This window comes from Abramis brama, assembly GCF_963993115.1.
Source record: "Abramis brama genome assembly, chromosome: 9".
In the NCBI taxonomy this organism is placed as follows: domain Eukaryota; kingdom Metazoa; phylum Chordata; class Actinopteri; order Cypriniformes; family Leuciscidae; genus Abramis; species Abramis brama.
The window spans coordinates 39,831,542-40,072,382 of NC_139971.1; the positions used below are offsets into that span (position 1 = coordinate 39,831,542).

At 37.6% G+C, this 240,841-nt stretch overlaps 8 protein-coding genes across 24 annotated transcripts; 5 read left to right on the forward strand and 3 right to left on the reverse strand.

The window, feature by feature from the left end:
• Positions 1 to 15,402: 15,402 nt before the first annotated feature.
• Positions 15,403 to 40,626, reverse strand: ppp1r13l (protein phosphatase 1, regulatory subunit 13 like). Of its 3 annotated transcripts, none has more exons than XM_084123973.1 (14): positions 40,490 to 40,619; positions 38,620 to 38,656; positions 28,228 to 28,319; positions 27,846 to 27,961; positions 25,738 to 26,296; positions 24,714 to 24,797; positions 23,799 to 23,878; positions 22,956 to 23,289; positions 21,082 to 21,533; positions 20,855 to 20,992; positions 19,142 to 19,275; positions 18,895 to 19,061; positions 18,349 to 18,542; positions 15,403 to 16,366 (listed from the first exon to the last, which is right to left on the reverse strand). In XM_084123973.1, exons 3-14 carry the CDS (start codon positions 28,262 to 28,264, stop codon positions 16,331 to 16,333), a joined length of 2,331 nt encoding a protein of 776 aa, XP_083980099.1. In that variant the 5' UTR covers positions 28,265 to 28,319; positions 38,620 to 38,656; positions 40,490 to 40,619; the 3' UTR covers positions 15,403 to 16,330. The 3 variants fall into 3 exon arrangements, with proteins under 3 accessions (XP_083980099.1, XP_083980100.1, XP_083980098.1); XM_084123974.1 differs by lacking the exon at positions 38,620 to 38,656 and adding an exon at positions 30,155 to 30,240 and having other exon boundaries at positions 40,490 to 40,597; XM_084123972.1 differs by lacking the exon at positions 38,620 to 38,656 and having other exon boundaries at positions 40,490 to 40,626.
• An 860-nt stretch (positions 40,627 to 41,486) lies between these two features.
• Positions 41,487 to 43,949, forward strand: opa3 (outer mitochondrial membrane lipid metabolism regulator OPA3). Its single transcript, XM_084123975.1, has 2 exons — positions 41,487 to 41,640; positions 43,041 to 43,949. Exons 1-2 carry the CDS (start codon positions 41,499 to 41,501, stop codon positions 43,370 to 43,372), a joined length of 474 nt encoding a protein of 157 aa, XP_083980101.1. The 5' UTR covers positions 41,487 to 41,498; the 3' UTR covers positions 43,373 to 43,949.
• A 3,517-nt stretch (positions 43,950 to 47,466) lies between these two features.
• hnrnpul1 (heterogeneous nuclear ribonucleoprotein U-like 1) lies at positions 47,467 to 62,240 on the forward strand. 3 transcript variants are annotated; one of them, XM_084124661.1, is made up of 16 exons: positions 47,467 to 47,603; positions 48,100 to 48,352; positions 48,437 to 48,589; positions 50,295 to 50,505; positions 50,603 to 50,676; positions 50,763 to 50,902; positions 51,666 to 51,765; positions 51,854 to 51,966; positions 52,944 to 53,210; positions 54,541 to 54,663; positions 54,925 to 55,053; positions 56,193 to 56,358; positions 58,138 to 58,389; positions 58,477 to 58,619; positions 60,102 to 60,281; positions 61,452 to 62,240. In XM_084124661.1, the coding sequence occupies exons 2-16, from the start codon at positions 48,127 to 48,129 to the stop codon at positions 61,548 to 61,550; spliced, it is 2,376 nt and encodes a 791-aa protein (XP_083980787.1). In that variant the 5' UTR covers positions 47,467 to 47,603; positions 48,100 to 48,126; the 3' UTR covers positions 61,551 to 62,240. The 3 variants fall into 3 exon arrangements, with proteins under 3 accessions (XP_083980787.1, XP_083980786.1, XP_083980785.1); XM_084124660.1 differs by having other exon boundaries at positions 47,468 to 47,603; positions 48,103 to 48,352; XM_084124659.1 differs by having other exon boundaries at positions 47,480 to 47,603; positions 48,103 to 48,352; positions 50,298 to 50,505.
• A 92-nt stretch (positions 62,241 to 62,332) lies between these two features.
• rasgrp4 (RAS guanyl releasing protein 4) lies at positions 62,333 to 90,052 on the reverse strand. Of its 4 annotated transcripts, none has more exons than XM_084124663.1 (17): positions 89,487 to 90,052; positions 81,398 to 81,564; positions 79,198 to 79,303; positions 78,924 to 78,986; positions 78,690 to 78,821; positions 78,205 to 78,346; positions 77,751 to 77,924; positions 74,390 to 74,506; positions 71,748 to 72,023; positions 71,300 to 71,380; positions 69,899 to 70,003; positions 69,608 to 69,717; positions 68,304 to 68,445; positions 68,171 to 68,207; positions 67,958 to 68,095; positions 63,503 to 63,699; positions 62,333 to 63,359 (listed from the first exon to the last, which is right to left on the reverse strand). In XM_084124663.1, exons 1-17 carry the CDS (start codon positions 89,507 to 89,509, stop codon positions 63,249 to 63,251), a joined length of 2,121 nt encoding a protein of 706 aa, XP_083980789.1. In that variant the 5' UTR covers positions 89,510 to 90,052; the 3' UTR covers positions 62,333 to 63,248. The 4 variants fall into 4 exon arrangements, with proteins under 4 accessions (XP_083980789.1, XP_083980791.1, XP_083980790.1 ...); XM_084124665.1 differs by having other exon boundaries at positions 62,333 to 63,134; positions 89,487 to 89,736; XM_084124664.1 differs by having other exon boundaries at positions 62,333 to 63,134; positions 78,924 to 78,982; positions 79,194 to 79,303; positions 89,487 to 89,736.
• A 4,315-nt stretch (positions 90,053 to 94,367) lies between these two features.
• Positions 94,368 to 202,473, forward strand: ryr1b (ryanodine receptor 1b (skeletal)). 10 transcript variants are annotated; one of them, XM_084123769.1, is made up of 109 exons: positions 94,368 to 94,685; positions 116,402 to 116,521; positions 117,924 to 118,025; positions 121,444 to 121,518; positions 121,599 to 121,677; positions 122,676 to 122,788; positions 122,870 to 122,969; positions 123,076 to 123,172; positions 123,757 to 123,831; positions 123,917 to 124,073; positions 124,402 to 124,569; positions 124,671 to 124,792; positions 126,369 to 126,555; positions 126,639 to 126,774; positions 127,440 to 127,535; positions 127,636 to 127,754; positions 127,844 to 127,977; positions 128,945 to 129,186; positions 129,269 to 129,461; positions 129,794 to 130,010; positions 130,112 to 130,216; positions 131,066 to 131,169; positions 131,274 to 131,357; positions 131,436 to 131,595; positions 132,690 to 132,837; positions 134,783 to 134,985; positions 135,138 to 135,312; positions 136,811 to 137,019; positions 137,106 to 137,458; positions 138,602 to 138,731; positions 138,822 to 138,982; positions 139,993 to 140,155; positions 140,281 to 140,367; positions 140,476 to 140,702; positions 142,186 to 142,630; positions 143,549 to 144,106; positions 144,302 to 144,502; positions 144,590 to 144,701; positions 145,595 to 145,738; positions 145,893 to 146,166; positions 146,770 to 146,887; positions 146,991 to 147,123; positions 149,038 to 149,132; positions 149,239 to 149,374; positions 149,468 to 149,651; positions 149,760 to 149,871; positions 150,499 to 150,619; positions 150,760 to 150,929; positions 151,850 to 152,070; positions 152,158 to 152,248; positions 152,358 to 152,498; positions 152,583 to 152,746; positions 153,881 to 153,959; positions 154,049 to 154,138; positions 154,253 to 154,393; positions 154,477 to 154,554; positions 154,636 to 154,711; positions 154,808 to 154,931; positions 155,547 to 155,662; positions 155,767 to 155,834; positions 155,957 to 156,078; positions 156,758 to 156,807; positions 157,246 to 157,306; positions 158,590 to 158,716; positions 158,822 to 158,930; positions 160,201 to 160,282; positions 160,379 to 160,509; positions 160,593 to 160,913; positions 162,235 to 162,475; positions 162,586 to 162,673; positions 163,818 to 163,910; positions 164,213 to 164,227; positions 166,374 to 166,544; positions 167,598 to 167,657; positions 168,133 to 168,267; positions 168,356 to 168,468; positions 168,555 to 168,651; positions 168,723 to 168,829; positions 170,316 to 170,367; positions 170,450 to 170,512; positions 174,117 to 174,216; positions 175,154 to 175,233; positions 175,386 to 175,462; positions 176,170 to 176,243; positions 176,926 to 176,943; positions 183,963 to 184,043; positions 184,800 to 184,888; positions 185,975 to 186,103; positions 186,191 to 186,295; positions 186,379 to 186,429; positions 187,654 to 187,683; positions 188,708 to 188,737; positions 189,025 to 189,106; positions 189,208 to 190,517; positions 192,172 to 192,254; positions 192,389 to 192,557; positions 192,676 to 192,762; positions 194,533 to 194,844; positions 195,224 to 195,354; positions 195,459 to 195,501; positions 195,598 to 195,731; positions 196,931 to 196,991; positions 197,520 to 197,666; positions 197,753 to 197,887; positions 197,962 to 198,118; positions 198,221 to 198,285; positions 199,853 to 199,953; positions 200,049 to 200,100; positions 200,835 to 202,473. In XM_084123769.1, the coding sequence occupies exons 1-109, from the start codon at positions 94,638 to 94,640 to the stop codon at positions 200,928 to 200,930; spliced, it is 15,348 nt and encodes a 5,115-aa protein (XP_083979895.1). In that variant the 5' UTR covers positions 94,368 to 94,637; the 3' UTR covers positions 200,931 to 202,473. The 10 variants fall into 10 exon arrangements, with proteins under 10 accessions (XP_083979895.1, XP_083979898.1, XP_083979897.1 ...); XM_084123772.1 differs by lacking the exon at positions 186,379 to 186,429; XM_084123771.1 differs by lacking the exon at positions 164,213 to 164,227.
• A 7,132-nt stretch (positions 202,474 to 209,605) lies between these two features.
• On the forward strand, positions 209,606 to 226,457 carry itpkcb (inositol-trisphosphate 3-kinase Cb). The gene is made up of 7 exons (XM_084123976.1): positions 209,606 to 210,554; positions 221,199 to 221,298; positions 221,408 to 221,621; positions 221,792 to 221,996; positions 222,261 to 222,362; positions 224,135 to 224,206; positions 224,329 to 226,457. The coding sequence occupies exons 1-7, from the start codon at positions 209,640 to 209,642 to the stop codon at positions 224,548 to 224,550; spliced, it is 1,830 nt and encodes a 609-aa protein (XP_083980102.1). The 5' UTR covers positions 209,606 to 209,639; the 3' UTR covers positions 224,551 to 226,457.
• A 1,292-nt stretch (positions 226,458 to 227,749) lies between these two features.
• On the reverse strand, positions 227,750 to 230,950 carry actmap (actin maturation protease). Its single transcript, XM_084124155.1, has 7 exons — positions 230,565 to 230,950; positions 230,312 to 230,482; positions 230,163 to 230,231; positions 229,414 to 229,538; positions 229,153 to 229,282; positions 228,489 to 228,559; positions 227,750 to 228,402 (listed from the first exon to the last, which is right to left on the reverse strand). Exons 2-7 carry the CDS (start codon positions 230,479 to 230,481, stop codon positions 228,071 to 228,073), a joined length of 897 nt encoding a protein of 298 aa, XP_083980281.1. The 5' UTR covers position 230,482; positions 230,565 to 230,950; the 3' UTR covers positions 227,750 to 228,070.
• A 141-nt stretch (positions 230,951 to 231,091) lies between these two features.
• On the forward strand, positions 231,092 to 234,378 carry snrpa (small nuclear ribonucleoprotein polypeptide A). The gene is made up of 7 exons (XM_084124156.1): positions 231,092 to 231,168; positions 231,530 to 231,606; positions 231,721 to 231,893; positions 232,536 to 232,709; positions 232,806 to 232,982; positions 233,600 to 233,688; positions 233,780 to 234,378. The coding sequence occupies exons 2-7, from the start codon at positions 231,534 to 231,536 to the stop codon at positions 233,937 to 233,939; spliced, it is 846 nt and encodes a 281-aa protein (XP_083980282.1). The 5' UTR covers positions 231,092 to 231,168; positions 231,530 to 231,533; the 3' UTR covers positions 233,940 to 234,378.
• The last annotated feature ends 6,463 nt before the right edge of the window (positions 234,379 to 240,841 follow it).

Consider the following 240,841-nt stretch of genomic DNA (forward strand, 5'->3'; position numbering starts at 1 on the left):
TCTTATTTATTGCTGTTTTCTGCTATTTAGAATCATAGTAAAGAATGAGAAGCATGGGAATTTTGTAATATGCAAACATGTTAGATCAAAATGATTTATGTGAGTGTTTATAGACATTCTCGGATGTCCAATAACTTCATTTTGTTCTGAGAATTCTCTTGCACAAACACATTTGGCCATGAGTCAGACACACAGCGAGTTTCTCACGCTGACATAATGGCATTACAACAGATGAGAGCGAATGAAACATCGCTGAGAAATGCTGGCGAGGTAACATGCTTTAGGAGACAATACTGCTATTAGTGTGGGTCGGCACTGCCAATGATCATCCGACTCTCGAAGATTGACGAGTTTTACTTAGCACAGCAGTTTTTCCTCTTTACATTTTTTGATTAGCCTCGGTGAGCCACCTCATTAAGAACCAGGAGAGAACGACAGCTTAATGGATTCATTCAGCTAATAATATAATAATAATAACAATAATGTCATCATTTATTCACCCACATGTTGTTCCAAACCCGAATTACGACTTTCCTTCTTCAGTGGAACACAAAAGAACACATTTCGAAAATGAGACGTGTGTAATCTTTTGTGTGCAATAACAATAAATAAGGAGGGACAAAGTCAGTGACTTTGAGAAGCACATTAGTGAATCACTCATTTAGACTAATTTTGTGAACTACTGTGGATCAACTGACTCATTGAAAGGTCTGAATCAAACATATTATTTATTAATCAATCTTGCTAAAATACTGTCAAAACAATTCTCCTTTTGTGTCCATCAGAAGAAAGCATGTCATACAAATTTGAAACAACATAAAAGGTGCTCTTGTGAAAAAGTACACTTTAGCATACATAAAATTACATACACACTTAAGTGCAAACTGAATGTTAATTGCAATTACATGAAAATATATTAGTTATAGTTTAAATGCAATTAGCCTAACTTTAGAGTTGAAGTGTGACTTAAGTGCATCTTTATATGAGATTGTATAATATACATTATATATGTCCTGTCAAATGCATTTATGATAAAATATATTTTAATGTCATTTCTATTGAACCTTGTATGTCATGCATTTAAATATATTTGAAATTAGTTACACACGTGTAATGATGAAGATGCAATTTAGTACATTTCAAATATTAACCTTAATGTAATATTGAATAACACACACTATAGTCAAAGATACACAATGTAACTTTTGGCCCTCTAGCAGTTAAAAACGAAACTGCATGCATTTTGCAGAAGAACATTGTTTTGGTTGTGCTTTGACTCTGTGCGACTGTGGATAAATATGTTTTTTTTTTCTCTTTACTAAAAAATAGAGAGATTATACTACTGCTCATAAAATACTGTATTCACTCAATATTCAAATATTTATTAAAGCATCATGGTTTAATGTACTTCAAAATAAAAAGTTGACATTAAATGTGTAAAGTAACTTTCATGAAAGTATACTCTCATTAAGTATACTTAAGTTGCTTTTTGTTTCATTAATATTATCTGCAAGTACAGTATTTTTAAATATACCTTTAAGATTTGAAGCCCACATTAACTACAATTCACTAGGGCGAGTAAAAGAATTTTTATTTTCTGGGTCAGCTTGCCTTTTAACAATCATTAACAACATCAGACCAGAACATAATGGCACAAGGTGAGACTGTAGCTCACTTTAAACCTGCTCTATCACACACAATATGCATTTGAGACTCACTCATGAGGCTTTCTTATCCTCGCCTCCCAAACACACACCCACACAGAGTACAGTGTGTGTCTTTATTACCGTCTACCTCACAAACACACGCAAACAGAGTTCTCGGTATGTGCTATTATCCTTCCCTTCCAAATTCACACATTCAAAGGGTTTTGTGAGGTTTAGTGGGATTCTGATGACTGTGAATTAGGTGATAAATAATGAAATAAATGCAGAAGTGGCCATTTAAGGGGATTAGACTCACAATGGGAACACCTTTCAGAAGAGGGTGAAAGCGGTGTGTGTCTCAGACTCTGTGGAAATTAAAGTGATTAATACTGTGAACCAAGGAATGGAAGGGAGATTTGGTAATGGAGGCAGATTAAAAGTAATTGTCACAGAACCTGACCCTGGAGAGGAGAAGAGAGACAGGCAGACAGAGCGAGATAATCAAGAAAAAGAGACATACAGAAAGACAGAATGGTGGCATAAATCAAGGCACTATATAGATAGAGGGAATCAGAGAGACAGAGTAGGACTTAATGACCAGAAGAGTGATTAAAGAGTGAGTGAGAGCAGAATGATGTCTCTCCCTGAGGTGGAGTCTGATTTTTGCCCTTCATGTTGGATCAGAGAGAATAAGTCTGTTTTCTTACCACTACATCTAGTCTCCTAAGGTCTCTTCACAAAGATGAGGCTATCTGAGGTGGCTCTGTGTGTGCTCCAAAATCTGTGGAAGAATGCAATGACACTTAAAAGCAGAACTATGGCAGCTATTAAAGTCCCCCTGTGGTCAATCATTTTATCCCTTAAAACTCATCTTTGATCACCAAAATTACATATTTAAGCTTTTTTTCCTTGAAAAAATATCTTCATGCCTTACAATAGCTATACAGAGAGCCTAAGTCCCTCCCCTTCCGGTTGACCACCATGGGACCTTACTTCGGAAAATTTTGTATGGTAGTCAATGGCGAGACAACAAATATTTTGATCTCGTTTGAATTGTGCCCTGAATTACACATATGATGTTTGTCAATTTAAAATATACATTTTAAAGTCAGGCCATCCTTAAAAATATTTTGGTTTGCAGTAACAGCAAAAAAAAAGAAAAAAAAGGTCGGTAGGTAGGTCTATATTTTTATATATATAAAAAAATATATATATATAAAAAAGTATATTTTTTATATAAAAAAAAAAAATCGGGGGTGGGGGGAGAACATTTTTCACCGATGTCTAGGGGCTGTTCACACCAGGCCACTTCATGCGTTTTCTCAGATCGGATTGCAATCTGATTTATCAAAACGATTCCATTTACACCTGGTTACATATACAAATGTGGTTTTTTTTTTTTTTTTGCGAATATAAATCCGATCTTCAATTCCCGCTATATGCAGATTTAATGGAGTGCACGTCACCGAAAGCAACAGTTATAAAATACATTATTTTATTGATCATCAGCTAAAATTTCTGAATCAAAGCCCGCAATAAGAGAAAGCGGAAACAGCCCTGGTAAGATCATTTCGTTTCTTTACATTTAATGAAGATGATTGTGTGTTAAGCGTCTGCGACTTACTTTCACTTTGATTTGCGATAGCACGTTGATGTTCAGCTTCTCATCTGCGGCGATGCGTGTTGCAGTAGCGTCGTCATATCTGACTAAAACATGACATATAGCCTATAACACGCTCTCATATGTTTATTTTTTAATAAACCATATTCAACAACATATAAAAATGAAATAATCTTTAGAGTAAAGCCGCAGCCATCATTACCAAGCGCGAACCATTGACAGTGAATGAAACGAAGCGAACTTAGCCTACAGGCCGTAGTGTGACATGCGTTAACCAATGGTGTAAACATAATCATTGATGACGCGCCACAGGTTTTTATTTAAAAGAAAGAACGTAGCTTATGTTTGTATGTAGGTCTAGGCAATTTATATTCACAATACTTAATAACTAATATTATTTTATTGCATTTGTATTAGTTGTTTGAAGAGTTAAAAAAAAAAAATCGGTCGGTCTTAACGCATTTTACAACCGGCAAGTCGGTCGGACCAAAAGGGGAAAAAAATAAATAATTGGGTCGGTACTAAATTGACAGGGTCGGTCGGGTTACGGCAAACAAGAATATTTTTAAGGATGGCCTCAAGAAAGTCGCAGTTTGATGTAAAACTGTTGAGGTATAAGACTGTGAAAATACGTAATTACAGAGACTACAAACCCAAAAGGCGCACGTGTGACGTCATACCTTTTCTCTCAATGAATGAAGCTAACTTTACTGAAGCTAACTTCTGTCTGTTTCTATAGTCTTACGTTATAATCGTAACGTAACGCCGTCATGCCTGAGTGTTTTGTACCAGACTGCACACATACGAGCAACGGATCTTATGACGTACATAGTGCGAGACGAGAGATGTAGTTCATTGAGCGATTTTCACATAAAACTAAATGTTACTCTTCTGTTTTATGACAAACTGCGACTTTCTTGACTTTCATAATTATCTTTTAAATTGACAAACATCATATGTGTAATTCAGGGCACAGTTCAGACGGAATAAAAAGATAAGTTGTCTCTCGCCATTGACTACCATACATATTTTTTCCGAAGTAAGGTCCCATGAGCCGGAAGCGGAGGGGAGGGACTTAGGCTCTCTATTGTAACTCGACACCCTTGCCTCATTTAGTATGCGCACTTCTATGAATATGCAAATGAGCCCCGCCTCCACTCACTCACTCAGCTCAGAGATCCACTGGTTGACGATCACACGTTGATCTGATTGGTTACAAGGTAGTTTGTGACGTCAGAAACACCAGCGATTTCAAACCGTGTTTTTGAGACAGTCTTTGGTTCACTGCAGTTTTAAGGAGGAAATACTCAGCAATGGTGTCGACTTATGAATTTGCACATGGTTTGTCTTAAAGCATATTAAAAACACCACATAGGCATATGAACAACATTAAAAGCTGGATTTTCAGAACAGGGGGACTTTAATATGATAAATAATATTTATATTATTATTATTTATATTAATGTATACAATACTTACAAATAAAAATACAAAATATTAATAAAAAATACAATACTTATACATTAATTTTCAATTCCTTTACCAATTATATTTTCATATTTTTATTTCTATAGTCTAGTTTCAGCATTTAACTTACATTTTAGACACAATATTGCCAGTTACTTGGTCTATTTCAGTCTTAGTTTGTAATTTTTATATTGCAGAAACAGTACGAGTAGTGTGCTATTTTTAATTCAGCCAGTCGCATGAATGAATCAGACGAATCAGTTGTCTGAATGATTCAACTACTCAATAGCCCAAAGTATACTTTGATTTTTACATGTAGGCTAGGTTATTCATACAATGCCCATAACATAAATTTCATCATCAGCATAATACATGCATTCTGTACTCGCACAGCAAGATTTTTTTTCGCTCAGTTTACTTTTTTTTGTCCACAAAGTGGCAACACTTCCCCAACCCGATGTTTTAGTTAAAAAAAGAAATGGATGAGACAGAACGACAACAAACTACTTGAGCAACAGCTATATTTGTCCAAATTGTGCGAGGGGATTCACACAACTCGTTACATTTATATAGCGCTTTTCTGGGTCCTCAAAGTACTTCACATACGGAAGGGGGGAATCTCCTCAACCACCACCATTGTGCAGCTCCACCTGTATGATGATGCGACGGCAGCCATATTGCGCCAGAACGTCCACCACACACCAGCTTATTGGTGGAGAAAAGACAGTGATGAAGCCAATCAGTATATGGGGATGATTAGGAGGCCATGATGGACAGAGACCAAAGGGCAAATTTGGCCAGGATGCCGGGGTTACACCCCTACTCTTTTTCCGAAGGACATCCTGGGATTTTTAATGACCACAGAGAGTCAGAACCTCGGTAGGACGGTGATCTTTTGACAGTATAGTGTCCCGATCACTACACTGGGGCGTTAGGACCCACACAGACCACAGGTGAGCGCCCCCTACTGGCCTCACTAACACCTCTTCCAGCAGCAACCTGGTTTTCTCAGGAGGTCTCCCATCCAACTACTAACTAGGCTCAGCCCTGCTTAGCTTTAATGGGCAACCAGTCTTGGGCTACAGGGTGATATGGCTGCTGGCCATATCTATGACACAAAGAACTACATTTACACTGCCAGTTTTTGGGATTGACAACCACATTTACTTACAGGTGTCAGTCTCGAAATGTCCCGTTCACACTGCAACTTACAGTAGCGTCTCGAATGCTGTCTGTGTGAACGTGCAACGGGAGTCAAGTTCATATTCTCTAACCAGTAACCACCGAGACAGTGAACAAAAGTAATATCAAAGATGGTGACGTTCATTAAACTGAAAAGTCTTATCACTTTTGATACGGCAAGAGTCCAAGACTCGAGCCACGAGTTCATCCGTCAAATCATCATTAATTGACAACAGCTTTTCTAGGTGGAGAGCGGAGCATTTGAGTCACACATAACACAAAACTGATGGGTATAAAACCTTCAGATGACACACTGAATATCTCCATCGCTGTAAGTTACTGAAACCACACGTGAAAACCTGCAACACTCGTTAGATACGTGTTTGTGCAGAGCGGCTCTCTCAGATCGCATAACGTGACAGAAACTAGTTGTCCAGTCCGGTTCTGTTTACACAGCGCAAGTTTTCTAAGAATGTGGTTGTGATTCCTGAAATTATACAGGTGTGTGAGTTCAGTTATAGAATTAGGTTGTCACTCCCATAACTGAACTGTGCGTGAATGTAACCATATTAGGGACCTTTTTAAGTGTATTTTATCTATTGGGTCACCAAAATCTATTTTTAAAAGCTTTTTGTATTAATTGAAATGTCTCCTTTAATAAAGTTTAAAAATAATGACATACATTTTATCTTTATATTAGAAATGATCTTGTTTTTTCAGTTGACACAATCTACTTTGTCATGTCCCTCATGGCCTTCTATGAAAGTGTACTTGGGATATGAATAATAAAATTAGAAAAAAGTCCACACATTTTGCCATTCCCATGAATATCTATCTGTGCTTTTTTTGCTGGTAATGTTTTTTTTCTTTCTAATTAAATTCATGATTATTAATTAAAAATCACATTATTTAGCTCCGTACCTCAGTAACCCCTAAACCGCGTTACATAAATCATTCTCCCCCATAAAAATAATGAACGAACCTTATGTGACATCAATAACAGGAATTAACATCATAGAAGAACTTAAGTTATATTTTATTTATATAAATATGGGATATTTATATATAACTTATATATATAAAATATAACTTATATTTGATGGGAGTTGTCACTCCCGTAAATGACTGAACTGAGTGTGAATGTAACCATATTAGGGACTCAAATACACCTGACAACTGTATTCTGCTGCTGTGTGAACGTGGCCATAGATTTTTCGTTGTCGTGTCAAATGTAGACAGCCTCAAATACTGTTGGACTGTATATCAGTGCTCCTGGAATCAACCAGTTTCTGTGTGAATGCGTATCATCGCTGTGCAATCTCATTTCCTACATAAATACACCTGGGAATGTGTGTTCGGCTGACGCTAATCACTGAAATGCTACATGTGAGAACAACAGGATGGACTATAAAGAGAGAGAACGAGAGAGACTGATCTAAAAAGGGAAGCGTGGATGGCGTAGGAGCAGGTGAGTGAGAGTAATAGATGGAAATGTGTCTCATGAGAAACATCGAAGAAAATGAAGACACGGGAAGAGGATATTTGCGGATGTGGAGGTCTTTAGTGGTGTTCTCCTCCACTTGCGGCTGCTGTCGTCCTGAAACTCTGAATGATTTATTAAAGAACGGTTGCGAGAGAGGAAAGGAGGGGACAGAGAGGGCAGCCAGGCGAGGCCTGATTAACCGGAGGAGGGAGAGAAGACAAGCATCCCTCTATTATTCATTACTCCAGAGGAACCGAGAGAGGGACAGGAGGGTATGAAGAGCGGAGCTGGAGATAAAGAGAAAAACAGGGAGAGTGATGGAGAGAAGAAGAAGAGGGGAAATGATGAGAAGATATTTTTATGTGGCACTCGCTGTCTCTTTTGCCCTATTTTGTGAGCCTCACGGACTCATGCATGCTGAGAGTGTGTGTGTGTGTCATTCCGATGAGATGTTTAATATCTATACATACAGTACAAATTATAGGGCGTTATTTTGGGAAGGTGTCTGAACCCATAATTAAGGCTTGAACCAATACCGTAAACACATATTAAGTCAACAGTCATTAAAAAACAAACAAACATGTGGCAGGGTTCATTTGTCTACACTACAGTGACGTGTTTATAGTTATTTACTAAATAATATATTATTTAATATATGCCTTGAAATGAGAAACGCTACAGTACACGCATGAAGTAAAAATAATTGTGTATTCTTAATTTATAGGGTGCACTGCGAGAACACAGTAAATACAGAGAGGCTATTTGTTGAAATTTGAATCTCATAATCTAAATGCAATTTCATCCTGCCAAACAACAGAATAATGAAGTGTTGAATTGAAGATGTGAAAATATCTGTTAAAAAATGACAGATATATTTTTTCTTGATATTAATAACACAGAAAATACATAATGCTACAGTTAGTAAGTATCTAACCATTAGACTACAAGTCAGTCGAATAGAATATATACATGCTTTCCAAAAAGTCATTATCGAATGGGATTTAGCCTAAATAAAAATACTGTCCTTATTTATCTTTTTTTTTAAATTACAAGTAAAAAAGTTTTGTTTCAAAATATTCTATTGTAAATTTGAGACATTTAGCTAACTGGTTAAAAGACAAATGGCAGCAAAATTCGATAATTACATTAAAAACATTCCTTCTAATACAAATTTAGACTCATGTAATATATATATATATATATTCTTCGCAACATAGCAGTCTCCTTACTGTGCTGTATATATTTGTTTTATGTTTTATGTTGTATATGTTTTATCATAGGGTTTGTGTTGCCACAATTACTGACTGCAATCATTTCATGTTCATCATGTTAAACAAACAAGATGATTTAATCTTTTAATTAGGTTCACTGAATTTGTTCACTGAGGCACAAGCACTGATTAAACGCTCCTAAGGAAAATGAAAAGCGTTATAAAATGTAGTAATGGCATCATTTGCAGTCAGTCAGTGTGTTTTTGTTACTCGCACCAGCCACAGTATGAAACGTGCTTGTTTACAGAAAGATCTCCCAAGTGTCCATCTTATAAAGCCAATATCTTGTGTGGTAATTACTCAGCACATGGCCTTTAATACTTTAAAGATGAACATTCAACATTTATGACTTCAGGGACAGGGATCTGGTGCGGTGATGTGTGTGTGATAGCTTGTGTGAGGGCCAGTGTTGTTTTAGTTAGCTAAAACTATTAAAAATCATTAGGTTATTGAAATAAAATATAAATATTAGATGTAAAACATAAGCTGGCGACTAACAGAAATAAGTTGAAGTACTAAAATTACTTAAAATGGAAATAAATTCAAAATACACTACCTGTATATGTGACCAGTCACATGGGTCACAATTTCGAAACTGAGATATATGCATCATATGAAAGCTGAATAAATAAGCTTTCCATTGATGTATGGTTTCTTATGATAGGACAATATTTGGTTGAGATACAATTATTGAAAATCTGGAATCTGAGGGTGCAAAAAAATCGAAACATTGAGAAAATCTCCTTTAAAGTTGTCCATTTATGTTCGCGATTGTGCTGCATTCACTCACAAAAATAAATGTTTTATATATTTACGGTAGGAAATTTACAAAATATCTTCATGGAACATGATCTGTACTTAATATCCTAATGATTTTTGGCATAAAAGAAAAATCGATAATTTTGACCCATACAATGTATTGTTGGCTATTGCCACAAATATACCCGTGCCCGTGCGACTTGTGAATGGTTTTATGATCCAGGGTCACATATGGAGAAAAGTATTGGCACACCTGACCTTTGCACCAACAGGAACTGTAATGACATTGTATAATAAATAATAGACATTAAAATGGAGTTAATCCCCACTTTGCAGCTTCCACTCTTCTGGGAAGACTTTCTACAAGATTTTGGAGTGTTTCTGTGGGAACTATATAAATAATTCTGAAATAACACTGCTCATATGAGGGCTTGATGATGTGATTGTGCAATGTTAAATGGCTTTAATGTGCCTAATTTTAGTGCCACATCAGATTTGTTTTTTGTTTTCAGTTTGAATGGACAGGCCTCTGAAATCAGTCATCAGTACGCTGTCTGTATAGTTTTATCTGTAATAATTTATCCTTCCGCTATTAATTTTATGGATTACCTTCATATTCAGCTGACAGGTTTACACATGAAGAGGGAGGATAAAGAAACAGAACAGTCTTTCATTTCTACCATACCATTTTTCCACTCCAGTTATTTTTTTCTCTCTATTTTTTCCTTTAGAGACATCGGAAAAGCCCATCTGTTGGAGGCTGATTACACATTTATTTGTTTTGAGGTGCACGTACACCGTCTTGTCACGTCATGCGGGGCTGTCAGGAGCTGATGGGCCAAAATGCCATCTCTAATAATGGCCAACTCATCTCTAGACTAACAGTGTGTGTCTGAGAAAGGGGAAGGGAAAAACAGGGGGAGAGAGACAGAGAAGAAAAAACACAGAGGGAAAAAGACAGCGCGAGAGAATCAAGCTGGCAGTGGAGTGGAACTCAACAAGGCAAAAAAACGAGGTATGGGAAATAAAGGGATGAGGTCAGGAAAGTGGGAGAGAGAGACTAAAAAAAAAGCTGAAAAGCATTCAGGTGTGCCTGTGGATATGAGGTTTGGTTTGTTTCTGAAGGGGACACGCTCTCTCTGTTCGAGTTTTCCAAAGTACTCTATTCTCTCTTCCCTCCATCATAATGGCGTTCCAATGAGGCATCAAATGAGTTCTCCCTTCACACAATCACCATTCAATACAAAGCCCCATCACAACAGCACCAGTATACATCAAACACACCTCTCACAGGGAGGGATGAACATTGGTTTGTTCTATATGCATGTATATGAATCAGTCCCGGCGCCAGGACACACTTTTATCATTCTCAGGGGGGATTGAGGGTTGAAATTGTATTCGTGGGGTGGGGGTGGGGGTGTGTCTTGAAATCATCATAGCCCCCCTTGACGGCAGGCCTGATATGAAGATCTATATTTTTCACGGGCGTCTGGAAATTTTCTTTGGGGAAATGCAATGCTTTTGCGAGAGAAATATAATTTTTTCTTTTTGCTCCTCACTTTTGTTAGCCTGACGTCGTCATACTCAGATTCTAGTCAGAATATGAGTCTGATACTGCTCCATTGGGCTGCGATTATGGGGTGTGTTTCAACCGAACCAGGAAAGAAAATGCCTCTGCACTCAATTGGATAGACCTACAACCAATCGGAGCAACGGAGTAAGCGACATATGTTCTTCATTCAACTTTTCGATCGACAAATGCCTTGATCGCAGTTCTCTGTTCCTCTTTTAAAATGAATGCGCTGTCGATACCTTCTATAACAGACGCAATGGCGGAATCTACACATCTCAATGCTCCAGCGGCAGCCATCTTTGTTGTAAACTAATTCAACCCAAGCTCTTTGGTGACGTGGATGATTACGTTACTATTTGATTGACAATTTGATTGGTCCGAAAAGCTCTGGTTCGAGCATAGTTGCTCCACAACGGATCAAGTCCAGACCGAACTTTCCGACCTCAAATGTTGTGGGCGGGGCTAAATTCGGCTAGCATCCAAGATACACTTTTGTATGAAACAAGATAATCTAATCCAGTAAGGAAATCCACATGATGCCTTTGACCAATCAGAATCAAGTATTCCAAAGAGTGGCATAATACATTTGTCACCATGAAACAAAATTGACAATATGGCACTACTGTATTTATTATGAATGATTTACCTTTATTATTATTTTATTATATTTATTTTTATCATACATTCCTTGTAATCTTTAATCAAAATAACTTACCCTCCCACTTGCAGTAACATGTCCTTTTCTCTGATTAATTGTTTAATGATATCTCAGGCGAAACAACCTGTCACTCACATGAGATCATGGCAATAGCAAACCACAATGATCCAATCAATTCCCGATTTCTAAAATCAAGTCCCGCCCTACAGCAGTTTCAATTCATCGGATAGCCTACGTTACAACAGTGAAGAAAAGACAATCGCATTCACAAATTCCGTTTCATTTTGACTTTAAGAAACAAAACACTTGTTTAGGCCTATATGTTAACCTGCATTTCAGCTGTGTTCTCTTTCTCTAAAGTTTCTCTCACACAGCATTTTGTAGTGTCTCTTACCGGTTTGTGTTCTTCTTAGCAGTGTTTAATAGTTTGCTTCTCTAAACGGTGAAATAAAGAAATAATACTGTCTAAAATAAATAATACTAAAGACCCCCGAGTCCATTTTTAACAGCAGGGTTTTTTTGTTGCCTAATTTCACTTCATTTATTACTTCCCTCGTTGAAGCCGCATCGTTTCAAACGCAAAAAGGCGAAATCGCGGAGTGATACGAGAAACATGAAAGTAGTACCGGTGATTTGTTTATTATAAAAATATTTAAACAATTATAATCGATATTTATTACACACTTGATAAAAAATAGCGCATAACAATCGCAGCATGCCCATCTGCCTTTGTTATAAAAGTACAGATACTTTCACTCCATAAACAAGTACCCAGCTGTGACTATAATAGTGCACAGTGATGTTTACTTAGTCCATGGTTCTCCGAACACTGTATTCAGGAGAATAAAGCCCCTCGAGGCTTATGTAATCTTACCACACAAGCATAAAGATATTACAAGCAAATAGATAATAAAAGCTCTGGATGACACTCCAGTTATTCCAGTGTAGGTGGTGGCTTTGTGTTATTAACAGGCTATGCCCAGAATTATATTTGCATATATGAAATTCTTTCATCACATAATGTTAGCATGCATCCTTTGAGTGAGGTGAAATGAACGAGTCTATCTGATAGCAGACTGATCAAAAGAATTCTATGGAACTTAATTAACAAGATTAATTACTAGCTGGTTTTGCCTTAATTAAACCAGAGTAAACATAATAATGCTAAATTGATTGATCAAATATGCTTCACATTATATATTAGCCATCTCTATAGAATCTTTAAAACCCATTAATCAAAATACATTCAATTTATACCTGAAGAGTTTGAAGAAAATTAAGCTCATATATCATTTGCAGACTTCTCCCCCCATCAGGGCCGGCTTTGCCGCCTGGGGCGCCATCTGCTGGACGGGGCGCAAAATTGCAGAATTAAAAAAAAAAAAAAGTCAATTAAATGTATGTATCGTATTATGAAAGCTGCGCACACGCTGTACACTTTTACTGTGCACTGTCCACACACTGCTTGTATTTGTCCATTTCTTTTACTAGATTATACAATCCTAAAAAACGACTGAGTCACTCTGACAGCTGTCAAACTCACGCGCGTTGCTCAGCAACCGGGAGTGGCGCGAAAACATCTGACAGCTGGTTTTAGCGCTTTAAATGATGGGGTAAAAGTGAGTGGCCGACAGCAAGTAGAATGTGTGGCCGACTAAAAAAATTATTTTAACTATAAGCAACCCAATTTGTCTAGATCTGTATTATTTCCTTTGTATAATGAGCTTAAATATTGCTGCGCAGTCGTGTGATTTAGTCTGCTTGATTAACATTATTACAATGTATTCCTATTTAACTCTGATATGTAGCCGAGTCGAGTCGAATGTGTTCGAATATTTCACCAGCATCAGCCTTTTCACAGTTTGTATCACTCCGCTTGTCTGTGTTTGCGCAACTTGCATCATTAAGCCAGTAGGTGGTGACAAGTGACTGTCTTTATGAGTGAACAATTGAAATTTAATTGAACTGATTTAATAGTGCCAAAAACATTGATTAACTCAAGAAAGAAACAAGTTGCTGAAACCAATCTTTAATGCTAAAAAGTTTACATCTATGCAAAATAATCCTTGAAAGATTTCTCATTTAAAGGGATACTCCACCGTATTTTCATATTAAACTATGTTATTCCCTTAACTAAGACGAGTTGATACACACCTCTCTCGTCTCAGTGCGTGCACTAAATCGCTCTGTCTTGCGCGAAACTTTGTTAGCACTTAGCTTAGCCCAGTTCATTCAATATGGGCCAAGCAGAGAAGCAACCAGACACCTTGACGTTTTCCCTATTTAAATACAGTTAATTTAGGCGCAGTAATATCTTCACTAGAGGGAGCGGGGGCCGGTGAGAGGATTTTTCACGAGTGAAGATATTACTGCGCCCAAGTCGAAGTGCTCACAAGCACTTGCTATGGTATTCCGCCATACAATATAGTTATCCATTTTACACGCTTAGAAAAGCGCAACGTTTTGTTTTGTGTCACCGTCCTAGGTCGAGTTACACTACTCGAGTAACTGTATTTAAATAGGGAAAACGTCAAGGTGTCTGGTTGCTTCTCTGCTTGGCCCATATTGAATGAACTGGGCTAAGCTAAGTGCTAACAAAGTTTCGCGCAAGACAGAGCGATTTAGTGCACGCACTGAGACGAGAGAGGTATGTATCAACTCGTCTTAGTTAAGGGAATAACATAGTTTAATATGAAAATACGGTGGAGTATCCCTTTAAGACCATTCCTGTTTGGAATATGTGATTGTGTATTGTCAACAATAAGCAGAAACATTTTGCATTTCCATTTTGTAGTGTGGATCATTCATTTCAACATTTATCCTCATTCTCATGTTTAAGAATCTGTTATCTTGACAAATAATTTATGCTACTGCCCACTGACATGCTTTTAAAACTATTGTTATCAAAAAATGTTGGCCTTCAAACACCTTAAAATGCACATATGTAGGTCCGAGAAATCAAAATTTTCTCAGGGGAGCATGCCCCCGAACCCCCTTAGCTACCTCACATTTGAATGTGTGTGTCTGTGTGGTAATATGGCCTGGTGTGGCTACAGTGCCAGGACTGAATTTTTTAACCAGTCTGCCCCCTGCATATAGGCCTAAAATATACATTATTCTCTGTATCGAATCATGTTACCTTGTTACCCAGCCCCTGATGTGTCGGGCTCAGCCCCTGATGTTCTTAAAACCTAGAAACGCCCCTGCTCATTACAATGGCCCTTAAAGAATGTTAAAAAATTGTAAATGGCCCTTGATAGGAAAAAGGTTCCCCACCCCTGCTATAAATGATCATATATATAATCTTTTATGATGAAAAGAACACCCAAGACGAGTTAAGTTTTGAATGACATTGGAAAGTGTAGATCTTAATGCTTCTCTATTGTTTTCTACTGTATCCTTCAGGTTGTTGCTTTTAAAGAGTTGTTGTGTGAACATTTAAAATAAAAAATGAATAACTATGGAATAACTGTGGAGTTGCTTTTTCCGGGGGGGGGGGGCACTCTCGCCTTGGGCACCAAATAACCTAGAGCCGGCCCTGCCCCCCATTCACACACGAGTAAATGAGAATGCTGCTTGGGTGACCTCTAGGGGTGATTGGTGCAAGTGTGATTTGTGTGATATCAAAAATGACTGGGCTTTGCCCTCTGCTTGTGGCTTGCATGCACTGTGTGATCCTGTGTGCAAAGAGCTTTATTAGCAATTATGTATGTCAAGGAAAGATTCAAACAAACCACAAATGTACAATTAGTATTTATTTATGTTTCTTTTGTGCAAGAGTATTACAGAGAGTAACAATTTGTCATTGTCTTTTTAACAGTCACAGTCAGTGGATTCAACAAGGCTAATCAAACAAACACTCGTGCACAGTCGCACACACACCTCTAAAGCAAACTTCCCTAACATCAAAGGCAAATATTTCATATACAACCCACATGGAGAACATATTGTTATGAGAGGAAAACTTTCACTCATATTTCATACTACATAAAGGTCACTATGAAAACAGATAGAACTGCAAGTTAAAAGTTACATAAAAAATTAAAAGCTAACATTTTGGTGTGGAATACTGTAAAAAAAACAATTAAAGCTGAGTTAGGACACTAGTTATTCAAATGCATCTCTAATAAACCCTTTTTGCATTTATGCAACATTACTGATTAACAACTGATGAAACAAATGAGACAAATATGCATAAAAAAAGCAATACTGACAGACTGATGAATTCCTTTCTGCTCAGTGCTGAAAAACATTAGCCAGGACAGAGAACGAGCCTTTCCAAACAAACTGATCATGAGACTTTTATACATTTATTATCTAATCCAGTCTGCTTATACAATGAAACCAAGTCCCCATTCTCAAATGACATATGCAGCATGCTCTGATTTACAATATAAATTGTTATTAATGACAGTTTTACCATTGGTAAGGTCTATATAAACTTATATATCCACTATTCCCAGTGAAGTGACTTTGTCATGGTGTTCTTATAGTGAAAACCGAACTGAAACTTTATGGGATTGAACTACAATCCCATCATAGCTGTCCATTATACAAGACAGAAGAGAAAAAATCGTACACATATTCAAACACACTTGTGAAACCTGTGTTTACTTGGTTGGCATGATTCAGATGCACTGATCACTTTTGTCTTATGTTAGAGGATGGGTTCAGCAGAGTGACTTAGGCCGCACTTTTGGAAAAAGCTGCATGTGAGAGAACAAGAAAGGACAAAATTACATTTAAAGAGTGAGTAAAAATGATTGGAATGTATGAAAGACAAAAAAAGTTGCTACACTTGACCAGACAAACAGCATTTTAAACATTGCAGTGGAAGACACCAGCACATATTTTGTGTTTTAATTTCTTCTATAAACATTGTAGAAAGAATTTTTTTTAGAAAAATGTCATACTGTACTAGTTTAAACTGGCTTTTGGAACATGGTATCTGGTTTGTTACTAGTCCAACGTGGTCTTTAAGGTGCAGTAAGTGATTTCTGAGAAACACTGTTGATATCTGAAATCAACCCAAACAATCACCCTTCATTGCTCCGCCCCCAAAATGCACGAACACACAATGCAAGAGTGGATGACTCTTTTTCATAGCTGAAGCCAAGCAAAATAATGCTTTGTGAAAAATAATGCGAAGATAACAAACGACAAGGAAGAACAAAAAATGAACAGAATACACAAGAGTATATACAATAAGAGTTGTTGGTTAGTCTCAAGCAGCACCAGACAAATAATGATACTCAAAACTGTCCTGTTACTATAGATAACATTACAAAAACAGCATCGGTTCTGTAAAAAATAGCAAAACCAACGTTACTTATGTTTGGAACAGAAACAAAAAAACGTTTCTAATATTAAAGCGGGTCCTAAAGCTCTAGCCTGATCATAACCCTTCTTTTTCTAGTGATATTCCTCTGACCTTTTCTCTTTTGTAATGTCACTCAGCCATCTCTCTTTCTACAGTCTTTCTTCAAATCTCCCTATTTCTCACTCACTCTCTCCTCCCCTATGAGTGGACACGCCCCCTACTACTGATTGGCTCACTCTCTCCCCTCCGCCATCATGAGTGGACACGCCCCCTACTACTGATTGGCTCACTCTCTTCCCTCCGCCATCATGAGTGGACAAGCCCCCTTCTGGTGATTGGCTCACTCTCCTCCCCCATCATAAGTGGACATGCCCCCTACTGCTGATTGGCTCACTCTCCTCCCCCATCATCAGTGGACACGCCCCCTACTGCTGATTGGCTCACTCTCTCCCCTCCGCCATCATGAGTGGACACGCCCCCTACTACTGATTGGCTCACTCTCTCCCCTCCGCCATCATGAGTGGACACGCCCCCTACTACTGATTGGCTCACTCTCTTCCCTCCGCCATCATGAGTGGACAAGCCCCCTTCTGGTGATTGGCTCACTCTCCTCCCCCATCATAAGTGGACATGCCCCCTACTGCTGATTGGCTCACTCTCCTCCCCCATCATCAGTGGACACGCCCCCTACTGCTGATTGGCTACAAGTGTGTTGTGCTGCTCAGTCCGATCCACTTTCAACAGCGTTTCTCGGAAATCGTTTACTGCACCTTTAAACGGCTAATTTTTTTACTTTTTGACACAAGGTACAGGTACTTACTATAGTAATAACAGTAAATTATGCAACTAAACCAAACATAGCAAACCCTAAATCAAACCTTAAACATAACCCTACAGTAAGTACATGTAGTAAATTAATAATACTCAGTAACTGCAAAGTAATTACACTGTAACAACATCACCTTGAAAATAAAGTGTAAACAAAATGATTCAAAGCCCCCTCCCCCGTATTCTTATTGTCTAAAATATGTCAATATTTTTTATTACCAGAAACTGGGAAATATTACATTAAATTAATTAACCACATTTTAATTTTGTGATTCCAGAAGATAAAGGTTTCTGATTCACTGTTCTTTAAAAAAAAAAAAAAAAATAATAATAATAATAATAATAATACACATCATGATTGTTTCAGCATTTTAATTAAGTTAAATTTCAATTAAGTTATACTTTATATATATATATACATATATATATACATACATACATATATATATTTAAATATTTGAAGTCATCAAGTGTCTCCCTTTGCCTAGTTGAGAACTGTGTATTAGACCATTATTTTTCGTGTGAATGAGCTCTTCTTACCCCAAAGTAGTTGTTTGGTACGAAGCCCTCTCTGCCACACAGTGAAGCCCACCACCAGTCCACGCCCTCAGGCTTCTGCAGGATGGTCACCATGTCTCCCTCTCTGAAGCTCAGTTCATCAGGAGCCTGCCCAGGATATCCCCATAGAGCGTACACCACCCCACTGTTCTCTACGCCCATCGCTTCCTCCACACCTAAACAAACACACACACACACACGTGAAACTGCACGTAATGGTGACTGCAGCAAATTAAACTGTTGCATGCATGACTGTGCTCAAACTAGTGTTGGTGAGTTAAAAAGGGTGTATTGCATGTCATCTGCTATGAATTGCCTGACTTGTTCTGACCGTTGTTTCCAACCCATATGAGAGGATGACATTATTAACTCAGGAATGCACAGCTTATTGTGACATGCTAAATTTAATGCTGGGAGTTAACACACAAGTAGGCGTTACGCCTGTAAAAACTTGTGTTACGCCATTTAGTTTACCTCTGTATACAAGTAATGTCTGTTAAGGTTTTTTTCGCATGACACCATCCTCACCTCTCAGGAAGCCCTCACATTCCTCGAAGCCCGGGGCGTACGGGTCACACTTCTGTGACGCTGTGGCCCCATCGCTGTCTGTTACGGCCATCACTGCCGCTCCGTTACGAACCAGAAACTCGCACATTTTACGCTCATTACAGGATGCAGCACAGTGCAAAGGCGTCCTGCCAATGAGATGAGAGTGAATATATAGTGTAGATGCATATGCAAACACATATATACACTTGTTAAACTGATCACTCACCATCCGTGACTGTCCGGAGCGCTAACGTTCGCCCCTATCCGCACCAGGAACTCCACCACTTGTGAGTGTCCACCGCAGATGGCATTGTGAAGGGCTGTGATGCCTTCATCATTCGACTGGCTTGGGTCACTCATCTATACAGGGACACACAAGTGCACTCGTTATTTACAAGCAAGACACTTGAATACTTGAACATTTTATTCGCTTTTATTTAGATTTTATTTTGTATTTTGATTTTGAGTATTATTTTGAAGCATTTTTATTTATGCAAAATCGTTACATATATTTATAACATGTTTAATATAATTTGTATCTTTGAAAAGTAAAGTCACTGTAATTTTATTGAGTTTTTGGTCAGATTTTAGTGCACATTTATAGTAATTCCTTTACATTTATTTTTTCACTTCCAGTTTTAATTTTTAATTTGTGCAAATAATTACAAATATTTACATTCAAACTTAAATACATTAACTCTTTCCCGCTGACGAAAAAAAAAAGAAAAAAAAAAGTTGCCAGCCACGCCAGCATTTTTAATAAATTTTCACAATTTCATGGCCCCCAGAATATTTTGTTGTATGAATATCTGAACAAGCAATATATCAAAAGAAAGAACAGAGCGTTTTATAAAAAACAAAAAGCTGAAAAAAATCATGTTTTTTTTCAAAGACCACAACATGCATAAGCAATGCTTTTATCGCTTGTTTCTGCTCCTTTCTTGCCTGTGTTTTGATCTGATTCTCTCTACTCTTTCAGAATTTGAGTAATAGCGCCACCTACCATATAACAGTGAAAACATGGAAAGCCAATGGCGTCAATGGTGGGGAAAGATTAAATACAATCCATCTCAAGACTAGGGCTGTCACAATACCAGACTTTCACTACATGATTATCAAAGTCAATATTCTTTTGTGTCTGTTTTATGACGAGTGGAAACCAGAGTTAAGGTGCAATATGTGACCCTGGATCACAAAACCAGTCATAAGTCGCACGGGTATATTTGTGGCAATAGCCAACAATACAACAATGTAAGGGTCAAAATTATCGATTTTTCTTTTATGCCAAAAATCATTAGGATATTAAGTACAGATCATGTTCCATGAAGATATTTTGTAAATTTCCTACCGTAAATATATAAAACATTTCTTTTTGTGAGTGAATGCAGCACAATTGCGAACATAAATGAACAACTTTAAAGGCGATTTTCTCAATGTTTCGATGTTTTTGCACCCTTAGTCTCCAGATTTTCAAATAATTGTATCTCGGCCAAATATTGTCCTATTCTAACAAACCATACATCAATGGAAAGCCTATTTATTCATGTATAAATCTCAATTTCAAAATTGTGACCCATGTGACTGGTTTAGTGGTCCAGGGTCACACATATTGTCACCTACCATGTTGGAGTGTCAACCATTTACTGCTGCTTATTTACGATATTATCACGTGTAATATTATCACAATATCAATATTTCATTTTTTAAATAATACCGTTAATCGTCAATAACGGTATATTACGACACCCATACTCAATACCCTGTGTTCTGATCTATTCAGTTGTGCGCTGTCTGTTTTTTGCCATTTATTGTTTATATATATATATATATATATATATATATATATATATATATATATATATATATATATATAGTTGCCAGCACCTGTAAGCAACCATACTGCAAGGTACCAGCCGAACCCCAAAGCAGTGACACGTACCTCCTGTGCAGCCCTCTGTACAGTTTCCAACTCTCCTACTAAGGACCCATCCAACATCAGAACCAGTGGGCTCAAGTGAGCTCTACGGATGGAGGATTTATTGGCTTTGCTGGCCTTCCGTAAGATAGAGTGAATACCCTGTAAGAGCAGATTAAAATCAAATATCCTCTTAACTGTCATTGGTTGTCCACTGTTACTGAGCAATATGTAATCTGTCTGCCTCTCACCTTCTGTTCAGGAGAAACCTGTATCTCTGTGATTGGCATTGGATTTATTGTCACAGCAGATTTGGGGCTCTCTTCTCCATCTGAGGAGCTGGCGCTTTCAGCAATTGGCTCTTCCTTGATGCGGATGGTCTTCCTGCGAAACAGTTTATTCATCATCATCTTGTAAGCGTTGGGCTGGGAAATGGGCAGGTTATACTGGGGCTGAGGAATTTCGACTGAGCCGCGTCTCTTCAGGGCCCTGGGGAACTCGGCCCGAATGCGCAACACTTCGTCTAGGTCCGTGCCCAGCTCTGACTGAAGAGCCACGACGGGCTGAAGACGTGTGGGACTGAGAGGACGAGGGGGCATCTCTACATCCTCCACTTTAGGCTCTCCGTCTGGTTTCATGAACACTTCTGTTTTACTTGTGTCTTGTTTCTCAAGCTCAGCATCAACATCTCCAGGGTGAAGTACTGTTTATAAGAAACCAAAAAAAAAAAAAGCATTTAAAATTGAAAATAAACGTGTCCATAATAAATTTCAAATCCATTTCAAAATTCCATACTTTTCCGTATTCCAGACCATATTTAACATAAATAGTTCATACAGCATTATTTACACCATTATATTTGGTATATAGTACATGCATCTGTAAATATTCTTATTTTCTCTGGGTTTTTTCATAGATCACCAAACAATTGCCATGAAAACACCCTGCTTGTATGATACATTCTTTTAAGTCTTAATTTTATATTTTAGAAAACTGAATAGGGACAATAGTCTGGAAACACAAATATTTTTCCATACTCTGAGTAGTTTCCAGGTCTGGATCATGGTCTAGATAAGAATGGAAAAAGAAAACAAATAAAATTCTATAATTTATTAAAGGAACACTCCACCGTTTTTTGAAATAGGGCTTATTCATCTTCTTTCCTACATTTAGATAGGTGGGCAAATGCATTTTTGTCTCAGTGCATGCATTGTTTTAGTTTGACAGGGTCGGCGCTAGCTTAGCTTAGCATAATGAATGGAATCCTTTGTTGCCAGCTAGCATGTCCTGAGTAAAAGTAATAAAAAAAATAAAAAACCCCACCTAATTACTTCTTGTGGCCTGCGTATTCACAATGAGTACAAATAGCGATGCAGATTAACACTAGGCGATTTCCTAGGCAGATATTGACTTATATATTAAGGACTATATTAGGGGGAAGCACAGGTGAAGCACTGCTACTTGGGCGTGATATCTCTGCGCCCAAGTAGCAGTGCTTCGTCTGTGCTTCCCCCTAATATAGTCCCAAGTCAATATCTGCATAGGAAATCGTCAAATCATCTGCTATTGTAATAGACTGCAGGGGGTCTACTTTATGATATCACTTCCTGTTTTATGTTTATTTTTTCTATGATGGTTGAACCATAAGATTTTGATTTAGCAGACAGTTTTTGTCATAATACATATTAAAATATATACTGTTTATACTGTATGTTTATATATATATATATATATATATATATATATATATATATATATATATATATATATATACACACATCTACAGTACACACATATATATACACATCTACAGTATATATATGTATAAACATTAATATTACAATATTAATAATCAGTTTTAAGATAAATAATAATAAAAGACTCTGCTAAACTACATATGAGATTTTTTTTCAAGAATTAATTTTAAACATTGTTTTAATTTTGAATTGACTTCATGCCTTCAAAAACAAAAATCAATCAAAATCAAAAATTAATTTTTTTTTTATTCAGAAATGAAAAACATGCTCATAAAAGGTTTATTCAAGTCACTGTATGCATGAACTGTGTTTCTGAATAAGTGAATAGTGTGTGTCACGTCATTGAGTGCTCGCTGGCCCACTGGTACCTTCTCTATAGTAGAGAGCCTGTCTTTGAGCTTGCTGAGGTTGAGGCGTCTGGATTTGCCGCTGGTATTCCCGGGGAAGGTGTTGCTGGGGCTCTCCCATTGGGCCAAATGTGTATCTGTTGGAGCCAGGGTTTTGGATCCTCATGATGAAGGAAAGCGGGATGGGCCTGTGCTGACGGACTTCAGAGTTTGGAGGGGGAACGGGGATCCGGGAAATGATTTGCTGAGAGCTGTAAGCTGAGCTGGGTTTTGAGGTGAGGTCAGGCGGCACTGAGATCCGAGTGTTTCTCGGGAGCGAGCTGTGAAATGATGGGAGAGAAAGGGGAGCGGTATCCTGAAGACAGAGAAGAAAATGTAAATAAGAGAACATATAACGCATCGTTTTTTTCTTCACATTCATAATTATTATTATTATTATTATTATGTTGTTGTTGTTTTACACTATTTTATTTGTATATTTGTATCTGTAGGCAAATGCTTTGGCAGTACAAATTGTTTTAATTCACAGCACAAAAGACAGTAAGGACAGGAGCTTGTATGAAAATGAGATGACAGTGGTTGCCTGTTTCATGGGAATTGTCTAAGCTTGTTTCTTACACCTGGATATCCTAAGGCATAATCACATATAAACTTTTTTTTTAATTGGTTGTTATAATATTAAGTTACAGTTTGGTTGTTAACCTATTGCCAACCATATAAAAGGATTATGTGGGAAAGAAAAAGAGAAAAAGTCAACGGGTTTCAGTTGATCCAGATAATCCAGATTATTTGACAATGATATTTACACTGTAATAATAACTGGCACCAACAACCACTTTCACACACACGCCAAAGTTTGCACACCTTCTTTGTGGAAGAAGGTGCATCCAGGTTCGATTCTTTCCAGTTGCTGTTGGGTACAGCTGGTCTGATCCACTCATTCTCTACAACATAGAGGAAAACACATAATTAATGAAGAATTAAAGGAACACACTGACTTTTTGGGACTTTAGCTTATTCACCGTATCCCCCAGAGTTAGATAAGTAAGATGTTCCTTTAACATTGAGAGAGCAACTTGACTACAGATGATGATAAGTGCTTCCCTCTGCATGATGTTGCCTCTTGGTAACAAACCCTTTTTTATCACTTTGCAAGCACGTGATATCGCGATAAAATGCTTAATAATGAAGGTATGACTTTGAATAAACCAATAAAAAGGCTTTTCTTAATCATAAAATATCTTGGATTTTAAAACTTTAAAGATTGTGTAGAGGACTATATTTATTGTATAATATTATTCATTTTTAGAGCACTTAAAGTCATAAATTATTTGTATATCATGAATGGTCAAATGTGTTTATTAAACAGAAGCAATATTATGCGACTGTGGAATTGATATAGATTAAGTTATATTTATTTAGATTTTCTTCACATTTTAAATTATTTTCTTTTTCAGTCGTCACTTAACATTTATGTAAACCTAATTTAAAAAAAATCCGAATTTTCTCATGTAGCAGTCAATGTAATGTCTGATATAGTTTAATAAAATTGTTTAATATAATTTTTTATATTCTGAAATAAGTACAAAACAGGCACTCAATTTCAATGAAAATATCTGAATGAACAAAAACAGGTCTTTGATTATTAATTTCTGTTAATTGTTGCACAATGTTGCCCCTTGGTTTACAACTGAGCGATGCAATTTTATGAAAGAAAAGTGAGTCATTGTGCGTTTACATTACTTTTATATTCTGTGTAAACTGTGCAACAGAACTTACTATCATAGGTGTGGTGAGGCTTTCTCTCGTATGCATCCAGGTCTGTCTCGTTCCAGGGGTTCTTCTGCCTCTGCATTCCCTCTTCTGAAAGGAGATGGAAGAAAGAACCGATGAGGAAACAAACGATAAACCAAACAGACAACTTTACCACCAACCAAAGACCTTTGGTGCCCACTTTATGTGCAATTGAAAGGTTCTATAGATGTTAAAGATTCTTCATGGCAATAAAGAACCTTTATTTTTAACCCTTTGATGCACAAGCAATACAAACCTCTTCTAATGCACAAAATGGGTCTAAAATGACCTGTATTCATTTCCTGTTATTTAATGCATGGTTGGGTGTTTTTCTCCCCAAGATGATTCATCTTTTGAAAATAATTTATTTTTTAATGTAAATTTAAAAAAAAACTTGCCTATTTTGTTTATGTAGAGAAATTCAAAATAAAGTGAGAAAAAAAAAATTAAGTAGCACAACTGTTTTCAACAGTGATTATGATAAGAAATGTTTCTTGAGCAGCAAATCAGCATATCAGAATGATTTCTGAAGGATCATGTGACACTGAAGACTGCAGTAATGATGCTGAAAATTTTTTTGATGCTGAATTTTAATGTATATGAAAACAGAAAACAATTACTTTAAATTTGAATGATATTGAAACATTGAAATGTGAACAATATTGCTGTTTTAACTGTAGTTTTGATCAAATAAATGCAGCCTTTGAGAGCAAAAAATCTTACCGACTCAAACTTTTAAATAGTAGTGTGTATGTGTGTCTATAAAGCATATACAGCATATATATATTGAGTCATGATTATTCTGCAATAGTGAAGATTGCCCAACCTACTAAAACACTGGCATAGATCAGGACTTGCGAGGACTTGTTAAAATGACCTGTATTCATTTCCTGTTATTTAATGCATGGTTGGGTGTTTTTTCCCCCGCATTTTCTTCATCTTTTGAAAATAATTTATTTTTTAAGAGTGTTTATTTACATGCATTTGATACACTCAAAATCCCAAATACCTGGTCTGAATGACTGGAAGTTGCGTGGTAGCGTACTGGCTGACGGTTGACTAAAAGGCTGAGGGGAAGGAGCTCGATCCAGCCTGGGTGACCTGTTCATCGAAGGCGATGAGGGCTGAACCAAGCCGCGAGATGTTCTACTGTCGTATGTGGGGCTGGATAAGGGCGACAGTTCCACATAGCTCAGCGATCCTCTCATGCTTTGTTCTTGAGACCTCTGCGGCATTCGTCTCAGTGTATTTGGAGACATATTAGGGGGCATCTTTTGGTCGACGGGATATCGTGAATCTGAAATGTCTTTACGTGTCATGAAAGGGGAGCGTTGCTGGGTTAAAGGACTGGGAGATGAAGGCCTGAACTTCATGTTGTCTAGGCCAGGTGATGGAGATCGAATTGTGAGGGCAGGAGGAAGGTCCAGGTTGGATTCGTTCCTGTTGATGGTGGAGTCTGAGCTCTGGGAAACGGGGATGCTTGTCTTGATGTTCTCAGATCCATTCTTGTTTGCGCTGTGCAAACCGCTTTTGCCATTGCTGCTGCCCTGGGGTTTGGGGCTGGAACTCTGCAATAAAAACATCAAGGAAAACAAAACATCATTCTGATGGATTCAAATACACTAGAACAATAATTAGCCACATATGCATCATCTCAAACTGAGGAATGTAGAAGATAGTAACTCAATAAAGCTCTGGGATGACCATGGGAGTCTTTTTTTTTTCAAATAAAAAGCCTTTATTATTTCATGGCTACACACAATACTGGATATTATGTTTATAAATCCAAAAAATCTCTTTGTTTGTATAGAGAAACTATTGACATTTCTTTCAGCTAGGATGGATTGAATTATCAGTGTGTCTACAGATATAAACAAGTTAAATTTAAGACTTTTTAAGACCTTTTTAATGCCACTTTGAATGAAATTTAAGACCAAACCTGTGATGGAAATACACATTATATGACATGCGTATATGTAATATTTAACCTAAGTAATTGAAATAATTTAATATTCACTACTTGTTTACTGAACTAAAATCAATGTAACATTTGCAATCGTGAGAATATTCAGCAAAATAGCTCCTGTCATGTTATGTTACTACTTAACTATATCACGTTATAAATAAAAAAACTCAACATTTTGAATTTTTACCTCAGTATGTTTCTTTATGTTTGCCGTTATGCTCATTTGTTTTGATTTCTTCCTATAAAATCTATCACAGACACAGAGACAAGCAGCGCGAGCCTCAACAGCGTTACCAGAAAAAGCCTACATTATCATTATCAATAGCTGTTTATGTAATAAAATCTGAATCATTCTGGCGATTCGATGCTTCACTGGTTATTTGACGGACATTAGGTCCGTCAGACTGGAGAAATTTTTGCGGTAACGTGACCAGAAATATTTAAGACCTATCGAATCTGAATTTAAGACATTTTAATACTTTTTAAGGCCTTTTATTAGGAAAACTTTATTTAAGACATTTTAAGACTTTTTAAGGACCCCGGCCACCCTGATTATATTATATAAAGATAATAATGATAATTATGATTAGGTTGCTGTTTAAAAAAACACACAAGAAATTAATTCAACATTAATAATAATGAGACATTTTCTTGAGCATCAAATCATCATATTAGAATGATTTCTGAAGAATCACATGAAACTGAAGACTGGAGTAATGATGCTGAAAATTCAAAATTTAAAATAGAAAACAACTTTAAGTTGTAATAATATCACAATATTGCTGTTTTTATTGTATTTTTAGCAAATAAATGCAGTCTTGGAGAGCATAAGATATATAAATATAAGTATGTTACTTTTCCCAACCATAAATGTAACTGGTTGCTATTGTTTGTATTATATTTTGTAGTTGTTTTGCAGGTCATTTAAATAGTTATGCAGTGTGAAATAAAATATATCTTTCTACAAGTAAAAAGATGTAGTCCATATTGTCAACTGATTAAAATGAAGCTATAAACTGCATGCATCATGATTATATTATGTGTATCACTGCAGGACATTGTTGACACTGCTTGAAATGTCAACTACCAAAATAAGATAGAAAGCCGGCTTGACAATAGTAAAGCAGCTCAGCCTTGAGTCAGTTCTGTACCCGTGCAGTCGTGGGTTGTGCAACAGGAGTGGCTTCAGACAAGAGAGAGCTGAACTCCCGTGACAGCTCGTCCGCTGTGGCCAAAGATGCGTTCAGTTCATCGTTGATGGACTGAACTGCAACATACACACACAAACATTGAGTAAATATACAATAATGATTATAAGTAGTCAGACAAAGGACAGGAAACATGATGTAACAAGCCACTCCAGAACTATATACAGCGACTTATTTGCCATTTTGTAGGCGCTCACAAAGGACTGAAAAATGTTAGCAGGCTTAGACATGCAACCATTTTATTATAACTGCTGCATCGTAACCTGTCCCACACTGCCTATTACATAGGAATGAAGCGTAACTGCTGGTGTACTGCAATACTCACACATAAAGCTGCTGCCATAGCTGCTCTGGGAGTTCATGGTGTTTGTGTTTGTGTTTCTGTAGACGTGACCTCCAATTCATTCAACACACCGCCTGAGTGCAGAAAAAGAAGATCAGATTAATCTTTCATTGACCATCATAATCTATCTATCTAACATCCAATCTTTAGGAGGAGCATGCTTTCTGACTCAAAACAGAAATATTCTAAATCAGTTGTTCGTTCTATTATCTATTTATTTGATGCAAAAGCACTTTTTATTTTATGTTGTTCTGACAGTAAACACTTCTTTGCCTTTACATTTACCAGATGCGCACTGTTTTCGCCTGTGATGGTTTTAAATTGCTTGACATATGATTGGAATCACTTCAAAACAGGAAAAAAGTGCAACGCAAGTATGCCATATATAGACTACATTTAATTATAATGAGAACATTTGCTTTTAATGGTGAGGCTTTTGTTTTTGTAATCAGGCTCTCAAAAATAATATAAAAATTCGGATTTAGATTTATCGGCCAAAATATCGGTTATCGGCTTTCAAATAAATATTCAAATTTGGCATAAATTTGGCTTTTCAAATAAAGAATTATCAGTTATCGGTATCGGCCAAAATCGGTGCATGCCGACTTTTAAAGTCCTTCCTACTACGTTTAACCACATAAACAGCTTGAACTACCAGTCCGTAACTACAAGCTATCTTTTCAACGTAACATCTTTTAAGCAGTCCTACAGTGTTACAAATTAATTTTTTAATAGTTAAAATATAGTCCTCCAAATAATATCGTCAAAAAAAAGGGTGCAATAATTAGAATTAGAAAAGATACTTCAAAAGCGTGGGGTCAGTACGATGTTTTTCAGCAAGTCTGCATTAAATTGATCAAAAGTGACAAATTACTTTTACATTGTAACAAGAGATTTATATTTCAAATAAATCCTGTTGTTTTGAACTTTCTATCAAATCAAAAATGTAGGCCTGTATCACATTTTCACAAAAATATTAAGCAGCACTGGTGCTTTACTGATTTATTTTACAATCATTAATGGGTTTTGAATACGTTTTTCTTTTTTGCTGTTCTTGTGTATATTGTATGTAATTCTGCAATTATTTTATTTTCTCCTTTCCTGAGTTTGCTGAGAATGCTGTTTGAACATAATTTGCATCATATGATAGATACATAATTGTATATCTCGTTTTTATTATTTCTTAACTTTAACCTTGTTCTGTCTCTGTCCTGAGATGGAATTCTCATACTTACTAAGGACTATAAATACATAAATGTGATATTTCAATGGTATCTGTAATTGTGTGATGTATTTTGTTTATGTAGAGAAAATCAAAAATAAAGTGAGAAAAAAAAATTAAGCAGCACAACTGTTTTCAACACTGATTATGATAAGAAATGTTTCTTGAGCAGCAAATCAGCATATTAGAATGATTTCTGAAGGATCATGTGACACTGAAGACTGGAGTAATGATGCTGAAAATAGTAAATTACATTTTATATGAAAACAGAAAACAATTACTTTATATTTGAATGATATTAAAACATTGAAATGTGAACAATATTGCTGTTTTAAATGTAGTTTTGATCAAATAAATGCAGCCTTTGTGAGCAAAAAATCTTACCGACTCAAACTTTTAAACAGTAGTGTGTATGTGTGTCTATAAAGCATATACAGTGTATATATAAATTACTGAGTCATGATTATTCTGCAATAGTGAAGACTGCCCAACCTACTAAAGCATTGGCATAGATCAGGACTTGCAAGACTTTCTAACTTATTCCAACAGTCAAACTATGCCTTCAGAGAAACGCCCTGTCCCAACATCTGTTCCTGCAACCCCTTCTTTTACACTATAATTAACTGTTACTGAATCAAGAGCAAGTGACACTATGACTTTCACATGCCGATGTGTCTAAATACTTACCCAACATGTGTCAGAACATATAGACGTGGGCTGTGCATAGAGACAGATTTTATGCATATCTGAAAATGTTGTTAGACTTTCACCCTCTGTAAGTAAAAAATAAATAAATAATAATAATAATACAAAAAACTTTATTAGTAATTTGCCTGTTCTTTGTGCAGTTTTCAATATCGGAAGAAGTTTGTGGACATCGCTCATTATACAAAGTTAAAACATACAGCATGCAAATATTGTCCTTTGTGAAACAAAGACTTATTATGAATAACATTAAGCTGATATTTGGTGAACTTTTAGTGGGGTTGCATTAGTTACACACAGTCACTTCCATGAGCTTCTTTGATCTGACACATTCACTCTTCACGGTGTAATAACCTGTGTGTACATGTGCTTTTCATGCTCTCTTGCCAAACAGCAGCGTGACTGATCCAGAGAGCATTGCCCGGGTCACCTAAACAAATGCACTTCCTAAAATAAAGTGACAAGATTTCTGAAATTTTTCTTGAGCGGTCAATATACCATTACAATTTTCAATCTAAATTATTTATAAGTTACAAAACATGGTTTTATTTTGACCATGGGAAATGTAATAGTGTCATAGAAATGTTTTTTTTTTTTTTCATTCAGAATTTCAGATCTATACCTTTATTCAAAAATACATTAAAAATGCAATTTAGACATACAATAACTTGAATACACTTCTAATATGATGATATTGTAAAGTATATTTTTATTAGACATTTAAGATGTTTGTAGAATAGCTTGCACAATTATATAAATGAAAACATCTGTTTACTATTTTAGTATATTATTATTTTATTTATCTATTATTTTAAAATGTAATTTATTCCTGTGATCAAAGCTGAATGTTCAGCATCATAACTCCAGTCTTCAGTGTCACATGATCCTCCAGAAATCATTCTAATGTGATGATTTGCTGCTTAAGAAACATGTGAAAGCAGTTATTATTCTTAATATTTTTATTATTTGACATAGAAATCTTTCGTAAGAGTCATGTAAACGTTTTTACTGTAACTTCTGATCAATTTAATGCATCCTGACTGAATAAAAGTAAAAAAAAAGGATAAATAATAATAATAATATCTTGCTGACCCCAAATTTTGAATGGCAGTTTCTCATCCTTTTAAAAAACTGTGCAATAAGTGATTTTTTTTTAACATGCATGTGCATGTCTAACACATTAGGTGTTTCTTCACTTTGCACGTTTGTTCTGAATGCACGACAAAAAAAAAAACAGGAAAAACAAACAAACAATAGTTTTCACCCTCTCTATCTGTATTCTCACACACTCCTTTTTCTTCCTCATCTGATCTTAATCCCTGATCTCCACCTCTCATTTCACTGAGCCTGGAATGTGGAGTTGAGAGTGACACAGGTTAATAATAACTCTCGTCTTGCGCTGATAAGGCGACCTAGCCTATTATCTAAGCCTGGGGCGGAAACCATGATTAAAAGTTTAAAACAGCAGTGCTTTTCACTGATGAATCAGGGTGTGGCGACAGAAACCACCAGCTCACGCTTTCTCAACACTGATATGAATTTTAAACTAATCATTTATTTGCATCTTTTATCTCAGCCTCTGTCTTATAATATAAACATAGGCTTTAATTTATTATTCATTTAGCGCTGCAAAAACTGATCAATAATAATCGATAATGAAAATTATTGACAGATTAGTGAAGATAATATTATAATATTGAATATAATTTGATTATCGGTTAATTGCTGTGCACTGTGCATGGAAAACATCCACCAGATTAGTGAATGTGTGCTCCCTCTATCAGTTAACATGTTGTTAGTGCTTGTTTTTGTTAATTATTCTTTTTTTAATTTTTAAAGCTGTAATTCATGTTAAAATAGAGACAATGCCTTTAAAATCCTATTTTTGAAGGCAGATTACTGTCATACGGTGGGAGTAAAAAAAACAAAAAAAAAAACATCTGTAATGCCATGGTGTAACCACTAGGTTTCTTATTTACTTTTATTAGGTTGTGGATTTGTATATATATTTAGACATTCTCAAAATACTCATTTTTTGTCAAGGTTTAGATATTTTCTGTTTGAAATGTTGATTTGAAGTGTCAGGTTTTCCATAAGTTTTACTACAGTCAAAACTGAACACAGAGAAAGACATTTTGTTACATATATTATCAAAATTCAATAAAAATATAACAAATTGAAAAGGAAATCTTTATCAGAGCTTAGTCAACCTCATTACAAACTCTTATTTGAGTTGTCTGGCTCAATTTTGCCATATTGTTACAGCCACACCATTTCATTTGTGTGTGTATAATAGTGTGTGAATGTGTCTGTTTTGTACTCTCAATGTTTTAGAGTGTAAACCCTTCCTTGTTGTCGGTTTTTTACTGCATTGTTGCTGAATTATTTATTTTATTTCACGCATTTGCAATGCAGTGTTACAGTCAAACCAGTGTTTTGTGTTACAGTCAAACCAGTTCATATTTGGGAGTGTGTGTGTGTGTGTGGGGGGGGGGGGGGGGGGGGGGGGGCTATTTTGCACTCTTGATATTTTAGAGTGTAACCCCTTTACTGTTATGAGCTTTTTTCTGTATCGTTACTGATTTGTAGATTTTACCCCCCAAAAATTCCTCTTTGTTCATATTTTTTGTATTTCGCATTAATTTCCTATGTTGGTAATTTCTGACCGTGAACAACACAAGTGTTTTTTTTTTTTAAGCGACCATTTTTAGAATTTTTAGAATCAAGTCCACGATTTTTTTTTGTGGTCACATAGCGACAGCCACAAAAATCACAGAGTGTCATACAATTCTAATGAAGTAGCAATTTTAAAAAAATGCCCAAACAACCCCAGAGGGTTAAAATGGTAAGCAATAGGTGTGTCGCGAGATCTCGCGATATTAAAATGTGACGAGATTTCTTATAGAGGTAAAAAGCTGTCTCGCGATATCGCCATGACAGAGCGTGAGGGTGAGATTAGCACAGAATATGCCACCGCTACGTCGCCTCCACTATCGTTTTGCTTTTTTATAGAAATAAACAAGTAATAAAAACTCTGAGTGTTTTAGCGCAATTTTCTGACGTCATGGGATCACAACACTAAGAGATAGTAAATCTTTTTATGTTTTTTTTTTTTTTTTTTTTTTTTTTTTTGTGCGTTCCCGAGATTAGACCTTCCTTAACATAATGCCGAAAACCCGAAGTCTCTAGGTGGTCTGGTTGAGGAGGAGATAGAAGTGCAAGATTGGTGCGCACAGACAGAACAGAAATCATGAGTTAACAATCGCAATTTTGTCCGTTGGAAAATTGCGCTAAAAACATTCAAGTCAGTTGGATAACGATCACAACGAACGTCTGCTCTGCTCATCCAGCACGAGCTGCAGAGTCACACACAGCGCAGGAATCACAGTTCACTGATCATGTGACGAGATAAGGCGAGACCTGATGTGACTGACAAGACGATGGCGGGGGATTCAAACCTTTGTTAGGCTGGGCTGTTGTAACGACCTCTTAACTCTGGTCTCTGTTTGCACTTTGAATATGGTTGCACTTAAAAAAACTGTTTTTTATTTTGGTTATTTATACTGTTTTTATTTCTATGTTCAATTTGTGGAAAGGAGTTTAAACAGGAGGTTATACAGCCTCAATCGGAAGCTCATAATTCATGTACAGTAAGGTAAGGTGTATATTGTTGTCTTTCAATGCATATGATAATTCATACTCAGAAAGAACAACTGAATGACATTCATTACAAGATGATTAGTTAAAACATTTCAAAATGCACCTGCAGATTATTTTTTTCAGTCATGATTTCTTAAAAATACTGTGCAAAAATCTCATCTCGGTCTCATGAACCCAATCTCGTGTCTCGTCTCGTGAGCAAAGTGTCTTGTAAGAGCCTACATCAATACATTCACATTTGTTTTTATAGCCTTCAAATTGCACATTGTTTGGAGGACACCATTGGGCAGGGTGTGGAATAACATTTTTGTAAATGATTCAAATTAATTCCTTTTATTTTACTATAACTTTAATAGCAAAAAAAAAATTGTCATCCATTTATTCAACAAAATAACCAACAGATTAATTGATTATCAAAATGATCTTTCGTTGCAGATTTATTTTAGGCAGGGTTCATTTGAAAAATGTTTATATGTAAAGTTTCATCTTGTAGGTGAATCATTACAAAAACCAATGAATAATAAATAAAGGTCAATCACTATATACAGACAAGACAACAAATAGTACATTTTGTACCAGCCTAAGCAGCATTTAGATCCCCACAGTTCTCCAGATGGTTAATTAAAGGCATAGTTCACCCAGCAATGACGATTTGGTCATCATTTACTCACCCTCGTGTCATTCCAAACCTGACTCACTTCTGTAGAAAACAAAATATACTTTGAAAGATTTGTTTTGTCATGGTCAATGAAGTTCAATTATTTTAAACCCAATTGACTTCTTTTGTCTCAGACAGAAAAAGTCATACCGATTTTGAGTAACATCCTAAACTATCCCTATAAGTCACTAATAATTATAAGTGAACATTCATGACAGGTCTCAGACATGACGCTACCTCATGGCACTGAAACAACCAGTTTCAAGATTGTTTCATTGTCTAACTGATAAGAACAAACAAAGCCATGCATTCAAACAGCATCTAACAGGTTTGGAATTCATGAAGGACCTCGCCAAAAAGGTGTAATGATTTATAACCAGCTAAGACAGCGGATACACTCTCAGAAAAAGGTTAAAAAAAGGAAAACACACTTTTGTTCCTTTTAGGTACACTTTAGGTTTTAATATAAGATACCAATATATGCACCCTTTAGGTATAGTCCAGACATTTTCCGAAAAAGGTTGAACAAATTGCAACAGAAGCGGAAGAACTTCCTACGCTCTCAGAAAAAAAAGGTACAAAAGCTGTCACTGAGGTGGTACCTTTTCAAAAGCTACACTTGTACTAGTCCAGTCATTTTAAGCCAAAATGGGGGTCAACCTTAAACAAATTGCAACAGAAGCAAACTCAACTGATTTTGTATCCTCAATATGTCCTGAGTAAGGGGGAAAAAAAGTCCCGAAGAATCCCATTAGGGGAAAGTTTCGAAAAAGACCCAAATATAGCCTATTCATACTTTTTCTCACGTGAATAGGGTAAAATTTTTAACCTTTAGATATCACCATGAAAATTACTGTGTTGATTACTTACATCAAGACAAACAAAAAATGTAATTTTTTGAAATTGTTTGTTAACATGGACAAACGGTGCATAATCTAATTACGTTGGTGCTAATTTGCATAAATACAACAACAGATCTAAACATTGTGTATAGCCAGGTGAAAATGTCTTGTTGAATCTTGTTGACACATAACAGAAAAATACTTAATGTTAAGGTCTGAATGGAACCCATTTAGGCTACCCATGAGCATTAATGCAGGAAGAAGTACTTTAGAAACCAGCCTTTATTAATTTTTAAGAGATGGGGTTTGGGGCTGGGTCTGTGGGACTGTTTCTGGGGATTCACTTTTTATTTTGCCTACATTTTGTCTTCTGCATTCTCCTTACCATTGTCTCGTGTTCTTCCCTCAGACTCGTCCCCCAGAAACAGTCCCACATTAAGTCTTTTACTGTTATATGTCAACAAGATTCAACAAGACATTTTCACCTGGCTAGACCCAATGTTTAGATCTGTTGTGGTATTTATGCAAATTAGCACATACGTAATTAGATTATGCACCGTTTGTCCATGTTAACAAACAATTTCAAAAAACTTGTAATACATTTTTTGTTTGTCTTGAAGTAATCAGCACAGTAATTTTCATGGTGTTATCTAAAGGTTAAAAATTTTACCCTATTCACGTGAGAAAAAGTATGAATAGGCTATATTTGTTTTTTTTTCGAAACTTTCCCCTAATGGGATTCTTCAGGACTTTTTTCCCCTTACTCAGGACATATTGAGGATACAAAATCAGTTGAGTTTGCTTCTGTTGCAATTTGTTCAAGGTTGACCCCCATTTTGGCTTAAAATGACTGGACTAGTACAAGTGTAGCTTTTGAAAAGGTACCACCTCAGTGACAGCTTTTATACCTTTTTTTTCTGAGAATGTAGGAGGTTCATTAGATAAAGAATAAAAGTCAATTACACAAATATGCAATGACTGCAAAAGTCAATTACACAAATATGCAATGACTGCAATGGCCATGTACAAAAGCTCAGAACTCTGCTCTTACAATGAAAGGATTGAATCTTGAGGCTTAGGATTTTATTTCACAACCTTGAAAAGGCTTCTTCTGAAGGGGAGTGGAGCAACCTTTACCATGACATGGACCATTGACTGGATACAAAAGGTCAAAATCTTATAAACCCCACCCCATTGTCACATTATGGGCTTTCACACCAGGTAGTGTTAGGAACTCAGTTATATGAACTAGCCACCAGAGAGGTCCCCCGAGAACTAAATGTCCCCCTAGAGCCATTTTCCTTTGCATTTGCACCGCCAGCAACTCTTAAGTGACGTAATCCGGGTGACAGTGACCGCATTAAACACCTGGAGGATGCTGTGATCGGAGCTGCGTTTTTGTTGTGTGTTTGGCCATTCAACGTACATTTGCGTCACTGGTAGTTCCTTTTGTGCTGGGTTAGACCTAACTCTGAAGTAGGAGCAAATATAGTCCCCTAAAAGGCGTCCCCTAGTTGATCCGTGACGCATGTGATTCGCAGGTTAATTGCTAAGTTTAACCATCATAGAGTGAAAGTTTAGCATTTGAACATGTTTTCTCTTGATAATTTACACAATCAATCGATTTTAAAACATTCAAGCGCAAGAAGAGGCGAAAGAGAACTCGATCACATGTGTTTCAGATAGCATGCAAATTACGAATTGATTCCTCTTTCGTGTCTCTTTGCACTTGAACAGACACATACACACAAAATTAGGTAGGTCTTAAAGTGACAGCAGCCTATTAATAGCATTGTCATTAATGTTAATCAAACAACAAAACACATCTTTAACAACGATTAATCTACATCTAATGTATACAGTGGACACTATAGTGTTATTTTACATTTAATGATTACATTTCTGTACCTGAATACTGTTAGATCATATTTTATTTGTAACTTTGTTATATTGTATTTATCATCTACGCTGGTAATTTGTGTATTTATTAGTGACTGTTCACTTGTCTATAATAATAATGTTTAATTATTAAAAGCTAGATTTTTGATGTGGTTTTGAAGTGGGCTTTAAATTGTTAAATGAAAAGCAAAGTTACCCCCCCCCCCCTTTTTTTTTTTTTTTTTTTTTTTTTTTTGCTGATCCGAAAAATTAACCCACAAGAAAATATTTTCAAAATGTCTCAGTGTTTTGTTCATAAAATGATCGCTGACTGCTCTTCAAAATGTTCGACAGAAGAACGCAAGTCACACAGATTTGGAATAGCATGAGGGTGAGTAAATTATACAAATTTAGTTTTGGGTGTGAAATAAAACTGTAATACTGAAATAGAAATTGTATCATATTTGGCTTACATGTTTTGGGCTGACACACAAGACTGGGGAGTGTCAGGTTAAATTTCAGACAATGCTGGCCACTGGAGAACATTCTGACTAAACCCTGTTAGTCATGCTGATCTCATGGGGTGCGTTTAATACAGCTCACACTCTTTCTGACCAACGATGCTAGACACTACTGCTTTTCTAAGGGATGTTTGTTTATGTGCAGCCTGTGTAGAGAGGAATCTGAAGAGTCTCAAATAACATTTGCCTCTGGAATCTCTCAAGTCTTCAGAATTACAAGCTTAACATTCCTCGTGAATCACACAAGATAAACCCAACATCCTCCCCGACTGCATCCGACCTTTACAACATTAACCACAGTGCCCACAAGGACAGGCTGGCATGTGACTGAACAAACATGCAAATTTCGCAGATAATAAAGTACAACCACAAAAAACTCCAAACAAGTTGTAGCAGGACAGGATCGGAGAGATATGCAGTTCAGCTGGTTCCGACATCTTTTAGTCTGATGGTAAATCAGGCCTGAATGCTGAAATTAAACTTAATCCCAACACTTTACAAAAATAACATGAGGGTTAAAGGTTAAAAAACACACACTGTTGATCAAAAGATGTGCCAGGCTGTAAAGCCTGACATATGAAATAATAGACAGAAACATCTCTGAAATTGAAGATTGTTGAACCTATTAAGGAATATCTTTTTTTAAACGTTTGCATGTATGTTTTAGGTTTTGCACCATATCAGGCTTTTATAGCCCATATAGTAAGAATATGCATGGAGGAGGAAATCATAAAACACCAAAATTTAAGAATTAATCTTTATAACATTATAGCAGACAACTTGCATAAAATGCATACTGTAAATATCAGTTGTCACTCTATATCTCCCAATAATGAGTTAAATGGATAGTTCAGACATTTTTTTTTTCTTCTGTAATCATTTACTCACCCTCATGTTGTTCCAAACCTGCATGAGTTTCTTTCTTCTGTCGAACACAAAAGAAGATATTTTAAAGAATGGCTACCATTTACCAACATCTTTAAAATATCGTCTTTTGTGTTCAACATAAGAAATAAACTCATACAAGTTTGGAACAGCTTGAGGGTGAGAAAGTGATGACAAAATGTTTATTTTAAGAAAAAAGAAAAAAATCTCTTTTAAGACAATATTTAAATTCTTATTTTTATAATCATATTTTATATAATGCAATGCAATACAATACAATTCTGCTTGAGAGATGAACAAATAAAGATGTTCCTCAAAAGCCTGTTGCATCATATTTGACACATATGTTTGAACATGTGTCTAAAAAAATAATGTATGGATTATAAAATGTTCATCTTGAAATATTACTGACAATATAAATTTAATCTTAAAACATGGTTGATTTTTTTTTTAAAATAATTCTAAAAGCCTTTTACTTGCTACAGGGCTGCCAACTCTCACGCATTGAGCGTGAGACTCACGCAATTGACACTTTTCACACGCTCTCACGCCACACATCCATTTCCTCACGCACAGAAAAATTTCGGAGCAAAGAGGTACTTGTAAATGTGACGTGACAGATCGCTGAGCGCCTCAGTTCAAGTGCACGTGAACCGATCATCTGTTACTTTTTTATTTAAAGATGCAGTACAACTTACCGAAAGTATACATAATATCGACCAATTAGTGTTTTTCAACCACGGAAAGAGGTCAATATAACAGCAGGAGAACAATTATGTCACATAACGTTACATTTACCTCAGGAAAGCCATTTAACGACCATATCATGTTAATTGAAAAGAAAAAATAGCTAGAGAGGAGATTTTGCTAAGCACTATATTACATATTTATTATATTTTTACTTATGTCATTAAATAATTGTTATTATAACAAAAACTGCATTATAGTTATTTTTAACCTTTAATAATACCAGCAGATTGGGCCCTCTATTTTTACAGCATTAGTGAGATTTTTTTTTTAAATAAAATTTTAAATAAACATGTATCCAAATGAGTCAATATTGAATCAAAATCGGAATCAAATTACAAGAATGGAATTGAAATCTTGACATTTTTGTCAAGCAATAATACAATTTTTATCCTACCAGTCATTGTACAATGTAAACATTTTTACATGTTGTCACTAAACTTCATAAAATTCTATTTAGTTACCAAATGTTTTGACAATCACAATTACACTTATTGTGATGCAATATTTGTTTTTACATCTCACCCCCCCCCCCCTCCCCCTCACTCACTCCAAGCTAAACTCAAAAGTTGGCAGCCCTGTTGCTAGAAGATTGTGTACAGGTTTTTTAGGGTTAACATTAACAGGTTTAGTCCTCATGTGTCCCGACAAGAAATGCTAACGAACATCTGTAACACGAAGCAACTCTCATGTTGACAGGCCTCTTGAAGTATTCATTTTCTGAATCTGAACAACACAAAGTAGCCTACTACAAAACTACATTGTTACTTAATAAATAAGAGCTCTAGTAACCTTTTGGCGAATTCAAAGGCTAAATAATGAATAAGATATTGTTGAGTGAGTGCACAGCTCAATGAGAACAGACTTCAAAAGATTTTTCCAAGACATCTGATTCCCATTAAAGCTTCTCTGACTCCTCCTTCTACATTCTCTAACACAAAGACGCCTTAAAAAAACTTTCGAAACAGTACATATTTTACAATATATAATACGTAAAAAGGTTCATAAAAAGGCCTGGCATAACGGACACGACCGAGTCCACTGTATAATCCACATCGCCTTCTCAAAGACAAGTAAAAGTACTGAACTCTCAGTCAAAAGCACAATAACATAAATAGTCCTTTACCTTGAATAGTTGTAACAGTTGTGAGGTTGTCGTGCTGTGTAAACTCCTAGAACTTAGTCCCGCTGAGCATGGATGTGTTACATGACTAGCTGGAAAACATTTCAATGGTGTTTGTTTAACTCTTGCCTGTGAAGTTCAGAGATATTCAGTCCAGCCCACTTTGCTTCTGAAACCCGACCCAGGTGTTTCACAGCTGGCGCAGGTAAACAATGCGACCTAATCCGCGCAGACATGTTATTATATTTGTTTCTTATTTGTATCGTGATTGTTTTTATGTATTTATTTAAGAGCTATTTAGAATGCATTGTAAGAGTTATAGTGTAAAAAAAAGTCAGTATTGTATAAATATAGGCTAGTAAACAAATAGGGGCAACCCTTAAAAAAACTAAAATACGATAAGGGTTATAAATATTTTTCTCTTAAACTAATATATATATATATATTTATAAATCTCATGAATATTAAACCAACGTCATTAATATTACACAAGAGCATTGTCCACATCATAGTTATATATACGTAGAATCCACACTCGACCGCTCTAGACACGTCGGAGCGTCCGCCATCTTGGAACGGTCACCCATTGTAAAAATCCTCAGCTTCTCGTTGTGAACCCGCCAAGATTTAAAAATTCCTGTTGAAATAGGATAACCTTTCACGGGTGGGAATGTGTTTGTAACTTGATTTGTGTTTTTTATGTATTAACTCAAAATGATATGTTTTTACTATGGTACTTTTGAAAGTTTATATTTTTACTATGATCATTTTTTTAATGTCGTGTTAGCTGACGCATTCGTCTTGTATTGAGTTTAGCAAAATACTCTGCTGAAGTCTATTGCAGAAATAGATAATCATGCATGCTTCTAACTACGGTAGCAGATGCTCAGGCAACTTGCTCTTGAATGTTCACGGACCGGCTTTGACCGTTCCAATATGGCGGACGGCGGCCGCTTATGAGGCATAACCCACGTGACATCCCGCCTTCTCAGATGACGCATTTTCCGCCAAGATGGTTGTCGGTGCCTTTCCAATTGCGAAGCTGCTCTATCTAGGCGTACGACAATTGGGCAAACCAGTGGCTAACAGGATAAAAGCAGGCGCGCGGAGAAGTGAATTCTTTAAGACTTATATTTGCCTTCCTCCGGCCCAAGGTAAGCTGACATTTGTCTGTTCGTGTTTAACGATATGTCAGTCCATGCTTACGGTGTCTGAAGGCGTAAACGTCGAAGTAATCGCACGCCAATGACGTTAGTCTGCATTTGCTGTTTAGCCAATCGCAGAGCCGTTGAGAGATGACTCTGGCCAATCGCGACTGCTGCGATGTTCTTATTGGGTGTTTACAACAACTGATTTACCAAGCGACCAATAAGATACTAGAAAGAAGTTCCCTTTCGACAAATGAGGTTCGAGTTTGTTTAACGGGGGCGGGACTCAACTGTCATTGAGGGTACATCGAAAGTGCCTTTTGCTACTTCTTGATTTTAAAATCCTTGACATAGTGACAACTGATCATCTTTTCTTTTGTGTGCACTCAAATCATTTCTTGGTTGAAGACAACGATCCAGTCACTGCCCACTTTTGCTAGAAAACATATTTAAAATGCTGTTGGATGCATGTTTCATTTATGCAATGTTGATTCTGAGCAAATTCTTTATTCATAAATGCAAATGTATGAAGATGAAACTTTTTTTCAGTATTTAAAAGAGGCTTTATTTGTATCTACTTTCCATCGTTGCAATGTTTGAAAGCTAAAAAGGCCCAGAATTTATTCTTATTTACTATTATTCTTATTTATTTATTAAAGCTGATGCTTGCCTTAATAAATGTCTGTTCTGTTCATTGTTCAATAAAAAAAAACTTCTTGATTTGTTTCATATAATATAAGATTATATTAATATACAATACAAATATATTTTCCTGATTATCATTTAATTTATACATAAAGTAATTAAATATAATTTATTTATACAATTTCAGTCAGGAGTAGTTAATGTAGTAGTAATAGTTGAATTGATTATTGTTTTTTTGTTGAAAAAAACATTTTTTAATATTAAAGTTTTATAGTTGGATTAGATAGAGATAGATTTCTTTTTTTATACATTATAATTTTAATGAATATTACTTTTATATTATAGCTTTTATACAATAGTCTCTCTTTAAATATATTTTTTAAATATTCTAGTTTTTAAATGCTAATCTTTTAAAAAATATTCAAGTATTTATATTCAAGTTAATGTTTCAATATAATTTGTATACACAATGACGTCACTGTTTTCTGCAGAACTGCTTTGTAGATGAAATAAACAAATGTAATAATTTATTATCTTTACAACATGACTGAATCCACACTGAACAATGACACTATTTTCTTTTACAGCCGAAATGAACTCATCATGAAATAATTTTCAAACTGCTTTTGTTTTTTGTTTTAAACAATCTGTATTGTATGAAGCGCTATATTAATAAAGGTGACATGGCTTGACTAGTCTGTTACAGTGAAGGTAAAACCAAAGTGCATCTTTCCATGAATTGTCTCATGTTTTCTCTGTAGCGTATCACTGGATCGAGATGAGAACGAAGATGAGGATTATGGGTTTCCGTGGCTCTACCATCAAACCGTTGAATGAAGAGGCAGCAGCAGAGCTGGGAGCGGAGCTGCTCGGAGAAGCCATCATTTTCCTCATCGGCGGAGGCTGTATGGTGCTCGAGTACAGCCGGCAGGCCACCAACTCCAGGCGCAAGGAAGAGGAGCTCGCACACACCATTACCAGTCTGCAGACACAACTAGGAGAGCTTGCACTCGCCACAGAGACACTGGATGCCCAAATCAGAGAGGTTAATAGACTTCTGCTGTCCCTCCCAGCAGCCCCAAGCACCAAGTAACAACTTTCATCACTAAAACCTGCCCTTGCTAAGGAGGGTAAAGAGACCGGTTCATGGGGACGTTTCAGTTGTGGTGCAGCACTGCCGTATTAACACATGGTTAAACCCTCCCATACACACAAGGCTCTACAAATGAGGAAGGAAAAGAGAGTGTTTGTGTATGATAAGTGACTGACCGCCAGCATTACATAATAAAAGCTTCTTGTTCAATATCTGTGTGGTTGAATGATGCTGTTTTCAAATGAAAGTTGTTAGCTGTTAAACTTTTGGCCACTTATTATTTCATAACATTTCAGTGTTTTTTTTTTTTTTCATTTTCTGATTTAATGTAATATGCTGTCGGAGTTGGGCATTCATCATTCATTAATGATCTGAAAATGCACTTGAATTGTGAATACTTGAATGACAAATTCTATATAGTAAATATGGATGAGCCCCTCGATATGGAAAGCAGAGAGTCCTTCTCTGTGTGCTGCGAGAATATACTCATTACATCAAAAGACTGCTGTGTTTAATATGGCTTGTGTATATGGATGTATATTTATCATTGTAAAATAAAGTTAAATATTCTATGATGGTTGGGGTTTTTTTTTTGTATCTTGATTATATTACAATTGTAAAAACATTTTGTGGTTATCAAATGCCATTTTTTTCAAGTATCGCATAAGAACATTTTAGCACCATTTTCACTATATTAAAGGCACAAAATGTTGTGTTTACTTAAAGAAGTGCATACATTTAAAAAGTTTTAGCACTTTCAGTTGTTAAAATGTAAGTTCCCATATACAATGGCTTTAGACTAGAAAATATTAATTTTATTGTCACTACACAACTAAAGTATGTGCTTATATATATATATATATACAGTGAGGAAAATAAGTATTTGAACACCCTGCTATTTTGCAAGTTCTCCCACTTAGAAATCATGGAGGGGTCTGAAATTGTCATCGTAGGTGCATGTCCACTGTGAGAGACATAATCTAAAAAAAAAGTATTGAACACCTGTCTATCAGCTAGAATTCTGACCCTCAAAGACCTGTTAGTCTGCCTTTAAAATGTCCACCTCCACTCCATTTATTATCCTAAATTAGATGCACCTGTTTGAGGTCGTTAGCTGCATAAAGACACCTGTCCACCCCATACAATCAGTAAGAATCCAACTACTAACATGGCCAAGACCAAAGAGCTGTCCAAAGACACTAGAGACAAAATTGTACACCTCCACAAGGCTGGAAAGGGCTACGGGGAAATTGCCAAGCAGCTTGGTGAAAAAAGGTCCACTGTTGGAGCAATCATTAGAAAATGGAAGAAGCTAAACATGACTGTCAATCTCCCTCGGACTGGGGCTCCATGCAAGATCTCACCTCGTGGGGTCTCAATGATCCTAAGAAAGGTGAGAAATCAGCCCAGAACTACACGGGAGGAGCTGGTCAATGACCTGAAAAGAGCTGGGACCACCGTTTCCAAGGTTACTGTTGGTAATACACTAAGACGTCATGGTTTGAAATCATGCATGGCACGGAAGGTTCCCCTGCTTAAACCAGCACATGTCAAGGCCCGTCTTAAGTTTGCCAATGACCATTTGGATGATCCAGAGGAGTCATGGGAGAAAGTCATGTGGTCAGATGAGACCAAAATAGAACTTTTTGGTCATAATTCCACTAAACGTGTTTGGAGGAAGAAGAATGATGAGTACCATCCCAAGAACACCATCCCTACTGTGAAGCATGGGGGTGGTAGCATCATGCTTTGGGGGTGTTTTTCTGCACATGGGACAGGGCGACTGCACTGTATTAAGGAGAGGATGACCGGGGCCATGTATTGCGAGATTTTGGGGAACAACCTCCTTCCCTCAGTTAGAGCATTGAAGATGGGTCGAGGCTGGGTCTTCCAACATGACAATGACCCGAAGCACACAGCCAGGATAACCAAGGAGTGGCTCTGTAAGAAGCATATCAAGGTTCTGGCGTGGCCTAGCCAGTCTCCAGACCTAAACCCAATAGAGAATCTTTGGAGGGAGCTCAAACTCCGTGTTTCTCAGCGACAGCCCAGAAACCTGACTGATCTAGAGAAGATCTGTGTGGAGGAGTGGGCCAAAATCCCTCCTGCAGTGTGTGCAAACCTGGTGAAAAACTACAGGAAACGTTTGACCTCTGTAATTGCAAACAAAGGCTACTGTACCAAATATTAACATTGATTTTCTCAGGTGTTCAAATACTTATTTGCAGCTGTATCATAAATAGTTAAAAAATCATACATTGTGATTTCTGGATTTTTTTTTTTAGATTATGTCTCTCACAGTGGACATGCACCTACGATGACAATTTCAGACCCCTCCATGATTTCTAAGTGGGAGAACTTGCAAAATAGCAGGGTGTTCAAATACTTATTTTCCTCACTGTATATATACACTACCATTCAAAAGTTTGGGTTCAGTAAGATTTTTAATGTTTTTAAAAGTAGAAGTATCTTCTGCTCACCAAGGCTGCATTTATTTGATAAAAAACAATTAAAAAAAACAGTAATATTGTGAAATATTATGACAATTTAAAATGACTGTTTTCTATGTGAATATACAGTAAAGTGTAATTTATTCCTGTGATCAAAGCTGAATTTTCAGCATCATTACTCCAGTCTTCAGTGTCACATGATCCTTCAGAAATCATTATAATATGATGATTTGATGCTCAAGAAACATTCATTATTATTATCAATGTTGAAAACAGTTGTGTACAATTTTTTTTTTCAAAATTCTTTGATGAATAGAAAGTTCAAAAGAACAGCATTTATTTAAAATAGAATATTTACTAACATTATAAATGTCTTTACTGTAACTTTTGATCAGTTTAACTCATCCTTGATGAATAAAAGTATTGATTTATTTTATTTCTTTCCCCAAAAATAAAATTAAAATTCTTACTGACCCCAAACTTTTGAACGGTAGTGTTTAATGTTACAAAGGCTTTCCATTTCAGATAAATGCTGTTTATGCTAAATGCTAAATGCTTACTGACCCCAAACTTTTGAACGGTAGTGTAACGTTATATGTGTGTGTGTGTGTGTGTGTGTGTGTGTGTGTGTGTGTGAGTGACCACCCTTAATTTAGTTGGGTCACAGGGATATTGTACGGTGTCTATTTTGTTTTCTGAATTGTTATTTTGTTTTTGTAATTGTGATTTGTTTTGCACCTCTCGGCCACCGTAATATTGGATTGTTTGTATTTCTTTTTCTTTCTTTCTTTCTTTCTTTCTTTCTTTCTTTCTTTCTTTCTTTCTTTCTTTCTTTCTTTCTTTCTTTCTTTCTTTCTTTCTTTCTTTCTTTCTTTCTTTCTTTCTTTCTTTCTTTTATTACCTACACATGTCTATTTCAGTTTACTTGTATATATAAGTTTTATTATTGTAGTGAGTTTACATTGGGCAGTTCAGCTGCATTTTCCGAATTCTGGCTGGCAGTTGCGAGTGGAGTTGCCGTGACAATTGCGGTGCATCCTTAGACAAGCAACCACTAACTACTGTCTCTCTCTCATTTACTGTTAAGGTTAGTTATTAAATTCATTAATTTTCATATCAAATGTTAATTTACAATGTTTTAATGTCATATATATATATATATATATATATATATATATATATATATATATATATATATATATATATATATATATATATATATCACATGCTTTTGTCATAAAGAAGTCTTTTCGTGTAGCAGCTATACTTACGAGTTCAGCCAGTTGTGTGAATTAACGTTAGGCTAGAGCATGTCTGTACATATGGTTAAGGTTCCTATCTTGATTTATTTATTTGTGCAACTTATTTGAAGAAGAAAAAAACTGATGTTTTGCTGTAAATGTAAAAGTAATGCATTACTTTAGTTACTTGAAAAGTAATCTCTAGTCTTACGTAACTCGTGTTACTTGTAATGCCTTTACTAAGTTAGTAAATGCAGTTTAATTTTGCCTACAACAATAACTGTATTACTTATATATACTGTATTTAAATTAATATATAACTGTATATTTTATTGGTCTGTCCGTCCATTAAAATTCAATCTCATGACTACACACACAGCCTTGGAAGTGTCCAGTAGGAGGCAGCACTCAAACACTGGACATCATTCAGCCTCAGTCACTCTTCTCTTCTGCTGACCTGTGCTGAAGCACGCGCTGTTCCAGTCCTGTGTGTTTACACCACTCACACACTCCTTCAACTCAACAACAGCTTTTCCTCTGGTGAGTCCATCTATACTGGTTTTACTGACATTTTAGAGTTTGCATTAGTGAAATCAATGTCTATTTACATGAGCACAGTTAGCTAGAATCCGCAGTTTGACAAATCAGACGAATGCATGTGTCATTTCTCTTAATAACGCATCATAGATGTGAAAGCATTTGCTGGATTACAGTAGATTTGCGTGTTTACACATGCATTTATTGCACAACTTAAGTGTGCACGTGATTTAGCCAGTTAGCTGTGCGAATGACCCACCCTGCTTGAAAAAATCATAGCTGGTTTCTCCATGGACCAGCAAAATGCACATCATCCTAAAGTCGTGTAGTTGCTGGTGTCTTGCTAGTCTTAGCTTGTCATTAGGTGTTTTCATGAGCTTGTTTTTTAGTGACCAGTAGCACTAAAAACTAGCTAACATATTCCATATCACAGTGGGATATGCAATGCATAAGCTGCATTATTGATATTCTGGAGATAATCATAGTTGTCTTCCATCAGCAGGATTGGGAGCGAGGGCTCCACGTTATGTCATGCACGATGAGTGTGGATGTGAAGAAACTGAAGGTGAACGAGCTGAAAGAGGAGCTGCAGAAGCGTGGGATGGACACCCGAGGCCTTAAAGCGGATCTGGTGGAGCGTCTGCAGGAGGCTCTGGAGGACGAGAAGAAACACACCTGTGATGAGGATGAGAAGAAACACACCTGTGATGAGGATGAGAAGAAACACACCTGTGATGACGAGACAGAAGCAGGTACTAGAGTTTGAGTGCATGAAGATGCATGCTTTTGATGAAATGATGATGATGATAATGCATTTGTGCTCTCATGTGTGACAGGTGTTGAGGCTGGGAGTGATGAGCGGTCTGATCCGGGGCAGATGGACGGTGAGAAACAGGGCTCTGATAGTGATCCTAAAGGCCCTGAAGATGAAACTAAATCTGAGACTGTGGAGGGACAACATGCGACCGTTGAGACGATCTGCAAGGAAGGTAAGACTGCGACTGGGAGTTTTAATGCATTTCATCCTCAATTTTGAATTATGTGTCCCACTGGTATGTGACTTGGTTTGCTTGTTCATATATATGCAAGTAAAACTTATTTTCTACCTCTTGACCAACATAGATTTTTTTTATTGATAGCCGGTGCCGATATCTTCGAGAGCAGTGTGGCTGAAATATTCGTCACACATGTCAAGTCAAGTCACCTTCATTTATATAGCACTTTTAACAATATTAATTGTTTCAAAGCAGCTTTACAGTGATAATAGGAAATTACAGTAACAGAGTAATGCTAGTGTTACTTATGTGTGTTAATTACAGTAACACACATAAGTAACACTACTTAAGATAGCAAATAACTCATGCTGCAATGACATGAATATTAATTTTACGTAATATTTACTAAATTAGAAATAACTTGAAAATGAATCGATATGAAAAATATAATTTGAGCTTATTGGTTTCACATAGTATTTTCACAAATTGTTTTAAACATGAATAAAAAGGAAGTAAACACAGTAACAACAATGCACTCAGGAATATGTGTAAGTCTTATTAATCTGTTTCCAGCCACTTCCATATGTGCTAAATCAGATACAGGTTAGGGGTCTGTACCATGAAGCCGGTTTAGGTGGCTAGCCTGATATGTTTCAGTTTAGTTTGTGCCAACCCTGGGTTTTAGACACCATGAAAGTGGTTTGGCTTTTAGCAGTGTTCATCGCCATAGTAACTTGCGCTCCACGGCTTACCTGGTCCAGGTCAGGTGATGTTCCAGGTAAGAGGTTGCAAACCGAACTTTGACCAATCAGCTGTGAGCAAAGTGACACGTCTGATGCGATAAAGTCACTCCACCTGTTTCTACTCCAAATTAAAGGTCACATAGCAAATGATTTTTAAAGACAAAAACGTCTGGCTTTTATCAATGCTTATTTAGAATAATAATTTTGTACAATTTTAGTTTATCAATTATTATTACGCACAGTTTAATTGAATAAATATGTAAAGGTAATATAAATATGCTTTAGAATCAATAGATGAAGCTATAAAATGAGCTTAAATGTTACATTTTCTCTACCTTTATCAAATGTATAAACTAACTTCACAACTTTTACTTGCACTGATATAGCAAGACTTTTTATTTTAGTTGTCCTCTTTCATAGACAGCTATTTTCTTCTTGCTGTTTAAATTCTTTATATTTTTCAATCTCGTAATATTCTGTAGTGAATCGCGCTGCTTCTCTCGTGAGAAATGAATCTCAGTTTCACTCTTTCTCAGCACGTGATTGGCTGTTCGCTACTGATGTCACACCTAAACTCCGGATCAAAGCCTGAGTTGATAGAGAAAGTTGATGATCAGCATCATGGTACCAACAAAGCCTGGTTAGATTGGTTTGGTCAGCTCAAAACTAATCCTGTAACCCTGAGTTTGTTCAACTACCATCATGGTACAGGCCGCTGATGTTTTGCAATGCGACCTCAGTCTAAACAGTCATATCAGATTTCAAGTGACTTACGGTACTCTAGATCAACATTCATCACTTATGTTTATCTAGCTGGTGATACTTTTGATACATCATTGCCCCCTTCATTACTTCAGATGCCCCGTCTTCAGTGCCTCAGGCTTCCTTTGGAAGTTTCCTGAGGCCCTCAAGTGTTGACACCCAGTGCTTTATATTGAATATTGATTGTTTCACAGCAGAAGAAGTGGCACCAGTGAAGGTGAAAAATGAAGATGAGATAAAGCCGGAGCAGCAGCGATCTGACCCTGACGGTGAAAGGGAAGATCTGGAGAGACGGCAGACTGTTAAATCCAAGTCTGAACAGGACGGACATGCACATCATGGCCACAAGAGGCGCTATGATGAGAGCCACGGTTACAGCTATTATGAACACCGTGAAGACAGGAGGTGAACTTACTGTACCACAGAGCTTCTGTTATCATCCTATCAGCATTAGGATTTTGACTTGATGCGGATTGACATTGTGATTTTTGTTTGATCACAGGTCCCGTTCTCCTCTGCCTCCCGCTGAAGAGGACGAGGAAGACTTTGATGGCACACTAGTGGCCATTGACACTTGTACGGAAGGGCTTGTTTTATTCAATCATGATTTATTATCTCTAAAATAGTCATGATAATGTAATTCTCTCTGCTAACTTCAACAGATAACTGTGACTTGCACTTCAAAGTCTCTCGGGATCGCTGCAGTGGATATCCGTTGACCATCGAGGGGTTTGCTTACCTGTGGTCTGGAGCACGGGCCACGTATGGCGTAAGCAAGGGGCGCGTGTGCTATGAGATGAAGGTAATGTATTCCGCTCAAAAGTTTGGGGTCAGTCAAACCGAATGTTAATGAAAGTCATCTCTAATGCTCACCTAGGCTGCATTTATTTGATCAAAATAAAGTAAAACAGTAATATTGTGAAATATTATAACTCTTTAAAATAACAGTTTTCTATAGATATAAAAAAATGACATTTATTTTTTCCTGTATTCATTTATTCCAGTCACACAGTCCTTCAGAAATTATTCTAATATGCAGATTTGCTGCTCAAGAATTTTTTTTATTTATTGCTCAATACATTTTGTTGCTCAATATTTTTGTGGAAACTGATAAAACATTTTCAGAATTATTTGATGAATAGAAAGTTCAGAAGAACAGCATTTATTTGAAGTATTTTGTAACATTATACATGTCTTTACTGTCCTTTTAATCTGTTCATATTAATTTCTTTCAAATCATACTGACCACAAACTTTTAAGGGTAGTGTAGTTTTGTTGTTTCTCTATGGTTAACTTTTAAATCAACTTAAATGGGTAATTCACCTCTGGCAAAATGTGCTTTCAATTAAACTTGGCTGCCTATACAGTAGTAAGGCTAAAAAAGGCTGTTGTCATCCTTTTCCCAAATAGGTTGGAAAACTTCAACACCCATAATGCACTGGGCATGTTGTCGTCAAAGGCCACTCACAGGCTGCTATGGATGCCCCCCAAAATGACTATTATTTAATAAATGTATTATCTTTAGTTGTCATTCAGAATAAGGTGTTTTTTTATTTTATTTTCAGATCCTAGAGAATGTATCAGTAAAGCATCTTCCCAGCAGCGAGCCTGACCCGCACGTCGTGAGAGTCGGCTGGTCTCTGGATTCCTGCAGCACACAGCTTGGTGAGGAAGCACACGTTCACTCGGACACTGGGTTTGTTGTAGAAATGATCTTTATTGATACTTATGTTAGGATATGACTATGTTTCAGGGGAGGAGCCGTTCTCGTATGGGTATGGAGGAACAGGGAAAAAGTCTTCCAGTTGCAAATTTGAAGATTACGGAGAGAAGTTTGGTGAAAGCGATGTCATTGGATGTTATATTGTGAGTGCTTCTTGACTTCTTGCTGTATACTGCTAATCAGGCAGCTGACTTCTAAAGGTGCCGTCACGTTTACCATTGCTCTGCATAATTTAGAGCAAAATCTAGTCTCTTAAATGTGAATTGGTCCAATGAAGAATTATGCACAGAAAACTTGAATCGGAATTGAGTCCGAATCGGAATCGGCATGTTGCTAAGCTAATGACATGATACTGTAAAACTCTATTCTGAGCATATAAACACATCAATATTGGGTAAATCGCTCTCATTTTAATTAGTTTGAACAGTATTTGGATGGGACTCTATGATGCCTTAAAGCAGGGGTGCCCAATCCTGCTCCTGCCGATCAACTGTCCTACACAGTTCATCTCCAACCCTAATCAAACACACCTGAAGCAACCAATTAAGGTCTTCAGGATCACTTGAAAATTAAAGGCAGGTGTGTTTGATTAGGGTTGGAGATGAACTGTGCAGGACAGTCGATCGGCAGGAGCAGGATTGGTCACCCCTGCCTTAAAGGAATAGTTCACTTAAAAATGAATATTCTGTCATCATTTACTCACCCTCTATTGTTTCAAACCTGTATGAGTTTCTTTCTTCTGCCGAACACAAAAGTAAGATATTTTGAAGAATGTTGGTAATCAAACAATTGATGGACCCCATTGACTTCCATTGTATTTTTTTTTTCTTACTATGGAAGTCAATGGGGTCCATCAACTATATGATTACCAACATTCTTCAAAATATCTTCTTTTGTGTTCAGCAGAAGAAAGAAGAAGTCATACAGGTTTGAAACAACTTGAGAGTGAGTAAAAAAAAAAGATTTTTCATTTTTAAGTGAACTATTCCTTTAAAATGCTGTTTAGGTTGGCAGCTCACTAGGTTGTGGAACGGAGGGAATAATGAAAGAAAAGCAAAATGAATGAAGTAGTTGACTTGATGAATAAACTTGTAGTCTCTTATATGTTTGTCTTTTGCAGGACTTTGATGGCCATGAGCAGGTTAAAATGGCTTTCTCAAAGAACGGGAAGTGGCTTGATGTGGCATTTGACATATCTAAAGAAGAGCTGGCTGGTCGTGCGCTGTATCCTCATGTCCTGGTGAAGAACTGCGCTGTCCAGTTTAACTTTGGCCAACAGGAGGAACCTTTCTTTCCTTTGCCAGATGGGTACACATTCATCGGGACCGTCGACATGGAGAACAGGGTCAGAGGCACTGTTGGTCCTACCAACAAATCTGATTGTGAGGTAATATCTCCTAATTCACTCCATACAGTGTTGAGGAACACAGTTTGACCCATGAAGAGAAACCAATATGTTTGACGGAGAGTTCACTGAACTCCACACTTCCTAAGGCTGTAGAAAATAAGAGTATCCAGCCTCAAACTAATTTTGGATACAGAAACACCAGAACTTATAGGACGATCAGTTGGCGTCATTTATACAGGTTCACAAAGAATAGTAACGTCCAAACATGGTGTTCTGTTCTTGACACAAATGTGCTTATTTAAAGGTGCAGTAATTGATTTCTGAGAATCAACCCAAGCAAACACAGCCCTCCCTTCATTGCTCTGCCTACAAAATGCACAAACACAATGCAAGAGTGGATGACTCTTTATCATAGCTGAAGCCAAGCAAAATAATTCTTTGTGAAAAATAAAGCAAAGATAACAAAGGAAAAAAAAAGAACATGCTGTACAGTCCACAGAAGAGTACATGCAAGCAAGAGTTTGTTGTTTGTAGCTCCAGGCAAACAATGACACTCAAAACTGGTGACCTTCATGACCCCTAGGCACAGTTGTTTGTACACATTAGCCAGGCTAAATAAATAAACACTGTTACTGTATTCCAGACATGGGTCAGACACATTGGACATGATGGTAATAACCTGAATAAGTGCAATAGATTAATATAAGAGGGGATTGTAAATCCGACCCTTCAACGGGTCATGTGACCATTAGATTTTGTTTATCTTTATCGTTGCAGGGAAGCTTTTGTATCATTGTATAAACAGTGTCTGATTTGACATTTTTGACAATGAAGTCTTACAGTACATGGATACGCTACTGTTCGATTTTTTTTATTTTTAAAGAAATTAATGCTTTTCAATTCAGCAAAGGTGCATTAAATTGATCAAAAAAGACAGTAAAGACATTTAGTGTTACACAAGATCTTAAATTAATGCTGCTCTTTTGAACTCTATTCATCAAAGAATCCTGAAAACCTGTTTTCAGCATTGATAATCAGAAATGTTTTTTGAGCAGCAAATCATCATATTAGAATGATTTCTGAAGGAAACCAAATCATGTGACACTGAAGACTGGAGTAATAATGCTGAAAATTCAGCATTGATCACAGGAATAAATTACATTTTACAATATATTCAAATAGAAAATGTTATTTTTTCCCCACAATTTTGTGGATTTTACTGTATTTTTGATCAAATAAATTCAGTCTCTGTGAGTATAAGAGACTAATTTCCAAAACTAAAATATCGTAATGACCCTAAACTTGAATATTAGTGACTATGGTCTCGAAAAAAGATGTCTAATCAAGAGAATATGGCTGTTGTCTGTAGGTCCTGATGATGGTCGGTCTTCCTGCTTGTGGTAAAACCACATGGGCCTCTAAGCATGCAGAAATGAACCCAGAGAAGAAGTTTAACATCCTGGGCACAAATGCCATCATGGAGAAAATGAAGGTAGGATCAGCAGCTTTAAATGTGTTTTGTGGTTCACATTTGAGAAAATATGTCATATGTCACTTTTTTTTAACTTTATGTGCATATATATATATATATATATATATATATATATATATATATATATATATATATATATATATATATATATATATATATATATATTATAATTATTTTTTATTATTTTTTTATTTATTTATTTTTCATACTTTTGAACGGTAGTGTATATTGCTTAAAAAAGGTTTTCTTTTATGGTCTTAGGTGATGGGATTGCGTCGCCAGCGGAACTATGCCGGACGCTGGGATATCCTGATTCAACAGGCCACTCAGTGTCTGAACCGACTGATCCAGATCGCCGCACGCAAAAAACGAAACTACATCCTGGATCAGGTACAGCAAACACCTTCCCATGATTCCCAGTGAAAGCATAACTGTGAATGAGCTCTCGTGTTCTTCTTCTAATTTATTAATGTATCTTTCTGGATAAATATCTTTCATCTTTTATCTTATCCTTCATATGATAGAGTAGAAGCAGAAGCCTTTGATTGAATGTTGAATTGAAAGGAGAAACTGAAGTGTCAGAAAAACATCATGAACATCAAACATGTTCTTTTTAGCATTTTAATTATCTTGCCTTTCCAATTATGTTGAATTGTTCTGTGAGCCTCTGATAATGATTAGTAGCCCATGACTATGTTTAGACAAGTATTCTCCGCCTGGTGAGAGAAACACATTTTGTTGCAACGGCAATTCTAAAAGAAATATCCTTGGTTATAAAGAGACGTCTGTTATCTTGTGGGTTGCTTTTGTTGTTGTAGTGTTTATTTTAGGGCTGTGAAATGATTAATCACGATTAATCGCATCCAAAATAATCCATTTGTGTTTTTATAATATATGTCTGTGTACTGTGCATAATTATTTTGTATATTAAATATACACACATGCATATATTTAAGAAATAGTTCCTTATACTGTGTGTATATATATATATATATATATAGATATAGATATAGATATATAGATAGATATATGGATAGATAGACAGACAGACAGACAGACAGAAAGAAATATTTTATATATAAATAACACAATTTTCTTAAATATATACATGCATGTGTGTGTATTTATATATACAAAATAATAATGCACAGTACACACAAACTTTTATTTTGGATGCGATTAATCGCGACTAATCGTTTCACAGCCCTAGTTTGTTTCTGTAAAAAGGTAAGTGGTAAATCTAATTTCTTGGCTTTTCAGGACAGTTCTAGTATGTCAGAGCGGCTCTCTCACACTGTAATAACTGAATGTAACCGTATTAAGGACTCAAATACAGGACTGACAACCGTATTCTGCTGCTGTGTGAACGTGGCCTAACGATCCCTAAAAAAAAGTGAAGGTGTTGTAAGTCCATCAGGGAAAGAAAGAAAAACTACTCTTACTTCATTGCAGGGTTCCAGATATTGTTCCTGGAAAACATATTTTTACAGAACGCAAAAGAAAAAAAACTTTCTTGTCCCTATTTCTAGACAAATGTATATGGATCAGCCCAGAGACGAAAAATGCGTCCTTTTGAAGGCTTTCAACGCAAGGCTGTTGTAATTTGTCCCTCGGACGAAGATTTAAAAGAGCGATCGTTAAAGCAAACCGAGGAAGGGAAGGATGTGCCCGATCATGCTGTTTTAGAAATGAAAGGTAAGAACGCTGCTATGGAAAACAGCAACATCAGAAATGATAAAAGATTAAACTTCAGCCTTTTGTAATTAAACTTTAATGATCATAGAAAACAGCTTTATCTCTCGGACCCCTGTTCTCAGGCCCTGTTTACACCTGGTATTAAGATGCATTTTGGTTGATCGGATCACAAGTGGACGACGCTAAATACAGGAGTAAACGGGGTCTAAAACTTGTCCACTATTGACCACTTCCAGAGGTAGTCAAAAACACATTTGATTGGATTGCTTTCATAGTGTAAACACTCATGTGGTCGAATGTGTTCGAATAGTCACAAAAGACGCCTACTCTCCGTCTACTGACCTAATGCGTGAACATTACGGGAAGCGCTCTAGCCAGACGGGATTTAAACTTTGTCGGCTGGAGACTCAAGTTTGTTTTAAAGACAAAAAATGTCCCCAGCACAATGTTCTCTCACCATTCCTGATATCTAACACACACTCACAGCGTTCGGCTGGTCTTGAGGCCGTCAGAGCAGAAACTAAATCTGCTGCTCTCTGTGTGTTTCTGTCGTCTCCGTGCGCATTCATATGTAAATTGCGTGAGCTTATTTCGTCCATTAGATCGAAAGATCTGAAAAAGCCCAAACATTTACACACCCATAGACCCTCCATTCAATGAAATCAGGTCAGAAGTGATTGAAAGTGGACAAAAGAGACAGATTAAAACATCAGGTCTAAACGGGTTTGTGTCTCCCTCGTCTACTTGTGATCCCATCAACCAAACCGCATCTCAACACCAGCTGTAAGAAGGGCCTCGGTTTGATTGGGTCCTTTTGATCGTCCAACTCTCACCTGCGTGTCTTAAAGGGATAGTTCACTTTGAAATTAAATTTTGGTATGTTTTAGCTTACCTCAAGGGCATCCAAGATGTAGGTGTCTTTGTTTCCGCAGTAGTTTCAGTTTTGATATTTTTAGGTCAAACCGTTCTTGTCTGTCAGTCATATAATGCAGGTCTATGGTCACTATCTCAAAGAGCATGCACAGAGAAGTCCAAGTGTCCCGTTTTTACCTCTTGTACACAACCACGTCAAAGTAATTGAGGCCGCGGGCGCTTCCTGGTGTGTGACGTGTGCGGGCGTTCTGGCTTAGTCTGCGCAAGCGCCGGAAATGATCTCTCGTGCGTGTACGTCGTTATAAAACGATATAAATACTGTTCATTTTCTCACACAAACTGCTCGTTTCGTGTCTTAGGCCATCAATGTGTACTTACGATGGGGAATTGTTTCATTTGGACTTCACTGTGCATGCTCTTTGAGATAGTGACCATAGACCTGCATTATATGACTGACAGACAAGAACAGTTTGACCTAAAAATATCAAAACTGAAACTACTGCGGAAACAAAGACACCTACATCTTGGATGCCCTTGAGGTAAGCTAAAACATACCAAAATTTAATTTCAAAGTGAACTATCCCTTTAAGACACTCAGGTGAGAGTTGGACGATCAAAAGGACCCAATCAAACCGAGGCCCTTCTTACAGCTGGTGTTAAAACTTGCAAACCAAGCATTGTGTATTACATTGCAATAACATTTAAAAATGCCAATAAAATAATAATTCACACTAATCTACCAGTCCAAATAAACACATTTTGGTTTAGTTCCAGGAGTGTTTTTGATGCTGCAGTGGTATTCAATATTAAGAGCAATGTTCTCTGTGAGTTCAGAATTTAATAAAGATTTTGTTTTCCGGTGGTTTGATCCGTCCCACCTTCTTTCCTCTTTCCATGGCTTTAAAGCTAACTTTGCGCTACCAGAGGTTGGAGACTTCCTGGATGAAGTGACCTTTGTTGAGCTTCAGAAAGTCGAGGCAGAGGAGCTGGTGAAACGGTACAATGAGGAGGGGCGTAAGGCCGGGCCTCCTCCCGAGAAACGCATGGACAGCTGGGGAACCCGGAGACGTGAAAGCAGCCACCAGCAGTACGAGAACCACGGAGGATCGAGAGGAGACCACCGGAGCAGAGGAGCGCCTGCGGGAGGCTATAGGGGAGGTGGAGTGGCCTTATGGGTGTCATGATCACTTACTCAAAAATCCTGTCATTTGTCTGTTTTTGTCATCTTGCTCTGTGCTTTGTCAGGTTATAACCGTGATGGTTACAGTCAGAACCGCTGGGGAGGAAATTACAGAGACGGGCGAGATGGATACGGCAGCAGACATCAGTCTGAAGGAACCTACAGTAATAACCGCTATGGCTCCTATAGCAAAGAGGGGAATAGCCAAGTGAGTGATGTTCACAGCCATGTCCAGGTGAAATCTACGCTTGCAAACTCTGTGCATGAAATCCGTTCTGGACGATCATCTTGTTTGGTAACATTCTTAAGGGGAGACACGGCAGGCAAAAACATCGTTTTTTTTTTTTTCACTGGTCAGTTTTGAGATTTTGGACTATTTGTCTTCAATAACATGTCTTCTTTCAGACTTGTGGTGAAAAAAAGTCTGAAATACACATTTAGGTCTTTATTTAAAAAAAAGAAAGAAAGCGAAATCTCATTGGCTGATGTCAATTTCTGACAACGTGATTCGTTCAGATGCATCACGTGACGTGCTCTGACATTTCCAGAGTGTGTTTTTCACTGGGGTTCTGTTCAGTTGAAGGCCATAAATGCTATGTTATATAAGTTTTGGTGTGTTTTAGGTGGTTTGTATTGTTGATTGCTAATGATTAATGATGTAAATAGTTGTTTCCACTAAAAAAGTATGAATTTTTACAATACAAATCTTTAAAGGCCGTTTTCTCAAAATGGGTTTTTCCTCATACTCTGAGCCAGAAATCTCCACTTCAGCTGCACTTACATAAACCAAACTTTCCATTTGTATTCCTGTCTATATTCTTAAGGTTTTTACAGAGGGGTTTGTTCATATATCGTTCAGATTCTGATTTATACAACATTTTATACCTAAAAACAGGGCGAAACTGGATTTTTTTGGCTGTTAACAGTCTTTTCTGATTCTGATTTGACTCTAATATGTCAACAAAATGAAACATTTTGAATCTGGCTTTATCCAATGTTCAGATTTCTCTTCTGGAAATATATGTAAATTAGCGCATTTTTAATTAGATAATACCTAATTTGCATATTTAAACATAAATATTCTAAAAACTTGTAATACAAAAGATATTTGTCTTAATGTCAGTAATCAACTGGGGAAGTTTCATGCTGATATCTATTAGTTTTTTTTTTTCCTATTTACCTGGGGTGTTTCCCCTTAAGTCTGAATCAGGCTTGAATTGGTTTGAAATTTACGCCATCCTTAATATTTACATCTGAGGTGAGCTTGTGGTTATGGTAAGGGGTGTGACATTTCCCGAACACTCGATACACACTGCTAACCACGACACACTGGGCCGGCTAACCAATCACAGCACATTTCGTATTTTGAAAGGAGGGGCTTCATCGAAACAATGCGTTTGGGCCAGACTGGGGAGAGAGGGTGCTTTAATAATGTAAAATATGGGGAAAATAATGTGTTTTTTGAACAATCAAGCATGAAAGCATATTCTACTACACCCCAAAAACAAAATCAAGACTTCGTAAAAGGGCATAATAGGACCCCTTTAACTGCTGTTTTTTTGTGGGTGGCGTCAGGATGTTTGCTAAAGGACAAAAATGAACTTTACTGGGAGTATATTGGGGCCTTATGAGATGTTTGTGTGCATTTATCTATTTATTGTTTTTGTTTTATTTTGCTTTCTATTTTTAGAGTTATCATCAGGGTTATAATCAAGGCTACAACCAGGGCAACTATAGCCATGGAAACTACAACCAAGGCTACAACTATGGCAACTACAGCCAATATCCAGGTTATGGACAAGGTTACCATGACAGTCAAGGATCTGGACAATCATATAACCAGCAAAACTACAATCAACAGTATCAACAGGTGAGTTACAAGGAATGTTCTGTGATTTAAAAACAACTTTAGCTACAGTATGTGAAAGCATTTGTGGCGGCTGAAAATCATTTTGACTTGTCCCTCAAATAACAGTTTTAAAAGCTTCTAATCTGCTACTCTTGGTAAAATCGTACAAAATAGGAATATCTCAACTATCATACAAAGGGGTTCATATTTTGGAAATGAAATGTACAAATCAATTTCTGAAAAATGTGATTACTGCTAATAATAATTAAGCATATGACAGCTTGTTAGCACTCCACCCGAATGTTAATTTTATAATAAACTCAAACTATTCATGCACTAAAATGGAAAATTTTTCCTTGGCGTTTCTCAAGTACAGATAACAATGTTGTCAAAACGATTGACAACGTTCACACAGATCTGCAAAAACGATTAAAACGCTGTATTCTGCTGCCAGGCCAGTAGTTGTCGATGTCGTAGGGTTAGTAAAGAAGCACTGAACACCTAATACACATGCGCATGATGTCTCCGTTCTCACAAATTCATGTTTTTGTAGTTTACAGAGACAATAACGCTATCATTTTCAAAAACATGCACTTTAAAACCCTTGCACTTTGCATTTTCAGGCCCCCAAACACTGTTGTCATGTAAATGAACGGCCAAAACGCATAAAAAGTTTGCCTTTTTTAGTTAAAAATGGTGTGTAAACAACCCCTTAGATTGAAAGTGCATTACTGTAAATGCATTTTCTATTCTTTATTATAATAAAGTGATTGAGTGTTTCAACTTATTGTCTGCATGCCACATATGCTGTTAATAGAGTTGTTTTTTTAACATTCCTTGAATATTTTATAATCATTTTAGGTCCTTTTATTACATTTAAACACTTTTGTCATTATTAGATCAGATGATTGAAATGTAAAACCATAGGTGCGTTCACTCCATGTCATAATTACGAGATTTCAGCTAAGTGTTCACGTCCTCGTAGAGCTCGTAATTACAACTTGTAAACTTGGAATTTTCTCAAAGCTCCTACTTGTACCACCTGACCGCTGCAGATTCATTTAAGTGTTAGCATAATTCCCAGTCCGAGGACGTGAAAGGCTTTGACGTCACATGTTGTCATCTGGAAAATAAGTTCCTAAAGCTTGTTGTAAAGTTGTCGTTTTATTGAAGCGTGATGTTTTTCTCCAGTATGCGCAGCAGTGGCAGCAGTATTACCAGAATCAGAGCCAGTGGAACCAGTACTACAGTCAATATGGGAACCACTCTGGACAGCAGGGCTCACAGTGAACAGGAACAACGCTCTGACATCGTCACACACGTATACACACCATGCCACGCTTCTCTTATTAAAACACGTCCGTCCACATCATTTAATTTTCTCTTTCACACCATTTACACATTCATTTCCAAGACTGTTATAAGTCAACGATTGTTTGGAACTTAATGACTCCGTATAAAATTGACTGATATGATCAAACCCCTGAGGTTGAAATAAAGGACTATAATATGACTGATTTCTCGTAAATTTGAAAGATATTATTATTATTATTGGAAGGTGCTTCATGTTGTAGTACCACATCCAGCCTGCAGGTGTAGAAACTGTGAAATGATTCTTCAACACTGAACAAAGTTTTGATTTGCATAAATTCCATTTAATTTGGAATGTAGCTGCTTTTCATATAACTATTATAAGTCTTAATTTAACACGAGACATGAGTGTAAAAAACTTTTGTTTAAATTGTAGTTGTTCAATGTTTTAGATACTCATTGGCATCGCAGATGGGAAGATGAAGAGTTTTGTGTTGATAACTTCTCTTCTTTATAATAGAAAACGCAAGCCAATTTTAAGTGTTCATAACTATCCTGGCTGAGAAACTAGCGCATTTATTTCTGAACTGTTTGGTGTTCTTCGTGGACGTTATTTGTTCTGTCCTGTCCAATTCATTTTTGCTTTGAGAATTAAATTGTAAAACACTACCGTGGCTCTGCTGATGGTTTAAAACACTCACAACATGTCGAATTTAATTAAATCAATCAGCGTTCATTTGTATGGGACAAAAAAAAACCCATTTCGGTCATTTTGTCATTTTTATTTAAATCACATCAGGCAGTGCTTTATTATGGAAAATACTTAAGATTTATCATTCCTCAATAAATAAAAATCTATAGCCTAAATTCAAGATTTAGTAAAACAGACATTCAAGTTGGAGATGGTCTAACAGAAAACATGTTAGAAAAACAATCAAAATTGGTCCACAGTGTTCGTTTTAATTGACCCTTAATGTCACTCTCCCGCTCTTTTTCCATACGCCAGATGGACACGATCACTAATGAAGTAGATTGTGATCATTTTGAATTGAGACAGGACTCTATTGTCTGATATAAACAGTGATATAATACCCTTTGTCTCCTTCTCAATGAAATTGTTCATTACATAAGGCACAGTGATGCATTCTGGGTGTTATATCAGCACCGAAATCACGTCCCTTAACAGAGGAGGTACATTCTTCCTGTTCAAGTCCAATACAGTCGGCCATTTCCCATCAGTGTGAATATAAGGCAGTAGATGTTTGTACTCAATCGAACGATTCTTGCAGAAAGCACCTCGCACTTCGTGTCGAAAGGCAAGAAAGTCCGTCGGTCTCGTGCAAAGACGAGTGGTAGTGAGGTTGATGATGTCGCAGTCCACTTTTGAGTACTTGTGGAGATGCGAGGTCCATTTAACCGGTCCTCGCTGGCAGTTGACGCTGGTGCATAGAGAGTTCTTACTGTACGGATCCACCGGCAGGGTTTCAAAGAGCCCTGAGGAAGCGGACCATCTGTAATTCCTTAAATAAAATCCCTTCACATTTAATGAACGTCATGAACAATCTGTTGAAGACAATAGAACAAGACGGTTGGCGAGAAAGATGAGGACATGTTCTTCAGTCTGTGTATTTAACAGTTCCACCACACACAAACAAACGGCCATTTGCACAGACTACTTCAGTCTGGTTCCTTTCGTTTATCTTTGTTCAGCTTCAGTTCATCCATTTTCTCCTGTAGGAGAGAACTAGGGGCAGATGAACCTCGCACCCTTGCTGGTAGAGTGGCACTCTGGGACGATAAGGCAGGTAACGTTAGTCTCAAGATGTGTCTCACTCACCAACTTAACTTTTTGAATCTATTTTGAAAACATCCACTTATGTTTGCTGTGAGGAATGCAAGAAAATAAGACATTGTGTGCTTCACGGCAATACCTTTTCAAGGGGGGGGTGTTGTTTCTGGGAATGAAGACGATCTTTCCGTTTGGCCACCGGCGTCCAAACTCCTGGGTCTGTCTGAGTGGACCTGTCGGATAGTGTGCCCGCCTCGGCGTCGCTGTCTGATGAAGTTTGGCCCTTGGAGCTTTCAGATCGGTTTCCATTAGGAAAGACAAATGCTTCCTCTTCAGAACCTGATTTGAAAGGCCGGAAAACAGAGCCAATAAATCATCTGGCAACTTAAGTCGCCACCATGAAATCAAAATTGACCATTTTTTGTTCATTCTAAATTATTTATCCATGCAAAATGGCTAACTTCCCCTCACTCTTGTAACATCTCTTCTCTGATGACGTGTTTAGTGACGCAAGGACGGGACAACCTGTCTCTCACATGCAACAGCAAACCACAACCTAGCCTCAACCTCAGACGTCACGGACCACTGGCTGAACGTCTGATGCATATGGCACACTTAAAGGAACACTCCACCGTTTTTACATATTAAACTATGTTATTCCGTTGTTACATACCTCTCTCGTCTCAGTGCGTGCACTCAATCGCTCTGGCGCGCGGCGACACTTTGATAGCACTTAGCTTAGCCCAGTTCGTTCATTAGGATCCAAACAGAGATGAAGCTAGAAGCGACCAAACACCTCCACGTTTTCCCTATTTAAATACAGTTATACGAGTAGTTACACGACCAAGTATGGTGACACAAAATAAAACGTGGCGCTTTTCTAAGCGGGTAAAAAGGATAACTATAATGTATGGCGGAATAACACTTGGGAGCACTTCGACTTGGCCGAGTCGAAGTGGAGACGAGAGAGGTATGTATCAACTCGTCTTAGTTAAGGGAATAACATAGTTTAATATGAAAAAATGGTGGAGTGTTCCTTTAACTGGAAACAATTCAGCATTTTTGAAGTCTTCATCTGATTGGTTGAATTCTAGAGGATTAGCAGGAGACGTGTGTGTCGCGTTCTTTAACGGTCCGCCTGGAAACAAAGCCGTCGTGATGCCAAACCCCCTCATGGAAAAAAAACGCTGTTGTGTTTACAACTATGAAAAAGAGTCATACTAAACGCTGGATTTTGTATGTAAAGTTCATGGCAAAGACTTTTAAAATACGTCCAAGAGTTTTACACACCGGTCTGTTATTGTAGGGACATTGACATTACATTTTCAAGCCCCTAAACATGACGCGGAACAGAACGAACTGATTTGATTGGTTGCTTTACATGTCGCTCAGACGGCCTCTGGACGGTCCTTGGCCAATAAAAGCTGCTATGAAGTCCAGACCTTCTGCCGTCAGTCTAAAGATCTGGCTACACACGACTAACAACCATCCAGTCAGTCCCGCTGTACTTTATTTTATTTTTTTATTGTTCGAGAAGACGTTTTACATCACAATAGGGAAGACAGTACTGTCACAGCTTCCGTTTTATGAAGACTTAAAGGATTTCTGTGGCTCTTAATCCATGTGTATTAGCTTTGTAGCTATCTGTATGCTAGTGTACTCATAGACATTGACATAAATTCACTTTTTAGCAGATATACACATTTCAATTTCAGTCTTGCTCTTGCAGGAAAACAGATCAAAAATATACTGATGATGACTCATCCTGCACTACACAAATGTCTTAAACAGTTTCTAGAATTATATCACCCAAATACTATTTACAACTGACAGCAAGCAGTAAATGTCTATGCCATTAGTTGTTTTTTTACAGTCACTAGGACACATTTCTCGATACTTAGGTCACTTGTTCAAAACAGCACAACAGTAGTTGCTTTGATGCATGTGCCAATCTTTGCTAGTGTTATGGAAGAATGATAGCTTTAGCGCATTTTGAATGTGAAATTAACACCTAACTAAAAGTTGGTTAGGAGAACTGTGATGACTCTTGAAAAAGTGACAAGTATTGACGTACAAGTAAGTGTAACGGTGCATCGGTTGTTTATTGGATGGAGGCAGATCTGAATGTTAGCTTGAGGTCGAATTTAAGAAAGAGGCGGGGTTTAAGTGGACTAAATGATGTTTGACGTCACCAGAGAGAAGTCTGTCATTTCACCAAAATATTAAAGACATCTAAAAATAAAACATACACATGGATGAATCACTCACAATAAGATTAATACGATGCATTCAGAAAACATCGAATTTATATTTCATGCTGACTTTAAAAATAAAAGGGACAGGCTCTTCGATATATATGTCCCGACCAAACTTAATGTTTAAATTGGAAATGCATCACTTTGGGGAGAATACCTGGTTAATTTTTAAATAGCATACCGCTGTTACTATTTTTGCCGCATCTTTATATGCTTAAAATACCCATTAAATAGTTTCATGAATGGTAGCATACTATTGTACTTATTATTAATAGTAAGGGAATTATGCTATTTCACATTCAGCCTGGGTTCATCAAGCTAATTCATAGGGGTTTTAAAGGTGCAGTGTGTGATTTTTTTGGTGCGAATTGTTAAGTTAAGCAGTGAGGTTTCTTTACAAAGATTACGTAAGAAATTGTTTACTTAATTATTCAGTAAAACGAAATGTTATTGCGAATATTATTGTTACATGTTGATCATTGTGTCAGTGTTTTATTCGCTGACTTTAGCTAGTTTCTTTGCATGAAGAACGTCATAGTGACGAAACACATTTGTCCGTTAAGGGCCACTGTAGAAACATGACAGCGCAAAATGGCGACTTGACATGTAAGGAGACCCGCGGTGTATGTAGATAGAAACTGCTCATTCTAAGGTAATAAAAACGTAACGGTTCATTAACTAATGTCTTTATACACCACTGAAAACATAGTTATGTATATGACATTGCATTTCTGTCAACAGATCCTCCTAAATATTACACGGTGCACCTTTAATACAAGGTGTTCTGGAATACTTTAAATTCTGATAGGTCAACTGTGTTAACATGCAGTCAAACATCTTTTTTTTAAAATGACTGCTAAAATATATTAACAAACAATAAAATTAACACACAAATATTCCTGGCAACCGATTTCCCAGCTCGATCTAATGAGAAAACCTTTATATTTCACAAGGTTGCGATTTCGGATGATGGGATTTGTATGAATATGTAAAATATTTTATAATAAAGAAAGCATGTAGGTCTACCCATAAACCTATCTGAGTGCAGCGTAAACAGATTATACAAATAAAATAATAATAAAAATGTATTATTTTATAAATACATAAAATACACAAAAATAGTTCTGTTAAAAATAGTTATAAACAAATAAAATAGTTACGAACTGCATTGAGAGTGTTGGTTTTACTTCCTCTTAGCTATGCTAGTTTCATGATCACACCATGGTCTCTTTCTTCTTGCATAATTATATAATTCTCAAATCAATATTTCATATCCATTTAGCTGATTTATGTGATAATCATTCAAAAATGGCATAGTGGACAATCAAAAGGTCAATATTGCAAAAATAAACCTCTTCAGGGTAGGGTTGCACCAGCCGTTCGTAAGTTCTTTCTTAAATTGGAACATAAAGTCCACACTAGAGGCTTAGTAACTACTAGCTAGTTTGTAACTAACTCTGTACTTTATTCCGTTGCACCATTTGTTCGTAAGGCAGAACGTTGCTAGTAGGTCGTAAGCTCTCCGTAAAGTAATGCGTAGTCACATAATATGACGTTTAGCCTCGATGATCCAATAGCAGCCTTCAAATACGTGAGCAGAAGTTGTTGAAATGCCAGTTTATCCTTCATTCCAACTTATTTTGCCTCACGTTAACGGTAAAAATAAGTTTACATTAAATACGATAGCCTACTTGATCATTAATAACATAAGTGTTTTTATATGTAAATAACATTCAGAAACTGTATTTGAAATTAATAAGGCTCAATAAATAAATATTGATACAAAAAACATAAGAAATTACGTTTATTGATTATGACTGATATTTGACATGCACAACATGGACCGATGCACACAGCGGCGGGCTGTTAAGGACGGGTTCGTGTTAAACAAGCCGCTAATAAAGTAATCTTTTCACATAATGTTCTCTCTCTTAAAATGTAAGCGAGTGTAAATGTCATCATTATCATATATGTCTAAAGAACTGAAGTCTGTCAGGTAAAAGAAGAGTTTATTGATGCAGTTCAGTCTGTCTGATATTTTATTCCAGCCGTTACTCCTGATTGGAGGCTGCCGTAAATATTTAGTTTATACGTAGAAATACGCTTCAACTAAGTTTAATGGTGCAACGCAAAAATATTTAGAAGTGCGTAAGTCGTGCGTAACTTAGTGTCCATTTATGTCAAAACTAGGCTAAGTTGTAACTTACGCACTTACTGGTGCAACCGGCCCCAGGATAGTACAATGTCCCTCTATGCCGTGATCACCCTGTTGGGGGTTATTTTGCGATATTGACCGGCTGACTTACTGTATACAGTATCATGATTGGCATAAGAAAACTCACTCCAGCTGTTGCCCTTAGTGTGGTGGCCTGAGATGGGGCCTGGGGTGCTGGGACAAGAGCTACTGGTCACCTGGAACCTCTTCATACACTCCATTCCCACCACATCCTTACAGTGCTTATGACAGTTTACTCCACAGTCTGAAAGAAAGAGCACGGTTAAAATGGTGCAGATGTGCCAATCTATAGGAAACTGGTTGATTAGTATGTTCTAACCTTTGCAGTGGTAGCCTTGCTTTTTGACTCCCCATAACTATTGGAGAATAGAGGGGAAGAAAGTTAGATGAGGTACACAGACAAGTCAGAGCTGAGCTCCGCAAATGCAATGGTCCTCAGTTTTAACACTCACAAATCCTCCGCAGGAGTCACAGAATGTGGGCCTTTTGTACGTGGTTTCGTGGAAGTTGTGGAGGTTGAAGCCGAGCTTAGCACACACTGACATCCCACGTATGAAATATGAAGTGATTTCCTCTCTACTGATCTCTCCTTCTCTGAAAAATAAAGGACAGAGATTGATTACTTTAATGAATTGCTCACATAAGTCAATCAGGCCTGGAGAAAATCCCTTTTTTTATATATATATATATATATATATATATATATACATACAGACCCTTTCCAAAAAATTTGAATATCATGGAAAAGTTTATTTATTTCCATAATTCCATTAAAAACGTTTAACTTCCATAGATTATAGATTCAGGGCCCACAACTTAAACGATTTCAAGTATTTAGTTGTTTATTTGTACATAATTTGGGCTTCCAGCTCATAAAACCCACGAAAACAGGATTTCAAAAAAATCCGTCTACCAGGACATTTTCAGAGCACTTCATGCTTCCTTCATTTTCCAGCAGGATTTGCACCTGCCCACACTGCCAAAAGAACCAAAACCTGGTTCAGTGACCATGGTATCACTGTGTAATTACTATGTGATTTCATGTAATATTCTAATTTTTTGAAATCCTGTTTTTGTGGGTTTTATGAGCTGGAAGCCCAAATTATGTACAAATAAACAACTAAATACTTGAAATCATTTAAGTTGTGGGCCCTGAATCTATAATCTATGGAAGTTTAACGTTTTGAATGGAATTATGGAAATAAATAAGCTTTTCCATGATATTCTAATTTTTTGGAAAGGGTCTGTATGTATATATATATATATATATATATATATATATATATATATATATATATATATAAAATTTGGATGAATTCGTCTTAATTGCTATATATATATATATATATATATATATATATATATATATATATATATATATATATATATATATATATATATATATATATATATATATATATATATATAGCAATTAAGACGAATTCATCCAAATTTTATGTTACAAAATATTTCCATTTCAAATCAATCAAAATATATTAGAATGATTTTTGAAGGATCATGTGACACTGAAGACTGTAGTAATGATGCTGAAAATCCAGCTTTGCATCACAGGAATAAACAGTTTGAAATAGTAAATGGATATTTTTTTACTGTATTTTTCATCAGATATATGTAGTCGTGGTGATCTTAAGATACTCCTTTCTAAAACATTTAAAAAAAAATTGTTTCACTTTTAAGTTTCACTTCTTGTGTGTTTTTGGGGGTTGCGTCTATCAGAGTGTAAAAGGCCTCGTACCTATCGCTCTCGTGCGTGCAGAAGGAGAAGGGGAAATTTGCAGCAATCTTCTCAAAGTCCTCCAGAGAAATGTAGCCGTCCATGTTCAAATCATAGTTCTTCATGATGGACTGTAGGGGGCAACGCAATCATTGTCATCTTGAACGCGAGAGACTGACATCTGAAATCTGTTTGTGACATTTGGTCTTGCATGCTATTAAGGAAGTGAGAGTGGACGGCCAGGAACCTGTCACACTGTCACAGTAAGGAACTGGCCCTATAAGAGTGGGAATTAACACGTTTCTCACTTACATCCACCATCTGTTTAACGTGTTTGGAGATGGTTGCGGGATCCAGGCGTGGAGTCAGTCCCGAACCCCACTCTGCAACCACTGGGGGCTTCACTGGAGCTACGGGCTACAGAACAAGTGTGGTTAGAGACCTGACAGTTTACCAGTAACACCAGCGCTCATTAGATCAGCAACGTTGGAAAACGTTATACAAACAAAGCCGTTTTATTTGTAAAATGCGAATGCTGTCACAGACAGAGGACTTATAGGAAATAATCAAACAAAACTTGTACGTAACAACACCCACACTGAAAGCAACGAAGATAACGATCGTGTGTCTTTCAGCAATGTGTGTCTTTTTTGTGGTTTTCTTTGAAGTGTTTGCACAAAGAGGAGTGCGCCCACACATCAGAACGGGATACTCCCTGTCTATAAACAGGTCACATACAAGGTCAGACAATATGAAAACACTAGCATAAGTCATGAATATCAGCCTGTTGAATATGTAATGCATGTCAAAGTTTGTGCATGCAGTCTTTTTTTAGATGTCAGAGAACTACATTTTCATACTTTCTGAAGAGATTCTGAGTGATACTTGCATGCAATAATGCCATGCCATGCAATGCCAACCGTTGGAGGTTACCAGGGTGTTGCTATGTGGTTGCTAATGCGCTTTGAGTGGTTTTCAGGGTGTGTTTCCATGTGGTTCATAGCGTTATTGCTGATTTCTTACTGGGCCGTGTGAAAAGAGCACACCTCCAATTCTCTGATATAATGGTCCATATATGGCATTTTTCGCCTGCAGTTGTTTGCAAAACTCCCAAGAACTCTTAAGATTATTGTGACCCAAAATTACTGAATTTGTAGTAGCTTTTTCAAAACTTGTGATGCCATTTGTGACCTTTTTGAGCTCTTTTGCAATTAAAACTTGATTGCAAACTAGTCATTAGTAACTGGTGTCAATGACAGTAGGAGTACAATTACCTGTGAACATTTTAATGTATAAATTGCAAAAAATAGCATTTTTTTTCTTCTTTTTTTCAAGACATTCAGATGGATGGATGGATAGAAGATAGAGAGATGATGGATGGATGGATGATAGATGATAGAAAGATGGATAGATGATGGATGGGTGGATAGATGGATGATGTATGGATAGAAGATAGATAGAAGATACATGGATGGATGACAGATAGATGGAATGGATGATAGATAGATAGATAGATAGATAGATAGATAGATAGATAGATAGATAGATAGATAGATAGATAGATAGATATTAAAGAAATATAAAAATGTATATATAAGAATGAGAACCATGTCGTTGACATTAATATCTTGTGTTAGGTGTTTGATTGAATCCTGAATCCTAAGCATGAGCTACAGCCAGATAGCAAGGCAATGTTTATTTTGAGGGCCTCACCTGAATTTTGGGGTTCTTGGGTTCCTTTGCGTAGGAGAGCTCATATATCTCATCCTCCGTGTAACACAAGTCTAGCGAGAGCTGTGGGCAAGGTGGGGCAGAATCGTTACACATGAGAGGACGCTTACCGTTTGCAATCCACATCTCTCAGTATCACACACAAACAGCCGAGCATAACCACAAAGATGAGGGCTGCCCGGCAAGATGTTAAAAATACTCATTTAGGCTTAAAAATAGATGCAGGCTCTCTATAGAAATCAAATAAAGACATGTTTACATGCTTCTAAATAGACACAATTGTTCCATGTACTGGTGGGGCCTGGTCAGGTATTTACAACCCACAGCATGCATGAGGCACAACAAACACTTCCGAGAAGAGAGGCTTTCCAGTGTAAATGGATTTGTTGTTAATAAATCACTTTCAAACCACCATTTCCCTCCGTCTCACCGTTAGCAGGTGCAGCAGGTCTTTGTTGGCCTCAAACGGTGGGGTGCAGTCATGGATGGCCAACAAGTCGCTAATGTTGCTGTATAAATGCTGCAGTTTCCCCAAGTTGATCTTATCGTCCTCAAGGTAGTCTGGCAACGCCTCGTTGAGGGAGATCAGATCTTTGAGATGAACACCCAAGATGGGCACCTTGAATCCAGTGCATTCGCTGTACACCCGCCTGTAGTTTGAATAGTTGCTGTAGGATGACAGCAGCTCTGTGAGCTCACTGAGAGTCTGGGGGGAAACGGGAAAATAACAGGTATTGAGCCTTTCTGAGAAGTTAGATCTCTTTTTCTTTTTTTATTGATATCAATAAAGATCGCTTTTTTTAATATTAGTTAAAGGTGCAGTAAGTGATTTCTGAGAAACACTGTTGATATTTTAAATCAACCAAAACAAACACACCCCTCCCTTCATTGCTCCGCCCCCAAAATGCATGAACACACAATAAAAGAGTGGATGACTCTTTATCATAGCTGCCCAGCAAAATAATGCTTCGAAAAAATAAAGCAAAGATGACGAACGAACGACAAGAAAGAACAAAAAATAAACAGAGTGCACAAGAGTATATACATGCAAGAGTTGGTTGTTAGTTTCCAGCAGCTCCAGACAAATAATGACACTCAAAACTGTCCTGTTACTATACCTAACATTACAATAACATATCTTGGTTCTGTGAAACGTGGCAAAACCAATTTTACTCATTTATGGAGCAGAAACAACGCAACCTCAGGCCTTCTTGCTAAGGTCTCTCCAGCGATGGAAAGCTTTTCTAATATTAACGCGGGTCCTAAAGCTCTCGTCTGATCATAACCCTTCTTTTTCCTGTGATAGTCCTCTGAGATTTTCGCTTTTGTATTTGTAATGTCTCTCAGCCATCACTCTTTCTACAGTGTTTCTTCAAAACTCTCTCTTGCTCACTCACTCTCTCCTCCCTCATCATGAGTGGACACGCCCCCTACTGCTGATTGGCTAACTCTCTCCTCTCCCATCATGAGTGGACACGCCCCCTACTGCTGATTGGCCTACTCTCTCCTCCCCCATCATGAGTGGACCCACCCCCTACTGCTGATTGGCTCACTCTCTCCTCCCCCATCATGAGTGGACACGCCCCCTACTGCTGATTGGGTATAAGTGTGTTGTGCTGCTCAGTCCATTCCCATTTCAACAGTGTTTCAGAAATCGCTTACTGCACCTTTGTAATTACATAATTTATTAACCTGTTAATTTCAACATACACTAATAAATGTTTTAACATTTCAAGTTGTATAAATTAATACAAGCATAATGTACACTACCTTTCAAAAGTTTGGATTTCAAAAGATTTTAATGTTATATTATTCTGCATCAATCAGAAATGTAGTAAAAACAGTAATATTGTGAAATATTATTACAATTTTGCTATATTTTAAAATGTAATTTAATTTAAACCATGATTCAGGAATCTTTGATGAACAGAAAGTTCAAAAGAACAGCATTTATTTGAAATAGAAATCTTTTGTAATATTATAAATGTATTTACTGTCACTTCTGATTAATTTAACGCATCCTTGCTGAATAAAGGTATTCAGAGATTTATAGTACCCTGCTCGCAGAAACAGTTCAAACCTAAAGCAATCTGCGCTGTCCTGTACCTTACACAAGGGCAAAACAGCAAGATTGTTATTTCAGTTGTCCTTTCAAAATAGGACAACAACTAAAACATTTACGCAAGGAGCCCGAATCCTTCAATAAGATGGCCCACAAAGAATCTGCAATCATTTTTGCACTGAATTTGGAGGGAAACCTAGATTTCTGTGGATTGGGCTCCACTAGACCTGCATACAACTGAACTAATATTAAACACTGAAAACAATGAAAATGATTGCCTTATGGTCACTGTGTTGTAGAGATTGTGAACTGCGCTAAAGATGCAGCTGTTTCGAACTAATCAAAGAATCAATACATAGATCCATAGCTGAAAGATCAATGACTTAAAGGGATATTTCACCGCTGGAAAGATGAATGTGTATTTAAATTGGGTCATTTATGTAGAAATGTGAAATTATTTTAGAAGTTGGTGCCTTCTAGACTGAGAAAAGCCAGAAAATGTATTTTTGGCTCATGTGGATGACAGACAACAACTCCCAGAATGCACTTGCTTCGCTGCCCCACGAGGACAAGCCACGCCTACCGGTTACAGAGGGCAGTATCGGAAGAAATTATACAACTAGGCTACTAGTGGACTCGAAACTGAAAAGACGGCGTTTTATGGTGAGATCCCCCTATGGGCGGGTTGAAGACATGCGGAACGAGCTCCTCCGACTGGCTGTAGTCTCTCGCCTCTGGACAAAAAAGCCTCCAATGACGCAAAATGATGATTTTTGCATCATCAGAGGTTTTTTCCAGACACACAATACAGAAATCTCTCGTCTCAGGGGGACATGAGGGAGGGAAGCACGGCCATTCCAAAATACTACCAGGTTTCTACTGATACAGAGCTTAATGCTAATCGGTGAAGCATCCCTTTAAAATCAGGCAATTTGTTAAGCCCTTGTAAAAATAGTTGCGTGTGAGCAAAGAGGATGTGGCTAGCAAACCTAGGGGTCAGACAAACTGACCTTTGTGACATCAGAGGACAGCAGGCTGGCTGTATCTTTAAGACGAGAGATTGAACTATGACACAGGCCTCCAATCACCGCCATCAGAGTATTGAAGTTCTGTAGAGCTCTCAGCTTCTGCTCAAACAGGGGTACAGATGAGAAACATGCAGTGAATCGTAGCATTACATTCTCTCGACGCATGGCAACACCGAGCTGCGCACATCCTCTTTCCTGTAAAAAAGCACTTGAAAGCGACAGTTATGCAACAGTTCTCCCAAATCATTTCCCAATACAGGAACATTACTCTCGAGTGGCATACTTATATCAGGTTTCCTCACTGACACATCATTTGACGCATTTGCATGTTTTCTAGGTGTTTTCTTTTGGGTTGTCTTGTACGTACGTTTATGTTTGTGTGGTTAAATACAGGCCAGCACACAAAGCACATATGATGTAATCGTTTCCTCTGAGCCAATACATGAAATGCTCAGGCATCCTCAAAGTGAGCTGTCTTATAGGCTTATCCTGATAGGTGTCACTCATCAACTGACCGATATGATGAATTTACATGGTATTCAATTTTGTAATCCAAAAAATTTCATGTCTTCAGTGTCATGTTGTAAAATGTTTTACGGTGAGTCAGACATCTCACGGACAGATATCACAGGCAACCTAAAAAAATGAATTGCCGCAGGGTCGGAGATAAACCACATGTTTTGTCATGCTCTCTACAGGACATTTTACGTCAGTGTCTTGATGGAAAGTTACAGACGTACTGTTCCAGACTGAAACACACATTTCAACATGTACAATTCTTTCATTTTCAGATCCACAACAGAACACAACAGCGACTGCTCAGTGTTCACAAAATTGGTTTCCAGGTGTGGTTATCCAATTCATTTTCTCCAAAGTGTATTTTTTTTAAAAACATTCTTCAATAAAGCAGAAAAAAATATACAAAAGAAGTAAAAGATTGTGTATGAATGAATGAACTACAAATTCCATGAAACACTGGCTTGGATGTAATCAAAACAGCAATTATTGATTATATACTGATTTGACTGATATGCTGAAACTATTAATTATAGGTAATTAATTGTAAGTATAGACTACAGATATTTTATTACAAAATGTCACTGTATACTATATCTATATTAGTGCTGTTAAATCGATGAATAGCATCTAACATAAAATTTGTGTTTATATATATATATATATATATATACAGTGAGGAAAATAAGTATTTGAACACCCTGCTATTTTGCAAGTTCTCCCACTTGGAAATCATGGAGGGGTCTGAAATTGTCATCGTAGGTGCATGTCCACTGTGAGAGACATAATCTAAATTAAAAAATCCAGAAATCACAATATATGATTTTTTAACTATTTATTTGTATGATACAGCTGCAAATAAGTATTTGAACACCTGTCTATCAGCTAGAATTCTGACCCTCAAAGACCTGTTAGTCTGCCTTTAAAATGTCCACCTCCACTCCATTTATTATCCTAAATTAGATGCACCTGTTTGAGGTCGTTAGCTGCATAAAGACACCTGTCCACCCCATACAATCAGTAAGAATCCAACTACTAACATGGCCAAGACCAAAGAGCTGTCCAAAGACACTAGAGACAAAATTGTACACCTTCACAAGGCTGGAAAGGGCTAAGGGGAAATTGCCAAGCAGCTTGGTGAAAAAAGGTCCACTGTTGGAGCAATCATTAGAAAATGGAAGAAGCTAAACATGACTGTCAATCTCCCTCGGACTGGGGCTCCATGCAAGATCTCACCTCGTGGGGTCTCAATGATCCTAAGAAAGGTGAGAAATCAGCCCAGAACTACACGGGAGGAGCTGGTCAATGACCTGAAAAGAGCTGGGACCACCGTTTCCAAGGTTTCCAAGGTGAAATCATGCATGGCACGGAAGGTTCCTCTGCTTAAACCAGCACATGTCAAGGCCCGTCTTAAGTTTGCCAATGACCATTTGGATGATCTAGAGGAGTCATGGGAGAAAGTCATGTGGTCAGATGAGACCAAAATAGAACTTTTTGGTCATAATTCCACTAAACGTGTTTGGAGGAAGAAGAATGATGAGTACCATCCCAAGAACACCATCGCTACTGTGAAGCATGGGGGTGGTAGCATCATGCTTTGGGGGTGTTTTTCTGCACATGGGACAGAGCGACTGCACTGTATTAAGGAGAGGATGACCGGGGCCATGTATTGCGAGATTTTGGGGAACAACCTCCTTCCCTCAGTTAGAGCATTGAAGATGGGTCGAGGCTGGGTCTTCCAACATGACAATGACCCGAAGCACACAGCCAGGATAACCAAGGAGTGGCTCTGTAAGAAGCATATCAAGGTTCTGGCGTGGCCTAGCCAGTCTCCAGACCTAAACCCAATAGAGAATCTTTGGAGGGAGCTCAAACTCTGTGTTTCTCAGCGACAGCCCAGAAACCTGACTGATCTAGAGAAGATCTGTGTGGAGGAGTGGGCCAAAATCCCTCCTGCAGTGTGTGCAAACCTGGTGAAAAACTACAGGAAACGTTTGACCTCTGTAATTGCAAACAAAGGCTACTGTACCAAATATTAACATTGATTTTCTCAGGTGTTCAAATACTTATTTGCAGCTGTATCATACAAATAAATAGTTAAAAAATCATACATTGTGATTTCTGGATTTTTTTTTTTTAGATTATGTCTCTCACAGTGGACATGCACCTACGATGACAATTTCAGACCCCTCCATGATTTCTAAGTGGGAGAACTCGCAAAATAGCAGGGTGTTCAAATACTTATTTTCCTCACTGTATATATATATATATATATATATATATATATATATATATATATATATATAACATAAATATGTTATGCATGCATGTATATGTATATATTTATATATATGTGTGTGTGTGTCTGTGTGTGTGTATATACACATGCATACATTTTATATATAAATATAAACAATATATATACATACACACAATGTATTATATAAACACAAACGTTTATGTTAGATGTGATTAATCAATTGGACAGCACATATATATATATAGTTAATAATTAATATTCATAATTTAAATTCATATCAAAGTAATCAGATCTTTGTTGCCACATCATATCGCTTCCTCTCCAGGATTATGGGTAGTGTAGATCTTTACTGAGAATTTGGCTAGTGCACCCGCTTTTTTTTTTTTTTTTACAATCGAAATAATCATATACCATCATTTAACAACCTCTGATCCTATTGTAGGTGGCTTGAAGTGTTTATATTTCATTGCTAAAATTCAATTTCTCAGTAGAAAATGAATGTTACTTGTATTTCTGGAAGCCTACCGTTGCGCTCGACTGAATGTGTGTGTGTTTGTATGTAATTACCTGTGCTACATGAATGAACTTGGTGAAGACCTCTGCTCGCTGCTGTGGGGTGTGTCTGTTGAGGATCATGAGCTGGACCCACTGGGAGACTCCGTTGCACAGCATGACAGAGCGTTCGAGCGCCGGATTATCCCTCACTGAGCCGTGAACCACGTAACTGCGGTAGTCCAGAAACTAACGTGACACACAACAACAGTCACAGCTGAATCCAGATGAGCACTGACTCACGAATGTGATCGACAAGACATAACGATCCTCTGATATGATCTGACATGTCCTGGTATGAGTGCAACGGGTGTGATTATGGTTGCTTTATTAGTCAGTATAAGTCTGTACCGTCACTTCAGCATTAAACTGAGGTTAGACTGTCACATATACTCAGATTGCACGAGCTTTCCCTGCAACATCTGGTCAGATGTGAGAGATACTATCATAAGCCCTCAGGGTGACTTACTGAGACGTTGCAGAAGTTTTTGAACTCCAAGTAGCTGAGGTGTTCGGCCATTTCATCTGGTTCCATGTGGTCAAACAGCAGCGAAACCTTCCTTTTCTTCACAGAGGGAGAGGGAGTCTGGGAAACATTCACTGGAGGATTACTGGTTTCAGACATAGTGATGGACAGACAGAAACCAAATAGATCGTCACAAATCAGACTGGTGAAGACAAGAATGTAGTCAGAAACAAAGACTTATACTGAAACAAATGACTTTGTCCGAAGCTCGTCACATATAAACTATTTTTTTCGGCATTATAGTACAGTTAGCAATACTATAAAATTACACAAATTGAATTATGTAGTGTCTAAACAAATCAAAACTATCAAAAGTTTTTTTAAATCACGAGAAACATGATATAAGGTTACTAACGCTCTGTCAATGACCGGAAGATTTTCTGGCATGCCAATAAAGCTACATGAATCTCGAATATAAAAACACTCACATGTAAGGTGTATTGAAGAGCTGATAGTGTGAATCGGTTCCTTCAACCCTGACCAGAGCCCAGAGATCTCCCATTGCTTCTTCTAACAGAGGGTCCACCTCAAACATCAGTCGGAACTGATTCATCCACTGCCTGAGACAGACACAGAAGAAGCGGAGGACAACGAATCCAATGAATCCTTTCATTCGTTAAGTGATTTTTAGGTGCGCGCGTGAATGTTGTGGATCCACCAACCTGATGAAGTGGCAGATTTGTGGGCGCCTCTGTACCCTTTTCTCTGCAGGACAATCCTTATATGTTATAACAAGTCAAGGAGGAAGAACAGAAGAACGAGAATACAAACACTTACACTCAGTGAAAATAATCCGCCCTCAATAAACAGGCTAAACTAAAACAGGGCAGCTCTTGTTTCTTTGTCAGTGGGATTAAGGCTTGTGACTGAACCCAAGACTATTCTATGAATGATGGACGAGGTAAAATAATGGCAGTGGTGCTTGAAGGAGGATATAGAGAAAGCAGCTTATGGGCGAAGATGTGTGATGGTACAACCCAGTTATGCATCATCAGGGTCATATGCACAAGCTGCGTCCCTCTGCTCAGTTTCCCTTCCGAGTCTACAAAACAAAATGTTTAGAATTAGATACAAGATGGTTTCCAGGGCATTGAGGCCACCTCCAAGTCTATGTCTATATTGTCCTTTCTATACATGACTTGGATTTCGCCTTCAATATGATTTTTTATGCTTTATTTTATTGTCTGCCATCTGAAAATCGCACATCTTGTAAAAGTCTTCTTCTCAATATGCTACGTGATTTCAGGAATCATTCATCCTTAGCAGAAGTGGTTCAGGACGAGTTTTGTATTATTTTAATGTTTTTGACCGATGACCAATAAATGGGCGATATTATCGCTTTTTAATTGCCAATGTGTGAATAGACACCTTTTCCGACTTCCTCGTTTGTCTATGAAAGCCTGTAGACTGATTTTTATGTTTTTGCCGGGAAAATCAAAAGCATGTGATGTTTACGCGCTCACGAGAGCCTCTCTTCTGTTCAATGACACATTAAATGAGAGCTTATAATGTTATTAATTCAAACTATAGTCTCGCATAGCCAGATCTATACAGTCTATATAGTCTTAAATATACTTTATAATCAAACTTTCATAACAGTGTAATTTTAATGACCTCATTTGTCATCATGATGCCGGTGAATTGCAGAGCTTATGCAAACAAATCCACATCGCTATGATCAGATGCTTTCTTAACTTCTGTTTTCTCACCGTTTCCCTTTAAAATGTTCCTTTTTAGGGTGAATATTACTTTAATGTACAGTGTAAATATGAATATTCATTCTGAGGTTTGCTAATGATTACACTTAGTGTTATTAAATAATAATTATTTTTAATTATCAACTTTAAAGTGAGACTTAGATGACGGAAAAGGTTATCTAAAGGTAAAAAAGTGGGAAATAAACATGAAATATTTAGCATCAACCAATACTGATGAATTTAAAAATCTCAAATATTGACCAATAAGAGATATGGTACAAATATATTGTGGATCACTAGTTTAATACTTAGGGTAAGAAAAAAAAAATGCAAAGTGTATTATAAAAAGTGGGATGATGAAAAAAACAACTGAGGGAGAGGGGGAGAGACATCTAAAGATAGAGAGAGCAAGAGAGAGGGCAGGCCTGCGAAAACTGAGGCGCACAATCAGGCTTTGTCTCATTAGCATAGAGGGACAAACACATTCCCAGGCCTTGAATGCTAGTAAACCAAAAGATTTCCCTCTGTTTCTCTTTTTCTCTCTCCCTCTCTCTTTGACAAGAGCAGCTGTCCCTCTGTCCCTCAAACTACTCGGCAGACTTACATAATCTGGCTGGCACACGGATACTGGGAATGATGGGCACATGAGGCCAGAGACAGGGCTGAAAACCCCAGGAAACTGGGAGATATATGACTTTCTGTTCTGACAAGTGACTTGACATTTACTTTTTTGCTCACCAGCCACTCAGCATTTTTACTGGCCACAATTTTGACATAGATACCATGGGGAAAAACTGCCATTTAGATATTTTTGGCAGCAGGTTTTTGGCTGCTGTCACTTTTAGACCTGACACACAGATCCATTATACTGTTACACATCTTTCTCAACTGTTTACATTCACTTAAAACATAACTGATTACGTGAATACTCGCCAAGACCGGCATTTTGACATTATTTTGTGTGTATTTGATTGTTTAAGCGCAATAAGCAGCGAAAAAGAACTCAATTTAGTACTGAGAGGCGGCTTTGCACGCGCACACTTTGGATTTGAGCACAAAATCGGAGAGATGAGAGAGCGAGAAAGCGCAGCTGGAGTCGTGTATTCTGCGGAAAATGAGTATTGGAAGCATTTCAGATATTTCAGTATCAATATGCATTGAAAAATCTATATTTTTGACAACAGTACATTGCACTTAGTTTATTATTTCAGATGCCTTTTTAAAAGAGTACAATTGAAAAATGTACATATATTATATATAAATTTCAACCCGGGTGTTAATGTGAAGCCCTGGATGTAACTACTTTAACTACTCGGAAGTCATCATTTGGTCATGTTTTCTTCATGAAAACATCAGGACAAGCAACCTGTTGAATGCAAATGGCTGTCATGTAGGGTGAGGCTGACACTGACAGACATACAGGTGAGTCGAACACTGACCGAAGCAGTGGAGGCAGCGGAGGATGAGTTCGTCCAGGCTGGCAGAGCGGAAAGAGTGAGCCGGTGGACTCTGAAGAACCCGGCTGATCTCCTGAGGACTCGGGCAAGTCATTCTCCTCTGAACTGGTCTCCTGCTCTTTATCACAGTAGTGCAGGATTTCCTGCTGCTGTAAACATATGGGGGAAAAAAAGGTATATTCAAACAACCAATGCTGATCAACAATACAAATGGGACATGGACACAAGCATTTATTCAAAATTCCCAAACAGTTTACAGAACAAGAGCCGCCCAATCAAACCACAGAAGTTTCACAATATCACATTGGTCACTTGTCTCTACCAGGCTAAGCAGCATTTAGATCTTTTGTTTAATATTATGAAATATGTCGTTGATGTTGAACACTTCATTTGTGGTTCCCTAATGCTGCATTGAAAACCGCAGAAGTGATGGTGGGGCTTTTTGATATTAGCTGTGTGTCATGGGTTACATGTGATTGTGTTAAGTGTTCTGTTTTGCTTAGACTACCTCTTAGGTATTAGCACATACACCTAAAGATACTGTACATCCACCTAAAGGCCTTGGCATACTTAATTTTCTGCATTCTGTCTTGTGAGCCTTTCAAAGTATACTCCTTAGACCATAGGAGTGCGGAAACACGTCCGGCGCCTGTGCACTATCTAGTGGACTTTGTTTTCAAGCCTTTAAATCATTCGCACATGTTGTAAGCACACAGTCTGTGCTGTCACAAAAAAAAACTGGGAGTGAATGGTTCCACCGGAACAAGACTTGCGTCCGGCCATTAGGTATGAAAGCCGGTGATTATAGTTTATGAAGTTAGAAATATGGATATTTTTCACTCCCATTCACTCCCATTATAAAGCTTGGAAGAGCCAGGATATTTTTTAATATAACCCAGAATGTGTTTGGCTGAAAGAAGAAAGTACACCTAGGATGGCTTAAGGGTGAGTAAATTATGGGATCGTTTTAATTTTTGTGTCAACTATCCCTTTAAATTGTTTGTTTATTCTAATATCCTGTTTCTTTTCTCATAGGTCTGACAGTTTCACATGACGTACATCATAAAAAATATCATAGACAAACATTGTAAGAGAGAACTGAGTCATATTAAAGGGTGAGAAAATCATAGAGCCTCGAGGCATGTGATCTTTTGACTTGGGCCAATAAGCAAACACCTAGCAACCACTTAGAAACTCCCTAGCAACCATCCAGAACTCCTTAGCAACCACTTAAAAAGCCCTAGCAACCAGTCAAAACTCCCCAACAACTACTGAAAGGGGGTAATTCGCATTTCGCTGCGCCACAAAGTTCGAACTTATATCACGTAAAGACGTGTGACCAATAGAAGATTGATACGCCAAAACATGACCTTGAATAAAAGAATGCAAACTTTAAATCTATGCAGAATACCCTAGAAACAACATATAAATAACCTAGCAACCAGCCAGAACACCCCAATACCTACTTAGAAACGCCCAAGTAACCACACCGAACACTTAAGCAAACACTTGCCCTAGCAACCAAACAAGCAACGACTTATATTAAATAGTCTTGCAACCAGCCAGACAAACACTTGAATCAAGGACTGAGAAACCACTTAGAAATGTCCGAGCAACTATACAGACAACATTAGCAACCACTTAGAAACACCCTAGTAACAACCCAGAACAACTTAGCAGCCATCCAGAAATGCCCTAGCAACCACTTATAAATATCTTAGCAACGACTTAGAAACACCCTAACAACCTGCCAGTACACTCTAACCCACAGAAGACCTAGTGAATTAATAGTGAATAAATAGGGGATAGGCATTCTTGACACAAATTTCATGATTCAATTCAATTCAATTCACAAGCTTGCGATTCGATTCAAATTGATTCGATATCGATTAATTAGGGCCTATCAGGTAAAGATGGCAAAACTGAAGAACATGATAAGAAATACAATGAACATGCAATATAGTGCATATATTTATCAAAATGCTCCTGTCTAAGTTAATTTTTCTAACAGACTAACACATTTTTGGACATTGAATGGCTTTTCTGAGGATGTAGCCTAACATTACATGACATTATATTACAAGCTGTTTTATTGATGTCATTCCGCGATAGAAACACTGATTGAGCGCTAAGTTGTACTGTATCTTTCAACATACCTTCTAAATCATGTTTATTTCATGCTGTATAACGTTACCGAGCTGCAATAAAGCGCGGAAGAGATGATCATTCACGTGCGCTTCGAGGCGCCATATGATGTCGCGCCACAATAAAGAGCGCCAAAACGGTGTATTGTTTGAATTTCGTAATAGATTTGACAGAATTTGAAAGGTGAGATGTTGTTTTATATCAGAAGTAATAAAGCACCAAGCTTATTGCGATTTACTGGATGGAGGCGTGTTTAAGTTGTTTATTCATCAACGGAAAACAGACTGAAAGATCGACTTTTGGGAACCCTCTAACGTTAGGCCTCGACTTCGGTCAAAAAATATTTTACGTTTTTAATTTTTTAAAATGTTGCTTCATAAATGGCATGACACTTGGTGACTTTTGTGGCAGTATTATGTGAACACACACACACACAAAATGTTAATATATATATTTTTTTAAATAATTATTTTTCAGTAAATGCAATATTTAAAATGAATTGTAATGGGAAAAAAATAGTTAATTAAAATGGCATAAATATTGCATAGTATTATAAAATTCTAAATAATAATCCAAAAATATTTTCAAACAAAATTACATTGATTTTCCTGAAGAAAAAAATAAGTTACATTTCAAGGCTTCAGTCAGTTTAGACCGTGAAGGTACCAAATGTGAACCAAAAATGAAGGGGCTCAGAGGGGAATTGATATCAGTTCTTCAAATAAAGACTTGATTAAAATTGAGAAATCTATTTTATTTTTTTTACCCAGCCCTACTAGAAACCACCTTAGCACATTTGCAGTGAGTTTTGCACAGGGCAAGCAACATTTTTTATAGAATATAAATATCTAGTGGCTTATATTATTCAAATGAAAACCTGCAGGTATGTTTACAGGTGCTAAATTAAAATGTATTTATATCTACTCTAACACATATTTTTTTTATGTCCCTGTGAGCCTTCGACCAAGAGCAATGGGTTCCACTTGAAGTCTACTGCACAGGCCTGTGTACATGTGTGACTCTTCGCGCTCTGCAAGCCCTACCGGTAGATCAAGTAAGTTATGTTTACAGTATATGTAAGGTTGTGTGTTGATATCTGCCGCCCTATAGATGCCACTATTCAGGCCGTCAATGTCACAGGAAGAGAGACAGTTAGAGAGTGTAGATAAGCATCTCTCTCTCTCTCTCTCTCTCTCTCTCTGCTTTGCTCTCTCTTTTATCAGTCATCGAAAGAAAACATAAACATTGTACATCAGTCTACCAGTACTGTAAAATTCACATCTGCTGCTGGCTGTGTAAGTTAGTAATATGTCCTTCTTGAACTTGGACATCGATTTGTGTCTCTGACTGCATCAGCAAGAATCACTGTGGTCTGTGACAGTAGTGTCACGAACAGGAAGCTGGTCGAGACTGCAGAGAAGTAGCGATGAGTTCTTAGAACGTCCAAACCCCTCCCAAACGCTCTCTCTCCCTTCCTCCTGAACCAATGTCCAGTTCAGCACGCTCGTTTTCAATTCTCTCTGCACACATACACTCTGACCTTCTCATCTCATTAAGCAAACCAAGTCTAACCACTGAGATCAGGGCTACATGAATACACACTCAAGCCAAGAGCATAAATTAAATTCGGTTAAAGTTTATAGACCAGGAAGAAATTTTGGCCTTCCTATTTATACCTTCATAAAATACACCTCATATTTCCTTCTCTTCCTTTCATTCTATTTCTGACTAGCCAGATATTAGACATGACTGCATAATGCAAATTCCCCATCACATTTTCACGTCTCTCCCTTGCTTATTTGCATCACCCTGCTCTACGGCTGATGACAATACACAATACACACTCTGCAGACCTACACACATACACATAGATACAGACGCACACATACAGTAAACAAATGAGGGAAAATACACTTGGTTAATGTAAATGAATTTGTAAACAAGTCTATGCAAATGTATATGCAGTGTGGAATCGTCTGGGACCTGGGGATACAATGTTGTATCAATATTTGGTGTTATTGTAAAAAATGAAGTCAAAATCTAAACTTAAAAGAAAGCCCTGTGATTTTCTTTCCTGTTATTTTATAATTACGACTATATGTAAGAGTTGCGGCTTAAATTTGATCTTGTATTGCTATTTAACTCTTTCCCTGCCATTGACAGAATTTTCTGTCATTTATGACAATGCTTCTCCGCCATTGATGATAATTACCAGCAATCCGTGTTTTCATTGTTATACGGTAGGGGGCGCTATTACAGATCTTCCGATAGAGCACTAACTCTCCGGATCAAAACACAGGAGAAGAAGAAGAGCGAAAATTAGTGTGTGGGTATCTGGAGGTTGGAGTAATGGGCATCCTGAAAGGTCTTTACAATTGGTCGCAAAAGCTCCCTGTTAAGCCCGGGACACGTCAAAGAACTAGCGGAGACGAAAACTGACTGTGTTGTCGCCTCTCTTCGGTTGCGTCTCGGCCAAAAAGCTGCGCTTGAACACACCAAAAGGACTAAAGGCGACTGTCAACTGCTCCTGTGTGGAAGTAAATATCTGTCTATATCAGCAGGAATCAATAATCTATTTTTGTCATTAAAAAAGGGAAACCGAAACTAGGACTGCAGATATACAAACCGTAAACAAAGCAGTGCTTGCTTAGCATTTTAAAATATCAATCGCGCTGATCCAGTCAGATCATGCATTTGAATGCTCAGGTAAGATGATGTAAAATTATAACAGCCGTCTGTCTGTACCGTCTTGACTTCTGCTCGCTTTCGTCACTTCCGCTTTTATTCACGTGCACTGACTCGCTCGCTAAGCCAATCAGAGTTCTCTCTCTCACCAGTGCCGATTCACCATGCTGAATCGGCCCATAAAAACCAGACGGTGTCCGACTAGAGCCATCGGTGCGGAACACATAGCCGACCGACGCTGAAAAATCGGCCTGAAGTTGCCCGACGGGCGACCATCGGCTTGGTGTGTCCCGGCCTTTAGTGTGTGGGGTAGCATTGTGTACCTTTCAGCACGTCCATTACACTGACCTTCAGCTATCCCTGTCTCACGAAATTTCGAGAAAAAAAAAAAGGTCCATTGTCAATAGCATAGCGATGTATGAAGCACTTCTCACACAGAAGTCAAAACTCTCAAGCCAAGCAGATTTCTGGTGGTCAGCATGGAAAATTTGCGTGACCAACTTGAGCGAAATCGGTGTGGAAAACTCTTCACCCTCACATGAAACTCCAGAAAGCAAGCATTTGACTTCTTGAGTGCTTGCTCTCCTTCCAAATCAACTCATGTCTCTTAGGTGTCGAGGACTAGTGCATCTTTGAGCCATTCAATACGATTAAAATACTTAAGTAGGCTTACTGTTAAAATCAGATACTCGTAAGACTTTTACTCAAGTGGGATTGAAGTTGGTAACTTGGAACTTGTAATGGAGTCATTTTCACTGTAAGGTCTCTGTACTTTTACTGAAGTATGGGTACTTTTACTTCAGGTACTCTTTACACTTTCTCTGCCAGAAAGCACGGATTACTGTTGAAATGACTGGATTGTGCTTGTGAAAATTCGCAAGCAACAGTAAATGTGAACGCAACTTAAGTTTGGATAAATAATTGAACTTCTCTTGATCTAATGGTACTGTATTTCAACCTCTTTCAGTCTTGCTTTGTTTTACAACAAATATTCATGTGAAAAATGATCAATTATTATAATTAAATATACTGATTTTGTGTATGTTTGGTTTGTGTGCATCCGCACATGGCACCCTGGCATTCAGTATCATAATCAAATGAAGCATTTGCAATCATACAGTGTATGAGTGTTTCAGCCATGCATAGCACCTACTCGCTCACTTTCTCTTCCTCTCCTCCTGCACCCATTGCTCTATTCATGTCATTCAGAAAACAACTTCTCCTTTCTCTTTGGAAATCCCCCCAACCTCCCCCTACCCCTTCCCTGCCACAGTAGCCAGTGTTTTACTCCCAGTTCCTGGCTGCATCTCCTGCTCCATTACCCTACCCCCAACCCTCTCCCTCCACACACACACACACACACACACACACACACACACACACACACACACACACACACATACACACACACATACACACACACACACACACACACACACACCACACACACGCACACACGCACACACACGCACACACACGTACACACACGTACACACACGTACACACACGCACACACACGTACACACACAGACACACACACACACACACACACACACACACACACACACACACACACACACACACACAAAGAGTCAGGGAACATGCAAATTCTTCCCTTTCTTTCGTTAATTGATTAATTGATGCCAGAGGACTTTGAAGGTCTTGTTTGTAGCCCACCCTCTCTCTCTCTCTCTCTCTCTCTCTCTCTCTCTCTCACCCTCTCCATCTCTGCTTCATGTACTGTAAAAAAAAATGTTTTATTCTTTTTGACAGGAATAATTTTTACAAATTATTCTTTTACATTTATTTTATATATTCGTATATTATATTTATTTGTTATAATGGCTTTCATATATCAGTCTTATATAATTTTCTAATTATATATTTAATATTAAGATCTCAGATGTGACAAAAAACATTTACAGTATATTTGACAAAAAGATATATTTGTCAAATATACATCGAATATATATATATATATATAATTTACAGTAAATGTATTATATATATTCTTTTACACTTATTATATATATATATTTATATAATATTTATTTGTTATAATTGCTTTCATATATATATATATGCAAAAGCCTCTAAGTGCCATCTGAAATTTTCTTTTAGAATGATAATTTTTGTAAAACTTGTATATTTAAGTTAAGTAATTTCACTTAAATGACAATTTAAGTCATTCAATTAAGTGAAATTATTGAACTTAAATATACGAGCTTGATAAAAATGATCATTCTACAAGAAAATTTCAGATGGCACTTAGAGGCTTTTGCATCTGAACTCTTCATATATATATATATATATATATATATAATTTTCAAATTATATATGTAATATTAAGTATTCTTTTTTATTGAAATATTGAATATGAAATATTAACCATTAAATAGTAAATGCTTGCATAAACTTGCTGCAATGAGACTCATGCTGATAGCATCACTGTAGCCACGGCTATGTCTGTCATTTCCAAGCAATCAGATAAGACCTCTGAGATAACATGCACAAAACAGACGCCCCCAAAAGCTCCTAGTCAGAAATATCGATTGTACCATTCTCACGTTTATTTATGACATTTACCTCATTATACTAGTCATTTTGCGCAGGCAGGACTTTTATGTACACTGACACTCTTTTAAAATCTGACTCCGTTTGTAGCACTTGTTAACTTACTGATTAGGTATTAAATTAGTGGACAATTGCAATTGTTTCTTCACAACACCAACCAGTATGTTCCTGCTAATGCCTCTTATGTACTGTAAACACAACGAGCGAACATACCTCTATCCACAACAGGTCACAGGAGTATAACTAGGTCAAAAGCAATTCATCTCCCTAGTGCGAAATCCCCTCTTAAAGATCAGAGACAAGCACCACACAGCATACATGTGCAAATCTATACAATCTTGGGAGCGTTTGAATGATGAATGTGCATTTTGAACCGTTTTGAAAGTGACTAGCCTGTCTTTCTCACAGAGAACTGAAACCTAAACACAATGTTCTGAAGAACATGAGGAGAAACCACAGCTTTGTCAGATAACCACAGTGATCACTTTGCAATGCGCTGCAAAATGAGGCACCGACAGACTTATCAAGCCTCAAGTGCACATTAAACCCAGTGACACGAAGAACTAAAGCAGAGCTTTGCGTCGAGGTATCATCAAATCATTTCTAAAGAGCGTAGCCGCCTGTCATAGGACAGTCAGAATGGTATAGAAAGCCAGAAAGTCTTTACCTTTTTAACTCCTTGCGATTCATGGTGCCGAATCCTGTCCACCGGTGTCCTGTTGGTGTCCCTCGGGGCCGCTTAAACCCTTACTTGTCCCATCAGGCACCTTGCACTCGCTCTCCTCCAGCCAGAGGTACTGAGTGACCTCTTACAGGCTGGGACGAACAGTGTCTGTTCAGTCGCGGCTGTCAAAACTTCAAACCTGAAAACCAGCTGTTGCGGCTCAGAGTTTTCTCTCTCTCTCTCTCTCTCTCTCTCTCTCTCTCTCTCTCTCTCTCTCCTTCGCTCACTCACTCACTCACTCACTCTCACACACTCCCCCTCTTTTCTGTTTCTCTGAATATAACCAGAGAACGTCAACCACAGGGCAAAGAGTTACCAAAACAATAAATAAAGTTCAGCAAAACCCCTATTCAACGACACCGCATTAGAAATGAAAAAAACTGAAACCGTAGACCGTCAAAAAAAAAAGAAAAAGAAAAAAAAGGTAGTCGAAATGAGCATAATCACAACAAACAGCTAACTGCATTCAATACAAACAAGTCCTTATTTAAAATACAGGCACTGGCTCTGAGAGATAGGGGAACTGTCATCTGCGTGCATGTGTGACAGAGGGAGGGGAAAAAAGTGAGTGAGAATGAAGAGAGGGAGGGATTGAGCGCTCTTTGGAAAGAGTGTGAGAGTGAGTGATACAAATTAAAAATCATTGAAAGGCCGATTGAAAACCGAATCAGAAGGAGAACTCAGTCCAGAGTTTGCTCTCATTAGCTTCTTGTGTGTGTGTGTGTGTGTGTGTGTGTGTGTGTGTGTGTGTGTGTGTGTGCGTGTGAGTGCGTGCGTGCGTGCGTGCGTGTGTGTGTGAGTACGTGAGTACGTGCGTGCGTGTGAGTGTGTGCGTGTCTGGCCTGGTAAACCTTACATTATGGGGCAATATAATATGGCAATATCCAAAATTCATGGATACATTTCTTGGTACCCATGAGGAAAACAGCTTATAAATCATAATAAGTTATGCTTTTTGAAAATGTAAAATTCAGAAAGTTTTCTGTGATGGGTGTAGGGTTAGTGTAAAGGGAGAGAATGTACAGTTTGTACAGTATAGAAATCATTATGTCTATGGAAAGTCCCCATAAAAAAATGTGTGTGTGTGTGTTTGTGCGTGTGTGTTTGTTTCTGTGTGTGTGTGTTTTTACACATATTTCAGTACCAGTTCCTTGCCTTCAGGCCACAGGTAAATGAGTGAGCCTTCGGGTGTGTTTTCCACGAATTTCCGCGTACAGTATAATCATCGCGTGTCTGTACCTGCTGTTTCTGTTCATTTGTTCAGCCCTGGGTCCATTTTTAATTCTCTTCATCCCTTCTTTTTAACAGTAAGGTAGTGTCTCCAGGGTTGAATCCCTCCACGTGCAGCTGGAGCGGGACACTGAAAGGATGCCTTGTTGAAGATGGAGGAGAGGAGATGATAGGAAAGACTGCTGCATGTGTGTCCGTGCGTGTGTCTGCATGCAAACTCTGTGGGAACCTGTGCCCATGTGTGTGTGTGTATTCACACAGAGGTGGGATTCTCCTACGAGCCAGACGAGGGGGGGGGGAGGGGGGGGGGGGGGGGCTTCTGTCGGTTGAAGGATGAGTGTGAATGAATCAACCCGACCATCTTTCAGAATGACACCTAGAATATCAATTCTGTGAAATGTGTCTCGTCTGCTCTGTATTGAAGGGGACGCAGATATATCTGAGTTGTTGCAGAAGCATTTGTGTGTTGTGTGAATATGTGACTTTTTTCCACCACAAATGAACTTGCAACAGAGCCCTTGCTCATCACTCCACCTTTGTTTACTTCCTCAAATGGTTAAACTAGTCTTTCATATTGCAAGGAAGCACTTGCACTGGCTTATTTTACTAAGGTAAATCTGAGGGAGGAGGGTGTATTTGTCAGTAACAGGTGGAGCTGGACTTTTCAAATTGCTAATCTTTGTAGATTTTCTCTTTTTGACATCTTCAGCAAGTTTATCGCTGCACATTCTGCAATTGCGATTGCATAACCCAAGAAACCACATCGTCACCCAACATCAGTGTTAAAAATTATCAATGTATTCATAGAAATAAAACTAAATTGTCCCCTCAGCTAAAATAGTACTAGAAACTGGTTCTATCAAGCCCATACATGCTATTAATTGCTTCATCTGTTGTTGGAACACAAATGTAGCAAATATTATTAGCAAACTATGGGTTCCACCAAAATACCATAGTTACTATAGCTAGTTATTGCTTCTACAAAAAAATGTGTAACTTGGTATTAGGAAACATTGATTAAAATGGTGAAACACTTGAAATGATTGTTGACAAGTTAGCATATACACAATCTTTATAAACAAATCAATTATTACTTCTTAATCACGTGTTCAAATAATAAAAGTTGTGGTTGGTCGCTAAGCTCGTTTCCGACCGGAAATGGAGGCAGTTGGAACGGAAGTTTTGAAAAACTAATCAGGACTTTTTTCCATTCAGGAAAAGGAGGAATTAAATGTGAGATCATTAATAACTTTTTTTTTTTTTAATTATCAATGTCATTAATATCTCTGTAAGTTTAAGTCCATTAAGTTTAGCTTTTCATTTAAAAAGCCGTAATGCAGTTGTCAAGCCGTAGCCTAATTGAATATGAATACCGTCGGGAAGCGTTTTAGTAAATTATAGTGAAACCAGTTATTTCAATATCATATAAGGAGTAGTATATTATTACGTATCATAGTCTTATGTATTATAAAACAATAAATTATGTCATATTTAAACACAGCCTGGCTACTGTAAATAATTCGAGCTTCTGTTTTCTTTCTGTAGAGAGTTTATGAGGGGATACACTGCCATCTAGCGGTGACTTTGAAGGACTACAGGATGGCGCTCAGCAAATGCACTCGGGTTCCCAGTCTTCATTACGTGATGTCTGAGCATGCTCTCTGAAGTTCAGACTCCCCCAAAATCCATCAGCATCCCTGTTACTCCATACTCTGATGTAGTTGCTGTTGGGCTTAGGAGAGAGGAGGGACACGGACGGAGATGACACTTAGATGGAGATTGTGGAGGTGAGGAGTGATGCCAGCTGTCATATTTCATTGTGTTCGTGGTCTGTATGAGTGTGTGTGAGTGTGTTGATGAGTGCAGCACGTTGGCTGATTGTCCTAGAGTAATTTTAGGGGTGTGTTGCTTATGCAGCTGTCATTCTGTCTAGCCGACCGGTGGTCTCTGTGTGTGTCTGTGCATGCAGAACAGGGAAATATGATTGAATATATGATTAGCCTTATCTATCTATCTATCTATCTATCTATCTATCTATCTATCTATCTATCTATCTATCTATCTATCTATCTATCTACCTACCTACCTACCTACCTACCTACCTACCTACCTACCTACCTACCTATCTATCTATCTATCTATCTATCTATCTATCTATCTATCTATCATTAATTGCTTGTTTAATTGGTCTGCTGGCTCAGTGCCCTGTTAGGCTGTTGTGTTGATTTTATTTTCATCATTTACATTTCGTTCCTGATCCAGAGTCTTAAAATGACATAATTATGTGGATAGTGTATACAGTATTTTCCAAACGAAAAGATTTTCTGCATTAGAGAAAGGTCATCAGACAAAAGTCATTACACTACTGCGAAATTCAGAGAATTTTTCACCTACATTTTTGCATGTAGCCATTTGTATTCTAATACAATTTGTATCCTACATGTACTAAATTATATTTTAATATACACTGTAAATAATTATATATATATATATATATATATATATATATATATATATATATATATTTTTTTTTTTTAAATTTATTTATATATATATATATATATATATATATATATATTATTAATATAATTCATTTAAATAATTGTAGCATTTAAAATCTATATTATTTATTACATTTGTTTAAATATATAAATATATTTTTAATATAATCAGTTGTTTAAGCAGCAATTAGGTTTATATATATATATATATATATATATATATATATATATATATATATATATATATAGTGATAACAGATATTAATATATAAAGAACATATTTTTTATAATTATATATAAAAAAAAACTATATATATAAAACAAATATATAATCAGAATTTATTAATATATATATATATATATATATATATATATATATATATATATATATATATATATATATATATATATATATATATTTATTTCTAATACAGTGGCAGAAATAAAGTTCTTAAAAAATAATTATAAAAAATGTATTATAACATTTAAAAATGTATATTAATTATTACATTTATTTAAAAATAATAATAATAGAAAAAAAAAAAAAAAAATATATATATATATATATATATATATATATATATATATATATATATATATATATATATATATATATATACATACATATATATATAACCAGAACATTAATATTCAATAATATATTGATATTTATTTCAAATACAGTGCCAGATTAAAGATTCATTGATTTGAATGTGTTTGTGTTAATTGGCCGTCTGTGTTCTGCTTCAGTCACAGCGCGTGCTGAGGACACATCTGTGCCCAATATATCTGTGTGTGTGCGGCTCACGTCCGGAATCCACTGTGGACGAGCCGTTTACCGTGTGTTTTTGCACAAATATCGTTATAGTTCTATCACTAGTTCTGGAAAACTCAACAAATGTAGATCTTGATGAATTCTGCTGTAATTCTGATTTCTTGTATGCCTGTGTGAGTACATGTGTGTCTTAGTGTCTTCTCCGCCAGACATCATCACACACAAGCACATTTTCCATTTATAGCTCATTAGACTTGTGCGAGGATCAGTTTTAGGCAAAGGGGGTGGCCCACTTGTGCAAATATGGTTGCAGTGTGTGAGTGTGTAAGAAGGTAGAGCAGGATCTCAGAGAGAGAGAGAGAGAGAGAGAGAGAGAGAGAGAGAGAGGAGCAGTGCTGAATCTTCTGTCACTCTCTCTCACTCCACCGTGAGAGCTACAGGAGGACTCACGCTGTCCTCCAGCACACCCCCACACACACACACACACACACTGAGAGAGAGAGAGAGAGAAGACACTGAAACACTGAAGACAAAACGGAAGGATTTTCTGATTTCTCCTGAGGAGCTGCGAATAACCCTCGGAGAAGGATGGCAGAGGGAGAGGGGGGAGATGAAGAGATACAGTTCCTACGGACGGTGAGTGTCGCTTGACCTGCTTTTGACTCAATGATGTTGTTTGCGAAGGACTCAAAGTTGAATCTCAACGAAAATTAACTATTTTTTCACTATCATGTCTCCCCCCAGTATTTAGACTAGTGGTTAAGTAGTGTAGGTAAATATTAAAATGCAAGATTCTTGAACTTTTATATCTGGTTCCCCTCAATCGTGAACTTTTGGTTACATTATTGCTGTTGTAAATGGTTAGGAATGTTCCTGCATGCGAGTGTCGATCTGTTCGTTCGTTTTTAAGCGTGCATGCTAATTTATTTGTCAAGTGCTTGACACCCTAATATATATTGTGTTAACTCCCCCATCCACACTCTCCTGGCTTATTCAGGCTGAATTGTGTAATACTGTGGTGTTTTTGGACAATTTTACAAGCCTGTTTCTCATCCTGTATTTAGTTGACTATTTTTATGATGGCCCACTTGTCTTCTGATCTGCTTACGGACTTGATAGTCTGCCTAACAACTCAGTGAGGGACGACGTCTCTTATCAGGGACATGTCCTGCTTTTGTTATTGCTGAGTGTGAACTCATATTGTGAGTGCTGCATCTTTCCACATATTCTTCCAGAAGATTCTGTCATCCGATGGATGTATGTGAATGTGTGTGGATGGACAGCGGCTGGTGCATCTGTTTGCATCGTTAGCTATTTTTACCTCAGGAAAGGAGAGACTTTTAGAAGTGGAGAGTAAGACGCTCCTTGAGGGGGGACAGCTGGCCTCTGCCCTCATCTCTCAAACTGAGCAGTGCACAGACAGAGTTGGACGGACTCGGGGGGGAAAGGGCGTACATGAAGAACAAGAACAAGAAGAATTGCAATTATACGGCATTTGTGACATAAATTAGGAGATTGAGAGAAATTTGAAACTGAGATTTTTCAGGGGCCGGGGCCCACTAGGGGGCCTCAGCAAACTTCCAATGGGAGCCACACGATAACTTAAAAGTTATAAAAAATAATATATTCAGGGCCTTAAAGGGATACTTCACCGATTAGCATTAAGCTCTGTATCAGTAGAAACCTGATAGTATTTTGGAGTGACCGTGCTTCCCTCCCTCATGTCCCCCTGAGACGAGAGATTTCTGTATTGTGTGTCTGGAAAAAAACCTCAGATGACGCAAAAATCGTCATTTAGCATCAACTGAGGCTTATTTGTCCAGAGGCGAGAGACTCCAGCCAGTAGGAGGAGCTCGTTCCGCATGTGTTCAACCCGCCCATAGGGGGATCTCACGATAAAATGCCGTCTTTTCAGTTTCGAGTCGACTAGTAGCCTAGTTGTATCATTTCTTCCGATACTGCCCTCTGTAACCGGTAGGCGTGGCTTGTCCTCGTAGGGCAGCGAAGCAAGTGCATTCTGGGAGTTGTAGTCTTTCATCCACATGAGCCAAAAATACACTTTCTGGCTTTTCTCAGTCTAGAAGGCACCAACTTCTAAAGATCCTTTCCATCTAAACTGGTTATATCTCTTAATCCTAGTACTGAATGTTTTATTAGCAGTTCTTCTTTTTTTTTTTTGAAGAACATACTGTTCTTGAAACTTCTGGAATCACAAAATAAATCATGGTTAGTTCATTTAATATATAAAGGACCCTTGGCTCCTTCTTTTGTTGAAAATGGCATTTAGCTAATGTCAAAAATCACAGTATAAGGGTAGGGTCCTAAGAAGATTATAGATTATTAATGCAAAAGGCTCTCAAGGCTGTGTGTTACAGGGACTTTTATCATGGGTAAGAGGTGTTGTTATTTTCTAAAAAACTATTACCAGGCTTTAACTGAGGAAAAATCCCTATATACAAAGTCCTATTTTATAATATTGCTTGTAAAATGGTGGCAACAGTAATATGAAGAAAATGAGAGACACCAATGTACCATTAACAGTTAAATGTATTAATAATTAAGCAACACGTGGCATTTCCTTTTCTTTTATTAGATACTTATATAAATAAGAAGTTAATTCTGAGTAACTTGAGTAATTTAGCCAGTAGGTTTGATTTTTTACAATTTTTTATGAAGTTGTAGTTTAAAAAAAAAATCATTATAAAAAATAAATTTCCTATAATTTACAGTAAATAACATATATTTACAGTTGCCAAGCAATGTAGCATCCAATCAGAATTTCGAGTTGTAGCTGACAGTTTTATAAATTGATGCGCTGGATGTTGAAGTCCATCTTTTGAGACGTCAGTCTGGACGACTGTCAATCCATTTGGCCAGTGGGATCAGCGGATCTCTCATAATACTCCCTCATGCCTCATTTAGGAATGCTAATTAGAGCTTCATGTGGATGACAATGCTGCAAAGAATCCCTCACGCCTTTACGATCAAAGGTCAGATTTTTATATTCTTCACGAGACACCAATACAAAGTCTCGCAGCTGTTCTGAGCCCACACGTGCATAAAGACATTTTTGTATTGTTGTCGGGAAGGGAAGAATGCAGACTATAGAAGTGAAGTTTTTTTTACAGGCATCATTAGATTTCGAATGAACATTTTGCTCCTTCGTTTACATGAATAATTAATTTAGTTGTGTTTTATGGCTGATGTTAAGTGTCATCTGGTGTGAAGGAACTCTTTGACTATATTTGTGTGTGTGTGTGTGTGTGTGTGTGTGTGTGTGTGTGTGTGTGTGTGTGTGTGTGTGTGTGTGTGTGTGTGTGTGTGTTAGAAATGGCCCACTTCTTCCTCTTCACTCCCACTTACTCGCCCTGTTGTTGTTTTTTTATATCACTGTATGAGGACTGGAAAAGAGGGATGAGTGGAAGGGAAAGAGGAGAGTATATGTAGTACACATGTATGAGAGAACATATTCTGTCACTGTGAATCCATCTTTATTAGTTTTTCTGATTTCTACTTAACTATTGTTAAAAGAAGTATGAATACAAAAATATTTTTATTTATTTTCAATCTTCATCTGCATAAATGACAATATCCCAGCATCAATCTAATGAAGTGTGTTGTTTATGTGAGATTTAAAGTGCAATGAAGGTATTGTGTGCTGTGTGGAGAGTGTGTGTACCTGCTGTAATCCATACAGTGACTCAGCATGTGTGGGTCAGTCAAGAACTGCCAGTTTTCTGAAGGGCTCAACAGTGTGTGTCCTTGGGGGAATCCTTTCAGGAAAGCCCTTTGGGTTTTTTTTACTGACATCTTCGGTTTCTGAGACATGCCATGGCACTCTTTCACAATAATGTTACATCCCTAGTGTTCTTAGGGGCCGTTCTGCACTACTTTCCCATTGTTTATGTCTATGTAAAAAGTTAAAAGAAGTTAAACTTTTAAAAAACATGTCTCTAGACCTTGCATTTTTATGCCCTGTTCTTCGTGAATTGCCCCTTATGGTGCCATTATGCAATCAATAGCCACTTTTCCACCATTGGGCAGAGCGGTAAGGAATGGTTCCAGTTATATTTCCACTTGAGCCTGGTTAGGCACATTTTGGGTGTTTTCACACCTACAGATTGTTTGTTTAGTTCTGAAACAAAGACTTCATTTGTGACAATGTTGCATTTTCTTCTTGGTTCGGTTCGCTTTCACAAGGCAACCTTTCAAAGCGTCCCAAAATGTGTTTAAGCAAGTCACATGTGAGTACAACTGTCCTCTTATTAGTCAGTTTTTCCTCTGCATCATCCATCAAGATGCTTGACAGGTTCGCTCCATGAGCTTATTGTGGCTTTATTTGTAACTGTCGAGTATACGAATGTAGCCGTCATCCCCGCTGTTAAATTATATACTACATTTGTATTAATACTGCAGCAAATTCAATCACACTCTCTCTGGATCTCGCAGTGCTGTCTAGAGGTTATCTGTGTCAAGACACACGCAAACATACAAATGTTATAATGCATCTAGAGCAGGATTCAAGGCTTCATGGGACAGCATTCTCGCACAGAGAAGCACAATTACACAGCATTTTAAGATGAAGAGGTGCTCTTTTTGTTTTCAACTGTGATAGCTAATGTGCTCACTCACAGAATCAGACACAACTGCTATTTATTTAGCATATTTCCCGTTATGAATTATAATACCATTTGTAACGCAAAGTTGAATGTTGTTGCCCAGAGAGAGAGAAAAACAATATGTGGTGTCGGAGGAAAAGAGGCACGAGAGATGGCGTATTTTTCCCGGGTTTAATAAAATGGCTTAAACTTCACACTCGTCCGCATACATGGGGATTGAGTGAGGAAAAGTATACAAATAAACATTCAACTCAGGTCACAAAATATAAAAGGAAATAAAAGGAAGAGTACAAAGGTCGATAGAGCGGTTATCTCTTCTCCTCACCTGTCGAATTTTACTGACACTCCATGCACATGCGCAGTTCTCATTTTACCTCAGATTACCATAAAAGCACAAAGTGACCGTTACACATTTGGTCCGTTGGGTCGGATTGCTTTCACACCTCAAGCAAACCACCCCAGAGTTCGTTTGCAATCGGGCCGAGACAACATCGTTCAGGCGGTCTCAGGGCGATTGTTTTGGTGCGGATCCGAGAGCGATTGCCGTGTTTACATAAACGAATCGAACCAAGGGAGAAAACGCTCCAGGTTCGGAAACAAACGCTCAGTTGTGAAATCACCCCCTGTTTTCAGAATGGTTTGGCCCAAAGTTGCAAAAGCGGCTGATGTTGTCAAGACATCATTTTCATGCGGCTCCAGAATCACAATGCATTTATGGCTCAGGTGATTGACACAAAAAAAATATTTAAAAACACTTTAGTTTAGGATGCATGCATATTACTAGAATATTGGCTATTTGCCTTATTCTGCATGTCCATATTCTAACTCCTTTAATCCTACCCAATACTTAAACTTAACAACTATCTTACTAACTAATTATAAGCAGGAATTTAGTAGTTTATTGAGGCAAAAGGCATAGTTAATAGTTAGTTAATAGTGAGAATTGAACCGTAATCTAAAGTGTGACCAAAATACCCAATACCAAAGATGCCATATTTTCATAGGAGGTCCTGCGCCAGCCAAGCCACTGCTATTGAGACGAATGCGAATGCTACCGGATAGCTTTCTCCAGGTTTTACTGAGCTCCTTAAAGGTGTTGAAAATAAAGCGATGGAAAAGAGAGAGAGAATAGCATCAGTGGTGTTGGAGTGCATTTGAGGGGGTATTCGGGTTCCAGGCTATAACAGCCGTTTCCTTTTATAGTTCCACCACTATAAGCGCCTGACACTCAGGAGGGAGAGCAAGAGAGTCTGTGTCCTACTTCGTCTTTGCCTGAATCCATAGGGAGGACAGCGAGCATGTGTGTGTTTTTACATGTGTGTGTTGCACATGAGGCATAAAGGCATCTAAGTATTGTGAATTGGAGCCTGTAATCACTTCTAAATGATGATTGACTGATTTGTGCATGAGTAATAGAGAACAAAATAAGGGTAAAGAGAGAGAAAGGGAGTTAGTTTAGTGGCTACTGTGACACGGTGTTGTAGTCAGGTCACCAACTGTCGAGTACGAGTCGAGTCTCGAGTCCCCAGTGTCCGAGTTGAGTCACCATTACATTAGTTCGAGTCCGAGTCGAGTCTCGAGTCCCCAAAGAAGAGTCTGAGTCGAGTCCGAGTCGAGTCGAGTCACCATTACATTAGTTTGAGTCCGAGTCGAGTCTCGAGTCCCCAGTGTTCGAGTCTCGAGTCCCCAGTGTTTGAGTCTGAGTCGAGTCTCGAGTCCCCAAAGAAGAGTCCGAGTCGAGTCACCATTACCTTAGTTTGAGTCCGAGTCGAGTCTCGAGTCCCCAGTGTTTGAGTCCGAGACGAGTCTCGAGTCACCAAAGAAGAGTCCGCGTCGAGTCACCATTACTTTAGTTCGAGTCTGAGTCGAGTCTCGAGCCCCCAGTGTTCGAGTCCGAATCACCAAAGAAGAGTCTGAGTTGAGTCACCATTACCTTAGTTTGAGTCTGAGTCGAGTCTCGAGTCCCCAGTGTTCGAGTCCGATTCGAGTCTCGAGTCACCAAAGAAGAGTCCGAGTCGAGTCACCATTACCTTAGTTTGAGTCCGAATCGAGTCTCGAGCCCCCAGTGTTCGAGTCCGAATCACCAAAGAAGAGTCTGAGTCGAGTCACCATTACCTTAGTTTGAGTCCGAATCGAGTCTCGAGCCCCCAGTGTTCGAGTCCGAATCACCAAAGAAGAGTCTGAGTCGAGTCACCATTACCTGAGTTCGAGTCCGAATCGAGTCTCGAGCCCCCAGTGTTCGAGTCCAAGTCGAGTCATCAAGGTTGAGTCTGTGTTATATTTCAAGACTGCCTACATTTCTCCACTCTGGCACCTTTGAAGAGCTGATATAATTTTAAAAGAGAGTCTACATTAAATAAAAATGGCACCACTGTCACAATTGCAAAGGGAGTTTATTTACTGATTTTTTCTGCCACACAGCATATTTTTTTCATTGATTACATATACACTTTGCAACACAGTAATTTTCCAAATGTGAACATGTAGTAGGGAAGGGAGCCCACGAATCATGCACTAGTGAAAGTAAGAGCTAGAATGCAGTGTTAAGTGAGTGACGTCAGTGAGTGTGTTGTCAAGCAAGGAGAGCGAGCGGTAGCGGTAGCGGTGTCCGACTGAGAAGTGTATGTGTGGCTGTGAGGGAAAAAAGAGATCCGGGCCGGTCTTGGAGCTCAAAACAGGAAAAGTGTAACTTTTATCAAATTTTTATAACCTATTTAGTCAGAAACTTCATCCAACGTCATTCATTTGATGAATGCTCAAGTCCGCGAGTCCAAGTCAAGTCACGAGTCCAGAGAATAGGGACTCGAGTACTCCATCACTACTGTGACATAATGAGCATTTAAACATCTCACACTCTTAGAAATATGGTATTAAGGTGTTTAACTGATTTATTTAAAATGTTGTAAATTTTCTCTCTTAAGATGGATTTTTGTGATGATCAACCTCAGAAATGAGGCGAGAAGGATCTAGAAGCACTAATTTTAGTGCTCAGTTATGCAGATAGAGCCCACAATAATGGCCTGTCCGTCACAGGGGACTCTTCATGGGCAGAGTGTGAGGTGTGTGTGTGTGTGTGTGTGTGTGTGTGTGTGTGTGTGTGTGTGTGTGTGTGTGTGAGATGGAGGATTAGACCAGGAGCTCTTCCGAAGATTCCTCAGGTCTTGAGTGTGTTAAGCAGCAGTCTTCCTTGGGCTTATATTTTGCTTAGCCCACAGATGATCGAATCTACACCTCAGCCCTAACAGACCATCTGTTCAGAGACATAGATTTGTGTGCTCTGTCATGACCACATCTTTACAATAAACAGGTGTTCCCTCTGCTAGCACTCCAGAAACTCGCTTACGTCAGCCAGAAACTTTTGCTGACCCCTGGAGTCCACTACTGCACTGTAATGTGTGAAGGAAAATTACTCATGGTTCAAATTATAACACATAGCAGCTTCGTAGCTTTTCTCATGTTCCTCTGTTGTAAGTCGCTGTGAGTAGAAGCATCTGCTATAAATGCATAAATGTAGATGTAGATCTTGGCACCAACATGAATATATGACATTAAAACCGTCATTGTAGAATATTTTATCTACTCATCATCAATATTATGTGCATTTATTCAATTCATGATGTTTATTTGTAACAGCAAAGGCTCATTTCTTTCATTGCTATGCTATGTTCACAATAGTTATTTACACAGTTATTAATCTACACTGTAAAAAAATCAAGCTGATAATTTATTTTAAGGTGCAGTGTTACACTATGCATGTACTAACTATAGTAATAACAGTAAATTATGCATTACTAGCAGCTAAACCTAACGCTAACCTTAACCCTAAGTATGTAGTTACTTAATGTTATTTGGTAATTATTTGTGTAATTGCACTGTAACAAAGTTGTCTTAAATAAAATGAAACCAAGAAAAGAAAAAAAGCTACAAGCTTCAGGACAGAGAGTACTCAACTACTGGAAAATATTTAATTCAATTTACATTTATTTGTATAGCGTTTTTCACAATACACATCGTTTCAAAGCAGCTTTACATAAAATGCATGAGTCCACATTACAAAATTGTTATATTAAGTTGGTCTGTGCTTTCATCAAACATAATAAACTCAAAAATTATGTTTTTTACTTGTGTATTCAAGTAGCATTTTAAATTAATCTGAGCATTAACATTACAATATTGATGTAGAACTTCATGTGTCTAACTTGGGTAACAGTTTGTTGGGCAAAATAAAAAAGGTTATTTCTTTGAGTTGGAAGAAATGGAAGAAACTTCACGGAAGAGAACACTGATCACCATAATGACGACTTAAATCATAACACAACTTTTACAAAAAAAAAAAAAATCATTAGGATATTTAGTAAAGATCATGTTCCATGAAGATATTTTGTAAATTTCCTACCGTAAATATATAAAACATTTATTTTTGTGAGTGAATGCAGCACAATCGCGAACATAAATGGACAATTTTAAAGGAGATTTTCTCAATGTTTAGATTTTTTTGCACTCTCAGATTCCAAATTTTCAAATAGTTGTATCTCGGCCAAATATTCTCCTATCCTAATAAACCATACATCGATGGAAAGCTTATTATTAATTAGTGGTCAAATGATCTGAACATTTTTTACCCATGTGACTGGTTTTGTTGTCCAGGGTCACATATTCACTTTTTCTATACATTTGATAGTTCTGTTAACCTTTAAAGTAGAGTTTGTCTGACAAAATAGATTATTTAGTAATTAAGTATTTTACATAATTAAAGGTAGGGTAGGCGATTTCGGAGAGGCTAAGCTTTGAAAGCATAAGGGCGAATTCCAAATGGCATTTTTGGGGCTTTCCAAACAAAAGTGAACAACTGAATCACTTTACGAAGCGCACTTCCACAAGTTTATCAGTGATGGGTGGTCACTTAAAGGAAGTAATTGTATCCTTTACGGTCATGTGACCCAGGGTGATGAATCCTTGTGATTCATTTTGAAGCTAGATGGTGGGAGAGTTTGAGTTAACGTATAAACAGGATAATTCAAGTTGTTTTGTCACATTTTTGTCATATGATGTTTAAACAAGTTTCAGATATGAAATGTGTTTGATAGTAGATATGTTGGGTAAATGTGACTACATGCAGGGTTCAAAGAAGGCAAGTTTTAAAGTTGAGAGCAGAGAGGAAGTTCACTCAGCGTATGTTGTATTTCATTGCACTTGTTGAAAGGAGCAATGAAATACAATGTAATTTCCTCATCTTTACCTGGATTGTTACAGTAAACATCAATGTTATCTGCCCAATTTTGAAATTAGACTATAAGATTATTATATATTCTCTGCTTTAAATGTTTGATTTAATGTTTCTTCATTGTTTCTCTGGATTGTTGGGTCTTTGTTTTGTAAAAGTAACAGAACAATCTGAAAGCTGCCTTACTTGCATAGAAATAATACTGGTACTCTTCATTGACAACATCAAAGCAATAGTTCACTCACCCTCATTGTGTTTCAAACATGTATGATTTTCTTTCTTCTGCAGAACACAAAAGAAGATATTTTAAAGACTGTTGGGAACCGAACAGTTTTGGTTACCTTTGACTTCCATTGTTTGGACAAAAAACACAGAGACATTTCACAAAATATTTACTTGTATGTTCCACAGAAGAAAGAAAGTCAAACAGGTTTGGAACGACATGAGGGTCAGTAAATGATGACAGAATTTAAATTTTTGGGTGAAATATCTCTTTTTGAGCCTTTTCTGTGGAAAATAATGCAATCTAATTCTTGTTGGATAAACAAAAATCCAAGATTAATTAGGATTATATTTCTCTAAACAATGACCCATAAGCACATGATCTAGCTTCTGTGAGTCAAACTATTAAAATTCTGTTGGTGAAGTCATGGTTATGACTCATAAAACTGCGGATGTTTCATGTTTAAGGGCTCTAGATGTTTTCAACAGTTGATGAAACTGCATCAGTGATGAGAGCCTTTATAAGTGCCTCTCATATAGACCCCTGGGACAGAGAGATAATAGTTACTAGGCCTGTGTACACAAAGTCTACACAATTTGTTGGTTTTATCAACCAAATGTCACAGTTTCTGTCTGAGTGTTGTTTTCATTAGTCACGTCTTTCTTTGTTCTGTTTTTCCGCCACTCCTTTGTTTCATTAGTTCATCTGTCACACCTGTTTCCTCATTAGTCTTGTTTCCCTGATCTGTTTCCCTATGTATTTAAGACCTGTGTGTTACCTTGTTCATGGTCCGATCTATGTCGTATTATGTGTGTGTGTGAACCTGTCTTCTATGTACCAGTTTGATTTATATTTTGAGTAAAAGTTTGCATTGGAACTTTTTGATTCTTCTTCGTCTTCTTCTGCACCATACCGTGACACCAAAGTTTATCATATACTGTATATTTTTTTCCATCACTGTGCCATTAGTCAGTGTTTTAATATCAAAAGAGTTTTTTTTTTTTTTTTTACGTTTTGTCAGATGTTACACTGCAAATGTAGTATTTTTTTAACGAAATATGGAGCTGTTTGACTCGCTGAGCAAATATATTCATATAAAGTGAATATTGCAATGATTTTAGTTTACTTTTTCATTTGACCATTATATGTTTCTTAAAGACTGCGTCATTAGACTAGTTTTGCAATCTCTCTGTCTCTGTCTTAATAGGCTAGTTTAATTGATTTAAATGGTCATGACATAAGAAATCAAATTTGCCTTTATCTTTTGACATAAAAGAGGTCTTTGTACCATTAAAACATCCTGCAAGTTTTAAAACTTAACTTCCTTCTCATATAAACAAAATATTTATTCAATCAAGCTTCAAAAAGTGCTCGTTTGGATACTGTGGGGTTGTGACGTCACAACATTTGTATATTACTGCCTCCAGTTCTACGTCATCGTACCATAGGCTCCGCCCACTGGCGTTCAGTCGCTTAACGTTTGGCATTCGCCTACACTGGATGTGAGGTTCGCACCAAAAGCAAATAGAAGCCATTATAATGTCTGACGCTGTCTACACTGATACAGTGTACAGGTGTGTGTTCAGTTTCTGACTCACTCCACACACTTGAGTCTGTTGACAACAGGACAAATGGAACGTTTAAACAGCTGATTTGCTCATTTCTGTAGACACTTCAAAGGATACCAGCGTCAGGAACAAGTGGATAGTCATGGATTGGGTCGCAGGATTATATGTTTGTTCAGAGCATTTGACTGCAGATGTTTTGTAAAAGAGGCACAGTTTAATGGAGAGTTCGGAAATAGCGAGTGGGTGATGATACTGTTTCCTATGCAAATAGTTTAGCCAATCATAACAGTGGCCGTTTACTGACAAGCCTTAAAGGAGCAGCGCCTTAAAACGGATCATTTCAGACTGAGGATTGAAAATAATCGGTTTTCCACATGTTTTTTTTTTTTTTTGTGCTAAAAACTTAATTAATATGAGTGAACCTCAAGGAAAATAAAATAAAAATCCATGTCATGACCCCTTTAAACTTCAGTAGCAAAGTTTAAAGTTGGTAGGTTTGATTCATTTAGTGTAAACTGTCAGTTGCAATGAATAATTTCACGTCAGCAATTGGTGCATATAAATTAAAATGATTAAATCCAACATTTTGGAGTTCATAAAAATAATGTGAATAACATTTGTATAAACAGTACAGTTTGGGGTGAGTAATGTTTTTTAAAAATGTTTTTAACAATAGAAAAATACAGTAAATACAGCAACATTGTAAATTATAATATTACATTTAAAAGAAAAACTGTATACATTTTAAAATGTAATTTTTTTCCTGTGATGCAAAGCTGAATTTTCAGCATCATTACTCTAGTTTCAGTGTCACATGATCCTTCAGAAATCATTCTTATATGCAGATTTGCTGCTCAAGAAACATTTATTATTGTGCTGCTTCAAATTTGTCTGGAAACCGTGATACATTTTTTTCAGGATTCTTTGATGTATAGAAAGTTAAAAAGAACAGCAATTATTTTAAAAAGAAATATTTTGTAACAATATCGGTATACTGTCACTTTTAATCAATTGAATACAATTAATCTTTTTTTTTTATATATATGTATATGATTTATTTATTGAATTTTTTACAACACCAAAGACAAACAATCAATATAAAAACAAAAATCAATTAATCTTTTTTCATAATGCTTTCCGTAGAGTGGTATGTGACAGGTTTCAGCCGTTGAAGAAGTTGTTGTAGTATAATATTATGTTGTAGTTAACTTGGTTTTCTGAGTGGCTGTGGGATCTCAGACCCTCCTCTGCCCTGAAAGAGCCTCTGAACTATCTGCCAGTCAGCAGTGGAGGGGAATGTGAGAATGACAGGTGCACTCGCCTAAAATAGCAATGCTGAGGAGTGGGGGAAGGCCCAGGGCAGAGAGAGAGAGAGAGAGAGAGAGAGAGAGTAAAGATGGATGAAATTGGAAGGTATCAGCAAAACATGTTTAGGGCCAAGAGGACTGCAGTACTGTTTCAAGTGAAGTTAATGTTGTGTTTAGGCCGAAAAATAAATAAATATATTAAAGCATGAAAAAGGTGCATTTGTAAGTGTGGGCGTTTGAGAGAGACTCTTAAGTTTCTTGTCAGGTAGAGTAATAACCAGAGTGGCCTCATAAAATATTTGGTCACTGAAGTCATAGTTTAAAATATATGAATGTGGCCAGTATGCCACTGAATGTGATGAAATATCAAACCAAATGGCATTTATTTTAAAGAAAGATGCATAAAAATGTAAAAGTATTTATGCTGTTCAAAATTAAAGCCCTATCCGGACGGTAATTGTTTCTCATGTGGACGTCTGTAAAAATACATTTGAATGGCACTTCAGTGATAAAACTCATGCATTCAGATGGAGATCAACATGATTATCAGATTATCTCTCAAAATGATGTACAGTATGTCATTTTAAAAATGTGTAAATTAGCAGAAATAAGTTAATGCAACCTCGTATTTACACGAGGTCAACTTGGTTTATATTCCTAATCTATATAATTGTACATAATACATATTATAAAATTGAATTGCATACCTGTTGCTGTCATAATATTGACCCATTTTATGCTTTTCCTCTCTTTATCCTTTTTGTTCTTAACAGCCATGATGAAATATTGTTCTTGTAAATACTTTACAGCATTTCAATAAAAAATTGTCTTTAAAATGCAAATTACCATGAATTGTAACAGTTGTCGTACGGTGCTCGGCAGTGGTCAAAAAGGATTTAAACAGTGAATTTTGAATTGATCTCTTCTTGTAAACTTAGAGATCAGCAATTAAATCACCACACAACCTTGGTGTTCATCAAAAAAACATAAGGGAATCCGGCCGGGGATTTTTAGGCGGGTGGTGGGAGAAAAACACTGACATTTTGTATTCAAATACCGTACATCCCTGAGAAACAATTACCATCCTAATATGGCTGAAGACAAAGTATTTAGCTTCTTCCTGTTGTCAAATGTTAGTGGATCTTTAAAGGTAATGTGATGAACTGCACCTGTGGTTATTCTACGATGACACCTGTGTGAACTTCAGGGGAACTGACTTTTTATACATCCACTAAAGATCACCTCGACATCAGTCGGTTGAAAGTAATAGCAGCAAAAAGTGAAATTACTTAGTAGAAAAAAATATTTATAGATGCCATTTGGTTTGATATTTTACTATTACATTTTTAAAAGTGTCCAAATGCTTTTTGAGGCCACTGTATACTACTACTTTGTATATCTGCTCATTTTCCCCTTTGAAGACAGTCTGCCTATGAATACAGACATTAAAAATCTTCGTACAGTGGCTCATTTGCAGATCATTTCGGTCAGTTTGCCTGTTTCTAGTGCGTATGTAGCTGTCAAAATGCTGCCAGTCGTTAAAAAGCAGTGAAGTAGGACACTGACAACCGTTTTGTCGTTCTCTTCACCTGCTGTGGTCCTGTCTTCATGGTAAGTGATATCATGCGCACACGTTCCTCTGATGCTAGAAAATATATGCCACTCTTGAAAGCTGTCTTATTTCTGGAGCTGTTGGAATGAAGAGTTAGTAGGTGCTGCACGGAGCCAGCAAACACGTTTCTTGTTGCTTGAACTCTTTTTCTGTTCAGGATATCATTGGATTTTGGTTACTTGCTAAAAAAAGAAAGAAAAGAATGGTAGAAATAACAACTCTTTTCACTCAGGTTTCCCCCCCCAAAAAACTAAACTTGACAAACTATAGTCTCTTTAAAGATTGTTTTGGAATATGATATTATGTCTATGTCCTACAGAATACATATATATATATATATATATATATATATATATATATGTACTATATATATATACTATATACAAACTTTTGTGTTAGATGTGATTAATCGCGATTAATCGATTTGACAGGACTTAACGAAATGAGTAAACATTATGCTCAAATATATATATATATATATATATATATATATATATATATATATATATATATATATATATATATATATTTGAGCATAATGTTTGCTGAATTACTGTTAACTCGTTTCGTTAAAGGAGCCGTATGTAAGATTGTGGCCAAAACTGGTAGTGCAATCACTTTCAAATTACTGTAGAGCGGTGTATCCCCTCCCCCTCCCCCTGACTCGAGGTTGCCAGATAGGCTGCAGGATCCAGCACGAACGTTTGTAGCTGCAGCTGTGGTAACTAGAGCAGAGCTGGCAACCCGGATGCCGAAACACTACTGACTTTGTGATTGGTAGATAGGTGGAGGGTGGAGCTTCAGGCCAAAACACAACATGACAACATCAACATCAGTTGAGGGCTGCAACTTCACTTTTTAAATGACAATATCCTGGCCGAAATACATTTCTTACATACAGCTCCTTTAAGTCCTGTCAAATCGATTAATCGCGATTAATCACATCTAACACAAAAGTTTGTAATTATATAATATGTGTGTGTAGGCCTATATATATATATATATATATATATATATATATACACAGACACACATAATGATATATACTTTTATGTTAGATGTCGCGATTTTTATGAATCGCGATTAATCGATTTGACAGCACTAAAATATTTACAGGTAATTGTACTCCTACTGTCACTAATTACATAATTATTGGTAAATTTTGATTGCAAAAAATATCAAAAAGGTCACAAATGGTAGTGTTTTTGTCGAAAAAATGAAAGTCAGTGTAAGTCAATGTGAATATCTGCATGAGGGTGAGTAAATTATGACAGAATTATTTTTTTTTGTGCATAAACTATGCCTTTAATGACTAATGAATGATGTCATCGGGTGGGTTCATAGAGCGCTGCAGGGATGATGTATTTTTGTGAGCCCGCATCACCCTGGTTCCCTCGACAAAAACACGATTTTTCCATTGAGTTTTGGATTATTGCGGACAATAGGGTCTGTGATTAAATTCTTACACGTTTTGTTCATCATGATAATCTTCACAAATTGAATCCAAAATACAATCACTATTATAAAAAAAGCTACACCATAGTTGTGCATGGCTTCAACTAAGCTTCCCATAACGCTTTATTTAAAAAAAACATTTTCCCTGAAAGTTTGAGTTAGAATTATTTGCAAGAGCGTGATTTAAAAACCCATTGAATTCGGGACAATGGAACTGGAAGTGCTAAAAGTCTCTTTCCAGCTTTTGGCCTACAAAAATACACCATCCTTGCCATATATATACAGTATATATATAAACATAGATGTAGAAACATAGATGGCTCATTAGTGTCTGTTCTATGGACTGCTATATATAAGCCGTCCGCCATAGATGGACCATGAGAGCGAGTTCACTGCATCTGCAACCTAGTGTGTATGAATATCTATATCTGCAATAGACATTAGCAGATGATTTTCACAGCATTTAGTTTATTATTAGTGTGATAATTCTGCATATGGATATTGCATATTGAGTTATACGTAAAAACACGAATCAAGCACATTCTCGCCTCTGAAAGGTTCTCCCATTTCGTCTAAGTTGGCTGCCATTGGCTGCTCAATGCAGTGACATTTTCTATGAAAATTACTTGTTTTGTTAGTGTGAGTGATGAACAGTGTCAAGTTCACTGTTTTGTCGAATGGAATCTTTATGATCATTGCATGACTCTATATGTAATGAGCAACTTCCGACAGGAAAACAGTAAACACCACAGAGCCTGCATGACTACAGGCTGCCCAGTGCCCACCTATAGAGGAAGTGACATTTTGTATTGGGAAACCGTTGCAGGGGGTCCCGCGTGTAAAGAGTGATGTGCCTTTATGGTCCAGGTTAGTCGACAAAGGCATTTTAAAAAGGGAAAGTCTTTAATGCACCAGCCCCTCCTTCTCCTTCCTATCGACTCGGGTTAATCCACCCACACCATCCCTCCATCTGTCAGTGTCAGCGCTCAGTGAAGGCCAGAGTCACAATGAGGGGATCTGGCTTGAAGAGGTCTTGATCAGCACACTGGAGGAGACGGGGAATCCCCACACCGAGTCTAATAATAACCCTGTTGTGTGTTTTGATGGAGCGCTCTGCATTTACTCTTTCCCTCCTGAAGGTTGTTTTGATCAGTCGGTGGTTTTTTTAGGTTTGTTACAGCGCATTATGTTTCTTGTGTCACTTTATAATGAAGGCTAGTCTCTGTCAATGTGAAGCCATAGTATTGCAGCCACACCATGAACAAATCTAAAAGAAAATTATTTGTTTTGTTTTGTTTATAAAACAGATTGTAGTCCTGGATGCTGATTGGTTACTCCAGTGTTCCAGTGATAATAATGAACAAGTACTGATACTTAATATTGTTCGGACAATAATATTAGAGGAGCAGAACTAGCTGTTGTCTAGTGTAATAAAAACTATGATGCAAAACATCTGTTTACACACACCACCATTCAAAAACATGAGGTTGGTAAAAGTCTCTTATGCTCACCAAGGGTGCATTTAATTGAGAACAGTAAAAACAGTATTAATATTGTGAATTTTTGAACAACTGTGTTATTTCATAGTAAACATATTAATTAATAGACATTATATGATATTATATATATTGTTTTTTATTTCTAAATATATATAGTGATTCAAAGCTGAATTTTCATCATCATTACTCCAGTTTTCGGTGTCACATGATCCTTCAGAAATCATTTTAATATGCTGATTTGCTGCTCAAGAAGCATTTCTTCTTCTTATTTTTTATATATTTAAATTTTTTATGAAACTGACACCATTCAAAAGTGTTGTGTTTCAAAATGTAGCCTTGAGCATAAGAAACTTCTTTCAAAAACATTAAAAAATCATAATTATTCCAATCTTTTGGCCAGTAATATATACTGAATGTATATATTACTTATCATACATTAAAATATTTATAGGTAATTGAACTCCACTGTCACTGGAAATAATGACATGATTTTATAATTATTGAAAAGTTTTGATTGCAAAATGTCACTAATGACATAACAAAATTTTGAGAAAGCCACTCCAATTTCAGTCATTTTGGGCTGCATCAATCTTAGATGTTCTGTGCAGTCCTGGTGAGACTGCCTTGTACTATGTTCAGTGGTCTCGTATTTCTGTTCCTATTGTTGAATTGCTACACAACATATCATTTTAATGAGAATGTCAATGTTGAGTGCAGTGTTCCTGAAGGGAGACGATATACACCGGTATAATGGGAAAACACATCAATAAGTAACTGCTTCGAATCATTTGGCTACCGTGGTCTTGCACAACTTTGTTCTCATCCAGTAACACCCCCCAGCTTCTCCTGACCCCACTGAGACCTTTGTGACATCAGTGGTGATCAAACACCTCTTTGACACCCACAGGTGCCACAGCACGTCTGTAAACACAGTTTGCTCATTTATGTCAGCTCACAGTCTATTAAACTCAACTGGTGGGTTGCAATTGAGGACCACTGCACTCAATATTTATTTAGTTATTTGAATAGGGACAGTATACATAAGCTATGTTTCCATCCAAAGTTACAAATTTAACTTTAACTAACGCAAATTTGGAATATCGCATAAAATATTTGCAAATAAAGCAGTGTTTCCATCTTTTGTGTTCAAGAGGACAAATTCAACACTTCCTGGGAAACTGGTGCAAAATATCTGTATTAAAAATGGAAGTTGCTGCAATCAGGGAAGAAACTCTGGCTCCGTTTTCCTACATCATGACTTGCATCTCAGAGCGTCAGACGAAACACAATAAACGTCATGTTCTTTTGTGTTGAGATGCTGGTATTTCTTAGGCATTTCAGAATGATCAAACCAACATTTGATTGGTTCGCTGGTGAATTATCCAATCACATCCACTGTTGGAAGCAAAGTCATGTGAGTGTTTTGTTGTGCATCGAGGGATTTATTCGATTAATGTGTTTTCATCATAGTTTATGTGCATGTCTTCTTACTGGATAAAATATTTATCCACCTCAATTGAGCGAATACATTTTTTGAATGTGCATTTTTTGAATTTAAGCACATTTCCATCAAGCGTTTTTTTATACAATATCCCAAAATGTGCATAAAAATAGGTGAACAGCCATCTAATGCAAGTATCATAGTGTCTGTTGTTGTGAAAGCCATTATCTATATTTCATTATTAATAGTAGTATTTTATTGCATGTCAGATATACAATTGATATGCTTTTTTTGCTATTGATATTTGAAATTCTAATTTTGATGCAAGGATGAATAATTCTAGATGGAAATATAATAATATTTATTTTAATAAATATATATATTTTTTTTTAAATATATTGTTAGAAATGGAATAACTATGTGAGTGAACAAATGTATTCATTATTTTTATGTCACAACAAAATGGAGCCTATATTTGCATACTGTATATAAAATTGTTTCTTGTTTTTTAAATGTTTTTTGATAATGGGATAGTCTTTTCTTTATGTGAATGAACAGAATGCAGTCATCTGTTGGTGTGGATGCTAATATAGTTATATCTTTATAGTTATTGTTCTTGGTATAAACAGGCCATACGAACAAGATTATGTGTGCATGCACCTGTTGTGAAATGCTATTATTATTTCCGGCAGGAATGCTAAATTATTATTGAGTGACGCCCACTGTGAAGATATTTATTGTTACACAGTTACAGTATATCTCTGCCCACTTATTTAAAATAATTCCCTAAGAGTATTTAAGGTTGTCTTGCTGTGACTCTACACCAAAGTATGGTTTGGCTGTAATTTTACACCTGTCTGAAGAAGCAGAAATAAGTCTGACATGTTGATAAGTCCCAGGTTTTTGGTTCGGTGTTCATCCAAGTTCCTCCCACACTCTTTGTTCACTGTAATCTGCATGAGCTCTGAAGCATTTAAGCGACACATTAGCGCTGATTGTTGGGGTCCTGTGGTGTGAAGTGTTCTGCATCTGTCAGATCCCAGCCTATTTATACAGGGATGAGCTAAGATCATGAGGCTCAGCACAGCAGCTTACCATGAGACCGGCGTATCAGACAGCAAAGTCTCAGAATACTTTAGCGCTCAGTACAGACGTTATTAATGGTTCTTGTTCATTCATAAAAGATTTGTGTATGATTTTAGTCTTTCTCAAAAGCAGCATCATACTTATGGGGATGCTCAATACTGTATACTGGTAAAGTTGTTATATTGGTAGCGGTCACGTCACTATAGTATATTTTAAGGGGTCATGACATAAGAAATCAAATTGACCTTGATCTTTTGACATATAAGAGGTCTTTGTATCATTAAAACATCCTGCAAGTTTCAGAGGTTAAAACATCCTCATTAGAAACAAAGCATTTATTTAATCAAGCTTGTTTTGATATTGCAGGATTTGTGACGTCACGTGGGTAAATACATTTGCATATGACCGCCTCCAGAGCAAGACATTGATGAATAATTATACATCATCACACCATAGGCCCCGCCCACTGGCGTTCAGTCGCTTAACGTTTGGCATTCGCCTACACTGGATGTGAACGTCACGGCAAAAGCAAATAAAACCCATTATAATCACTGACGATGTCTACACTGATACAGTATACAGATGTGTGTTCAGTTTCTGACACACTCCACACGCTTGAGTCTGTCGACAACAGGACAAATGATAGAGTGAAAGAACGTTCGCTTTAACACGTCCAGTTTAAACAGCTGGTTTGTGTCTCTTGAGGAACGAGGCACAGCGTAATGGAGAGTTCGCAAAGAAACTTTTGTTCTTATAAGATGAAGCAGCAACTGTATTGGATCTGACAGCAGCTGCATCACAATTAATCATTTCATGGCCATTTTATTTGGATAATGTTTTCAAAACACTGTTGATACTGTTTCCTATGCAATGACGTTAGCCAATCATAACAGTGGCCGTTTACTGACAAGCCTTATAGGAGCCAAGCATTAACAACGGATTATTTCAGACTGAGGGTCAGAATGAAGGGTGAAAATATTGTTTTAATTTATCCATTATAATGTTGCAATGCCTCAATTCACTTGTACAGTTCAAGATGATTGGTTTTAGTGTTTTTAGTGTTTTATTTGTAATGTATTTAGACAAATTAGCATATCAGTTATCAAATGTAGGCAATATACATTTGGGTGGCACGGTGTCTCGGTCGCCTCAAAGCAAGAAGACCCCAGGGTCGAGTCCCGGCTGAGCCAGGAGGACTCTCTGAACATGTTTGCACAAGTTTGCATGTTCTCTCTGTGTCTACATGGGTTTCCTCTGAGTGCTCTGACATGCAGTTTAGGTAAATTGGAGAGTTTGCCCGTAGATGTTTGAGTGTGTGAAAGCCCTGTGATGCTGGCCACCTTATACACACGTTATCAGGCTTTTTGGATGGTTGCTTTTGTGTCTGGGTTCTGAATATGGTCCAAGAATGTGAGTCACCCAGAGTTTTGCTACATTAAAAATGCATTTACCTGTTAGTATCAGGGTTGTACTCTCTCTTTCTCTCTCTGTTACACACACACTTCCTACTTCCAACAACAAACTCAAGATATTATAGCTGGTTATCCTGCCCCGTGATGATTACCTTATGGTACAATAAAAATAAATAAAAATAAATGTGACCTTTAACCTCCTATGAAAGTCGTTGTCAATATGATCTCTTTAACATCATATGGGATTTAAAAAGTAAGTCTGTATTATTGACCATATAAGTCATGAAGGCTTTAGCCTTATACTGAATCTTCTTTCATCTTACACCTGGAGCTTTTTAAAGCATCTGTGCCCTATACTTGACAGAGGATAGACTGACCCCGTTTCCTCTGTGCAGGGGATTGTGGGACAGAATGTGCCTAACAAAAAACACAAAGACTCTTAAAATATATTGTATAGGAAGCAAGAAGATCATTTGTGAGGTTTGAGTGTTGACAAAAGTGCTGTTACGGGAGAAAAAGACAGGCTTGGACACAGTGAAATAGGAAATGGAGAGAAAGATGGAGAACAAATGATGGAGAAAAGGAGGTTAGAGAGAGAGGAGAAGGGAGCGCGAGCTCATCATGAGTCAGTGAAGGGAACAGCTGGGAATGTTACGTGACAGGTGGAGAGTGTTTGGAAGCGGCTGTGTTTATTACTCTATTTACATGCCCTTGTGTGTGTGTGTGTTTGTGTCTCACTAATCAGTGTGTTATCATTCAACATATTTGCACGTCTAACTCTGAATAGGTATTTATTGCACTCCATTGTCACGAGTGATTGTCACCATTGCCACCTGGCTCTGTTCATCCTCTCACTAATTCCTTGTGTTTATGTCTTCCTCTCTCACGACCCGCTCTGACTCACAGGAAGATCAAGTTGTGCTCCAGTGCACCGCGACTGTCCTGAAGGAGCAGATCAAACTATGCCTTTCCTGTGAGGGTTTCGGGAACCGCCTGTGCTTTCTAGAGACCACGTCAAATGCCCAGGTACGGTCGGCAAAAAGCCGTCAGCTGTTGATATTCTCAGCAGGAATGCCACTCCTCATTACAAATATCCATATATTTATGTCAGGTAAATAATAAAAATAAAAATAAACTAATAAAGTAGAATAATGGTTACTTATAATTACTGTATGCTCACTATATTTTAACTCTTAATTTTTTATTATTATTAAATATTAAATTTGATATGCATTTTAATGTATTAATATTTTCATATTCCTCATTACAAAATAGATTACTTTGGCTAGATCACAATAGTTATTTTTGTATGGCAAATTATACTCAATATGTTTTATATTAAATGTATTAAATTAATGTTATTTAATTTAAAATTATATAAAATATTTTTCTTAAACATGCATTTTATTTTATTTTATTATTGATTATTATAAATAAGAAAAAATCCTTATTACAAATATTCCTCATTACAAATATACAGTATACCAAACAGATTTTTTAAAATGAAATATTACATTTTATATGCATTTTAATGTATTAATATTTTCATGTTCCTCATTACAAAACAGATTACATAACACATTTTTCCTAGATCACTACAGTTATTTTTGTCAGGCAAATAATACTCAATACTTTTTTATATTAAATGTATTAAATTAATATATTTAATATTAAATTATAAAGAAAATTTAAATATGCATTTTATTTTATTGTAATATTCCTTATTACAAATATACAGTATACAAACAGATTAGGCAATACTGTATATATATATATATATATATATATATATATATATATAAAATTCAAATATTAATACATTAAAATGCATTTAAAATGTAATATTTAATACAAATCTGTTTGGTATACTGTATATTTGTAATAAGGAATATTTGTAATAAGGAATTTTTATATATATATATATATATATATAAAATGTATATATATCTTAATTATATATATTATAGTTTTTTAGTAGTGAATATTATTGGCCTATTATAGTCAAAAAATCTGTTTGGTATAATGTATATTTGTAATTAAATTACATTAATAGTAGTAGTAGTATTTTAAATTGTATGTTATTTATATAAAATAAAATTAATATAAATTATTTTTAATAAAGTGTTATATACAAAATTTTATATTATTATTATTTTATTTTATACCTGTACATAAAAAAGTGTACATGCAGTAGACAGAAAAAGTGTTGTGCTGCTTTTATTCATCAACACTGCTGAAAACACACACACAAACTCATTTATTTTGCTGTGCAGCAATCAACATTTTTCATAACTAAACGTTGTTTATAAAAATCCCATAAATTGGCATGTCATAATGCCAAATAAGCAACATTTGTTTTTGCTATTTTCAAAGCCATTAATCGTGGATGAGGCTAAACTTTTGTGTGTTTCTTCGTCTCCGTCTGCAGAATGTGCCGCCTGATCTGGCAATCTGTGCCTTTGTCCTTGAGCAGTCGCTGTCGGTGCGAGCCCTGCAGGAGATGCTGGCCAACACCGTGGAGATGAACGAGGTGAGAGTCTGCACAAAGGAGTGAGAGAGAGAGAGAAGGATGGAGAGGGGGAGAGCAGAGAGGGCCTAAAAGAGAACGAATGATGAGAAAATGCAGGGATAATTGAAAAAAAAAGGGTTGTTGAAATATTAATAAAATTACATTATGAATAACAAAACATGTTTGTTTTTTTTACCATTCAAAAATGATTAAAAAAAAGGAAAGATTTTTTTTTTTGCTAATGTAGCCTGTAGAGCTAATAAAGAAAGTTTACACTTAAAATGTGGTTTTGAAATTTAAATAAGTGGTAAACTAGTGATAAGAAAGACAGAGACAGTGAGAGGGGTGCTGAAGAATTTAATAAAAGAGAATCCAATATTTGCTGTTAATATAGCATAGCGAGAGATTTTTAAGCTATTCTTTTGTAGGCCGGTCATTTTTGACTGGTAACACCAAGTGTGACTTTGTGACATTTTGTACAAGATAAAAGCACTTCAAAACAAACTTCCTGGTTTGACATTAAATCACACTAGTGTGATAAACACTAACATTTTTTTTTTTTTTATCCCCCAAAAAGTACAAAAATTGTCCAAAATCTTTTGAGAAATAGTTATAGCCTGTGTGAGCGAAGTCAGTAAGTTTTAGTAGAATATGATAACATTAACTAAAGTTTTAGGGAAAAAATAAAATCCCATCCTCTTCTTAATTAGCATATTAATAACAGTGTAACTGTAACCATGGTATTGTGGCAGAAATAGATTTCAGGGTTCGTACAACCTTTTGAGAGTGAAATTCCAGAACTTTTGAGGGACATTTCAGCGTTTAAAAGCTTTAAATGTGAATAATTGCGTTGCAGGACGATTTAAGGTGTGCCCCCAAATGCTCTGCTTGTCCTCATGCCAACCCGTTTCATCATTACTCTTTCTTTCGTTTTATCTAGACCAGCCAATAAGAGTTGAATTTTACTGCTCTTAATTTTTAATCCATCTCTGTTTTTTTTTATATTTTGGGTGCATGAGGTCATCAAAACAGTTTAATAGAGGTATTTCTGGCATTCGAGGGCAGATTTGTTAGTGTAACTTAATGTTTCATGTACTTTTTGTCTCTCTTCTGACCCTTCATCTCCTTTTCCTGCCAACTATAGGCAGTCGATTTGGATAAATGGGTATGTCTCATGTCTCATCGTATTCTTATTCCCTCAAACCTCAGCACCCTTCCTCTCCTCTGTTCCTAAATCTCCTACTCAGTGTCCGGTGTGGATGAAATAATGCTGTAGCTCCTCTTCTCTCCTAAACCTTTACTTCTGTCTGACCATTGACCGCTGTCACCTGTTCCTCACTTTGTCTGGTTTGGTTGGAGTTGAAATCCCATTTTGCTCTTCAAATGGCATTTCAAATGACACCTAGTCCGTGTGTATACGTGTGTACATTTGTAAGAAAGAGAGCAAGAAAGAGAGAGAGAGCATTCCAGTGTAAGATGAGCTCAGTGCCTCTGAATCCTGGTTAAGGATATGATCTTTAGTCTTACAGCCCACAGCACTAACACACAGTTCTGGCCAAAATGAAAGACTGCAGGTTTCAAATACACATGCCTTGCCCTTGTGACTGACAGACAGATAGAGAGACAGACAGACAGACAGACAGACAGACAGACAGACAGACAGACAGACAGACAGATAGAGAGACAGACAGACAGACAGACAGACAGATAGATAGAGAGACAGACAGACAGACAGACAGACAGACAGATAGATAGAGAGACAGACAGACAGACAGACAGACAGAGAGATAGATAGAGAGACAGACAGACAGATAGATAGATAGATAGACAGATAGACAGATGGACAGATGGATAGATAGATAGACATACAGATAGATAGATAGATAGATAGATAGATAGATAGATAGATAGATAGATAGATAGATAGATAGACAGATAGATAGATAGATAGATAGATAGATAGATAGATGTTCGTTCTGAAACGTTTTAGTTCATCTAAAAATTGTACTACTTGTTTTTAGAACGTTCAGAGAGCATTTAAAAGTAATATTCATATAATGCTTGAAGAATGATAAAACGTTATTGACGTACGTATAACAAAGAAAAAAGTTTTTAAAGCATTTTTGAACGGTCAGAGAACGTTTAGCACATTTAGTATATAACACTTGTATGACTTGTATGAAAAATTAACTGGTCACTCTTTTCTGTGCAATTATGGTAACTGAAGCTTTTAAAGGGTATGTTTACCCAAAATCGTAAAACTAATCCATATGATTTTAGCAGTTTAGTCCAAATTTACTGCGTAACACAAATGAACCTCATTGGTCCTTGCTGAAGCTCAAACGTGCTGCGTAACACGAGAATGATCCTCATTGGTTCTCACACATCAAACGAACATACTTGAGCTTCTGTTTACCACAACTTCACTGAGTTGATGAATGTTTATATGTGAATAAAAGCCTAAATTCAATCTGTTCATCATATAAAGTGATCGAGTCTCTTTAGGACATTTGGACTAAACCGCTCAATTCATATGGATTAGTTTTATGATCTCTTCATGATCTCTGAAGAGTCAAAGTGGTAGTCGTGTAGCCGTCAATGGAGGGACAGAAAGCTCTCAGATTTCATCGAAAAGATCTTCATTTGTGTTCTGAAGATGAACAAAAGTCATACAGGTTTGGAACGACATGAGGGTAATTAATGACAGAATTGTATCCTAATATTATCCCTTTAAGCTTCAAAAGGGACTCAAAAGAGTTATCATAAAGTTGGACCTTTCATGACAAAAAGATAGATTTTTTGGATTTGGAGCAACATAAGGCAAGATTACCAACCTTATGCTATACCTTAAGGTTGGTTAGATTTTTCTTTTTTGGGAGAACGATCTGTTTAGGGTCTGCTGTGGTATGCTCTCTCTCTCTGTCTCTCTCTCTCTCTCTCTTGCTTATGTATTCATTCTCATAAATACTATGAGATGGTAGCCAAAACTCACTAATAGCAACAATAATCATGTTCTCTTGCTTTTAAACCTTACTGGATGTTGAGAAAAGGTAAGTGTTTGTTGTCCTCATGGCGACTGAATGTGAATCCACCTGGTTTGGTGTGACCTTTGACTCTTCTCTTCATTGGTTGTTTCTGTACCTATGTATGCTCTCCCCATGGTACTGTAACCATGGTAGATTGTGAACGGATGTGAAGAAATCATTGGTGCTTATTTTCTTTCTATCTTCATAACACTCTTTTTGTTTTCAATGTTCCTCTACTTTTGTCTCTCTGTTGTCTCCATGTGAAAACGGTGGATCTCTTCAGTTTCCTATGTAAAATGTTGCCATATACCATCCAACACAGGGTCAATCGACTTGTCTGATCCTCACAGCACTATTTATGAGTATAAAGAAGTTGTGTTAACTTCATGTTCTCTTTTGTCCCTCAATCTCAGTCATCTCAGGGAGGGGGACACCGGACGCTGCTGTATGGTCATGCCATCCTCCTGAGACACTACCACTCCAGCATGGTGAGCTACGCATGACAGCTCTTTTTCACCATTTACGATGTTTAATGTGATGACGCTCATTTTGTTACCCTGAATCGCAGTATCTCAGCTGCCTGACGACGTCCCGCTCACTCACAGACAAGCTGGCCTTTGATGTGGGCCTGCAGGAGGACTCTACAGGTACACACGACAGACTCTTGACTCTTGAAATGAATACAGATTTGAATCCTCACTGTTGGTCAAGAGCAATGAGATGTTCTTATGTTGACTTATAAGGGCTGTTGACGACACAGATTTGAATCTGTTCCTTTTTACTGTATTTAAAAAAATAGAACATTTAAAGTAAATTTTTTTCTGGTTGCATTTCTTTTCCTGAGCTGAACGATTGCTACTACTACTAGAAATAATTATTATTATTAAATTCAAGGATAAATTACAACTACATGATGTGTAATTTATAATAAAATAGTGACTTTGACTTGTTATGTATCGTTACACTTGTCAAGTCAAGTCACCTTTATTTATATAGTGCTTTTTACAATACAGATTGTATCAAAGCAGCTTCACAGTGATAACATGAAAATAATACAACATAGTTTGTTTCTAGAAGAAAATTGCGTCATCGTCCACCTTAAAGGAACACGCCGACTTTTTGGGACTTTAGTTTATTCATCGTATCCCCCAGAGTTAGATAAGTCCGTACATACCCTTCTCATCTCCGTGCGTGCCGTAACTGTCTGACGCACCCACCGCTAGCCTAGCTTAGCACAAAGACTGGAGGTAAATGGCTCCAGCTAGCATACTGCTCTCAATAAGTGACAAAATAACGCCAACATTTTCCTATTTACATGTTGTGATTTGTATAGTCACACCGTGTACAAATAACAAGGTCACATGACACACAGCCATCTTCTAACCGTACACATACTGGGAACTATATTCTCAGAAGGCGAAGCACTGCTACTTGGGCGGCGTGTTCCTTTAAGTAAGGCAGAGCAATAATATTGTTGAATATTAAATGTCCTCAACTAAGCAAGGCAACAGTGGCAAGCAACCAAAAATCCATCAGGACAGTAATATTTGTATGCATTTATCTGTGTTATAACAGTATTTGTAATACATACTGTATGTTAGATTTGTTTTAACTGCACAGATTCTTTGTGTCTCTGTATGTTCAGGGGAAGCATGTTGGTGGACCATTCATCCTGCATCCAAACAGAGGTCAGAGGGTGAGAAGGTCCGAGTAGGAGACGACCTGATCCTGGTTAGCGTGTCATCAGAGAGATACCTGGTAAGACTTTCTAGAGCCGTAGAAATATCAAACATGATTCTCTATGCAGTTGACAGCTGGTATCTGTGATATCTTTTGCAGCATCTGTCATACGCCAGCGGGGATCTGATGGTAGACGCCTCCTTTATGCAGACCTTATGGAACATGAATCCAGTCTGCTCGGGGTGTGAGCTGGCAGAGGGTCAGTGTTCAGCAAAATACAGAGAACTCACAATCAAATCAAATATAATATCGGTAATTTAAACCAGAAATGACCGTGTTCTTGTCTTTGTATTTACCCTTTTCAGGGTACTTAACTGGAGGTCATGTCTTAAGACTGTTTCATGGTCACATGGATGAGTGTCTGGCCATCTCAATGCCTGATCAAGGAGAGGAACAGCGCAAGTGAGTACAGTTTATACATACATACATATTAACATTCAAAAGTTTGAAATCTGAAAAAGGGATTTGAAATGTATTTGAAAGCATCAAGCAAGGTTGCATTTATTTGATCAAAAATACAGAAAAAACAGCAATATTGTGAAATATGATAAAATAAAATAATTGTGTTCTGTTTTATTATCATTTAACATGTCAATTCATTTCTGTGATGGTAAAGCAGCCGTTCCTCTAGTCTTCAGTGTCACATGATCCTACAGAAATCATACTAATATGCTGATTTGGTGCTCAAGAATTTCTTATAATATTTTTGTGGAAATCGTGATTTTTGATGAACAGAAAGGTTAGAAGAATAGCATTCAATTGAAATAGAAATCATTTGTAACATAATTTTCACATGCACACATATATATATATATAACTGTATATACACTTGATTATTTAAGCAGGCTGTTTTTGTTACAGTGCCATGTAAATGACCTCTGCTCATGATTGACAAGCTTCTGCATACTGTGTATTTCACACCGAATGAATGCTTAATACAAGTGACGATGATAATCTTAACGTGCTCATGATTGTAATCTCTCTAGGATTGCACAATATGAAGGAGGGGCGGTGTGTAGTCAGGCCCGTTCATTGTGGAGACTTGAGCCTCTGAGAATCGGGTGAGACAATCTCACATCTCATAACTGTGACGATATATATGTTGATATTTTTTGGCTTATACCTTTGTGTGTGATTTCTCTGCAGTTGGAGTGGTAGCCACATGAAGTGGGGTCAGGCCTTCCGCGTACGCCACATCACAACGGGTCGGTACCTGTGTCTGGATGAGGAGAAGGGTCTGATGGTTCTGGATCCAGAGAAAGCGAACACTAAACTGTCTGCCTTCTGTTTCCGTGCATCAAAGGTCCGTTTGAACTTATCTAAATACAATTGCCAGTTTTACTTTATAATTGTTCAAGTCACAAACAGCCTGTGACACTGATATTTTAATTCCTTTCTATGTAAAGCATTTTGAATAACTGTTTTAATTTTCCTTGCTTTTATTTTGTGATTATTTTTATTCCTTTCTATGTAAAGCACTTTGAATTGCCATAGTGTATGAAATGTGCTATATAAATAAACTTGCCTTGCCTTGTCTTGACTAATTGCATTTCTGTTCTCTCTCTGTTTTTCTCTTCCTGTCTATGTGTTTGTTCCCACTCTCCTCTGTTGTGCTTATTCCCGGAGAACAGGAGAAAGTGGAGGGGGAGAAGAAGAAGCGAGATGTGGAAGGAATGGGCATTCCTGAGATCAAGTATGGCGAGTCCATGTGTTTCATGCAGCATCACTCCACAGGGCTGTGGCTCACGTACGCTGCTCTAGATGCTAAGGCGGCTCGTCTGGGAACCATGAAGAGAAGGGTATGAAGCTCGCTGAACCACAAACCCCATAATACCCACTTATATACCTGATGTCAAGGCTTTCAACTTATTTATTATGATCTTACCTCTCTTTCTCTCAGGCCATACTACATCAAGAGGGCCATATGGATGATGCACTGACTTGCTCTCGCTCTCAGACAGAAGAGTCTCAGGCTGCTCGTATGATCTACAGCACAACGGGCCTTTTTACACAGTTCATCAAGTATGACTGTACATCACACACACTATGACATTTATACTGTATTATACGGTAACACTGAATATTGAGTAAAATTGTATTTTCAGTTTTTTATGCTATGGGGCTGTTGAATGCTTGAATCTGACTGGTTGACAAACGTTCTAAGGCGTGCAATTATTTTCAGGGAAACGCACGGCTAAAGGCAGGTCTTGACCGCATTACAGTTCCAGATCACTTCGCCAAATGATTTCAGTTATTTTAAAGCTCCTTACAGCCTACAACATTAAAAGAACCAAAACCCACAACGACACTGACCAAGCAAATAAACATAGTAAACAATAGGATAAAAGCGATCAGTTATTTACGTGTTTTTAGCCACAAAATGACACTTTATTATGTACGAACAGCACATCTTCTCTTTCTCCCGCTGTCTCTCCCACTTATACGCACACACACATACAGCACAGACACACACTCGCTCAGAAACGTGTTATCAGCGCTGCTCTGACGATTTTGTCAGTAAAATAGTTTAGCAACTTAAAAGCTACGTGACATTTCTCACTAGCGAGGTAGTAACTGTGCTGTTCTTGAAGCAGATAAACTTACAGTTTCGCTATTAGTAGAGTCACTGCTGCTGAACACTGTTTAGAAACACACAGACTCGGGTAATTCACATATGTGACCCTGGATCACAAAACCAGTCACGAGTCGCACGGGTATATTTGTGGCAAAAGCCAACAATACATTGTATGGGTCAAACATATCGATTTTTCTTTTATGCCAAAAATCATTAGGATATTAAGTAAAGATCATGTTCCATGAAGATATTTTGTAAATTTCCTACCGTAAATATATAAAACATTTATTTGTGTGAGTGAAAGTAGCACAATCGCGAACATAAATGGACAACTTTAAAGGAGATTTTCTCAGTGTTTAGATTTTTTTGCACCCTCAGATTCCAGATTTTCAAATAGTTGTATCTCGGCCAAATATTGTCCTAACAAACCATCAATGGAAAGCTTATTTATTCAGCTTTCATGTGATGTTTAAATCTCAATTTAAAAAAATTGACCCATGTGACTGGTTTTGTGGTCCAGGGTCACATATGCTTAATCTCTCTCTGTCTCTCTCTCTCACTGCATTAATAACTGCATTAGTCTACTATTAGTGGCTCAAGCCTCCGTTACAAGCTCTAAATTGACGTTTTGGAATTAGCATCTGAGACTTGGGATGAGATGCGTAAAAATTAGTCCTACACACAAGAGCATTTTTAAGGACAAAAACCTGACAAACGTCTAAAAACATTTTAACAATGTCTTGAGGTGTGGTATCAGTAGTATAAGTGGAATAATTGATCATGAATTATTGACAAATAATTATTTTTCTAATAATTCAATGGCCCATCGTCAGTTATTCCTTGCATATATATTTTTTCGTTTTTGGCACATAAAAAAAAAAAAAGAGTATACTGACTAAAATGGAAAAATAAGCTATATTTCTAATATTGACCTATTCAGGCTGATAATTCCAGAAATTTTCCTAGACAGTTGTCTTATATTCTCTGAATGTGCTTCATCCTCTCCTCTCTCTTCTATGTCAGAGGTCTGGACTCTCTGAGTGGGAAAAACAAATCACCCGGTCCAGTGTCCCTGCCACTGGACGCAGTGATCCTGTCCCTGCAGGATCTGATCCATTACTTCCGGCCTCCAGAAGATGAGCTGGAACACGAGGAGAAACAGACCAAGCTGCGCTCTCTACGCAACCGACAAAACCTCTTCCAAGAAGAGGTCTGTGTATGTGTGTGTTTGTGCCTGTCTGTCTGAAAATCAGCCCTGATCCACATTCATTTAATCTTTCTTTTGTGATGCAGGGCATGATCACAATCGTGCTAGATTGCATCGACCGCCTGAATGTCTACAATACTGCTGCACACTTCTCTGAGTTTGCTGGAGAGGAAGCAGCCGAATCCTGGAAAGAGATTGTCAATCTGCTCTATGAACTGCTTGGTGAATAAATATACATTTAAATATAAATAAATAAAATATAAATAAGTTTGGAATAATTCAGATTTTTTAATGTTTTTGAAATAAGTCTTGTATGCTTACCAAGGCTGCATTTATCAAAAATACAGTATTTTTTTTTTTTTATATATTCATTAATTTTTTTCAGCAAGGATGCACTATATTTATCAAAAGTGACAGTAAAGACATTTATGCTAGCGTTACAAAAGATACAGCATCTATATCAAATAAATGCTGTTCTTTTCAACTTCTGTTCATCAGAGAATCCTGAAAAGAAGTATTACAGTTTCCACAAAAATATTAAGCAGAAAAAAATGTTTTAAACTGATATAATAATACGAATTTTTATTAATAACTTGGCACTATTAATAATTGCGCAGCAATTCAGCATATTAGAATGATTACTGAAGGATCATGTGACACTGAAAACTTTATCATCACAGGAATAAATTACATTTTTCAATATATTACAATAAAAAAACATAAATTGTAACAATATTTCACGATGTTACTGTATTTTTGATCAAATAAATGCAGCCTTGGTGAGCATAAGAAACTTATTAAAAGATCTTAATTATTCCGAACCAGTAGTGTAAATATAAATAATTTAAGTTGTGCACGCATCTGTAAATGTGTGTCTGTTTTTGCAGCGTCTCTGATCAGAGGAAACCGTTCTAACTGTGCTCTGTTCTGCGATAACCTGGACTGGTTGGTCAGTAAACTGGATCGTCTGGAAGCTTCTTCGGGTATCTGCAAAACCTTCTTCAACAAATGGCACAAAATGAACACAACCTGTTTTGATGTCTTGCAACATCTTGCTCTTTATGTCTTTCTTCTCTTCTCTAGGCATTCTAGAGGTGCTGTACTGTGTTCTGATTGAAAGTCCTGAAGTCCTGAACATCATTCAGGAGAATCACATCAAGTCTATCATTTCTCTCCTGGACAAACACGGTCGAAACCATAAGGTCTAACTGTACACGTGATTTGGTCAACTAACATTTAGCATTTTGCTACACATAGACGATCTCACTCTCCTCTGCCTTTTTCTGGACAGGTTTTAGATGTATTACGTTCTCTCTGTGTGTGTAACGGTGTTGCTGTGAGGTCCAATCAAAACCTCATCACAGAAAATTTGCTTCCGGGCCGCGACCTCCTGCTGCAGACTAACATTGTTAACTATGTATCAAGGTAATATTTGTTGAGATATAAATGTTTATAACGCTTTTTTGCATGTTCAACTTTCTTTAGTGTGTAATGTTGCTGTTTGAGCATGAAGAAGGTCTGCAAAGTTCCAAAGCACAAAGTTATTCTCAATATCAGAGCACAGTTTCTGAAACGCCTCCATAGTATTCCTGAGTTTTCTTCCGAGAACAAACACACCACAATATTCCATTTAAATAATACCGCCCTAGGCATACGCAGAGAAAAGGGGCGTTAGGAGTGTGTTGAAACTCACGGTTATGGTAAGAGGTGGGATATTTCCCAAACATGCTCGAAGCTCTTGACCAATCACAACACACTGCTCCAGCTGACCAATCAGATAAGATTGTGCTTTTCGGAAAGAGGGGCTTCGTAGATAGAGGAGCTAAACAGAACGTTACTGACAGACTGGGAAGAGAGGAGCTGCAATGATGTCAAATGTGTTTTTCGAACATTCAGGCATGAAAAGCTATTCTAGCAGGTCTCAAAAACAAAATCAAGTTTTTGTAAAATGGCATAATAGATCTTCTTTAAAGGGTTAGTTTACCCTCAAATGAAAATTCTGTCATTTATTACTCACCGTCATGTCTTACCAAACCTGTAAGACTTGGTTCATCTTCGTAAACACAAATGAAGATATGGATATTGGATGAAATCTGAGAGCTTTCTGTCCCTTCATTGTCAGTCATTACGCCTCAAAGATCGTAAAAGTTCCTTTCATATCGTTCCTTTCCTTCATTTGAGTTCCAAAGATGAACAGAAGTCTTGCTGGTTTGGAAAGGCATGAATAAATGATGACAGAATTTTCATTTTTGGGTGAACTATCCTTTTAAAATGAATTTTACCCTTTTTTTCATTTACTGCAGCTTTTGTTCCTGAAGATGCACTAAATGCACTAAAGAAATTGAAAAGATTATTAACCGTTTACTGCATAAATGTCACTTTCTCCTTATAGCGTGAGGCCCAATATCTTTTTGGGGACTTGTGAAGGTTCCACACAGTTTAAGAAGTGGTACTTTGAGGTGATGGTGGACTATGTGGAGCCGTTTGTGACAGCCCAGGCTACCCATCTGCGTGTTGGCTGGGCTCTGACTGAGGGCTTCAGTCCGTACCCTGGAGGAGGAGAGGGCTGGGGTGGCAACGGTGTGGGTGATGACCTCTACTCTTATGGCTTTGATGGCCTTCACTTGTGGTCAGGTAAATGTGGTGATCTTGTATATTCTATATACAGCAGTGTGTGAGTGTTTATGGTCCTCAAACCATCATTTTCTCTGTGTAGGTCACGTGTCTCGTCAGGTGGCTTCACCCAACCAGCACATCCTGGCAGCAGATGACGTTGTGAGCTGCTGTCTGGACCTGAGCGTGCCCAGTATCTCCTTTCGTATTAATGGGCATCCAGTCCAGGGAATGTTTGAGAACTTCAACGTAGACGGCCTTTTCTTCCCTGTCATTAGCTTCTCCGCGGGAGTGAAGTAATTAACGTTATTATTTTGTTACTTTTCTTATAAAATGTATATACATATATTCACAAATATCACAAATATATTCAAATAGAAAACTGTTCTTTTTAAATTGTAATAATATTTCAGAAAGCAACTGTTTTACTATATTTTTGATTAAATAAATGCAGCCTTTGTGAGACGTATTTCCAAAAACATCTTACCGGCCCCGAGACAGACAATATTTTCTGAATAATTAATGAAAACACTAAATACTAAAATCGATCGTAATAGAAATATGATTAATTCATGCACATTTATAATGTCTTCTCACTTGTTGACCTGTGTTTTTGTTCATTTCTCAGAGCTCGTTTCCTTTTGGGCGGCCGCCATGGGGATTTTAAGTTCTTGCCCCCTCCTGGTTATGCACCATGTTATGAAGCTCTTCTTCCCAAAGACAGAATGCGCATTGAGCACATTAAGGAGTATAAACATGACTTCAGTGGAGTCCGAAACCTGCTGGGCCCCACGCAGTCCCTCACACACACTTCATTCACTCCCTGTCCTGTTGACACTGCCCAGGTAAACTAAACTACCCACATTTGTTTCCCTCACGCCACTGTTGCTTGGCAGAAACACTTTCACTGAGCGGTCAATGTACATGTTGTGTATGTCATTTGTAGATTGTGCTTCCTCCTCATTTGGAGCGGATCAGAGAGAAACTTGCCGAAAACATCCACGAGCTCTGGGCCGTCACCCGTATTGAGCAGGGTTGGACCTATGGAGTGGTGAGCGCTTTCCGCCTCTTGTTTTTCGCAAATAAACACCAACTCAACCACACACATACATATAGGGTGTGTTCACACTTGTAGTTCGGTTCGCTTGGTTCGTTTGGTCTGGACCAAAAAGAAAAAAAGTCCTGGCTCGCTTAGCATTCACACTGGCATTTTAACATTGAACCTAAAGGCATACTGTAGGGATGTGTTCACAACCGGATTGGTCTGCTTTTATTATGTATATTTCACGACAGAACTTAACGAACATCCAAAACAATGCTGTGTTCTGGGCTAAATGCGCTGGTTGTATGTGTGTAGCTACATATGATGGTATTTTGACCAGCTGAGAACTCGTGAAGAGCTTATAAAAAGTGTAAAGGAGTCAAAACAGCATCAGGAATCCCTCCGTCACACACACAAACGAAGATCTGCTGCGATGAGACGCGGTTCTGATGCCTGTACTGAACTGTGATGGGCAACATCGCGACTATGACGAGAAAAAACAGGCATGCTTGAGTATTCTGTCCTTTTTAGGTTCGCATCTTGAGACATCATGTCCCGTTTTTTGGTTTGCTTATGTCTTTGGTCCATGTTGCATTCATATTTCATTCGAACCGCACCAGAGTTCGTTTGGAAACGGACCGAGACCCATCTTTTCAGCGTCTCGGTCCGCTTGTTTGGTGTCACCAGGGTTCAGATTGCAGCTTTCACACTTATTCAAATGAACCGCACTAACAGAGCAATCGCACCAGGGTTCGTTTTAATCAAACCAAACATGCCAAGTGTGAACACACCCATAAACACAAGATCCTTAATAAAGTTAAATGTTTAAATAAAGTTAAAAAATGCTGTCTCTCTCAGTTCAGGGATGATAATAAGAAGTTGCACCCGTGTCTGGTGGACTTTCATAGTCTTCCAGAACCTGAGAGGAATTATAACCTCCAGATGTCTGGAGAGACCTTGAAGTGAGTGTCTGTTGAATCTCAAATCTCTGAAGGTCACTGCTTATGCATCTGTCTTTCTATCCAATTTATTGATCAACTTTTTTTTTTCTCCTTGACCTCTCCAGAACCCTCTTAGCTCTGGGCTGCCATGTAGGTATGGGAGATGAGAAAGCAGAGGAGAATCTGAGGAAGATCAAACTGCCCAAAACGTATGTAAACCTTAAAAAAACACTTGTTTTGTAAATGTATATGGTTTTGGTTTTCATATTTTTCTGTTTCTTGGTCAGTTATGTGATGAGCAGTGGGTACAAACCTGCTCCTCTGGACCTCAATCATGTCAAACTGACGCCCAATCAGAACCAGCTGGTGGAGAAGCTGGCGGAAAATGGGCACAATGTTTGGGCACGGGACAGAGTCAGACAAGGATGGACCTACAGCATTATGCAGGTACAGTAGATGTGGGAGCAGAAATTACAGTTACCTCACTGCAGTTTGCGTGCACATTATGGTGGAGGAAAACGGGCAAGATCCAAGAAATATGAAAGAAAAACGTAGACCATCCAGGGAAGGGCGTAGTTTTGAACATTGGGGGGTTGAAGTGTGAACCGTTTCCCAGGACATGCTCCCTTGTGAAATTTATTTGTTTGTTTATTTTTGCAAAATGGTATTTTGTGGTATCTTACCATCATCCACACATGCAAAGTTGGTTGATAACATCATTGATAAAGTAATAGCCTAGTTAACAACTTGTTTATATAGTATATATGATGTATTTTATATTATTTAAGCATCTGGTTTATTTCCTACTTCTTAACAATTCATAATTCTTAATGATTTTGGTTATGTTTTGCTAATATCAGTCATCATTAGAACAGAACACATTTTACACATAGGGAAAACATATTGTTTGGTCAATAACTCATGAAGGTCCAGAATTTAAAGCTCCTGATCCTAACTTGTACTTTCCCCTATGAAAAAGTGCCATACTTGTTTAACTGTAGCATTTGTTAGAATAAGGCTGTAATTACAGGTGAGATCATTGATGGCTCCTCATTGGGCCAATGTTGATTTTTTTTTAAATCTATAGCATTTGTTATGAAAAATAGCAACTTACACATTTTGAAACTATTGCTACAACATGCCACAGTTGTAATATAAATCTATAGTGAATAATGTTTCATTAACAGATTATCTATTATAATTTCTACAAGTTAGTCCAAATTTACCACAACAAATACGATAAAACGTGAGTAGTTTAAAAAGCTTTCTAATTTAAGTTAGATCATTTTTATCTGTACTTTTAGTTTATGAAGCTGTTTTAGACTTTATAGTGTCTTAAAGTTGAAAATTCTCAATAGAATTCAAACGGATCGCACATTTTATCATCTGCGTTGTGATAAGAACAGCTTGCACAAATCTTGGAGCGCGCTGGTGAGGGCGTGCACAGGGTTCGGAGGGGAACTTCGGAATATCTGTGAACTGGAATTCAATTAATACTTGAAAGGGAGCCCAAACTTTTTACTCTTATTACTTTCCCTCAGGACATCTTGAATAAACGTAACCCTCGTTTGGTGCCATACAACCTGCTGGATGAGAGAACAAAGAAGACTAACAGAGACAGTGTGAACAACGCTGTACGCACTCTGATTGGCTATGGATACAACATCGAGCCTCCAGATCAGGAGAGCAGTGAGTCTTTGTCTTTCAAATACTACTTTCATGTCTTTCATATACAGCATTTGACATTCACTTTTTTGCTCACCAGCCACTGTGGCTAGTGGTTTTCCAAAGTTACTAGCCACTCAGCATTTTCACTGGCCACATTTTGACACCAATACCATGGGGAAAAACTGCTCTATATATATATATATATATTAGGGGTGACCCCGAATAGTCGAAGATTCGATGCTTCGATAGGAGGAGCCTGATTCGACTACCGATCTCCCGGTCGAATCTTCGCAGAGGTGTTATAAAATCCAAACGTGAATAAATCCAAACACCCCGTGACAGATTTAAGTTTCACTTTCAATCCGTGACCGACAGAGGAGCGTCTTCGCGGCAAGGATTTAAATCTTTAACAATGTCTGGGATAAGAAAATCTAAAGTGTGGATGTACACCATCAGAAAGGATATTCTCCAAGGCTGGATTTAGCATCAGGAAAACCATGATCGCACTTCTGCCGGCCAACGTTAACACGTTTCACGCATAGACTGGGTTTCACGTTAGAATGTATTTTATCCGCGCGCACAATTTGAAAAGACTAACGGACACAGACAGAGTGAAAGACTGGGTTTGTTCTCTTGATCAGGTAGGGGTACAAGTGATTTAAAAACTTTTCAGCCGGTTCTAATTTGATTTTTGGATGCTGTGAACATTTTTAGCTAAAAAGACTGCCTCTCTAGTTTAGCATTTATTGTTGTTTCTGCAGTTAAAGAGACAAAGTTGAAAATTCTAGCTTCTATCGTTATTTTAATCATTTCTTTATTTTAATTTTATTTATTGATCTGTCAGGGTTATCTAATCTAACTATTTGTGGCTTGTGTTTTGAATATATGTTCTTCTGCACTTTAGGCATTTTGCACACATTTGCTCACCTTGTGACTTGATTCTGATTTATTTCGTTTTATATTTTTATTTATTAGAAAGGTATATTCTGTTCTAATTTAATTTAGTAAATTAATTGTTTATTTTTTCGGTGGATCGATGTTGTGCTGTAGGCTGGCCTAATCGTAATTTAGCCGATTTAATTTGATTTGCATGTGAAATGCAAATCCTGTCTGCAGTGTGGCCTTTCTGGAGTTATTTCTGTTATTTCTTAGTTTTATTGATCCAAAATGTTTTTATACATTTTCTTCTATATCTTTGTGTGATTTTCTGTACATCGCGGCTTTGAAACGTTAAAGCCCCGCCCCCATACACATGATTCGACTATTAGTCGACTATAGGCAAGACATAACGATTCTGATTCGACTATGAAAATCCATAGTCGGGGACAGCCCTAATATATATATAGATATCATAATTTGGCAGAAGGTATATTAGGCTGCTGTCACTTTAAGACCTGACGCACAGATCCATATAGTGTTACACATGCGTTTTCTTTCTCAACTGTTTACATTCACTTAAAACATAACTGACTGTGTTTACGTAAATACTTGCCAAGAGCGGCATTTTGACAATATTTTGTGTGAATTTGACAGTTTAAGCGCAATTAAGTGAAAGAGGCGGCTTTATGTGCCTGCACATTGTGTGTGAACACAAAATCTGCGGTAATCAGTAAATGCGCAGTAAGCGCAATCCCACACAGAAATTCCAACCCTGTAAGTATTGGAAGGGTTTCAGATATTTCAATATTGATATGTATTGAAAAAACAATATTGTTGACAACACTTCATTGCACTTAGTTTATTATTTCAGATGCCTTTTTAAAATACTGCAATTGAAAAATTATATATTATATATAAAATTCAACCCGCCAAAGAGGCTAGTAAGAGATGAAATCCACCCGCATTCGGCAGGTTGGCGGATGTAAATGTCAAGCCCTTATTCAGTAGGATATACTAGGATCCAGAATTGGATGTAAATGTATTGTTTATTCAGTTCTAAATTCTTCAAATCTCTTTTTTTCCACAGGTGGTCATGTTGAGAACACAGGTGGAGATAAAGTGCGTATCTTCAGGGCAGAGAAGCAGTACGCCATCACCTCAGGAAAGTGGTACTTTGAGTTTGAGGCCGTAACCACAGGAGAGATGAGGGTGGGCTGGGCTCGACCGAACGTCCGCTCTGATGTTGAGCTTGGTTCTGATGAGCTGGCCTATGTCTTTAATGGAAACAGGGTCAGTGGTGTCATATTAATCTAACTCTGCTGTATTATATGGTAACAGGACATCTTTCCAGCTAATTGGATTGTGTGCCGCACAAGTTGCTGACAAACTATTTTGTATAGCTGCAATAAAAGCTAAACTACTCTCATTTTCACTCCCTGCAGGCTCAGCGATGGCACATTGGTAATGAGCCATTTGGTCGTCAGTGGCAGTCTGGTGATGTGGTCGGTTGCATGATAGACCTCACTGAAATGAACATCATGTTCACTCTTAACGGAGAGATGCTGATCAGCGATTCTGGCTCTGAAATGGCCTTCAAAGACATTGATCCTGGAGACGGTGAGGATTTGGGCTATAAAGTTGTTAGGGTTTTCAATAATTAGTTTTTAGGGGTAATGTGTATTTCTAATTAAGCTTCGTCGTTTAGGAAAAGTCTGTAGTTAATTTGTGGGTGAGTCTCAAGAGGTTTGTTTCCACAGACATAGATCAATCCTAGTCTTGGATTTAAAAAGATGTGTAATTGAAATTTAGTTCTGATTGAATAGTTGTGTTTAGTATTAAGGAAATGGATTCAAGGTATTAAATGGATAATTCACACAGAACTGAAAATACTCAACATTTACTTTCACTCTCGTGTTGTTCCAAACCTGTATGAATTTCTTTCTTCCATCAAACAAAATATCAATTTCTGAATAATAGACTGGCTTGGCAGCAACCTAAAGGTATTATAAAAACTGTCCATATGATTAATGTGCCATATTTTAAGTCTTGTAAAGCCATTCAATAGCATATTTCAGTATGCAAATTTAATAGCAAAATCTAATATGGCACCTTAGATGTTGATTACATTTTTGGCACAAAATACACAAGTATTAATGGTGTTTGGCATCAAATGGCGTCAACATGCAGCTTTAGTAGGCCTTAAGTTACAATAGGATATGTAAAATGAATATTTTATACATTTTGTGACATGCTGAGGATAACATATGCTGCGTTCACACCATGTTGTAATTAATGTAATTATGAGATGACAACACGTGACGTTCTTGAATCTGCAGTGAATCAGGTGCTACAAGTAGGAGCTCTCAGAAAATTCCAAGTTTACAAGTTATAATTATGAGTTCTACTTGGATGTGAAGTTGTAATCTGGTAATTACGGTAATTATGATGGCATGAACGCACCTATATATTACGATTTATTACTTTTTTTTAAAACTGTAAATGGCCCCAGAGGAACTGATTTAACTTCAGCTTTGCAGTCCATAGCTAAGGCTAACACTAGCTCCATTACCAGAGTCCCCACGACAAAATATTATCACGATTCTTAAGTCACAGTACAAAATTATTGCGATTAAATACATTTTGTGGCATGCTAAGTATTGTGATTACATATATAGCTATGTATTACCTTTTTTCAACTGCAAATGTCCCCAAAAAGAAGCTGATTTTACAGCAGCTTTGCCGTCCTTATCTAAGGCTAACCCTATCTCTGAATGATGGAGTGTGAGGTCAGTCCTCGTGTTCATAGTATTCCCAGAATAAGTCCATACGTTGTATTCGAACATGGATTATTTCTTTCTCTGACGACTCCATCTTGGTTTTACCAACTTGCACACGGACTATCTCCTCTGTTGACCTCACCAGAAAAAACAGCATTATAGTAGTAAACTGAAAAAGCAGTTGATTTTGTTATTCTACTATCAAATAAAAGAGAATAAAAGACCAATACTGGATATATTGTATTTGTAAAACAGTATTGCCACGCAAAATTTCTTTTCTACGTTGTATTGATTTTGTTGCTATAAATCAGCCTCTTTTTTTATTTTTCTCTCTCCAGGTTTTATTCCAGTCTGCATGTTGGGTCTCTCTCAGGTTGGCCGTATAAACCTAGGTCAGAATGTTAGCAGCCTACGCTACTTCGCCATCTGTGGGCTCCAAGAGGGCTTTGAGCCATTCGCCATCAACATGAAGAGAGACATCACAATGTGGTTCAGTAAGAGCCTGCCTCAGTTTGTCCCAGTTCCCACCGAGCACAACCACATTGAGGTATTTGAGGAATCTTTGTGACATTTAATTGAGTTTAAAGTTAAAGTTTATGGACCTGCTTTATTGTCCTTTATTGTTACCTGTAGGTCTCTCGTGTGGATGGAACCGTAGACAGCGCCCCCTGTCTGAAAATAACCCACAAGACATTCGGATCCCAAAACGCCAACACAGACATGCTGTTCTTCAGACTGAGCATGCCTGTAGAGTTTGACCTGACCTTCAAGGTCACCGCTGGCACCACTCCCCTCACTCGGACCCTCACCATCCCTGAGGATCAGGTGCTGGAGGTGGACCCCGACTCTGAATTTGAGGTGCTGAAAAAGTCAGCCAGTCGCAAAGAGCAGGAGGAGAAGGAAAAGGAGCCATCCGTGCCCAAAGATATCCCAAGCAGTAAAGAAAATGACAAAGACACTGCGTCCGAGAAAGGAAAAAAGAAAGGGTGAGAACTGAGGACTTTTATTAAGTGGTAACACTTTACAATAAGATTCATTAGTTAACATTAGTTAATGTATTAAATAACATGAGCTAACCACGAGCAATACATGTGTTACTGTATTTGTAAATCTTTTAGTTAAAGGGGTGGTTGATTATGATTTCACTCATCTAACTTTAGTTAGTGTGTAATGTTGCTGTTTGAGCATAAACAACGTCTGCAAAGTTACAATGCTCAAAGTTAAAAGCAAAGGGCGATATTTTCTTTTAAAGAAATTGCTTTTTAAGGACTACAACAAACGGCTGGTAGGAACTACACAAGCTTCCTACTGGGTTAGTGACATCACAAACCCTAGAATTTACATAAACCCCGCCCCCGGTAACGTGATTTATAGATTATCATGACAAGCTACATAAATTCATCAACTAACCATTCAGAAATGTTGTCTACATGTTGTCACTTCTTGAGTCTCTCAATCTTTGTTTGATTCCGGTTTGAACGTAAAAGGCAAAAAGTTTTTTAAATTTTCCGTGCATGTCTGTGTGAGGTAAAAGGACACAAGCTGTTGAAGCTCCGCCCTCTGTGCCGGGAGCAGCAGCTCATTTGCATTTAAAGGGACAGACACAAAAACGGAGCGTTTTTGCTCACCCTCAAAAAGTGACAATTTTAACATGCTATATAAAAATATCTGTGGGGTATTTTGAGCTAAAAATTCACACACACACTCTAGGGACATCAGACACTTATTTTACATCTTGTGAAAAGGGCATTATACCACCCCTTTAATAAAAATAAAGCTGTTCATTGTTTGTTCATGTTAGTTCAAAGTGCATTAACTAATGTTAACAAGATTTTAATAAAGTATTAATAAATGTTGAAATTAACATTAACAAAGATTAATAAATGCTGTATAAGTGCAGTTCATTATTAGTTCATGCTAACTAATACAGTTAACTAATGAACCTTATTGTAAAGTGTTACCTATGAAGTTTATCCTGATATTTTTCCTGTATATTTATACCTTTTATATATGTATATGTATACCTTTAGCATACCTTTAAAAAGAGTACTTGTTACCGAAATAATATACCTCTCTTGTTCTCTACAAATCTCTCGTTCATGCTTGACCACTCAAATGTATTCCCTCAGCTTCCTGTTTAAGGCTAAAAAGGCAGCCATGACTACCACTCCTCCACCTCCACCTCTTATGCCCCGTTTGATGGAGGATGTTGTGCCTGATGATCGCGACGACCCGGAGATCATCCTCAATACGACCACAGTCAGTCTTCATTACAAGATCTGTCATATATGACACATTCCCTGCTCGTTTCCTCACGTCTCCTTCTCTCTCTCTGTCTCCTCTGTGCAGTATTATTACTCAGTCCGTATCTTCGCCGGGCAAGAACCTAGCGGGGTATGGGTGGGTTGGGTCACCCCTGACTTCCACATGTATGACCTCAACTTCGACCTGTCTAAGGTGCGTACTGTCACTTTGACAGTTGGAGACGACAAGGGCAACATACACGACAGGTGAGATGTGATAAAGATTCAGCTGTCATTGAAATGTTGGCCAATGTGGGCAAATACAAGAAGCTGCAGTGCGGAGAAGCATTTGGTTAAAAATAAATGTTCAGTATAGTGAGGTGATGTAGGTGAATATCGATTTTGGTGATGTAAGAGCACTGCACTAGTGGCCTACTTCAGCAACCGACCTTCAGAATCAGTTGGGAGAGATTTTACCTCAAGAAACTTCTTTTTACTGTGAAGCTGAAAAAGTGTAATGCCTATCATTTATAATATGTACAGTATATAGTATTTTGGATGTACAGCACATGTTAAAAACATTTGCCTCTAGAAAAATAATAATAAATAATATGATGGAGAAAAATTATTTACTTTTTTTAGTATTTTCTTCTTGTTTTTCAGTAAAAAATTTAAGAAGCCTTAAAACAAGATGCATTTATTTGAGAATTAAAATAATAACTTGTAATTTTTACAATGGGGTTAGAAAAAAAACTTAATTCACACTTAATTTAAAGCCTAAAGATTTAATTTGAACTTACCAAATAATGAAATTTTGCTTCTCAAGTACTGTAAATATATATTATTTTAAGATTTTTTTTAAGGTCTCTTATGCTCACCAAGGCTGCATTTCTTTGTTTGAAAATACAGTAAAAATATGTTGAATGTTATTTCAATTTAAAATAATTGTTTTTTATTTTAATATATTTTAAAATGTAATTATTTGCTGTAATATCAAAGCTGAATTTTCAGCATCATCACTCCAGTCTTCAGTGTCACATGATCCTTCAGAAATCATTCTAATATGCTGATTTGCTGCTAAAGAAACATTTCTTAGCACCTTATTATCAATGTTGAAACCAGTTGTGCTGCTTCATATTTTTTAATGAAAAACATGATTACGTTAAAAGGAACAGAATTTATTTGAAATTTAAATCTGAAATAAAAGTATTCTTTTTCCCCTTCGATTAATAAAATATTTGTTCATTCGTGACTTATAATATCTGTTTGTTCATCAGTATGAGGAGGAGTAACTGCTATATGGTGTGGGGAGGAGAGTTTGGCAGCAGCACTCAACAGAGGTTCAGCCAGGAGGATCTGGTGATTGGTTGCTTGGTTGATCTGGCAACAGGTCTAATGAATTTCACAGCCAATGGGAAGGAGATCAACACTTTCTTTCAGGCGAGTGCAGGTCATCTCTTTAAAGGAGCTAGTGGCCCTTGCTCCTGTCTTTGGTACTTCATTTCTGAACTGTTAGGAGTGCATATTGTTCATTTGAACTCATATGTATACATGTGTTCTCTCAGGTGGAGCCCCACACTAAGCTGTTTCCAGCTGTGTTTGTATTGCCTGGCAGCCAGAACATGCTGCAGCTGGAACTTGGAAAACTCAAGGTCAGCTTTATCCTTTACTACTGACCTTGAAGTCATTAGCTTTCTTTTAGAAGTACTTTAAGTAATAGCCTTTTAGTTACATGTCTCACTTTTTTCTCCATCCTATAGAATATCATGCCTCTTTCGGCAGCCATGTTCCATAGTGAGCGCAAGAACCCCGTGCCCCAGTGTCCTCCTCGGCTTGATGTTCAAATGCTGACCCCTGTGATCTGGAGCAGAATGCCCAACCACTTCCTGAATCCACAACTGGGGCGGGTGAGCGAAAGGCACGGATGGATGGTGGAATGTACAGATCCTCTCACCATGATGGCTCTGCATATACCTGAAGAGAACAGGTACAGTAGGACGACTCAAGAACAAAAAATCTAAACTGAAATGATCGTGAAAAAAACATTTTTTTTGTAATTGTCTTATGTAATCTATCTATCTACCTGTCTATATTTCTACCTATCAATCACCCAGAACACCCTAGCACATCTTTTTATTTTATTTTTTATTCATGTGCCCTCACAAACTTAAATCAGAATAACTTCTCCTCCCTCTTGTAACGATACCTCTTCTCTTTGACGTGTTTACTGGCACAAGGGCAGAAAAACCCATCACTCACATGAGATCACAGCAATAGCAAACCACGATGATCCATTCTACTCCTCCAACGTTTACTTCTACATTTTATCACTCGGAAATACGTCTCAATAAGGACGAAAAGTCTATCACATATTCTGTTTAAGGCTGACTTTAAACCACTTCAAACCAGTGGTGTGCGGTGATGTTTTAAAATGAGGAGGAAAAGTCCTCTTTTATATATATATATATATATAAAAATTGATGTCCCTGTTACACTTAATTTTCCAGGTTAAATAAACATAACATAAAAAAGAGAGACCAAATATAATTCTATTTTGTTTTTGTTTTTTACACCATGTAATGTTCTATTAACTAACACCAAGTACAAATTTCATCAAGTTAGTGTTTTTACACATTTTTACTTTTATTACAAAATAATAACTAATAACTAAAGGCAGTTATTTAAACAATTAACAATTTAAACATTATATATTATTTGTGAACTAATGTTCAGCTTTTCTATTTAATAGTCAACTTATTTTCAGCAGTCATCAAGCTTGTCCACACTGGTCACAGACACAGTCTTTTAATTTCCCCAAGCTGAATGCTCACTAAAACCCCACAGTCATCATGTTTTCAGGCAATTTCAAGTTTGATTTTTACGTAACATAAAGCAGTGATATCTAAGTGTATGAGTTGTTTACTTACTTTTTAATTAGTCTTCCCATTAACACCATAATTGTCTTCATTCAGGCCGATTAGAGAGCGCGCACAAAAACAAGAGGCTGGTTTTATCGGACAAACCAATCATATCCAATCATAACGGATCATATCCAATCATAGCGCGATGGAGGCATTGCCTCCTCTCACGTGACTTTCCCCCATTCATTCTCAGTTACCCCCCACTAAACCCACTGCACGCTTTAGGAGGTCTGTTGGGCTCAATGGGCTCAAAGTCAATGGGCTCAGAGGAGGCACGAGAAGACGCGTTGTCCCACTGTAACTTTACCTGCTGGTGTCACAGTTGGACATTGTTACTTTAGAAAAACGAGTGACTTTTACACTTTTTAATGTCACATTTTGTATTATTTGTGTTGTTTTATTTTCGTAATATAGATTATTTTCTCATCCTCCTCGAAGCAAACGCCCCTTGTTCAAACTTTCTGGCCAGGCTTTCTTAAGCCAGCATTTACAGTATCTAGTATTTGTATCTTTTTTGTCTAGATAGTTGACATGTTCCTCTCATTGCAGGTGTATTGACGTCCTGGAACTGTCTGAGCAGCATGACTTGCTGAAGTTTCACTATCACACTCTGATGCTTTATTGTGCCGTGTGTGCGTTGGGCAACAACCGCGTGGCCCATGCCCTCTGCAGCCACGTGGACGAATCCCAGCTCTTCTATGCTATTGAGAACACGTATCTTCCCGGCCCTCTCCGCAGCGGCTACTACGACCTTCTCATCAGTATCCACCTGGAGTCAGCCAAACGCAACCGTTTAGGAACCAACCGCGAGTTCATCATTCCCATGACGGAAGAGACGCTCAGTATTAAGCTTTTCCCAGATGCAGAGACTGCCCAAGACCTGCCAGGAGTGGGTCTCACAACCTGCCTCAGACCCAAGCTGCACTTCTCCCCCATCAACTTTGTGGGCACTGACCCAGATCTCTACACCCTAAGCCCCATCATCCCTCTGCAGGTACAATGGGATCCAATAGTGATTGTTGGTACATATAGATAATACAAGATTAGAATTTAAAAGTGCAGTAAGCAATTTCTGAGAAACACTGTTGATATTTGAAATCAACAAACAATGACAGTCAAAACTGTATAATTAATATTGCAACAACAGCATATCTTAGTTCTGTGAAACATTGCAAAACCAATGTTACTCATGAATGGAGCAGAAACAACGTAAGCTCAGGCCTTCCCGCTTAGGTCTCTCCAGCGCTGGAAAGCTTTTCTAATATTAATGCTAATCCTAAAGCTCTTGCCTGATCATAACCCTTTTTTTCCTGTGATTTTCCTCTGAGCTTTTCTCTTTTGTAATGTCTCTCAGCCAGCTCTCTTTCTACAGTCTTTGTTCAAATCTCCCTCTTGCTCACTCAGAAATCTTGCACCTTTAAGATGTACCAACAAGAAAAATTAAGTACCAAAAGACAGAGGGGATTGGGGGGTCAAGGGAACATATAGTGTACACAATAATAATAATAATACAAGTGATGGAAATCAAAAGTAGCAGGTGATTTCGCAGTTATAGCAGCAGTGTGGTAACAATACCTGAGGTAATAAAGATTATTGTTATAGCATTTTATTGATACAGTATAGTACAGGGTTTCTCAAACTCGGTCCTGGAGGGCCACTGTCCTGCACAGTTTAGCTCCAACCCTGATCAAACACACCTGAGCAAGCTAATCAATGTCTTCAGTATCACTAGAAACTCACAGCTAGGTGTGTTTGATCAGGGTTGGAGCTAAACTGTGCAGGACAGTGGCCCTCCAGGACCGAGTTTGAGAAACCCTGGTATAGTATGAAGAAATGCTACTAAAACATTGTATTTTACAGTTGTTGATAGACAATCTCTTTGTTAATATCTACACTCTTTCTGCTTTTACAGGAGCTGAAGACCCAGGCTCTAAGCATGCTTACCGAAGCCGTGTTCGATGGCAGCCAGGCCATGCGTGATCCTGTCGGGGGCAGCGTTGAGTTCCACTTCGTTCCCATTCTCAAACTCATCAGCACCCTCCTCATTATGGGCATCTTCAACAATGAAGACGTCAAGCACATTCTCAAGATGATTGAACCCAGTGTGTTCGGGAAGAAAGAGGAGGCAGGAGAGACAGAGGAACCAGGAGAGGAAGCTGCTTCCAAGGAGGAAGGAGAGGAGGTGAAGGAGAAAGAAGAAGCGGCTGAAGGAGAGGAGGAGGAAGCCGTGGATGAAGGAGTTGGAGAGGAGGAGGAGGATGAGGAGCTGAAAGCTCTGAAGAAGGAGGGGGGAGAGGAAGGAGAAGAGGTCGAGAAGGCAGCGGAGGAGGAGGGAGAGAAGGTGGATGGAGAAAAAGCAGAAGAAGAAAAGGAGGCAGAGGAAGTAGGAGAAGAGGTCAAAGAGGAGGAAGAGGAAGCACCAGAGGAGGGGCTTCTTCAAATGAAGCTGCCAGAGTCTGTAAAACTGCAGGTAAATTTAATCTATAGATTATTAGTCAATTCTTTGAGGAACACATTTAGAGGAGATCAGCGATTATCTATCTATCTATGTCTGTCTGTCTCTCCATCCATCCATCTATCTGTCTGTCTGTCTGTACATTATGTACATTTTTCTTGTTTGTACTGTTTATAATACTGTCTTTGCCTGTCTCTCCCCCTCTTTCAGATGTGTACCCTTCTACAGTATTTCTGTGACTGTGAGCTCAGACACCGAGTTGAGGCTATTTTGGCTTTCTCTGATAATTTCGTAATTCAGATCCAGTCAAACCAGCGTGAACGATATAAAATTCTAATGAAAGCATTTAGTATGTCTGCTGCAGAAACCGCTCGCAGGACCCGAGAGTTCCGCTCTCCTCCTCAGGAACAAGTATAAGACACACTTCTACTTTAAACTCTTCTTTACAACACACATATGATTTTAACTGTTAGACACTAATTATGAGTATATATGTAGGTTTTCCTGTTGACTAACTTCAAGAACAGCCCAGATGAGGAGGATTGCCCCGTGCCAGAGGAAGTGCGGGAAACCCTCCAGGTTTTCCACAGTGACCTCCTAAATCACTGCGGTCAGTGTTCAAAACATCTCACAAAATTACTGTACGGCCACATTACAACACCAAGCATCTGCTGTTGCAAAATCACCTTGTGATCAAACTGATTCAGTTCTTCTGAAGATTCAAACAAAAAAAATTATGACACACAAACATTATAAAGAAGACCTTCAGACTGTCAGTTCAAATGCTGACATTTAGCAAGTGTGAACAGCAAAAAAATCACATTAAATCCATTTTGAGCTACATTTATATGTGGTTCGAAATCCTATTCAAATCACATTTCTGGAAATCCGTTTGAGTCTGACCGCTCTAAATGAATTTCGCTTGGTTTGTCACTTTCTCACGCCACGTAAATCGTAAACATGTTAGACATTGTTTTTTTTCCCCTCTGTACAGACTTTATCAAAATGATCCCCGTTCACACGGATCCACAAAAACGACTAAAAACGCTGTATTATGCATGCCAGAGAAGTAGTTGCAATGTCACTTTGTAAAGTAAGACTAAGCATCTTAGCACATGTACATTCAAACGAGCATGCCTATAGACTAAACACATAATACATGCTGTCACCATTTTCACAGATTCGCGTTTGTGAAGTTGACAAGGAGATGATAACAGTATCGTTTTCTTGTGTTTCTAAAGCCACCAAAACGCTGTTGTTGTGTAAATAAACGGCCAGAATGCATAAAAAGTCACAATTTCACTGGCATGAAAACCAAAGCAAATTTGGGGAAACGAAAGTGTGCCACGGGACACACAAATGAGATCTGAACAGTTTCGACATTGTGGACAGTCAATAATTTACAATCAGATTCCATTTTGAATTCCATATTGCGAACCTAGACTTACTGACTGACCAAAATCTGGACTATCTTGTTCTTATCCATATTTGTTTGTACCTCAGGTGTCCACGTTGAAGAAGAAGCGGAGGAGGAAGAGGTAGAAGCGTCTCTGAGAGGGAGACTGCTCAGTTTGGTGGAGAAGGTCAAGAACCTTAGGAAGAAAAAGGAAGAAGAGGAGCCAGAACCAGAGGAAGAGCCCAAACCTAGTGAGTAAATGTTGTAAAACAACTTGAGAAGGTTGTTCAGATTCATCTCATCTCATGGTTGCACCGCTTTCTTCAACTATAGATCAATATTTTTGTTTTTCACGTAGTTCAGATTGGTACTAGGAACGTTTCTGGATGTCATTCTATTCCTCAGGTTCTTTACAGGAGCTGATATCCCACACAATGATCCACTGGGCTCAGGAGTCCTTTATTCAGAACCCTGAGCTGGTGCGGCTCATGTTCAGTCTTCTCCACCGGCAGTATGACGCACTGGGAGAGCTGGTCCGCGCCCTGCCAAAAGCCTATGCCATCAACGCTGTGTCCATACAGGACACAATGGCCATGCTGGAGTGCCTGGGTCAGATCCGCTCCCTGCTCATCGTCCAGATGGGCCCGGAAGAGGAGAGGCTTATGATCCAGAGCATTGGGTGGGTACTTCTAATGACAGTACATAAAGTGCTTGACATCTCAATCCATATTTGATGTACCCTACACTACAGTTCTAAAGTTTGGGGTCGGTAAACTTTTTAAAGTTCTTCTGCTCAACAAGGCTGAATTTATTTGATAGAAAAATACAGTAAAAACAATCAAATTTAGAAATGTTATCACAATTAAAATAACTATTTTCTAATATAATATAATTTAAAATGCAATTTATTCTTGTGATGCAAAGCTGAATTTTCAGCATCATTACTCCAGTCTTCAGTGTCACATGATCCTTTAGAAATATGCTGATTTGCTGCTCAAGAAACATTTGCCTAATATTATCAATGTTGAAAACTGCTTAAAATGTTTATGGAAACCATGATGCATTTTTGGGGGAATTCTTTAATAAGTAGAAAGTTCAATAGAACAGCATTTATTTAAAATATACATCTTTTGTAACATTTTCAATGTCTTTACTGTTACTTTTGATCAATTTAATGTGTCTTTGCTCAAACATTTGTTCTCATGTCCTGAACTTCTTTGTGTTTAGCTGAAAATCACATCATGTGTGGTATTTGAAAGACATTTTGTCTCCTGTCTCATAGAAACATCATGAACAACAAGTTGTTCTACCAGCACCCTAACCTGATGCGTGCGCTGGGCATGCATGAGACGGTCATGGAGGTCATGGTCAACGTGCTGGGAGGTGGAGGAGACTCTAAGGTGCTTTCCTGTTTTTGTTATACACGTACTGAACATGGACAAGGATCCGACTCTGCAATTGAAACTAAAGGGAAACAAACATATTTTTTTTCTCTGTTTATAGGAAATTCGATTCCCGCAAATGGTGACCAATTGCTGTCGCTTCCTGTGCTACTTCTGCAGGATCAGCCGTCAGAACCAGCGCTCCATGTTCGACCACCTCTCGTACCTGCTGCAGAACAGTGGCATTGGACTGGGTCGGTTGCTTTGTAAAACCTATCTGATGCAGATAGCATATTTTTATTATTGTACACCAAGAATGAAAATTATAACTATATTAGCGTCCACACCAATGCACAATGGATAGGGTGGATTCTGATTGGCTGGCAATGTTTCTTTTATTATTAATTAGCTGGAAAAAAATTGTTCTGACAGTGATTCTAATTATATCATACAGGTATACCTCTGTGTTGTTTTCGTTATAGCTGTAATGTGGACTTCCCTATTCTCATAGAATTAAAGTGATCATTAAAACGTATAGTTCATAGTTATTATCGTTGGTGTGATCATGCCTTTAGTCTATTGTGACACTTTAAAGTAGTGTTTTCCAACCAGAGGTACAGTACCTCAAACCTTGGAAGATTTTGATTTTGGTTTGTTAAATTGATAAAACTTAAATTTTAATTTTAAAATAAATATATTATAGCTGTCAAAATATAAAAATTCTGTATTCTTTATTTGGATCCCCAGTAGCTTCCTTGCTAATGTTCCTGGGCTCTACACCAGGGTTCACCAATCTCGGTCCCTGCTCTACACAACAATACAAGGCTGTACAAAAGCTGTACAAATCAATAAAGATAATAACAAGAATACAATTACACAGATTAATTCACCAAACTGTGCTTCTTCCACATTATAGTCTTTTGGTGTTTCCGTTAATTTGAAGTAAAAGCACATTCAAAATATATGACAAAAGAAATAATTCAATCATTTAAAGTAGCAGCACTTCAAACAAACAGCATACATCTACATATTTTAAGCATATCTTTACAAATTATATTTTGCTTGCTCTGGATTCAGGCTCTTGTGTTGTGCTAGCTTTGTTGAATCTGAGTGCGGCATTTGATACCATTGACCATAACATAATAATTCTTCTTGAACGTCTTAAATGTATGGAAGGTATCCAGGGCACTGCACTACTATGGTTTGCTTCTTACCTCGATAATATGACTTTTTCTGTAAATTTGGGCAATTTTTCCTCATTATCTGCTCCTCTTTCATGTGATGTGCCCCAGGGATCCATTTTGGGACCTTTATTGTTTTCCCTTTATGTGTTTCATTTTTCAGAACTACATGTCTTATCATTGCTGTGCTGACAATTCTGTTTTACCTTCCAGTAAGGCTTGATACCACTTTCATGCAGTGTTTTATTGAAATGCATAAATTATATTACGAGTTGGATGACAAATTGCAGCTTAATGAGGATAAAATGGATTTGGCCTGTTCTGGAAGCCTGGTTTCGTCCACTCTCAACCAGTGTATGCAAACTAATTAAAAACCTTTGAGTGATCTTTGACCCTTCACTATATTTTTTGATAAACAAATTAGTGCCGTTATTAAAGGAAACTTTTTCCATTTGAGATCTATTGCAAAATTGAAACATCTTCTTTCATGCAAAGATTTGGAAGTAGTGATTCACGCACTTCACGCAATTCAATTATTGCAATTCTCTTTGGTCTCCCTTAATCTTATGTTGCTTGCAAGTTGTACAAAATGCAGCCCCTATTCAAGCATCCCTCCACTGGCTTTCTGTTAAATTCAGGGTTGATTTAAAAATTCTCATGTTTGTATATAAGCCATTGTCTGGCTGTGGACCAAAATATATTATTGACCTTCTTCAGCCATACCATCCTGAAAAAGTTGAGCCTTATTCACTTGATGTGTTTTATAGTCATGTCTAAAACCCACATATACACGTTTTTCAAAGAAGAAACAGGGTATGTGACCGTGTAAAAATATACCATCAGTCGTAGATGTAATTTGGACTATGCCGACAATCATTTGATTTTTCCAATTAACCACTTAACACTAGTTAGTTTTAATAAAACAGTTTAGACCTTGGTATTACTCTTTTTTTTGAATGATTTTTTTTTATGTGTGTGTCTTTTTAGGGATGCGTGGATCTACTCCTCTGGATGTTGCGGCCGCGTCCTGCATTGACAACAATGAGCTTGCCCTGGCTCTTCAAGAGCAAGACCTTGAGATGGTAATGCTCAGAAGTCAGAACAAATTTTTGTATTTATGATATTGTGTTGTTAGGCATTTATAATGTACCACTGCATAAAAGTTCATTAGTTCATTGTGCTACTCAGGTGGTGACGTATCTGGCTGGCTGTGGCCTTCGGATGTGCCCCATGCTGCTGTCTAAAGGCTACCCTGACATAGGATGGAATCCAAGTGGAGGAGAGAGATATCTAGACTTCCTGCGCTTTGCAGTGTTTGTAAACGGTGATGCTCAGTGTTTAGTGTAATTCTGACTCTGAGTCCTGTGTTTTAATGCAGTCTTAATTAAAGTTGTGTTTTTTTTGTCTCCCCCTGCAGGTGAGAGCGTAGAGGAGAACGCTAACGTGGTTGTTCGTCTGTTGATTCGTCGGCCTGAGTGCTTTGGCCCCGCGCTGAGAGGAGAGGGTGGTGCGGGTCTGTTAGCTGCCATCGAGGAGGCCATTAAGATCTCTGAGGACCCTGCCCGAGATGGGCCAACTCCGAAAAAGGACAGACGTTTTATGTAAGATGTTTCAGTGAAAGTGAATGCTTGCATTTCGCTTTTTATTTAAACAGTTTGCCATTAAATCTGTGTATATATATAGTTTTTACCCCTTATATTGGTTCACAGGTTTGGAGGGGAGGAGCAGCATGAGGAGAACAGAGTGCATCTTGGAAATGCTATCATGTCATTTTACTGTGCCCTTATTGACTTGCTGGGTCGCTGCGCTCCTGAGATGCATGTAAGTATAACAACTTAATAATTTACCTGTGAAGTCCATGACAAATGTAAAGTTTGTAAACAGGAATCATTTAACTGTTTTTTAAAAGAAGTCTCTTCTGCTCACCAAGGCTGCATTTTGTTTTGATCAAAAATACATTCAAACAGTAATATTATTACAATTTAAATTGTATTATTTAAAAATATTTTAAAAAGAAATGTATTCCTGTTATCAAAGCTGAATTTTCAGCATCGTTACTCCAGTCTTCAGTGTCACATGATCCTTCAGAAATCATTCTAATATGATGATTTGCTGCTCAAGAAACATTTCTGATTATTTTCACTGTTGAAAACAGTTGTGCTGCTTAATATTGCTGTGGAAACCGTAAAAGGTTTTGTTCAGGATTCTTTGATGAATCGAAAGTTAAAAAAACAGCATTGATTTGAAAGAGATATCTTTTGTAGCATTATAAACATATTTACTCTCACTGTGATCAATTTATTTAATCACTGCTGAATACAAGTATTAATTTCTTTTCTTTTTTAAACTTACTGACCCCAAACTTTTGAATTGTAGTGTTTAAGATGAAGGTCACATTTCAACAGATTTCATGTGGACTTCAATTTTCAACCTGTTCTGTACCCACAGCTGATCCAAGCCGGTAAAGGTGAAGCTTTGAGAATAAGAGCCATCTTGAGGTCTCTCGTGCCCATCGAAGACCTGGTGGGAGTCATCAGCCTTTCTGTTCAGATCCCAACCTTAGGCAAAGGTACACAAGATTTTATACTGAAAAATTAAAAATCAACATTTTGGTCTTTCTTACATTTTTTACTCTGAAGTGAAAACATTCTTCCTTTAAATTCACTTCTGCATAATTATCTCTGGTTTTGTCTGTGATACTTTTCATAGATGGTCAGATCGTTGAGCCAAAAATGTCAGCGAGTTTCGTGCCAGACCACAAAGCCTCCATGGTGCTTTTCCTGGACAGAGTGTACGGCATTGATAACCAGGACTTCCTGCTGCATGTGCTAGAGGTCGGCTTTCTGCCAGATATGAGAGCTGCAGCCTCTCTAGATACGGTGAGCTCTTAATATTGTCAATCATATCTCATCACCATCTTTATCTTTCATAATATAATATATGTAACGAGTATACCCTGTTCTGTTGTTTTCATTGTGTTTTTGGCTCTGAACTGTGACCTAGTTTTCCTCAGTCTGTTAGTTATTTGTTATCCTATTCACCTGTTGTCTATTTATTATCTCATTAGTTTGTTTGTTTGCTCTGTGTACTTAAGCCTTCAGTTCTCCCTCTGTGTTCATCCGTCTTCGTCTATGGTATAACGTGTGTGAAGTATGTTCTGTGAGATTTTCCTGAGTTTTGTTATTAAAGATCCTGTTATCAGCACGATTATGTGACAATATAATATAATATAATATAATATAATATAATATAATATAATATAATATAATATAATATAATATAATATAATGTAGCAGGATTTCGGTTAATAAAAATATAAAGTTCTGAAACTTAACTTTGCCCTTGGCCAAATAGATTTGCTCTGGAACAAGTTATAGATTAATAAGGCTAAAGATTGCCCGCTTGATATACCCAAAAATGAATTATACCTGAACACTATCGACATAAGAGATGTCTTATACAGAGTATAACAGTGATTTACAAATTCCCGAAGGACTGGCCGAGATAAAGCTGTTCTCTGCGGGTACATGAGCACTGAATGGCTGCTGATGGCCTGGAGCTCACTTCACCGAAAACGTCTAAACAAATTGTCAAATAGGCACAATATTTATATATGTCGCATATTTGAGGTCTAAATAACTACATTCTCGCCTAACAACTCTTAAAACTACATTCCGTGACACAACAACAGTAGTATTTGTAAAGTAGTTTGCTCGTCCGCCATGACACTCTTTGTGAGAAATGCTTCAAGTTGTAATATGATAACAACACTGTGATTTTAATTGTAATGTTCCTCCAGTTGGCGTTTAGCACCACAGAGATGGCTCTGGCTCTGAACCGTTACCTGTGCTCAGCTGTGTTGCCTCTGCTCACTAAGTGTGCTCCTCTGTTCGCTGGCACTGACCACCGTGCCATCATGATCGACTCAATGCTGCACACCATCTACAGGCTGTCCCGTGGCCGTGCACTTACCAAGGCCCAGCGGGACGTCATCGAGGACTGCCTTATGTCTCTTGTCAAGTTAGTGATCCACTCTGTACTGACATCAGCACTAGAAATGCCAACTTACAACATTGGAACTAATAAAGTTATATTTGTGAATTTTAGGTATCTACGGCCATCAATGTTGCAGCATCTGTTGAGAAGGCTGGTGTTTGATGTGCCAATCTTAAACGAGTATGCCAAGATGCCCCTAAAGGTATGCAAGTATAGTTATTTTAATTAGTTGGAGTGATTTTTGTTTTGTTTTGTTTCTTATCATCATATTTTTGTGCCAGTGTGCTTTAGCTGATCCTGTTTCTTTTTAGTTGTTGACCAACCACTATGAGCGCTGCTGGAAGTATTATTGCCTGCCGAATGGATGGGCAAACTTTGGAGTCTCATCAGAGGAGGAGTTGCATCTCTCTCGCAAACTCTTCTGGGGCATCTTTGAGTCCCTCGCACACAAGGTTTGGCAAAAACAAACATGATTTAACAGATGAATTCTTATTGAAAAAAGAACACTTACAGTCCTTGGCATCTCATCTCTGTAGAAATTTGATGCAGAGCTGTTTAAGATCGCCATGCCCTGCATCTGCGCCATAGCGGGCGCCATCCCTCCAGACTACGTGGATGCTAGCTATTCATCTATGACTGAGAAGAAAGCATCTGTCGACGCTGAGGGCAACTTTGACCCCAAACCAGTGGAAACAACCAAGTGAGAAAGCAATTAGCTATAGTTCACTTGTACAGTATGTGCATATGCGTATATTTCAGGTATGTGATTTTTCTGTATTTACACAGATTTCCATATTTTTCTAACTGAAGTATGACCCATAAATGTCAGGGGAAAAAATGCTGTGTTTTGCATTTACATGTAATACATTTTAAATATATGTATTCCATGCATGGATACCATAGTGTGAACCATACCATTTTCTTTCATTATATGGAATGGTAAAACACGCCTTCTGGCCGATAATTGGTCATGCATGTTGAGTGAAGCAGCATGACGCAGCAACATACCATCTTCCCAAATATGTAATGAGAATCATTTGTAAATATGTCAACAAAATAGAAGCTTTAAAGGTGCAGTAAGGGATTTCTGAGAAACACTGTTGATATTTGAAATCAACCAAAACAAACACACCCCTTCCTTTATCGCTCCACCCCCAAAATGCACAAACACACAATGCAAGAGTGGATGTCACTTTATCATTGCTGAAGCCAAGCAAAATAATGCTTTTATGACACATCATGAGTGGACACGCCCCCTACTGCTGATTGGCTCACTCTCTCCCTTCCCCCACCATGAGTGGACATGCCCCCTACTGCTGATTGGCTCACTCTCTCCCTTCCCCCATCATGGGTGGACACGCCCCCTACTGCTGATTGGCTCACTTTCTCTCCTCCCCCATTATGAGTGGATACGCCCCCTACTGTTGATTGGCTCACTTTCTCTCCTCCCCCATTATGAGTGGATACGCCCCCTACTGCTGATTGGCTCACTCTCTCTCCTCCCCAATCATGAGTGGACACGCCCCCTACTGCTGATAGGCTCACTCTCTCTCCTCCCCCATCATGAGTGGATACGCCCCCTACTGCTGATTGGCTACAAGTCTGTAATGCTGGTCAGTCTGATCCACTTTCAACAGTGTTTCTCTGAAATTGCTTACTGCACCTTTAAGGCCTCCCAGTGTTTTTTTCTGCCAAAATAAAAGCTCTCTTTTCTCTCTTTTTTTGTCCTCAGCTGATCAACACAACAAATTATTTTGAGGGAGTCATTAAAAGATTTGTATTGAAATGAACAACACCAACTGAACGATTATGTTTTCTTATTGTTTCTTTGCAGCACCATCATTCCTGAGAGACTTGATGCCTTCATTAACAAATATGCTGAGCACACGCATGATAGATGGGCTTTTGAGAAGGTTAGTAACAGCACTTGTGCTTATTTGTGAAAGCTAAATGCATTGTAGGATTGAGAAAAGGATCTTAACCTTTTGTTTCCATCTTCCAGATCCAAAACAACTGGACATATGGAGAGGTCCTAGATGAGAACGCCAAAACTCACCACATGCTGCGGCCGTACAAGACTTTCTCAGAGAAGGTCTGAATGGATCTTCTTTGAAACGTATCTTTAGTAAAACCAGTCTATCAGCTTTGTTTTGTCAGTTGGTTGTCCAAAATCAAGGTCAACCTTTCTTTCGTATTCTCTCTCCAGGATAAGGAGATCTATCGCTGGCCCATTAAAGAGTCCATCAAGGCCATGCTGGCGTGGGAATGGACTCTGGAGAAAGCTAGAGATGGAGAGACTGAGAAAACTGAGGTGAAGACCACCAGGAAGATCTCCCAGACTGCTCAGGTAACAGAGAGATGGAAGAAAGAAGATGGAAATTGCATGTTTGATGAGCCCATTAACCATACCTATACATCCGTCTCCTGCAGGCCACCTATGATCCCAGCCAGGGATACTCTCCCCAGCCAGTGGAGCTGACAGGCATGGCCCTGTCCAGAGAGCTACAGGTATATTATTTATATTCATTCAGTATAAGACATTCAGAAACCCTTGTGATTGATTCATTCCTCATGTTTCCATCTGTTCAGTCTATGGCAGAACAGGTTGCTGAGAATTACCACAACACCTGGGGCCGCAAGAAGAAGATGGAGCTGCAAGGCAAAGGTATAATTGTATTTTGTTCACTGTATTACTGCCCAAAATAATATTCATAACATAAACCATACCATATCTCCTAGTTTATGTGTTTTTTGTGTTTAGGTGGTGGCACCCATCCTTTGCTGGTACCATATGATACATTGACGGCCAAAGAGAAGGCAAGAGATAGAGAAAAAGCCCAAGACCTGCTTAAATTCCTCCAGCTCAATGGATATGCTGTCACCAGGTACAACAAGAATGCCTCACAACAAGAAAGAAATTATGCTGTCCTTGAAAAGGTCCAGAGGTTTCATTAAGCATGCCGAAAGTCTGCAAATAAGAAAAACATTTATTTTACACACAAATATTCAAGAATCCACCAAAATACTTAACTTTTAAATAATAATTATGTAAATATCAGTAGTGGCCAAAAGTGATGTCCGGCCTAGGAAAATTGTCATCACCCTTTATTCAAATATTATGAAAAAATGTCAAATATTTTGTAAGCATATTGAGTAGTTGTGCTTTGTTTGGATTTCAATTGTTTTATTTGCCAAATTGTGTGGACATAATTTTTGCCCTGGCTGTCATACAAAGAAATTATTTTGCCAAAAAAGAGAGAACTAACGGTTATGTTGTAGTCAGTGTATGCTTTTTCCTGTAACCTTTTTGTTTTTCTATGCATATTGTAGTTGAAGTTTGCCTTTTTTGCCAAATAATTTTGTCAGATAAATACCTCAACCAAGTCTAGTGTTTTGTTCTTCTCTCATACATATTTTATGGCATGTTGAATTAGCTCTTACAGATGTTATGAGGCGGGAAAAACACCATGTTGTGTCTCTTCACTGTTTTTCTTCTTTAGGGGTTTGAAGGACATGGAGCAGGAGATTTCCTCCATTGAGAAGCGGTTTGCTTACGGGTTCCTGCAGAAGCTGTTGAAGTGGATGGAGATTGCGCAGGAGTTTATTGCTCATCTTGGTATATATCCATAGCAGTTATTTCTTCAATCTAAAAACTGTAGATGTTAGTTTGCTCTTGATGAAGGTGTTTCTGATGAATGCTCTACGTGTTTGTTACTCCAGAGGCCGTTGTGAGCAGTGGAAGAGTTGAGAAATCTCCTCACGAACAGGAGATTAAATTCTTTGCCAAGGTGAGACACCTTTGACCGGCAAAATGAGTGCATGCTAAATAAAAAAGAGATCAGTGGGAATTAGTTGGAAGAGATACAGCCTCTCACACTCTACTCTTTCTCTTTATATTGTCTTCATGTAGATTCTGCTTCCGTTGGTAAACCAGTACTTTAAGAATCACTGTCTGTATTTCCTGTCCACTCCTGCAAAAGTCCTGGGCAGTGGTGGTCATGCCTCCAACAAGGAGAAGGAGATGATTGCTAGGTAACTAATGCTACAGATCTTTATATTTCTGTGGTATCCTAGTCCATTGGTTCCCAACCCTGGTCCTGGGATGCGTCTCAATCAGCTCCCTAGATCATGAATCAGTATATCGTGTACATGAATTCGGGCACTGGTAAGGACATGGCTCACTCATATTTGGACACTGATGACTTTATTTCCTCCTCATTGTACAACATCACTACTGGTATTAATGAACAACAGCAGAACTGCTATCTTTCTGCTATTTTGATGTTATTTAAAGTACATTATGATAAATATTTTGCTCCCAAGACCTCAGATGGATGTGTCAGATATGAGAATGTGCAGTGTTGGGGGTAGTCATCTTTTTATGTACCTTAAAGATTTCAATTTGATTACATGAATGTTTACAGAACCTTTTTTAACGATGTTGGTTATGATAGTTTTGACCTGTCACACCCTCTCTGCTCCTCACTCTTCTTCTTGTCTGTTGGTTTTCTCTCTGCCCCTTCCTGGAGTATTTTCCCACGGGTCTCCTCATTCTTTTGTTACATTTATCTTCTATGGATCACGTTATTTTGCTCCTACTTTTCCATCATCTAAACCTCACCATTTTATTCCTTGTCATGCCATTCTCTCTTTCCCAACCCTCCACCCCTCTTTTTTCCTTCTTTCTCTATCTATGTATCTTCTATCTCAGTATCTTCTGTAAGTTGGCTGGTCTGGTGAGACACAGGGTTTCCCTCTTTGGTAAGAATCCTGCATGATGGCCTGATTGCACATTTCATTTTTCCACTGTCTTTCCCTTTTTCTTTAATGTTTCACAACATCTGTACATCCGTTCCTAATAGTTCCATTTATTGGCTCCGTGTTCTTGTTGGTTTTATTTCCCTCCTTTTTTCTTTCTTTCTTTCTTTCTTTCTTTCTTTCTTTCTTTCTTTCTTTCTTTCTTTCTTTCTTTCTTCCTCTAATGATTTGCAGTGCTTTGCTTAAATTGGTGCATCGTTTGGAGTGTTGGCTCGGTATTTCGGAAGAATATCTGCTTTGGCTTTTATTATACCTCTTCATTCTACTGTATATCAGTGTCATATATCGTAGCATAGAAGCCTCAGTCCATATGTTGTAGCTAGGCTAATTGTAGGTAAAAGTTTAAGGCCTATGTCATGGTCTGAATGTTTGTGTGTGCAGGCACTGATGCCTCCGCCGTAGTCAACTGTCTTCATATTCTTTCCCGTTCGCTGGATGCCAGGTATGTTTGTTGACCACATCAAGCCCTGTATTTTACTGACATTTACATCCTCAAGTTAGTTCACCCAAAAAGGCCTAAAAGGGTTCACCCATCAAGGCTTTCGTTCATCTTTTGAACAAAAATGAAGATATTTTTAATGAAACCTGAGAGATTTCTGTCCCTCCATTGAAGGTCTGTTCACCCTAAAACTCTGACGCTTCAAATAAAGAGATCCATATGAATCAAACAGTTTAATCCAAGTCCTCTGAAGAGACACAATCACTTTATATGATGAACACATTTGTTTAGGCTTTTATTCACATAAAATTTGTTTGACGCGCAAGAACCAATGTTACGCAGCACTTTCGAGCTTCAGCAAGAACCACTGAGGTTCATTCTCGTGTATCAAGCAAGTACGGTTGAACTTCCATTTCACAGTGCACGGATCAATGTTTATATGTGAATAAAAGCTTAAAGGGATAGTTCACTTTGAAATTAAATTTTGGTATGTTTTAGCTTACCTCAAGGGCATCCAAGATGTAGGTGTCTTTGTTTCCGCAGTAGTTTCAATTTTGATATTTATAGGTCAAACCGTTCTTGTCTGTCAGTCATGTAATGCAGGTCTATGGTCACTATCTCAAAGAGCATGCACAGAGAAGTCCAAATTAAACAATTCCCCATCGTAAGTACACACTGATGGCCTAAGACACGAAACGAGCGGTTTGTGTGAGAAAACGAACGGTATTTATATCGTTTTTACCTCTTGTACACTTTCCGGCACTTGCGCAGACTAAGCCAGAACGCGCGCACACGTCACACACCAGGAAGCGCGCGCGCCTTCAGATCACTTGGACGTAGTTGTGTAGAGGTAAAAACGATATAAATACTGTTCGTTTTCTCACACAAACCGCTCGTTTCGTGTCTTAGGCCATCAATGTGTACTTACGATGGGGAATTGTTTCATTTGGACTTCTCTGTGCATGCTCTTTGAGGTGGTGACCATAGACCTGCATTATATGACTGACAGACAAGAACGGTTTGACCTAAAAATATCAAAATTGAAACCACTGCGGAAACAAAGACACCTACATCTTGGATGCCCTTGAGGTAAGCTAAAACATACCAAAATTTAATTTCAAAGTGAACTATCCCTTTAAATTAAATCTGTGAATGAAAGTCTTATGGGTTTGGAATGACAGGAGGGTGAGTAATTGAGGACAATTCAATTTTGAGTGATCTATCCATTTAATTAATGTTTATGTATTAAAAGTCATGCTTATATTTTGTTTTTCTTTCTCTTCCAGGACTGTGATGAAATCTGGGCCTGAGATTGTGAAGGCTGGTCTGCGCTCTTTCTTTGAGAGCGCTGCCGATGATATTGAGAAGATGGTTGAGAACCTCAAATTGGGGAAGGTGTCTACCAAAAACCAGGTCAGATGTAAACATGTTCCAGTTCTCTGAGATTTTCCTTTGTTCTTTGTCAAAGTTTCTAAATTGAGCCCCTTTCTCCTCTCTCTCTCTCTGTCTCTGTAACAGGTGAAAGGTGTATCTCAGAACATAAGCTACACCACCACTGCTCTTCTGCCGGTGCTCACTTCTCTGTTCGACCACATCGCCCAGCACCAGTTTGGAGATGATGTCATTTGTAAGATATTTTCATAGGTTTTCATAGGAGTTCATTTAACGTGACTAAATTGAACCTACATAGCAGAGTACCTTTAATTAAGATTTAAATAGATTAATGAAGGGAATAAATAATTAGTTGGTGACAGGAATTAAATTGAAAAGGCTGTTCATATTTTACACATTATTTCAATGGAAAGAATCGCCGACAACTCTGTCTGGTCTACAAACAACCAAAACACACGCAAGAATTGACACCGAAAATTATTCTTGTTAAAATGATGCATGCAAGAAAGCTTGTGATCCAAGTTTTCTGTGTGCCGATTTGCAGCGAAAAAGAAAAAAGATGAATATAAAGGAGAGAATGGTTGCTTGCAGAAGCTATGCTTGCTGATGTTCTGTTGCCGGTCCATGACTCCTCCCCCTGAACTCTCTCATTGGCTGTAGTTTGTCGCCGTTGTAATTTCCAGTCAAAACTCAAATCGGGGCCAAAATGTACAGTGTGTACCTGGAATTAATGTGCTTCATTTAATATGACAAAAAACTGTATTGCTAAAACAGTGAAAAATAATGTCAAATAACAGTAATGAAAATGACATAAATAAGTGTAATTTAATCTTATGCAACTAAACTAATAACGATGAAAACAGCATAAATAAGTTGTACTATTTAATGTAACTTAAAAATAGTGAAATTTAATTTAATAGTGTAAATTTATAAAATATACATTAATACAAAGGGTGAAAACTGTGTAAATTAATATTATTTCATTTAATTTGTTCTGAAAACTCTTCAGCAAAATATAACGTTATAACAAAAATAACAATCAAGAGTTGTGTAAAATAAGAATATATATGTGAATAGTTGTGATATTGTAGTTGTAATTGAGGGTATGTTTATACGACAACGGAGTACTAAAAACAGAAAAGGTTTTCCTTTGTGTTTTTCCGCGTTTACAGACGACAACAGTATCAAAATTATCCCTATTTATCCACGAATATGACTAAAAACGCTGTATTCTGCTGCCAGGCCAGTAGATAGTGATGTCACTTTGTAAAGAAACATTACACGCCTATAGACTGAACACGTAATACACATGTGCATGACGTCACCGCTTTCACAAATTTGTGGTTTAGAAGTTTACATGGAGACGATAACGGTATCATTTTCAAAATGAGTACTTTGAACCCGTTTTCAAAAGTTTGCATTTTCAGGCCATTTTCATTTTCAGTCATAAAAAGTTTCCCGTTTTTTAGCCCCTCATTTTTTGTCTCTTTTCCTCCATCACTCAGTGGATGACTTGCAGATATCCTGTTATCGTATCATGTGCAGTATCTATTCCCTGGGCACTGTAAAGACCCCTCATGCTGAGAAGTAAGGAAACAGCTTCATGTATGCGCATTTGTTTCTATATGAACCGTTTTACAGGATGGCATGTGTTAATGAATGTTATGGTGTGATACCACACAGCCAAAGACCAGCTCTAGGAGAGTGTCTGGCTCATCTGGCTGCTGCCATGCCTGTTGCCTTCCTGGAGCCCAACCTCAACGAGTTCAACGCATACTCTGTGTACACTACCAAAACCCCACGAGAGAGAACAAGTCAGTAGCTCACTCTGAACATATACCATCAATGGTTGTTGCGATCAACTAACGCTTCCTTAACTCCCTCATCCATGTTTTAGTTCTGGGTCTGCCCAGTCAAGTGCAGGAACTGTGTCTGGACATCCCTGAACTGGACTTGTTGATGAAAGAGATAGGGGATCTGGCAGAGTCCGGGGCGCGTTACACAGAGATGCCCCATGTGATTGAGATCACCTTGCCCATGCTGTGCAACTATCTTCCCCGCTGGTGGGAAAGAGGCCTGGAGAACTTCCCCGAGCAGGAGGGCAATCTGTGCACTGACGTCACCTCCGAACAACTCAATCAGCTCCTGGGTAGCATCATGAAGATTGTCGTCAACAACCTGGGCATTGATGAAGCTTCCTGGATGAAGAGATTGGCAGGTGAGAAAAAAATGGCAGTCAGTCAGTAGGGTAGGAATCAATCCAATTTTGATTCACAAGCTTGCAATTCGATTCAGTTCCGAATCTCGATACTATAGTATATATCGACCTTGTCGATAGTCTAATCCAGGGGTTTTCAAAGTCTAAGACTGTGGGCCTCCCTTTTGACACAATTTCCGCAATGACTCTTAACTCCTCACTTTTATCATTGTTTGTGTTAACATGAAAAGTGCAGTTATGGCCTCTTTTACACTGTCAGTGAAATGTGACCCAATTCCGATTTTTTGCTCATATGCGACACAGATCGGATGTGTTCTATGACCGTGTAAACAGGAAAAAAATGCATGCATTCGGATATTTCGAGATCGGTTTTCATGGCTCAAAATCATGGTGATGTTTGGCGAACTTTGCATAGGCCATTATCGCAGAGCTAGCATCAAGCAATGCATCAAATGCACCCTTTAAGCATGCGCGATGTTTCAGATAGCCTAGTATGGCAAGTGTAAACACGTGAATCGGATACAGTTGAAAGAACGTGTAAACGGACGGTAAATTGGGCATCAAGACCTGCAGACCTAAATGAGGCTTTTTGAGAAGTAACTAAATGAGGCAATTTAACTTTTTTAAATTTATTAATTTAAACTAATTATTAGGCTATCATTTTTACCACTCTCCACGCCTCCCCTGGCATGCTCTGGTGCCCCACACTTTGAAAACCCCTGGTCTAATCCATACTGCTGTCTGATATTCATTTTTATTTATTTGACTTTTTCATTTGAATGTGCTGTATTGTTCAGCTGTACCTATTAATAAGTTTGATTTGAATGTTTTCTTTTGATTAGAATTTTTTTATTTATCTGTATATCCCTGTTGAAACATATGGGTCTTATGGGTATGAAATCCTTAGCTGAAAATGGGCCACTCACCGGCCCTGGACCTATTCTTGGGATTTAAGAATCAATATCGGTTCATCAAAATGAAAATCAATTGAAATCGAGAAAACACTATTTTCAACCCAGCCCTAGCAATCAAGACTTGTATGTTTTTCATCTTTAAACCAAACTTGAGTCTTCAGCCGACAAAGTTTAGTTATCCGCTTCCCATAATGTTTATGCATTAGGTCAGTAGGAGGAGAGTAGGCGTCTTTTGCAGCTCTACGAACATGACACTACGAAAGCAATCCGGTCGAATGCGTTTTTGACTACCATTCGACCCCATTTACACCTGTATGTAGCGTCGTCCACTTGTGATCCGATCGACCAATACGCTTTTATAAATCAGGTGTAAACAGGGCCTCTCTAACAGAGTTGTTCCTCCACAGTGTTTGCTCAGCCCATTGTGAGCAGAGCGAAGCCAGAGATGCTCAAGTCCCACTTCATCCCCACCATGGAGAAGCTGAAGAAACGCAGTGGAAAGGTGGTGGCCGAGGAGGAGCAGCTGCGTATGGAGGGAAAGACGGAGGTGGACAGCGAAGAGGGAACCATTCGTGATGAGTTCGCTGTGCTCTGCAGGGATCTGTATGCTCTTTACCCGCTACTCATCCGATACGTCGACAACAACAGGTATCGCTCATCCGCATCCTTTATTTCTATTAGAAGATCACCAACAGACGTACCTTTGAAGCCTTTGAAGGAGTAAGATTGTCTGATTTGGTTCTTTATGTCATTTAAAGGGCGAGGTGGTTGACCTGTCCTGACCCTGATGCGGAGGACCTCTTCAGGATGGTTGGAGAAGTCTTCATCTTCTGGTCCAAATCTCACGTAAGTCTGTTTCCTTACAATTAAAAGAAGTTAAAATCTCGTTTTATGTCTTTCTTGTCTCTTGACTAGTCCCTTCGTCTAGGGATAAACCGCCACCATATCGGTATCGGCCAATATATGTTCATTTTTCATGTTATCGTTATCGGTCCGATAGGAAAATTTGGTCGATATTTTAAAGCTGATAAATAATGGATTATTTCCTTCAGCTAAGACACTTCAGATGCGCACTGTTCGACATGATGGTTTTAAATTGCTTGAAATATGATTGGAATCACTTCAAAAAAGGAAAATACATTTAAATGCTACATGTGCAGCTCAAGTCTGTCGTATAGACTACATACAATTATAATGAGAACATTAGAATTGTGTGCTTGGGACATGGCTTTTAATGACATGACTTTTGTTTTTGTAATCAGGCTCTCAAAAATTATATAAAAAATTTTGATTTAGATTTATCGGCCAATATATCGGTTATCGGCTTTCAAATATAAAGAATTATCGGTTATCTCTATCGGCCAAAATTTTCATATCGGTGCATCCCTACTTTGGGGGCGCTTACACGATAAACTTTGTATGCATTTTGGCCGTTTATTTACATGGCAATGCCATGTTCGGGCCCAAAAACGCTAGTTTCTTTGAAAACTATACTGTTATCGTCTTCGCGTAAACTACAAAAACTAGAATTTGTGGAAATGGCGACAGCATGCACATGCGTATTGTGTGTTCAACATTGTTTTTTATTCACCGCTCTGTAGAATATTTGTGTATGTGTGCAGGCATGTATTGTTTCTTTAAGTGGCATCGCCATCTACTGGCCTAGCAGCATAATACAGCGTTTTTAGTCGTTTTTGTGGATCCGCGCGAATGGCGATCGATTTGACAACGTTGGCGTATGTACGCGAAACTTTTCCAAAACGTGAAGGAAAACCTTACCTTTTTCAGTGCATATTTGTCATGTAAAACGTACCCTTAGTCTCCTTTCATGTTGTCTCCTCCAATATATCTTCTTGTGTCGTCTCTTCTCATCGCTTTTCATCTCTTGTCTTGTTTGTTTTGTCTCTTCTCACATCTCTCATCTCCTTCCGCCTCTTGTCTCTTTTTCTTTTGGTATTCAGCATAATTCTCTCTTCATTTTACTCTGCAGAATTTCAAGCGTGAGGAACAGAACTTTGTGGTGATGAATGAGATCAACAACATGTCCTTCCTCACTGCTGACAGCAAAAGCAAGATGAGCAAGGTGAGTCTGTCCACTTACTGCCACTAACATTTGATGTCCTCTTTTATTTACCATCTTCATCGTATCAAATAGTATTTTTAATGATTGATTTTGTTTAAAATGAAATGAAAATTGTTCGACTTGTTAAAACTCCATTTCTTCAGACGACTGATGTCCTCGTGTCCTGTTGAGGACAGACACTGTTTTTGCTCTCGCAGTGGGTTTATAGATCCATTGAAGTTTTTTCCTGTCTGTGAGGGTGTAAGTTTTAACAGTGCTGTCTCTCTCTGTGTCCTGTCTCGGTGTGGATTCGGGGTCTGTAGGCCGGAGACGGAGAGGTCAGACCGTGTTTCTGCACGAAAAAAAAGATCTGTGCTGATCGCATGGCGATCTCCCACACACACTGGCAAATACTCACACACACACACACCAACCAACCAGAAGTCCACACCCTCATTCACTGCCAGTGTGTGTGAGGTGTGTTTGCCCTCAGCCATAGACTTTAGTCTCAGGAACATGGCACTCTCTTCAGCTGGATCTTTAACTCCCGCTGGATCTGAGTCCCATCGTCCTGACAGTGATTTTGATTGATGTGCCTCTGATGGATTTTGACTGCTGCAAGTTCTTGCAGACTTCTTTTCACTTCTGTCGTCCGGTTTGATGTTAATGTTTGATCTTTTTCCCCTCCCTCAAGCTCTGGTGGTGATGCTCCCTCACTAGGAGCAAAAATACAAACCATTACCCATCACTTAATCTTCACAAATTTCAGGGAAATGTATGAGCACATTGGTAATGTAGAGAGGGAACATGGCTTTTCCTATCAGGGAACAGTTCTCATTACATCTCTCATCTAATATTTCCCTCCCTTTGTTTAATTCACTGTATCCAGTACTTTCTGTACTTTCTGCTCCTTTTATTTGATTAATGTGTCCATTCTGTCGACATGTTCCCCAAACCCAACTCACTTGCTCACTTCCCTTAAAATTTTGTCTCTGTCAGGTGTTAGCTAGCACAAGGATATTATTGACTTTGGAGGATAGCACCTCCTCCTCTGTGCTGTGAGACGGCCATTACTGGAGCAGCATCTGTTATCTCCTCACCATGGGTTCCCTCTGCCTAATACACTCTTCATCTCGACTGATCTCTCCTCTTATCTCATCTCTTCTCATGCCTCCTCTCTTGATTTCTTCTCTTGGATTGTCTCATCTAGGGCTGGATGATTAATCAGATCAAATTGCGATGTGGATTAGTGCGATTATCAATCGCAAAGGCTGCTATTTATTAAACATTAAAGAAACAAGTTTGCGTTACTTACTATAACGTGCATTTGAAACAACACGCAACACGTTTCAAACTTTTTTTTAAATAAGAAGCGTTTATAAACCTGTTTATAAACCATGTTACCCTACGTTTTCATCCAAAATAAAAGCTTAGTGGTTTAAAGTCTGAAAATGAAGAAAAAGACACATATATTAGTACTGTTATTTTTACAATTGTACTGTAAAATAAAATTATTGTTATTATAATATTTTTCTTAAATACTTATTTTTAACCTAGTACAATATTTCTTCTTGTTTTATTTAATATTTTTGTTTCAAAATGGTAATAATGATAATAAATTATTATATAATAATTATTATTATTAATCTATAAAATAATAATACAAATAATTATTATTAATAATACTAGAATCATATATTAGATAATATATCCTATTACAATTTGGACTGCAGTACCCAGTTCAACCACTAGCTGTCAATATTACATACTGCACCTTTAAAATCAAATTGCGCAGCCCCTCTTGTCTCTTCTCATCTCGCCTTATCTCTTTTCTCTATGCTAGTCTCTTCTCATCTCGTCTCTTGTCTCGCCTTATCTCTTTTCTCTATGCTAGTCTTTTCTCGTCTTCATTTTTCCTCTTGTCTTTGAAAGGCCAGAGGGAGCTCGTGTTGTAGAAGGCAACAGTCATTAATGGCGTCTTACAGGCACAGATTCAGAGAGTGTGTGTGAGGGATGGAGCGGCCCCAAAGCCTAGTGATGTTTTTATGTGTGCTGTGCTGGAGGGTGGGCGACCTTACACTACTAACAACGAGACTGCTGTATGTTTAGCACTAACATTTCCTAACAAACTGACTGATAGAGTATAACATGCCCTTGAATCATGATGTTATTTCCCCTCAACGCTATTTGGTAAATTTCCCCCAATACATAGAAATTAGCCACCATTAACACATTATTTAACAATGTAAAAGCTGTAGCTAATTATAATCTATTCAGAAAACAAGACACTTACAGAAGGGAGATGTTTACAGAGAATTGTTTCTATATTCACATTATTCACTTAGAAAGAATAATTTTAAAGACTTTTTAGTCTTTTTTGAAACAAACCCATATTAATTTCCCAAAACAGGCCGTTTGTGGTCAGACCTGAGTTTCTAGGTAAGAGCATCGTTGTGTCAGTCTAACTCTGCAGGACTTTTCTAGGGTGGAGGCTCAGATGTTGAGCGGACCAAGAAGAAGCGTCGCGGAGACCGTTATTCCGTTCAGACCTCGCTGATCGTAGCGGCTCTGAAGAAACTGCTCCCGATCGGCCTCAACATGTGCTCGCCTGCAGACCAAGAGCTCATCAATCTGGCCAAGATCCGCTACTCTCTGGTACTTAGCCATATGTTAACGCCATATAGAATGATTAGGATGGTTGATTTACTGCCAAACAACAACATTTAAAAAAACATACTATAAAAGTTTGGGGGCATTTTTGTGATGATTTTGAAATAAGTCTCTTCTGCTCACCAAGGCTGCATTTATTCAATCAAAAACATGGTAAAACAGTGAAATATTATTACATTTAATATAACTTTTTTTCTATTGTAATATATTGTAAAATGCAATTTATTCCTGTGATGCAAATCAGAATTTTCAGCATCATTACTCCAGTCTTCAGAAATCATTGTAATATGATGATTTGATGCTCAAGAAACATTGATTATTATAAATGTTGAAAACTGTTGTGTTGCTTAATATTTTTGTGTAATACTGAAAAATATAATAAGTTTATATATATATATATATATATATATATATATATATGTATATATATATATTATGTAATACATTTTTGTAACATTATACATTTTTTATTGTCACTTTTGATCAATTTAAAGGTTTTTTTTAATCCTATTGACCCCAAACTTTTGATTGGTTGTATATATTAAATAGCAGTGTTGTTTAAGTTACTCTTAAAAAGTAATTAATTACAAACTACTAATTACATTTTTAACAGTGTAATTAGATTACTGTACTAATTACTCTCTCTAAAAAGTATTACATTACTAATTACTTTCTAAATCCCATATCAACCTCGACCAGTTGCACAATACAAGGATAGACATGGAACTGCTATTTTAATTCTTTTAAATAAACAATATAAAGTTGCATAAATCATTCTTGAACTGAGCAAAGCGATTAAAGGGAGATGGTTTTATAAAAAAACATACATTTTAACATTAGATGTTAATAGTTGTAGTCTATACAGTATTTAATGCAATTACATCAGAAGTAACTGTAATTAAATTACAGAACAGTTAAGAGTAATCCATAACTTTACTTTTTTCAAGGGAAAAGTAATGAAATTACAATAATGCATTACACCAAGTACTTTTAAATAATATTAATTTTGTTGACTTTTTGGTGATTTGAATGTTACAGAAAGACACAGATGAGGAAGTGAGGGAGTTTCTGCAGAATAACCTGCATCTACAGGGCAAGGTAAGTACAGACACAGTCAAGTGAAGAAAACATCTTCAGAATAATCAAAATCCCCTTCACTCAGCGGCCATCTTTGAAACGCCTCTCGGGCAGCTATTTCACTAATGCAAGCACAGCTCCTATCTCTTTGAATGGGGAAACATCAAATTCTCTAAATCTGTTCACCAAGCTTACGATTGAATTCAATATTTGAAATGAACAATGAAATCTGACAACAGCGGTCTCATAAATTTTGTTTCCAAATGCTCAAATCATGACAAAAAAGGGCATTTTTCAGGCTAGACCAGCCAATGCTCATATGCAGTCATTAGCGCGCGTCTCAGAACACTGACTGCCGATTGGCTCTTTTATTTATAATGCGGGATTTACTCCCGTCATATTGCTTGTTGCACTTTCTCCCATTCATAGTAATGTGAGTGCATCTATCTAAAGTCTTTGGTGTGATACAAGTGTCTGCATGTATACATCTCTGTAGGTTGACGACCCATCCATGCGCTGGCAGATGGCTCTGTATAAAGAGACCTCAGGTCAGGCTGAAGACGCTGATGCACCGGAGAAGGTTGTGAAGAGAGTTCAGGAGGTTTCAGCGGTTCTCTACCACATTGAGCTGGTCAGGCCTGTTTGCACATATACATACACTTACACACTACTTTTCCTTAGCGTTGAGCCATTTCTTCATCCTCTTCATCTTCCATCAGATTGAGCATGCATTCAAGTGCAAGAAGACAGTTTGGCACAAGCTTCTGTCCAAACAGCGTCGCAAGGCAGTGGTGGCCTGCTTCAGAATGACGCCACTGTACAACCTCCCCAAGTATGAAGACACACATAACCTTAGTTTAATGATGTCCATTGTGATGTGATTTGGGCTGCACACATGTGGTTTTTCTTTAACTCCAGGCACCGGGCGTCTAACTTGTTCCTTGATGGTTACAAGCGCAACTGGATTGAAAATGAAGGCTACTCGTTTGAAGACAAGATGATAGATGACTTATCCGTAAGTTTGTATATCTGCTCCCTGTTTACATCCTGTTGAGCGCAGTTTGTTCATAGCATTGGTTTGTGCAGAAAGCACTGGAGCAGGAGGAGGAAGAAGAGGAAGAAACCGAATCAAAGCCAGACCCCCTTCATCAGCTCATCCTTCACTTCAGCCGCACCGCTCTCACCGAGAAAACGTAAGTCTCTCCGTCTTGACACAGTATTTCTCGTCAAGTCAACTCACATTTATATATATAGTGCGTTAAACAATACAGATTGTTTCAAAGCAGCTTCACAGAAATAAACAAGAATAATAACAGTGTTGCAAAATTAATTACAGCTTCAGTTATTAAAAGCTGCTCTACTGCAGATAGTTCTCAATATTCAGATCAAATTAGATCAATTTAGCTCAATAACAGTGTCAATGTTGCAAAGTTTATCAATTATAAAACAAATTCTGTTCATTTATAAAGCAGCTCTACAGAAGCCAATTGTCATCATTCAGTTTAAATTAGTACAGTTTTGATTCGGTTAGTTCAATATCAGTGTAAATGTGGCAAAGTTAATCAATTATGAAATAGACATAATTCATCTATAAAGCAGCTCTACCGAAGGCAATAGTATTATTCTGCCCTAGTCAGTTCAATTCAGTTCAATGACTATGTTTATATGTACCCTTATAATGGGATTTTGGCAATATTGCGATTAAACTTCATGCAAACACAATACTTCGATCAAACTAATGCTATCAAGCTCGTAATTGTAGTAACCACAATCGCATTAAACTATGTGAAGTACGCACAATAAACAGGCATGTAAACTTTAATCACATTATTACCGCTCTGACCAAAGTGTGCATGTGCTCGGACGTACGCGGATGACGTGTTGTACACATAAGCTTCATGAATGAATGTGACATTTACCCTGAAGTTTTCCCTCCACTCCGAATTGCTGAACTGTCAACACAACTCACTGCACATAGAAATATGTTTTGTATTTGACGAAAGTGGATTAAAACAGTGCGTGACTGTATGTGAGTTCATCATTTGTGCTATGCATTGGGGTATGTGAAGAATGGCGTTAAAAATAATAATATTAAAAACGGATAATTTCCATAATGACCAACACAATCTACCAAGAGCAGTGCAAATTAGTGTCTGCTAAGACATGTTTTTTTTGGGCAGTAAATAATGGCGCAAACACCAGTAAATTGAGTAGCGCAAGCCTTAGTAAATCACCTTGCGTGATTCATTTAAACACTCTCCTCTCATACATTTTGCATCTGAAAGGGAAACTCCTACAAATGCATATGCAATAAGTTCAGCCGCAAAATAACCCTGTCCACGTCATTTCAGCGCTGATTTTTCACTGCGTGTCTTTAGTAAATCCTGATAGTCATTTTTTCAAATGCCAAAAGAGGGTTTGTGCTGGAGCAAGCTGTTAGTAAATCTGGCTCCAAGTCCTTACTCTGATTATTGTTAAAAAAAAACGCTTTATTGGTGCACATGTAAACGTATTCATCAAAGTTCATCAATTCCAAAACTCCTTCAATGGCAGCTCTACAGAACACAGTAATTTTTTTCCCGTTCAATTCACTTCCAGTTATGTTCTCATCCAATACTTTCAGTGCAATCAAATCGATGATATTTGTCAAGTCTCACATTTGTTTCCTCCCTACTGCAGTAAACTTGAAGTGGATCATCTGTACATGTCATATGCTGATATCATGGCAAAAGTAAGTGGTAAACGTAACTTTTAAGATTTTGTTTGTAGACTTTCATAGAGTTCAAGCTAACCTTACATGTCTCTCCCTGCAGAGCTGCCACATTGGTGAGGAGGACGAAGGGGGAGAGGAGGGGGGCGAGGAGCCAGCCTTTGAGGTGCGACAGGCAGAGATGGTATGGGGGGGCCTGGGGCTGGGGCCATGGGAGTCAGCGGAGCCAACAGCTACAGCTGCAGCTCCTGCCACGCACTGAGTGAACACGTCCAGAACCACTGCACCCCGCACACTCCATGTCTCTCATCCTCTCATCTCTCTTTCTCCTTCTCTCTTTTTCTATACCTGTTGTAAACTGATCTGTGCACTCCTTTGCTGGATCTGAGTCTTTGTCTCGTTTATGTTCGTGTTTATTGCATGACTTGAGAGAGTGCAGAGAGATGGCTGCACACAAAACAGAACAAGACATGCTGAACACATCAGTTTTGACCAATTGTAGATTGATTATCATTAAAAAGGAAGCTAACAGAGGTGTGAATAGTTTTTCTAGCACTTTCCCCCCCGAGCCAGGAGACCAATAATGTGAAGTATTTGCAAAATAGGCCTCAAAACTGCATTGTTGTTGTCTCTCTGGCTGCTTAGAGTAGTGTATTACTAGCGCTGTTGATGATATCTGGAGTGTGTGTTTGTGTGTGAGACTCAAGTTCGCACTCATACACACACTCAACGAACACCCTTAACTGGTCTCCTAATACATTACCAATCCCACCTCTCCAGAACCCTATCTTCTCTGAATTTGTTGGCAGTCTCCTTTAGTTTTACATTCCGTCTGCATCTTTTGTATCTCACAGCTTTAATGACCTACTAACCCTGAGGACTTTTTGACTTTTTGGTCCTTCCCGTTATGATTTAAATTCAGAAAATGTATCTTCACCTTCTCACCTCGCCTCAAAAATTCAGGTTGAGGGAGTTTCAGTTGCTCCGTTCCATAACCTAGTGAGCTAACTATACAGCATTTTAAGGTACTGTATCATTGATAACATGATAACTTATTCTGTTCCAAAGAATAAGCCTCATAATTATAAGATTTATGGAAAAGGCAATTCCAAAAGTCATTGCATGCATTGGTTTCAGTGAAGAAAAAAATATTCATCCATGATGGATGACAATATTGAGAAATGTTATAGTATATAGTTCTACAAAAATCAATACAATATCTCCATCCTATAACAAAATGGCCTATTTCAGACTAGTATAGTATTTGTGTGTGCTATGCATATTAACGAAATCGCAACCTCATAAAATAGTTACGTTTTCTGTGAGATCGGATTGGAAACGCTCAAAACGGCAGTGGCTTCAGTTGTAAAATGTGAGCTGTTATTCTGTAATATTTATGTGTAATAATTCCTATAATTAACTATTGGTAATGGCTTCATCTTTCACCTAAAGGTTTTTTGCGAACTCTCCATTATTGTGTCTCGCTTACAAAACAAAATGCTCCGAACAAACATCAGATCTTCCGACTCGATCTGGGACACCATTAAAATGAACCATCCACTTGTTTCCGACGCTGGGATCCTTCTGAAGTCTGTAGACAGACGCAAACCAGCTGTTTAAACTGGATTATAATGATTATAATGAGCTCTATTTGATTTTGACGTGACGCTCACATCCAGTGTAGGCGAATGCCAAACGTTAAGCGACTGAACGCCAGTGGGCAGGGCCTATGGTGTGATGATGTATAATTATTCACCGATGACTTGATCTGGAGGCGGTCATATGCAAATGTATTTGATCGTGTGACATCACAGATCCTGCAATATCAAAATGAGCCGATTAATTTAATAAATGCTTTGTTTATATGAGGAGGATGTTTTAAGCTCTGAAACTTGTAGGATGTTTTAATTTTTAATGACTCATCATCTAGTAATTATGGTAATTACGACATGGCATGAATGCTGCATAACGGTTATATGAGTTGCTACCTGTGAAGAATGTTTCAAGTGAGTCCCATATGAGAATGCTTCCTTAGAAGGTTGTTGTCCATCTAAGCTCGGTAGGTTTTGGAAGAGAGCTCAATAAAACAAAGCAAAGTTAAATGATGCCAGATTTCTGACATCTTACAGAATATGTGAGTGGTGAAGAAGGTTTTATGAAGGCTGATAGAATTTTCTGGATTTAAATCAGGCCTGTAATGTGATTACTTTTTGTGTCTCCAAAAGTGTCTCCATGTCTTTGTTTCAAATTGGTGTCTTTTTTTTCTGTACTCACCAAAGACTACAGTAAAAGCCTGCACAGACACACACAAACACATTCAGAACTTCACATTACGGAAAGAACACACTTGACATTTTCCATAAAATAAAAAAAACACAGGAAAAAATGTGATTCATTACAAAGATTTCCAATAGACTATTAAGTCACACATGTTATAGGACATGGCCTGGCTCTCAGGGCGAGGGGTGGGAGTGGGTGGGGCTTCTTGCTGGGGTTGGGGTTTGGCGGCGGGACGCTTGGGTGCTTTTAGGGGTGGGTTCAGCTTAAAATAAGCGCGCTTCATGCATTGTATGTACTTGTATAATCCTTTTTGTCAACAGGGTATCATCACCACCAAATTTCAAATGGCTAACTTCGATAAATGTTCAGCACTACAGAGAACAATTTCTTCAGTTTATTGTAAGATATATTATTATTGTGAATATGCTGTTGCCGTAACAATATGCTACATTAATCCAATATCCTAAATAGTATACCCTAAGACATTGACAATTAATAACGACCTCAGACAAGAAATCGCAATACAGGAACTTCTAAAAAGTAGCCAATACTGCAGTATACTCGTATGCTTTTATTTTTTAGAGCTCAGGTATGCACTGGGACGATTATATCATGTTGTATTTTTACTATCATTCAAAAGTTTTAGGGTCAGCAAGATTTTTTTCATTTACTTGATCAAAAGAGACGTTCTATTCATCAAAGAATCTTGAAAAATTTTTATCACAGTTTCCTCAAAAATTTTAAGCAGCACAACTGTTTTGGACATTAACAGACTGGAATAATGACTGGTAAAGAAACAGTTATTTAATGTTATAATACTATTTCACAGCATTACCGTTTTTCTATATTTTATATCAAATAATTGAGACATTGAAATCCCCAAATGGTCCCGAAAGTATATTTTTCATATGATTATACATTTTTCACTTACTTTTAGTAATAAATTGATAATGCCTCTCGTATGTCGTACCCGGCTGCCGTGAGCTGAGACAGCAGTCGTGGTGTGAGGGTTTGTGAGAAATGTGGTTAAAACAGAGGGAAGAGTCAGTGTAACCACACAGATGTGTCTCACTGTTCAGGGAGAGCAGGTCTGCTTGCTGTAGTCTAAACGTTTGTGCCAGTCAGCAAACGTGAATGGCTCAAATAACGGACACATTACTAATAGCACTTGTGTTTTGGATGTAAAGGGGGTGTGTGTAAGATGTGTGTGTGTGTGTAGATGAATGAAGAAAAACAAGCATAAGTGCTGATTAAGAAGTAAAAACTTATATAAACAACAGTAAGCACACTACTTTTTTCATTCATAATTGTAAGACATTCAGCGAGAAACCAAACTCAAAATAGCTCTTTTAAACAACATCTTTACTCCTTCTTCTCATTTATAGTGTATAGTGCTTTACGTATGAGTGCGTGTGTGTGTTGGATGATTGTGGGGCAGGGGTGTTTAGAGCCTGGCATCATTCTGACTGGACTTTATTTCTGTCTAACAGGAGAAGGAGATGGAAAAGCAGAGGCTTCTGTACCAGCAGTCCCGTCTACATGACCGTGGAGCGGCGGAGATGGTGCTGCAGATGATCAGTGCCTGCAAAGGTGAACACACAATCAAAAAATAGTATATACATTAGTAAATTAATGTTAATATAGTAGCCTGGAAATCCAGACCCAAATCTGAATGATTAATGGTCTGGCATCGACTAATGAAACTCGGCCAGCTCGAGGGGCGGCACCAAGCATGCATTTGAAAATCTCACTGCACGCAATTGGATAACACTACGACCAATCACAACAAGCCCCATACGCTTAGCTACCAGCAGAGTTAACTGGTAGATTAGACTCTTGCCGTATCCGGTCGGCAAAACAGCAAAAACGCCCTTCTTGCAAAGGAACGATTCGAGCGGCGTCTTCTGTTCCTCTTTTAGATAAAAAGCCAAGTCTAACTCGTTCATTGTAGCGGCCAAAGCCGTTTCAAACAACTGGTGTTCATCCATAGCCATCTTGCAATGTTTACTAATGACTTCGACGTCACAGCGCTGTCGTCATCTCGCCTCTGGCCCGCCTATATCAGATAACCCGATGTGATTGGTGCAGCTCGGATACAAGGGCATATTTAATGAGCATCATTACTCGACGCTAGAGTAACTCGCTGAGAAAATTCAACTTGTGCTCTCGCGAGAACTCTGGATTTCCAGGGTAAATATATAGTATGTCAATATGAAATGTTTCTTGAGCATCAAATCATCATATTAGAATGATTTCTGAAGGATCATGTGACACTGAAGACTGGAGTAATGATGCTGAAAATTCAGCTTTGCATCACAGGAATAAATTGAAATAGAAAACAGTTATTTTAAAGTTTGTTCTGTATTTTTAATCGAGTAAATGCAGCCTTGGTGAGCATAAGAGGCTTCTTTCAAAAAGATTACAAATACTTTTGAACAGTACTAGTGTAAATGATTCTAGCTGATATCTTTACCAGTTTGCCTAAGTTTGGTCAAATATAATTGTCTCTGGAAATGTGTCGTCTCAGGTGAGACAGGAGTCATGGTGTCCTCTACTCTCAAACTTGGCATTTCCATCCTCAACGGTGGCAACTGTGCGGTTCAACAGGTCAGCTTATAGCACTCTCTCTATCGCTACATATAATGTTCCTGTTTAATGCCAGAAACATGTTGCCAGGCTACACGTAAGACCTGGTTGTTCTCACAAATATTGCATGGACAGATAGTTTAAATCAAAGACTGTATTGATGTCTGTGACAGAGGATGTTGGACTATCTGAAGGACAAGAAAGATGTCGGCTTCTTCCTGAGCTTGCAGGCTCTCATGCAAACCTGCAGGTACATGACCATCACTTTCTTTTATTTTATTGTTAACTTGAGAAAGATATATATTAGTGTTGTCAATCTATAATTTTTTTTTCTGTAATTAATCACATTTAATCACACCTAACATTAATCACATTTTTATATTGTAATAATTTCTCAGTTCTCATCTCTAAATTAATGTAGAAACAACATAAAGACAGTATATTTGAACAGGTAGGAAATATATAGAAATTGAATAAAGTTATAAAACGCACACTTCACTGCATAAATTATTAATTACATAAAGATTAATCCTTATTAAAGCTACAAAAGTTATTTAGTCAAAAGTATAGTTATTTTCTTTTTGTCTTTTGTTCTTTGATTAACATTAATGACAGACATCAGCAGGTTTATTAGGCCGCTGTCACTAAGATCTGACGCACATGACGCGGATTTAAGTCATTAAATCCTAATTAATTAAAAGCGTGATCATATAATGTAACACTAGCTAAAGGATGACAGAAATAAACGGATGCTGCGTTAGTTGCATTAGATATTTTTAACGCGTTAAACTGAAAAAATGTATCGCATGCGTTACACGTTCATTTTATAATATATATTATTTCTTTGACAATTATGTTGAACTATATCAATATTTGCAACAAAGAGTGTCTTCTACAGTGCTGCCTATATGGCAGATCAACAATATGACATAAATATGGTGTTTTGTTTGTGTACAGTGTTCTGGACCTGAATGCGTTTGAGAGGCAGAATAAGGCTGAGGGTCTTGGGATGGTGTCAGAGGAAGGCTCAAGTGAGTCACCATTCACACACCAGAAAACGCATTCACGTCCCATTTGCATCATAATATGCAGTAAAATATTTTCAAAATGATTGTAAAGATTGTTGGTTTATCATTTGGCCACACAGCAAAAAATATATATTTCTTAATCAGTCTTATTTCTAGTAAAATAGAAAGAAAAATTGAATGAGATAATAAGACTTGTTTTCTGAATATATATACATATATATATATATAAGTTTACTTTCCTTACCCCATTGCAATGTTGTTATTTTAAGCATAAAATTAACAGGTTTATGCTTTAAAAAAAAAATATATATATATATATATATCGTTGGTGTAAGAAAAATAAACTTCATTATATATAATGCTTGAAAACAAGCGTTATTATTTCAGTTTTGCTTCTGAAGTAAATATATCTTATTTTGCACTGAATGCATAACAGTTTTGTGTCCCACAGGAGATGTTTCCACTGTGTTCGTGTAAGAGTGTTTAATGTGCATTATCTTTGTTTCTTACAGAACCGTCAAAGTGTATCGTTCATGTTAGTCTGTTTTATTTCCCATGCCGGAAACCTACAATCCTACAGTGTCCAACTCACTGCCTCTCTCTCTTTCTCTCCACCAACATCACTCCATCCCCACCTCCTTATATATGCCTCTCCTCTCCTTCTTTCCTCCTCCTTTTTTTTCAGACCTCAAGCTAGAACGTGGTAAATAATCTTGCCTCTATATATTTATCGTCACTCTCTCTTTCCTTCTGTCCCATCTCCTGCTGTCCTCCTCCTTTTTCCAGCTCTTACATTGTGAAAACCTCCTTTCGTTGGCGTGTAGTTTACCTGCATTTCATTTCGTGCTCAAGGGAACTTAAAAGATAACTTTTCAGTCATTGCAATGGTTTTGGGGCAGCCAAATCCTTTATAGTCCTTTAAAAACAATATTCCACATTACGAAACTTAATTATGCAGTTCTTATGATACTCTTATTGAATTCTGGTTTTCTTGATAGAGTTTGTCCCGTTATGTGAGCAATGGCTGTAAAGTTTCTTTGCGCTTTGCCCTTGAGCGCTCTATCACAGATCTACTGTAACTCCCAACATTTATTGACTGATTGAGAGCAAAGAAAGTGACGTTTGTCCTTTCTTTTCTGATCAGTTTTCTCTGAGGAGATCACAGATAACTGTGGTGACCACCGTCACCAAAAACATGAAATGATTTGCAGAGTCAGGAAACTCCCCCAAGTCTTTGATCCACTGAAATGAGCCATCTAGCATTATTTGAACCATTCCCTCAAATAATGAGCTGCCATGTTAGAAGGACACAAGCGTCTGACATGGCACACTGTAGTACACCTTAGAAATGATCTAGCTTCTAGTTTGTAGAGCAGTTTTACTAACTTTCATTAATGGTCATCAATAACATCAACAAAACCCTTCTTCCATTTAACTTTTATGGCATTTGCCCAGATTTGCTCTCCATTTTAGTGTTGGTTGCTATTGATTTTAGACACGATATTTGAAATTAATACCTCAGATCCTGTTTCTTTTGAGAAGAGGTGTGCTCTTCTCAATGAACATATCTGAGAACTTCTAAAGAATTTTTCGAGAATTTCACTTAGGAATATTTTTACAAAATATCTTTACGAGTTTTTGTGAATCCAGCCATCAGAGAAACCGCTTAGCAACACTCTAATACCCAATGGAGGAATCTAGTTATGAAATGGAGAGCATTTCAAGGTGAACATCTTAAAGGTTTAAAGGGGCTATATGTAAGAATTTTCATGCATTAATCACGTTTTTTTTTATTGGCAATGTGTGAACAGCTTTAACAAAACTTAAAAAAACGAGACCATCCCTGACTTCCTATGTGGTCCATGAAAGCATGTAGACTGATTTTTATGTGAAGGATTCGGATCGTTTTTGCCGGGAAAATCAAAAGCGTTTTACTCGCTCTCGAGAGCCTCTCTTCCGTTCAGTGACACATGAAATTAATTCTTAAAGGTGGTATCAGCGATTTCAGGCCCAAACATAAATGTTCACATTCATCTAATCTTACCTAACGATCCGCTAGCTGCCCGCCCCATAAGCATGCCGTCAAAAAAACGCGTCTCTGTAGGCAGCCTAGGCTCTGAGATCTGCACACAAAAACAGTTGTTTTCACCCGGTTTAGCCAAACACTCAAAACCAAAATAAATAGTGTTCCAACCAATCACAGACAGGGGAGGGTGTTGTGAGGTTTTGCGCTCGTGCACGGTTGCCTATGACGGCTGCACACAAAAACCTTGCAACACCCGCCCCTGTCGGTGATTGGTTGGAACACTATTTATTTTGGTTTTGAGTGTTTGGCTAAACCGGGTGAAAACAACTGTTTTTGTGTGCAGATCTCAGAGCCTAGGCTGCCTACAGAGACGCGTTTTTTTGACGGCATGCTTATGGGGCGGGCAGCTAGCGGATCGTTAGGTAAGATTAGATGAATGTGAACATTTATGTTTGGGCCTGAAATCGCTGATACCACCTTTAATGTTCAGGATAATGCTGAAAGAGCCATTCTGTGCTTTAATGGCAATGTGTCATGCAAAGAAAAGGGATTCATTCAAACTATAGTGTCACATTGCCAGATCTATATAGTCTATAGCACATATTCACATATTCATCTAAACGTCGAGTGGACGGCGTCCGGATGTTCGTTAACAGTATATCGCTGCAAAGGTATTTCCAACGTCTTTTTACTTCTAAACAAAAAACGAAAAAGAACTTTGCCGTGAGTAAATCGAGGTATTGAATCACGCTCAGTCTCTTGTACGTTACGTGTGCACGAGTTCGAGCAGTAAGTTGCTGTCTGCAGTTCACTCAACGGCCACCGGTGTCACTAATAACAAGGGTTTCTGAATTCTACATACAGCTCTTTTACGCAGTAACTGAAAGCTTACATTAACAACTTACTAATTAAACATTCATTCATGCTTTATTTTGTCATAATGCTTATATCCTACTTCCCAGTGCATCCTAAAACTAGATGGCCAAAATGCAATTTATGATGTCTGTGACAAAACAATAATATTTTTATTAGTTAAGTAGGGCTGCACGACATTGAAAAAAAAAACTGACATTGTGATATTTATTGTGATATGTTTTGCGATATAAAAGCAATTTCACAAGATGACTTGAATAGCTCTGTTTGTAGAGAATCAATCATTCTAGGATGATTGTAGTGATTTTTTTGCAGAGTGAATCTGCATAGAAAATAATAAACAAATTACAAACGGAGCAATTCCAAGAGGGTCCTAATAAATGCAATAGAACAAACTTTGTTTTTCAGGTAAATCTACAGAAATTTAATAACTAAACACTGCATAGTCTTCACTGTATGAATTAAATATAAGTAATTAGTTAATTAATACAATTTATCTTTGTTAAAGCTACAAATGTTATTTTTGCTTTCTTTTTTGTTGTTTGATTAACTTTGACATATTAGGCTGCTGTCACTTTAAGACGAATGCACGGATCCAATATAATGATACGCATACGTTTTCTTTCTCAATTGTTTACAACACTGACATAAGCGCCTGTGTTTACGAGGATACTCACGAGACAGGAATTTCGACTTCATTTTTGTGTGCATGTGTCCATTCAAGCTCAAAAAGAAGAAAAAGAGGCCTGAACACAACCTGGTGTGTGAGTTCCAGTCTTCTTGCACTTAATGTTTAAGCTGACAGGACTTAAAAAACACATGTAAATGATAAACTTTCACTCTATGATTGTTAAACTTTGCAGTTAATACGCGAATCACATGCTTTCCGAACCGAGGGGAAGCTGGCCCGTTCGGATCATGAATCAACCACGATCCCTATACTTGACATCGCACATCGCTATATTGATGCTAAAACGATATATCGTGCATGCAGCCTTATAATTAAGTCATTATAAATTAATTAAATGATTGTATGTATATAAATGAGATCTTTGGATGCAGTAATTATTTATAATGTGTTTTAATGCCATAGCAGTGCACTGTCTCTGTATTTTTCTTGTTTTTTTATCTAACCTCATTTCCAGATACTCACTATCGGACTGATATATTGTGCTCTAAACTTGTGTGATATGTATTCTATGTTTTACTTCACATTCATTAATATCTTTGTATTTATTTTATTCTGAAAAGTAGCTTCATTTATATAAGATTTTACCATTTTTTTTCTCCTCACAATGATATTTTTCATGTTTCTTTCTTTCTTAGCCTTCCTCTTGTCGAATAGCATCTTATTCCATTACAGATACTTCATAGCACATTACCCATAATCCACCAAGGCCCCAACTTCCTCTGGCTCATGTCTCCCCTCCTCTTCCATGTGTCTAGGAGTGCAGTAGATCTGTTTTGCATGATCGTGTGTCTGTGTGCTGTTTTTTGTTAAGAAAACTCTTCTCCATTTATGTCCTCTGTGAAGATTTCACAGTGTAGCGATTCATTTCAATGTCAGTTGTGTTAGTTATCCATGTTCCATGTGTGTGTTCCCTGAATATTTCTGTACATGTTGATGTTTTTCATTCAGTCAGTGTATTAATGTTTGTCCCTTCAAAGAAGTTGTACCATCAATGTGTGATCTCTGTGTGTGTGTGTTTGTATGTGTGTGTGTATGTCTACTAGTGCTGTCATTCTGGGAGAGGGGAGGGCTTTAATCAGTTACTCTTTATTTTAATGGTCTCCTTTAAATATGCTGTTGACTATAAGTAACTTTGCACCTACATGTCAACTAACCCTAATTAGAGTATGAGTAAAGCATTAGTATACTGGTAGGGTTAGTATAATAAGTACTTGCAAAGTTACTGATAGTCAGTAGAATCTCTGTTGGGGAGCATCAAAATAAAGTGTTAGCAGAAATTAAAGGGATATTTCACCGCAGGAAAGTTGAATGTGTATTTAAATTGGGTCATTTATGTAGTAGAAATGTGAAATTATTTTAGAAGTTGGTGCTTTCTAGTCTGAGAAAAGCCAGAAAATGTATTTTTGGCTCATGTGGATGAAAGACAACAACTCCCAGAATGCACTTGCTTCGCTGCCCTACGAGGACAAGCCACGCCTACCGGTTACAGAGGGCAGTATCGGAAGAAATGATACAACTAGGCTACTAGTCGACTCGAAACTGAAAAGACGGCGTTTTATCATGAGATCCCCCTATGGGCGGGTTGAAGACATGCAGAACGAGCTCCTCCTACTGGCTGTAGTCTCTCGCCTCTGGACAAAAAAGCCTCTGATGCTAAATGACGATTTTTGCGTCATCTGAGGTTTTTTTCCAGACACGCAATACAGAAATCTCTCGTCTCAGGGGGACATGAGGGAGGGAAGCACGGTCACTCCAAAATACTACCGGGTTTCTACTGATACAAAGCTTAATGCTAATCGGTGAAGTATCCCTTTAAGCAGACAGTTACTAATAGTTTAGTGAGAGTTAGTTGACATGTAGGCCGTGTTTACAGCTGGTGTTGCGATGCGTTTTGGTCAATCGGATCACAAGTAGACGAGGGAGACACAAACCCTTTTACATCTGGTGTTTTAATCTGTCTCTTTTGTCCACTTACAATCACTTCTGTCCTGATTTCTTCGAGGCGAGGGTCTATGGGTGTGTAAATGTTTGGGCTTTTTCAGATCTTTAGATCTAATGGACGAAATAAGCTCACGTAATTTACATATGAATGCACACGGAGACGACAAAAACACACGGAGAGCAGCAAATTTAGTTTCTGCGCCAGCCGAACGCTGTGAGTGTGTGTTAGAAATCAGGAATGGTGAGAGAACATTGTGCTTGGTACATTTTTCTTCTTCAAACTAAATCTGTGTCTTCAGCCGACAAAGTTTAAATCCTGTTTGCCTAGCTTGCATCCCGTAATGTTCAGTAGGCGGACAGCAGACGGTCTTTTGTGGCTGTTCAAACACATTCGACCACATGAGCGTTTACACTACGAAAGCAATCTGGACAAACGTGTTTTCAACTACCTATTGGTCGGAAGTGGACAAGCTCAACATTTTAGACCCCGTTTACACCTGTATTTAGTGTCGTCCACTTGTGATCCGATCAACCAAAACACACCTTAATACCAGGTGTAAACAGGGCCGTAGTTGCAACATTACTTATAGTCAACAGAAAGTCTAAAGGGGAGCATAAGTGTTATCCTTTAATCTGTGGATTCAGTGTGGACGTCAGGTCTCTGCCTCCCCTTTCCACGTTTGCTGGTCTGCTCTGCAGTAAACAGCTAAACCGATGTACCACAGCAGGTCTTTGTGGTTCTGCTAACATGCTAATGGGAGCTGAAGTGCTATGAAGTGATTAAACTCACAGAAAAAACATGTTCTCACTCCCAACTCGTCACATATTGACGCTTGGTCGGGACCCCATAGTGTCACTTTTTAAAGCACTTTTGCATCATTTTTCGTCAGAATCGCGTGGGCTGTGCCAAGTGTGCGACCAAATAAAGTGACAGCTGATTTGATGATGTAAAGCCAATAATTTTAAAGTTCACATTTTTGTCCTTGAAAGACTATAATAGCTAAAAATCAAAGTCAAAATTCATAAGCATTCATGTCAGTGGGCACGGCTGACTTTATTTTACAGTATGTGTACTTACAGTGTACTGGAAAGTACTGGTTAATATGTGTAATATATGTAACTACATGAGTTAAAGTTTTATAGATAGGTTCAGGGCTATTACACAGTTATTGTAAATACTATAATAAGTGTGTAGTATGAATGAACATGGGGAACAGGACTGTAAAATAAAATGCTACCCTAATTTTAGTTGGCTCTGAAATGTGTCACATGGGTGAAATACACACTCATTCAAGGAGTGCATTTATTGCATAGACAGATAATGAACGTTATGGCACAGTTTAGTTGAATGATAAAGTTGAACCTAATGCTGCTAAACTGAATATACAAAGTGAAGCACACTTTTTGCTGAAATATCCACAACATAAACAATATAGAAGAGGGCACAGTTTATTTGTCGATCAGATGCTCGTGAAAGTTGGGAGTTTTGTTTCAGAATCATCCTCGACGGTGATCGCTTTTCACAAATCACACAAATCATCGTCTGCAACACTTGGAAAATTTTTGTACCTTTTGAATAAATTGTAACTATTTTCTTCCTGTTATATCCTGTTATATAATATACAAATGTGTAGGTATGGGCTTGGTTACATGCTCAAAAATGTCAAAATAGTGTAATGTAAATAATATCATTGTAGCTGTTTAAATTGAAAATAACACCTCAGAATATATAATATCATCATGATGATAAAATTCCAATGCCCATCGCATCTGTGTGTGGTGCCAAAGTTTTCTCATCGAAAGCAATGCTCGTCTATCAAATGACTTTACAGTCATTAAAAAGTGACTCCAAGGGGTTTTGACCAAGCAATTATACACACCCTAATCACCCTGAATACTGAAGGGACAGTTCTTTCAAAAATTAAAATGATGTCAAACCTGTATGCTGTTATATTTATGAAACAACATTTTGATAAACGTACACTACTTTTTAAAAGTTTGGGGTGAGTAAAACAAGCTATTTTTTAATCTTTGTTTTTTACACATTAACCATTTTAATCTTTGAAAATAATTGATTTTTTTTTGTCTAATAATTCACTTTGTATTTAGAAGTCTAGTGCAGTAAAGTGCTGTTCAGTATTTCTTTCCCCACATTCATGCTGTTTGTGTGTGTGTGTGTGTCTCTGTTAAGAAGAGAAAGTGATGGCGGATGATGAATTCACTTGCGACCTCTTCCGCTTCCTGCAGCTTCTCTGTGAAGGCCACAACAACGGTGAGCTTCCGGCACAAATGCTTTTGAATACTTCTACCACTGTAGTGTTTGGACAACACAAGACAGCAGAGAAGAATAAAAAGATATGCTCCAAAAACAAGAACAATGATCGAGAAAAAAAAAATCATTTGATCACTAATGCTTTATTCTTTGTGATGGACCTTTCCTATGCAATATTGTTCAAAATTTTGGTGTTAGCAAGTTATTGTTGTTACACTCTAATAAGCAAGGACACATTCAATTAATCAAAAGTGACAGTAAAGATTTCAAATAAATGTATTTATTTTTTAACTTTCTATTCATTAAAGAACCCTGAAAAAATCTATCATGAATTCCTATAAAATAATAAATTATATGGTAACACTTTACAATAAGGTTCATTAGTTAACATTAGTTAATGTATTAACTAACATGAACTAACAATGAGCAATGCATTTGTTACAGTATTTATTAATCTTTGTTAATATTAGTTAAAAAAATCCAGCTGTTCATTGTTTTTTCATGTTAGCTCACGGTGCATTAACTAATGTTAACAAACACAACCTTTGATTTTTAATATCGTATTAGTAAATGTCAAAATTAATATTAACTAAGATTAATAAATGCTGAAGAAGTATTGTTCATTATTAGTTCATGTTAAGTAATGTAGTTAAGTAATGTTAACTAATTAACCTTCTTGTAAAGTATTTTTATTTTTATTTTACTGACCCCACTGTAAAATATTGAAAAGAACCGCATGCTTCCATCTCTTTTCAGATTTCCAGAACTATCTGCGCACACAGACAGGCAGCACAACCACGATCAACATCATCATCTGCACTGTTGACTATCTTCTCAGACTGCAGGTACAGCTTCATCTCACTGTCCCATCTTCCTCATCTCTATATACAGTACAGTGACCCCAGGGGCCCTATCTTGCACTCAGCGCAATTGACTTTGTACACCGTCGCATGTATCATCCCTATTTTGCACCCGACACACAGCGGACTTTTCCTTTGACAGACGCACGTCGGTAAATTAGGGAATGAACTTGCGCTCTCGGGGGCGGTTCAGCGAAAAGAGGAGGCGTGTTCCGGCGCAAACGTTCCCTGGTGCTATTTTGCAGTTTCAGAAAACAATTCTGCCACAGACCAGGAAAAACCTAGTCTAAAGTCAGTGGCGCATTATTCAGATGCTATTTTAAGGGCTCATGCTTGGCCATAATGTAGCGTGTGCACAGCGGGCATACACTTTGCTTCTCTCATCTACACACAGATGCAGCAGTTGGCATTTTTGAAAACCATACATAATTACAAGGAAAAATATTCCACATGAGGGAAATTATTGTGATTTCCATGAAGATGTGAAAAAATAGGCATAAATCTAGCTTACACATTTACCAAAATTATTATACACCTGTTTAACCGAAGCTAATTTGGGTGTGTTTCTCCATCCCCAATGTCACTTCTCTGTGTTTTACGGCCCTGACGAGAACGTCGGTCTCCTCGGCTGTGAACCGCTCCTGGCAAATCCGCCGTTATAATAGCAAACCGCCATGGAACAAACGCACCTGCTCTTAAAGGGAATGTGAGATGACGCTCTGATTGGTTTATTTCACGTTACACCCAAACCACACCTATGAGTAATGAAGCTACTTCAGACCAACCCATTTTAGATTTGCGTCGGGCGCAAGAGTCATTTATCCGCCGGTATAATAGCAACAGCGCCCGAGATCCGCCCACAAAGTTACTTGCGTTTCGCGTTTGATACTTGCGTTTCAGATCGTTAAAATAGGGCCCCAGAAGTATTTGGATACTTAAAAATGTGTACCCAAGCACAGTATCAGGCCCGATACCAGAATTGTATCGGTGTATCCCTAATACCAACTCTTAAGTGCGCTTTGTGGTCTCCTCTTCTCATCCTCTTCCTCACTCTTGTCTTTTTGGTCTCAGGAGTCTATCAGTGACTTCTACTGGTATTACTCAGGGAAGGATATCATTGATGAACCAGGCAAGAGGAACTTCTCTAAGGCCATGACGGTTGCCAAACAGGTTTTCAACAGCCTGACAGAGTATATCCAGGTACTGTTGTCTCTGCAATGTGAAGTCAAGCTCTTCAGAATTGCACATTTCCGTCTCCATCACGGTTTGTTGTTCCCTCCACCATAGGGCCCTTGCACTGGTAATCAGCAGTCTCTGGCTCACAGCAGATTGTGGGATGCCGTGGTGGGCTTCTTGCACGTGTTTGCACACATGATGATGAAGCTAGCACAGGTAGGAACTCACATGTTGAGCGCACACAAACCCCTATCATGACCGATAAATCTTACCATGTTGATGGCTTTTATTGCATCTAGAAGACCACGCAATTTTCCAGGAATGGTTCCGACAACACTGAATCTCTATCTGTATGTTGTTTTATTTCAACTTGCCATTTAAGTTTTCCTAATCTAAAAGCAAAACATAGTTTGACAAACTTTACACAAAGGAAATCGGAGAAAAAAATGCATTGTATTTGTCACTAAGCATTGCTGTAAAAGACATCAAGTGTAGGTCAAGTGTATAAAATGTTAAATCAGTTGAAAGTAAAAGTTGTTCTCAGATGTTCCAAATTTTCATTTTTATAATGTTTCATCTGCATTGATCATATAATTTGTGCAACAGAATAGAATTCAAACGCATGTCATTCATGCACATACTTATATCCTCTATATAAGTATGATCACAGTAGAATAATGAAGAATGTTTTCTCTGTCTTGGAGTTTGCATTTTTTTCTCAGAACAAATGTTTAGTTGTAACTATGCATAGTAAATATATATTTTTTAATAGTATTTTTAATATACTGACCATGTTCTAATTTGGTGTTGACTGTGTTATTAACCCCATGATTCAGTTTCTGCCTCTTCAAATCATGAATCATAGATTTAGAAGAAACTTTATTGTAGTTATTAAAACTTGGTTGTTAAATTTCTTTGGTCTCATATATTTTATGGGAAGCTTTTCTAAATTGTAAATTGCTGTAAATTGAATTGGCTGATTTACATCACTGTTTAAAGTGTAATATTCGAGTAAATGTTTCCTTACAAAACCAAATGGATTTTATTTCACTCTATAGTCATTATATTAAATAAATGTTTAGTCCAATATCACCACTAATCCACGAATATGGAACATGTTCGTAGTGTGACGTGAATGTTGATGCACTAGTAATCTCTAATCATGTGTTGTTTCTCTTAACCTCTTTGCTGTGGTGTTTGATTTTGTTCTAATACTTGTTACACATCCGGTACCTATGTACTGCATTTTTGTATTTCTCAAAATTGAAAACCTCTCCCACTCTCAAAAATCGGAGAATGTGCTTATAGTGAAACCTTTACTAGTCCTCAGTTTGAAAGATCATTTGCCATCTGTCAAAGTTGGTTTGTAACCATCAAAGTGACACAGTTTGGTTTTACCATATATATGAGGGCTAAATAGATCAACTCAACTGCAATAAGCAAAAGTGAAAGATTAAGTCAAAGAAAACAAGGAATGATTGGATTTGTCCAAAAGAGTGGGAGTGGGATCAATACAAAAATGTATTAAAAATGTTGATGGGTAACATTTTTATTCTGATGTGTAACCCTGCCAGATGCACCCTGACCAAGGACTCCGAAATGGCGTAAGGATCTTTGTTTTTGCTTCAGTCTTAGAACATTTGCACTGCTTTCCACAAACTTACACAGTACTGTCTCTTACTTGCTCCTGATTCCGCCGTATTGCTTATGTGTCGGCACGTTTCCTGCAAGTGTTTTCTCAATATAATGCTCCAAGCAGGGATAATTTATTATAATTAAGTTGTTTGTGAGATTATTGAGATTCTTATTAGACCAATTGCATTTTTTTTAAATGGATATCCCCTCTGTTCCCACTGTATCAGTGTTGAATTTCTGAAAGCATTCTTAACCTTGTTGGGTTGCTTTTGATATATTGGAGCTGAGGGAGGTGTCACTATGCCTTGTTCCTGCTGTTGCTCACTTGTAGAGGAAATGTATTTCCCTCGACCTGCACTATATTACACTCATACATTCTCAAGAAAATCTGTACAATACTATGCAAATCTCACAAAACCTGTCAAGATCGCAAAATCGCATATTTGATATCTAAGCAACTACATTCTTGCATAAAAACTCTTAAAACTACATTCCATGACACAATAATAGTAGTTTTTGCAAAATTATAGTGGGTTTGCTCCTCTGCCATTGACGCTCGCTGTGAGAAATGCTGCCAGTATAGATTGGTTGGAAAAGGCTGAAATATATATATATATATATATATGAAGCAGTGTAACATACCAAAAAGGTTTTGTGAGATTCATCCAATATTTCTTGATGTATATGTGCAGGGCTTTGTGCTTTTTTGTCTTTATTCATGTTAGTAAGTGTACTGTGTGTGTGATATTGAAAGACTGAGTATGAATTTATGTGTCTGCTGGAATTTCTTCACAGTATGCTTTAGACCATCATCTAAAAACCTAGAAATAGAATGATCAAATTAGGAATAATTTTATTTTGCACATGTCAAAGACTATGCCAGTATCTGACATCTTTGTCTGGCTTTTTCATCTACATCTCCGTCTATACTGTTAGATGATAGGTTACAGTGTGTGATACTATGTTTGTGTCTGTTTATAAATGCAAACCCAGGATCATTTCTGGAGTAGAACACATTCTGAGGTAAGATGAGAGTAGCTGGACTTTGTCCCAGTAGTGCTGTTCCCCATGTCCCCCCAAAATACAACCCATGCCAGAGATGTTAGTTATGCCACTGAAAGCAGTTATGCTTGATCAGGATACTTCTTTCTTGGTCTCATGGTGCATATCATATAAAAAAAACTAAAAAACGGAGAACTAGGTCTAATATATGTGAATCCAAAGGTCTTTATTATTACTGTATAAAGTGAGACATTTTGTGGATAACACTTTATTTTGTTGTGTGTCTGAATTTGGTTGTGTAAACACAGGACTCCAGTCAAATTGGTCTGTTGAAGGAGCTTCTTGATCTGCAAAAGGACATGGTGGTGATGCTTCTCTCTCTACTGGAGGGTAAGACATATCTGTCCATCATATTTAACTTTCACAGGTGACCTACAAACCTGTAAAGACTTGAGTTATGATCTATGGCCTGTTTTATTGATCCTTTACAGGTAATATTGTGAATGGCACAATTGCTCGCCAGATGGTTGACATGCTGGTTGAGTCATCCAGCAATGTAGAGATGATTCTCAAGTTCTTCGACATGTTCCTCAAACTGAAGGATATTGTGGCATCGGACGCCTTCCGTGACTATGTGACGGACCCTCGTGGCCTCATCTCCAAGAAAGACTTCTCCAAGGCTATGGACAGTCAGAAACAGTACACGCCATCTGAGATCCAGTTCCTGCTGTCTTGCTCTGAGGCCGATGAGAACGAGATGATCAATTTTGAGGAGTTTGCCGATCGCTTCCAAGAGCCAGCCAAAGACATCGGCTTCAACATTGCCGTGCTACTCACCAACCTCTCTGAGCATGTTCCCCATGACACCCGCTTGCAGAACTTCTTGGAGCAAGCCGAGAGCGTGCTGAACTACTTTCGCCCTTTCCTGGGCCGAATCGAGATCATGGGTGCCAGCAAGAGGATCGAGCGCATCTATTTTGAAATCAGCGAAGCCAACCGCAACCAATGGGAGATGCCTCAGGTCAGAGAGTCAAAGCGACAGTTCATCTTTGATGTTGTCAATGAGGGCGGTGAATCTGAGAAGATGGAGCTCTTTGTGAACTTCTGTGAGGACACCATCTTTGAGATGAACATCGCCTCACAGATCTCCGAGCAAGAAGAAGAGGTCATCGAGGATGAGGATGAAGAAAATGAAGAGGAGAGCGGTGGTGGAGGAAGTGGAGAGGGAGAAGGAGAGGAAGGGAATGGAGAAGAAGCACCACCCGAATCCAGCTCAGCCTTTTCTGACTTCATCAAGAGCGTAGTGGACTTCATAAGCCTCTTCACTTTCCGCAATCTCAGACGGCGTTACCGCAAAATCAGGAAAATGACCATAAAGGAGATGATTGTCGGTTTGGTGATGTTCCTTTATACTGTTCTCTTTGGCATCCTGCACTTCATCTACAGCGTCTGCAGAGGTTTCTTCATGCTCATCTGGAACACCCTCTTCGGAGGAGGTCTGGTGGAGGGAGCAAAGAAGATGACGTTGACTGAGATTCTGACTAACATGCCTGACCCGACTCAAGACGAGGTGCACGATGACCTTCCTCCAGAGCCAGGTGCAAGAAAAGTACAGGAATCAGGTGGAGCTGGTGAAGGAGAGGAGGGAGCAGGAGGAGGAGAGGACGAAGCAGAAGAGGGAGAAGAGGAAGATGGTGCAAGGCCTGGTTTTGGTCCTCATGGTGGTCTTGGAGACATGGGAGAAACTGAGCCAGAGGAGCCTCCAACTCCAGAAGGCAGTCCATTGCTGAAGAGAAGGCTGGTGAGTAAAAGAGTTTAGTGCTTGTACTGTAGCCTGATTGTTTATTAATGGTTGTTCGGCAAATTTTTTACAGTCGTTTCAATATGAATCCATGCAATTGGGAATTTCGCTTGAGGGAGAAATATATCCTCATGCTGATTCGCTGCTTGGTTTGAAAAGTGACTTTTGCGTGAGCTGTGCTTCATACTTCGCTACACTATTGACTATAACACAATTTAGCTGAAAGTTTGATAATGTAACTGCACCTTAAGAGGGACCATCCATGTGGATTGTTCCTTACCATGTTTTTGTGTAAACCACATCATTCTCCTTCAGTTTGTCAAATATAAAGGTATTTCTCACTAGAGGTCTTCACGGAGGACCCGTACGGGTTCGGGTCTATATTTTAAAGGGTCAGCCGGGTCGGGTCCCGGGTCTGTTTAACATTGTGTGTAATACCCGAGTCAATCTGAGTACACCTGGCAGTGATCAGAGTCAGTCAGCGCTGTGTGTGTTTTGTAACTTGCAACTTGTAAAATTAAGATGAGAAAAGTGTGAGCTGGGGAAACAAGGTGAAAAAAACACGAGCGACCCCAGCCGTCAGTAGCAGAGCGGCTGGAACAGTAAAAAACTACATATTTCTAATCACCAACAAAATCTGAGATGAACTGTAACATGAATGTTTCCTATGACGCTTGCTGAAATTGCGTTCAAAAGCTTATATTTCAGGTTGCTCCAGCTAACGTGCAAGCGCTCTTTCTTTCTCCCATTTTCCTGTTATATCTAAAATTTTTGGTCAGACTCGGCTCAGAGAGCACAGAGATGATCATAAATAAGTAATGCTAAAATGCAAGTCGCATTTGTCATCCGTCATCGTGACAGCAAGTGGACTTTTAAAGCTTTTAATGGATGGAACTTTCTTAGCAAGCAGGGTTGTATGAATCACACTCAAGTACAAGGGAAAAGGCTGCTAACTGGAGGTAAAAGGGTTTTAGGTAGACAAAGGGTTTTATTTTCACAACTCGTTTATTGACTTGTTAATAGCTATTTGCTGCCGAATATGTGCCGAATCCGATCGGGTCCAGTCGAGTCTGTCTTCCCGGCTGGGTTCGGGTCCAGCTTTTAAATAATAGACGGATCTGCTTCGGTTCCGGGTAGTACATTTATAATGATAATAATAATTCGTTACATTTATATAGCACTTTTCTGGGTACTCAAAGTGCTTTTACATGTGGAAGGGGGAATCTCCTCAACCACCACCAATGTGCAGCATCCACCTGGATGATGCGACGGCAGCCATATTGCGCCAGAACGCCCACCACACAAGCTTATTGGTGGAGAGGAGACAGAGATGAAGCCAATCAGTATATGGGGATGATTAGGAGGCCATGATGGAGAGAGGCCAAGGGGCAAATTTGGCCAGGATGCCGAGGTCACACCCCTACTCTTTTTCCGAAGGACATCCTGGGATCTTTAATGACCACAGAGAGTCAAGAACTCGGTTTAACGTCTCATCTGAAGGACGGAATTTATGACATTTCTCGGTTCTGTCCGGGTCCAACTTTCAAATATGAATTTTTGGACCTGTGAAGACCTCATTGCTTTGTAGACTCATAATCTAAATCTTAATCTAAACATTCTTGTTTTCTCCTCATTGTTTTGCCGGGTATTTCAGATAAGCGAAGAAGGAGAGGGCGAAGCAGCAGCAGAGAAGGAGAAAGCAGAGGAAGAAGCAGCCCCAGAACCCGAAAAAGCAGAGTGAGTAATGGAGAACAAATGAGCAATTTTTTCCCCATACAAAATTCTAAGTCTTTCAGTCGAGAACAATTGTAAAGTCCTATTCATCACAATATAAAAAACTAATCCTTGGCTAATCCTTCTGTCTCTCAAAGTGTTGAAAATGGAGAGAAGGCCGAGAAGGAAGCAGAACCTGAGCCTGAGGAAAAACCAGAACAGCCAGAGGAGGTAAAAGAAAAGGCTAAAGCAAAGAAAGGCAAGAAGGAAGAGGAAGGAGGCTTTGAACTCTGGAATGAGCTTGAAATCCAAAGAATCAAATTCATGGTAATTGTATTGTACACTGTTTCTGATCATTCACAGTTATGTAGAAATTATATTATATTTTTCATTTATCACTTTTGATTCTAACTGCATCTAAAACTACTTTCTCTTCTTCTTCTAGAACTATCTGTCTCGCAATTTCTACAACCTGCGCTTCCTGGCTCTCTTTATCTCCTTTGCACTCAACTTCATTCTGCTCTTCTACAGGGTCAGTGTGATTTTAAAACAGGGGTTTTCAAACTGGGATCTGGGGACCCAATATAAATAGTAAATAAAAATAAAAACATTTTACAAACTGTGCTTTTAGTTAATGTGTGAACTTAAGGTGTTAATGAAATAAGTTGAACATATTTCATTGTTGAACACATCAACATCCCATTAACCCCCATTAACATTCACCAAATTTGATATTACATTCTAAAGGCTGTTCAGTCATAGGATTAATTATGAGAGTTTTTAATTCTATTTACAGACATAGTTTTTCGTGGTAATCTCATATGTGCTGTCAACAAAATAAAAATATTAAATATTTAAAAAACATGCTTGAGTACAATAACATTTATTTAATTTTGGAAACCATCATTATTAATTTAGTTGTCTTTGTAATGTCACACATTATAGATGGATTTTTAATGTAGTTAAAGCTACACTGTGTAACTTTTTAAGTTGATTCTTAGCAAAAAACACTTTGTAATTACTTCCACCAACTAATAAAGTATTCTCGTAAGCATAAAATCTGCCATTTAGAATACATACGAGCGAGTCGCTCGAATGGCGGCAGCCATGTTGCGCCTCCATCTTGAAAATACATGTGCCAAAGAGGGACATACCTGGAAATTCAAGCTTCGCCTTTCGCGTTTTACACTCAGTGACACCGTGACGAATGCGAGGGGGAGATTACTCGCGACTGCCGGCAGATTAAAAAAATTATGTAGCCTACGCTGTAAACATTGCCTTACACTATTAATCTCGTTCAATATACAGAATAACGATAGCACTGATACTTTACTAACATTAGCTTGCATTCGTTTGCATTCGTTAGCTGATATGTGACCCTGGATCACAAAACCACTCATAAGTCGCACGGGTATATTTGTGGCAATAGCCAACAATACATTGTATGGGTCAAAATTATCGATTTTTCTTTTATGCCAGAAATCATTAGGATATTAAGTAAAGATCATGTTCCATGAAGATATTTTGTAAATTTATTTTTGTGAGTGAATGCAGCACAATCGCGAACATAAATGGACAACTTTAAAGGAGATTTTCTCAATGTTTTGATTTTTTTGCACCCTCAGATTCCAGATGTTCAAATAGTTGTATCTCGACCAAATATTGTCCTAATATTTACAAACCATATGTCAATGCAAAGCTTATTTATTCAGCTTTCAGGTTATGTCTAAATCTCAATTTCATAAAATTTACCCATGTGACTGGTTTTGTCGTCCAGGGTCACATATTAGCAATGAAATGGTACCAAAATAACGAAAACATAAAACTATTATTCATTCTACATAGAGGTCATAACCTACATGTTAACTGACTAAATAACTAAATGCACTTTGTAATAGTTTTCTAAAAAGTAACCTCATCACTTGAAGGAACACTCATGGACGAAGTCGAACTGAAGCCATGTTAATCTTGGAATAATACGGCCACCGTAGGAGTTAAAACGCCCTCGGAATTGAAAGGAACAGAAACTAATATTCACTGGGTAGTCATATACAATTTCACCGCTAGATGGGGGAAAATATCACACAGTGTAGCTTTAATAAATTCCCTAATCATACAGATTTGCTAATATGTGATTTGTCTATTCAGAATCATGGGAGAATCGTGATCTCCATTTTAAACACAAAAAATGTGATTCTCAATTTATCCAGAATCGTGCATCTCCACTTGACAACCATGTGATTTGCTGTAATAACATGTTTCAAGAACAAATTGTATTGAAGTCAGCTGTTTCCTCCTGTAGGTGTCCGACAGACGAGGAGACGAGGAGGAGGAGTTCGAGGGTTCGGCCATGTTTGAGGGTTCTGGTGTGTTTGAGGGCTCTGGTTTGTTCGAAGGCTCTGGTGTGTTTGAAGGCTCTGGTGTGTTTGAAGGCTCTGGTGTGTTTGAGGGATCTGGGGTGTTTGAAGGCTCTGAAGAGGAAGATGACGATGAAGGGTTTGTCTACTACTTCCTTGAGGAGAGCACTGGATATATGGAACCTTCTATGACCTTCTTTTCCGTCTTACACACCATCATTTCCTTCCTCTGTATCATCGGCTACAACTGTCTGAAGGTCAGGGGCTCTCTGTATTCTGTGATCATTTACTCAGTCACCATCACGTTATTTTAAACCTGTGTGATTATTTCTTCTGTGAAACATGAGGAGATATTCAGTAGAATGTTGACGCTGCTCTTCCAGTGAAAGCTTGAAAAAAGGACCATAAAAGCATCATAAATGTTGTCCATATGACTTGTGCACGTCTTCTGAAGCCATGCAAAAGCTTTGTGTGAGAAACAAATATTTTTTTTTATTATTTTCCACTGAAATCCTTCCCTTCAGTCATGTATATTGAATAAAGGATAGCAGAAATTTCATTTTGTAACTTGTGAAATATTCCTGTCAGGTGTTTGAGCTAGTATAAGCTGCTAACACTGTGTTTGTACTTGTCCAGGTTCCTTTGGTCATCTTTAAGAGAGAGAAGGAGCTGGCCCGTAAACTGGAGTTTGACGGTCTGTATGTAACTGAACAACCAGAAGATGACGACATCAAGGGCCAGTGGGATAGACTTGTCCTCAATACACCGTAATATCACTATATTATTATTATTATTATTATTATTATTTATAAATGTATCCCTGTGAAGATTGTGCAATCTGAAATGGCATTCGCTTTTATTTTACTCTCAGGAGTTTTCCGAACAACTACTGGGATAAATTTGTCAAGAGAAAGGTCAGTGGTGTGCTATACTTGTGTGTGCAGATGTTTCGCTTCGTGTATTAAGAGATGTTGAAGTCTGAGCGTGTGTATGGTGTGTCTGTGTTGCAGGTGCTAGAGAAGTATGGCGATATCTACGGTAGAGAGAGAATCGCTGAGCTTCTGGGCATGGATCTAGCATCTCTTGATGTCAGCGCTATGACACACGAGAAGAAGCCTCAGCCTGATCCTTCAATGTTCACATGGTACAGAAAGATGCAACACACACTCATAAGTCACCAAAAGTTCAATATCCAATACAAGTAACAAGAAGTGATTCACTAGCACAGCAAAAACGGGAGGGATGGGAATCCCTATGTTAAGACTTTTGACCAATTCAAATTAGACAGATCTACCTCTTTATTTATCTGACTTTAAAAGTTAGGACCAGTCTTGAAGAATACAATTAGTCTTAACTTTCAAGACTAGTTTAAGCTGCCACATTTCCTTAAAGGGATAGTTCACCCAAAAATGAAAATTCTGTCATCATTTACTCAACCACATGTTGTTCCAAACCCATAAGATTTTGGTTAACCAAAGCGTAAAAGATCCGCTTGATTCATATGGATTCGTTTAACCTTTTTGGATCTTTTACATTTTGGTTACCTGGACTTTAAATGGAGGGATGGAAATCTCACAAATTTCATTAAAAATATCTTAATTTGTGTTTCGAAGATGAACGAAAGTCTTACGGGTTTGGAATGACATGAGGGTGAGTAAATAATGACAGAATTTCAATTTTGTAGGGAACTAATCCTTTAAAAGTTTAATTGATGATTTTTGATGAAAAATGCAAATGATGAGACAATACATTATTAAATAAATGTAAAAAAATAATAAATAAATGCAAAACAATTCTTGCAAATGATGTGTTTAGACTGATGTTATAATGACTTCTTACAGTCTTTTTTGGAGGCGGTATAAATGCAATCCCATAATTAGATTAATAGACTGAATTAATATATTGGATTTATATATCCAATAAATAGATTTAAGAACAATAGTAAACAAAAACATGTTTCATTTATTAATTTATTTATAATGTATATTTAACTACACTGTCATATTAAGTCAGTAACTCCTTGATTTAAATCTCACAACAAAACAGTAAGATGTAAGCTGTGTAGATATGATTCACTACAGCTATAGTTTACAGCTTATTAATATTATTTGTTTGGGAATTTATTGGACTATACTACTCTTTATTAGTCTCAAAAGAGTCATTTGTTTGGGAATTGAGCTACTCTGGTCATGCAAAATGTTTTTGATTCACTAAAATGAACCTGTTCATAAGAGCCTTTTGAGAATCAAATATCGAACTATCAAAGATCGAACTACTCATAAACATGATGGTATAATATAATTGATATTCTGTTTTGCATTATACAATATCATGAATCCACAGGTTGACATCTTTCGACATCAAATACCAGATCTGGAAATTTGGAGTGGTGTTCACTGATAATGTGAGTTTCAGTAAAGACAAAACTGACTTTTTCCATACAGTATATATATATATATATATGTGACCCTGGACCACAAAACCAGTTTTATGGGTCTTTTTTTTATTGAGTTTTATACATCATCTGAAAGCTGAATAAAAATAAGCTTTCCATTGATGCATGGTTTGTTAGGATAGGACAATATTTGGTATCTCGACTATTTGAAAATCTGAAAAAAAATCTAAACATTGAGAAAATCTCCTTTAAAGTTGTCCATTTATGTTCGCGATTTTGCTGCATTCACTCACAAAAATATTTTTTTTATATATTTAAGGTAGGAAATTTACAAAATATCTTCATGGATCATGATCTGTACTTAATATCCTAATGATTTTTGGCATTAAAGAAAAATCGATCATTTTGACCCTTACAATGTATTGTTGGCTCTTGCCACAAATATACCCGTGCGAGTTATGACTGGTCCAGGGTCACATATATCACTGAGGATATTCAATACAATGATCATTCATTTGGATTCTGTTTTGCTCTTAGACGTTCCTGTATCTGGTTTGGTATATGGTCATGTCATTTCTTGGCCACTACAACAACTTCTTCTACGCCTGTCATCTGCTGGACATCGCCATGGGAGTCAAAACCCTGCGCACCATCCTGTCCTCTGTAACCCACAATGGAAAACAGGTACAGCTCTCAGAGATCAGCATATTTAGCCGAGATTTTACAGACATCTGTTCTAGATGTGAATGTTGATGATGACTGTGTTTTAGCTGTTGATGACGGTGGGTCTGCTGGCTGTGGTGGTCTACCTCTACACCGTTGTGGCCTTCAACTTCTTCAGAAAGTTCTACAACATGAGTGAGGATGAAGATGAACCGGACATGAAGTGTGACGACATGATGACTGTAAGTGGCTCTACATTTGGTTGAATTCCACTCTCTCGTTTCCCGCCTGACCGTGATCATGTGTTCTCTCTCAGTGTTATCTGTTCCACATGTACGTGGGTGTGCGAGCCGGTGGCGGTATAGGAGATGAGATCGAGGATCCGGCTGGAGACGAGTATGAACTTTATCGTGTGGTCTTTGACATCACCTTCTTCTTTTTCGTCATTGTAATCCTGCTGGCCATCATTCAAGGTGAGGAACGTGTTTTGTTAGAGAGCTTCAGACCCTGTCGGCTATTTAGTGCTCTGTAAATTGAGTTTTGACATGATGAACTGATGTTTGTGTTGTGTGCAGGTCTGATCATTGATGCCTTTGGTGAGCTGAGAGATCAGCAGGAGCAGGTCCGAGAGGACATGGAGGTACAACTGCGCATTATATACTTTCATACTTCACTCAAGTATGCAAAATGTCATTTAAATCTATTGCGCTGACAGTAACCAACCAGTTTTTTTTTTTTGGTATAGTTTTTTTCACATAAGCCCACCCCTAAATGGACATAGAAACAAAACAAATGCTCACTTTATGTGTAAATCAAGTCTCTTTGTTGCTAAATGGGTGCTTTATGGACAGAATAAGCAGCTAAATGGTGTTTAGTCAAAGGCCCAGTTTACAGCTGGTGTTGAGATGCGTTTTGGTCGATCGGATCACAAGTAAACGAGGGAGACACATTCCTGTTCACACCTGGTGTTTTAATCTGTCTCTTTTGTCCACTTCCAATCACTTCTGTCCTGATTTCTTCGAGGGGAGGGACTATGGGCGGGCAAATGTTTGGGCTTTTTCAGATCTTTAGATCTAATGTTCGGAATAAGCTCACGCAATTTACATATGAACACATAATACGATATTATTGCGATACTCCAAGACATATGATAAAAGGTTAACAGAAAATGTACTGTTGATTAAAATGCTAGATTTGGTATTACATTGTGGGTATAAATGAATAGTCTTGGACTTGGTGCTCGTAACCTAACGCACAGGACAATAAAGACACCAGAATAACAATATTCATGATTCTGAAGCTGAAAATACTGAATTATTTAAGGCGAATATGCTTGCTCTGTCACTGACTAGATATTTAAAATAATGTTTTTTACTGGTAACAAGACATTTGGCATTATCAGGACCCACACATTTTCCCCCATTGAATTATTATACATTATATTCAACATTTATATATAGTAGTTTAATGTAGTATTGACACTAAAACTCTGAAAACTTGTTTTTTTCTCACACTGTCTTTTTTATTTTGGGTGAACTATACACAATACATATTGTTGCATTTTTGTATTGTGATAAATTGTGACACGATATATTGTTACACCCCTACTAAATAGGTACTTTTTGTTTGTTAAATTAGTAATTTTTATTTTTTTATATATATTTTTGGCCTTTTTGATTGGTCAGTGTAGAGATCAGACAGACGGGGTGGAGAGAGAGGAATGGGATTAGTAACGGACCTCGAGCTGGGAATCGAACTACAATCTGCCATGTTGTCAATGTCATGTAACTTGTGTTCTCAGTTCACACATTCTCTCCTGTGGAATCAAGGGGTACTAAAGTACTAAAGAGTCCATTAGATGTGCACTTTTGAATCTCGGCAGAAGTAACTGGTCATCCAGCTTCTTTCTTTTTTTTACCTATTGTTTTATGAATACTACTCATTTCACACACTAATTATTGCTTACTGTGTAGTAGGGAATTAGCTTGTTCAGACTCAACTTTAACTAGCTTTCTCAACAAGATCCTCTTCAAACTGTTGCTTTGCCTTGACAGTGGTTAACCTCAGAGGAAACTGACTGTTGCAGAAGTTTTTGCTAATGTGTGCTATAGCGCCCCTTGTGACAATCCTGAGTATGCATACTTGTGTTATGCATTACAGTTTGACACATTCTGAAAAATGATCATATTTTTGTTGTCTTTCCAAAGACTAAGTGTTTCATCTGTGGAATTGGAAGTGACTACTTTGACTCGACTCCGCATGGCTTCGAAACGCATACGTTGGAGGAGCACAATTTAGCCAACTACATGTAAGTGTATTGTAAATACTTTTGTTTATTGAGAAAGAGTGCAAGCTAATATTTTTCTTTCCTTATTTTGAAACCGTGTCTTTTCCGCCGTGCAGGTTCTTCCTGATGTACTTAATCAATAAAGACGAAACGGAGCACACAGGACAGGTCAGAGTCTTTCTTTTTCAAAAAATAAAAATAAAATAAACTGTAACAACAACAGAATTCAGCTTTTATCTAAACGGGCATACAGTGTTGAAAACAGTTGTGCTGCTTAATATTTTTTGTGAAGACCATCATTCCTTTAAAGGTGCTCTAAGTGATGTTGGGTGACGTCACTTCTTGTTGACGTTTAAACTATTGTCAAACAAAATGGAGGCTAGCTTGACCCTCCCTCCTCCTCATCCGCGCACTAACCCCCCAAACCACAACCCAAATTTATCTTGTCGGTTATTGGCTGGAACAGTTTGTTATGTTTCGTGGTGCGGGTTAGCCCAGTTTGTTTTTGTTGCCGTTTGTGGAGCCTGTGGTGTCTGCAGAGACCGCGTTTTTTGTACAGTGTGTTCAGGGGACAGGCGGCTAGCAGATAGTGAGGAGATGTTTGCTGTATGTGACAAAAACATTTTTGGCCTAAAAAACGTGTGACATCGCTTAGAGCACCTTTAAGTTTTTTGTCAGGATTCTTTGATGAATAGAACGTAAAAAAAAAAAAAAAAAAAAGCATTTATTTGAAATATAAATATTTTGTAACATTATAAATGTCACTTTTGATCAATTTAATGCCTTGCTGAATAAAATTTATTTATTTTCTTACTGACTTATCTTTTGATGTATATAGAAATTTTAATGCTTTTTCTAAATGTACACTTACAACATTAGATTTGATTGTTCTCTCTTTCTAGGAGTCATACGTATGGAAAATGTATCAGGAGCGATGCTGGGACTTCTTCCCTGCTGGTGACTGTTTCAGGAAGCAGTACGAGGATCAACTTGGCTAACGGCCTGGAAAAGTGTGTGTTTGTGTGTAAGAGTATAATTTCTGGAATTAAGTTCAAAGAGAAAATTGTGAAAAATAACTAAAAGAAGGGAACAAGGGATAAATGACTGACTGCAGCCTTGATTTGACTCTCACGACCCTCGTCTTCAGTCAACACATCACACAGATCACACTAACTCGCTTATAATACTGAAAACCTTTCATTTCCCCCTGTGTTTGACTAAACGAGAAATGAACAAACATTGTTCGTTAGTAGAAAGTATTTTAAACTGTATATATATACACTAAATGGCCTTTACTTCTCCACTAAGGACTTTTTTTTTATCAAATCAAGCCAAAATGAAAAAAACACCCCTTAACAAAGCCTTCCTTTCTGTCCTTTTTGTCTGTCACTATGAATCGGAAAAAAATCTCAGTGCCTAATGTTGAATCTTAACAGTACGGGGAGGATTTAAGTATGATAGTCTGTAGGGATCTTTTTATGTGTAGAGTAGCTGTCTAGATCTTTTCATTTTAGCATATATAATATAGCTTTATGTTTATTTATTCACGTAAACCACAGAAATATAGCCATACGAGTGGCTGTGACTTATATATAGAGCATTTTGACGAATATCGAGCCAGGCTTTTTCCCTGGTGTATGGAGCGAATGGGAGAACGCGTGCAAGCGAAATATCTTAATACCATTTTATTCTCAAGAGGAAAGTATCACGATCCCAAGATTTCTTTCTCGCCTAAGTTTCAGAGAATTACAAATGGACAAAATGAGAAGTTTTAACTTTGTAAAAGTTTTGCACTCTAGAGTCTTATAATGGGATGCTGTATCTATGCCAAGCACACACTTCCAATGTGTCCTGCTACACAATGCTGATGCTGTATTACAAATATAGAGAGGTGGAGAGAAACCGTCCTCTCCAGATTTACAAGACAATGTCCTTTCACTCTGATTATGGAAAGAAGCATTATCATGTCTGTTTGTAATAATATTACACAGTAATTTTGCTATTCTGTCAGCTAAGAACTTGACATAACCTATGCTGTGTCGTTCAGATAGCAAGATGGCAACTTAATTTATCCACTTAAATACATAGATGATATATTTTTGTTTGATTAAGATACTCTGAACTCATTGTGTCACAACTGAGTATTTATTATGTACCTTTTTGGTGGGGGGATTTAGGTCAGAATTTAGTATAAAAGTGGAAAACGAATGTGAGCTAGATTAAGTTAACAGTGCTAACAAGACAAGTTTTTGCCTTTTAGATTTTTATTCTTCTTTTTGGCGAAATTCACTTTATTTTTGTTGAATATAGATGAAGTGTGTAGGCGTAGGTCTCTGATATTTGTGCATCAGACATCTTAAAGCGACTGAAACAAACTCACGACGTGTGTGTTCTGCACATTCGGAGCGTGTGTTGAGGTCTTTTGGTGTGTTTTGCTCTGAGAGCTCACAGAGGGAAGTAATCAACTCACTTGTCTGGATCTGACTGTGTATCAGGCTGAATCTTGTTTCAATGCACATTAAACAGATTCCAATATTTTAAGAGCACTTCTGGCTGAATTCTGTTTTGTTTACCGTGAAAGTTACTATTTCTTAAATTTGTGTCTTTTGTGCTTAATCAGTGCTTGCATGTTCTTATATTTTTATGATTTGTTTAGGCCTTACTGTATAGGACATGTCTTCAATAACTGTACAAACTACTGTGCAATTAATCAGTATGCATTGTAAATGTGCAATTCTACAGGTATTTCCAGAAGTATATGGATTAGTATAGTAGTATCAATATACCAGTAGGTGGCGACAAGTGACTGTCTTTATGAGTGAGTCATTGAATTATTAATTTAACCAATTCGTTTAAACACACATTCTGAAACAAATCAAGTGACTGTCTTAATGAGCGAGTCATTGAATCATTTACTCAGCCTATTCGTTTAAACACTGATTCATTCAAACAAATCGAGTAACCGTTGCTGAATTCAAAACTAGGGCTTCGTGATATTTTGTTTTTCTGCAATATATATTGCGAAATTAAAACAATTTCACTTGATGACTTAAATAGTTCTCTTTGGACAGAATGGATCATTCTAGAATGACAGGTAAGTGCATCTGCATATAAAACAAAGAAGAAAATTACATTTACTCTGAAGACTTTTTAATGTGATCTAGGGCTCATGACAAAATCATAATTGTTCATGATTTGCCTTGATATTGAAATTGCGATTATTACTTTTGATTTGATAGAATGCTCATTACTTTGAATTGTCTGAAGAAAAACGCGATCTCGCGCCATCCCCCGGTGTTGCTGAAAACGTTTTTTGGTATATCCAAAAATCCAAAAAACAACTTAGTGTTAACTAATAATTGTTGCAAACTGGTACTACCAACAAAATATTAGTGCATTCCTGGAAATGGGCGTTGTTACACTACATCCTTATGCATCGCTTTCTGTCAGGACTTTTACAGGACCATCCCTTTAATAGAGTGCTCATTACTTTTAATTGTCTGAAGAAAAACGCACAGGCAAACACAACGCAGCATTACTTTCCATCTCAAAGAACCGGCTTAGGCTACATACATAACCCTAAGACGTTGCCTTTTGAGGGAACTCTACCAAGCTGTGAGACCTTGAAGCGTCCATGTTCTACTGAAAGAAGCACTCCAGCATTAAGCCAGCCATAGAGTCCCAGCGACAGGACACGTGTCTGCCTAGAGTCCCTGAATGCAGAGCTGTTTCACATAATCTATGGTACTCTGTCCTCGTAAGCTGAAGCAGGAACAGATGAGATATAGAGTCACTCACAGCGACTCGAAACAGGACCACCAGAGGTGAGCTAACACTGTCTACAGACGACTGCATTCTCATCTCCAGCTGTACTGGCCAAAGAGAAAGGAGTCGTATCATCTCATCACGACTAGCCACCTTTCTGTCAGAAGGATCGCTTAACACTCCCTCACATCAGAGAAGCGTGTTCACACCAATCTTTTACAGTGCTAGAATTACTGATTACTGGAGGGAGGGAGGGGTAACAAAACACTTAATCATTCGCACAACCAGTTTGTTCAAACACAATGATTCATTCAGGAACAAAACCCTTTAAGGAATATTTCACTTGAAAATTAATATTCATTCATCATTTACTCTCCCTCAAGTTGTTCCAAACATGTATGAGTTTCTGTCTTCTGCTGAACATAAAGGAAGATATTTTGAAGAGGGTCGGTAACCAGACAGTTGATGGACCCCATTGACTTCCATAGCAGGATAAAAAAATATTATGAGTGGGTCAGTGGGATCCCAAGAGTTGTTTAGTTACAGACATTCTTTAAAATATCTTCTTTTATGTTCAGCAGAAGACAGAAACTCATACAGGCTTGGAACAACTTGAGGGTGAGTAAATGATGACAGAATTGTCATTTTTAAGTAAAATATTCCTTTAATCATTCACACAACCAGTTTGTTCAAACACACTGATTCATTCAGGAACAAATATAGGTGACTGTGTTAATGCGTGAATCATTGAATGATCCACTCAACCAATCCTTTCAAACACTGATTCATTCAGGAACAAAACAAGTGCCCGTGTGTGTCAATCAATCACTCAACTAATTTGTTCAATCCTCTGTAGTGAACACCAGGACTCAGTTGTTCAAAAAAATAAAATGACATGAAATTATATGTATAGGCAAAAACAATGGGATTTTTTTTTCAATCACCAATAAATTTTGGTGTTTCAGGATTTTTTTAACCAAAATTTGTATAAAGATGATTCTCAACTATGTTATGAAAGCTATAACGGAATTAATTGATACACCATTTTACTTTATGCAATATGTGGGTAAAATGGCCATAAATTAATATTCCCATTCAATGCAATGTATCCATACACTGTATCTAATGTGCACATTAATGTGTTCTTGGAGCAACATTTAATGGAAAAAGAAGTGTAATAATTGGAGTAATAATTAGCAACATTTTATTTTCATAGGAATATTGATGTATAACTTATTTCCATATTCACTTGTTGTGTCTCCAAAAATGCCTGATAAACATGATTTAAGTCCTGTTGTCCTCTACAGTGGACATGTATGAAATCAACGTCCTGTTCTGGAACAGAAAGTCATTTTTGGATTTAAAACCCCATAACGTTTTCCTGAGATGCTGGTTTATAAAATACAATTTGAAAAGTAGTCCGATTTAAATTATAATTACAATATATTATCATATTTCCATAAGAGATCACTAAAGATCACATTTGATCACTAAATTAATGTCAGACATTTTTAAAGTTGTTTTCATGGTCAAACCTCCAAACATTTGGTATCTCTGAAAAGTCATGTGACATGTATGATGTCAGAGAAATTCACTAAAATATAATGTCCACTACAGTGGACAAAAGTCTATTCCTGGGTCCCAGGAGGATATAAATAACATTATTCAGTGTTGCCTAACCAAATGCTCAACATATGAATTGATTCTGTTTTACATCACATATTTTGGGACATGATGTTTCCGAGTGTTATAGCTAGTGCTGGAATTGTTATATAACTAGCTGACTGTCATGACAACATTAAAATAATAAAAATTATTATTTGAGCAAGCCTCTCTCAAATCTTCCCAAAGAGCTCCTGAAAAAACAGATGACTCTTGCTTATTTCCCCACTGTATCTCAGAGAAGGGCAAGGCATTGCTGATACCATTCATAGTGATTCAGTGGAAGATGCTGTTCATTTAGTGATTCATTTGTGGAACAACGTTATTTCAGAATCTCTTTTTCAGTTTTGCTCCTGGTTCTACTTTTCAGATGCTTTAGTGCTTTAGTGCTCGTACTGACCTCCACACGTTCATTTTCAGATCTGCTTTCGCTGTGGAAGTGAACTGAAGGTGTTCATGAATGAGCATTTGTGTGAATTCCCTCCAGTTTGAATTCTTCTGTCAGTTTAACATCCTGGAAATTGAAGGAGATTCTACAGCACATCTGAATATAAAGCTATAAACACCCCAAAGACGAAACAAACAGTTGCTTAATTTTCATAAAATCATATTATAAATTAATACTAATATTATCTAAATTTGAAAATCTGTGTTATCAATAACAGGAATACATTATAACAGAATTACATTACATTCACACATATATTCTTATTTTATTGAATATATAACATGCACGCTTCCTATAACATTTCAACAAATAGATTTAAGATCAAGATCAATTTATTTGCTTTATCATAACTTTATTATATAATTAGCATTTATGACAAAAAATACAACATTAAATATAATATTCAACTTAAAACCATATTATCATAATAAATAATTATTATATATTACATTTAATATAATATTGTCAGGGGTCGCTATAGAAGAAATGCAGGACTCAGGAGGTGCACAAACAGATCTTTAATCTGATAATAAAACAATTAACAGGAGATTTACTCGAAGGAAACAACCACACACAACCTGAGGTTTAACAGTGATAAGAAACTAAGTGAGAACAGAGGGCTTATATACAAGAGCAAACAAAGGAGCTGACGAGATAATTAACACTTCTGAACAGAATACTCTAATCAAATCAGTTACCATGGAGACAAACAGGTGAAGAACAACTAATTAATCAAACTTAGACAGGAAATGAACAGAAAAACAAACTCTAAACATGAATAAACAAACTCAAAATTTGACAAATATGATATTAAATTATATTATAATAAGTAATAATGACATACAAAGGGTAATACTGTCATATAATAATAAAACAAAATAATAATAATGTTGATTGAACAGAGACGGATCAGTTTCACCATGCATTTAATAGTTTCATGTCACATTTGTATGACAATCATCCTCCATTAGTCATTTCTATTTGTTGAGCAACTTGGGATACTAGTAATTGTGCATATTTAATCCTAAAACACCTCTTAATCATCTAAGTGTCATCCGCACTATCGTCACCTGTGAGAATTTCCACATTAGTTTTGTTTCCGTAATCATCACACAAAACGTTGCCTATGTGATTAATGTGTAACTAGTTTCTCATTCTGACACTCTCGGGACAATGAGGAGTGAAACAGGCCTCAGACCATCAGACACCGCTTCATTCTCTCTCTCTCTCTTCTCCTATAGGAACGTCTGATCTCACTAAAGCTCAGAAATGTTCATAATCTTCAATATGATTCAGTGCAGTTCTTTCCTGTGTAAATCAAAGGTTGTTGAGAAGGGTGTGTTTCATGACTCATTACTAATGATCATACGAAACTGTAAAACATCAGAACGTGTTTCTCCAGCAAATCATGCAAAGGAGTGTCTGATATTAATGAAGATGTAAGATGCAAATTTAGTGTTTAATAGATTGTCCTGTAACATTAAACTGTTAAAACAGTCATGATTTTTATGTAGAACATTTTATTAGAACAATGTTTTCAATGTGAATATGTTTTAAAATGTAATTTATTCCTGTGATCAAAGCTGAATTTTCAGCATCATTACTCCAGTCTACAGTGTCACATGATCCTTCAGAAATCCTTTGCTGCTTAAGAAACATTTCTTCTTATTCTAACAATTTAAAAACAGATGTGTTGCTTAATATCTTTGTGGATGCATTATTAACGTATACAATGTTTAAAAAAAATATTTATGTGACCGTCACTTTAATTCATTTCAATTTAATGCGTCATTGTATAAATGTGTTTAAAACTCCAAAATTGGAACATTTAATTAGATGTAGAGCTACTCATTGGCTAATTCCAGAAATGGTAAAGATGAGGGTAAATAATCACAATGCTTATCAGAGCAGAAATTATTGATATTCATGTTTAGTTCTCTAAGCATCAGACAAAGAAATGCAGAATGGCTCGTCGACATTGTGGTCTGTCATGCAGCCTTAAAACTAAAGCAAGAGCTGTTGTCATTTAAGATCACACTTCCTGTGTCGCAGGAAACTTGTGCCACAATAATACATCCGTGTGTGTGTGTGTGTGTGTGTGTATGTATCAGTCTTACATAACTCTTCGCATGGGTACAATGCGATTTTCATTCCATTTGATTTAATTTTGATTTAATTTTTGTAACGTTAAATTCATGTATACACTTAATTTCTTTATTAATGCAACAATTATTCTTGCTCTTTTGTGGTTAATACTGCATATAACCAGGGGACTGTGGTGAATGTGGTCTTGTCTTGTGTTGTGTCCTGTGGTCATATAGTGTGTCGAGTCATTAGACTCACTGTAACACGGATTGTTGGAAAGCTGAGCAAACAAGAATATCTTAGGTTGCAGTGTAATGTAGTTTTTACTAATGCTATTTAGATAGTTCAGCCAAAAATCAAAATTATGTCATTATTAACTCACCCACATGTCGTTTACATCCAATTTTTGACCTTCTTTCTTCTGTGAGGGAAAAAAACACATAAAATGCTATGAGGATTTGCTCAAGCTTTAGACATGTATTTTCCCTCTTTAAACACTGGAGGGAGACAATCCAGATGCATTGGACGATGTCGATACACAAATGTAAACTATATGTAACACAAAGTCATAATCTAGTTGAATCAAATGACCAAGTTAGTTAAACATTCCCCCTCTATGATTTATATGGCATTTTTATTGAAGAAGAGCTCTTCTGGTAAGTGTTGGGATCACTTATAAGTCACATATTAAACTTTATAACTTTGTTTGTTTAATTACAGCATGCTTGCAATGATCAATGAAATGTGTGATTTGTAAAAGTATATTATTCTTTTGTGGTTAGGTAAGCTTGATAGACACGATGTGATAGACTATTTGAGATATTTTGTCCGCCTTGTAATTATTGACATTTTTTATTTATTTCTTAAATATATTTATATATATTTTTATAAATCTTACTGGATAATATTTTATACATTATATTATTTAAAGGGATAGTTCAGCCCAAAAATAAAACTTCTGTCATTATTTACTCACCCTCAAGTTGTTCCAAGCCTGTATAAATGTATTTCTTCTGCTGAACACAATTAAAAAGATATTTTGACGAATGTTCGTAACCAAACAGTTGTGGGGCATCATTGACTTCCATGATAGGAAAAAATACTATGGAAGTCAATGGTGCCCCAAACTTGCTTTACTTGATTATCCATGCAATCTTTAAATATCATGTTAGATACAACAGACTTGAGGAACAGTCAAGTTTGTATTTATTTCTCAAACATCACTGTATTGCATTGCATTATATGTTTTGTCCCCCACAATTAAACCACAGAGCTTTGATCATAAAACAAAACATTTAAATATCATGTAGGCTTAACTAAGACATATAGGCTATTATTAGCAGGTATTGAGTGACAACTCATATACTGTTATAAAAAAATATCATTAATTTACATTAAGCTATCAAAATTGTTAACTTTTGGCCATACAAATAACAACATCTGCACCAAATTGCATATTTTGCTCAGTTTGGGCCTCTGAATAAAACAGGTGTTTTTAATCCTGGAGTGTGAGCTCCATTTTTTCTAATATGATATGATATGGGTCATAAAAGCTTGACGTATCAAATATGCTTATATTTTGTATTAATATACAATAACTGTTCCATTTAAAATAAAAAATAAAAAAGAAGATATTTCTGACTATTATTTCATATGTCAGGCTTTACAGGGTTAAAGACCTTGGCCAGAGCCAAGTAGTGGGCGTGGCATTTAAAGGTCTGTGTGAGTGCTCGGTACGGTGTGCAGGATGGGCCAATCAACATTCAGTAAATCTTCATACTCAAGCAACAGCGCAGCGCCCGCGAGCTCCACACGAGCGCGCGTGCGAGGAGTTTATTGTTCGCCGCACACCGGTGACTGGTTAGACGAGAGTCCGATGAAAACCAAAGAGCTGCCGACTGTTCAGAAGTGCTGGCGGTACGACTATAAAGAGGGGAAGACTTCTCTGGATGTAAGCGTTCGTGAGCCGAAAAAGCTGTTTTTAAACGCAAGTTCTTCCGGTAATCAACATGCGCCCGAAAACTTGCTTCTTCTGAGTCGCGAGACGGACTTCGAGATTCAAGTTTCGGATTCCCAAGGCGGACAGAAAGGAGGACGGGTGGAGGAGAACCATGAGTGTTGCGTCTCGCTGTGGGACATGGAAAGAATGTCAGGAGGTGCCGTGACTCCAGGCAGAGTTTCGGAGGAAAATGTGACTCAGTGCCTGAACACCCCAGACTTTCTTGTAGACTTCAGCTGTTCGTCTCCGTTAGCTAAACACAAAATGACTAAAAGTACGTTGAAACCCTCCGTTTCCGATCGGAGGAGTGAAGAAGGGGAGCAACAAGCCTTAAACCCGTTCCCTAGGATTATTCCCAAACTAATAGTCACCCATGATGATCTGGGTCCTGGTGAGGACAGTCCGCGCATCACTGATTTGACGCTGAGCATGGGCGGGTTTTCACTTGACCTGCACCCCGACGAGGACTCGCCCTGCTCGGACAGCGGGTGTGGAGGCTCCCCTGCGCCCTCTCTCTTCCACAGAAAACTCTCCAGCTCCTCTTCTGCTGGATTATCCTCTGCCTCGTCGTTTGAGGAGTCTGAGGATGACTTCACAGGCAGTGACATCGAGCCCACCAGTCTGTCCCCCAGTATGTTCGGCAGTCCTGATGAACTGGCAGGGGTAAGTGTCCAGTTTTACCAATTTAAATGTTTTTAGTCTTTATTAAAGGGATAGTTCACCCTAAAATTAAAATTGACATTACACTCATGTTGTTTCAAACCCATTAGACTTTCATTTCTTTAAAACACAAGATATTTTTTTAATAAAATCTGAGCGATTTCTGTCCCTCCATTGACAGCTACGCAACTACCACTTTGACATGTCAAAAAGCTCATAAAGTGATCGTAAAAATGAATTGAGCTGTTTAGTTCACAGTTTCTGAAGAGACTTGATCGCTTTATACGATAAACAGATTCAATTTTGGGGCTGGGTATCATTCAATAAATTTCGATACCGATACCGATACCTTGATTTCGATACCGGTTCCTGAACGATACTTTTTTCGTTACCAATTTTATGAAATCCATTTTAACAAGATTACATAACACATTACCTCAGAAAAACTTTGGTTTTATTTTTTCAGTTTGACTCATGCTCTTGCACAAAGGAACAAAAAAAAGCACAAAGGAACAAACATTTTTTTATAAAGAGCTCATGCTCACCAAAGCTGAATTTGTTTGATCAAAAATACATTAAAACTTGTAATATTGTGAAATAGTATTACAATTTAAAATCTGTTATTTTATTTGAATATATTTCAAAATGTAATTTATTCCTGTGATGTCAAAACTGAATTTTCAAAATCATTAATTCAGTGTCACATGATTCAGTAGGTCATTATTGCAATATAAACACTGTCAGAGTGATCAACAAGGTATCTCTTCATTTACCAGTCGAAGATGGAGCAACTTTCTGCTCATGTTTACTCCGTGTCAAGTGCTTCATCATATTTGTCATGGTATTGGTCTTTGCAGCAATTATTTTACCGCAAATACTGCATCGCGCGCTGTTGGCATCGAGCCTGGAGAAATGTAGCCACACTTTTGATTGACTTTTCCACATCTTTAAGGGGTTGGGACGCTTACACACTTCACGTGAGCCACGTCTCTGGGCGTAACTGTATAAACTATTGTTTTTAGTGCTTATTGGCTCACTGACGTTGACGAGTTTCCCTTAGGTATCGAAATCTGGTACCGAACAACAAGTAATTTTTTGATACTCGATAGTATCGAGGCAATTCGGTCGGTACCTAAAAAGTATCGAACTCGGTACCCAGATCAGAAGATAAACATAGACAGAAGCTCAACCGAGCCTGCTTGACGAGCGAAAACAAACCTCATTGGCTCTTGCTGAAGCTCAAACGTGATGCGTAACACAAGATTGAACCTCATTGGCTCTTGCTGAAGCTCAAACGTGATGCGTAACACAAGATTGAACCTCATTGGCTCTTGCTGAAGCTCAAACGTGATGCGTAACACAAGATTGAACCTCACTGGCTCTTGCTGAAGCTCAAACGTGATGCGTAACACAAGATTGAACCTCACTGGCTCTTGCTGAAGCTCAAACGTGATGCGTAACACAAGATTGAACCTCACTGGCTCTTGCTGAAGCTCAAACGTGCTGCGTAACACAAGAATGAACCTCATTGGCTCTTGCTGAAGCTCAAACGTGATGCGTAACACAAGATTGAACCTCATTGGCTCTTGCTGAAGCTCAAACGTGCTGCGTAACACAAGAATGAACCTCATTGGCTCTTGCTGAAGCTCAAACGTGATGCGTAACACAAGATTGAACCTCATTGGCTCTTGCTGAAGCTCAAACGTGATGCGTAACACAAGATTGAACCACATTGGCTCTTGCTGAAGCTCAAACGTGATGCGTAACACAAGAATGAACCTCATTGGCTCTTGCTGAAGCTCAAACGTGATGCGTAACACAAGATTGAACCTCATTGGTTCTTGCTGAAGCTCAAACGTGATGCGTAACACAAGAATGAACCTCATTGGCTCTTGCTGAAGCTCAAACGTGATGCGTAACACGAGAATGAACCTCATTGGTTCTTGCTGAAGCTCAAACGTGATGCGTAACACGAGAATGAACCTCATTGGTTCTTGCTGAAGCTCAAACGTGATGCGTAACACGAGAATGAACCTCATTGGTTCTTGCTGATGCTCAAACGTGCTGCGTAACACAAGAATGAACCTCATTGGTTCTCACACATCAAGTAAGCATTCTTGAGCTTCTGTTTACCACATTTGATATCTGCGTTGTTGAATGTTTATATGTGAATAAAAGCTCTAATTAAATCTGTTCAGTGATAATTTAAAGCGACAATTTTGGTGAGAATCAGACAAAAATTGGAGTCGTCACAAAAAACTACTAAAATATAAAGATGTGTCCTACTTATGTAAAAAAACAACAACAAAAAAAACAATTAAGTTCAACTAACTGAATTTAATATAAATGTAATCTACAATATGTTTATTTAATTGCAAATATCATGTAATTAAGTGTCCAAAAAGTGTTCAGTTTGCAAGTATATAATCTCAAAGTATTTAATTTCCGTAATAATAGTATTATGGAAATAATATAGCCTACTTTGAGATAATATACTTGCAAACTGAACACTTTTTGGACGCATAATTACATGAGTGTAGCCTATTTTTTTCACGAGGGTATGTCTCAAAGGTTAGAGAATGACTCTTGATAAGTGTCTGTGCACAAAAACTTTATTACCAAATTTATTGTCAAGCCCTGCAGCAGACGTATTGTGCTGCTTATCTACTGCTATTCCTTTAAACGCATAGATTAGGAGTTTATGCTTGCCAGTAAGGAGCTTCTCAGCGTTATGTTGATAACTTTGTTGTGTTTGAGTTGTTGGTGATCTACAGTATAGCTTCAGTTGGCATGTAAGAATGAAGATTATAAGGATGCTTAAACACTGAGTCACAGTGATACTTTCTATTAGAAATTACAGCTATTTTTAATCTCATTATCTGTACATCTCCAGCTTTTGTTCTGTGAAAGTGGTGTCTCTAAGGTACTTTGACATTAGCCTGTTATATGTAAATTGTCTGGCTTTTAGAAAAGGTTACTGAAATATAGTAGTTTCATTCTCTCTGACAAATAATTTCTGGTCTGGCAAACGTTTTCGGTTTCAGTCTCCTGTTTCTGATATATTTGTTGGCTCTTGGAACAGTTGACTGGTGAAACCCATGGGAGGGATGATTTTATTTCTGTGGAAAGTTGGTAACTACACTGTATATTTGCCTTTTAGGTGTTAAGAGACAAAAGTGAGTAAGATAAACCTAATGCAAACGGGGATGTTTTTTTAAAGTATGAGCGAAACTCTGAAGATGAAGAATAGAAACTCTCTTTCTGGAAACAAACAAAAAATAGAATTGTGACATTATTTCCAAAGGTCACTGATTGATTTAATGTGACTAATGGAGGAGTGAGACTCATTGTAATGACACCAGAGACTCCAGCTGGGAAAAAATCCCCCGAATCCCATGTGTCTTGGTGTCTGACGCTTCAATCTTGGTTAGACAATGTGTGCTCAGTCAGTTTTGCTCAGGATGGATAATCCGTCTGAAACTGGGTGGCGTTGACTTGCTGAAGCTTTGAGTGACTTCATATCTCTGATTAGACGTGTGTTTACCTTAATCTGAACCGAAACTCTCATTCCACAGACTGACCGAGCGTTCAGTGCACTGAGGCTGGACATAAAAACCTTGTCTGTTACTGAACCTCAATGCTAAAGCATGACGCGAGCAACACCAAGGTCATGGGCTTGATTTCCAGGAACATTCTGATCAAATCTGTCCTACTTTGAATGCGCTTTGAGTCAGTTTGAATAAAATAAGGGTCTTGCAGTGACTTTCACCCTGATGTGAGTCTACTGTGTCTGAAAAACACTATGACCGGTGTCAGCAAAAACAGAACTGATATTATGCATTACTTGCACATGTGGGCGTTTCTTTGCTAATCTTCAGTTTCCCACTCAATCTCCCATTATCCAAATAATCACAGCTAGTCTTGTTCATGTCTGGCTGATCCGTGAATCAGGATGAATCAGTCAGGAAGTTCCTCACTGGCTCCTCATAATCTTTCCTGCACTGATTGTTTTCCCGGATTTCTTCATGCGTACATCTTACACTACGCTTGATATTTTGTAGTGTTTTTGAAAGTCTCTTGATTCTCACCAAGGCTGCATTTGTTTGATCAAATGAATCAAATGCAATAAAATACAGTAATATTAAGAAATATTATTACAGTTTAAAATAACTATGATAATATATTTGTAAAAAAAATAATAATTTATTCCTGTGATCAAAGCTGAATTTTCAGCATCATTACTCCAGTCTTCAGTGTCACATGATCCTTCAGAAATCATTCTGATATGATGATTTGATGCTCAAGAAACATTTCTGATTATTATCAGTGTTGAAAACATGATGCATGTTTTTCTGGATTCTTTGATGTTACGAAGTTCAAAAGAACAACATTTTAAATAGAAATTTCAGTAACACTAGTTTAGGCTCTTCTGCTCACTATTAACTAGCCACTTATTAGCATGCATATTAGCTGTTTATTAGTACTTATAAAGCACATATTAAAGCCTTATTCTGCATGACCACATTCTACATCCTTTAACAACTTAACAACTACCTTACTAACTATTGATAAGCACTAATTAGGAGTGTATTAAGGCAAAAGTCGTTGTTAATAGTTAGTTAATAGTGAGAATTGGACCATAAACTAAAGTGTGACCTAAAAAATATTATAATTATAAAGCACATATTAAAGCATGACCATATTCTACATCCCTTAATCCTTTACCTAAACGTAACAACTACCTTACTAATGATAAGCAGTAATTAGGATTTTATTGCAGCAAAAGTCATAGTTAATAGTTAGTTAAGGGTGAGAATTGGACTTTAATCTAAAGTGTGACCGTAAATTCTTGTAACAATGTAAAATACATTTTCTGTCACTTTTGCTCAATTTAATGCATCCTTGCATTTTTGAACTCTTCATATCTTCTCACACAATTAAACAAGTCAATCAAATAAAGGGCAACAAAATATTGATAATAAGCCCCAAAAGTTCCTCATCACCCTGTCATGGTTTTAGTATGCTATACTAGTCTTTTTCCTTTGCGTTTGCTGTACATTAGCGTCATGCAAGCTGCATATTCAAATTTTTGTGTTGTCTTTGAATGAATGAGCCTAAATTGAGTGTGTTGCATCACAGCTGCTGACATCCACAGGCCTGTGCACACACACACACACACACACACACACACGTTCTGATGCCATCGTTAACCATCGCTCACACTGTCATGGAAAACTCAGTTGTGGGCGGTTCCTTTGTCGCTAAGTAACCATGAATCCATATATGGTGTTGCTTCACACTTCTGTTTCTTCATCTCTTTCTTAATCTGTGTCGCGCCTCACTTCACTGATCATGATGCTGTGTGTGTGTGTGTGAGAATTACTTTTTTGTTATGCTGAATGTATCTTGCATCTCAGCTTGTGATGACGTAAACCGTTCATAAGCTTGCTTAACCACTTCTCAGACAAAGACAAGCACTCCATACAACTTGAAAACAGTTTACAGGAAGAATGTACGACATTTGTCTCTCTGGCTCTTTTGCTTTCTGTGAAGCTGTTGGACAGGTTTACCTCTATTATGCTTGTAATGCTTTAGGAGCATCAGAGAGAGAGAGAGAGAGAGAGAGAGAAAGAGAGAAGTGGAAAATGGATCTCTGCAGAGACGGAGGAGGTGGTGATGGGGTGGGTGGGGTTTTTACAGCGTGTTCAAACACAAACAGACCAGAACAGCACATTTATTACATTAGTGGCGTTTGCTGTCATTATGATTTGATTTTAATCATTATTACTTGCTTACTAAAAATAAGTCATTTCGTAAGTACTATTAAACTGATTTATTTAATGTCTTTTACATTATTTGCATTATTGCATCTTCATGTCAGGAGAACACGGAGAAGATCCATGAAGTCAGATGGGAATTTTCTTTTAAAGCTGCATTTAACCTTTAAAACCTTTGTTTTAACATGTGATTGACAGATGTCAGGCATGCAGCAGGACGTTTATATCCGTTCCCTTTAGGGCTGGGCAAAAAAAAAAGATTTTTTGATTAATCGTTTTTTAAAATGTGATTCTCAAAGGCCACGAATCGATTTTTTCCATATTTATTTATCTATCACCCAAAAGCCAGTATTAGTTTTCCTCCACTGTTCATAGGCTTGCAGTCTCCATGTTACAGCTAATGCTGTGAGATTTGATGTGTTTTATCTTAAACATAAAATAACCTGATCCTGTTTGATCAAGGCATGCGACTGTTCTGACTTGTCCAATTTTCAGCATCAATTTTTCATCTTGCATCAAAATCCTGTCTATTCATTGAATGCATTTGAAATGTAGAGTTGGGTTCTGTTTTAATGTACCCACGTGTACCTAAAATAAAAGAAGTTTAAGAGTTCTTAATTTCTTTTTATTAATTAACCACTTGTAAACTTATGTTCACTGTTCTTTTTTATAAATATAGGATTTAAATTAAATCTATATTCATTGAGTCGAATCGAAATCGAAAATGGAATCGAGAATCGAAATCGAAAATCGTATCAAGAATCGAAATCGTATCAAATGGGAACATCTGAATCGATACCCAGCCCTAGTTCCCTTGAGTTGTTATTGTAAACTGAAACTACAACCATAACTATTAACTCTTTCCTCGCCATTGACGGACATTTCCGGCTTTCCGTGTTTTCCCTGTTACACAGTAGGGGGCGCTGTTACACATCATCTAAAAAAGAGTTCAGAATCTCCAGATCAAAACACAGGTGAAAAAGAAGCAGAAACAAGAAGTGATAGCATATGTAATCAGATGCACATTTAAAATAACATGATCATTAACATTTAACCGCATATAAATCAAATCTGCCTAATGTTACTGAATGAAATGTCGACAGGACTGTGAAGCTTTGAGTGTGTTGATGGACTCGATCGACTCCATCTGTGTTTTGATCATCGTTCTGAATCCAATCCAGACGTAATCTTGGACAAAAACACTATTTTCTCAGCTTTTTGCTGAAAATGTTGCTTTTTTTAATTAAACTTACCCACAAGTGTTGATAAAAAAAGAATGCATGAAGCTAGAATAAAACATTTTGGGTTTTATGTTTGTTTAAAAGCAGAGCTATGAAAATGTTGTGAAAATTATCAAAAATAGGGCAAACTATATTTTAAAGGCTGGCAAGGGAAGAGTTATGAATCGTTCTCGGCGATTGAAATAAACATGGTATAAAACAAATGTACATTTGAGCTCTCTATTAATATGACTGGTTGCCTTTAAGTCAGAACACCCAACCGCATTACAATATTACTGACAAGCTTATAATGAAATGTGTAAAAGAACATGTAAACAATCTCATGATAGAATGAGAACTATCATGAGATTGTTTACATGTTCTTTTACACATTTCATTATAAGCTTGTCAGTGTTTAGCAAGAAGGGAGTGAATGAGGCAGGAGGAGTGTGTTTACGCTCTATGAGAGCTAGTGAAAGATGATGGATTAGGATCAGAGAGTGAGATAAGAGTCTGCAGGGGGACATATGAGAAGGAGAACGCATCGACTGATGAGTGAGACACTGGACTGATATGTTTAGAGAGACGGCGAGAAAGACAGTTGAGCAGAAGTCCATGTGAGCAAGAGACCTAGAATTAACATAGAGAGAGAGAGACAGACAGAGTGTATCAGTGTTCCATGCACATGATGTGTGTGTGTGTGTGTGTGGGGCGGCTCAGTCTGTTTCCCGGATGCGTGTGTGGTTGCAGGGCAGTGCGGGAGTCGTGGGTCTCTGCACGCTTGTGTGTGTTTTAAATGTGTGTTAGTGCATGCTTGTTTTTACCCATAAATTAGTGACTGTCTGCTGTCTTGCTTGCCAGGTAAGAGACATTCTCACACACTCACACCTCACACTGTTGTGTTGATTTGGGAAAAGGGACAATGACGAATAAGAGTGTCCATGTTAAAGGAAAGGAATAATAGTGCCATTCTTTGTTGATTTGTGTTCATGTTCGATTCATGTTTTGAATCTTTTACATTATTTTCAAGGAAAGTAAATAGTAACCATATATTTTCCTTAGTTCTTGAACACATTATGTGTTTCATGGTTATATATATATATATATATATATATATATATATATATATATATATATATATATATATATATATATATATATATTTTATATATATATATATATATATATATATATATATATATATATATATATATATATATATATATATATAAAACACCATGAAACACATCATGTATATAAAAATAATCATATATATATATATATATATATATATATATATATATATATATATATATATATATATATATATATATATATATATATATATATATATATATATATATATATATATATATATATATATATATATATATATAATTGTTTTTATTTTTTTATTTTTTATTTTATTTATTTTTTTACAAATGTCATGAATTCATATCAATATCATTAAGGATTTGAGGACCTAAACCATTCTTTTTCAAATAGTGAAACTGTTTTATTTTTATGCATTTCTTTCTTTTCTGCGAGAGATACACTACATGTCAAAAGTTTGGGTTCAGAATAAAAAATAAAATAAAATAATAATTATTCAGTAACGGATGCTTTAGGTTGATCAAAAGTTACGTTAAAGCAGCAGTAACCTGACAAATGAGCCCGGAGTAATAAACCGTGTGTGTGTGTTTAAGTCCTTGAGATAAGTCAGACATGAAGATACAGCGGCTCTGTTTGTCCAGGGTGGTAGTGACCTTTGACCCATGATGAGTGGATCTCATTGTGACAGCAGTTCATATTTTACAACGAGCAGCAGTCGTGAATCAGTATGTGTTGCAATTACAATTGCAAGCATTAAAGCATTAAACATAATGTTGTCATCGTTTAACAATGGTGGATTTGATGTTTGATGGATTTCAGGTGGAAAATGTTTGTGTCTAAATATATGCAGAACTGTTTTGGGAACATGGTGAAAAGTGAAATGAAATGTCATCCGTCTCTCCCGAGGTTTGAAGGAGTGTGTGTGTAACCAGGCAGGAGGACAGGAGGGAAGACAGAGGTCTTTTATGAGGTGTCGTCTGTCCCCTGTTGGCTATAGTGTCGTCAAAGGGGGTCAGGAACAGAGAGGACAGACTGAATTACATCTAAGTGTGGAGAGCGAGCTGTCGACTCTACAGAGCACATGTTGAAAGAGGGGGATGGTTTGGAAGAAGGGAATGAATGTATGAATTGTACTGGGGAATAAAGAAAAGAGAAAGAGACTTGAAAGTGAGACCTTAAGTGAAGCATCTAAAAATAATTTTTAACTACAAAAATTTGTTGCTGTCGTTACATAATTCGGTATTATATAATATAATAACATTATTATTATTATAATCCAAAACCAAAACATTTTCAGGTTTAAATGAGAAAAAAAGTGCTATATTTTCAATGTGGTGTCATACTATTAAGTAGGTCATGTCCTAAAAACAGGTTATTCTGGAAACTGTTTGTTCCGGGCAGGGATTATTGTTTTTTTCCGTATTCCTGACAAAGCAAGTAAAAAAAAAAAAAAGAAAGATAAAGAGGAAAAACATCTAAGGTATTATGATAGGAATCTGTCAGTGATTGTGAATGTGAAAGTTGAAAAGGCATCCTAGCACACACAGCTGAGTTATGTCATTTCCCACACTCACACATTCCTCATCGATCAGAGCTTTATAATCAATAACCTGTAATCTGCAGAGCGTGTGCGTCACGGCTGCCGTGTTGACCTTGTGTTGCTGATAAACTCGTCCCTCTGGACCTTTAGTTCCCATGCCTGAGAAGAAAGGTGTCAGTGTTTTTACAGAAACTCAAAATTAAGGGTGTTCGGGTTTTTGGGGCCGGTTTACGATCACTGGAAGCAGGATTGGTTTATACGATCATTGATACCGATTACCAAAATAAATAATTCTATTCTTAACAACAATGTATTTTTTAAGTATAAAAAAAATGAAGAACTATTTATTTATTGGCAAACAAGTTCAGCATATTCCATTCGCTCTCTTATGCCTTATATATGATAGTCACTGTGTCAGATTACGCGATTTTGACTCCTAAAATCTTGTGTCGCACACACTCACTCGCTAAAACTCACTCGCTCACACTGACACCCCCTCACACAAACACACACATTCACTCAAGCTCACATTCACTCGCACACACACACACACACACACACACACACACACACACACACACACACACACACACACACACACACACACACTCACTCAGGTTTAATAAAACTGTCTTTTTTTTTAAATAAAAAAATTAAACATGCTAGTCTTTTTATCGTGATGTCGTGAAGCATCGCAGACGCGGCGTCGGTTGTGGTCCACTATGACACACTATACGAGATGAAAAGATCGAAACCGTACATCAAACGTCAGGCTTTCATGCCAAAATCGGCCTAAAATTGTGCAATCTGAACCAGGCATTAGAGGTAATTAGGAACAGCTTAGAGTTTAACAAATATAGCATTCCTTTTAAAATAAAATTTATTAAAAAAACAGAACAGTCTTTATCAACAGAAAACAATCAAATGTAAAACAACACTGCATAGTCTTCACTGTATAAATTTATATGATCTGAGCATATGCGATCTTTGATTTCAGGCTAAATCGTGGAGGAAGTTGAAGACCATGGTGCATTGCTCTCCATTTGTGGTTTCCTTTAAGAAACGATATCCTTGGATTCAGCTCGCAGGCCATGCAGGTGAAAACTCATTCTCATTTCATTGCTGGATGAATGGAGGAGATAAATGCATCTGACCCATCATGTTGGACTGATGAAATGAACACTGTTTTTGCCTCTTTGTGTGTAGGAAGTTTCCAGGCAGGCGAGTACGGGAAACTGTTGAAGAAGTATTGTGAATGTGAACATCAGTGTCTCGAGAAGCTGATGAATGACAACCTCCGGCCATTTGTACCTGGTTATTATGGTGTCGTGCAGCAGAATGACCAGGATTACAACCTGATGGATGATCTGCTGACCGACTTTGACTCCCCTTCAATCATGGACTGCAAGATGGGAACCAGGTGAGAAGGAGAAACTTAGGGAAAAGAATAAAGATCAGTTCAGGATTAATGAGATTATACAAATAAGCTTAAACTCCAAACCAGTCCTAACCAAACAAACTAGATGGCTCGGTGAGACTGACGTCATAAATGAACGAGGGTTGTGATTGGCTTGATTTCTTTTACCACAGGACATACCTGGAGGAGGAACTGGTAAAGGCCCGTGAGCGTCCTCGTCTCAGGAAGGACATGTATGAGAAAATGGTGGCTGTGGACCCGGGAGCGCCCAGTCCCGAGGAGAGAGCCCAGCAGGCCGTTCTCAAACCTCGATACATGCAGTGGAGGGAGACGCTGAGCTCAACCGCCACGCTCGGCTTCCGCATAGAGGGCATCAAGGTGGGAGCTTGGCTGATGAAATAGAGATGTTACTTGATCTAGTCACTCAGGATGAGCTTTGTTCATTCTGAATCCTGAAAAAAATGTATAATGTTTCCTCAAAAATATTAAGCAGCACTGTTTTCAACATTGATAATAATAAGAAATGTTTCTTGAGCAGCAAGTCAGCATATTAGAATGATTTCTGAAGGATCATGTGACACTGAAGACTGGAGTGATGATGCTGAAAATTCAGCTTTTCATTAACCTTGTGTTTCATTTTAGAAAGCAGATGGCACATGCAACACCAGCTTTAAAAAAACCAAACATAAGGAGCAGGTGACGAAGGCCTTGGTGGACTTTGTGGATGGAAACACACAGTTATTGGTATGTTGTTTCAGTGGAAAGGTTGCACTGTTTTAACTGTTTTAACTTTAGCACTGGAGGGTTTTTTTCATTAGCTTTAGCCAATGGCTTTTCTGATTTATTTTAGTATTACATTTGTGAAAATGCAAAAGAAGACAGCAAAAAAACAGCAAAAAAAAGAAAAAAAAAGAACCCATTTAATCTGTAATGTTGCTTCCTTCCTCGTTGGTTTCTGATGAATTTCTGTGAAGGGCTGTTCTGACAATAACAAAGGCTTTTCTAAATGACAAAAGCCCCTGCTACATTATTATTTTAGTCAACTACAGTGTCCTTGTTACATATGGTACATGTACTTACAATAGTATTAACAGTAAATTCTGCATAATTACATGCAACTAACCCTCAACCAAACCCTAATCCTATCCAAGCCCTATAATAAGTACATGTAGTTAATTAATATTACTCAGTATTTAAATATATAATTACACTGTAACAATGACACCTTAAAATAAAGTGTAACCAAATATTTAATAACAACTATGTTACTGTATTAATAAATAAAATATATATTTTCCATTTAAAATATCTTTCCACTGGACAAATATAGGAACTACTATTTATTGCTTCAATATTATTAATATTATTGTTTTTTCAAATAATGTTTCATAAGTTATGGATGTTATTTTCATAACTTGCATCCATATTTGAATGTAACCGTACAAAACATATATATATATATATATATATATATATATATATATATATATATATATATATATATATATATATATAACAAAAATAAGTAGATGGAAATTACAAAATGTTATTCACTTTTGTTTAACAAGAGTGGGAATAAATGGGAGTAGAATGATCATTCAGATGTCTCCAGTTTTGTTAATTTATATGTTTGCAGTTATGAAGCTGTCTGACATTAATAAATTGGTAGCATTATTTTACAGTGTCAATATTATAACTAGGGTAATAACTAGTAATTTAATAACTAGGGTTATTACCGGGTTATTACCTAGTTATTACCCAGTTACTATTACCCAGTTACTATTACCCAGTTATTAAAAAACAGTTAGTATTAAATAGTTAGTATGTACATGCGTAACAGGACAATAAAATAGTGCAAGTGTCTGTTACACATGCACTTGCAATGGTAATAACAGTAAATTATGTATAATTGCATGCAACTAACTCTAAACCAAACATTAATCCTAACCCAATAGTAAGTACATGTAGTAAATTTATATTACTCAGTACTTAAACTGTAACAAAGACAACTTAAAATAAAGGATAATCAATAAATTCAGCCATAGGTGTTTCAGACTGTAACATATATGTATAATTATTTTTTTATTATTATTTTTTATTTATACTATTCAAGTTAAAGGTGCAGTAAGTGATTTCTGGAAAGCTTTTCTAATATTAATGCGGGTCCTAAAGGTCTTGCCTGGCCATAACCAGTGATATTCCTCTGAGCTTTTCTCTTTTGTAATGTCTCTCAGCCATCTCTCTGTCTACAGTCTTTCTTCAAATCTCCCTCTTGCTCACTCTCTCTCTCCTCCCCCATCATCAGTGGACACGCCCCCTATTGCTGATTGGCTGATCAAACTGCTCGGTCTGATCCACTTTCAACAGCAGTCGCTTACTGCACCGTTAATCTAAAATATTTCCTGCAATATTGCTATGTTGTGTATTTTTGCACAGCTGAAAGGCTGTATTAACCAATGAGAATCCCGGAGATGTGGTAATGTATAATTAGAGTTGTGTGTGTTCTGTTTCTTCAGAGGAGTTATCTGCAGAGACTGGAGGAACTGCGCAGTGCTCTAGAGACGTCACGGTTTTTCAGGACGCACGAGGTGAGGAATTCTGTTCTTTACATGTTGTGAAATCCTTTCCTGCCTGGGCCAAATCATTGTCTTCTCTGGAACAAAACAAATCATGACTCATAAGCGTGAACTTTTACCCTGTTTCTCTACAGGTGGTTGGGAGTTCTTTGCTGTTCGTGCACGACGCTTCAGGCCTGGCCCGAGTCTGGATGATTGACTTTGGTAAGACCATCCCACTGCCACCACCCCAAACCCTGGACCACCGAACGCCCTGGGCCGAAGGAAACCGGGAGGACGGGTACCTGTGGGGTCTGGACAACCTCATTCAGATCTTTGGTGACATGTTGCAGGACTCAACCCCTGCCTCACCCTGATGGATGCACCCAACATGGTTCAGCCCGAAGGATCACGTGTAGGAACACGCTGATGGATAATTGGAGGCTCACCGCAGGATATCAGTCCTGAGAAGAGTGCTCTTGTGCTGAGGGAGTGACTGAAAGCCAACAAAGCACGAGTGGAAAAACTCAAGCTGATTTTGTTGACTCGGTGCTCCACAAGCTCACGTTCCTCATTCCTTTTTTGGTCATGTGGTCCTGCAAATACACAGAAGCTCCACAACAGTCAAGATACACTGACACTGAAAGCAAACAGACAGTGAGGAGCAACCGATAAGAAGAAACTATCAGGGTGCACAAACCATGATTATTCTTTAAAGTTCACTTGTCTTTTTTTCCTCGTTTTTTACCTACAGGTCTGATGATAACACTATTACACTAGAATGTGCTTTGGTTTATGTTTTTTTTTCCTTGTAAATTTCTCTTTGGGGTTTCAGTTATGTAAATAGTGCTTATTTAATTTTTATTTTACTTATTTTTTTTGAATAATTGAGTTTTTTTCTTTGATTTTATTTCCATAATCTAACTAGTACCTCGTTTATTTCTGAAAAGTGATTCAGATGGCATCTTTTTTTTCCACCCTGTGGTCGTCTAATCTTAATGGTGTATGATATTTCCATGATTTAACCTTTTAAACAGTTCAGTAGAACTTTAATTAGTTCAAAACCATTACCAGATTGGCTCTGTCAGAGGTAAAGTTGTAGAGTTTGTCACAAACATTTTTGCACTCAACTAACCGCCCTCATCGCCAACACCAAGATTGTGTTTCTTCTTCTTCTTCTTTACTGATCAGAATTAGTATGCAGTGTTTCTTAAAAATAGCCACAGTTACAAAGATGCATAGCAAGCTAACAAGTATAATATATATTTATATACACATGTTGATGGAATAGTTTGATCTGTTTGCATTGATCTTGGTTCATTCGGTTTTAAGGCTGACCTGTTAATCATATAGTTTCGTTTCTAGGTTAGCCAAAAAGAGGTTTGAAAAGTCAACCTATTTTATCTGCCCCAACAGCCATTAACCTGATTTTAGTTTTCTTTAAATACAAATAGATTATTTTTGGAGCTTTTTTTTACTGGTACCCACACCAGAATGACCTCCGACCTTCAGCTCTTTCCACATCACTGAAAGTTCAGCTTCATCGTGTTCATGACACTTTGCTTGCATGCATATCAAATCTGACAGATTGTCATTCTGAGATGGGTGATCTTGCAAACTGTGGTGGAAACTTTATTTTGCTGCGCATAATCAGATTATACCAGTTATGGCCACTGATGTCATCATTAGTTCTCAAATTAGGTGCTGTGGTCAACTTAAAAAGAAGAAAAAGAAAAAAGACACACCAAACTTTTTCCATCATCACTTCATGTTTGCTAAACATAGTCAGATAATATCCTCTTCAAGATCACAAACATGGTGTTAAAGTGATTACCTCACCTGGATGGTGTTAGTTTACAGAACGGGATGTTCTACCACTGTGTGTGTGCGTGTGTGTGTGTGTGTATCTTATAGCTTCAGAGATTGTATTTTCCACCCTGAACGGGCCTGCACACGGTCTGTCAGCATTCCTTCTGTCAGTATTTCCCCATCTCACACCACGTTCCTCTGGAGATCCACTGCCTTGTTTACAGATTATGTAAAGTATTATGTATTGTTCAATGTGTTGAAATTGGTTTCCTACTTCCATACAGGGTGTATGTTTTAAATTGGAAAGAGAACTGGATGGTGCGCTGCCTTTTTGAGTCGTCTCAGCCCATTTAATAGTTTGAGACGGCAGTTTAATTGCAATAGGGACATGCGGAGCATTTGTACTCGCATCTCCTTCAATCATTGTTGTCTTGAAAGCCAATACAATAAACTGGAACCATTATTGTTTAATACACTTTATTTCTCCTGTTCACTTTCTGATTCACCATTACTTAAGATCATCAATACTCTATATTATGGACTGGGCTGAGTATGTTTTTTGTTTTTGTTTTTAAAGAAATAACTTTTATTCAGCAAGGATACATTAAATTGATCTAAAATGACAGTCAAAACATTGTTACAAAGAGTACTAATTTAAAAAAATGCTGTTATTTTGAGCTTTCAATTAATCAAAGAATCATTTTTCTGGAAAAAATGATCATAGTTTCCACAAAAATAAGAAGCACAACTTGTTTTGGACATTGATAATAATCATAAATGTTTCTTGAGCTGCAAATCATATTAGAATGATTTCTGAAGGATCATGTGACACTGAAGACTGGAGTAATAATGATGAAAATTACATTTCGAAATACATTAAAACAATGCATTTAAATTGTAATAATATTTCACATTGTTTTACTGTATAAATGCAGCCTTGCCATTTATTTGATAAAGACACCTTCCAGAACATTAAAAAATCTTAAATAAAAGAATGTTGAATAAAACATTCCTGAGTCAAGAGGAAGTTATTTAGATTACAAGGATACTGCTCACTGTTTTAATATAAATGTTCTATTCCTGCCGAATGATGTTTTCCTGTCATAATTTCCTGTTCAGAACAGCTCTTCCTCGAGTTGCTCAACATATGACTAAAGCGTTCTGATAAACACGTTGTCCTATTACTGATGGTCGTCAGTCGTCAGTAAATGACATCTGAATATGACTCGCATCCTCAGCTCAGTTTGTGTTGAACGGAACCGAATGTTCAGATTGGTCAAGAGGATTACCTCACAAATACAGCTGTCAAAACCGACAGAATCGTTGCACAAACAAAGTGTTGCGCTAGCAGACACCACAATTAGAAAAGGGAAGCATCTTAACCACAAAATTAAATGACAGATTAGTCTTTAAAAGCATCTGCAGCTTGTAAAATGTATTCAGAATCCGAATCAGAAGTCTTGGAAGGTGAAGCTCACGGTTAAGGGAAAGGGCGTTACATTTCCGATACACGCTGGAGATGATTGGCTAATCACAACGCACTTGGGTAAACTGGCCAATCAGAGCACTCTGAGCTTCTGAGAAGGAGGGGCTTTGTAGAAATCAGCGCGTTTCAGATAGACTGGGAAAAGAGGAGCTGCAATAATGTACAGTATGTGAATTTTTACATCTATATTAAAGCATGTTAACCTATGCTATTACAACCTATAATCTAAAAAATGAACTATTAAAAATAGCATGACTTCTTTAAAACAAACGACAAATAAGTGTATTGAAAAAAAGATCTTTATTGTGAAATCTTACGATTCCTGAGGAGGAGTGACACTTTTTACCAGGATCACTCATCATTCATAAAGTGTGCAGATTATGTGTGTGTCAAATTATATCACACAGCCATGAGCATGTAATATAATTACATTATTCTGCATCAGTTTTATAGTTTTGCATAAAGTAACTTCAGTTTAGCAGCTTTACAAACATTTAATCTATAAGGACACCTAGTGGATGAAGACTGAAAACACAGGTGTGCAACCAACTCCAACTCCAGCTACAGCTGATCCAGTGAAGACAAGTCTTTGGTGTTTTTGATCAGCTCATCTGTGTGTTTGTGTGAAGCAGAAGCACTTGTCCCGCCAGACCGTCCTGAACGCCTCCAAGAGGAACCACGTAACGCGTCCCATCGCTGGCTCTCTGAGGGTCCATTTCCTTGAGCTGGCTGTTGCTCTGTGTAAGCAACTCAAACTTCCACAGCTGGTAACGGAGACTCTTCCCCTGCTTCGCCAGAACATACACCTCTTCAGTGCCATCCATCGGCCAAGAGACAGAGGCCTCGTTCTGAGAGAGGTGTAGCCAGGGAAGTGTGACGTCAGGAGAGAAGTGTTTGCTGTCCACACACCCCTGTCTTAAGCCTAGTAATATACCTGGAAAAAAAAATTTATTGAAGTGTTATTCTGTGACTTCAACTAACTTGCTGAGTTTGTTAATTGTCTTGATTATTTAGTCTCACCTGAGACGACAGCCCAGTGGGCTTTGTGGCCGTTGCGTAGACAGGGTTCATGATTAAAATCCTCATCATATCTGTGCCAGAGCAGTCAGGGAGAGAGTACAGTCTATTTATGTGTGTGTGACTCATCAAGCAGTGTCTTTGTGTCATTGTATTTGATTATGCTAGCACTTGCATACATAGTTGGCATTTTAGAGGATCCTAAAACTAGTAAACAACAGTGTCAGAGATGTGGCTGTTAGTGGCAAAAGGAAATAAAAATGTAAAAACTATATTTCAGAAAACTGTGATCAAACAAAAAAAATGTGCTAGTGATGAAATTAAACTAAATAGAACAGAATTATATCAGAAAACAGTGAGCAAAACAAAAAACTTGGCCTAGTGGTAAAATAAAATAATTTCTGAAAACTGTGATCAACAACAACAAAATATATTGATGAATAAAATAAAAAATATCAGAAAACAGTGAGCAAAACAAAAAACTCAATTAAAATAATTAAATAACTTCAGAAAAGTGTTCAAACTAAAAAATAACCTAGTGATAATTAAAATAAAATACAAATTATTTCAGAAAACAGTGATAAAAAAGGTAATAAAATAAAATAACAAAAATGATTTCACAAAACAGATAACTAAAACAATCAAGCATATAAAGCAGTAAAGATACGGTATAAGAACAGGCTGTCCGCCAGCGAGGTGTTTGAGAACGACAGCGGTGTTTTCTCCCATCATGCCTCCTGATAACCTCTGAACTCTGCACCCACACACTTCCTCCGCCAGCTTGGCCATGTCACTGGCTAATTCGAAATAGAAAAAAAATAAAAATAGCATTATAACAAATTATAGCTTTACAGTTAATGCTCAGCAGAACAACCCGCAACATTACTTTACTACATGTACAGTTAGATTTAAAAGCAGCTGTTAGTACCAGAAAACATCTCTCCTTGTTCAGTGTAGGCGTTGTGTTTTGCGGTTTGGACCAGTGTGTCCATGGCCAGCGTCTCTGGAGGATGAAGTAGATGAGCCGCCATCCATAAGGCCACGAGACCACATCTGAAACCACATCTCATCTAGCAGAGCACAGACTCGCAGACACACAGGGAATGGCTGGAGTTTTAGTGGTCGATACTTGGCTTTTTTAAAATATCGACATCGGATGATACGTTTGGTACAAGTGGTCATGTGATTTTCACTGTGTACTGTATGTAAAATTAACTAAAATTATTCCCAGTGTGTACAGATTTGCCATATTATTGAGTGCCCTTTTTTTTTTTAATTCATGTTTTTAACAATTTCTTTATTTGTGCAATCCACATGGATTACTTTAATGATGTCTTTACTACCTTTCTGGGGCTTTAAAGTAGTTGCGTAGCGGTCAATGGAGGGACAGAAAGCTCTCAGATTTCATTACAAAGATCTTTATTTGTGTCGCGAAGATGAACGAAAGTCTTACGGGCTGGAACGACATGAGGGATAGTAATTAATGACAGAATTTTCATTTTTGGGTGAACTATCGCTTTAAGAATGATTAATTTTTAATTTAGTAAATAAATATTTTGAACAATAATATTTAACCATATTTAGCTTTCAGCCACCCTGCTTTTTAAGATATCGGCATCATCGACCATCAAAAAATCCATATCACTTTGACTAACAGGTATTTTTATGGAAACTTACTGTGGACCATCTTGAATGAGTGAAGGCACATACTTATTGAACAGCAACCATTGCAGATCCTTCCTAAAACTTCATGAGAAATGCTGCGATGAAATCATGACTGTACGGAAAAGGTTTTCTGAGAGTGTGTAACTGTGATTTGTGCTCACCTGCTTTCTCTCTGTCCTATAATAATCCTGGCCTCTTCATGGTCCCCCTCTACAGGGGCCCTTCCCTCTGATAAAGCCTGGTAAAGCTTCTTCTTGCTGGACACTGAGGGAGCCAGTGATGGAGGAGGAGGAGGAGGAGGAGGAGGAGAGGAAACATTCTCCACTGACATGCTGCTGAAACATTAGAGTTAGTAAATGAAAAACAAATGACAGTATATGAGAGTATCGTGAGAGTATGGTGTTACAGACATACGTTACAATGTTGTTTCCAATAATCCGACATCAAAACAATGTTGCAGCGAGTGCACGTGGTAAGTAACGTTATATAAGCATTCGCAAAATTACACGAATCCACATCAGCGTCCAAGAAGTTATTTCACTATCTGCTGTGAACTGGGTAGTGTTCTCTACTTAGGGAATACCAAATAAGGTCATATACGGCCATGGTCGTGAATACAAAAATACAATCAAAATACAAAATATCCCGATTGATTAAAAAAAGACGATATATTTTTACTTAAACAAATCAAAATGATTACAAAATCAATAGTAGAAGCTGCATGTTATAGATTAAATTCGACGGCGTGACACCCGAGCAGAAAGCAGCGTAACACGATCAACGAACCAATCCGTTTATAGAATGGCTCGCCCGCTCCAAAAGTATCCAATCAGAATGTGTGTTGGAAGTCGGATGTGCTCAGTCGACAACCAATCGACAGGCTCGCCGTGAGACCAGCTGTCCAATCGAATCCTCTTATATTTTCGAGAAGGCGGTTTTTCAGGCGGAAGTTGTGCGCTCTTTTAACCGTGTGGATTTTCATTCAGGTTTGTAATCGGCTGGAGCTCGACAAATAATTGTGAGTAAATTGATCTAATGCGTTTTTTGTTGTTGTTTTTATTAGCTTTTTAACTTAATATATAAAAATACGTGTTTTCTACTGGTGGAAATTTGTATTATTTGTCTGATTAGTTGACATGCTAACTCACTAGCTTCCTTGTAAACAACGAGGTAGGTCAGGCATTCACTGGTTTATATCGTGCAACAAGAAATTAATAATCGCCTATGTATTTCTTTCATCTTTAGGACTTTTACCGAATCACAACTACTTCCATCTTTTGCCATGTGCTCAATAAGCTCTTTTTTTCTAGTTTTTGGGCGGACGCATGTTGAAGTTTCATTCCTTTCAGAGCGTTTACTATCTGTGTTTATCACTTCAGAATCATGGCTGGCCAGGAGATGAGGCTGAACCACACTATTTACATTAACAACTTGAATGAGAAGATCAAAAAAGATGGTATGGTTTTGTTTATCTGATTGTGTTTAGTAAATCTCTTTCTAGATTTTTTTTATTTGGCTTTGATTTTTGCACATTGTTTATATTGCAATCCTTTTCTCTTGTTTTTAACAGAACTGAAAAAGTCGTTGTACGCTATATTCTCCCAGTTTGGACAAATCCTGGACATCCTTGTGTCTCCTACCCTGAAGATGAGGGGTCAGGCCTTTGTGATCTTCAAGGAGATCAACAGTGCTTCCAATGCACTCCGCTCTATGCAAGGCTTCCCTTTTTATGATAAACCCATGGTATGATCTATTATGTGTTTGTAAACCTTTTTTTTTTTTTTCAGGATATGTTATATAGAATCTGAACTTATCAACAGTAGTGTTACCCTACTGTTCAAGAGTCTGGAGATGGATTGATAGGTTATTTTGAAAGAAATTCATTCTTTTCTTTCAGCAAGGATGCATTAAATTGATCAAAAGTGAAAGTAAAGATATCTCGCTGTTCTTTTGAACTTTCTATTCAAAGAATCATGGATAAAAAGGATTAAATATTAAGCAGCATAACTGTTTTCAACATTAATAATGTTACAAAAACATGTTTCTTGAGCAGCATATTAGAATTAGTTCTGAAGGATCATGTGACACTGAAGACTGGAGTAATGATGCTGAAAATTCAGCTTTTGATCACAGGAATAAATTACATTTTAAAATGCGTTCATAAAGAGAACTCTCTTTTTAAAAAATTTTTTTTAATTGTAGTAATATTTTTCAACATTACTATTTTACTGTCTTTTTGATCAAATAAATGCAGCCTTGGTGAGCAGAAGAGACTTCTTTCAAAAAACATAATCTTACTGAAATCTTATATATTTTGAAGTAATTGATGTCTTTAATTAAAACCATTCTGTACTAAAATGCTTTTAAAATTCGTTCTATTCACAGCGTATTCAGTATTCAAAGCTGGACTCCGATATCATTGCGAAAATGAAGGGCACGTATGTGGAGCGAGACCGTAAGAAAGAGAAGAGAAAGCCTAAAGTCCCGGAAGCAGGTGCTGGGAAGAAGGGGGCGTCCGCTGCCACCCCTGCTATGGCCGGAGTACCTGCCGCTATGCCTGTTAGTATATATGGGATCTTTGAGAATTGGTGTTTTGTTCCACTGTGGCCTATTTAAAGGCTGTTATTGAATTTATTTTATTTTTGTCATTTACAGGGAATGCCGCCCATGAGCCAAACTCCTCGCATGATGCCGATGCCTGGTCAGCCTCCCTACATGCCTCCACCTGGCATGATGCCTCCGCCTGGCATGGCCCCCGGACAGATGCCACCTGGTGCCATGCCACCAGGTCAGATGATGCCAGGACAAATGCCTGGCCAGATGCCACAGCAGGTATGTATTAAGATTAGAATAAAGACACATGCTTGGTTTGTGACTTTATTTTTAAAGGGATACTTGACCGATCAGCATTAAGCTTTGTATCAGTAGAAACCCGATAGTTTTTTGGAATGACCGTGCTTCCCTCCCTCATGTCCCCCTGAGACAAGAGATTTCTGTATTGTGTGTCTGGAAAAAACCCTCAGATGACGCAAAAATCGTCATTTAGCGTCAACTGAGGCTTATTTGTCCAGAGGCGAGAGACTCCAGCCAGTAGGAGGAGCTCGTCCCGCATGTCTTCAACCCGCCCATAGGGGGATCTCACGATAAAACAGCGTCTTTTCAGTTTCGAGTCGACTAGTAGCCTAGTTGTATCATTTCTCCCGATACTGCCCTCTGTAACCGGTAGGCGTGGCTTGGGAGTGTCCTCGTAGGGCAGCAAAGCAAGTGCATTCTGGGAGTTGTTGTCTTTCATCCACATGAGCCAAAAATAAATTTTCTGTCTTTTCTCAGTGTAGAAAGCACCAGCTTCTAAAATAATTTCACATTTCTACTACATAAATGACCCAATTTAAATATACATTCATCTTTCCAGCGATGAAATATCCCTTTAACGTTCACTTTGTTCGTAGGTGTCGGAAAACCCTCCCAACCACATCCTGTTTCTCACCAATCTCCCAGAGGAGACCAACGAGCTCATGTTGTCCATGCTGTTCAACCAGTGAGTATTTGTTTAGCAAATCTATCCAAAACTGTCATTTTTTTAAAATACATAATCTTTTGCTAATTACAATTTTGCATTCATCTCATAGGTTCCCTGGATTCAAAGAAGTCCGTCTTGTCCCCGGCCGTCACGACATCGCCTTTGTGGAGTTTGATAATGAGGTGCAGGCGGGCGCAGCCAGAGAAGCGTTGCAAGGCTTTAAGATCACGCAGAGCAATGCAATGAAAATCTCCTTCGCAAAGAAGTAACACTCAGATACATGCGACTTCGATGACATGCCAGTTACACACAGGCCTGCGTTTAGAGACCTCTGGGAACAGTTCAGGGTGTTTAATGGTTGAATAGAGGAACACACACACACCATTCAAAGGAAAAAGTCCAGATATGAAAAGTGTTTTTATTGGATGTGACTTGCTTAGCTGTGTCAGTTAGCTTTGTACTTCACAATACAAGGTAAGGAGTGAATGGAAAGGTTATTTTATTTTTCTCCTTTCTCTTCCACTTCATCCCTTTACTTTTATTCCCTTTTCTCTGAGATGGTCGGCTTTGGTGAGTTTGTAAGTATGTAGTTTTTTTTTTTTTTTTAATCAAATGATGTCTTCTGAAGCATTGCACCCAGAGTCTGGTTCCCAGACATTGAACCTGGAGCTTTTGTTTTTATTAAATGGCAGTGTTTTACTTGTTGCATTCTGCTTGTCCTTTCATGTTCTTTCAGTGTTGTTCTCTTATTGTTCAGGCTGAGGCCAGTTTTTAGAACCTATTAAGTTGATTAAAAGTGAATTAACATTTATAATGTTGAAAAATATTTCTCTTAAGTAAATACTGTTTTAAAATTTCTATTCAAAGAATCCTGAAAAATGTATTTCGCTGCACAGCCATTTTCAATAATAATCAAATGTTTCTTGAGCCGCATATCAGAATGATTTCTGAAGGATCATGTGACTCTGAAGACTGGAGTAATGATGCTGAAAATGGGAGAAACAGATTTTTAAAACTCTGAACCAATTGCTTTATACTCAAAACACTGCACCGACATTTCTGTCTTTGCCCAGAAATGTGTAATGACACCTTTTACAAACCATATGCAAATTAGTTTTAGTTGTGCTTGTTTTGTTACTAGGCAGGGTGTGCGAAAATAGGTCAGTATCATCCTTTACTATATTATACCTGCATAAGCATTACAATAAATTCAAAAATAACCTACGTTATAAAGCTGACCAGAGATCAGTTAAAACCACTTATTCACTCGAGATCTAGCTGTGAACCACTGAATTCTTGAAATGTTGTGTAACGGTTTGCTCTTCAATAAGAAGGCTGACTCCGAGTCCTCAGCATCGAGTGCTAGAATAGGACAGTATAGTTATTGTGCTGGTTACGTCATCAATGCTTCCATGGTCACAAAACAAAAATACTTAATTCACTGTTACGTATAAGTGTTTTACCTGGTTTCACAGACGAGGCTTAAGCCTAGTTTCAGACTAAAATGCATGTTTGAGCGGTTTTAACTGAAAGCAACTTTGTTGCAGCAGTTGCCATTTTTGCAAACCATACATAATTACAAGGAAAAATATTCCACACGAGGGAAATCATTGTGGTGTCCATGAAGATGTGAAAAAATATGCATAAATCTTGCTTACACATTTACCCAAATTATTATACGCCTATTTAACCGAAGCTAATTTGGGTGTGTTTCTCCATCCCCAATGTCTCTTCTCTGTGTTTTACGGCCCTGACGAGAACGTCGGTCTCCTCGGCTGTGAACCGCTCCTGGCAAATCCGCCATTATAATAACAATCCGCCATGAAACAAGCGCGCCTGCTCTTAAAGGGAATGTGAGATGATGCTCTGATTGGTTTATTTCACGTTACGCCCAAACCACACCTATGAGTAATGAAGCTACTTCAGACCAACCCATTTTAGATTTGCGTCGAGATCTGCCCACAAAGTTACTTGCGTTTCGCGTTTGCTACTTGCGTTTCAGATCGTTAAAATAGGGCCCTGTGTCTTTGTGTGGTGTGGGAGGTCAGAGGTTAGTTGTCACAACGAGTGAGAAAGGTTGACATGGAGCAGCTAAATCTCCAACCCGTTTTAAACAAACGTTGAACAGAGGAGAGTCTGCTGGAGAAAAGAGAACAACAGAGCTCGTAATAAAACAAGAACCAACATTGGCTTGGCTTCTCAGAGATGGTGAAAACTGAGGGATTTGAAATGTTGTAAAAGCGACGCAGAGATGTTTTTTTTTACTCAACAGGTGAATAAGAAGTTTTATTGAACAGATAAACTGCCATATGTAGCTCTCTAATAGAGTTCACTGTGAAGCATCATCTATTGTGAAGGGTTTCATTATGGTTGTTGAAGCTGTGCTGGAATTGACCGTGTCTATTATTGGGTAAAACTGCAGTAACGTCTTCAGTTTGAGATCCTTACCATCTAAACCCATCATATCTCTTAAGCCTAGTAGTGAATGTTTTATGAGAAGTAGGATAATCTCTCTTTCTCTTTAGTTATGGGAAAGAACCGTATTCTTCTGCACAGTCACACAGAGCCGAAGCGCAACCAACACAATGTTCTTCTGCTAAATGCATGCAGTCTTGTTTGTGGACCTTTAACTGACTTGAGATAAATACATTACAGTGAGTGCCATCCGTCTGTGGTCTCCCAGTGGTTTACGCAATGGACAGTTTAGGGATTCATTTTCAGCAAAACAAAAGAAAACAACATAACCATAAAATCCGCCTCATTATTTGTCTTGCGTTCAGTAATGAAACTGGGGAATCTCAGTGCCAGTTCATTTTCCCACTAATTGTTTTTAGTGATTTGGAATGTGTGCTAAGGATTGTGGGTGATTGGAGGCTGTCGAGGAGACACTTAATGCATCCTTCAAAATAAGCTGAATTAAAGACGTGAATCGAAGGCTGATCACCTTCCCATGATCCTTCAAGTCGCCTAACAACAGTGTTCTTTCCCTTACAACGATTTACTGTTTCAGTCTCCTTATTCATGACACATCATTTAAAAAATTCAGTTCATACCACAGTATCCAGTGCCAGTCCTTGTTACTTGTGGTTGTCCTTGTCTGCCTCTCCTCCTTTTGAAGTATAAGCCAGCAAACTCAGGGGAGGTTATCGTCTCTTCTCATCTCAGTGTCCATCTACAGCCAAACTGGCTCATGGGCATGTGGTGAGGACAGCCATTCCTTTGACATCAAACACTCAAAAATCCCTGTAAAATATATAAGCAGCCTAGATGATCATGTCTACACAAGTCTATGTTACACTCTCTGTATGTGATGCAAGTGATTCATTGAGCTTCTCATATACTGAAAGTCACTAAACGAAATGAGTACATTTCACTTATTTAAAAAAAAAAAGTTAATTCAACTTAATAAAAAATGTGATATTAACTCAAAAACTGCAATGCATTAAGCAGGACTTAAACCGAATACGTTATGAATAACCTATTTGTTATTTTAGCTCTTAATTAATGGAATGAACTTAAAATATTCAAGTTACATATACTCAAAATTATTGACTAAACCAAGACTAAATTATGAGTGAATGACTCAATATATGTAAGTTCAAAATACTCAAAATATGTATTTGTTTTTAAACTTAAATGGTTTAATCATCTTAAACTTAATCCGTTTGAGTTGAGTTAACTTATTGGGTTTTACAGTGTAAGAATTTTCTCTTTTTTGTTCAAACTCCAAATCCATTACCCAAGATTATGAGTGGGATTTGCTCTGTAATGAACCCCAGTTTGTGAAACTCTTGCATTATAGAAAGTTAATGGCAGATCATTCACAAACTTATAAGCCTCTCTTCTGACTTTTTGCGCTCATACATTCACTCTCTTTAATCTCGAGCAGTGAGTGATTTCTATTGAAGGTAAATGAGCCTCTCATGGTTTAGGAGTCTTTTGTTTATGGTATAAGAGGTGATTTACTCTTCAATTAAGTTTGAGGGACTCTGCACTGTCAGCTGTATAATAGGGCCTGCCTTGAGTTACATTGTGTTGTGACCTAAATGACTTGGTCAACTTTTTTTCTTTGCACACAAACGTGCATTCTTCTGCAGTTTTCCCAAGCCTCTGCACACTCTACTGGTTTGCCTTGAGAAAAACCTGACCTTAACTACTGCTGCGTGTGTCTGTGTGTGTGTGTGTGTGTGTGTGTGTGTGTGTGTGTGTTTCATGCAATTGGCATCATGCCCAGCAGTTTGTTGTCCTGCAACACTGTCCCTTTTGAGTCACAGAACAGACACTTCTTATGCCAGCATGTGTGTGGGACACTTCTGCCCCCACACTAATCATATGACCAAGTGACAGGTTGGTCGGTTTGAGAAAATTGCATACAATGTAAACAGCAAAAATGCTACAGTAAAAACCTGTTAACTGATTCAAGTTAATTAATTAATTTACAGTGAAAACCGTGTACAGTGTAAACTGACATTTCCAAAATTCCCAGTGTGACACATCTTAAAGGGATAGTTCACCCAAAAATTGTGTCATTGATTACTCACCCTCATGTCGTTCCAAACCTGTAAAACATTCGGTCATCTTAATTCGTAACACAAATTAAGATCTTTTTGATGAATACATTTTAAACATTGATTGGCAAACATAAACAAAAGCGCTACCGAACCTGCTTGACCCGCAAGAACAAACCTCATTGGCTCTTGCTGAAGCTCAAGCGTGATGCGTAACACGAGAATGAACCTCATTGGTTCTTGAGAAGCTCAAACGTGCTGCGTAACATGAGAATGAACCTCATTGGCTCTTGCTGAAGCTCAAACGTGCTGCGTAACATGAGAATGAACATCATTGGCTCTTGCTGAAGCTCAAACGTGCTGCGTAACATGAGAATGAACCTCATTGGCTCTTGCTGAAGCTCAAACGTGATGCGTAACACGAGAATGAAGGATCTTCCGCTTGAGTTTCCGTTTACCACAACTTATGTATGAGTGGATGAATGTTTATATGTTAATAAAAGCCTAAATTCAATCTGTTCATATAAAGCGATCGAGTCTCTTAATTTATATGGATTAGTTTTACGATCTCTTTATGAACTTTTTGTTCATAATTGGTATATAAGTCCATCAAAGTGGTAGTTGCGTAGACTATCAATGGAGAGACAGAAACTCTCAGATTTCATAAAAAAGATCTTCATTTGTGTTCTGAAGATGAATGAAAGTTTTGCAGGTTTGGAACAACATGAGGGAGAGTAATTAATGACAAAATTTTCATTTTGGGTGAACTATCCCTTTAACTTGTTAAATTAATGTTTATCGCATTGTTTTATTGTATCATTTGTGTTATCATGATGGTATTCTGTGCACTTTCTATACATTATTATTTACTTGTGATGAACTTTGATTCATCTTATGGCTTTCTCTTGTGTTATTATTATAGTGGATGTCAGTGGATGTTAAAGGTATAAAGCAGGTTTTACAGAATTATTCTGGCAACCACAGCAGCATTTCTTTTCTGTAAAAGCAACAGGATTTTTATTTTCAGTGTATGTACATTGTTTTATCACAGTGCCTTGATCCCTCAAAATGGGCTGTTGTGGATGTCGTTTATCTGGGTAGGTTTAGTTTATTCTTTCTTTATTATTTATTAGCCTACTTTATTTCCATGCCAAATAAGCAAATATCTATTGGTCATGTTAATCACCAAGTTTCAGATGAAAATGTGTCCACCAGATGGAGACATTTCCTCAGAGCACAGCTGTACTGTTGCTTATAAGATCTGTACCTGAAGAGAACGATTCTCTGCCTTTGGAAATAAGAAACATTTAGGCTGTCATCTTTGCTTTTTCTACACACATTTGTTATGTGAATAATCACTCCTCACACAACAGGCTATGAAAATATTATTACATTTTTAATTGGTTTAAGAACCCTGCAAAAATAATCTGTCGCTATTCTTCAAAATAAAAGTGCCAAAAGGTGGTTTTCACAGTATGCCATTAAAGAATCATTTTTGGTTCCCCAAAGAACATTTCAGTGAACAGCAGCACAGGTGTCATTTCCTGATCCATCCATGCTGTCATTCTCTCTGAACATCAGCTCTCATCACGGCTTCAGGGTCACTAGGAATAAAGAGCTATTAAAATTCAGTTGAGTCGAGGTCAGTGCCGCTCTATGCTAATCTCAGCCGGACTTGAAGAGCCCTCTGTTCTGGCCATAGGTCACTCGACTTTGGGAAATAACCGGTTTCCAGGGATGTGCACGTCAGCAACAAGTCCATCCCATTGCGAGTGGGGGAGAAACAGGAGCGAGTCAATAAAATTGGCTCATTATATTTTCAGCATAAAGCGGATGCTTTGTGTATAGTAGCAACTGCAGCACACAGTGGAAACTTCACTGATTGCTGAAAAGCAGTGATATGAGGCCGATATTTTCCACAATATTCAGACCTGATCTAGTATGGCCAAGCTGCTTTAAAATGAAGCTGAAAAGTGGCCAAAACCTCTCTAAAACTAGTAAACAGCTACTATTGTTTGTTACTTCTAAAGGAGTCCTCAAATGAAATGTTTTTTCTCATTTATTTCTTCAGCCATGACGAATTATAAACAGTCAATAGGCAGTGTGTGTGGTCCTCAGTAATGACACAAATCTACTATAAACACACACACAAAAAATATTTAATCTTCGTGAAATGCTCAATCATCTGAATTCATCTTGGATACAATAGCTGGTTCTGGGTTTAATGGTTTCTCCTCCTCCCCCAACAATGATTGAGTCCGAGAAAAGCCTGCCGCTTCCACGTTTAGCTATGATGTGATAACAAGCGGGCGGTAATGTAAATGTGCATGAGGATTGAGTGTAACAGGCCTCTGTCTGTGTATTGTCCGGCTTCTGACAGGGTCTTTAATTGGTGCCGCTGCACTTTGATCACGCTCAGAGATTAAGTGAAGCTTGAGACCTATTATTCCTCAACTGCCATGGGAGTGCACATGAAAAGAAACCCTACTGAGAATTTCCAGACCGGTCCAGTGCATTGTGGGATAGCATGCACTAGTGTATCCCTGGCTACTATAGTTGTCATACTCTCACAGTAGTTTAGTAGTTTCACAATTTATTCATTATTAATGACAGCTGTAGACTTCACAAACAGGTCGAGGAATGAGTTCTGAGTGATTATATTT

Coding starts and splice junctions, on each gene's coding strand:
- actmap (XM_084124155.1), bottom strand. CDS start 230,481: ATGTCAGTGGAGAATGTTTCCTCTCCTCCTCCTCCTCCTCCTCCTCCT. Junction 230,232..230,311: donor ATAGGACAGAGAGAAAGCAG/GTGAGCACAAAT, acceptor TTTCTCATGAAG/TTTTAGGAAGGATCTGCAAT. Junction 229,539..230,162: donor CTCATTCAAGATGGTCCACA/GTAAGTTTCCAT, acceptor ATGTGGTTTCAG/ATGTGGTCTCGTGGCCTTAT.
- rasgrp4 (XM_084124663.1), bottom strand. CDS start 89,509: ATGAATCGCAAGGAGTTAAAAAG. Junction 78,987..79,197: donor GCCCATAAGCTGCTTTCTCT/ATATCCTCCTTC, acceptor ACTTGTTATAAC/ATATAAGGATTGTCCTGCAG. Junction 78,347..78,689: donor CTCTTCAATACACCTTACAT/GTGAGTGTTTTT, acceptor GTCTGAAACCAG/TAATCCTCCAGTGAATGTTT.
- itpkcb (XM_084123976.1), top strand. CDS start 209,640: ATGGGCCAATCAACATTCAGTAAATCTTCATACTCAAGCAACAGCGCA. Junction 210,555..221,198: donor GTCCTGATGAACTGGCAGGG/GTAAGTGTCCAG, acceptor CTTTGATTTCAG/GCTAAATCGTGGAGGAAGTT. Junction 221,622..221,791: donor GACTGCAAGATGGGAACCAG/GTGAGAAGGAGA, acceptor CTTTTACCACAG/GACATACCTGGAGGAGGAAC.
- ryr1b (XM_084123769.1), top strand. CDS start 94,638: ATGGCAGAGGGAGAGGGGGGAGATGAAGAGATACAGTTCCTACGGACG. Junction 144,503..144,589: donor GCTCTCCTCCTCAGGAACAA/GTATAAGACACA, acceptor GTATATATGTAG/GTTTTCCTGTTGACTAACTT. Junction 162,674..163,817: donor TCTTCTGGTCCAAATCTCAC/GTAAGTCTGTTT, acceptor TTTACTCTGCAG/AATTTCAAGCGTGAGGAACA.
- hnrnpul1 (XM_084124661.1), top strand. CDS start 48,127: ATGTCATGCACGATGAGTGTGGATGTGAAGAAACTGAAGGTGAACGAG. Junction 48,353..48,436: donor TGATGACGAGACAGAAGCAG/GTACTAGAGTTT, acceptor CATGTGTGACAG/GTGTTGAGGCTGGGAGTGAT. Junction 58,390..58,476: donor TGCGGGAGGCTATAGGGGAG/GTGGAGTGGCCT, acceptor GTGCTTTGTCAG/GTTATAACCGTGATGGTTAC.
- snrpa (XM_084124156.1), top strand. CDS start 231,534: ATGGCTGGCCAGGAGATGAGGCTGAACCACACTATTTACATTAACAAC. Junction 231,607..231,720: donor TGAGAAGATCAAAAAAGATG/GTATGGTTTTGT, acceptor TGTTTTTAACAG/AACTGAAAAAGTCGTTGTAC. Junction 231,894..232,535: donor CTTTTTATGATAAACCCATG/GTATGATCTATT, acceptor TTCTATTCACAG/CGTATTCAGTATTCAAAGCT.
- opa3 (XM_084123975.1), top strand. CDS start 41,499: ATGGTTGTCGGTGCCTTTCCAATTGCGAAGCTGCTCTATCTAGGCGTA. Junction 41,641..43,040: donor TTGCCTTCCTCCGGCCCAAG/GTAAGCTGACAT, acceptor TTTTCTCTGTAG/CGTATCACTGGATCGAGATG.
- ppp1r13l (XM_084123972.1), bottom strand. CDS start 28,264: ATGAACTCCCAGAGCAGCTATGGCAGCAGCTTTATGT. Junction 20,993..21,081: donor AGGTTTCTCCTGAACAGAAG/GTGAGAGGCAGA, acceptor CTGCTCTTACAG/GGTATTCACTCTATCTTACG. Junction 18,543..18,894: donor ATGTGAGGGCTTCCTGAGAG/GTGAGGATGGTG, acceptor GTGTTTGTTTAG/GTGTGGAGGAAGCGATGGGC.